Source organism: Podarcis gaigeae, assembly GCF_964106915.1.
Source record: "Podarcis gaigeae genome assembly, chromosome: 4".
Taxonomy (NCBI): Eukaryota; Metazoa; Chordata; class Lepidosauria; order Squamata; family Lacertidae; genus Podarcis; species Podarcis gaigeae.
In genome coordinates this window covers 50,527,248-50,815,605 of record NC_139677.1, presented here as the reverse complement: position 1 = coordinate 50,815,605, position 288,358 = coordinate 50,527,248, and the positions used below count along the sequence as shown (strand labels likewise).

The window sequence follows — 288,358 nt, the reverse complement described above, 5'->3', positions numbered from 1 at the left end:
TATTTCAAAAGGGGGAGGGGGAGAGACTGAATGCTTATATTTAACAGCTTGCTTATTACCACAAAACCCCAAATGATTTTATTTATTTGTAGAAGATCTAGAATATGCTAGAGTCCCTATGACTAAGGGATTTTTCCTCCAGCGTAATTAAGACTTCCTTGCTCACTCGTAACCATAACCACAAGGTTAAACTGTCCCCTCTGTTCTTGAGAATTTCATCTTTGAAAAATGCACTGAACTTCAGCCGCTGCCAAAATGCAGGGATGTGTCCTCCACAGGCATTTTCAGTCCAATGCAGAGCCACAGCCCAGGTATGTGACTAAGCCTTAGTCATATAAACAGAAAGTGCTCATGTTATATTAGTAATTGTCATCCCTTCTCAAGCTGGCACTATATAGTTTCCTTTTTTAACGAGCACCCACAGTGTTTCATAGCTGGTACACAAAACCACAGACTATGAGTGCTAAAGACTCAAAGTACAGAAGCTCTTGGGGCAGAAGCATGTGGTTCTGAAACCCACAAGACCCCAGGAAGGCATTATTGGAGAGGGGATACAAATTTCAGGGGGAAGGGAAATGCTAATTGTCCTTACAGAAATGTATCCTCAGGAAATATATTCTCTCAGCCATTTGAGAGTTTTATCTTAACTTGCACCAGGCAGTAACGGGTAATAGCATTGTGTGAAATTTGGAAACAGGTGAAAAAAGTGTAGAGGGGATTGTTTTGTGATTTCCATTTAACAATGGAAAAGCCTACTGCTTTTTTTAAAAAATGTCATTTCTCACTGTCACTCAGCTGTATCTTATGAAGAAGTTTGCTGCCTACAAGAATAAGCTCACACTAGAGTAAACCCACTTCTGCTACAGGCTTACTATTTTCATTCTTCCAGAATTTGCTTCCAACAGATTCCATATATGTTTGTGTGTGTGTGTGTATGTGTGGCCAACAATTATATCTGATGGGCCATTTGGAAGAGGGAGTGGGAAGCTGGCTAAAACCTAATTCCATCACACACCTGCACATTTTTCACAGTTCCCTAATGGAAAAATCCTACCCCCCCTCACCATCCCTGCATATTCCCCTCCTTATTCCATGTAGTTTGGGATGCAGTAAGATAATGCGAAAGGCTGTTGCCCAGCAACAGTCCCACATTTCTGGAGTTCTACTTCTGTCCTCGCTTGCCAAAAATGGTAAAAGAAGTGCAACATTTTAAGTGTGTTGGAAATGGTTTGAACACACATTCACCTACCTACTCATTTTGGCACTTTCTTCCCTCCTCCACCCTCCTCCCTCACCCAGCCCATGGATATCTCTTAAGCACTTACATTTTCCCAGCTGCCTCTTGAAACAAGAACTGAGATGTGGTGAACATCACTCCTCTTCTTACCTATTTAAAGAATAATTTATATTAACCTGACTGGTACGAGATCCAGCCACACAGAACTAGTTCCCATGCTCATCAGTTAATGTAAGAGAGTTGCTTGAATTCAACATTGACAGGGCATATGACACCTGTCAAAGGGTCAAATATACCCAGGAAGTTATCAGCTGTGACTCATTGTGCTTACATGTAATGTAGATGGATGCTTGCTGTAAAAGAAAACTAGTTGAGTATTTTGTATATGTGGAAACTGTTACATCTCAACCCTACCCTGAAGAGAGAAGCCCTGAATTTGAACAAACTCTACTACAAGGAGTGTATATTTGGGGTGAAAAGTGAGTATAAAAGAAATGTCTGTTTCAGTTTGAAAGAAACCTAAAATTATAGGGTTCTCTTAGAAAGCAGAACCCAACATTTTCAGTATACATTTCCTAGAAATTTATAAAGAGAAACTTAGTAAAAGGGCTGTAGTCCTTATGAACTTGGAACATTCCAGTTCCGGCATTGAGAGAAGCTATTAACTAAGAGCATCACAGAAAAGGCTACTTCCAGTCTGATTTTCATATTAGCTAAGGCACATTTAACAGTAAGAAAGGGTCTCTTAATGCATTTCCTTTCCAGAATAGGCCAAACGACTCTGGAATTAGACAGGGAGAAGTTATGTTCACTGCAGTGAGCTGCTTCTGTTAAAAGTATATATTTTTTTGCCTCAAATGAAAAGAAAACAAACAAGTGTGTGTTTGGGTTTATGAAGCTGAGCTCATCACCAGAAAATACACTCCCTCCACCACATGATGGAGCAGAAGGAACATGTCTAGACATGAAGCCTGTGTAATACCTGGGGCAATAGGTGTCTTTGCCAGAATTAACCAAGGTACTGAAGGAAGATGGCCAAGAAAGAGGAAAGGAAAGGTTTGGAATCCTTGACACTGAATCAAAACTAAATATTTTTGTGGGGAACAGACTGCCTCAGCATTGCACACATGTACTTATAGTTGCCAGAAGCAAAATATTTAAGACTCTTTACATCAGTTACCTTCAATATTCTTAAGATCTGTCTAGTTGTAATCTCTGCCTCTCTCTCCTTCTCTCTCTCTGCATTCACCCATCTACACTTCTCTGAATAGACTGACAGACATAAATCAAAGCCCAAGCAAAATGTCGCAGTCACATAATCTTCCCCCCACCCCTGGCTAAGATGTGGAGAAATGAACAGTTTCCCAGGCCTCAACATGGTTGGTGCCAGCACATGACAGGATCAGGCAGGTGCTTAGGGACCAGAATCGCCTCTTCTAACAGTGAACTCAGATGGTGAGTGCTAAAACAAAACAAAAAGAAAGAAAGAACACTTTTTTAAAAAATGAAAGAGGCAAAAAAAAAAGAGGTGAGAATGGGTGAAAACTGCCACCAATGCTTATGTATCCACCATGACGATTCATTTATTTCTTAAAATTTAAGCACCACTTGATTGTAAAAAGATAAAACAATAAGATTGAGAAATAATCGCAACTATACTTTAAAAAGGGACACAGGTGGCGCTGTGGGTAAAACCTCAGTGCCTAGGACTTGCTGATCGTAAGGTTGGCGGTTCAAATCCCTGCGGCAGGGTGAGCTCCCGTTGTTTGGTCCCAGCTCCTGCCCACCTAGCAGTTTGAAAGCTCCCCTAAGTGCAATTGGATAAATAGGGGGTAAACGGCATTTCCGTGTGCGGCACTGGTGCTGGCTCGCCAGTTGCAGCTTCGTCACACTGGCCACGTGACCTGGAAGTGTCTTCGGACGGCGCCGGCCTCTTGAGCGAGATGAGCGCGCAACCCTAGAGTCGGTCACGACTGGCCCGTATGGGCAGGGGTACCTTTACCTATACTTTAAAAACATACAGAAGTTAAATCTGCTCGTAGGATAACGGCCGTCTGGATTCACACAATGGTCATAGATTTTTATATTTCTGTTTTCTATTGCATGTGAATTTTATTTCCCTGGCAAATAAGTTAGAGCTGGTGTATAGCTTTCCTGAATCCTAAGAGAGCACAGACCGAAAGATGAGAGTGGTCATTTTGAAGGAAACCTGGCACAGATTCCCTCCCTCCATCATTTTCTATTATGGCTGCTAAGTAGCCAGACAATACCTGGCCTAACTCACTCTAGTGCTTTTAAAAGCTGTTTGATATGCAGAACTCCATGGGTGAAGCTTATCAGGCCTAGCAATAATTGCTGCAGGACAAGTGGCTGTTAAAGGCACAGATGGAGGGCCCAATTCAACATTTGTCAACGTTTTGTTCATGTAAATTTATTTGAGGCCTTGAAGTATTTTTTCTTTTCTTTTTTTGCCTTGAAGTAATTTTAAGATAAATTTGTCAGCTTGCATTTTCATCCTAATAAAAAAAGAAAATCTAATTCAGTAATTATTAGTAGCAGATTCTGACAAATAAATTAAAGCTGCACTGATCCCTATGTTTTGTTAATGCAGTGGTGCCTCGGGTTAAGAACTTAATTCGTTCTGGAGGTCCGTTCTTAACCTGAAACTGTTCTTAACCTGAGGTACCACTTTAGCTAATGGGGCCTCCCACTGCTGCCATGCCGCCGTCGCGCGATTTCTGTTCTCATCCTGAAGCAAAGTTCTTAACCCAAGGTACTATTTCTGGGTTAGCACAGTCTGTAACCTGAAGCGTCTGTAACCTGAAGCATCTGTAACCCGAGGTACCACTGTAGTCATTTTATGAACAAGACCTCTGTTGGAAAAAAAAATCTGGTTCATTTTAGCATGTATTTGCTATGGGCTCTTGGGTAAAAGGGGGGGGATCAATATATTGTTGTGTGCTACCTCAGTCTCCCAGCAGTGTAAGGTTCTAGGGATTTCAGGCCCTTACTCAGGGTTCGGTTTTCTTGGAATGAGGGACAGCAGAGACTGTGGCGTCTTTAAGATACTGTATATGGTTTATTTACATGTACAACCTGAGCCTGCAGTGGAGGTGCTCACAGCATTAACACCCCAATAAGTTCTTGCTTCTCTCATCTCCACAGTCTTGGATTCCAGTAGAAATCAAGCATGGCTCTGTCTCTCAACTGTCCAGCCAGCTGCCTGCTTCTATCTCATACACACAACTCTGACCTTTGTCTTTTGTCCTTCACACTAACAGCCCAGTGAGGAGAGGGACCTACCCATTTGTTTTTTGCCACAAGAGTCACTTCCTTTGTTACCTTAATGACCCATGCTTCAGGGCCATTACCAAGAAACTTGCCTGGCTATACAAACAACTGAATCCTTGTTGAATTCTGGAAGGGATTCAGGCATACAGCCTACCCTCCCAAACTCTAGTGTTTAGCAAGTCCTATGAGCTAGCAGGCCAATAAGGAAAACAAATCCAGCTTCCTATTTAAAAGAAGAGACTAGCAGTATGTCTGTTGCTAAACCTTGTTTCCATAGTGATTGCTAATAGATCCAAATTGTGTAACATGTTGCATTGTGTGAACTGTGTAGATGTTCTGTGTTCATGGTCACAAGCATTCTGATTTTGCTAAAAATGGGCATCTGAATCTGGTCCCAAGTTTGCCTTTGTGAAGCTGATACAGGATGAAATGGTTAAAGGTTAAAGAGGAGTAGAATCTGCAGTGCATCACAGAAATATGCTACCACATCACCTAAAAGGGATAATGTGAGCAACCTTGAGAAAGTGTTAAGACTGTGTGATTGTTTCTTCTTCTTCTTTCTTGCTCATATTTAGCTCTCTGATAAAGTCTGATTCAGACATTATAATCTGTCAGTTTAGAAAGCAACACTTGTTTCACAACAAGACACAGGTCAATGCATTTGTGAAGCATTGCCAGATCTTATGCATGCAACAGAAACACCCAATTATTTTTCTGTTTTTCTGAGGTGAATGAGATCCGTAGTAGTCTGGTTGTGAGCTACCAAACTGAGACCTTACATGCCAAACTGCAGTATTGTAACATCTGCTCAGAAGTGGGGCGAGCTGAGCTCAATGGGGCTTACCCCAGGAAGGTGGGTATATCAGATAGTATCCTTAGGCTGTTCCTATGGTAGCTGTTTAGCCCAGAATTACCATTCTTTCTTTGTTCACTTCTTATGGAGCAGCCATATGACAGGTGCTTCCAGATGGGTGTTTATTCTGGGATTGGTGATTTCCATGCATGCAAGTCGCCCCCCCCCCCAGTATTACACTACATAATTGGCATAAAAATGTGAACCCACATTCCTCACCTTAGTTTAATCTGGATTTACCCTTTCCAAGGAAAACTGAATAAGTTAAAAAACAACAACACAACACAACCCACTGTCCGTGACCCATTTGCCATATCTCAAAGACCCATTTGCATATTAAGCCCCCATCTAGAGATTTATAGGCACCCCACATCAGCAAACTGGTTTGTTGGGTTCCCCCAATTTTTCCTGTGTTCTTTTTTCTCTTTGGGGAGCTAATTTGATCTGACTCTTTTTTTGTTTTACACAGTAGAAGAGCAGTACAATCCCATCAAGGTGTACCTGGAAGCTGACAGCAACCAATGAAGCTTATTCTGAATCTTGTGGTGATTGTGTCTAATAAAAAGGTTCAATCTCCCGTACGTGTGTTCTTCAGTTTGCATTTATGAGTGCAGCTAAAGGATGATGACAATTCAACACCTATGATTCACAATGATGGCTGATAAATTTTTTTCCCCATGAGACTGTTAGCTGCCTTAAATACAAATGAACTGCAGTTCAACACAGGTCTTGGTGCAATACCTTAATTTCAGGTGACATTGAGATGCCATATTGTTTCTAGAGTAGTCTAATCATGCTGTATGTGAGCTAACAGTTTACTACGAAATTTATTTTACCATCCTTTGTCCTTAAAGGAAACCATCTAATTCAGCTTTCCAAGGTACGTAGAAGAACTGACTTAAAGTAACTGCTGTGGCTAATTATTAACCTCAGAGCCACCACAACTATAGGACTAAGATTGCTGCTTTGCCCCTTTGCCTTTTCTTTTTAAAGAAATCCTTCTTATTAGTTGGGTTCCAGGTAGTGACTGTGGTTTGGATAGCGCTGCCATACATCCTGATTTATTTTCCTCCCTGGATTATTTTCTGGAAATCAGACAAATGTCATAGAAAGCCCTCAACAACTGTGGGTTCTCAAGAACTTCCAGGGTTTCCTGTTTTTTATTTTTTGAAATATGGGAACCCTAGGGTTTGGATACTGATCAGAAGCTGTTTTGTAGTATTGTGACAGAAAATAAAAGTAGTAAAGTTTAAATTACAAAAGGATGCAGATCCTCATTGAGAGAAACCAGAAAAATAATGTCCAAACTATGCTTTGAAATTGCATCTTTCTATACTGCTTCTGCTAGTGAGACTTTACTGCTGAACCAGTTCAGATGTTCTAAATCTATCATGACGGTGATGGTTGCCAAGGACAATACAGTTTTTATTTGCATTTTCTTGCCTTTTTATATTTAAATTGCTCGTACCGTATGTCTTACCTTTGTACTTACAGTCTCTAGTAGCATATTGATGATAAAAATTAGAATAATTTGACAGAGTGTTTGTGAACAATGAAGGTGATGAGGTGAAGTTAGAATGGTTCATAGGGTCTAGGAGAATAAAGAGTTCCAGACCATAATAGCGACAGAGCAATTTCACATCAGTGATTCAGTAAAAACTTGTTTACATTTATGCTTCCTTCCTTCCAGAAGGATTAAAAGACAAAATCTTCAGAGAAGGGCATTTCATGATTTATGTGTATTTAAATCTCTAGCGTAAAACACATAGAATCTCTCTGTGTATTGGAGAAGTGGGAGTCCATTGCTACAGCAGTGAAAGAGTTAAAAATTTCTGCACACTTACACACACAAAAAGCTACTTGAAATTCCCATATGATGTAAATGATTATTTCCCATATGGTTAGATATTTATCCCAAATACCTGATGTTCAGTAAATGGCATGGCAATTAACAAAGGAAAACGTGTCGCAAATAGCAAAATATGTCCATGCATTGCTGGTGTCGCAAATTAGTATGGAACACTTTGTATAATTTTCTTTTTTGCACTGCTGTCCCCTAATAAATATAATATTTCTGTAGAAAAATAACAGATGCTGGTCTCTCTCTTTAAAACCATTTCTCATTCTTATAAATAATATACAGTAAGAAACTGACACCTTACCGATGTGTCTTCATTTTTTAAAAAAAGGTATTGGAACCTTCATTGTGTTTGGACCATTTATCTAGAGACAATCTGGTTCCATAAGGGATAAGAAACCTAAAACATTTTTTTCATCATCTATTTTGTACACTGCAACTGCTTTGGTAATTCAGTGACACAATAGTAATAAGCAAAAGGAATATATGCACTGAGAAGCAGTGCAGTGCAGTGCAGTGGCTAAAGTGTCAGACTAGGCTTACATACACACATTTACCTGGGAGTTAGTCCTACTGAACTCTGTCGGGCTTCTGATTAGACATATATAAGATTGCACTATCATGTTCAAATTCCACCCTTGCTTGGACTAATCACTATCCCTCAGCCTAATCTACCTCGGAAGGGTGTTGTAAAAATAAAATGGTGAACTGTGTGCATTAGCTTGAACTTCCTGGAGGAATAATAATAACAACAACAATAATTTTATTATTTATACCTCCCCCACCTGACTGGGTTCCTCCAGTCACTCTGGGCAGCTTCCAGCACATATAAGAACATAATAAAACATCAAATATTTAAAAATTCCCTATACGTCTGCCTTCAGATGTCTTCTAAAAGTTGTGTAGTTCTTTATCTCCTTGACATCCACAGGAAGGATGCCACTGCTGAAGGCCGTCTATAGGGTTAGTTGTAAATGAAATAACTAAATGGTCACCAATGCCACTATTTTTAGCTCAGAAAATGCTCTCTGGAACAGCTCTCTCTCTCTCTCTCTCTCTCTCTCTCTCTCTCTCTCCACCCCCCCCAGAGCTGACCAATGAGGCATTTATCCAATATACACACTTACTTTCCACCTCAAGAGGGCTTTAGGTAATTGTTGTTTGTCATTTAGCTCTGCGCCTGGTAATAATTTTCAGCTTGTCATCCTTTGACTCACAGAACCTCTTTCCTCTCTGAAAAGGATGTATCTCCCAGCTGACCATGGAAAAAATGTAACATGCAATTCATCCTTTTTCCTGATAGCTACCAAAGATGAGAAGCAAGTTAGAACAACTTGATGAGGAAGTCCTGTCATTTCCAAAAGGAAGTGTGATTCACTGTGCAGGACATTTTTGGGAGCCTGAATCAGAGCTGTCGAGGAAGTGAGTTCTTGGACAGCTTAGCCTGAAACATCACATGGCTTAGGGTTAACTGTGACTTCTCCAGCAAGCATTCATGACTTCCTTCTGTAACCAGCAGAAGATCAGATTACAAGGCAGGGTGAAGAAGTGGAGGATGGGAAAGAAATGCTTCAGACTAAGAAGTGCTAACATTAACTGTTGAAAAACAGTTTAACACTCATTTTTGCAATACAAATAGACCAGGTAAAAACATGTTCCATAAGTCTGAAACATAAAGTCAGGGGGTGAATTAGAAAGGCTATTACTTTAAAATGATGTGATCCAGAAATAAATGCTAAGTAAATTGCTAAATAGCTCTACAGCACAGACTCCAAAAGGCAATATACTAGACCAGGGGTGGTCAACCTTTTTATACCTACCGCCCACTAATGCATCTTTCTTGATGGTAAGATTTCCTTACCGCCCACCAGTGCTCGATGGAAGAATGATTCAGCTTGTGCCGTAGAACCCCCTACCGCCCACCTAGAATCCTGAAACGCCCACTAGTGGGCGTTAGGGACCAGGGTGACAACCCCTGTACCAGACAGTGAAGACCTTCTGAATGGGTAATCAAATGTATGGTGTACTGCATAGCTTTCTTCACTCTGTCCTAACTTATTTTTATTTTTAGCTGCAAAACATCATTTAAGAGCTGTAGATTACTGTGGCAGAGTTTGGGCTTGTGACATGAGCACTGGGCCGTCTTCTTTTTGGCCAGCAAATTCTGCCTCCCTGATTACTGTGGTGCTTGTTCCTTCTTTGTGCTGCCAGTCAGCTACCTCTCTCTATTCATTCCTCCTGCTTATGCACAAGGAATGCTAGTAGGCACTATGGAACTCTGAGGCTTACAGGCCTTGAGAGAGAGCGGTCATAAAGGGACGATAGCCTGGGCCAGCAGCTCACTGTTCTGATTGGCTCCAGCAAATGTCACAAGATTTTACAAGAACCGGATTTCCCATATAGGCATAGGAATACATAAAAGGTAAAGGTAAAGGTACCCCTGCCCATACGGGCCAGTCTTGACAGACTCTGGGGTTGTGCGCCCATCTCACTCAAGAGGCCAGGGGCCAGCGCTGTCCGGAGACACTTCCGGGTCACGTGGCCAGCGTGACATCGCTGCTCTGGCGAGCCAGAGCCGCACACGGAAACGCCGTTTACCTTCCCGCTGGTAAGCGGTCCCTATTTATCTACTTGCACCCGGAGGTGCTTTCGAACTGCTAGGTTGGCAGGCGCTGGGACCGAGCAGCGGGAGCGCACCCCGCCGCAGGGATTCGAACCGCCGACCTTTCGATCGGCAAGTCCTAGGCGCTGAGGCTTTAACCCACAGCGCCACCTGCGTCCCTATAGGAATACATACCCATGATCTAAATTTCACCGAATTGTTCTCCTCGTGGTAATGGGCTTGATGACTAGACCCTAGTAAAGTAGACTCATTACACACACACACACACACACACACACACACACACACATGTCCTTGGGCCCTTCATGAGCAAAATACATAGCCATGTCAATTGATCCTTATACATTGATGTATATACAGTGGTACCTCGGGTTAAGTACTTAATTCGTTCCGGAGTTTAGTTCTTAACTTGAAACTGTTCTTAACCTGAAGCACCACTTTAGCTAATGGGGCCTCCTGCTGCCGCCGTGCCGTCAGAGCACAATTTCTGTTCTCATCCTGAAGCAAAGTTCTTAACCCGAGGTACTATTTCTGGATTAGCGGAGTCTGTAACCTGAAGCATCTGTAACCCGAGGCACCGCTGTATTTTTTTCAAGGATAAACTATCAAGTCTTCTATACAGAGAGGGCACAAATATGCAGGATATTGTCTTATGCAAGCTCCTTTCAAATAGGCTAGCATGGAAGAACTTACTGGTGTGCTTTGTCCAGAAAAAGACTGTGAATCCCCAACTATGAACTATATTCTCTGAGTTAAGGGTGTCTGCTAAGCTTTTTTTTAGATGTTGATTGGTATATAGCCACTGAGCTACAAACCTTGCATTTGATGAACGTGAACTTTCATGTTACATCGATTTACCTGACATTCAGTAGTAAATCTCCCAAGCTGTAATATATCAACAACTAGAGGTCTGATACCCACAAAAATAACTAAGGTCTTAAATGCTGGCAATAAGATTAATTTCCTTCAGGTTTTTTTTTCTGGGTTTGATGCAGCATTTAACTTCAAGGTAGTCTGGGGGACAGGGGGGTGATCATGACAAAAATCTTTCTCAGACAATCTTTTTCAAAGTCCACCCATGATGCTGTCTAGCCAAAAGATTGCATCTTAAAACCAACTTACTTAAATTCCTCTTAATATTTATACGCCACCTTTTTCCATAAGAAACTGCATATAAGCTATGCTGCCCACCTGCCCCAGATACCCCTGGTACTGAATTTAGACTAGTGTGACTACTATGAGGAAAGCAAAGTCGTTTTCATTTATTTATTGTTTGAATAGCCCCAGCTCTCAGAGTTTAGCTGATGTACTATCTAGCCCTGCAGAAGCTCAATTAACACTACATTATTAGTTTGCATATTTTACAGAGGATGGGCTAAATAAGGGTAGTTAAGTTGCTGCCAAGGAAACTAAGGAGCATTTCAGACAAGATCTTCTCTCTCATTCATTGCTGCAGCTCAAGGGAGTTGCAGATAAAAAGGGGAACGAGGCAGATAAAAAGGGGAACGAGGCAAGTTGAGCTCAGGTTCAGATGCTTCAGACATGGCTGCTTACTCATTAGTAGGGACAAGGAGATATTCAATTCAATTTGCATTCAAATCTAAGAAATTGTCCCCTTCTGAAACAGTATATGAACAGAAATACAGCTATCATTTGGAATTCGCATCAACCCAAATATTGTGATGCAGTTCTGCAACCAATATTTTCAAAAAGGCAAGTTGGGCATGCAAATAAATATATTAGTGAAAACAGCATACAAACATGCACTATATTAGTGGAAATTGCTTGCAGAAATGTGTACATTAGTAACAAAAATTCATTCACACTAAAATGCTGGTGAATTTTCATGATTTTTTTTAAATTGCAAATTGCTATAGAAATGTGAAGAACTGAATTTAAGATTGGAAAAATTAAACCTGCAAGGCTAAAAGAAAAAGCTTGTGCCACTTTCCATTAGCTATAGAAAAACATTCCTGTTCTGGCAAGCTTTAGTTGTGTCAGGCAGAAAGATTTTACATGGTGAGCCCAGTATAGGACTGTCTTTTATTTAATATTGTTCAGGTTTTATATTGTTGTTTTATTAGTGGTTGCAGTATTTTGATTGTTTCTAAACCATGCTGATTAATATAAATGCAGTAGAAGGATGGGATATAAAACTTTGAATAAATAAATATCTCTGTGGACATGGGAGTTCAAGCATTAAAAATCTGCTTTCAGCTCTGGTTCACATTCATTGCTATTATATTTTTTAAACACCAACTTTTTTTAAAAAAAGGTTCTGTAGCTGGTTCAGCAACTTTGATAGGTTTCAGATATTGTCAATTAATGTTAATGTCATAAAATGTTACTGATGCAACATAAGTCCTTTAAAATGAAGAGAAAGATGATTATTTAATAGAATTGTAGAATTGGAAGGGACCCCAAGGGTCACCCAGCCCCCTGCAATGCAGGAATCTTAGCTAAAGCATCCGTGACACATGGCCATCCAACCCCTGCTTAAAAGCACCCAAGGAAGGAGAGTCCATAACCTCCTGAGGGAGACCTGTTCCACTGTCAAACAGCTCATACTGTCAGAAAGTTTTCTCGTATGTTTAGTCCGAATCTCCTTTCTTGTAACTTGAAGCCATTGGTTTGAGCCCTGCCCTCCAGAGCAGGAGAAAACAAGCTTGCTCCCTTTTCCATGTGATAGCCCTTGACATATTTGAAGATGGCTATCATTTCTTCTCTCTGTCTCCTCTTTTCCAGGCTAAACATACCCAGCTCCTTCATCATCTTGGTTGCTCTCCTCTGCACACGTCCTAGCTTGTCAACATTCTTCTTAAAATGTGGCACCCAGGATTGGACACAGTCTTCTAGTATGATCTGACCAAGGCAGAAAAGTGTGGTACTATTAACGGTATTTCCCTTGATCTGGTCTATATGTCTGTTAATGCAGCCTAGAATAGCATTAGCTTTTTGTTGTTGCATCACACTGCTGACTCATGTTAAGTTTGTGGTCCACCAAGACCCCTAGATCCTTTTCACATGTAAGCCAGGTGTCCCCTATCTTATATTTGTGCATCTGGTTTTTCCTGCCCAAGTGCAGAACCTTATATTTGTCCCTACTGAAATTCATTTTCTTAGCTTGGGCCCAGTTCTCCAATTTATTAAGGTCATTCTGAATTCTGATTCTGCCTTCTGCAGCATTAGCTACCACTCCCAGTCTGCAAATGTGATGAGCATCCCCTCAGCTGTCCTCCAGTACAAGCAATATTGGCCAGGTGAACATGCTACTTTTTTGTAGAGGAGAAAAGGTTTTAAAATGAAATAACAGAATGAATGCAAGCATAGGACAGGGCACTGTCTTGGCACTGCTTATTGTTGATAGCTGTGGAGCAGAGCATGTTCTTCTAGTCTTTCCTTTCAATCGACTTCATCAGGAGGGAGCCAAAATCTGTGGCCATTTGTGTGGGAAACTTGGCAGGACTGAAATGCAGAAGCCAAGCTATGGAATGTGTTTTTCCAACAGCAGCATCTGGGCCCCTGGTTAACTTCCTGATTGATCTCTTGCCTGAGACAAGAAGCCAACCACAATAAATGTAGAAAGTAGTGGGAAAGAGGTTTGGACATAGCACATATCTTTAAAAATAGCAATGCAAATCCAAAGCATATTGCGAAATAGCATGCAACTTCAAAACTGTTCGGAAATGCATCCTCCTGCAGATTGCCATGTGTAATATTCCCTGGTTCATTTCTGTAACAGCTCCAGCAATAAAGCCATAGACTATAGCTTCATTCAGGGATGCGGGTGGCGCTGTGGGTAAAAGCCTCAGCGCCTAGGACTTGCCGATCGCATGGCCGGCGGTTCGAATCCCCGCAGCGGGATGCGCTCCCGTCATTCGGTCCCAGCACCTGCCAACCTAGCAATTCGAAAGCACCCCCGGGTGCAAGTAGATAAATAGGGACCGCTTACCAGCGGGAAGGTAAACGGCGTTCCGTGTGTGGCTCTGGCTCGCCAGATGCAGCTTGTCATGCTGGCCACATGACCTGGAAGTGTCTGCGGACAGCGCTGGCTCCCGGCCTATAGAGTGAGATGAGCGCACAACCCTAGAGTCTGTCAAGACTGGCCCATACGGGCAGGGGTACCTTTACCTTTACCTTTATAGCTTCATTCAAAGAAACAATCCAGCAACCTCAAAATATCATTTCAGATGCTTGGATTTTATGCAACTCAGTTTTTGTTGTCTAGTAGTAGTTGGTGGTGGCTGGGCATGACTTCCAGGCTAATTTTCTGAAGCACCCATGTCATAAGCATTAGGATATTGAATAATCCATTTTTGGAGGGGAGTGTGTTTTCCCACCATATTATATTATTTCTTTGGAAGCCTTTTTGTACTGGATATCTACTGAAGCTTTTAAAGTAGAGCATTCTGTATTAAATAGTTCCTGTAGCAACATTACAATGTCTACACTCTCTTTGCAAGCAAAAACAAATTTGTTCATCACTATCCTTTATGTTTCCTAATAACTTATCTATATCTGTTAGTTCCACAAGGCCTCTAGTGTGCAACTATAGTTTGCTTTTTTGCTCTGTACTGGGGTCAAGATTTAAAGGAATGAGATATATGTGATTCCATGTGTATATATGGTCGTAGCTGGCAACAGAAGGAAGTTGGTGTTGGAGTGGTAGATTACTTGATCATTGCACAGAATAGATTTCTAATGGGAAGTGTTTATCACATCACATCCAGAACCAACTTTTAGCAAGGCTGAGACAGCCTCTTTTTAAGCCCTGTATAATAGCCACTCCACCACTTCTTATTTCACATACTCAGGGAAAACATGGAATTCTGTTGTTGACATTTTGATGGTTGATGTGAAGGAAAATATGGTGATATGGTTTGTATGCTACTGAATCTGAGAATAGAAAGAGGAAGGGGATTGCCTGGCTACTTAAAATTGTTTTCTTTTTGATGTATGTGGGGGTGGGATAAGGAGGTAGGGAAATGGATCCCTGTACTTTTCCCTCACCCACAAAGTGAAAAAAAACCTGCTGTTTGAGCAGATAATTGACCAGAAGGAAGAGCATTAAGCAACTCCCCTGCCTTTCCTCCTGTCAGATAACCACCTTTGTGAAGGCTGCTTCTGGTGAAATCAACAACAAAAATATGAAAGTAAATGGTGGAGGAAATAGTTTGGCCCTTGTGGGCCCTCTCACTCTTACTCCAGTCCTGTATTGGAGGTGTGTGTGTGTGTGTGTGTGTGTGTGAGAGAGAGAGAGAGAGAGAGAGAGAGAGAGAGAGAGAGAGAGAGAGAGAACAAATGTGGCTTGGAGGTTGTCATAGGCAGAGGGAAGCATCTGGTAATTCTTTCTTTCTAGACCCCCTTAGACACCTGCTGTGACAGGTTTGCAGGGCACTTTGAGGGTAAAGTTGCTTGCATTTGAACCACTCTTGATACAGTTCATAGGGAGATGTCCTGTGTACCATCTGGCTAGAAATTGTTTTGCCTATTTTCAGCTTGGGCAGCCTTGGTTGCAGACACCGTGCTTGAATCATGTTCCTTGCTCTTCACGGCTGATATAGTCTAGCTGGAAAGGGTTAACTGAGTGGGCCCAGCATACGGTAAATGAAGCTTTATTTATTTATTTATTTATTCATTCATTCCATTCCAGTTATGAATCACTTCCCTTAAAACATCACAAAGTGATTTAACAATAAAAACATCAACAATACAAAGTTACATCAGGTTCATATGTAAAACAATTAAAACCATTTCATATATGAAATCAATAGCAGATCCAAGGCAGACACAGACTGGGATTAAAAACCTCCACTTTGCTTGAGTGAGTGGAGACTGCCATCCTTAAAGAAGTGGTAGTGCAGACTCGTTTCTTAAGAAGTTGTTTCTGGACCCAGAGGTCTATGGCAACTACCACCTGGTTGAAATAGCCCCTTCTTGGGGAAGTGCTTGAGAGGAAAATATCCATTCAACTTCAGATGCTCTTGGAGGATATAGATTATATTGACCCATTTCAGTCTGGGTTCAGTCTGGGTTTCAGACTGAACCTTGGTTGCCCTCATGGATGACCTTTCTTGAGAGAGGAACAGAGGAGTGTGACTCTGTTGCTTCTCCTCGATCTATCAGTGGTATTTGATACTATCAACCATGGTATCCTACTGAACCAACTCTGAGGATTGGGAGTCAGAGGCATGGTGATTCAGTTCTGCTCCTACTGGCAGGGTGATATTAGGGGACCGCTGCTCAGTTCATTTTGTCCTCCATGCTGTAGAACATGGACAAAGAATTAGCTGCACAATCTTATACATGTCTACTGAGCAGTAAATTACTCCCAGGTGTGTGGGTGTAGGTTTGCTGCCTGTCTTGGAGAAACCTGTTTGGAACAAAAGTGGGGTTATTTCGAGGGGGGGGGGAGAGGATGATTTCAGCTTGAACACCTATTAACTTAAGTAAAAAGGTAAAGGTAAAGGTACCCCTGCCCGTACGGGCCAGTCTTGACAGACTCTGGGGTTGTGCGCCCATCTCACTCAAGAGGCCAGGGGCCAGCGCTGTCCGGAGACACTTCCGGGTCACGTGGCCAGCGTGACATCGCTGCTCTGGCGAGCCAGAGCCGCACACGGAAATGCCGTTTACCTTCCCGCTGGTAAGCGGTCCCTATTTATCTACTTGCACCCGGAGGTGCTTTCGAACTGCTAGGTTGGCAGGCGCTGGGACCGAGCAGCGGGAGCGCACCCCGCCGCAGGGATTCGAACCGCCGACCTTTCGATCGGCAAGTCCTAGGCGCTGAGGCTTTAACCCACAGCGCCACCTGCGTCCCGCATTAACTTAAGTGAGTCATGGGAAACCAGAAATTCCATGCTAACACAAATGTCATGCACTGCCCCACATTTGCAGTCTGATTTGCAGTCTATATACATATCTTGTATTTTAAGAATTTAAGTATAATTCAATTGAAAAATGTTCATAATGCCCACTGAAATACAACAACAACAACTTATTATTTATACCCCACCCATCTGGCTGAGTTCCATGGGAAGATTTCAGATGGTCACAAATGGATTATTGAAGCTGTACTGATTATTTTTCACTCTTCCCTGAGAGGAGGACTAAATTTGTTCCTCTCTTCCCTTATACACTTTTCAGCATCAATGTATTCCTAAAAAACCCCAAAAGTATAGGAGAGATTTAGAGCCATTTGCTCCTAGTCTGACAACACAAAGACCAACAGTAAAAATGAAGGAAACACCTCCATAAAATCCCTTATTGTAGTGACTGCTGAAATGCAACACCACCAGACAATTAGACATAGGTGTCTGTGATGTAAACAACACGACACAGAAACATTTTCCCATGAAGGGCAGTCTGGGTGAGGGTAAATAATAATAAAAAAGCTGGGACTGTTGAGGAAAATTAAAGAGGGTATATAATAAGAGCAATCATATCAGGTCATGCCAAACTACACATGATATAACTGAGTTAACAGAACCCTAAAAGGGCACATTGCAAGTCATATGCAAGATCTTAGAAATTGGGTCCACTTCTGGGTGGGGCCGGGTTGCGGTCGGGCCACCTAGCCTCCTTCTGCCTCAGCATGGGGGCAGGATGGTGTCCCGTGTCCCGCTGGGAGAGACCCCGGCCACGTCAAGCTGCCCGGCGGCCAATCAGGTCGCTTGGGGATGTGGCTGGGGCCAATTTACGCTACGGCACGACTGTGAGGCTCCCCTTTCAGCCTCACACACAACAACTCAAAGAGTTTGGCATAGCATGTTTGCAGATTTAGTTTACTTTTTGCCTAATGTCTGGCATATGTGTTTCTGCAGGAAAGACTCATAATTGGCATGATCAGGAGAAAGAGTCTGGAAAGCTCAGTGTCCGCATAAGCTGGTATATTACAGAAACATGGTGGTTGTGCAGGCCAGGTGCTGAGATAACAAAAATTCTTTTCTTGACTCTTTGACCATAAAAATTCAAGGGCAATTTCTTAATCTTTCAGAGGATATCAAGATTCTATTTGGTCTCAAATCCTGGTTTTAAAAGGTAGCTGAGGTTTGGCACAGCAAAACCTCTATAAAAGCTTTATTGGAGGTAAGCAGGGTGTCAAGGACAGAAATATTGTTATAATTTCGCTGTGCAGGAGATGAGGCTTTCCTTAGTCAATTAAGCTTGTACTTAACTGTATGAATAAAAGCATTCTAACCAGAACTGCGAGCTTTATTTAGGTTAATTGCTAGAGTAATAAACCAATTTGCAGTTGATAAAATGGGGCAATTTTAATAGGTGCAGCTGAAACATAAAGGGCTGACTTGTTTATTTTCTGTGTTGTTGTTTTTAAATTCTGTTGTTACTGGAATAGCAGATGAAAAAACCAACAATGGCTTTTCTTCCTAACACTGAGCCGCAGCATTTGTTTCCTGAATTGTGAATTCTGACTTTTCCTTCAGCATCTGAGAAACGCACCTGTCCTGTGGTAATATGCACCTGTGGTAATATGCAAATATATTTAATAAATCAATCATTTAGGTGAGATGCTTTAATAAACTAAATGCTCTTTTAAAAGTTTGAAAAATGTTTCAGGTGGAAACCTTGAAAGCTAAAGTTTTCAGTGTGCAGAATGATAATTTTATTATTTATACCCTGCCCATTCTCCGAAAGCAGAGTTGGTCAAAATTAATCAAACTTTTTGAGCTCTGCCCTGTTTCCTATTATTCCAGCTGTTTCACACCTTTTTGAGAACAGTAGCAAGGGAAGACTGTAGTTCTTCAGCATTTTAATCCCATGAGGATACCGTGTACCAGAAGTATGGCTGGCCTGACCCTTGTGCCTTTGCAGCCATGATGGGCTCCTAAACTCGTCTTCTAGAAACTGTTGTCTCCATGCTGAAAGTGGATCGAGTGCTGGCACAATAAACTTTGTTCAGACTGCAAGCTGGGCAATCAGTAAAGTATTTCCACAAGACTCTGCCCGCACAGATCCACTCAAACTGTATTCTCAGCTTCCCTGGTTGTTCCTGTAAACTGTTCCAAAGTTAAATTCAGTTGAAAACGATACCTGTTCCCCACAGACACTGTGGGCTATGAGCACAAAGGCCTAAGTGCTGCCTGCAGTGTCATCCTAGAAGTCCCTGATGTCAGCTGTAATGGCTAGGGCCTTGGTGTCCAATTGCATCGGAGGTCTGGAAAAGTTTGGGACAGCAAAGTAGAACAGCCTCTTGCCACAGAGCATTTCACATATTTTAGTAGGTGAAACAATTGCCTTTAAATCTTTGCAGAGGGAGGTGTGTCTGTGCGTCTGTCTGTCTGTCTGTCTGTCTGTCTCTCTCTCTCTCTCTCTCTCTCTCTCTCTCTCTCTCTCTCTGTGTGTGTGTGTGTGTGTGTGTGTGTGTGTGTGTGTTCTGGTATCCGAGTTCAAGACTTTCACAGTTCACGCAAGCCCTCTTTGGACATTCTTCTCTGGAGTTCAGTAAACATTTGAGCGGGTTGGATTCAGGTGGCAGTGGAGATGATAGTGCTTGTTCCACCTGCCTCACTATTCCAGTTGTCCCGATCTGTTGAAGGGGAAACTTCTGAATTGGGAAAGACCTGTACTTGCGGGTGCTTCCTGCATGTTTTTTGGATTCAAGAAAATCAGGCTTAATTTGATTTAACTGCTAGATAAGTCAACTAAATTTGTAGTCTAAAATGCATGGGGAACTATTGAAGAAGGCTCTCAGATTCAGGTGTTCATTCTCCAGCTCATGGAGGGCAAATGGAACTGTGAAGGCAATACTTGTTTCTGTTGCTCCCTTCCCCTGTGCTTACTTAATTTCAAAGAAGAATGCCCTTGTCTTGGATAAAAATCTGTTAGGTTGTTTTTTAAGTTTGAATCAAAACCAATCACCTCCTCTCTATAGAAATTTGAACACATTCAATGAGTTTTATAAATAGTAGAACTTGTGAATGGCAAGACAGAAATCCCATATGCATTTAACCCACTTTTCAAAGACTTTTCAGAACATTTCCCTAACTTATGAGTCTACTTCCCCCTATGGAAATCCATTTAAAAACTGAGCTTGTTTTGACTATTTCAGTAATGATGGTTGTGTGAATTATCTCATCACATGCTAGTTGCACTGACTGTTCAAATATAAGATCAAAACTTAGAAAAAATAAGTCATTGTTTTCATACTGGCTAATAAAGTGTGGCTGGGTTGTTGTTTTTCCCCCTGTAAGTAGCTTTTTAAAGAAATGTAAATTTAGGGGGAAAGAAACCGTGGTCTTAGTTTAGTCCCACAAAAATATTCGTAGTAACTTCTGTTCCCTTAACTTAAAATAGCTTCTGTCTCTGATTCTAACCACATAAAGGCAGAGTTCCGGGCACTCGTCTTCCTTTGCCTTCATGATAATGACAATAAGAACATTTCTGCCCACTGATGTGGCAACGAAGGGATGTGTGTTTCCTGCTGGCAGTTTTTCCATTAATATGAAATCTCTCTCTTTTTTTAGCTTTTCATTTTGTTTGTCCTAAATCTCTTGCTCTTAGAATCATAGAAACTGTGGAGTTGGAAGGGACCATGAGGGCCATCTAGTCCAACCTCCTGCAATGCAGGAATATTTTCGCCCAATGTGGGACTCAAACCCACGACCCTGAAAGAGTCTCGTGCTCTACAGACTGAGCTATCTGAAATCTTGCTAAGGTCTCTTCAACCATCTCAGTTCTAATGAAGTATCAATCATCTCACCTTGGTTCTAGGTGGAACATAATGTCAAATGTATCAATGGCACTATGGATTATCCATAGCTTTGGTACCCTGTACTCTACTAGGAGCTGTTAGGGCTGGCACAGGGCACCTTCACACCTCTGTGTCGCTGCTGCACACAGGGAGCCTGTTCCCTGGACTGTGAGGTGTTCTTTGGTTCCAGGATGACTCCAACCATATAGGTGCTGCATTGGCTTACCTAACTGGCTTAGAAGGACTATAAAGATATTCAGTCAGTCTGGGACTTTGCTTTGACTCCATAGGCCAAATCTAAGTGACAATATTTCACACTTTGATAGTGTCTCCCCCTTAATCAGGGTTTTTTCCCCAGCCAGAAGTCGCTGGGACTCTGTTCCGGCACCTCTCAGGCGAGTGCCATTGCCGTTATAAGAGAACAAGGGAGGTGTTCGTGGTAAGTTCCACCATCACTATTTTTTAGAAAAATAGCACCGCCCTTAATAGTGTGTGTGTGCGCGCGTGTGCGTGTGTGCGTGTGTGTGAGAGTGAGGGGGGGAGGTAACTAGAGCACCATGCTTTCTGTCATACAGCTGAAAATCTACTCTCTTCAGTTGTTTGTGTCCTTCTGCCTCCACGTTCCCAATCCTTAAGCATTTCAATGTTTTTTTTCTTTTCTTTTATAAGGCATTGTGGTCACACTAGTGTACACCTTTTTATTTTTTAAAAACTTGTACTTTTTGCTGACAAGATGTGAAATTGACAACAATGCTGACACAATAGCTTTGCACTGCTTGGGGCAGAAAAGCAGGTAATACAGAAAGGCAGACACAATATTTTAAGGGATTGTACCTGAGACTAGTTTGCAGAACACTATCAGCTAGCACCTGGCTCTGAGTAGCACAGTGCCCTCCTACATTATCTGGAGGGGTGTAAGGAATAAGGTTTAAACCAGAAAAAGCATAACTTGTGAATGATTGTAATGTACATTAATAGAAATAAAGAACATTCCCAAGTGATAATTAAAGTGGTTTGAAATGTTCATGTGATTTCGGCTTAAATCGAAAAAAATCTACCTCCAGCTCATGTTGGCATTCACCTGCTCCTCTTATCTTCTGAAGAATTATAATGTATTCATATTAGGCCTCACCTGAGCACCTAGGTACATTATGACAGAGCTGCAGCTGAAACAAGTCTCTTAGCAAAGACCTTCCCTTTCAGAGACATAGAATTACTCCATAACCACCTTGTCAGAACAAGATAATTTCAACATTTTTGGTTTATTAAATTCAGTGCCAATGTAGATTTGTAATATCTGTTTAAAATGAACTGTTTTTAAAGTCATTGCTTTGACACTCCTGGCTATTGTAGATGTCAGGTTTCTGAAAGGTCTAGGTTGTAAACCTGTTGAAAATGAGCAGATATGCCATGCTTCTCATTTACATTTTGCCTTGCTTCAGTTATGAGCCAGCACATGTTGCCACTCAGTGCAGCAGGACAGAAAACATTCCTTCCCTCAGTTTCCCCTGACACAGAGAAGAGGTTGTTTGAACATGATTCCAGATTAGTGGCACTTGTGCTTTTTTTTTTAGTTTAGTTTAGTTTAGTTTGGTAGAGGCAGAAGCCAAAAGTGGCTTACTAACTGTGTGAGCTCAACAGGGTTTAAGGTTTAAGGCTGTATAAACATCAAGTAGCGAGCACAGTGAAGTGTTATGCAACTTGCCTTCAGGGGTAGTTATGTGTCATGAGAAAAATTCTTGTCAGGAAAGGTAATTAATGCATGGGAGTCAGGATAGATTATAATAATGGAATGTGAAAACTGTATCTCCCATACATAGGGTGTGTGTGTGCACATGTGTGCTAGTTTGTAGTTGCCTTGGGCAAAGAATGAGGACAGGCCAGCAATCCAGTTGGGAGTAAAGCATGCTGTGATGGATTTGGTCATTGCAATCTGCATTTTGTTCCTTAAAATAATGTTAGGACTTGGATTGTGCTGCCTTGCGAGGTATGGTTACTCACCACTATGTTCCACTGCTCCCTAGAAGCCAAGGGGGGCAGCGGTGAGTTTTGGGGAGACTTGTGCCGCACAAAGAACAGAGACCTGCATCTCCTGAATTAGTTGGTTTCCATATTTGTCCTTCTACTATCTTTAATATATTGTATTGGTGGCCACACGATACAGTTGTGGGTATTATTTGGACCCAGATTTTGTTGGGACAAGAAATTTCCAGAGGCTGTTGGCTGGCTTTGCAGATCTGGGGGGGGGGGGTTACCCTTCCTCACACTTAAATGGCATTCACACACACACACACACACCGGAGAACTTCCTAAAGAGGTTTTGAAGGCAACATGGTTCCATGGCTTTGACTCTGAACAGAAGGTGGTAGTTGTCCTAGAAGAGGTGGAACTGAGTCCTTCTTTTCCATAAACCCCACATTGGAATAAGACTCAGTCCCTGGTCTCAAGTATGAGACTAATGGTCTGAAACCCATGATACCAAACCACTCCCAGAGACAGTTCTTCGTGAGACTGACCTCTATGAGAAACCAAGTCCCACCACTCTGGACACTTTGCTTTCCAATGCCTGCTGTTCACTGGCACAGAGACTGCACCAGGTAAAGAAAAGAAAAGGTGAAAAGTTCTATGCTTCAGCCCTGAAGACTGTTCCTTTAAGGTTCTCCACATCCCAGACTGGGCCATGAAGGATATAAGACATATGGAGTTAGGACCTGTTAGAGCAAGTTCCTTGCACCTAGTGATCTGTCCATGGTCCTGCAAGCCTTGTATCCGAGCCACTTGTTTCTAGTAAACTCTGGACCTGTATCAACTTCCTGCCTCTGGACTGTCCTGCTGGTTGACCCTTATTCTTGTTATCACCCCAGACTACTTGTCAGCTAGCCTGCCTCCTGGACTATCTGTTCCACCTCAGGACAAAACACATGGATCCCAGAATGAATCCTGGACCATTTGGGATGGCATCTCACTCCAAGAGGACTAGAATTAATGCTTTTCATCCAGTGTTATCTTATGTCACCACCTGCCAGTTCAAACTGTTGATGGGATTATAGGACATAACTACAGTACAAAAGGCTCTGCTGTTCTTTGCCCACCCAGATATTTTCTAATGTTTCAGGTAAAAAGGAGATTTGTGTATCTTTGTGTATCTTTATTTTACTGTCCTTCGCTTCCAGTGGCTCATCATGGCTGCAAATATAAAATATATTGACACTACAGGGAAGCAGCAGCAGAGCAAGTTGCCATTGAATTTCATCAGAAATGAAACTTGAAGTGAATGTATAAATTCCTTGGGCATCTGAGGAATTTGAAGGGATTGGTAGAGTTTTGCTTTGGCAATTCTGCATGCCCATTGGGTGTCACAGCACTTGAGTATGTTGTTGGGACACACACACACACACACACCCCAACCAATTGCAGGAAATGCAAAAATGAATTTAAGAGTTGCTTGTGAAAGTGGCTTCAGGTTGGTGCCAAGCTCTGTTCTAAGTGCTTGCTAATGGCTTGATAGCATGCCTGTTCGATATACACTTGGTAGGAAGCAGCCATTAAATATAGCGCTAGTGGCAGGTATATCATCATCAAAACATATTCCTAGTGAAGACAAGATCAATATTTATTTAGATCTTCATAACTGGGGATGCCAAATATTAAGTAACCTAATTGCTAAGGTTATTGAAATCTCATTGACATTGCAGGTCGGCTTGCATTCCTTGCAGCAGGTTTGCATCTGCAGCCTATGTTCACACATGCTGAGTTATTCTGTGGCAAACAGGGTGTCCCTAGGCAAACAAGGGTGTGGTTTGGTTTCCATTCTCCTACTAGATCCTTTAAAGACAGTTATGTGAAAGAATGGAATGGTTCCAAAATCTTTATGGAACTTTCGCTTCTTCATGCAGTATGTTACTTTGAAGCGCATTGTACTATTGTTGTATCTGCTTATTTATTTATTTTTTAATAAGACATCCTTTGTTAGAGGTCTGGGAAAGATATAAAAACATATTGGAACCAAAAGTTCCACACTGGTTGTCCCCGTTAGAGATAATGAGTGTCAAGAAGAGTAACATGAGAGAAAAATGGGGTACATATGGTGAATTGGTAACCAATGAAGGAGGGAACTGGAAATTGAAGCCATACGAACAAGAGTATATGTATGATTGGCTGCATTACTTTCAAGTAAATGAAATATTTAAGAAAGATTTGAAGGAAAAAGGTTATGTGGAAAAAGAATCAATTTTCCAAAAAGACATAATAAATAATGAGTACAAAACTCTGTCAAAAATGTATAAGATATTGCTGGAATGGTATACGAAAGATGAAGAAGTTAAATCGGTAATGGTACAGTGGGCAAAGGATTTTGGGTATAATATTCAATTTGAAGAATGGGAAAAGCTATGGAAAGAGAATATAAAATTTACGACATGTACGTCACTGAAAGAGAATGTGATGAAAATGTTTTATAGATGGTATATGACACCTGTAAAATTAGCAAAGATGTATAAGGTTGATAACAAATGTTGGAAATGTAAAGATAAAGAGGGGACATTCTTTCATCAGTGGTGGGAATGTAAGAAAGTGAAAAGCTTTTGGGAAATGATATATAATGAGATGAAAAAAATGTTAAGATATACTTTTGTGAAAAAACCAGAAGCTTTTCTTTTAGGTATTTTAGGAAAGGACATTAGAAGAAAGGACTACAAGCTTTTCCAATATGCCGTAACGGCAGCCAGAATCCTGTTGGCCCAGAAGTGGAAACAAGAGGAGATACCGACGATAGAAGAATGGAGATTAAAATTGATAGACTATGTGGAATTGGACAAATTAACTGGGAAAATTAGATACACTAAAGACCAAAAGTTCATCGAGGACTGGGGAAAAATGGTGGATTATCTGAAAAACACATGTGGTGTAAACACAACGCTAGTGGGATTTCAAGAGGCACTGTAAAAAAACAAAAACAAATAAGTATTGTTTATTTAAAACAAGGGAGCAAGGGGGAACAATGGCAATGCGAAAGAAGGAATGTGTATTAAAGGTATAAATATGGATGATTGTCAGAGACGCTGAAGGAAGTCAAAAAGCAGTTATGATTTCTTGTATTCGAGACGAAATGTATAACTGAATGGAAACCAATAAAATTTATTTTTTTAAAAAAGAAGAAGACATCCTTCCTATGACTATCAACCCTAACAGCAAGCCATATTACTGAAGCCACAGCATCTCTGGGTAGTGTTTTATCACTGGATGCTAACCTGGTCCTGTAAGAATTAATAGGTCAGAAGCAGCACTTGGAATTATGCCTAGAAATTGGCATATCTTGTTAGGGATGGGAGACACCACTGCCTAAAACCCTGGAGGGCTACTGCTGAGCTAGATGGACCAATGATTTCATTTGGTATAAGGCAGCATCTTAAATTGATGGCTAGCCATTGTAGTCATTGTGAGGCCACAACATAGCAACCCAAACCAGCTACTCTTTCCATTGAGTTACTCTGTGAGAATGACACTGTGTAATCAAGCAGATGGAGCAACTACTCTATGAGGAAAGGCGAGAGAAGGTGAGTAAGATTAGACATGCTAGAGGTGTTTAAAATTATGGATAGTGTGGAGGAAATGGATTGGGAGAACACCTCTCCTGTAATACTATAACTGATATACATCCAATGGAATGGAATGCTGGAAAATCCAGGACAGACAAAACAAAGGACATCTTCCCACAGAGCATAGCTCAACTATGAAGTTCAGTCCCACAAGGGGTAGTGATGGCCACCAGCTTGAATGGCTTTAAAAGAGGACTAACTAGTCAACACTGGTGCAATGCACCCCACCTGTGTTTGCCATCAGTGAGCACCCCTTCAAATCACTCCTCACTATTCCTGCTTTTTGATTATATGACCAGTCAGTGGCCTGTCCCCATGAAACATCAACAGCCCCAAGAAAAAGTGCTGACATTGTTCCTCCTTCTCTGGTTCTTTTGCTGTTAAGTAAAACAGCTATTGTGAGTTTGTTGTCTGGTAACTGTGAATGGTTCTATCACTGTGCTGTTGCCATGATGATGCTTGACTAGAGTGTGGGATTTGACAAAAGAATGTTTCTTAATGGATCTCCCTGTGAATGGACAATTAACCTGCAGGGATAGGACCTAGTCCTGTGTTTGGCAGATTGGGTATGAAAAACAACAGAGGGCCATTTGGAAGGAAGACAGAAAGCCAGAAATGGAGGGAAAGAAAGAGCAATGAATGACTTGAAGGTAAATCTCCTTGGAGGGGATACCCAATTTTGGGGTTCGTAGTTAATGAAGCTGTTCATGCTTGTTGTGGTAAGGAATTATTGTTCCAGTTATCTAAGGATTACCTTAGTTCACCTTCCCAGATGAAATGGAGATTTCTAGAGTCAAATAGCTGAGGCCAAGCCTCTAGGTAACTGCACCTGTGCTTGGAGGGGGGAAATCCCAGAATTTTATTGAACATTTTCCAGTTATAGCAATCTTGTTCAGAGCAGTATGCTTTTCTGGACTGTTGTTAGTATCTCATTGAATATTTACTCCCTACCTCATCTTTCCCCAAGGCACCTGTGTATGTTTGTTTTTAATTTGAAGGAATTCTGCAACTAGTTAGAACTGTATATCTTAAAACTTTTTTTTTTTTTGGTTTGGATTAAAGATCCCTTTGCACAGAAATACATGACAGTTTCCTTCTTTTGTTTATGTAAGAGCCATACTTGGTGAAAGATTTCCCTCATTAATTATCTTACTTTATAATCCTTGAATTGCCTTGCTCAAAATCACTTCTGTTTTGGAATGATCTGGCAGCTGTTCCCAATTCTAACAGCAAGTTCAGACAGTGTTTCCACATAAACCTGCTCCCAGTGAGAAATAAACACAATGAAAAGTGACATAATTGAAACATAGGGCAATTCTACTTTGCACACTGCTCTTGTCAACTTGCAACAATACTGATGACTAAATACAGTTACTTGCTCTACTAACAAGCTAGAGTCTTAGGAGGTGGCCTTAGATCAGACCTTTCATTGGTCCATTGGACCTCAAGAGGCTCGCTTTGGTTTCAAAAAGGAGTCTGAAAAAGAAGAGGGAGCAGAGGTTTGGCTGGAAAATGTGGGTAATTGTTATATCATAGTTTTCATTTTGAGTTTCTTCATACCTGCTTTCTAATATGAAATGTCCAAAGTGTAAAGTGTATAAGCAATATTGATAGCTTGGATCCTAATTTAAGGAGGTTCATAGAAGGAAAGTTTCTCATCCACCCCTCCCTCTTGCAGCCCCTCTGTGGCCACTGAACAGAATCTCCAGCATGTCAAGAGATCTTCCTGAGGAATGTGAGTTGGGGCTCAGGGGGCTATTGGAAGGGTGGATAACTGGCCCATATGAAACAGAATAAAAAAACACACCTTCCAGTAGCACCTTAGAGACCAACTAAGTTTGTTACTGATATGAGCTTTCATGTGCATGCACACTTCTTCAGATGCACATGAAAGTTCATATCAATAACAAACTTAGTTGGTCTCTAAGGTGCTACTGGAGATGGGACACGGGTGGTGCTGTGGGTAAAACCTCAGTGCCTAGGGCTTGCCGATCGCATGGTCGGCGGTTTGAATCCCCGCGGTGGGGTGAGCTCCTGTCTTTCGGTCCCAGCTCCTACCCACCTAGCAGTTTGAAAGCACCCCTAAGTGCAAGTAGATAAATAGGTACCGCTTTATAGCGGGAAGGTAAACGGCGTTTCCATGTGCTGCACTGGTGCTGGCTCGCCAGAGCAGCTTCATCACGCTGGCCACGTGACCCGGAAGTATCTACGGACAGCGGTGGCCTCTTAAGTGAGATGGGCGCACAACCCTAGAGTCGGACACGACTGGCCCATATGGGCAGGGGTACCTTTACCTTTTAAGGTGCTACTGGAAGGATTTTTTTTTTATTTTGTTTCAACTACGGCAGACCAACACAGCTACCTACCTGTAACTGACCCAAGTGAGAAAGGGATCTGTCCCTGATTTCCATCTTCCTCAGCAGCCTTCCATGCACTATCTATTGTACATTGTTCAGGAGGGCCCACAAACCTCCAGAAAGGCTTTGGGAGCAGGGGGACAAAGGGAAAGGAACCATTCTAACAATGCTGCGTGCAGCATCTAGCCTTCTCCATCTCCCCACTAATCTGTTTGCTTCCCACTTTCCAAGGGTGCCCTATTCATATGCCATAACTCCTTCCAGATTCACACAGTGCACATTTTCTAGGCAATAAAGAATCAGCTTTGATATATACAGTAATAAGATGGCCAAGCTATCATGGGCTAAGCAATACAAATGTGATAGTGAACACTGTTCCAGGGACAGGGGGACCTATGGACCACCATACGCCATTATACTTCAATTCTCATCAGCCCCAGCCAGCATAGCCAAAGGCAAGCTGTAGCCCAATCTGGTGTGTGTGTGTGTGTGTGTGTGTGTGTGTGTGTGTGTGTCAGGTTAGCCAACAGTGTCCTAGTCTATTGTTCTCAAAAGTCACTAATAAAAGCTGCTATAGAGCTATATGGGAACATTCTCTATATGAACAGTGCTAATGTATGACCACACAAACACACACACACAAAAAAATCTAAATGGAAGCTGTGAAAGTGGTCTCATTTGAATATCTTCCCTACATTTTAACAAGCTATTTTTAAAAGTAATGTTCCTTAAGTGTGAGATTAGTTTTTCTTCTCCTTGAAAAAAAACTTCAATTTACATGAAGTTGTTAATGTAGGCATTTAATTAATATGGACAAGAAAATGCACCAAGTCATATGGATCCTGCTCCTTCCAACATATATAACGCAGCTTCCAACATATATAAACATCATACCCTCCTTGGTTATTTTTTCCTTGCTGGAACATATCTCTGAACTCTAATAATGATTCTTGGTTGCTTGGATGGATGGATGACAGAGAAGGGTATGTGGATGTATATTCAAGGATATGTGAGTGTGCATAGCTACTGTTGTTGACATCCATCTGTCTCGGGAGAAAATGGAGGAGTGAGGCTTTGGGGGTCAAAGTTAAACTGTTGGAAGGTTAGAGTGCTTGTTGTGGCTGTATTAAACTCAGTACATAACAAGACTGATATGGGAGAGCCATGTTTTGTTGCAGGTGAGGCAGATGAAAATGTCTGGTGGTGCTGCTGCAGGTACACCATGGCATTTCTTCTCTCTGGGCTCCTCCCAGCGGTCATTCCTCTTCTGGTCTCTTCTCTATCACTCTGCTGCTCCTTTTCACCATCACTGTGTAACAGATTTCTCCTTCTCTTGCCATCCTCAGATTTAATTGTTCTCCCCCCCCCCAATTCCTTCCTGCTTTGAAGTAATTTTTTCCCCTTATTGCCCCACCATGGAATTAACTGCTCTTTTCCCTTGATGCAGCCCGCTCCCCATAAATTGCTTTCCCTCCAACCCCAAAAGGAACCCACTGTCCGCCTTCTCCCTTCGCCTGCCCCCCAATTCAAATGGCATTGTAATGCCATGTAAATGCATTGTGTCTTACACAAACAAGTTTTATTAATAAAACAGTAACTCAAGTCGGTTGGACTCCAGACAATCAAAGTGCCACACTGTGATTCAATTAAAAAGTGTTCTGCTCTGCACAACTACCTGCATGCTGCTGTGATGAGTCACTGAGGGAGGGACTGCCCCTCCCTCAGATGACTCAGAGCTGCAGTATGCAGGAGGTTCATGCAATTCCCTTCTAGAACCACTAACAGCAATATATATATATATATATAATGCAGCTTTACCAATCTGGTGTTTTGGAGTACAGCTCCTGCCAGTCCCAGCCAGAACAGCCACGTCCAAAATGTTTGGAAGACACCAGAACAGGGAAGGATAGTCAAATGCTCCACCACACACTGAAGTTATACCAGAGGGAGCCATTTTGCCAGGCTGCAACACCACAAATTTATTCCTATTTTTTCCGAATAGGGCAATATGAACTCCCAGTTGATGCACATTGCCTAGAATAGAAGGGAAATGCACATGCCCAATTATTTCTAAATTCAAACAGGCAGCAGCTTCTCCTTGGAAAGCCAATTTTTATTTGCACTTGAGCTCTATTACTAAGGAAGGAATTGTGGCAGTACTTCAGATTCAAAAGGAAGCATAACATATAGGAATTGTATTAATTCAGTGTCATTACAGCATGCAGCATTAATGTAGTTCTGATGCAGAACCAGGTTCTGTGGTTAATGAATAACTTTGCAGCACTGGAAGGAACCAAGCCTATCTCATTTCCAGAGCTTCAAAGGTGTACCCAACCCTGATGGAGGCAGGTACTGACTAAGGTATGGAGAATCAGAAGAGCCCAGACAGTTAACTAGGTTGTTTCCAAAGAGCTTGTGTTGACTGATGAAGCCTTTCCCTTTTTAAAACATACATACTGGTGGGTTGAGTTCAGACAGTTATTACAGTATCCTCTGCCGCCAGTGTAAAATGTGATCTTATTCATTATTTGGGAGAGAGATTGGAATGAAATGTCAAAAACAAAAAACAAAAAAATGTTTTTCTTCACTTGGCACAAAGAGTTCATAATCCGTTTGCATACACTCTGCAACAGCATGGAAATTGTCTCCCCCTGAGCAATAATTATGGATTAGGTGATGTCAATATTTCTCAAAGAGTGGCCATCTCCCAGTCGGTGGACCACATTCAGGGCCCCAGTAATCTGACTACAGTGTCAGCAGTTCATTACTTTTTTGGGGTAGCTGATGTTGTTGAGCCCCACTGGAGCTTGTTATTCTATACATCTCCCCTTCCCCATATCCTTTAACCCCAACTCCAAAACATTGCTTGCCATGGGATACTGTTATTAGAAGATCATTGGCTGAAAACTGTGAAAAGTAAGGAAGAACAGAACTTCCTGTATTGTGGAGCAGTGGAATCAGTTCAAAAACAGTCCTATATCTGGCCCTGATGTATCATTGGCTGTGAATTCATCTATATTTCATTTTACTGTTCACTAGTATTACATGTAAAACTGAACATGTTATGACTACAGAAACCTGTGTCTCCTCCCTTTCCCCATCAAAAAGACTGCTGTTTACAATACTCTTTGAAATGCCTATTGACTTTATTAGCTGTGCATTACTTCTCATAGTCCAGCATTTGGGGTGTCCCTCTGCCCCTGGGCTAATATGATTCCCCCATTCATTGGGGCAACACTGGCTTTTTAAAAGAAAGAAAAAATACCTGATGTATTGCACAGAAATTTTTGGAAATTTGTATTACTGTCTTGCTCCAAGGGTTCAGTTTATCATTTTTAGGAACATGCCAAATTGCACATGGTGGTTTGGGACAGTACCTTTTTTTAATTGCAGATAATTACATGGCAGACTCTAATGAGTCAGTGGAAGGTTTTTCCCCTCCCTGCATTCCAATGAATTCATATGGGTGTGGAAGGGAAAGGAAGACTTGAGAAATAGTGTATTGGCAGAAAGACACAGATGTTGATTCTGAAGTATTACTATATAAGGCTTTTACTGACAATGGTACTTTCTTCCATGCTGAATTTGTAAGGGAGCCAATCACATTTCACCCAAAACCAGCCCTCAGCAGAACAATGGGGCATGTGCTTTCAAACTAGCTGACTTGAACATATCCTCTACAAAGAATCCTACACTTGCATCTCTTTTTATTCCTTTAAACTTATGGAACAAATATACAGCCAGATCCTATAAAATGCCATGGAAAAGTGGATGTTGCACAGAGGGTGCAACACTTTAAAAATGCACTGTGAGTGCTGTTCTATTTATGTCTGCTGATACTTTTCTCAGCTTGTTTTTCCACTACAAAGCCATGTCCCACCTTGGCAGAGTATTTTGCAAAAGGTAACCAGCTCTCATTCACTGTAAGAAAATCAACCAATAAAAGCAGTTGCCTCCAGGCAAATTTCTTGTCTTCATTATGAGAAATAGAAGCACATATGCTTGTTTCTAAATAAACAGCATGCTCTCTGCATTTCTCAAATAGTAGACCTCGTTTCAGTCTACAACGATACAAGCCATTTTTCACTCTTTGACACAGCATATTCCACTTACTACATAAACCAGGTGTAAGCAACATGGTGTCCTCCAGACATAGTTGGACTTCTACTCCCTTACTAATGTTAAAAATAAACTTTTTACAAAGTACAAAATTGAACTGTTACATTGAAAAAAACAAAGATGTTAGATTTTTAGCTTCTTTGTATTGATAGATTTTATATGTACAGTGGTACCTTGGGTTACATAAACTTCAGGTTACATATGCTTCAGGTTACAGACTCCACTAACCCAGAAATAGTACCTCGGGTTAAGTACTTTGCTTCCGGATGAGAACAGAAATTGTGCAGCAGAGGCACAGCGGCAGCAGGAGACCCCATTAGCTAAAGTGGTGCTTCAGGTTAAGAACAGTTTCAGGTTAAGAATGGACCTCTGGAATGAATTAAGTACGTAACCCGAGGTACTACTGTACATAGCTTAAATCAACAAAAGCCATATTTGGTCATATACCAAATGATGGAAGAACATTACTGTATCAGTTAGACATTGGGACTACTATCTGAATAGTTCTGTTGGAAATGGCTAGGGGTTATAGTGACCAAAGGATTTTGTTGGGATTTTTCTTTCTAAAGCTGGAGACTGTGGATATTATTGTGTCAATATTAGTCAGACAGTAAACTCATTGAAATCATTGGGTCTCCTATGACACAACCTGGTTGGCTATCACTGAAGAAATTGAAATGTATTGAATATTTGATGCCGATTCCTATAAGCTAATGGCATAGTTGTGACTAAAAGCAACCCCCAATTTGCACAGGGGTTGCATTCCTGGGTCACACGCATGTGAGTGGAGTGTACATAACCCCACCCCACCCATATTACACCTTGTTATGCCCCCTGTTCTTCCCTCTTCTGGGTCCAAACAACCCATGCACCGGCTGTCAACCATCAATTAAACATGTGCAAAATGGTCTCTGCCTGTATTTTTTAAAATCTATAAATAAAGATTATGTAAAAGATACAAAAATGTTCTATATATTTGGAGAGAGGAGTCTTTTGGTGACACTACAGATTGGTGACACCACAGATTGCAGCCAATCAGGACCATCCAGAGCCAATTGCTGATGCAAACTTGCAAAGCCCTCTTTCCTGTGGTGTTTACCCCAGAAGATGAATGGCATGTTTGCACTGAATGCAATGAGAGAGATTTCATATTGGCCTCGCTGCTCTGGAAATGTTACATCTGATTTCACTGCCAGATTTCAGTATCAAGTTATCGCCAGTTTAAAACTTACACAGCTTACCTTGCAGACTTTTTAGGAGCTCAGATTCCTGCTAAGTCATGCAAGTGCATACCACAGAAATGTCAGCTAGAGGTTGAAATGCAGAATAGAATAAGAGGAATGGAATCTGTGCCAGGAGACGGTCACAGGAGTATAAGATGGTCACCAGGGACCCACAAACTGTGGCTGAGTTTAGTAGCCAACCATTCTTTTCTAGTAGCCAGCTGTTTGTTAAGTCTAATCTTATTGCAATAATGCCTGAAAACTAAGATAATTTCTAGACTTATAATCAGAACTAAAGCAGTGAAAGGAATGCTAGATAGATAGATGATAGATAGATAGATGATAGATAGATAGATAGATAGATAGATAGATGATAGATAGATAGATAGATGATAGATAGATAGATAGATAGATAGATAGATAGATAGATAGATAGATAGATGATAGATAGATGATAGATAGATAGAGGCTACTAGCGTATGTGCTGCAAGCATTTTCATTTTCAGGGTCCCTTGCCAGCTCCTCCTCCTGTTGCCATGCTGACAGCCCAATCCTGAGCAGAGCAGAGGTTTTCAGCCTGACAACACATGGTCATTTGGCTCCTCTATCACTCTGCAGGATGAAAAATGTAAGTACTGTCGATGAGCTGGCAAGTGCATTTGTGGATCACTGATGTAATCTCTCAAATTAATACTAGCAGGGGAGACAGTTAAGAGTATCCCTTGGGAAATCAGGGCCTACCAAATTCAACCCTGTACTGGCCATAACAATAAATGATCTATCTGAATGTCTTGTCTCTGTCAAGACTTTCAGTAGATGTTGGGTTCTTGGGTGGGGGTGTTCCCCTATCGTTGAACTCATAAATTATAGTACATGCAGTCAGTGCTGTAGATAGCCTTGTGATATCTTGTTAAACATTGTGCCTTACCTGCCATACTATGCTGAAACAAGGTACGTGCTGTTTTGTCCCAGCTATGTACAGCAAAGGCATAGAATACTAACCATCTATTACTTGTAACTGTACTTTTAGGGTTTTAAGATAATATTATTTTCACAAAGTTTCTTAACATTTACAGGCAAACTAAATATTTACTATCAAAGTCCTTTGTACCAGGACTCCCTTCACACGTCAGCTACGGACAATAAGCCCAAATCACACACCACAGCCTGAGAGATAAGCATGGGAATAAGAATATTTGCATTGGCGTAGGGCATAGTCACAGAAACCAGGGATGCTGGAGGTGAGCGTGTGAGGCATTCCACTGAGGCTCAGGTGAGTGATTCCAACTTCAGTTTTGGAGTGAGAATGCAAGATGACATGTTTGCTGAGCAGTCCACAAGACCAGAAATCTTTTCTCTATCATCACTATCTCTCTCTCTCTTTTTTTAGTAGAGATAAAACCCATCCATTCTAAGAATGGCAAAACAGAGGGCTTTAGACTTAAAGATGTTTATCTACCAGCAAAACACTGTTTGAACGCTGAATAAAACACAATCTGAGGCATGTGGGAATAAGATGGCTATGCATTCATCTGGTGCCCTATTCTATCTCTAACCCAACAATGAGAGAAAATATTAACAGACTTTTGATGCCCGTTGCAAAATTAGTATTGCAAGCTGAAAATGGCCATGAAGGGCAATTTTTTAAAAACCTATTATACTATTTGAACGTTCTACAGGCACCATATTTAGGCTTAAGAGAATGGGGGGGGGGAGGAAGAGTCATCTAAAGGAGGCACTAAAAATATGCAGCAATGGAATTTGATATGGCAAGGGAAACCCACTCCATCCCACAATCCCTCTTATGTGGCCTTCCTGCCATCCTGCTCCGTGTCCTGACTCCTGAGCACCCAACCAACACAATACTCACCTAACCACTCCCCATTTACACATTCAGCCACACTATTCAGACCCCACCATGCAACAAATTCCCTACATCCACATGCCCTGACAACCTACCCTTACTCCACACACCACTGGCTCTGAAATACTGTACCACTGACCTCCTATAATACTTTAATCACTCATTAGAACACAGCTTCACCAACAGGAAGATAATATTCCTCACAAAATGCCAGGCACCAAAAGAATCTCTCCATCCAAACAATCTTATTCTCTCCTCCCACCCTTCTAATGTGTGACATCCAACTCTCTCTAACCACCCGTCAGAATCTCACCCTAGCCAGCTGCTCTCACCTGATACCAGATACTGTCAGCTCTTCTGCAGAAATATAAACCAAGCCAAACCTCTCTGGGTGCTCCTAGTGAGAGGGAACTCACACAAATGTTGCATAGATGGCACTACAGACTGGATGACTGTATAGCAGGAATGCCAGTGGACTTTTAAGCAAAGCAGAAATTTTATCTCTCTTTTCAGAGGCAGGTGTTGTTGGTAAGAGAAATGACTAAAGTAACAGGTAAAAACATATGCAAGTATCCTAAATTACTGATGTATTTTTGTCGGGGACAGTGTTTTAAAAATTATTAACATTTGTAGCTGTGGTGGCATATTTGATCGTATCACAATACTGGAAAAAACCAAGCTGGTTTTTACACACACACACACACACTATAGTGGCAGAAAAATTAACCCAGCAGCTTCTCTTAATCTGTGGAAAAATAAAACAGGACTCCTTTGATGCAACATGGTCAGTTTTTATTTCTTATACAAATATCAGAGGCAATGCAAGACCTCTTCCAGACAAGTACAGGAAAATTTGGATCAATAGTTAATGTGTCTAACATGTTGTTGTTGTTGTTGTTTAGTCGTTTAGTCGTGTCCAACTCTTCGTGACCCCATGGACCAGAGAACGCCAGGCACCTCTGTCCTCCACTGCCTCCCGCAGTTTGGTCAAACTCATGCTGGTAACCTCGAAAACACTATCCAACCATCTTGTCCTCTGCCGTCCCCTTCTCCTTGTGCCCTCCATCTTTCCCAGCATCAGGGTCTTCTCCAGGGAGTCTTCTCTTCTCATGAGGTGGCCAAAGTACTGGAGCCTCAGCTTCACAATCTGTCCTTCCAGTGAGCACTCAGGGTTGATTTCCTTCAGTATGGAGAGGTTTGATCTTCTTGCAGTCCATGGGACTCTCAAGAGTCTCCTCCAGCACCATAATTCAAAAGCATCAATTCTTCGGCGATCAGCCTTCTTTATGGTCCAGCTCTCACTTCCATACATCACTACTGGGAAAACCATAGCTTTAACTATATGAACCTTTGTTGGCAAGGTGATGTCTCTACTTCTCAAGATGCTGTCTAGGCCTGTCATTGCCCTTCTCCCAAGAAGCAGGCGTCTTTTAATTTCGTGGCTGCTGTCACCATCTGCAGTGATCATTGAGCCCAAGAAAGTAAAATCTCTCACTACCTCCATTTCTTCCCCTTCTATTTGCCAGGAGGTGATGGGACCAGTGGCCATGATCTTCGTTTTTTTGATGTTGAGCTTCAGACCATATTTTGCGCTCTCCTCTTTCACCCTCATTAAAAGGTTCTTTAATTCCTCCTCACTTTCTGCCATCAAGGTTGTGTCATCTGCATATCTGAGGTTGTTGATATTTCTTCCGGCAATCTTAATTCCGGCTAGGGATTCATCCAGCCCAGCCTTTCGCATGATGAATTCTGCATATAAGTTAAATAAGCAGGGAGACAAAATACAGCCTTGTCGTACTCCTTTCCCAATTTTGAACCAATCAGTTGTTCCATATCCAGTTCTAACTGTAGCTTCTTGTCCCACATAGAGATTTCTCAGGAGACAGATGAGGTGATCTGGCACTCCCATTTCTTTAAGAACTTGCCATAGTTTGCCGTGGTCGACACAGTCAAAGGCTTTTGCATAGTCAATGAAGCAGAAGTAGATGTCTTTCTGGAACTCTCTAGCTTTCTCCATAATCCAGCGCATGTTTGCAATTTGGTCTCTGGTTCCTCTGCCTCTTCTAAATCCAGCTTGCACTTCTGGGAGTTCTCGGTCCACATACTGCTTGAGCCTTCCTTGTAGAATTTTAAGCATAACCTTACTGGCGTGTGAAATGAGTGCAATTGTGCGGTAGTTGGAGCATTCTTTGGCACTGCCCTTCTTTGGGATTGGGATGTAGACTGATCTTCTCCAATCTTCTGGCCACTGCTGAGTTTTCCAAACTTGCTGGCATATTGAGTGTAGCACCTTAACAGCATCATCTTTTAAAATTTTAAATAGTTCAGCTGGAATACCATCACTTCCACTGGCCTTGTTATTTGCAGTGCTTTCTAAGGCCCATTTGACTTCACTCTCCAGGATGTCTGGCTCAAGGTCAGCAACCACACTACCTGGGGTATACGAGACATCCATTTCTTTCTGGTATAATTCCTCTGTGTATTCTTGCCACCTCTTCTTGATGTCTTCTGCTTCTGTTAGGTCCTTTCCACTTTTGTCCTTTATTATGGAAATCTTTGTACGAAATGTTCCTTTCATATCTCCAATTTTCTTGAACAGATCTCTGGTTCTTCCCATTCTATTGCTTTCCTCTATTTCTTTGCATTGCTCGTTTAAGAAGGTCTTCTTGTCTCTCCTTGCTATTCTTTGGAAATCTGCATTCAATTTCCTGTATCTTTCACCATCTCCCTCGCATTTTGCTTGCCTTCTCTCCCCCGCTATTTGTAAGGCCTCATTGGACAGCCACTTTGCTTTCTTGCATTTCCTTTTCATTGGGATGGTTTTCGTTGCTGCCTCCTGTATAATGTTACGAGCCTCCATCCATAGTTCTTCAGGCATTCTGTCCACCAAATCTAAATCCTTAAACCTGTTCCTCACTTCCACTGTGTATTCATAAGGGATTTGACTTAGATTGTATCTTACCGGCCCAGTGGTTTTTCCTACTTTCTTCATTTTAAGCTTGAATTTTGCTATAAGAAGCTGATGATCTGAGCCACAGTCAGCTCCAGATCTTGTTTTTGCTGACTGTATAGAGCTTCTCCATCTTTGGCTGCAGAGAATATAATCAATCTGATTTCGATGCTGCCCATCTGGTGATGTCCATGTGTAGAGTCGTCTCTTGTGTTGTTGGAAAAGCGTGTTTGTGATGACCAGCTTGTTCTCTTGACAGAACTCTATTAGCCTTTGCCCTGCTTCGTTTTGATCTCCAAGGCCAAACTTGCCAGTTGTTCCTTTTATCTCTTGACTCCCTACTTTAGCATTCCAATCCCCTATAATGAGAAGAACATCCTTCTTTGGTGTCACTTCTATAAGGTCTTGTAAGTCTTCATAGAATTGGTCAATTTCAGTTTCTTCAGCACAAGTAGTTGGTGCATAAACTTGGATTACTGTAATGTTAAAAGGTCTGCCTTGGATTCGTATCGAGATCATTCTATCATTTTTGAGATTGCATCCTAGTACAGCTTTCACCACTCTTTTGTTGACTATGAGGGCCACTCCATTTCTTTTACGGGTTTCTTGCCCACAGTAGTAGATATGATGGTCATCCGAACTGAATTCACCCATTCCCATCCATTTTAGTTCACTGATGCCCAGGATGTCAATATTTATTCTTGTCATCTCACTTTTGACCACATCCAACTTACCCAGGTTCATGGTTCTTACATTCCAGGTTCCTATGCAATATTTTTCTTTACAGCATTGGACTTTCCTTTCGCTTCCAGGCATATCCGCAACTGAGCGTCCTTTCGGCTTTGGCCCAGCCGCTTCATCAGCTCTGGATCTACTTGTACTTGCCCTCTGCTCTTCCCCAGTAGCATGTTGGACGCCTTCCGACCTGAGGGGCTCATCTTCCAGCGTCATATCTTTTATATGCCTGTTGTCTTTGTCCATGGAGTTTTCTTGGCAGGGATACTGGAGTGGCTTGCCGGTTCCTCCTCCAGGTGGATCACGTTTGGTCAAAACTCTCCACTATGACCTGTTCATCTTGGGTGCCCTGCTCGGCATAGTTCATAGCTTCTCTGAGTTCTTCAAGCCCCTTCGCCACGGCAAGGCAGTGATCCATGAAGGGGTGTCTAACATTCCATCAGTTAAATCATTAGACTGAATAGTGAATGCTTTTAGGTGTGTACGACAGAATAAAAGTTTAATAGAGATACATCCTGCAACAAGAGCAAGTGCAGACCCCATGACTGCTGGTCATTTTTGTAATGCTGTTAATTCTGTTTTTAAAAACAATAGCCAAAAATAAAAAAGGGCATCTTTTCTGTTTCTTTGCTCAGTCCCCCCCCCCCACACACTCTTAGGCACTTTCTATATATAAATTGGACAATTGGGACCTGCACCCAAATGTTGTGGTGAGGAGTTTACACACTATATTTGACACCCATTTAAAAAGCATGGCTTTCTCTGATCACAGAGCTATAATTCCCAGAACCAACTGCAGTTTCCAGGATCCTTTGGGTGTAAATATGCTTTAAATGTATGGAATGTACACATAGATTTCTTGAGATTCCTGGTGCAAAATTTGGATATTTTCAGCACATAATACATATAATTGTGGCAGAAAGGAACAATTGTTTTTTTAAAAAATTCAAAAGATATGTTTTAACTGAAAGTGGAATTCTGAGTCAGCTCCAATGACCTGGAGACACAGATGGACAGAGCATGCTCAAAGTTAATAATTTGCAAATTCTTCTGAAGCTATGTTGGACTGATCATGGATTTCATTGCATTGGTACTTCCTAGCATTTGCCACCTGTCTACTAAGCTTCAATTTCTCTTATTGACTGCTAATAATGATAGCTAAAATGGAAGTTTCATGGACTAAGGATTTGGGGCTTTGGATCCTGTACATACTGAATGAAGGTATCTACGAAAATACGAACTCCAAATTAGATATCATAAAAATAATTACCATATACTTAACAACTGTCTTGCATAGTATGTAAAGTGTAAATTTAAAATATTTAAAATTCCTAACATGCATAGTTTCATTAAACAAATGAGTGCTATTTTGAGAGAACAATCCTTTTTTTTGTTTTTTTGTTCTGTCATGAATTTCATTTTGGCTATCAAATTCATGATTGTAAATCCTAGAAGTGGAGGTTGTGCTTGGTAGTGTCTTTTCTTAAGCAAGCAAACTGCCTTTTTCTTGCTTCAAAGTCAAACCACCACATAAGTGAGGAAAAAAAGGTGCTGGAAACTCATTTATCTCCTCCGTGTGGTCAAATTTTTCCATTGTCAGTGTATAGCAAGCAGTCCTGAACTCTCCCACTCAACCCCCAGCCCTGTGGTATTAAAGCTGGAGGTGGAAAAGTTGGCATTTTTGCTTTCATATGCAAAAGTGTTTTGAGTTGTACACGGAAATCGTTTGATCAAATGTGTTCAGGAGTATTTCATATGCTGTGTTGACTTGTATTGACATGGCACATTTCCCCACTGGGCTTCTTCTGAGGAAGTGTCATAAACTTATTTACATAGCACTTTGTAGTGCTGAGTAACTCTTGCAGCAAGTCCCGACAGACAAAATCTATCTGATGCTTCGGTTGAGACCAGTCCATGGGAACATTTTGTAGTGAAAGAGTCATCAGGTTAGTGACTTTTCTCTCCGATATTCATGGGATCAAGTGGGCTTGTGAAAGGGCCCTTTCAGCTATAAAAAGGAGCAAGTTATCCTAGCCTGGAGAAAGTACCCTAGTAAACAAGATTCAAATGTTACTTGTCCAAATATTTGCCATTATCTGATAGCGTGAGTAAAAGCTTGTGCAGCATAGCAATTACTGCTGGCACGTAAAACAGGACTGGAAACTCCAAGCTAGTGGAATATATACACCTCTGTAAAAGCTGTGCAGAAAGGGGATTGGGAGGATAATTTTTACTCTTGCTAATTATTAAAGAAACATTTACATGCTCAAACACTAGAGCATAAAAACACAAGAAGAACTTGCTGGATCAGGCCAATGGCCCATTTAGTCCAGCAACCTGTTCTCACAGTTGCCAACCAGATGCCCGTGGGAATCCTGCAAACCATTCCCAGCAACTGGTATTCAAAGGCATACTGGCTCTGATGGTGCAGGTAGATCATAGTCACTGTAGTTTTTAGCTGCTGATAGACTTATCCTGCCTGGCAGTTGTTAGCAATGGAAATAACATCTGAAGGGAACCAAACCCTGGCTTCACCATCAAAACTATTATACAATACAGAATCATCTTTGGTAGCACTCAGTGTACAGCTTCTTGTCTCTCACAGCTTTCACTTAGATCTGTTTTCAGATCTATTATTTGCTGAAGTAGGGAAACTGTAGCCTTTTAGATGTTGCTGGTGATGGGCACCAGAGTCTGGTCAACATTTGGAGGGCATTTTACCAACATATAGCTTAAGTCATAATGCCAGTGAGATTTGCTCCTTTGTATTGCATTGCAGCTGACTGTCATGGACACAGTTCAGTTTTATATTACAACACATTTTTTTATACCACATACTGAGTTCACAGCTGCTTTGGTTTGTTTTCTGTGACGTTTGAATTTTTGGTTGCAAATTGTTATTTGGAAGATAACAAAAATACTCACAAAACATTATTACCTTCTGTGATCTTATCAAGTACCTTGGATTTTATTTTCTTTGTGGAAAGTGAATTTTTTCATATTGAGGAAAAATTGACTTTTGTTGGCACCCCAAACCACAGCAGGGACCTTCTAACTTCTTTGGGGCATTTTGGAGATTTGGACTTTAAATAAGATGCAGGAAGTGCAAAAATTAAAACATTTCTCCACAAGCTTGTCATATATGAAAAATGCTAAAATGTGGAAACAGATACCTTTTTTTTACAGATTAATCTCCTAGAGGCAACTGTATGCTATTTTCATAATAAAATTGTTGCCCAGAAGACCAAAGGGAGAGAGAAAAATCCCCAAAATAAATATTAAAGGTTGCCTAGCTCCAAAATCCTTGAAGTTATTTTTCTGTAAATTGCCAGATTCATCCAATTAGAAGGTGCTATTGTTGCTGCATATTACATCCAATTCTAACATTTTTTAAAAAGTTGCAGATTGTGTTTTCATTTTGGAGGATTTTTTTAAGGTGCCCAGCACATAGACATAGACACATAGACACACACAAACCCCCTAAAACTATTTGTAATTTGGCAGGCTTCCACTTTGGAGAGGGTACTATGTCTGCACCTTTCATCAAATTCTTCCAAAAAGAAAAACTATTTTGTATTTTTAAATATCCCAATAATAGTGAATGGGGAGGAATTGTGATTTGGATTCAGCACTTGAGTCAAGCTTCTGAAGTGCTTTGGAACAAATATTTCACTTTTCAAAAGTGCTAAAGGGATTTCCAAACATATTAGTATGTTTGGAACCCTTCCTTCATTATAAATGTAACATATATGGCTTCCTGTTTTCTGAGCGATATCTGTGTTTTGTAATTGTATTTATTACCTGTTCTTCTGTGCCTTAGGCTCTGCTTGGGATGAAGGGTGGTTTTGAAAGATATGTATAAATGAATAAAACTGTATTTTATTTCCTTCCCTTTTTTGTGTTTATATCATCTTATCACTATACAACTGGATGAGAGTCTGTGTAGCTTCATTCCATATACAAAAAAATTGAAACAACTTTGTGTGACTTTTTCTCAACAGATCCATCTTCCTAACTCACCTTTCAAATGGGCATAAACAAAGCAATAACTCCATTAGCATCTAGTATCCTCTACCAGAGATGGATAGATCATGCTCTTTCTGGTTCATGCAAATTTCACATGTATTCTCTCCCCTGTCCACATTAAACTGCTTTTTTATAATAAAAAAATCTGCATTAAAAATTGTATTTAAATGCATCTTTAAAGACTTGTTTTTTGAAAAAGAATTATGCATGATTAAAATATATTTATCTCAAATGTCACATTTCTAAATGAATTTTAGCCTAAAGCACATATTTTTCGTGTATTTTGCTATATTTTAAAGTCAAGAACTATATCACAACATGTGGATGACCGCAAAATCCAAAGGATGATTATACTTTGTTCTGCCTATTAGGAAGTTGTGGATCAGGTTAGTTTTTATTAGAATTTACAGAAATCCCTAAATAACACAACAAAATAGCTGAAAAAGAGCAAACGTTGGTGAAGACTGCATTAAAAATGTAATTGTTTATTTTCACAAAAACTTATCCTTACTCAACAGGGAAAGACAACTGTTGGGCCAGGGAAAAGCCAGGTGGTTCCTGGACCCTAATAGGCCCAACAGGTTAAAGTAACATTAATATAATATCAGATGCAGGGGATATTCCACTTTCAAATATTCAGTGTTTTTAATTATGCTAAAGGTGAACTAAATTGTGTATCTGAAGCTAACTGAATTCACACATCTTGGAGTAATCTATGAGGTTTGGTTCGTGTCACTAAGAAGATCCTATACAGAAAAGATGATAATATATCCAGGGTAGTTTATAGAAGAGCAAAGAAGTTATCTTGGGTTCACCTTCCATAGCTAGAAAACCATCTTTCTTCTGCAGCCTCCACAGTGGTACTGAAGCATGGCAAATAAAAGCATCATGCAGTGATATCAAACTTAACATGATCAGGCAACAGAAACAAATGTTTACAGAGCAAATTTGTTCTGTGCAAATGTAAAAAAACAATGCCTCTCATAAAAATTCGAAAAGATATGATACCGCTTTAGACATTTTCATTTTTGGCAAAGTGTGATTGGCATTGCCTTTGATGTTGTTATGTATCCAGGAGGAATTTGGAACCGAGTAGGGCTTATAGGGGGTTGTTTATTTTGAAGATTTCTATTTTTAAATTATCCTAATAAAGCTTCAGGCACAAAAAGGGGGAGGGCTTAAAACAACAGTTCTGCTAATAAAAATATTGGGCTGGATCCACTCACACCAAGTTAAACTAAGGCCCCATTGAAATCAATCTGAAAAGTAAGACCCATTAATTTCTATTGGGACTAAGTGCAATAGCTCAGTCTTGCCTCAACCCACTGCAGTTTTCTTTGAGTGTTTTTCAACTATGCTTTACTCAGCATAGACCCATTGAAATCAATGAACATGATTAAGTTAGATCCACTGAATTCAGGGGGTCAGCTGTGAATAAAACTTAGTTTAATGCCACCCTTTATAACATTCCACCAGAGGCAATGTGTTTGGATATTAAGATTTCTGGAACCAGCTGTTAAGTGCTTAGACTGGTGGTGCATACCAACATGTACACAAGCTCAGCATCCCAAGTCAAAAATGTTCCCTCAGTACTGAATAGATGCTATCACAATGTCACAGGGTAACACTGAGATAAATGCATGGAGCTTGGGTGCCAAATCACATTAATAGAGCACAGCTGAATCCTGAGTACAATTGCTCAAAAGTGGTGCTGAAACCGGGAGCAGTAACTTGAATGAATTAATCAGTGGGACATATTTAAAATAGGGCTGCCCCCCTTGATCAGATTGCTCGGGTAAAGGCTGTGTTACTGTAATAAGGAATGAAAATAAAATATTGAAGATGCCTCTGTACCTTGCCAAGCACTCCCTTGTGATTAAATAAATCTGTAATAGTGATTATGTGTGATTCTGCTGGTGAGGCTACCAGATAACAGCTTCAGAAAGTGGTGGTTCTTGACACCCAAAGACACTATTGTTGTATTTAATGTAATACCACCGCCACCGCTTGAGGTACTGTAATCAGTTATGCATGGCATCTGCAATATCCACAGGTAACAGCTGCAGTCCTGAACACTGCTGCTGGGGAGTATATTGATATAGTGATTTTACCCCTGATAGAACTACACTAGGAACTGAATTAAGAATGCACATTTTATAACAGTTACAAACTATGAAGGTTTACAATCTTTCCGTGTAACAAGCCAATGAAACACAAAGAAAACTGCAGGCTTCTAGCCTATTGCAACTGAACTTTACCAAGGCTTTTTATATTAATCCAGAAGTTATTAATCTCAAACTGTTGCATTTGGCTTCTGTTCCAATTTGACAGATGATCATTTATTAAGTGTACTCTCCATTCTTTCTTGAGCATAGGGATGTTGCAAGTATTTTGAATGCTCACGAACAGGTTCAAAAATGAGCTGGCCTTTATGAAATTGGAATCTTTTTCATTTAAAAAAAATTGAATGAATATCTCACTTTAACTTAACAACTTCTATCCTATCTATTTTATACCAGATGTCTACATCTGCTTATATTTCCCAAATTATAACAAATCATGCTTATCTATTGGCCCTTACCACATTCCCAGTGTTCTTCTTTCTTCAAATGCTTTGATATTTGTTATGTAGAGCACAAATAGAAATAAGCATATATGCTACATTTCATGGAGTGGAGATGTTCTGGAATGGGAGACAATCCTTGGATTGAAAATAATAAGCTATTTGATGGAGTCAGTATCTCTCAAACTGGAAAGTGCACAGTCCTTGGAGGCATCTACAAGAAGAGGATCCTTGCTGGATCCAGATCTGGTTGCTGCCTGGATGACAGAGCTGCAGGAACCATGTGGATTTTCCTGAGCTTCCCAGAAAGAAAGCAGAAGATAAATGTAATATACAACCTTTCAGAAAATCTAAGGAAAAAATTATCAGTAAACACCAAATGCATCAAACGGGCTGGCAGCATGGATGTCCACCTCTCCTTTGCAGTCGAGTACAAGCTTGGATTTGCAAACGGCATGTGAGTCATGAAGCTCACTTGTAAAGGAGGAGGACCATCTGCTAGTCATGAGCAGATGACAAATTTGATGCCTCAACACTGCTGCTTTTTCCAGATCTGTAAGTAAACACATTTTGTAACCTTGCTGATAACACTCTTCGAGCTTTCACTAATGGAAAAGTTTTGATTTATGCAAAGCATTGAAAAACATCTTATTTGAAATGCAGTTTTAAAAGCACCATCTCGGTTTTGACGGCAGAGATTGCAAACGTCAGCCTCCTAAGTGGAACCTGTTTTATTCAATCCATGAAAAAGTTATTCTGACTGTGACAAAGTAACGCACACTCTATGGAGACTTCTGATTTTGGAAGGAGCTAGGTGTGTTCCCTTCTGGGCGCTCCTTCTCTAAAAGTCAATGCATTCTCTTTTCAATGGTATGTTCTGTAGTGCAGCTCTGACCTCTGCTGGCCGCAGACTTTAAAGACAACCCCAAAGGGAATAAGGCTGACTTCTTTTGCGGTTTAAAGAAAACAAGCTATATTTGTATGAAACCACAGAATTCTAGTACTAGGACATCCAGTCCAATTCTCTGCACTAAGGCAAAGTCCTTTGCACCCAGACTTATTAGCCCACATCCACCAATTACTTTATCCCACATCCTTGGATTATTGCAGATTATTCCACAAGCAGAGTGCACAACCAATCAAGAGGCTCGGTGCCAGTAAAAAAAAAAAAGGGGGGGGGGAGAGGAGAGAACATGTGTACTCAATCAAATCCAGATGGCTCCAGCAAAGGAATGGTGCCATATGGCAACATGCCACAGGGAAAGGCGGACATACGCCCCCATGTCGGGTCACCTGCCAATTTAAAGAGGAAGAAACTAATACTACTTAATATTTACACATGTACATGTGCTTCATGCACACTGTCAGAGTAATCTGTGCAAACAGCCATTATTATTCTACTATTATGGGAGATGGAAACAGAAATGGAGATACAGCAGTTGACGACCACCCAGTTGTAGCAGGAGGAAAAGCTGACTTACTCTATGGCAAGGAGTTTATTTGGGGCTGGAGCATTGGAAGGTGTGCACAAGGGGAGGGGAGAGCAGAAGATGCCAAGGACAGCCACGACAGCATTGACTTTGTTCCTGGACTGTGCCATAATAGGGCTTCTATAAGAACATCATGGCTTCCACCAGCAGAAAGCTTCGTCAAAATGCACTGCATAAGAAAAGTGGCCCCACATTCAGAGAAATTCTTCCATTTGCTCAAGCTCTTGTGTAAGATTGTATACAAGTTCTTTTGCAGACCTCTTCAGGACCCATTAGAGTTTATATGCTACAGCCTTCTTCCTTTGCACATTGTTTCTCACACTACATTTCAGCATTGCACTGTGAGAAGGCTTTTGCTTGTTTTCAGAACTTCACACAACAGCCTTAATACAGTTTCCCCTCCCACTGAAGGTTCCTTTAAGGTTAAGGGATTCAAGCTCTTGTACCAACTTTGGGCTCATCCATGCTTCTGCTTGTGCCGTACCTTGTGGTTTTCCCCTTGACCTTTCCAAGGGAAGCAATGTCAATCCAGAGAAAACCCGAATTGCTATTTATTCTGATTGAGCACTAAAGAGTGGTTTCCCACTGGAAAAAGCAGTAGGACAACTACTACTTCATCTGCTTTTCTATCTTATAAAAAGGCATGGGAGGAATTTGAAACCTTCACTTCCAGCCTCACCCTCTGCTTCAAACAAGGGTCCTGTGCTACAGTTTGGCACCATGTGTGCCAGGTCCACCCCCTCAGCACCAATGGAAGGGCAGGTTCTGCAATACCTTGCCCATCGTAGGTCCATGGGCAACGCAGCCAAGACCTTAACTGTCCAAGCGACTGGTATTACTTTCTTTTCCAAATGCTTATTCTCCATTGACCCTTGCTTGGAATTCTTAGTTAAGAAGGCAATGGAAGGATGGCATAGATTGACTCCCCCAGCTCCAGATAAGTGCAGACCCATAACCTTCGACATATTAAAGCAAATTTGGAGATTATTGCCATCGATTTGCTGGTCCGGCTTTGTGTACAGTGATACCTCGGGTTACATACGCTTCAAGTTACAGACTCCGCTAACCCAGAAATAGTACCTCAGGTTAAAAACTTTGCTTCAGGATGAGAACAGAAATCGTGCAGCAGCAGTGCAGCAGCAGCGGGAGGCCCCATTAGCTAAAGTGGTGCTTCAGGTTAAGAACAGTTTCAGGTTAAGTACAGACCTTCGGAACGAATTAAGTACTTAACACGAGATACCACTGTATAGGCTCTTCAGAGCAGCGTATTCCGTGGCCTTCTTTGGGGCACTTAGAGTGGGTGACTGTGTGCCTGTGCAGAATAGAACAGGTGGGGCTGGTTGGGGGGCGGGGCTTCTCATTAGCGATATCTCTCTTTTCCCATCCTCTGTTTACATCAATATCCAGGCTTCAAAAACGGAGCAACCGGCCAAAGGTGCTTCAATTCAACTTCCCACAATCAGGTGTGTGGGCCCATGCCCAGTGAAGGATGTTAGGTGTTTTCTTCAGTTGTACCCCAGTGTTGATGGCCCCCTCTTCATTCATTCCCCTGGCCAGGAATCAATTCTCTAGGGCCCTGTGTAAGGCAATTACCAGGTGCGGCCTGCAAGCCCAGCAGTATGCCACACATTCATTCAGAATTGGGGCAGCCACCACAGCTTGAAGCTGCGGTGCTTCTGTCAAGGATATAAAGGCCATGGGCAGGTGGTGGTCGGAGATCTACAGGAAGTATATACGCTGCCAGCATCAAAAACTCACAACCTACTTTATCGCAATTTCTTTGCAGGTTCTTTTAACAAGTATATCTGGATTAGCGGTCACAGTATTGTGCACTGGGCTCGGATGCACACCATCACCATTGGATTTGGAGCTGCGCTTGGGCTGCCGTCTAACATCTTGATCCACTAGTTTGGTCACCGGGGCATGAAGTGGCCTGCATTTATGCCCTTAATCCTGTCAAGAATTGAATCACTCCCCCCCCCCCCCCCGGATGCCTTGCTCATCCAGTTGGGGGGAAACAATTTGGGCCAATGAAAGATTGGTTAATGTGGGCCATAATTGAGGACTTGCAGATGTTCCTCAACTTGCACCCCTCCATAAGCCTGGGCTGGTCCGAGATGCTTGAGAGATGGCAATGGCACAACCCGGAGCCATTGGGTATTAACCAAGCTCAGGAAAAAGGCTAATCACACAGTGAGGCGGAGCATACTCCAGTGGGGAGGTTGGGTAGTTTCCCACCACAAGATCACATTCTCAAATGAGGCATTGGCCCATGGCATGCATCTTTCCTTAGCAGGAAACAATATTTGGTTGAGAGATACGATTGAAGGCAATAGGGCATGGATGCAGGTGTGAGTGGTTTGGCGGTGAGCATTTTCTCGGTGGGTGGTTGGGCATTAGGGCAATCCTTTGTTTTGGATGGAGGGGAGGTTGTAGTCTCCGCCTGCCCCTCCATACGCTGGGGTATTTTGTTAAAGGGATCCGGGGGGAGTGGCCTGGACCAGAGCCAAAGGCACTCCCCCAGACAGTGGTCCCTGTGGGGGTCACCCTAATGGATGTAAGTCTTAGGAACCTCTGCCTGGATTGACCACGCGTCACTTCCGACGGGCGGGCTGGAAGTATTTAGATTGCCCCATGCCCAATTCAAGCCTCTTTCATCTGTATTCAATAAAGTTGTGGCCTGTTTTGACCCCAAACCAGTCTCTGTGGTCTCTCATTATACAGGGGTATGGGAAGTCCGATGCCTGGTCCTGCAAGAAGAATTGTGGATAAGCTGTAAGTCTTTACATAATACTTGGATATAAGTATGGCAGTGCCAATTATAGTTGCAATTCTTGTTACACAATAGGAGCATCCAACATGTTCTATGGCAACCCGGAAATGGGGGAAAGAAAGGTGTGTAGTATCAGGTTTAATAGAAATCTTAATGTAACAATTGAACTCAGTCACAAGATTTCCCCAATGTGCCTCAAACTTGGCAAGTAGATTGGAAGATATCCAGACTATCTGAGTGCCCAGATCTTGTGGCACAGCCAAGCAGCCTGGAGGCCCACCTTTTATATCTGTAGCAAAAACCATCCCTTGTATACACTTGTACTAGCTTACACAACAATCCAGTCATTCCTCAAGTATTTCTTTTATAACACGTTAATGAGTGTGCATCTAATAGCGTGAGATTAAGAGTGTTCTGCTTTGTATACAAGTAGTCAGCACCTGTAATGGCAGGTCAAAGGGAAAAAAGGGAGGAAGTGCTTTTTGAAAGACATGGAAGACTCCAGCTGGCATTCCTGCCCTCTGTCATGTGCCCTGCAGTGCTCCAACAGAACAGGAAGAAACAGGAAAGGGACAGAGTTGTGGGAACCAGGGTTGGGGGGGTGCAATGTCCCATTTCCACCCCAACTTCAGTCACTTTGCAAAGGGGAACAGGAATGCTGTCAGTCCCCTCTGACTTTCCTGTAGAACAGGAAGCCTCAGTGGAGGCTGGCAGGACTTTAATCAACTGAAGTGGCAGCAACTGAATAGAGGCATTAGGTTGCAGTGTTGTCACCTAGGACCAGCTACAGTGGTACCTCTGGTTACAAACTTAATTCGTTTCGGAGGTCCGTTCTTAACCTGAAACTGTTCTTAACCTGAGGCGCGCTTTCACTAAAGGGGCCTCCCGCTGCCGCCGCCACACCACTGGCCCACGACTTCTGCTCACATCCCAGGGCAAAGTTTGCTACCAGGAACACCTACTTCTGGGTTAGTGGAACTCATTACTGGAAGCGTTTGTAAGGAGGATGGTACGTAACCCGAAGTTCCACTGTAATGCCTTTGCAGATGGGAACAGACCTATATGCCTCGACAGAGCCTGTGCTTATATTCCAGGTATTCTCACAAGGCAAGAGAGCCTTACAAGTAAGTAGTGCCTCATCTATAAAAGCTTGGTGGAATGGTGGAGAAACCTGTTGGGACATCTTTGTCACCTCTGTTCAGTTCTGAATTTCTTGCCTTGCTCCTGAATCATGACTCCTGAGCACTGCGTCTGCTGCGGAGCCTGTGCCGTTACTTGCCTGAATAAAGATCTCTTCCTTCCTTCCAAGTGCTATTCTCTGCCTGTATATGTTGCCGGGGAGCCAGGACATCACAAACCTTTGTTAATAAATGGGGGGTTGGTTGGTTAGTGAGATGTGTGACCTGAGTCTAAGTAAGTATACCTAGGTTTTTCAAACATGCCTTCTATACATCTCTGGCACACTTATAATAGGGCAACTAAGAACATCAGTGCTTTAAAATGTTTGCATAATAATTCCACTGTGCCTTTCCTCCTCTGTCTCCTGGCCTAATGACTATAAAAACCATCTAGGTCTGCCTTCCCTATTTTCCTGTCCATCACCTCTGAAAAAAACGTGCTCAAGCCAGGAATGGGGAACCTGTGGCCCTCTAGGTGTTGTTGGATTCCAACTTCCATCTTCCATGACCATTGGATCATGCTGACTGGGGCTGATGGGGGTTGAAGTTCAAAACATCTGTAGGGCACCAGGGTGGAGAAGACTGGTTTAGTGTATAGCACATTGTCTTCTCTCCATGTGTCTTCAGGTACGATAGCAGAACTGTTGTTATCTTGGGAACCACCCTGAGACCTGCGGATATAGGGCAGTATACAAATTTAATAAATAAAAATATAAAAATATACAGTTACTGTCTCACACTTGTGTGCATGAAAAAGTTAACCTGAGCCCTGAACTCAAATTACTAGAGTGGGTGTGGCTTGGCAGGTTTGCAGTGGCCTCTCTTTTTCTCTTCCTGCTTCCTGCTTTCCTTGACAAAGGAGCCATGCAGCTTGGCTCCCAACTCAGCACATGCTGCAAGTGAACGGAATCTCTCCAGGAGGGGGGTTTTAAAGCCTGCATCTTTGCTAACCTGAAGATTGTGTGATTGTTTTTGTAAGGAAACCAAGTACTTTTCTTTTTAAGTTGTTTGGGACCTTTTTCATCTTCACTTTACTGCCAGCATATAGAGACTTGCTTGCTGTAGCTTCTGGAAACTCTCTGAGTAAAACATACACTTCTTTGCAAAGTTAAGTGTCTGTGATTTATTCTAGCCTAAGTATTTTCACTTGTTTAAAGACAAGTGAGGGCAAATGTCCTCAGAGCAATCACCATTGTGCTTAACTCAGCTACTGGAGAGTAAAAATCTCCCTTCCAAACCTCTCTTCCCAACAAGAACATCAAAAATTTATACTCTGTGTGGAAAGAAAACCCAAGCTTTCATTGTTATTCACTGGAAAAGATGGTAAAAATTGGTCCCAAATAACGTTTAAATGGAAAGACAATTAAAATTATGTCTAAGAAATGACAATGAAAGAAGGAATTAGAAGGGGAAACGGTTGGTGGGTAAAAACAGTTGCTAAAAACATTTGAGAGGAAAATACCAATCTCAAGAAATACCAATAACACAAATACTTATGGGGTTTCTAAAAATATAAACAATAAGCAGAGTTGTACATAAAAGGTTAAAAGTCACATTAGCACTGAAGTAAAGGGTAACTCTAGTTTTGAACAGGGCTTTCCAAGTACAGTTCCTCAGAAATTAACAGGTTTTTTTTTATTGCAGCTATTATACAACTGAAATTTGTTTGCACCAAAATGTTTCCTTTACTTTGTATCAGTCTGATAAGTGATTTGTTCCACGGAGGGAAAGCCTTTTATCACCATAGTCCAGATGTATATTCTTGGCAAAGTCCACCAATTTAGAAGACTTTTTTCAGCTGAGAGTTTTGTGTGTGTGTGTGTGTGTGTGTGTGTGTGTGTGTGTTAACATAGGCAGCTCAAAAACGTGTTTTCAAAAAATCTGCTTTGTTGCTTCCCCTTCCCATTCTTTCTTCCATCTTCCTCTGCTTCCCCTCACCCCTTCCCCCTCTTATGGTTTCACCTATAAAGAAGCCGCCAAGGGAAGCATTTAAAATATTTCTGTACCCACTCATCTCCCCTGCTGTGTTGAATAGATGCTTGCAATAACGTTTCATGAACATCCTGAACATCCAAGGGTGTGTATTCTAGGACGTGCAGGGAGTGAGCTGCATCTGGGCCCTAGCACCTAACAGCCCAATCCTTCGCATGTCTGCACAAATGTAGACACCAAATGTCCTCAGAAGTCCTATTGAGTTCTTTGGGAATAATTCCCAGGAAACATGGTGTAAGTTGTATCCTCATCTCTTTGGCTGTCAGCTTCCAGAAAATGAAATCTGAAATTACCTGTGATCTTCTTGAGTAGTTTTGGTAAAAATAAAGACAGAATATGGGACTTCATTCAGGGAAAGAGCTCCAAACCAAGGTTCTAGATCAGGGGTAGGCAACCTAAGGCCCGGGGGCCAGATGCGGCCCAATCGTTTTCTCAATTAGGCCTGCGAATGGTCTGGGAATCAGTGTGTTTTTACATGAGTAGAATATGTCCTTTTATTTAAAATGCATCTCTGGGTTATTTGTGGGGCGTAGGAATTTGTTCATTATTTTTTTCAAAATATAGTCCGGCCCACCACATGATCTGAGGGACGGTGGACCGGCCCACGGCTGAAAAAGGTTGCTGACCCCTGTACTAGATTTTTTTTTTAAAAAACCAAACATTTCATTTGTTTTAACAAGCATTATACAAACCCTTTTCTTCCCCCAGGCCAATATATTGGAGGACCCACTTTCCAGCTATATTTTCCAGTGCTAAAAAGTAAAACTGATGCAAAACTAATTCCAGTGACAAATGGCAAAAATGACCAGAAGAATCAAAAATCAGGAAGACCAAATTTTTAATAAAAAATGGGGGAAATTTATAATTTATCTTAAAAACCATTGTAAACAGTTAAAATTGTTAGTAGGATTGGAATAACACTTGTAGTTTAATGGTGACTTTTGGATATAATGGAGATGTAAAAGATTAGGATTATTATAAAAGATGCAGGAGGAAATGATTAACAATAGGACCCACGAACGGGGGAGGGAAGTCCAGGAGATTCTATGGAATCTTGTCTTTATGTTGTATGTTGGATATGTGATTGTAATGTAAAACTGTAATTTGAAAAACCAACTAAATAGTTTTTTTAAAAAAAAATCCAGTGACAAACATTGTTCTCTAGCATTCTCCACATTGACGATACTGGTTCATATATGAATTTTCCACACAGGTTGACCGCAGCATCAAGGGGTGACGTGTTTGTAAATGAGACATGGTAGATCAGGGCTAGTCAATGCGGTGCTCTCCAGAAGGGCTACAACTCCCAACATTCCGGCTGGGGCTGATGGGTGTTGGAGTGCAACAATATCTGGAGGGCACAATGTTGACTACCCTTGTTGCAGATCAAACAGTACCAACCAGAATTTTCATATCACCTTACGTTACTCCAAAAACGTATGTTCCTCAATAAACTCTATCTGTAGAACTATCTATAGTTCATTAGATGTTGGTTGTGCCTTCATGTGTGAATCAGACTGATAACTTTGTAGATATAATGCCTTTATCTCTTAATCAAAATGTCTGCTTGTTCAGCAACTAGGTGTAGGTATATACAACCTCTAGAAACTAGAGAAAAATACATATCTGTTATCTGAGTGGTGTTGGCCTCTTTGCCTGCTTTCCTATCAGTTTCAATGGGCACCAGTCACCACTGGATGGAAGTGGCTTCATGGTATCACAGGGAGCCAGCCATTCAGTGCTAGACACAGCTAGATTTGGCAGTATACAGGTAGACTGGGATTCCTTTCACTTTATCTATAGTAGGAGATTGTGTGCATGAAGAAAGTGCACTTCTACCGGAGTCTCAATGCTCATTTTATGTACATCTGGGCATAAACAGAGCTATGGAAACACAAACACACATGACCCTCCTGCTGCCTGACTGAGATAGCAGTGCAGTGAAACTGATGGAATGGCATTGGCAGGCTCCGGGCACCATAGCATTTCTGCACTGTCAGGCCTCCTGTGTCTTTTTGTTTTCTCACGGTGAGAAGCAAGAATTCCCCACTTCTGTGACTTCAGCTCCTAAGCAACTGCTTCAGAGGAAGAAGGGGGCTTGGGCATTCCTCAAGTACACTGTGGTGTTCCCAGGCATTCAGTGTTCCACAGGCCCAATATTCCTGCGCAGTCAGAAAGCGTTCCCACAAACTCATGGAAAGAATGAGCAGACCAATTCAGGCTGCACTCTGTTCTGGAAACCAGGCATCACAGCAATTGTTAATGCAAATCCAAAGATTGATATTAATTATTATTATCATTAAGTCACTTTACTCATAAAACTGACTCAAAACAACTTACAATAGAAACACTAAAACCAACTGCAATAAACACGAGCAATAAATACTTAAAACAAAGAAGCACTTCTATACAAATAAAAGATAAGTCCAGCAGATCCTGCCCCACTAAAAGAGGCCACAAATACTTAGAATTGTAGAGTTAGAAGAGACCATGAGGATCATCTAGTTCAACCCCCCCCCCCCACACACACAACATAGGAATCCTTTGCCCAACTTGGGGCTCAAACCTACAACACTGAAACTAAGAGTCTCATGCTCTACCTACTGAGCTATATTAAAAACCATTCAAACTAAGGTCAGGGTGAAGAGGAAGCGTTTTTACCCAGTGCCTAAAATGGAGGAAAGACAATGAAGTACACTGGGATTAGGAGCTTCACCACCTGCTTGCATTCCAGTGGACAACTGCCACAACTAGGGGCAGGTGGGGTTGAAGCCACTCATTGCCAAGTAACCATAAATCAATAGGTACTAGGAGGCAAGAATATTCAGCTAAAGGCAGGCAACCCCCCCCCCTTGATTCAGAACAGACTTGGACCATCTGAGTTCTTCCAAAGAATACTTCTTATTAAAAAAAAACTCTCAATCTTCTCTCACTAGATCTTTGGGAACTCAGAAGGATCAGCCGAGGGTAGCTCTGCACCCTCTCTTCTGCCTTCCCTGCCACCCACTTTTCCCAAATGTAACATTTTAAAACAGAAACAAACAGCAGGGGAAGCTGGGGAGGTGTTCTTACATTTGTAATATCCTGGTGACAAAACAGACTCCAAGAGCTCTATTACTGTGACACATCCTGGGACCTATAGTTAATTCCTCTTAGATGAATAGGTTGAGGCAGGAGGAATCAGAAAGCATTGATTCCTGTGTTCTGGTTTACTCAACAAAGGTATTTGAGTCAAGTATGCTCAGAATCCTCCATTTTGAGGTGCTGGAAACATGTCAAGTTAAAGGTGGGCCCTATTTTCAGTCTTTCTTAGCACTGGCTTCCGGCCTGCTGCCATAGGAAGGTTTGAGAAGGGGAATAGGAAACCAGAAGGAGAAAAAGCTAGGGACAAACCTTAGGTTGGAGTTCAGTGCTCAGCTTGTAACTTTCCAAACTGAGGGTGTTCATTTGTGTGTGTTCAAAAATTCAGTGCTATTGTTGAGCTTAGCCTTGAAGCTGCTCAATGTGGGCAGACTTCATAGCTCCAAGTGCATTGACATTTAAAGATCTGCAAGTACTTTGCAACCACCTGACCTAGTGGCCTGTGGCTGGTTTGCTTTGTGGTGGGCCAAAGTGAAGTCACAGTGGACTTTTATGCTGAACTCCACACAAGCCATGAAGAACGGCCCTGTTGATCAGGCCAAAAGCCCATCTAGGACAGCATCCTGTTTCGTTTATGCATTTATTTATAGCATTTATATTCCACCCCTCATCACAAGTGATATTGGGGCAGATCACAATGTAAAAGCCAATATGGCAATAAAATATCATTAACACATCCATCTGTCATCTCTCTCCCAAATGCTCAAGAAGTTAATAAAGGCCCAGAAAAAGAGAACAGTCTTCAGTTGGCACCAGAAAACTGACAAGAGAAGATTTGGATGCTTTGTTAGAGTGTTTTGCCTCTAGCTGCTGGTCCTGTTTGTTCTCACAGTAGCCAACCAGATGCCTATCAGAAGCCCTCACATGACATGAGCGCAATAACACTTTCACCTTGGTGGATATAAACAAAAAAAGAGTGATCCAATTGCCCGATCGCAGCAGCTACCATTGGTGATATCCCCACCAGTGCTGCCCTGTGGAAATCCTCTGAACAGGTTGTTTTGGAGATGGGGAAGAGATGAAGCTGGGACAGTGCAGGATCTGCCACCACATGCCAGCAAAGGGCCCAATCCGGGCCTCTTCATTGTGCCAGGCTGAGAGCTAGAGTAGGTAAGATGTATTTTCCCCCCTTCTCCCTATCCTTCCGCTTTGGCCAGCGCACACAGAAAGGCTGTGGAAGTGGTGGTGGCAGCAATGCTGCTCCATTAAACCCCACCACTGTGTGCCGAAGTCATCTAAATGGAAAATAAATAGATAAAGGGTAGGGATGTTGTGTGATGGCAAGATTGAAAGAGAGGAAAGGGTGCAGCGGGGTCCACCACCAGCAGCATAAAGTTCAAGATTTGATGGTTCACTTGTGACTCACTAAGAAGAGCATAACCTACTGAATCACAAGCCCTCTTCCTTCTCCTTCCACCTATGTTTTCCTTGGCAATCTCCCACCTTGTAATGAATCAGGCTGACCCTACTCTAGGAAGCAACAACCAACAGCTTGAGGTGTTGTGGCCACAAGCTATACTGTCTGGTTCTCAGGAAGCTTCCAGAGTTCCAGGATTCACTATAACCCTCTATGCAGCCCTCACTGGGTCACAGTGTGACAAGAAGTTCTGCAATGTTTCCAGCCCCACCTATCTGGAATATTTTCCTGGAGAGGCAGTGAGTCACTTCCTTGTTAGAAATCTCACACCAAATTCTTCCTTTTCACTTGTGCTTACAAGATATTATTTATATTCTCTCTCTCTCTCTCTCTCTCTCTCTCTCTCTCTCTCTCTCTCTCTCTCTCCCTCCCTCCCTCCCTCCCCATATACAGACTTTTTAATCATCATATATGTCCACACTATCAACCACTGTGATAGACCTCAGTCCACATTAGATTACAAATCTTTCCACTAGCTGTATTTGAGACATCAGATTTTCTCTGGGATGTATCAGCTTCTATCAGTAATTTAAAATCCCAGCTGTGCCTAAGTAACATCAACTTGTGTACAAAGGATTGTGTGCAAAGGTTATCAATTAACTACATGCTGCCAACACTGTCAAGTGCCTAGAGTCAGGTGTTCACATGCTGAGTGTACCAGATTGCAGAAGTGTACCAGATTGCTTGGACTGAATATGGACTATGCATGTACAGTTTGTACACACCTAGGTTCTGCTAAATATGTGCAGGTCAAGGGCAGGGCCAGCAGGCATTATATACATTTTGCTAATGCAGTGATCAAGGGAAGTAATAGTACCGCTCTATTCTGATTTGGTCACATCACATCTGAAGTACTGGGTGCAACAATTGAAGGAGAGTGTTGACAAGCTGGAATGTGTGTAGAGGAGGGCAACCAAGTTGATCAAGGGTCTGGAACCAAGCCTTATGAGGAACGGTTCGGTATGTTTAGCCTGGAAAAGAGGAGACTGAGAGGAAATATAATAGCTATATAGAAGATGGAGAAAGCTTGTTTTCTTCTGCTCCATAGGGTAGGACCCAAACCAATGGATTCAAGTAAGAAGAAAGGAGATTCCAACTCAACATCAGGAAGAACTTTCTGACAGTAAGAGCTGTTTGACAGTAGAATGGACTCCCTCAGGAGGTGGCCAACTCTCCTTCCTTGGTGGTTTCTAAGCAGAGTTTGGCTGGCCATCTCTCACGGATGCTTTAGCTGAGATTCCCGCATTGCAGGGGGTTAGACTAGATGATCCTTGGGGTCCCTTCCCACTCTACAATTCTGTGATTCTATGATTCTATGAACTCCTATGCAGCTACTAGGTGGCTCCACTAGGTGGAGCTAATAGATTAACCCCAATACAAGGCATAGGTTTACTACAAATCCATGAAAAGTAGGCACTGCATTTTCTCAATTTGTGTTGGTTGAGACTTTATGGGTAGAAAGAGGCAGAAGGAGAGGGAATCAAAACAGCTTTGCATGCCAGCTCTGTTGGCCTCCCCATCTTTGATAGTGTCAGCTTTACTCCCTCCCCACCCCCACCTGATATCAATGTGAATCAAGCCTAAAATACTTCACTTAGTTGCACCTACCTAGAGAATGGGCTCAGAAAGAAAGAAGAATCGGTGGGGCAAGAGGAGAGTAGGGAGAACCTGGCAGTTCTTACACATCTTACTGCTGCTAATCTCCTTTCAAAAGAGTCAAATATAAAGTCATGTTCTTTCTTGTGAAAACATTACTAGCCTGTGGGTGTCAACACAACCTTCATTTCCAAGAAATCTGTTGCAGCCCACAGTGAGTCTAGAGAAATTACATTTTGATGACAGCGAAGACAGACTGCGAGCAAAACATTGCACACTTAAGCTGTGTAACAGCAACAATCTTGTTGGCTTTTTTTTTTTTTAAAAAAAGACCATTATCTCCTGTTCTAAAAAGAACTACAGCAAAACAAGGACCAAAGGTGCGTGTTTTCAATTTTTGCTTAGACCTTGACAGATACCCTTCTCTTTCTTCAGTTGCTATTCATTGAAAGGAAAAACCTTTCCTTCTCGCTTGGATGAAGAACTGCAAATGCCATTGCTCAGCTGCTGTTTCCTTTTACATGCTATGTATTATGTAATCAACTTACACAATCATCTCAGCTATAGCAAGTTAGGAGATAGCAATTCACCAAAACAACTATACAAATACTTTGAATGGAATGAAGCTTTGCCTCAATAAACTAAACTTGTGGAAAAGTATTGGTGGACACACTCAATTTCATGCATAGAGTTCAACAGTGCACAGTATCAGCTGCCAGGGATTACACACACACCCCAACCCTGCTGAAGTGAAACTGGATTTTTCCTCTGATGTGTGCATGTGTGTATCCATCATCTGTCTACTTATTTATCTAGCCAGCCTTCCCTTGTAATATGCAGCTAGCAACCCACTATCTTGAATATATGGCTGATTATAGTACACATAACTGAGTATCTAATATGCATGGCTCAATATCTACTCTGGCATAGTGCTACTCATGGTGAACTTTATATTCTTATTTTGGCATACTGCGGTCTAGATTACTTGAGTTAATCTGTAAAGGACTCATCAGTCCATGATCCCACTAGAGAACATATGGAGAACTGATAATGGTTAAGGGCAGCTTTCACCAAATTAGTGCCCTCCATAAATTTTGGACTACAAATCCGATCCGTCCCTCCCTCCAGCCAGCACACTGGAAAGCACCAGACTGGGGGAAGACTGGCCTAGGACTTCCATCCCCATGTTAAGAAAATACATTTAGTCATGATGTTCTTTCTTTTCCCCCTATAGGAAATAGCATTGTGATAACATAGCAAATTAACTGTAATAAAAGCAATATCAATCACTAAACTATACTACATTTTAGTAGGGTTTTATTTATTTATTTATTTATTTTGCCTCTAATGATATGTCACAGGTGATACTTTAAAGTCCTATTTGACTCTAACATTTATATATTTTTCTCCATTTACACCCATGTGTGTGTAAAACACACACACACACACACACACACACAACAACGGATGATTGTACTTCAATACTGCTGACAAAGTGAGCTCTAGCTCAAAAAAGCTTATGCCGTAATGAAATTGGTTATTCTTTAAAGTACCACAAAACTCTTTGATTTGTTTTGGTGCCTGCAACAAACTAACATAGCTAGCCCTCTGAAAATTTAACCTAAGACTCATTGCAGTATTACAGATTCATCGTGAAACACACAACGGCCCCGTTCAAGTGTTTGCGTTGTGTGTGAACTCTGCACATGAAGTTGGAGTGTGAAGATGAAGGCATGAGCTTCTCCTCCTAACTCTGCACCGGGAGGGGAGACTCCTGGGCTCCTCTTTGCAGATAGTCATGCTTCTGGATGGCAACAGGAGCAACGATGGAGGAGTGGAGCTAACACACTCATCCCCACGCCCCACGCATGTGGAGCTCAAACACAATACAAATATTAATAGGGCTGATATCACCGACTAACACCTAATCCATTTTAAATGAATCCCAACAGCAGTATTTAGAAAAAGCCAAAAAGAGAGAGTAATAATTGAAAATACCAGTAAATTATTTTAAACCACAGTGCAGTTTACAGGCAGAAATGCATAAAGCACAGTAGCCATGGCCATACAGCGTACACTAATACCCAGAGCTTCACCCACCCCATTCTTCTCCTCTCCCTCTAGCCGAGGTGGATTCCATCAATGTATATCACAAAGCCTGGGATGCTCAGAACCCATCTTTAACCCAAACATGCATTTGGGGACCGTTTCTTCATTGATTTTAGCATATATTGTATGGAGGCAGCACTGTTGTTGTGATTCACCTTAGATCAGGTTGCAACTTAGTAATGGGTCCCAACCCATCAGCTAATAGTCTGCAGTGATGGGCAGTGGCTTTCCAAGGGTTTCAGACCAGAATTTTCCTTAGCTGCACACAGATATGCCAGAAATTGAGCCCAGGGCCTTCTGCATGCCACTGAGCTATAGTCTTGTCCTCCCTTCCTGACTCTCTCATGTACAACACAAATGCATGATTTTCAACAAGCAGTGCAGTGTCTATAGGAATATTCCCACAAAGAGCAATGTGGAAACTCAGGGGCTATGTAGTATTATTCTCCTTTTGATTTTGCAAACACTCCTTGTGAATTTTATCCTGTGGGAAGATATAGCAATCTGCTACACTGAAAGTGTCAGCCAAGAATATATATTTATATAAAAGAATAGCGCTTCTTGCAGGACACAAAAAAATGCTTTAGAAAACAAGATTCCCGACAAAGATTTCTCAGCCAACACCACTAATGTTCACTGTGTCTGACAACAGAATATTGAAGAAAGCAGATAAACACTTTCCAGACATTATTTCAAACTGGAAAGCAAATAGTTCTCAAGAGGCAAGAAATACAAGGACAATCGGGACGGTTACAAAACATCTTCCACAGGGAAAAAATAATTGTTCAGCTTCTGAAGTTCACATTGACTGATGGTATCATCAGCACCCTCGTGACTTTGCCTATGTGTGGATCTGCATAGGCACCAATTCATTGTTTTAAAATACTTTTCTTAAAAAGAGAAGGCTCAGATTATTATTTTTGGAAAGAGAGAAAATGGCCAGGAGCTGAAGGAGCATCAAATGTGTCCAGGCCAGCCAATCAAAACTCTGTTTCTCTAAAATGAAGCAGAAGGGGAGGAGCAACCAGAATGTGGAGAACAAACACCGATAGATCATAAAAGAAAGTGTTGGTTGCATCAATACCAGTATCAGGAACAGAGGAGAAAAACTGCCAGTCTGGTTATCCCTTTACAGATGTGGCTTTGGCTCTCTAGATAGTTCAATCAGGTCTATCCTTTTGGAGATGCAAAATCAGTTCCAAGATGCTGAGTTTCCACATACTGCTGTCTTAACCATCTATTTCTGATGATACCCTCCATGACTTGAGATGCCTGAGATTTGTACATAGCACTGGAACATTTTGGGAGAAGCGCTTCTCTTTTTCTGTTACCAAAGACAAACAGCTGTATCCACTGTGAGTGCTTTCGGATGCATGCTTATTGAGGATGGGCACTTCTCATACATGAATATTTATTGCAGCATCCACACATTGCCACCAGCATCAAAATGGCAGCCCAACAGTCCCTGCCTCCTGTTTATTCCAAAGTCACCCTGTCTGTGGAAAGTCAGGAAAGTTGTTAGTGACCTACCTGCATTATCTGAAGGACCTGTTTGTATTCTTAAGCACCATCTGGATCATATGGGTCTCACAAGCAACATTAGTAACTCTTTCTTAGAAATGAATCCACCAAGCACTGCCACCAATGCTTTGCATGCAGATGGTCTTGGGTCCAATCACTGGCATTCCTGCCACTTTCTGAAACAAGAGGCAAACCGAAATATAGCCATCCTTTGAAATTTGCGCTTCTCTGAATTTTGCAATGCAGTTCTTCAGCCATGTAATATTATATATATATATATATATATATGCTTTCGTAGATTTTCACGGGTACAGGAATGCAGGTTTTGGTGTCCTCGGGTGTCTTCCCGTGTAAAAGTTGGGGTGTCTAGGCGACGTTTATTAGCAAAATCCTCCATAAACACAATATCAAAACAGCCTTTTGCACCAACCAAAAAATAGCCAATATCCTCAGAAACCCCAAGGATAAAATCCAGTTGGAAAACCAAGGGATCTATGAAATACCCTGCAAAGTCTGCCCAGCCACGTACATTGGACAAACAAACAGACGAATAAATGCACGTATCGCAGAACACAAGAATGCCGTCAAAAAAGAAGAAAAAACTTCCTCTCTTTTCCAACACATGAAAGAAACAGGACACGAAATTAATTTTGCAGATTCCAAATTGCTCTTTAACACGGAACATCACCACAAGAGAATAATCATGGAAGCCATCGAGATAGAGAAACACCCTCACAACATGAACAAACGTGACGACACATCCCGCTTGCCAGACATCTGGAAATTAGCCCTCCCCACAAAAACTGACACCAGATCCAGAGGCACACAGAACGCCAACACCAATCAACCACACCAGACCCAAACCCAGACCCTCTCCACAGATGAATTACTGACACCATCCAGTAGCCAATCCATGGTGGCACCTCCGGATGCTGCACCCCCCTGCAATCCCTACACAGATCTGGCTGACACAAGCCACAAAACCACAGCTCGCCCCTATACATGAAGCCAAGCCAAAGCACAACTAAGTGCAATACAGCCATCTTCTCAGGAAAACTCTTCACAAAGTTCAAGAGGTCAAGACACAAAGACTTTAGCAACTAATCCACACCTAATGACCCACCTAAGTGGTACTCAGGATATCACTCAAGAAATCACTCAAGGTATCTCTCAAGTAATTAAGGAACAAAAGAAGAAAAGGCACACTAGCCTGGGAACTTCCTCTCTGCCCAGAACATTGGAGGCTAGACACCACACCCCCTCTACAGTATTTATAGGAACTCAAACATTGAGATCCCGCTCTGTTCCAGTAACAAGAAGCCGAAAGCACCAGCCTGAAGATGACGAGTGAGACCTCGTCGAAACGTCGCCTAGACACCCCAACTTTTACACGGGAAGACACCCGAGGACACCAAAACCTGCATATATATATATATATATATATGCATGCATAAACTGTGCATATAAATGCATATATTTATGAAAATAGCATACAAAATGCATTATATCAGCAAAGGCTGCTTTCAAAAATGTGTATATTAGTGAAAAGTGCATGTAAAATATGCTTATTAGAAGAAATTTACAGTAAAATGCTGTATTTTTAATCGATTGGTGGAGGGAAAAACACAGCTATATTGTAGTTTTATAAACTCCACCTGTTCTTCAGCTTTAACTAAACTTTTTACAACCCAAAAGTATTTAGAATACAATTTAGAAACAACACTAAGCAACCTAATTGGCTTAAAATTATTTGGATCTGTCTTAGAACCTCTTGTGAATAGGCACAATATCTATTTGCTGTCCCCTAGGTGTTTTCCCATGGAATGATCGTGGTAGTAGACTGTCTAAAAAGGGAAGGGAAGTAAGCATGCCAATGCAATGAAGTAATTTTATTGTCAATAACATTCTTACACCCTGTTACAGATAGGTAGCCGTGTTGGTCTGCCATAGTCAAAACAAAAAAAATTCCTTCCAGTAGCACCTTAAAGACCAACTAAGTTAGTTCTTGGTATGAGCTTTCGTGTGCATGCACACTTCTTCAGATACCAAAGAAGAAGTGTGCATGCACACAAAAGCTCATACCAAGAACTAACTTAGTTGGTCTTTAAGGTGCTACTGGAAGGAGATTCTTACACCCTCTTATCCCTTATCAAAGCCCAAAATGTAACTAAGCTTTTTCCAGGGCTGCTAAACCTAACTCCATCCATGACTGCCATGTGTGCTCATCTTTTTTAGGTTGCAATGCATTTTATACTCTCCACACAAATCTATACTGCAGCTGATATTTTCTAAATTATCCTCCTGCCTCAATTTCCTTATTGCTGCTGTTGCTAAAGTGTGCTTCTGAGCAGCACATGCACATCAAACCAAGCTTGTTTAATTTATTTAACTGGGTAGGCACCTTTAGAGATAATCACAAAGGGCTTAATTTCATGTGCTTTTGTGCCAAAGATTTCCAGGGGGTTTGAGTAAGTCAAAAATTGTTCTTACAGAAATAACATCCTAGGAAACATTAAAAATGAGTTTATTGCTTCTTGCACCGCTCCAATTGCAGCACAATCTTTTGTCTCCTTGGACGATCAAATTATCCAAAGGAACTATCACTAGATGCTTTAGACCAATTGATAAAATAGTTAATTGGGTTGACATGTGACCACTCTCTGGTCTAATAAGAACTTTCAAGTTCTCAAACTAAGAAGCTGCTGGTTGTGAGAATCATAAATCACTCTTATCCTTCAATCCAATATATGTATATAGATCCATTTCTGGATATTTTCCTGTCCCATTATAAACATGCAGATGAAACTTAAATGAAAGGGCAAGAGGAGACTAGCCTGCTTTATTAAGACCAGGGTTTTTGAAGTTCTGATGAACGAAAAGCTCAACGTTTCTGATGCATGACCCATTTTCTGATTGAACTTTGAGTATTCTGCATGGAGACCAGATGCTCCATTGAGCTCTGGCCCTTTCCATTTCTTCTTACGTTGCAGAATGCCCACAGGGAGTGGAGAATATCAGACATCTAATGCTCTTTGCACATCCTTGTTTAACAAAATTTTGGCCTTTGAATCCTACTGCTACCTGGTGTCTTCATCCAACTCCTAGCCACAAAAATATTTGTCCAATGAGACTTCTAAGCTTTAGCACCACTCTTGAGTTTTAGCAGATGCTATCCATCTGGCAGCTACAATTTTACTTTTAAAATGCTATTCCCAAGATGACAAGGCCCTATTCAAAAGTTCTCCCCCTCATACAATAAAGGGGAGAGTGGGAACATAATAGCTAGGTCTGCCCTCTCTTTGCCATCTCTGCTGCCAGCTTCACCACAATCCACATACTGGAGGGCAGGTGTCTGCAGCAGAGAGTCCGGTGTACTCATGGAGTCTCCTCACCTGCTTTATAACCCTGCGTGATCAGACCTTCAGATTTGAACACACGGAAAACAATCAAATTGGATATCTCAGTTGGTAGAGCATGAGGCTCTTAATCTCAGAGTCATGAGTTCAAGCCCGACACTGAGCAAAAGATTCCTGCATTGAAGGGCATTGGACTAGATGGTCCTCATGGTCCCTTCCAACTCTACAATTCTGTGATTCTATGCAGAGGCTGAAGAGACACCATGGAGGGGGCAGAGCTAGCTAGGATGTCTGCACTCTCCTCCCAAGCATGCCTGAACAGGACTAAGATGTCAACATAGGACAATTCTATTGTCCAGGTTTTTTAAGGGTGTGCACTGATTTTGAGAATACTCATCACCCTTAACTGAGCTTTGGTGAACCTGTTCTCAAAGCGCCACTGGCTGGTACTGGCAGAAGCACCGCACATGAATGTGCAGATAGTTGAAAGACATATCACCTTACTCAAATATCAGCTTTGATACTTATTTTATTATCTTCCAGATGCTCTTTCCAGTAACCTGGTTACTGTAAAGCTGAACCTTCAGAAATTGCTTTCTGAAAATTAAAGGAAGGATCACTGGCCATGCAGTGGCAACCCAAATACTTCTTTCAATCCAGTAAGAAAAATACAGCTCACTAGGAAGGTCAAAAGTTAAAAGGAAAGCAACATTAAAGAGAATAGATACAACTTTTCTATTTGCTTTAACCTTGTGTGAAAAGCTCAAGGCAATCTCTGAACAAGTGTATTTCAGATCTTTTTCTTGACTGACATTTATTAGGTGCATTTGTCAGCAAGCACAAAATAGAAGAAACATGATTCTATGATAGGTGCTAGGAATCTGTTTACCACCATCAGGGAGATGTTGGAATGACTTTAAGAAGAGTTTATCATCACTTATCTTTGTGGTCTCATAATAATTTCACTTACCTTTTTATATCAGTTTGTTATAAAGATAATTTAAGGAAAGATAGCATTGCTATCTTAATAACGCCAGTGTTCTGGCATGTTCTATCAAATCTTATGCATGTAACACTATTCCCAAATAAAATAAGCTGTAGCTTATGATTGGCTGCAGCTGCAGGTGAGGGCTTCTCCTCCGCCTTTCTCCAGTGCCTCAGTGGTTTCTTAAAGAGACAGCTCCTCACCCTAATTTGGAATATCTTTAAACCTTTGAATTCACCCCTCCATCCCACATCTCTTCTAAAGTGTGCAAAGATCTTTGCACACAGTTGTATCTTCAAACATTCTGTTGCCGCTTACTTGCTAGGATATGTGGATTGGGAAAGTATCCCACATTGGCATTAGAGGTCTAGCAACACAAACCTAACCATTTCTACTCAGAAGTAAGCCCTATTGAATTCATTGATGCTTACTGCCAGGTAATGGGATTAGGATTGCAGCCTACAACAGGTTGTCTGACCTTCCTAAAGCTTTTGAATCCCTTGCTTTCTACATTTATTATACCTTTTGGGACTCCTCTGCTTAGCTCATTTCTTCTAAAATTCCCAAAGAGTTTTGCAATGCAGGTGTGTTTTTATACACTCTATGACCGGATCGGTGGGATACGACACTGACATTAGAAGTCTAGCAGCACAAACCTAGCTATGGCTACTCAGAAGTAAGTGATATCTTCTTCACCAAAAAAAGTTGCCATAAGGAAACCTTACCTTTGTCGATCTCCTGAGATGAAAAGTTTATGCAATGCTTGATTTAACCAATAGATGTCTCTGTATGCTTCAAAGTTCCTGGCAGGACATGCAGCTGTTAAAAGTTGGAATTTGAGCTGTGTGGACATTTTGACCCTGATCCAGAGGTGATTTGTGCGACTAGTGGTTTAAACACTGTGGCTGGGATTTGGGTTTGATGAGGCCCTAAGCTACTGAAGGTAATGGGGCCCTTTATAGGTCTACCTGTCCTTCATCAACAACAAATTGTTGCTGTTTTTTTGGGGGGGTTGAATATATGCTATATGCAAATTTATGGACCTAATAGTACCATACACAACACAAAACACTGTTGCTGTATGTAGGTTTTATTTTATTTGTTTTTTATCTTATTTTTGGAAATGTACATCCAGTTTTTTCCCCTTTAATTTTTTGGGGGGATCCCAAGAGTGGGGCCCTAAGCTATAGCTTGTTTAGTTTATACGTAAATCTGGCACTGTATATGCCCAACTAGATGATAAGGCACTTCCTCCTTCACACCATTGAATGGGCATTAGGTGTCTGTCATTCAGATGTGCATTATAATGAAAAAGTCAGTCTTTACTGGATGTACATACCCACCTTATTAGTTCCTGATTTGCCAGGAAAATCTGAGCATGAATGGCTGCTTCTGTGTGCTATTATTCCTTGTTGAATAAGAAGCTGCATCTTTTATCCTGTTTTATTAACAAGCACTTAGCAGCTATGTGGACTGGAAAACTTCAGGTGACAAATATAGATAAGCAGAAAATGGAATAAAAAGTGGAACTTTTTGTACTACCATTATCTTGAAAAAAAAACTTGAATAAAATATGCAAGGCCTGCTGAACGTGAAGTTAAAACATGGAGTGATGTACCTTTTTCTTTCATTTCTATCTTTAAAAATATATATAGTTGCAAGCAACAGGGTGTGGGTGTAGCAGCTGGGGCTGCATAAGTGCAGCTCCTTTGAAAAAGCTGCAAAACCCTGCCAATCTGCTCCTTGAAGGGGAGGAGGGGTCTAACTCCTCCCTCTCTGCCTCAAACAGTCAATCAGTGCACTTGATTCCCATAAAAAGTGAGTGAACAAAATTTGGCAATTCCAGTGTGAGGGACTAGTGTGGAAGCCATCATCGCTTAAGTAATGGCTGAGACAGCACTGATGCAATTCAGGATAATTCTGCCTGAGGAAGCCTCATGCTCCATTGACTTGCAAGTTGACTGGTTGCACTTTCAAATGTTCAAAACAAAACAAATGGATAACATGTCAGACCTAAGTTGGAGCAGGAACTCCTGACTTTCATGTTAACATTCACTTTTCAGCTCCTTCAGGTCATACACACAGACATAACAGAGATATAATGCAATATAATGCAATATAATTATATTGCAGGATCTGACCTGTCTATATACTAATGTCAATTCCAAGTTACTCCACGCTCATGTAGACACCATTATTGCACAAAAGAGAAGTGCCAGCGGACTCAAGGCAACCCCAAGGTACGCATAAAGTACAAAACCAATTGTAGAGCTCTCACCCCCCAGAGTAAGACCGGGGTGTGTGGATCTGACAACTGAGTGGAAGGGAGACTAGAATGGACTGCCTGGAACATGAGGACAGAGAAATATATATTAGTAGGAAAAAGCATCTCCCTGATTGGATAGATAACTTCCTGTTTTGCACTGGAGAAACTAATTTAAAATGTCGCTAAGAACAGAGGTGAGATCTTCCCAAAGACATGGATAGAAAAATCAAATATTTTAATGTAGCTGTGACAGGGTATAAGTGCCTCTACCACACACCTTTTAAAAATCCAAACTTGAAGGGGGGAAACCAACCAAAATTGCAGAGATATGAAACCCCAATAGCCCAATGAGGGCTGAGCAAGCCAAACAGATGAAAGGAATGTAGTGATTTGAACCCTGCGCAGGAGCACTTCCCACCATTTTTTTAAAAATTATTTTTTGCAGGACAACACTTGTTATGATCTAAATTATTTCTGCTTCCTTTTAAAGTACCAGAAGCTTTTCCCCTTGGGACATACTATTCACTATAGTTTGCATTGTGATAATTAAAGCAAAAGCACGTACAAAATTCTATATTTTACCCATAGCTATGCAGTTCAGCGCTAAGAATAAATCTTCTTAGATAGAGTGAAACATAAGAAAAATCAGCAATTCTATCATAGTGATAATATATATCACCAAGAAGGGTGCCACATAAATCATTTTTTTCTCCGAAGAACTATGTACAGTACATGGTAAAAGCCATCCAGATAAATTGCTTTACTTCAGCAGAGAGCTTCACTAAACATGACAACTGAAATGGATATATGTCAATCATCTACCCTGCTGCTGAGCAGGTTCTCTGACTAAGCTGGCAAATTGACACATAGGGCAGACCACACCCTTGATTCAGTTTTTGCTCCAGGTAGAGGAAGGGCTGTGTGGGTGTTACGTTGTTGTCATAGTCAGATCATTTCCTGGTGAAGTTTGGACTTATGGCTCCAGTCTTCCCCTTGTAAGGGGTGGTGGAGAGATGATGGTATGTTCCCAGAGACTAAAGGAATCCAATGGATTCCTGAATGCCCTGGAAGATAGAGCAGGTAGCCCTGTTCAAGCTCTTACCCCACTGTGGGGCTTGACAGGGTTGCCCTGAGAGTTTCCTTCATTTGTACCTTGGTATACCAGTGAATTAAGGGCAATGAAACAGTTGGGACAAATTACAGTATACAGTATAGTATAGTATAGTATAGTATAGTATAGTATAGTATAGTTACAGTATAGTTTATAGTATACTATACTATACTATACTATACTATACTATACTATACTATACTATACTATACTATACTATACTATACTATACTATACTATACTATACAGTGGTGCCTCGCTAGACGAAATTAATCCGTTCCGCGATTCTCTTCGTCTAGCGGTTTTTTCGTCTTGCGAAGCAAGCCCATTGACAGCTTAGCGGATTAGTGCTAGAGCTGTCAAGCGGCTTCCAGCGATCAGCTGTTAAGCGGCTTATCAGCGGAACAGCTGATAAGCGGCTTAGCGGCTTAGGAAAAGGGCAAAAAAAGCAAAAAAAAACCGCTGGGGGACGCAAGATTTTTTCGTCTTGTGAAGCAACCCCATAGGGAAATTCGTTTTGCGAAGCGCCTCCAAAACAGAAAAACCCTTTCGTCTAGCGGGTTTTTCGTCTTGCGAGGCGTTCGTCTTGCGGGGCACCACTGTACTATACTATACTATACTATACTATACTATAGTTAGTATAGTATAGTTATTACTACTACTACTACAAAATCATGTATAGAAATCCTAAAAGCTCTGCATACATCACATTTATATATACGGTATGAGATGTCCAAAATGTGTTGGATATTTCTGAGGTTTCCCATTAAAGATAAAAAGGCAACGTCCCTCTTGTTCTTTCTTTGATAAGCAAACAGCATCCCAGTAATCAAAGGTTTCAAATGATTTTCTTTCATGAGAAAGTTTCGAAGGAGCAAAAATGATCTTTATTGGAACTGGTTTAATGCCAGTGAGCTGGAAAACCTATTGCATAATGGAGAGTAGCCTTCTGACTCACTAATTAATGCTCTTAAGCAGATCTGTTATAGAACTACTGCACAACTTCACTTTTCAGTTTCTGGAATAAAGGTCTTTCCTCCTCTTCTTTCACCCTTGTGACCCAGTGATGCTACCAATTTTCTTTCTGCTCTTATGAGGTCACAGTTTAAGTATAGCCACCACATGATAGCTGATAGCCAATCCCATTGTCATTTCATCTTTTTCTAGCTTGTTTCCTCTCAAGTAAATAACTATATGTGATGAGAATGAAGGTCCCATGGTTGCAGATCACATAAGATATTATTTACACATTCAGTAATCAAGCAATAACCATGATTTCCACATCAGTAAAAAGGTGTGAGCCTCCTATCAGTATTGTTATTTTCACTGAAATCATTTCAAATCCTTTGGTTTTTCAAATACCTCAACCTGAGCTTAAGAAATACTCATCTCCGTAATTAAAGGTAGAAAACAGATTCAAGGATGTGCTGCAAACTCACCAAATGAAGAACAACATTTATTTTCTATAGTCTTGTGGTTTCTGGGCCTAGTTTCAGGCACATTCATGGGTTTTGGAAATGGTTCCTCAATAGTTATTCTGACTTTAATGAGATTGTGGCTGAAGTTTTCTTTGGTGGTTTCATCTGGACAAAAAAAAAGATAGAGATATATGTAGAGGAGTTCAAACATTTCTAGTATTTTCTTGGAAAGGAGATGAGTGAAATGAAATGTTTATGATTCGCAGCCCTTTATTTTTCTTGGGATGTATTCAGTCTTCAAATTGCTAAATTGAAATCCATTAAAATATTCACATTTTGCAGCAGGAAACTGATTCTTCTGTTCAATAATTGCCACCGGAGTTAAGATACATTCTAATATTCAGGCACTGAATTGGAGCACTTTACCTGCATGTGCAAAACAAGGTCTTCAAATGCCAAGGTCTTTGCGCTTCGTTTCCTTTCCTTTCAGCCTTTTTAATACTTCTGTCCTTGGTATGTTTGTTTACAGCTGTCAGTGAAAAGCAGCAACAAGCAGTCATTAACAGGACATTTTAATGCTGCCCAGGGAAACCACAATTGCTACTACCATTAGCCTTTCTATAAAACAACGCAACATTAGTCCCTGCATAAAACAGCACGGAATCCTTAAAGTTGTTATAATGTGGGTACATGTGAAGCTGAGTCAAGATAATTTCATTTTAGCAACAAGGTTGAAGGTGGCCCTTGTGAAAGCTAAAATGGATATTGTTTCCCCTAATGAGGCCACAAAATCTAATGAACTGCTGACATTCACAGTGACTGTTGCATGGATTTATGTAGCACAGCAATGGAAGACTTTGAAGGATTTGAGTTTAAATCTGTGGTATGGAAACTTATGGGACCCGGCTAGGGCTGAAAAGCTTACTCATCAGCTAAAGCTCATAAAAGTTTTACAAATCATTAGAAAATTGGACACAACCCACCCGCTGCATTTTTTCATCTGGAAATCAGGTCAAGTGACAATGCATACTGCTGCCTCCTTAATACTAATGCTAGCACATTTTGCATTTTACAGAGCACGATAGTGAACCTGAGGTCCACCAGATGTTGTTGGCACTACAACTCCCATCAGCTCCAGGCAGCATGGTCAATGGTCAGGGTCCAGGGATGATGGGAGCTGGAGTCCAATGAAACCTGGAGGAATTGTAGAAACAATTTATGTCAATGTATAGGTATTATTTTGTGATCCATTTCTCCTTTCTGACAGCCATGTTGTGTTATGCCATGCACCCATGGAAGCCATTTTGTGCTGTGTCATGCCCCACTGCCATTAATTTGTGACCGGTGTCCATGGCACTGTTACTATAAAGCAGCAATGCAGCAGCAAGCAAAGGCTATAGCAGCCAAGTCAGCTGCTTGTGGCTGGACAGCCAAACAGGATGTTTGTGACTGTTGCCATGGGAACAAAGGGGCAGTCCATTCTGTACTGAGCACCGGATGTTAGCTCAGTGTGTGTGTGTCACATGACCTGTACTGGAAGTACATGGGTGGAGTTTATTCTTACTGCTGCTGAGTGCAGACATGTTTCTCTGTACTGATGTGAGAGACAGAAATAAAGGATGTAAATAGTTTTCTGTCTGCTTCTTTCCCCTCCCTGGGGGACACCAAAGGGGAGAGAGAAGGAACGGTGTGTTTTTCTCACAGCCTGGGAAGAATCGCCAAGACCTCGCCTGCTTATCTGCCGGGAGTAGCAGCGGGGAGGTCGCCAAGGAATATCTGCCGGTGCCTACGCTGTGGCACATTCCTCTGACCCAGGCAGAATTCCAACAGGCACTTTCCCAAAATTCCAAATATGTCCACTGGACCAAATATGTGGTATCCCTGCTATATATTCTCCCCTCACTCCAAATGCTGGCCCAAGCAAACGGAATATTGAGAGGATGGGAAAATCACACTTTGAATTCAGAAGCCCTGCTTTCCTCTTCCAGGAAGTCAGAATGGCACTTCCCTGGACACTGCAATGAAGGGAAAGAATGAAGGATAAAATCTGGAAGAAATAAGAAGGTATTCTCATGCCATTCCAACTGTTCTCCCCAATTCTATATATGCAGTTCAGCAACCTGGTCACAACTAGATCCGTAATTCTAATCCAGATTTATTTATTTATTTATTTATTTATTTGTTTATTTATTTAAAATGCACCAGACTTCTGAAAGAAAATAATAATAAAGACATATTGTAGGCGACTTTCACATCATATAAAGAATTATATCATTAAAATTTGGGACTACAGAGTTCAGAAGCAAGATGAAAGCATTTCCCTTTTTGCAGTGGTTAGTTAAAACTGCCTTTAGCTTATAACAACAGTAATTTCAATTGTAATGAATAGTTTCAGCTAGCGTTTGGAAGAAGTATAATCCTTGGTATATAAATATCAGTAAGTCGTGTTGTCAGCGTCTGATGTGGTTGTTCTGTTTGAACATTGCGGCAGTTGTTCCTGCTTAAGTTGGACCTCCCTAAGATATCCTGTTTTCTGAAAGTTTCCTGCTGTGAGTAATTCTTAATCAGTATATCCCTCAAAAGCTGAGTAGTTCAAGAGTGCCATCTTGAGGTGCAATATGCTGAATGAATGAGCAATGACTGGCAGTCTTTGTAAGGTTGGAGGAATGTTTGCCAGCTCCTTAAATGGCGAATTAAGAATAAACAAACAAATGCACAGGTTTAACTCACTTCACTTCCGAATAGCCAGAAACCCTGGTTTTTGAACATTTTTGCTGGGTGTTTGGAAGCACTGTAATGTGAATCAAGGACCCACCCTATTTTCTACATTTCTAGTGCACAAGATCCCCTCGGGTAATCACCCCCCCAAGTGCTTGGATTGCAGTGGGGGTGGGAAGAGAGAGAGAAGGACGCCATTTGGATAAGAGCAACTCTAATATATTCCAAACACCTGGTGGAAATATCATATCCTAATAAACAAATAGTGGAGTAAAGAGAGTCAAAAGAGATGTTAATGGACATTTTGCAGATTAAGGGTTAGCATGGCATCAACAATCAACATGGTCAAGCATCTACCAAGGGGCCAGCCCCAGGTCCAGGCAGAGTGCTCGGTCACAACAGCCCTGTGCACTTTTCTTTTACCGTTTCAACCCTTTTGTCCACTCTTTCTTGGGTCTAACAAACAACTGCAATGGTAACAAAAGCACTCCATGTATTCCCCCACCCTCCCCAAAAAAACAACCACCCTGGCAATAACATGGAGTCAGCACTGGTTGAGGCTGACGACTGGGAACCAGCACACAAATAAATATTCATGCAGTAAGGCCTAGCCACTAAATGACTATCTGGACCCAGTCTCAGCTCTAGTATAGCCCTGCATAGGCTCTACACCTCAGGTTTGTGCAGTTGTATCTGGGGTTAAGAACTGAATTCATTCCAGAGGTCTGTTCTTAACCTGAAACTGTTCTTAACCTGAAGCACCACTTTAGCTAATGGGGCCTCCTGCTGCCGCTGCGCCGCCGCTGCATGATTTCTGTTCTCATCCTGAAGCAAAGTTCTTAACCTGAGGTAATATTTCTGGGTTAGTGGAGTCTGTAACCTGAAGTGTATGTAACCTGAAGTACCACTGTATGTTGGTGTGAGGCAAGTCTGTACAAAGTCTTGAGAACCCCAGGTTGTGGAAGGGCTGACCAGGAACATGGCCTATGATGAATCTGTAGCGGGTGGGGAGGGTTCCCACCTCCCTTAGTGGCAGAGTTCCTTTCCAAAAAAAAGGAATAACAGGTTGCTCCCTGACAAGATGGCAGGCCTCATGCCTCCCTGAATCTGTCCAACTGCCTGGAGGGTGTATGTGCAGAAGGCTGCAGGGAAGAGAAGGGAAAACTTTCCATCTGTAAACTCCCTTATTGTATCTTAGGATCCAAGCCAGGGAATCTATCTTTACCTGATTCAGGTAGGTAGCTGTGTTGGTCTGACGCAGTTGGGGAAAAAATAAAAATTGTCCAGTAGCACCTTAGAGACCAACTAAGTTTGTTCTGGGTATAAGCTTTCATGTGCATGCACACTTCTTCAGATACAAAAAATGTGCATACACACGAAAGCATATATTTACCTGCTCTTGGATTTTCAAAAAATTGAAGTCTGACTCATTAAGAGACATTTGTGTAAACGCTTCCCTTATTACAGCTTCACTAAAGCCCTGCAGACAGTGATTTGACTGGTATGCGCCAAGGGACATAGTCTCCCTTGTTCTTCCCACACCTTGCCAATCAGTGGGTCAAGAGACAATCCCTCCCCCCACATCCCTGATACATGCTCTCACTTTCTTATTTGCCTAAGGCTCCATCTCTCGTGCAAACAGTCTCATCCTGCCTCAGTGGCCACTGTTTTCCCCACTTCTCTTGTACCACCACATTATCCCTGCCCTTGACTGACACTTGTGTCCTGGGGCTCTCTCACTACACCACACCCCACTTTTCCCTGATGCACACCCTGTTCGGGGCAAAGCATCATTGTGCAAGCACAATACAGTACAAACACATTAATAGAGCCAATAGTAATATAAAAAAGAAGTCTTTGTGGGCTCAGGATTTCTTTATTTTTTTTAAAAAAGCAGAGTAGAGTACTCCCAACTGCAGAAGGGAACACAAAGCCAAATATATATCAAAGGAGAATTTTCCTGCTGTAAACCTAAGAACAATTTGTCTTTCTCTATTTAAACCATCACTATTATAATTTGCTGTAGCAGATAAAAGAACAGTCTCTGAAAATGTTTATGAAGGAAAATAAACAACATCATTAGCATTTGTACAAAATGTTTCTTCAAGAAAGAAACCCAATTATTTTGTTATAATGCTTCTTATTAGCAACAGCTGTTTCCCAAAAGGCTTGTATAGTAGCATCAATCAACCAACATCAGAGAACATGTTATCTACTTAGCAGTATTTTTTTTTTTTTAAAAAAGGCAAACACTTAATGCAAAAACAATAATTTGCTTTTGGAGGCTGTGAACATGCACAGCCACATAAGCCACTGATTTAATAAATAAAAACAAGAACCAGTATTTGGAAACAGGTATACAGAAAGGCTGTTCTTGAACTGCTGGAGTGCAAAAAATGGGGGGGGGGGACACAACCGCTTATTAACAAGTCAGTGCTTACTACATGTAGCTACTTACCTTTAAGCAAGTGGAAAGGCAGTCCAGGCTCCCTGTGGAAGGCTACTTTCACCAGCATCACTGCTTTTGCAGATTTCGAAGTACTGTAGTTTCCAGGAGCAGAGAAACAGTGGAGTTACATTGTGGTTGGAGGCTACAGACAACTGCCTTGGTTGGGTTACAGTAAATAAATAAAATAAATTATGTGCAACATGTTGGGATACAATGTTGATTGGTGCATCAAAACTTTCAGGAAAAAATGTGTAAAATATTTGACAGAGATCTGGGAAAGGGTTATGATACCACCTGAGAAGAAGGTTACATTTCAGGGGAAGTTTAGATTTTATGTTAGCCTCACAAGAAATTGCTTCTCTTCATTTTCACCAAGGTCAGATATACATTCGCTTTTATCTCCATCGGTATCAGAATTTAGTTCAAACTGTTTTATTTGTACAACTGTTTTAATATACAGCAATGACCGCTCCCCGCTTAAAACGGGGGGCGCCCTTTGCGTGGACGCGTGCAGCCCCTAGATCTGGAGCGGCTCCAACAGCATAGGCTAGGCTTTGCCTTCCCTCAGGTGGGATACCTGGAGGTCTCCGCCTACCTCAGTCAGTTGTCCAATCCCACCTGGGGGAAGAGTTGCCAAGGAGACCAGGCCAGGTAGGGGAGGGATTACCTGCCCACACAAAGGAGGGAGGATCTTACCTGGGAATTCTCACTTGGCTCCAGAGCTTCTCCCACCCAACCCACCCTCAGTCAATGTCTTATGTTGCTGGTTAATTTTCCTCACAGGTTTTGCAGGTTAACAGGTATGCGGGCGCTGCTACGTTAAGGTCACAGGTATGCGGGCGCAGGTATGCGGGCGCTGCTACGTTAAGGTCGCTGTTAAAGGGCCGGAAAGGAATTTCCCTGCATTGGCAGGTTTCGCCTTTCCCGTAGCAAAACGTCACAACTTTGGCGGTATCAGGCCTTGGGCGGAATCCTTTTGTCCATCTTCCTCTTTGCGGCGGCGATACCAGGGTTCCCCGTTAAAGGGGTTTTCTGAAGGGAGGCTTTGACCGTACGCCGGAAGGTCGTCATTGCTCTCCCCTGCGGCGGCGGCGTTACGGGGGCGGCTATCTCTGCTTGAACATATGTTCTCCAGAGCTGGCCCATCCCCCCCCCCCACACTGGATAACCCTGATGCTCCCTAGTTCCCCGGCTGGGGACTGGGGAGGGAGAACACCCAATGCCTGAGCCAAGGTCTATCCACATTTGAAATTTAATAAAGTTGATGGACTACATGGAACTGGCCGAAATGACTGGCAGAATCCGAGACTTGGGAGAAGAAACAATTGAGGAGGACTGGAAAAAATTTAAGGACTATTTGAAAAAACATTATAAGCTGTACGAATGTTAAAAAATGCACCCTCTAGGAAACTCTAGCTTCAGCAATGGTAAATTAATGAAATGGAAATTAAGGTACAAGAAGTCAGAGGTAGAATAATGAAATAACTTTATTGTGTTTAAACGAAAATGTATAAGATTTGGGTTATAACATCTTTGAAATTAGGTAACATGATAAAATGAAGGATACAATAAGTACTGAAACAAGTTAACAAATTGCTGATGTTCTGTATCACAGAGAATGCAGGGTTTGGAGGATGCGGGGAAGTCCACTAGACTTGCTGGAAAAAAAGAACATGGAAATTTGTAACTTTTCTATTTTATTTCTTATATCTGTCTTCTATTCTTTTTTTCTGTATTTCATATACTTAATAAAAATATTATAAAAAAATTAAAAAAATGAAATTTAATAAAGTTGTGGCCAATTTAATCCCATAGCACGTTGTCTTGAGTCGTTATTCCACATGACGGGGGGACCGCGCAGGATCTGGGGACTCCGCCTGTCCACGCAATTGTTTTTACTGTTTTTGTATAGACAGCTATTTAAACATATACGGTAATCTTGTATGGGGTTTTATTTTTTTGGTATTGTGTAATCACTTTGAAATGCAGCCCCCAGCCCTGTGCCATGATTGCTGCTGGACTCTGGGGCCTCACTTCCTTCTGGCCTTGCACAAGCCTTTATGGCTTCCCTCTTTCTGACAGTTTACTGCTTTGCAGGCCTTGGCTATGAATAGCAATTGCCGCTTAGCTGCTGCATGTTAGGATTTGCTTGTGGATCTTGGTGAAACTGAATAACTATTTTTCTTAATTTCAAGGGGTTTACTAGGAAGACCGTGTATACTCCTTAGGTGGTAGTAAAATGCTGGTTACTGTTTCATTGGCTTTCTTTTAAAGCAGGAACACAAAAGTTCATTTCCTTATTAATATTGATTTATGATAATAAAATTCACATTTTTTCAGTCCACCAACATTTCAACATTGTAATCCAAGAGATTACTTACTGAACTCCTTGATGTATTTTCCAATACACTTTAAATATAGTTGCTATTGTAAATAAGACCAGTCTTTCAACCCCCACCTCCCAATTGTTTTAGTTGCTGTTTCAGATCTGCCTCTTTTACCTTCACTTTTCTGACTATACATTTGGCTCTATCCAAGCTGTTAGAAATATTGCTGCTTTTTAACAAGATATATTGATTCTGTTTTGAGTGAATTATTATATTATTATTATTATTATTATTATTATTATTATTATTATTGCAGGAAGATTTCCAATAAATGTTAAATAATGATGTTGAGTGAGGAGAAGGGATTTGAATTCAGGACACCACAGTTCTTGTCCAGTTACTTTCCCACACTGACTTCCTTTGCATTCAGAGAAAAGGGGCAATGCCTTGGACCCCCAAAGGGTTCTTGGATTAGTCAAAGTTTTAAAGGTTAATTAATGGAAAGTAATAATATTTTCCCTGCTTGTAACACCTTTAATGTTTGCTTCACAGTGTGATTTTGGGCTTCTGTTACTGATGCCACAAAGGCATAACATAAATATAGAGTATAATGAATTCAGAAACAACAGCAATAGCAAGAACTTCAAATGACTAGCTTGAAGAAGCAAAGCATTGACACTGGTGTTTTTTGCAAACATTATTTAAGTGTGGGTTTGCAATTTATCCACAGGGACTATACCTTGCCGCAAAACATTAACATCCCTCATTGTACTCATAATCCCCTGAGTCATGGTACTATGGTTTGCTTGCAGAAATATTTGGCCAGTACATCCATTGAATACTTATCAGAAATGTATTGAAACCATAGTTTAGTGTTACAACAATGAGCCCAACCTTTCCCTGAACCATTAGGAGATTGGAAGGCTTCCATTTTAAATTCACTCCAGCTCGTTAGTGGAAAGCAGCCAAGCTGGAAACCAAAGTTTATGACTATTATTTTCACAAGCCATAGGCTGCCCAAAACCTCACCCTTGGTTTTGCATTTCATCTGAATGCAGTCAGTGTCTTCTGTAAATTAGAAGAACCAGAAAGAACCGCCACAAGCTTTTACTATTCTGACATGTTGCACAATGGAGGGAGAAGGGTTTAACGGGTGTTTTAATTACTAACATACTTTGCAAAGAAGTTGACCACTTGGTCTATTTTTTTTTTTTTGAATTTAATCACTTCCTCAAAATCTCTCTCTCTCTCTCTCTCTCTCTCTCTCTCTCTCTCTCTCTCTCTCCCCCCACTACTGCTCCAGCAGAGATTAAGCCTCATGTCTAACAAAAAAAATAAGACATCATACAGCTATCCTAGTGACTCCATCAGAAAAGTTAGAATTCCAATTTAAAGCAGGAATACTTCAATTATAGCTAAAAACTCACCATGCAGAAGCAATTAGGATCTCCCCTGGCCAGTTTGGCGCCCAGCTTGCCTTCCGCGTGTTTCACATGCAATCCCATTGATGGGAAATTTACTTTGTAGGTCACAGCCCTCGGTCTCCCCTGTAAATAGTTGGAAAGCATCAGAGTTGGTTGCTAGGTAACTCCCCCTGCTTTCTGCCTTCTCCTTCTGGAGCTGGCAGAGAAGCCAGCCAGAGCAAGAGTTCAGCCGCTCTCCACTCCCAGGACGGGAGCTTGCTGCCTTCTCTCCTTCAACACAGCTCAGCTTGCCTCTGCCAGATCTTGCAAGAGGCATCTTCCCACTTAGGAACTGGCCACAAAATGCCCCTCCAAGCGCTTGTCCAAGACGGGGCCTTTAAAATATAGACAATTCTGCCAAGTACAGTCAGGGAATCATAGCGCTCCAAGGCACCACCCCTGCAACAAGTCAAGCCCTTCCACTAACCACACATCTGTGTATACACTGCTATTGTGATACAACTAAGGGAAGTTCAGGGTCTTTCTTCAACAAATGTATACAGACATATACAACATTTTAACGGGATATTTTATATTTTCAAACCAATGTATAACAATGTAGCACCTGGCTCACAACTTCCCTAATCCAAGGGTGATATCCTAGTCAGGGCAGACCCAGTGAAATCAATGATTTTATATCAGTGGGTTGACTCTGAGCATGGTTAATACTGGATTTCACCCCAAACTATAGGAAAGAGAACTAGAGAGTAGAAAACACACACCATAGCAACCACCTTCCAAATCCTGCTCCAAATCATGGGAGTTTTACATTAAAGTTCCCTTTACCAAAAAGTGAAAAATTCAAATCCAAACCTGCTAGGTTTCCAGTTGAACCCTGTAAAACAAAGATAGAACAGATTACACCAAAAAAGCATATAAGATAAAAGCTTATTTGAACCCACCCTTTGCTTTGTTTACCAAGCTGAGCCGAGCTGTTAGGGGCCTAATTATCCCAAATAAATAGATGCTGCTGAATTTCAGCAATATAACTACCTCAGAAGAAGGAGGGGGAAGATTCCTCCTCCACCATCTTGGCATCCAAATGCCTCAGAAAAAAAAAACAACTTTACTGAGCATGAGCAGCAAAATCTTCCCATTCCCCACTTTCCCACTCTATGGAATTCTGCAGCACCCACTATATTGCTATAAAATGCTCGTGCTGGGGACTGTCAGCCTGGTGTTCCTGTGTGCCCTTCTAGGCATCTCTCTCTCTCTGGCCTCTCCCTAGGCCATGACCCACCTCAGGTCACGTCCCTTATGGATAATGCTGTTTAATACTTGCTCAGGTGCTCTTGCCGAGCTGGAATGTGTCCTTGAATTGTAAAAAGTCATCTTTTTCCCTAGATGAATAATAGTGAGGAGTGTGTTCCAGGACCGTGTGGAGGGTGTGTGTGCAGTCAGGTACACGCCCTGGACCCTGAAGGGCTATGCCGGCTGGTGGAGGACAGAGACCTGATTATTTGTTTGAATTTACCCTGGTGCACAGGCCTGGTGTGTGAAGAAACCTTTCAACTCAAATGTAGCCTACTGGACAAAGGTAAGAGCCACATCCATTGCTCTGCCCACTTTTGCCTCAAAATCTGACAGAAATTTTGAAATAATTACCATAATCTAAGTAGAAATATGGGACGTGGGTGGCGCTGTGGTCTAAACCACAAAGCCTAGGGTTTGCCAATCAGAAAGTCAGCAGTTCGAATCCCCATGACAGGGTGAGCTCCCGTTGTTCGGTCCCAGCTTTTGCCAACCTAGCAGTTCAAAAGCACGTCAAAGTGCAAGTAGATAAATAGGTACCACTCCGGTGGGAAGGTAAACAGTGTTTCCATGTGCTGCTCTGGTTTTGCCAGAAGCAGCTTAGTCATGCTGGCCACATGACCCAGAAAAACTGTCTGCGGACAAACGTCAGCTCCCTCAGCTAGTAAAGCGAGATGAGCACCGCAACCCCAGAGTCGTTTGTGGCTGGACTTAACTGTCGGGGTCCTTTACCTTTACCTTTTAAGTAGAAATACAGCACATATTAGTACTATTGTGGTGAAGACAAGGACCATGTGATCTATGGCTGCAGGCAGGCACACCATAACGTTTAAAGCACATGACTTCCCCCGACTAATCATGGAAACAGTAGTTTGTTAATGGTGCTGAGAATTGTAGCTTTCTGAGGGGCAAGCTACAATTCCCGGTTTCTTTGAGGGAAGCCACATGCTTTAAAAATGTATGGTGTGTAGATAGGTAGGCTGTCTGTCTGCTCAATTCAGGTACAAAGTGATGGTGGGCAAATTCAAATCCCCTGCTCTCCCTTAATTTGGCTTTATCTTTAAACCAAACTGGGCTTGGACATCCCTCCAAATAGAGGATTGTCATCCATAAAGCAGGGCACAGGGCACCCTATAAAAGGCACTTCAGGCAGCAGGGCAGGAAACTAGCTCTGCTTCACATATGGAAGAGCCCCCAGTAGTCAATGTAGGCAGACACAGAAGCCTTTTTCATAGGTTTATGGAGGGAAAGTGTGCTGGGGGAGGCGGGTATGTTGCAGCAGCTGGACCCACCACTGACCAGCATGCATTGAATCCACTGTGACCAGTCCCCCATGTGCATACCTACTGTAGTGTAGTACATGCTTGCCTATCTAGGGTAACTAGCAATCCTTCTTTCCTGATCACGTGTATAGAACTGATTGCACGGGCAATATCACATTGTGTTGGTGTGGTTGGATGTGACTGAACAAGTGAGAAGGGCTATGGTCTAATTCAGAATAAGGCAGAGTCATGTATTATTATTATTCACGGAGGTTTCCAAACTGTGGTCTGTGGACCACCAGTGGTCCATGAACTTCATTAAGGTGGTCTGCAGCATTTCTGTAAAAAAAGAAATAAAACTATTAAAAATCATACTGCATCTAGCATTGTGCATTGCAATTGCTGCAGCAGGCAGAACAATCATTCAGTTGTCCTCCAACACCTTCAGTAATTTTCAAGTGGTCCAATGTGGGATTGGGGAGCCACTTGAGTACAGGAATGGAGGAAATGGGCTGGAGACAAACTAAGGCTGCAGTCTTACACTTACTCCATGGGGCTTCCAGGTAGAGATGGGTATAAATTCCAAGACCAGTAATTAGGGTTACTAGTCCACCTGAAGGCATAGACAGCTTGCCTTATATGGAGTCAAATCGCCAATTTACCCTAGCTCAGAATTGCCTATATTGACTGGCAGCACCTCAGGGTCTTTTCTAGCCCTGCCTGGAGATGCTGGGGTGTGTGTGAACCTGGGGTCTTCTGCATACAAATCATGGGCTCTAGCACTGAGGTACAGCCCCTTCCCCCCTTTTTTTAAAAAAAACTTTTTAACAAAACTGCTCTTTTCAGTTCACTAATGAATGAACAGCATACCTAACAAGGCCCAACCTCTGTCAACCTCAATAAGGATCACTACAGCCTGGGTGCTCAATGAGGCATTCAGCTTAGAAGCGAAAGAAGACTAGAGCAACTTTAACTCTCTATAAAAAAAGAGAGATTTAACTGCTGTGTGTGTGTATCCCAGTCACTTTTAATAGTTAAACCCAGGAGCTGAGTGCTAACAAAACTTCAGCCAAAATGGAGCCACTGAGAAACAAGAGGGGAGTATCAGCCTGCTTATGGGTACCACAAAGTCTTTAAAAAGCCACCCCTCTTTTAAAAAAAAACAACAAACCACCAAAATCTAAATGGGCAGCCCTCCTCCCCAAAGCAGCTGAATGTGGAATGAGCATACAGTGGTACCTTGGGTTAAGAACTTAATTCGTTCTGGAGGTCCATTCTTAACATGAAACTGTTCTTAACCTGAGGTACCACTTTAGCTAATGGGGCCTCCCGCTGCCGCCGCATCGCCACCGTGCGATTTCAGTTCTCATCCTGAGGTAAAGTTCTTAACCCGAGGTACTATTTCTGGGTTAGTGGAGTCTGTAACCTGAAGCATCTGTAACCTGAGGTACCACTGTACACAACAAGCACAGAATGTAGAGCAGAACTGAATGCAGCTCTCCAGACCATTCTGAGTGCTTTAAATACATTTCCATTGTTTCCTCACTTGCCGTTTGCCGCCCTGGGCTCCTTTGGGAGGAAAGGGGGGGGGAATATAAGTTTGATAATATAAATAAACAAATTCCATCCTGTCCACAGTACTCACCCCAAGCTGCAACACTTCCCAGCCCCACCGCCTTCTGCACAATCACTGGCTCTGTTTTTCACCTTCCTTGAGTGTTTTTGCCCGACTGGAATATATCCTTGAACTCTGATGACGCTTACTGCTTGTCTGGAAAGAGGGAGCTATGTGACTATGTAGTGGAAAAAGCCAACTGTGCAAAGGCAAAATCCACATTCGTTGCTCTGCCTGCTTTGGCCTCTGGTGCTGCCCATTCCTGGCATGGAGACCCCTGAAGATTGGCATGTAGACAAAGTGGTCCTGGGTCTGAAAATGGTTCCACACCTGAGGTAAAGTGAAGGTTGGAAAAGGGAGAAAATAATGGTGTGTGGGCGAGAGGAAGGCTGGAATCCTGAACAGGAGCCCCCCAGTTTTATGTGGGAGAATACAGTGCCCCATTGTGTAGCAAGTCCCTTTGCACAGTGCTAATAGCGACACTATCCCAACTATGCTTGCTGGACTTTCCAGCAGACAATCGACACTTGAAATCCAGAGCCTTTGCTTGCTAAGTTCCTACCCACTAATGCTGCCCTAGCAGAAGCCAAAGAAAAACAAGTTCATAAAGCTGAACCAAAAAGTTTTAGATGTGTCTTGTTTTTTCGCATTTGGCCTCTATTTCCGTGGAAACTGAAGAACAAACTGGAACCAGCAGATGACACGGATTGTGCTGCTGGTGGCTTGTTCAACTTCCATTTCCATGGAAACTGATGCAAAACGGGGTGGAGAGAGAGAGGAGAGAAGGTAAAGGTTCATACAGACAACATTTTAGAAGTAGCTGTTTCTTCCTTCCACTTTTCTAGTCCTGTGAAATAGCAAGGCTGTGAAGACACTGTATATGAGAGCCTGTGAACATGAAGGGTCCACTGTGCTTTCGCGTGATTAATTTTCCAAAGAAAATGCAGTATGCAGAACATTGCTTAATAAGCTTTGCTTGCATAGAAACATTTTAACTGCAAACAAACAAACAAACAAACAAACAAACAAACAAAAAGAGGCGAGAATAGCATACAATCATAGTGTGAAATCAGAAACTTATCAAGGCCAAGTATGAAGAAATGTTTATATAAGCTTCATCATCACATGTGATTATTTACACAACCTATTAAAAAAATTAATGGTGCAACATTACAAATGCTTACTCAGAAGCCAAGTCCCACTGTATGAAGTAGTGTGTATTCGAAAAGAAGCGTGCACAGGAGTGCAGCATCAAGCAATAAGAAGCTTCCCTTACCAAGCCCAAAAATCAAAATAATGCTGCTTCAAGCTGTTTTTACTCCTTGCAACTGTTTTAATGCTATTTTATTCTTTTAAAAACTGTTACTGGATTTTAAATAGCTTTATGTCTACTTGTAAGCTGTGGCCTTAAGGTAAAGGTAAAGGTACCCCTGCCCGTACGGGCCAGTCTTGACAGACTCTGGGGTTGTGCGCCCATCTCACTTAAGAGGCCAGGGGCCAGCGCTGTCCGGAGACACTTCCGGGTCACGTGGCCAGCGTGACAAAGCTGCATCTGGCGAGCCAGAGCTGCACACGGAAACGCCGTTTACCTTCCCGCTGGTAAGCGGTCCCTATTTATCTACTTGCACCCGGAGGTGCTTTCGAACTGCTAGGTTGGCAGGCCCTGGGACCGAGCAGCGGGAGCGCACCCCGCCGCAGGGATTCGAACCGCCGACCTTTCAATCGGCAAGTCCTAGGCGCTGAGGCTTTAACCCACAGCGCCACCTGCGTCCTTAAATACCACTAATTTTTTTATTATTATTATTTCTGGTTTCCATTGCACATACCTCTCTTACTTTTTCTTTCCCTTCCACTTTTATTTTTTAACTTGCCACCACCGTTTTGTGCTGGCCTTCATTTTCAATTTCTTCCCTTTCCCAGGTTGTAGTGCTATTTGTTCAGAGTTTTTTAAAGCAGCAGCAGCAGCAACAGCAATACTAATATTAACTAGTACTGTGAGAGGAACCCATGGAAAAACAGCTAAATACTTAAAGAACATCTCAGTCTGCCAGTGTTATATGCCCATAGTTAAGCCATGGAGGAAAAACTGTAAGCATGTGGAAATTCTCTTTTTAAATCTTTTGAACAACTGCTGGCCCACAGCTGAGCGCCAAGAAAAACACCGGGGAAGCATCTTTTCCTCTGGCATCATGTACCTTTCATTTTAAAAAAACTAAAAGGCTTTGTGTTCCTAGAAATATGACCCTCTGCTATTTTGCTTCCTTTTGCTCTTGTTTGTTTGCAGGGTCCTATTTGTTAGCTGCTTTGACGGCACATATTTATTTAAAATATTTATATCCTGCCCTTAAACAAAGTCCTCTGGGTGGCTAACAGTCAAAGACAACAAACGCAGAAAGTAAAAAAAAAAACATTTAAAAATATAAAAACAGCTTCAGATCTAGATATAGAGGTAACACAACATTTTGCAGAATAAATAATAAAAATAAGTAGTAGTAGTAGTAGTAGTAGCTAAAAGGTCTAATAAGATTGAAAGGTGTCAAGAAAAACATAAAAGAAAGGTCCAGACAAGCCTTTTGGGGTGGACTTATTCTTTCTGGGGAGGTGCAACCACCAAAAAGACCCTATATCACACTGCACCTCAGTGTGGCATGGTAAATGGGCTTCTGCACTCTGGGCAGAACATCATGCCTATCTTCACTTATGGGATGTGTCTCTCAATGTCATCTTTTGCTGCTGCTTGCAAAGGAAAGTGTGAGTTGCCCTCCCTCCCCAATAGAACTACCCCACTCCAGTGCACTATTTAATATATGTCTACATAGAAGCCTCACAGATTTCATTGGGACTTACTCCTTGCGTAAGTGGCCTTAGGGTTGCAGACTCAGGGATTTAATAACTATGTGTGGAGCTGTTGTTTCTGTTAGGCTAGTAGGTGGAGTTGCTGTCAGTCACTGAAATATATTTGACAGTGTTGCATGTTCAACCTTTCTTGTAATAAAATCAACGTGATGGACAACAACTAAGACAACAGGAAAGTGGAGCAGAGAAACATAATATGTTTGGACAGCAGCATTTTAATCTTAATTTTATGATGAACCTTGCCTATGGACCTCGGTTGGTCGCCTTGGTTGTCCAAGGGGCCTGGTAGGATTTTTTTCCACTTGGCAGATTGGCTCCAGCTACTTGGTTTTTCGCCTACCTCGTAGCAAGTCATCACAACTTTGTAAGGTTTGGCGGTTAGGCATTGGAAATGCGTTGTGTGTTGGAGGGGAGGTTGTGGCCATCACCTACCCCTCCCCTTGAAGGGTATTCCATTAAAGGAATCCGGTGGTCGTGGTTCCTGTCCGATGCCCTGGTGGTGGCTAGGGCCATGGCACGACCCTCCGGTGACTCTAGGGGAAAGTTGATTTGCATCAACAAGTTCCCTGTACAGGTTGTTAACCCTTGTGTGACTCCCTGCAGGGCGGGCAGGAGTCAAGTATCGTCTGTTCTGATCCAGTGCCTAAGCCAATACCACTCACATTCTGTAACCAATAATGTTGTGGCCTTTTTTAGCCCATTAACCTAAAATACTTGTGTCCATGTGTCTTATTTCATCACAAAGCAGGGAGCGGGGTCTCGACTCACAACAACATTTTAAGCCAAGGAGCTGACAGTCACCAGCTATTACGTCAGATTTGAGATGACTTTGTTGTAAAAGCTGTAAAGTTTCACCCATCAGCATCCCAAAGCCACAAATGACTGTAATCCATGCAAATTGACTGGGTCCCTGTCCAGGCTGATTGTGCAAGCAATAAAGCCTAAACAAATATGAAAGGAGCATAATGCACTTGACTCCCTGAAGCAAATGCAGGATGGCAGCAGCAAGCTGGTGGCCCATGCATTTTCCCTATCACCCCAAGGAGAGCTCCCATGAACTGACTCTACGTGGTTATTCCCCCATAACAGATACAATAAAAGACACAATGAACTTCAATCTCTCTCTTTTTAAGGTATATTCCCTTAACATAGTTGTACAGCCCTTCTTAAATATACCTCCTTACTTTTTATGCCTTCCCATGTATCTGGTAGGAAAATGCATTATTTGTTCCCAAAGTTTTTCTAGAACTTATACCCAGCTTTGGAAAGAAGGAAGAGAAGGAATGACAATATTTTTAGCAATAAAATTGGAAAGCATGTGAGCCAGCAACTGGAAGGTACATGACTGACCAAACCACACCAGTGTTTTAAAGGAAAGTGTTTACCATTGGCAAAAAATAAATAAATTCAGTTGTCAGAGAAAGAAATATGAATGAAATGGGCTTACAAACAATTTAGCAATCTGATAGTCTGCATTTTAATATAAATAGTACTAAAGATTAATTTTTCATTCTTCACATGCCCTGACTATAATTGTTGTCTGTTATCATGTTATCAGAAGCAGTTCCTGCTGGATTTCACGATGAATACTTTGTGCTCCTTCAACAGGATATCCTTCGTTTGTCCCCATCAACACTATGATGAGCAAAGCTTTCATTGCATTCTGTGTTTGGCGATGGGTGGGTCAACAGCTGCTCCTAGCAGAGGAAAGGTAACTATAGCAACAAAAGTTATCTGCATCCTCATGTATTTCCTTGTGCCCACCCCAGTCCATGCTCCTTTCCACAAACCTCTGAAGCCACCAACCAGCTGGCAAGATAAGAGAGCTCAAAGTCTCTTGGGCCAAAACTCTCCCATAGAATAAAATGTTGTTCAGTCGAAAGCGGAGACCATCAGAAGCTAGTTAGGAGTGGCAGATGCTAGCAATGAGGCCTTGGCTGCATCGCCTTTGCTCTAAATGTGTGGTCAAGCTGTTGCTTCTTCTGTGCTTGAGTCTGAACTGCAGCACTTTCTTAGCAGCAACCGTTTCCCCATCTGCAGGTCCCCGGGTCAAACTCAGCTACAGTTTTGGCCGAACTTTTTTGGGACTTGATAAATGCAATGCCTGCATTGGAACGTCCATTTGCAAGAAGTTCTTTAAAGAAGAAATAAGGTCAGACTCTCCGTACCATGTTTGGGGTGGGGACAAAGGGAAGTGGAAGTCTAGCTCTGTTAATATTGCCAACTGCTTGGGGTGGTGGGCATTGGGAGGATGAGCTGAAGCATGTAATTTGTCGCCAGTTCACATCTGCTGTATGTGTACTTGTCAGTAGTTAATATCACCTTTACATCCATCATAGTAAATCCCCACATCGTCACCCTGTGTAATTTGTAGTTGAATCCTATGCCCAGTTACTTGGAAGTAAATCTCACTGAACTCAATGCATGCATTCTCTTGCACAGGCTTCCACTGTTAAATTGTCAAATGACTAACCTGTCTCAGAATCATTAGCACCAATACCATTTTCAGGAGCTCTTTGCTTATAGGCAGCTGTTAAAAAGTTGCTGCTGCTGCTGCTGCTGCTTCTTCTTCATCTTCTTCTTCTTCTTCTTCTTCTTCTTCTTCTTCTTCTTCTTCTTCTTCTTCTTCTTCTTCTTCTTCTCCTCCTCCTCCTCCTCCTCCTCCTCCTCCTCCTCCTCCCCCCCCTCCCTTCACCACAAGGTCCCAGGGTGGGCTACAACAATTACATATAAATTTTTGAAAGCAAATACTGTTTTAAATACAGTTAAAACAGATTACAATCAGGAGAATAAAATCCTAAAATACACATCTCAGGTGCCAAATGTCAGGGTAAAGAGGTAAGCAAAGAATAAATTTTAACAGCTATATTTTAAAATATGAGTGCAACCACCACTTAGAATGTGCATAAATACATCTTGGCTGTGTAGAGTGAATCTGCTGCACTTCATTCACGCTAGGAAAGGTGTTAGAAATGGAATTCATGTCACCGGTTCTAGCAAGGTTAAAGTCATTTTGATTCCTATTAGCTCCATACAGGCTCTAGAGGCAGCTCACAGCTTTATTCTGGTCTTGTTTTTTGTTTGGTTTTTTTTAAAAAAACAATATAGGCCAAAATATTGGAATTCCAGTATACCATCACCAGAAATCCCAAATAGCAACAGAGCTGCTAAATAAAACCAGTATATTTGCCTAAAGGTAAAGGTAAAGGAAATTCTGGCGTGCTCTGGTCCATGGGGTCACGAAGAGTCGGACACGACTAAACGACTAAACAACAACAACAAAGGTAAAGGGACCCCTGACCGTTAGGTCCAGTTGCGGACGACTCTGGAGTTGCAGTGCTTATCTCGCTTTACTGGCAAAGGGAGTCAACATTTGTCTGCAGACAGTTTTTCCAGGTCATGCGGCTAGCATGACTGAGCCACTTCTGGCAAAACCAGAGCAGCGCACAGAAATGCTGTTTACCTTCCCGCCGGAGTGATACCTATTTATCTACTTGCACTTTGACATGCTTTCGAACTGCTAGGTTGGCAGGAGCTGGGACCAAGCAACGGGAGCTCACCATGTCGCGGGGATTCGAACTGCCGACCTTCCGATCGGCAAGCCCTAGGCTCTGAGATTTAGACCACAGCGCCGCCTGCGTCCTTGTATATTTACCTACCAGACACAAATGCCTTTCCTGAATAAATAATTTCTAACCTTCTAAAAGTCAGGAGGGCACCGGCTGCAGAGAAGGCTTGGGTTCTTTCAGCCAACTGCTGACCCTCTGATGGTGGTGGCATGCAAAACAAGGCCTCACCTCAGGATCACCTTAAGGCACAAGGGGAATATACAGCAGGAGGAGGAGGAGTAAGCAGGGTTCAGGCTGCATAACACTTCAAAATGTCAAACCCAGCTCATAATAAGAGCTCTACTTTAGGTAGGCTGTGCCGAAGGATTTATTTTTCTTTACATTATCAAAATTGACTGAAGCATGAACGAGGCTCAAGCATTTTCATCTTGCCAGGATTTTGTTAAGCATGTCAGGACAATTGTCAAACATAAATATTCTTCTAGTGAGAGTAAAACATCTACACAAACCATTATCATAATCATTAGATCTATTTCAGATTCACAAAGCAGAGATAGCCAAGATAAAAGTTATTAAGGTAGATGACAGCAGGTAAAGAGTTTTAAAAGGGATGAGTTCACTCTCTTCTAATATGATTTATATACGGAAAGGTGCTTTTAAAGAATTGGCAGCATGGTGGTGAAAAAATTGCTATATTAATAAATTATAGTTTTAATGCACCACTAGCTATATTATTACTATTACACCAAACAGAGTCAAATTACATTTTTAGATATCTGCTTCTATATAAAATATACTTCACTAAAGCAATAAAAAGCCTTGGTGGAGTTGCTATAAAAGACTCATTTCGCGTTTTACATTTATATTTAAACCACTAAAATGCCTATCATTATGACAGGTGGGTCGTGACTCTAGAGGAAAGACCTATAGATTGCAAGAATCCTGGAAATGTACAGAATATCTACACCCTGCATATTTTTGCTAATATACATGGGAGAGAAAGTAAAGAGTTCATTAAGAACCACTCAGGAGTCAAGGCTAGGTCTTCGTCCACTCTTGGTCTGGTGTGAATTTGGAGACAAACTGGACTTATTTATTGATTTAGTGACACATAACCCACCCTTCTAGTACTTTTGCAGAGTAGCTTGCAACAACTAAAATACAACATCTCCATAATAAAACACAATACAAAATAATATCTATCTATAAATGAAAGCAGACCCAACAGACATAAATCACAAACAACGTTCATCATATAAAATGTTATCTCCTGAAAGGTTTTCACCAGCTGGTGGACAGTTGCCAAGGAGGTGGGCAAACAAACCTTAAAGGGCAAAGTTTTCATATTATGGTTTGGCTCTACATAATATGTATAATGTCTGGAGAGTAAGAGCTCCACATTAAGGAAAGTATACAGAAGAGCAGATTGAACAACAACAACAACAACAACAACAACAACAACAACAACAACAACAACAACAGAATCAGTGTCTTGGGCACAAGCTAACCTAAATCTGCCCATCACCACATCACCCACCCCACCCCATCCTGGCTGAGGAAGGTGGGCACCTTTCCTAGCATCGTTGACTAGCAGTTAGGCAGACCCAAGGGAGTATTTGGATGAAGAGGAGAAACTGGAGATCTGATATATTATTTGTACTAAGAGGATACTTATGGGACCCTGATAATAAAAGTGCAGACCAGTAGTTTTTAAAATAGCCATCATTCACACTGAATGACCTCAGAAACAACTTAGCAGGGATTTATCAATGCTCTCCTGAGTAATGATAAATAAGCTTTCCTGAAAGGCAACTTGCCTGCTTGCACTGCCAGTCAACCTAATAAGTGTAGCCAGTTCTCCACATAAAATGAGTGTGCCTATGGTATGCTGGACTCCAACTCCCTTCAACACAGCCAGCATGCTCAATGGCTAGGGATGCTGGGAGTTGTAGTCTGCAACATCTGAAGGGTGCCACATTGATGGTCCCTGTTATGCAGTTTTTTGCAGCTCATGGTCTTACTTTTCTCATTCTGATTAGCACTTTGCTACAGCTTCTTCACTGGATGGAAGGGTTTAATAGCAAACAGCTACCGTGACAGGTGCAGGGGTGGGGAAGGGAGATGCTGAACCCCCCCCCCCAAAAAAAAAGAAATCCACCATGGGAGGAGCATAGGTATGCTTTATTTATTTCACTTCAGGCTGTAGTAGATTCTGTTGATTCTGAGTATATCAAAACCATTCTGAAACGTATCATTCATTCTAAGAAGTGGTAATTCATACCTGTTCTGTTATCATGCAACTTCACGCTACTCCTCTTTTCTTATCTTTGTCTGGATTAACTCTCATTAGCAAAATGGAATTACTAGCTCCCCACCCTGTTGAGTAATGAGTTCTGGTCTATGTGGTAATATTGCTTTTAAAGCCCGAGATTAAATAACTTGATGTAAGAGTGAACTACTATTCTGGCAACACCCATGATAAGCATTTACAAAGCATGTCAGGTCATTGGCAAACTGGTTAAATGCAGATAGAGTCATGTTCCCAGAGCTTTTTACCTTTGCCCTGCAGGTTTCCGGATGAAGACATCCGTTTGGGTTAATTTATGTTCTTGTTGGTACTGAGTGTTAATGATAGGATGCAGCAGTTTTAATTGATTGCCATGAACAATGGCAATTATGAATCACTGGCATACAAACCACTTCACAACCTTCATAAAGTTTGTCCTCAAAGGAACTCTGTTAGGCTTGCCTTGGAAATTCCCATTTCATAGTTGGAGAACTTAGGCCAAGAAGGAGGCGGCATCAGGTTTCATGGCTGAACAGGGGGCTTCACCCCACCACCACTCTCTCAATACCAAATTACCCCCTTGGACCTGTCCCTGTTGGCATTTATCTGTCTGAGGAGACAATGGAAGGGTGTGCCTTTAGGGGTTAAGTCTTAACTGTTGGAGAGTTACAGTGCCTGCTGTTGCTGTAGACCACATTGACTCTTATTTAAGGGCCGCTTAAAAGTCCACCCCAGCCTCCCAATATATACCTATAGGCATTTTTACATATGCTTAAAGACGCTCTTGCTTCATTAGGTTTAGACATGAAAATGTGAATCCTGTATTAACCATAATGTTCATTGGCATTGCAAATGCCTCTCCTCTGTCTCCCTTGCATGAGCAACAATCAGATATTAAAATAAATAAAGTATAGTAAAAATGCCCCTCAGATTTCCTGGGTCCTGAAATGAAACACAACTTTGAATTCTCAAAGCTGACATTAAGACTGCTGCCCAGCTTGTTTTTAGTCCCTCCTGCGCTTGTGCCTGAGGTGCACAAATGTAGCAGGCAAAGCTCTTCTCATCTTTGTAACTCCACACCAAGTTAGGCAAAGCATCACTTTTCAAAAATTCTCCATGTCAGGTTGCTGTCAAAGTGAAAGGAGCAGAGTCAGTAAAAGGGGGGAAAGTGCTGAATATCTAAGAATTACTCCTCATTTAACAGGTTGCATTCAGACAGCACTTTATTTTGCTTTCATGAAGTTACCTGTTAACTTCCACATTTTATGTGATCTTTCACATGATATAAAAAAAGCCACTGCTGAAAAGCTAGTGGAAGTCTAGCACTCATTTCCGGATTATTTGGTTCCGGGGGGGGGGAGGGAAATCAAGTGGCAACCCCATTAATCAAAGAAAATTGTGGGAGTTCTGCATTCTAATTTCATGCAACCCCTTTAACAGGGAACCCTGGGATCACTGCCGCAGGGGGGGCCCGGGTCACCGCTTCACGCCCCACCCCCCATAGGGAGGGGGTGCTGCGCGCAACCATGCAAAAAACGCCCCTCATTTGATGTGGGGAGCAGTCATTATTTCTGTTTAAGGCTGTGGTAGATTCCTTGCAAGTCAGGCCATGTAAGGTGCTTAAGGTGGCATAAATGGTTCCACCCCATTGTATCCTGTCATCTTGCATGTGGGGTACTCTAGGCTGAGCAATAGTGACTTGCCCAAGAGCACTCAGTCAGTTTCATAGCTAATTTGGGATGTGAATACAGGTCTTCATAGTTGAAGGCAAGTCCTCTATCTCCTACACCACAATGATTCCCTGTGTTCCACAAGTAGACTCCATGGAACACCGTGGGACTTACTTCTGAGCAAATGTGCAGAGGATTACACTGTCTCTGTGATCATTCACAAATCTAACTTCCCAATTCAACATTCTCCCAAACTCAGAGAAGATAAAGGATTAGATTTCATTCAGTTTTGTAGAGGAGAAATGAAATCAATTTTAAGATACTCGTGCTCAAACCACACACTTCGAAGGGATTCTACTAAAATTGGTTTTAAAGCAAGGGATTCTGTGCCTAAAACTGTACACGTCTCTCAAGATCCAATTTCTCAAGATCCAAAGGAAGATATGCATGTGCATTCTAAAAATTAAATTTATGCAAGGGGGAGGGAGGCAAGTTTTAAAGCATGGAATCTAGTTTTGTTTTGTTGATGGATCTGCATGAGCTTGCATTCTAACCCAGCTGTAACCCAAACAATCTTGCCAGACTGTCTTCAGCTCTCAATGATTAACATTAAATTCATGATGGGGTTAGATAAGGATATTTTTTCTACATTCACATGGAAAATTGGAACAATTGGGAAATTTTCTTGAATGCCTGCCATTAGACTAAATAAAGAAGAAGTTCATGAGGAGTCAACATTATTTGAATGTTTTATCTATGCATCTGCTGCCCTGGGCTCCTTTGGGAGGCAGGGTGTGATAAAAATTGGATAAATTGTAGTAACAAAGAATAATTCTTATATAAAATAGCTTGTAGGAGAGAGAAGAAAGTGTTTGTGTACATGCACACAACTGATTGAGGGGCATAATGAAACAAAAGAATCCTGAATTGGCTCCATTTACTTCCTCAGGAAAAGCAGAAAAAAAGGAGAAGGCTCCCTCTCATAAACAATAGCAAATGAGAGAGGAAAGCCTCATAAACAAAATGCGTATAAGGCCAAAAAGTATGCTGTCGTGAACTACAGCTGAGTGAATGTCACAAATATTAGCTGAGCATTTGACTGTTTCCAGTTGTCTAGGTACTTTGCAGTCAGAAGAATGGAACAGTCTCCCTCAGGAGGTTGTGGACTCTCCTTCTTTGGAGGTATTTAAGCAGAGGTTGGGTGGACATCTGTCATGGATGCTTTAGCTGAGATTTCTGCATTGCAGGGGCTTAGACTAGATGACCCTTGGGTCCCTCTTCTAACTCTACAATTCTATGATTTATGATTCTATGAAGACATAGGCGATTCTCCCTTTTCAGTTGCACAAAGGAACTTAGTGTCTGTTTCTTGTGCCCAATCATTATCATCATTGCCAGATTTGTATTAGGAAGTGTTACGGACTGAACGCCTTTATCTTGACCGCTGGCCCCAGTCAACAAGGCCAATGGTTAGTCTACAATCTACACTCAGAAACAGCCCTCCTAGTATTGTTTTTGAGGCAGAAATAGTAACGGTAAAGGGACCCTTGACCATTAAGTCCAGTCGTGGATGACTCTGGGGTTGCGGCGCTCATCTCGTTTTACTGGTCGAGGGAGCCAGCGTTTGTCTGCAGACAGCTTCCAGGTCATGTGGCCAGCATGACTAAGCCGCATCTGGCGAACCAGAGCAGTGCACGGAAACACCGTTTACCTTCCTGCCGGAGCGGTACCTATTTATCTACTTGCACTTCGTGCTTTCAAACTTCTAGGTTGGCAGGAGCAGGGACCGAACAACGGGAGCTCACCCATCATGGGGATTCGAACAGCCGACCTTCTGATCGGCAAGCCCTAGGTTCTGTGGTTTAACTCACAGCGCCATGTAGCAAGCTTTAAACACCTCTGGAAGACCCATCAATTTAAGCAGGTTCCTCCCTGGCTTATAAGATTCAGCACACTGCTCTGTTTTGTTGTTGATATATAACTGAATGTTTTATTGATGATGTCTCTGTTTTTACCAATGCATTTTGGTTATATGCAGTATATAGATTTTTTTTAAAAAAATAATCTTATCGTGCTTTATGTAAACTAGGAATTTTTCATATCAAGGGGTATGTAAATATATTATTATTACAACAACAGACATTTAGATGTTATAGTTGTTTCTTCGGTTTGTTTTATAAGCACCCCTTCTGCGGCTGCTTTCCAATTTAACTTCACTCCTGGATATTATTGTGTGGAATTGGAGTGGAGGGGGAATAAGTGATAGCTTTATCCAGTTTCAAAGAATAGAGCCTGCTTGATAAAGGCTTTGTGCCCTAATAAAGAGTGGATACTACTTAGCCACCTTATAGATTTGTTTTGGAATCCTACCTGGAAATGTGAGAATTTGGCAGGCACTGCAGTCTGCTGGTGCTTAGCTGGGCTAAGGTAGATTAACAACATTGCATGTCTTGATTTGATGGCAGGTTTGACAGCTGGCTTTCTTCCAGTTTAAAACTCCCTCCCAACTACCTCTCCTACTACTCTGGGAACTACTCAGATGACACCGTAAGTTGGCGGCCAGTGGATCTCTCCAGATTAACCACAAAATACCAGCACGACCAAGCAGACAAGAGGATTTGCACTTTTCTTACCAACACGAAAAGCTGCAGCATCGAGCGAGTCTTGTGGAAAACAGAGAGATTCCAGAAATGGCTAAAAACAAAACGCCTCACCCCTAACCTGGTCCAGGTTGGTATACAGGGCCCTGAGATATGGGATTCACACAACATTTAACGTTAATGTTTAACGGGAGTAAAGTGTTTTATTTTTATGGGATCTGGTTCTCTTGTATACACCCCACCCCAACACACACACACCACACATCACAAAGAAATCACTTGTAATTTGCTGGATCTGGCTCAGTTTCTACTAGTTTTCTTCACTACTTGGATACAGAAGGAAGCCATATACACACCACAGTCACACCTGAAACTAAAGTTAACATATGGATGGGGTGCATGCCACCACTTGGTAAAAGCCATCCATAATATTGTGCAAAGAGGTGAAGAAAATCTTGCCACACCCCTGTACCTGATCAGAAACCAATTCAAGGAAATATTCTCTTCATGCATGCACACTGTCCGCATACGCAAACTGCAAACACATCAGAAAATAATTATTCACCTTAGCCTCTTGAATCTGTATGGTACGGAAAATCAAGCAAGAGTTTGGCAGTCCCTTAGAGACGAGCAAATTTATTATGACATAAGTTCCCATGGACTGCAATATGCCATGGATTTGCTTTTGTTTTTGTTACTTCCTCTTAACGTTCCCACCGACTGCCATCTTTGAAGGCTAGCCATTGTTCAGTGCTTACCTCCTAAACTGCATAAGCTAATGTGGGGTGACAGGGTTATGAATTTGGGCCAGGCATGTTGGAACAAGCTGGTGACTGGTCTCTTCCAATCTGAGAGAAAACGCCTATTGCATAAGAAGCTTCAGCAAAAGTAGCAACCTGATCTTTACGCTTTTAGACCCATCCCTGCTAGGTGTTGGTGCCAGTGACTTTCCTTAAAGGGCAACCAAAGCATCACCTGCTGCTCAGCTGATGCCAATGTCTGTGGGGGCGTCGTGTCAAGGTAGGGCAGTGTCGGGTCGTCCTCCGCCCCCCCCCCCCAGATTCTGGCAGACACAGCCACCCTACAGAAGAAACTTGCTATCCTCCTAGAGTATCAGACACTCTCTGGTGGCCCCGTGCCCAGAGAGAGGCAGGCACCAGCCCAGCACTGAAGTGTCTTTCATCTCTCTCACCCAACTATAGTGATGCATGTCATGCGAGAGGAAGTCTGTTGGCCTTTTTACTGAATTCCTTCTGAGTCACGTAGGTTGAGTGAAGAGATAAATCTCATCTTCTGGCCGTAGTTCCTGCTATTTGGGGACAGTTGCTGGGCAGTTGCTGTCTCCAAGGAACAGGAGCAAAAGGCCAAGAATTGGGGGGAGGCAAACAACAAAACAGCAGCAAAGCATACCAGCAGCATTGAAGAGCAAAAGAAGGAAGGAAGGAAAATGGAAGCAACAGCACTGGGCAATCGGGCATTGGATACCCAGAACTCTTTGTTGGGGGAAATGTACTGTGAATACTTTAAATATATAGGGTATATGCAGCAGCGGCCATCTTACCCTCAAACACAGGATGCTGGTTTTTGTTGTTGTTGTGCAATTGTGGAGAAAGAAAGATGCTGACCACTAGTTGTACCAAAGAGCCTTCTCACATTGGGTCAGCAGATAAATGGTGCTGGTCTTAACAGCTAATTTTCAAAAGAAGGAATTGTCTATTTAAGTAACTGAGATGTTTTGCCAAAAGGGAGTTATAGGATGGGCTCTTTAGAAACTTTTTGTCTCTTACTTGACTCTGTCAAACAAATGCTGGCCTGTTTTGTTCTTTCCTTCTTCATCCCTCAGAGCTGCTACAGGTAGGCATGTTCTTGGGTAGGAATAACATTCCAGTCCTTAGGATAGAGCAAGCTCCACAGCACCCACCTGCATTCCCAGTGGCAGATTGAAAGAAACAGAGGCTGGTTTTCTATCATATGACTGAGATGTTCAGAGGTGCAAACAAACAAAGGTGTTAAAGAAAGGCACTGGCATGGCTTCCTACCTCACCACTCACAAAATAGATATGAGACTTTGAAAAGTTACAACCTCCCTCACCCATCAAACATTTTCATGATCTAAAAGCAATATCCTTTGCCAGATCAGAAAAAATAGCTCACTTTCTAATATCTGAGCGATTTTTCAAGGGAAATTCCAAATGATATTTTAATAATATAATAATATTTACATACTACTTATCATTGACAAAGCAAACTGAAAAGGATTTACAAAGATTAAAACCAAAATTAAATGCAGAATCTTTTAAGGCCCTTCTTCGTGGGCCTTCTCCTCGAGAGATCCAGAGGGTGGCAACACGAGAATGGGCCTTCTCTGCAGTGGCTCCTCATCTGTGGAATGCTCTCCCTCAGGAGGTTTGCCTGGCACCTTCATTATACACCTTTAGGCGCAAGGCAAAAATGTCCTTTTTTAACCAGGCTTTTGGTTGATCTGATTGACATCCTATGCCCTTTTAAAATGTGGCTTTTTGGGGAGGGGAGTTATTATGTTGTTGTTTTTATTTTTATTATATATTTTGGTTTTGTTCTGTGAATTGCCCTGAGACCTCTGAGTATAGGGTGGTATATAAATAGTAGTAGTAGTAGTAGTAGTAGTAGTAGTAGTAGTAGTAGGGAAAGCTTGAGCAAACAGGTGCATTTCCAAGAAAATTTGGAATCACAAACAGTTGTTACCTTCCAGATGTAAGGAGGGAGGGCATTCTAGACGTAGGCTTCAGTATGGAGAAACTTCTCAGGGAGGTATGCCAGACACCCAGCAAATACATGTCACATCCACTTAGAGGGTTTTTAAATTATTTTTACTTTTTGAGCCAGCTTAGTCATTTATTGACCCTTTCTCCCTCTGTGTCTGACCCACATAAAGACGCTTAAGTATAAGCAAGCCCATTTGTGCTACTATTATCAGAAAAGTAGACAACTGATATATTGTACAAGCCAAATGAAAGATAAGTGGCTCTAACAGAGATATCAATATAACCAAATTTCCCACAAGGGAGGCCTCATCACCTGAAACAAATTAAAATAACACAAGATGAATGAAGAACAAAACAAAAGCATGGACACTGAGGCTTTGACACTTTACACATTTACCTGCAACTCAATAGAGCTAACTTCTGAGCAGGCAAACATAGGCTTGCACTGCCAGCTCTATCTTTCCAGCTTGTAAATCAAGGAGAGCATCACTGTGAAGAAAAGGACCCTGCCTGCCTGAGCAGAGAAGTACTTTAATCTAGAATCTCACATTTCCCTTTCCCCTCAAAATCCCCTGTGCTACTCCAAGATTTAAAAGGGTTCGGATTTCCAGCCCCCACAGGTCCTCTCCCTTACTCCACAAGATGGCAGCATGAAACATGTCACCAGAGCTTTGTTGGCAAAACAGAACTGCAGCTGTGCAAGAAGTATGGGGAATCCCCTCTAGCAAGCGACCAATATTTCCTATTATGAGCATGTAGGTTCACAACAGTAGAGTTCCATTGCTTTAACGCGAGGGCCACAGCCAACTTTTTCTTCAGAAAATGTAGGAATGTTTAAGTAGAAAAATTGACATGGCATATATTCACCGCCTCCTTCTACGCTAGGGCAAGCTTCACATTGCTCCGAGTAGCTTCTGACAGAAGTTTACCACAGCGAGGTGCCTCCCCTCTCTCTACTCCCTTCTCTCCCCTTGTTAAGTTTGGATGAAACCCAATCTCTGCTGGCTGCCTTGTGCCACACAAATATCTCCCAGAGTGCAAAATCTTTTATGCATACTGTACTTTCCATTTGAGCACTCCCTAGAGCGTTGGAGTTGAGCCAATTTCTCTCACAGGCTAAAGTTTCCCCTCTGTACTGAAGGCGCCTGCCGAACTTCTAAGTAGGCTCGACATTTGCTGGGAAGTCAAACTCATGGTGCCAGACGGAAAAATCAGTCAGAACTGGGGACAGCCACACACTAGATAAAGTTTGGGGTTTTTATTTTGGTATAACGTTTTAGTGGGCACAATAGCTTTTTCTCCACTTGCCCCAGTTATTTATATGCACTAGATTTCAACTAAATAATGCTACATACCCAGTTGGAAGAAGACCAGTTTTTTGTTTTTTTTTACCAACAATCATTTTTCTTTCCTGGCTTTGGCTACCATTTTACTTGACTACCGTGAGTACTGAAACACTGGATATATTAGCAGACCTTTGCGAAATATTGGCAAAATATACTGCTGTGTAGTCAATGTTCTGGGAAAAGGAATTGCACATTTTGAAGCTCAGTCTTCCAAATAAAATTATTCCAATGTTTATTTATTTTTATAACCCATTCTGTTCCAGAGGCTCAGTGCAGGTAATCTCAGAGGGATTATTTGTTTGATTGATTGATTCAATTCCATTTATGGATCATTTTCCATGAAATATACTGAAGCAATTTCACAGAAAACAAAAAACCAGAAACCTATCAACAATTAAAAAAACCAATTACAGTGTGTGTGTGTGTGTTTGTGTGTGCATGCATGTGTTTGTATGTATATATATGTATATATATATGTATATGTGTGTGTGTATGTAAAAACCTTTTTTTAAAAAAAATCCATATATAAAAACAAAATAATAATAATATGTTAAAACAATTTCAAATCCAATAAAGATACAGGTGGGAATAAGTATTCAAATTCAATACAGGCTGGGAGAAATACTGTTTACTTCAGGCTTGATGAAGTCCTGTGAGAACTTCACAAAGTCTCTCAAGACTTGGGCTGGGTGCAAACCATGGAGTATTTGGCTGGGCAATGACTTCTACTGTCTGTCTCTTTATCGTCACAAGTCCTGGCTAGGTAGTCACTAGACATGGGCTGCATCTAGACACATCAAAGAAGCGTTTCAGTTAAACACGTTTTAAACTTTGTATGACAAATCGCGTTGGCAAAAGTGGAACTCCACACCACCACCTGGTGTCACAGTGTTATAATGCATATACAGTCAAACCTCGGTTGTCAAACGTAATCTATTCCGGAAGCCTGTTCAGCTTCTGAAATGTTTGACAACCGAGGCAAGACTTCCGATTGGTTGCAGGAGCTTCCTGCACTCCAGGGGAAGCTGCAGCGGACATTTGGCTTCCGGAAAACGTTAGAAAACCAGAACACTTACTTCCGGGTTTTTGGCATTCAGAAGCTGAAACGTTCCAAAATGGGGGCATTTGGGAACCGAGGTTTCACTGTGCGACACTTTTTCTTTACCAATCTAGCTGAGTCCTTCCCCCCCCCCCAGTACATTAAAACCCGGGGGGGGGATGTTAATACATACGACCCAGTCTAAAAGATCATAGATAGTTACGAGTCAAAGGCCTGGTTAAAAAGGAAGGTTTTTGCCCAGCACCTGAAGATACATAATGATGGCTCCAGGTGCACCTCCCTAGAGAGAGTATTCCAGAATGCACCAGGAAACTGCATCAGAGAATCCAAACACAGTGTTACTCCATTTAGGAATACTATGTTTCTTTCCCTTTTCTTTCATTCTAAATAAAAAGGATATCTATTGCCATGCAAACAACAATTCCTGCATTGCAGAGGCCTGGACTAGACAACCCCTTGGATCTCTCCCAACTCTACAGAATCTGTGATTCTGATTCAAAGGTCTGGAGTACTCTTAGGATTGCACTGTGAATGGCTGTTCCCATGGGTTGGTTTTTGTTTTTTTTTAACCCGCAGCAGAAAATAGGCATTGATACCCTTGCCTAACCCAGTAATCCTCTTTCATTGACAGGCTAAGCAACTGCAAATAGCACATTTCAAAGAAAAGCATCTCTAAAGTACACTTACTCCCACTGCTGCATCAAGGTAGTTGTACTCCCTTGACGGCCGTGTCTTCCCGTATGTAGTTTTGGATACAGAGGAGACTTGACAGAAGTTATTGGGCTCAAGTAATTTTCTTTTATAGTGCAAAGAATTATGACAAGCCTTAACATACTTGAATCAAAATGACAGACCATGAAATAATGTTTTTCACTTTACGCCGCCTGCCCTGTCTGACCCAGCTATCAATTGAGTGGCCTGCCACAATGATTATTTCGTCTGTCACAATGAAAATCTTTATTGCAAACTACAAATGCTCCTTTGCTGAAAAGCCTTCCCTGCCCCAGAGACAACCTCGATTTAACTTTGTGCTTATATGCAGCTCTGAATGGAACACAGCAGCCTATACAGGAATAAGTTCCAGGTTATGTTACTTGCATTTCAGTTCCAAATAAACGTGTGTGTTTAATGCCTGGAATTATCAAAAATGTGAGGTTTTTTCTTTTGACTCTTTGTTTGGAGGGATGCTTTTCTTTTTTAGCATTTTGAGTTATATCCAATGGACTCAAGTTAGTCCTGTCCATTAATTGTAGGGAGCCTACTTGGAGTATGACTAATATTGAATTCAATCCTACTATCTTAAGTCTTTTTTCCTAATATTAATGAGGGGGGAGTTGTGTTGCAGATGGACAATGGCTACCATTTAAATTTTCTTTTAAAATAGCCCCCCCCCCCAATATTATGATAGAAGTGTTTTTAGAATTAGAACTGCTGTGGGAGTGAATTGCCATTTGATCTGAACTGAAAAGTGTAGCTACCTTTCTTCACACACCCCTCTACTATAAAGCAGGTGTGTGTACCAAGTCAAAACAAATCAATAAATTCAATCAATTAAGTTTATTGTTCTACTACAGTGAATCAATATATATCAACTATTCAGTCAACTGGCCAATCGTTTTGGTTACACAAACTTTGACATTTGATTTAAGCTGCTAATTACTGAAAAGAAAACCCGATCATCTAATGCTCAGTTGCAGAAGAAAAAAGGGGAAATCAATAATACATTCATACACAGCAAAATACTCTCTAAAAAATGAGAAGGAGGCCTAGGCCAATAAATGTTACAAAAAGCAACATCAGCTTCGATGTTAACAAATAGGAAAACCTCCCCCTTTAACCTCTGGATCCCTTTGAGCCATTACAAATAAGCTGCACCAAAGGGCAGCTGTCCTATGTTGCCCTTTGGCACTCAGCTCTGGTGCCTGGCCTTAGTTTCCAGCTAACTAGTTAGGAGTGGCCCCAGGTGGGCAGTGCCACAGCAATAACAGTCCTACTTGCCACGGCTAGTGCATTCCAGAGTCCAGGGGATCAGGAAGCCAGGGGTGCCCTAGCAGCTAAGCAAACAGTTAATTGGCTCAGGCTACAAGTTGTAAAAGCAACTGCAAAACCCTGAAAATATATTTAAGTGTTGCCATCAAATTTTAGAAATTACAGATCTTAACAAAAAAATGTTACAAATCTATGCACACTGAATCGCCATGTGACAGTATAAAAAGGTTCTCTGAAACAAACATTTGCACCAGCCATCTGAACAACAACAGAGTCTGGCGAGTCTTTGTCAAAAGAGAGTTTCAAACGGCAGGTACCACCAACAAAAGCCTTACAGGATTCTCATGTTCTAAGAATATGCCAGGTGCCACTTTCCTGACATTTCCTGATCCCAGTTCATTCAGGGTTCTAAAGCTAAGAACCACTGCCTTGAATTCTGTCTGGAAACTAACTGGCAATTAGTGCTGTTCTTTTAGTGCTGGTTTAATTTGAGCTTTGCAGTAGGTCTCAGACAATATCTTGGCTGACACATTTTGAACTATGGTTGCCCGGTCAGGAGCACCCCAGATCCAAGTGATACAGGAGGCATTTTGACACCTGTGCGTATGAATGTCAACACATATGAAACCAATGGCAGTGCTTCTTTGTAGCTATTAGGCTATTTTTGCTTTCCATTTCCCAAGTGAGGGACGCTGTGGCAGTAGGACAGCACCTTCTCATTTTGCCTCAGGAGGCAAAACAGGGTGTGCTGCCTCTGCAAGTACCCAATCTGCCCCAAGTTCCCAGGGCTAAATAATATCCTCTAGTTATTTCAGAATAAATCTACTATTGTTGGGAGTTTTCACTGTGCAGTGGGATGTGATTTTCATATGGATCCATTATAAATATCATAAGCAATTTATTCATATTTCTATTATATAAACATGCCTGTGCATATGGGTTCTTTTGTACATCACTTTTCAGCTATGATTTTAATTAAAAAATAATTAAGCAGGGCCATTGAATTTCATGTGTACCTGCTTCTTCAGATGCTCTGTTTAATTATATACAGCAGTGGTAATTTGTAGGGTCAGGTCCTAACCATACAAAGGGACATACAAAACACAGGCCCATTCAATCAAAGCCCCTGTGCTATATGCAGAGACAAGACTGACCCTTTCCCCTTCTCTTCTTTTTAGGGTCTGAGTACACCGATGCTTCGCTGCCCTTCACAACGGCTGCTGGACCGAATAGTGCGGCGATATGCTGAAGTGGCAGATGCTGGTAGTGTCTACATGGACCATTTCACCGACCGGGATAAATTGCGCCTCCTCTACACACTCTCAGTTAATGCACATCCCATCATGTTACAGGTACAACTCCATCTGTCTTCCTGTGGGGTAAATTACCACCCCATGACCCAAGTTCAAGTCATTTTGACCAACTGGAGCTACAGTAAACTTGGTTCGAAAATAGGGATCAGTAGGTTTCATAGCCACTCTGCTGCACAGAGAACTGCAGGAGCCTAAATTTACAAGCCAAGTGGACTGGACACTTGCCTTGACAGAGATCAAGAACAACCTCGTAAAATTGGAATCAATGCACACTATACTGTGAATCCCTCTCTGAGAAGCTGTGCTCAAATGAAAAATGGCATTGGATGGGAGTATTATTTTGTTTAGCAAAATTGTGTGGTACTTAACCACACAGGTTCTGGTGAACTGAACAGCCATACAGTGAACAACAGCCATACAGACCTTTCAGTGCATACACACAACATATTGAATATAGGCACAGCAAGCCAGACCCTTTGAATTAACCATTATTAAACTCCCTGAAGTATGCAACATGAACCGAGTGACAAAAATGCACACCAGCCAATTCACAGGCCAATTCACACAGCTGGTTTCCAACGTGCACACTCTAGCCATTCAGAAAGAGAAATTAAAAAGTCAGTACAGACTAAAAAAAGAAGTCCCAAAGTGGGGTTGTCCATCAAACTTGAGCTCACATCATGCAAAACCAGAGGGCTGTATTTTAAGCTGAGAGGGTGTTTTTTAAGCAATCAGAAATCCTGCTAAGATGCTGAATGAGGCCTTAGTGATATACCGGTATTACATGCAACATCTTGATAGCCAACATTAGGTGCATAACTTGACAATTTTATATTTGGAAGAATCTAAGAGGGCAACATGTTCCATTTTATTAAGTCTTTGCTTTTGGCATATTTCACCAACTTCTAGTGAACGAAACCAATGGTTTGTATCCCACAAAACTATGGACCCCAGACTGATATGGTATGAAGGTCTTTGGGATGCCAAGTGGAAGACTTTTGCAGATATGAGTCTCCTTGTGTAGGGGTGTCATGTCAAGGACTGAACCTGGGGGCCTTGCACATGCAAAAGATGGGCACTACTGCCAAGCTAAAGCACATAGCCGCAACAACTCTAGAGGTGGTGGTTCTTTTCCACCTAGCTGTGTATCTCTGTTGTTTTCACAAAAGAAGCACATCATGATTATTCACATTTTTCTTCCTTAATGTCTACAAATGTAGAAACAAGCATTAACCTCTAATAAAACTCCATTAAATACAATGGGGCATATTACTAACTCATATGATTCCTTAGGGTGTATATCTAAAGCCTTGGAGTAGCTGTTAAACAGTTTAAAGCTGACCCTTGCGTTAACTTCAGCCCAGATTGTTGAAGGTGTGCTTAAATTGGTCTTAACGTTTTATTTCAGTGGGTTGGCAAGTTCATATGGGAGAAGGGAGTCCTGTTAATATAGATCCTTCTTCTGTTCCCCTTTATGAATATTGCAAAACTTAATAATACATGTTTTATCTTTATGTTTTACTTTGCATTGTTACCTTCACTAAGTTGGTGTTGACCTTTGTCAACACATAACCATGTTATCAGGATGGACAACCCTGTTGCACAGTCTTTGGTGGGTAGTGGCTGCCCATCAAAAAGGCTGAGGTGATCAATCAGCATTCATTGTTATTTAACAGGGTAATTGGAACAACTATTTATTTCTTATAAATTCTTCCTTTTACTGGTCATTACCAGTGAACACTGATTTATGGCTGATCACCTCAGCCATTTTGATATTTGGGAGGAGACTGTGACATTGGTTTGCCTGTTCTGAGTAAAGAGAGGAGACCTAGAAAGGGGAGGTTTTTATTCTGGCTACCTCAAGAGAAGAAATTTTACCATTTTGGAAGTGGCTGACAGTTTTTGCATGAATGCTGCTGTTGCACTGGGACGGATACTGCTATTGAAGCTGTGCACTAGGTTGGATGAGGGCCCAGCCAAATCAGGCATATATGGAGGGTCTCAGATGAGTTGGGCACACACAGCCATTGGTCAGGTTGGATTGGCCCAGAGTGACTGGTGGCTGTAAGGAGGGAGGGCATAAGGCAGAAAGGAGAGCTGGGCAGCACGTGAAATAGGCTGACTTAATGGACCAGTGGATGCACCTTCCCAAAAGAAAGTAGGCCCAAGCAGTGGCTCTCTTTCCTCCTTGATGACTTACAGGATCAACAGCTGTAGAGCTAAGGCATAGATCCTGCATAGGACTGGATCATCCTCCTTCACAGCTGTTAAATTGTACTATCCAATCCAGGCATAGGCAAACTCGGCCTTCCAGATGTTTTGGGACTACAACTCCCATCATCCCTAGCTTACAGGACCAGCATTTGCCTATGCTTAATCCAATCTTATGCTGTGCTGTGGCCCTAACAGTTTAAAAGAGTTTTAAGGGTTAAACAAAATGGGGATGGGGAGACTTAGTTTCGGGGACAAATCAGGGATGGGTGGCCCCCAGGCTAGCATATTGCCCTGATATGGGGGCCTCGGAGCAGGGACACAGGGTGGATTGTTTGTGGACAGCCCTAATTGCTATGAATGCTCTTGCAGTGTGTTTGCTTTGACACTTCACAAAATACCTGCTCGGAAGTTATGAATTCAAGTAAACAAAATATGACAAAACCTTGCAATCCTTCAGTGCTCACTTCTTCAAAAGGTGCGGTGGAACTTCTGGTGAGGAGGGCAAAACAATGCACAAGTTAAGCCAAGATCAAAGGGGCTTTTTAAAGGGTGGGGTGTATTCTTACCTTCACATCATCACATAAATAGTCCCACATTTGCACTAACACATTTTGTGTCCCCTCTGTTGGACAGATTTTCCCTGGAGCAGAAGGGTGGCCATTTCCAAAATACTTGGGGTCCTGCGGCCGGCTGATAGTCACTACCAGCACCAGACCTTTGAAGGAATTCTATGGCTCGTCTTCTGATGTGGCAGCAGACCTAGCTCTTCAGCTCCTTGCTATCATCAATTCCATGAGGAAGAATGACCTGAACTATTTATTCTACTTTACCCATGTCGATGCTGGCACATTTGGTGTTTTCAACAATGGACATCTGTTTATCCGGGATGCCAGCACAATGGGAGTCATTGACAAGCAGGAAGGTACTCAGCTTCATCTTTGAATAAGCATCTGTCACAAGAGGATATGATGAGGCAGGAGGGGGGGGGAATAGATCTTTAGCTTCAAGTTTTTTGATGGTAGATCAGTTAATTAAAAGGAACGAAAGGTGACAATCTGTATACCAATAAGATTCTGTGCAACTGGAAATTAGCACATTCAGCATAACTCAAACACACATACATGAGCATTCATATTATAGCAGAAAATTGTCAGATTACCCAAATGAGCACATGCACACTCTAAGTGTACCCACCTGAAGCAAAGCCAGAGAACTCCAAAGCAAAGCAAGACAACTAGACGTATAAGTTTGGGGAAAAGGAAGAGAAATAGCTAGCTTTCAGCTAGAAGAAAAAAACTGAGGAAAGTGCCAGGATGGATGGTAAAACAAAATAAACCTATAGTCAAAGCAACTGGGGAAAATGTTCTACATGGTCCAATCCTGGGCTCCTGGCAAGCACAGGTAATCAGAGAGAACAAATATGGGCATAAATATGGGCAGTAAGCAATCAAAGCACATGAGTTTACCAAGGGTAATATGGAAACTAAAGGAGAGATACTCCAGGTTCCAGCATTTTAAAAATGGGCAACCTGCCCCACCCATCAAGAGATCCTGGGACCAGCTACTCACTTTAATCTATTAAAAGTATGCCCAACTTCTCTGGAGAAATATGGAGAGAAAAAGAGGTTTGTGATTAATGCCTGCTCTGTTGTTTGCTGGGCAGCTTGATGGTTTCCCTAAGGACAGATCCCCCATCCACAAGTTCGTAGAAACAGCTGAGGCAGCCTCGAGCAGCTTTCACAAAAGGTAGACCATTTGACTGATGAGGCTCGCATTTCCTGTACATTTTATAGCTTTTACCTGAAACCCAGTCCTACCAAGTTTAGATCAAATTTCAAAATGTAAGATCAAAGTCCAAATTGAGAAACGTTATGTACAGTACAGTCCTTCAGAGGACCGTCTCATTTCAGAGTTCAAGGAGAGTCACATGACTGAATGCTCAATATGTCCCTGTACATGGAAAGATAGCATGTTAGGGAGAGGGCTGGGACACAACTATTCTCTCAGACATAATATGTAATATGGGCAGGGTAAATAATTAATTATTCATCATCATCATCATGGAAGATCCTTATTCTTAGACAGGCATAGGCAAACATGGCCCTCCAGATGTTTTGGGACTACAACTCCCATCATCCCTGACCACTGGCCCTGTTAGCTAAGGATGATGGGAGTTGTAGTCCCTAAACATCTGGAGGGCCAAGTTTGCCTATGCCTGTTCTTAGAAGATGGGAAGAGATGGAGGCCTCATACCTTGCCAAAGACCTGGCAGGATAAAACTTCTGTTCTTCTGAACAGCTCATACCTTTTCCCTGTGGAACAGTCAAGACAAGTTGATCCATTTGTAATTCAATTGACCATCTAATCTAAACACTGCTGAGGTGTATAAAGATAATATTTGCTCACATAAAATTGTGGCACCTGAAAGATTAAGAAATTATTACTGCATAAACCTTCATGAAGTACAGCCCACTTCATCAGATGCTTATGCCATAATAAATGTTAGTCTTTAAGATGCCCTGAAATTCTTTTGTTGTTTTTGCTGCAATGCAGACTAACATGGTCCTCCTTCTGGAATTTGTTCATATATGTTTATAATCAAAGCTTCTCATTACCTTCTGTTAGGCAAGCAGCTGATGGACGGACAACAGGAACATAAGGACATATTCAGCTGCCTGGTTACAGACTGCCAGTCTGAGCTTCCCTCCTGTAATTCCATCAAGGATACACAAAGCCTCATCATGGTTTGTGAGGAACTTTTGCCTAAACTCTTAAAGGAAAAATTTCTGCCTCCTGTCCAGGAGAAGATTGACAGAGCTCTGAGCAGATGTGCAGACAGCTTTCTAACTGACCAAGAAGTCATCAGGGCAGCTCAAGTGCTGGAAGAGATTTTGAAACCTCTGCAGACTTGTGATCCTCGTTTTGCCTACCGCTATCCTGATTGCAAATACAGAAATAAACCCTAAAAGGAAAGCTTGCTGCCATCTACCTACTACTTCTACCTTTGAAGTCAAAAGAATAGAATCATCCAGGAAACACTGATTTTGCCACCATTAGACATTCACTTTGCAAACATTCCATGATAAAAGTCAGTGGTCCTGTTGGGGTTGCTCTTCAAAGGTTCACAGCACCTCTATGAGCTCCTTGTTATTGACCACCACATTCTAACTTCTCACATTTACCTTGCTTTTACAAATGCCTTCAGCAAGATCAATGCAAATCTTACAAGCTTGTTGTTTAAGAGCATGCTAAAGATGAACCGAGCCGTTGTTACAATGGTGACTTTCTTTCTAGGAAGCTGCTCTCTATGGCTACACAGACTTTGCTGACTTCTTGTAGGTGATAGAATCAATTGTCCCTTTCAGGACAACATAGACATCCCTGCCCTGTTCCCTCTCCATGGTAGCTCCATCTTTCCAACTGCAAGCTTTCTACTCCTCATTCCCTTTCCTTCTGGGCTGAGTCAGGGAAGGCAGGGAGAGTATAAGTTGCCAGGGGCACACATGGCCCCACTAGCAAACTGCCTGTGCTTTACCTTCATCCATCATGCGTGTTTGAAATCTTGCCTTCCTTTATTCTATCTTCATACCCAGGGCCATTTTTTTTGTTCTTATGACAAATGAGCCAGGATTCTGTGGAGAGACACAGTACATTGACTGAAGGTGTTGCCCACTCACAGCAGGAGTGGGAAGGAACTTTTGCTGACACCTCTGCTCTTCTAGAAAGATAGATGAAGACCACAACCACTGTAATGGATTACTATTGATTTAATGTGAGATGGGATCATAACAAGAGGTACTTGCCCAGATGGGGAAGATGGAGATAGGGTGAAGGGCTTGAAAAATGAGAGTCACTTGGCAATGGAAGATGGTGAATGCATAAGAGCAGGCATTATTCAAGATGATGGTTTGATGTGTGAAAGAGTGGTCCAAGTATATGGAGCAATACAGAATAAGTTATAGGGTATGAGGAAGAAAAAAGGGAGTTGGAAAACAAATGCATTATCTGTCCTTGGGCTGGGAGCTGAGCTTGCTACCCCTCTTTAAAAGGGTCATCACTGTCTGATGCTGAAAAGCATCTGGCGGGAAGTGGTGGACTGTGGCATGGTGAGGACAGGCTACTGAGGGCCCTTTCCAAGCCCCTGGAGTCCTCAGCCAGCATCTGATCTGGTCAACTGCTGAAAGCAAGTCTGACATCAGGGATGGGGAACCTGTGATTCTCTGGAAATTGTTGGAGTTTGCCTTGAAAGATATTTTGAAAATTCAACTAGTGTAGAATATTGTAGTCAGAATGCTGAGGGGTGCCAGTAAATTTAGTTCCATTACAACTGGATTTATGCAAACTGCACTGGTTGCCAATTCAGTTTAAGGAACCTGGGTACCTCAAGGACTGCCTTCTTTCATGTTTCCCCCCACTTGAGCCAATCATCATCCAAATTTCTGTTCCAGTTCCCTTGACCCTATGAGGTGACACTAGTATGTAACAAAGTTAGGATTTTCTGTGTTGTAGCACCCATCTTATAGAATGCCTTGTCAAGCAAGGTGCATTGGACACTACCATTATGTTTTTTTAGTCCGGGCATGGCCCAACTTGGCCCTCCAGCTGTTTTGGGACTACAATTCCCATCATCCCTAACCACTGGTCCTGTTAGCTAGGGATGATGGGAGTTGTAGTCCCAAAACAGTTGGCAGTCTAAAACCTGCTTTAGACTGTTAGTGAAGATGTGGCTCTTTTAAAGCTGGCTAATTAATTTATTTGCTGGGGCAGTTTTGTACCATTTGCTGGTTCCTTTAGAATTGTTGTTTGTTTTTAATGTTAATATTTTGATTATAGAATTAGGCTTAATTTGGGGTTTGCTGCCTGTTTTATAGCATTCGTTATTGATTTGATAGCCTGACTTGTATGTTTATGTTCTTGGGAAATTATGTTAAAAATAAACAAATGAGGCTCCATCAGACCTAGTGAGCATGGCCAATAGTTAGGGAGATGGGAATCATAGTCCAACAACATCTGGAAGATCAGATTCCCCGTCCTTGGAATAAAGCACAGCAAAATCACAAGCAGGTTCATTTGGCTTGAGAAAACTGAATGCCTGTAATTCCTTCATCAACCAATGAATGGGTTTATGACTTTTGAGAATAATCATAGTCTTAAACTCAAACTCAATTTTGGCTCTAAAAGTAGCATGCATGTTTACTCCTGCTGTTTTCGCTCTGAACAAAAAACCCAATCAGCAACATCAGACAATGAAACCTTTGCCACTACTGAATGTTTTTTAAAAAATCAACAACGTTTTAAAAAATAATCTCCAAGCCACTGGAAAGTTCATTTATGAATTGCAATTATCTTAAGCCTTTCAAAAGATTCTGTCTTGAGATAGAATTATTACTAACCACAGATTTGTGCTTTTAAATATTTACTGAGTTTGCTTCCACCTTATTCTGAAAGGAAAACTAAACTGGGGTGGTGCCAAGAATAAAGTTTTTGAGGGCTGGGGTTAAAAATCCAATCTAGCTTGCAGCTGTGCAGTCATACCTCATGTTACGGACGCTTCAGGTTACGTGTTTCGGGTTGCAGACAGGTTACTTCCGGGTTTCGCCACTCATGCATGCGCAGAAGCACCAAATCGCGCTTTGCACTTGCGCAGACACAGCGCTTCAGGATGTGAATGCTGCAGGTTGTGGACGTGCCTCTGTCACGGATTACGTCCGCAACCCGAGGTTCCACTGTAGTGAGTTTACCACAAGCTGCCATTTTGAGTTTATCACAAGCAAATATAAGAACTCTGTGTCTATCAAAGAGAGATACCTAGGGTGCCATAGGATAAGGCACTGAAATAACTATTCCTATTTTTGAGCCTTTGCTTCGAAGAGTCAACCAACCAACCAACCAACCAACCAACCAACCAACCACTTCTCTTGCATTTGAAAAGTTATGGCTGAACCCATTAATCCAACTTGATGTGCAAATGTTCCTTACTGTAAGTAAGCATACCATGTGCCTAGAGGCCAGTCTCTATCCTGGTACCTATGGGACCGCCTCTCCTGGTATGCCCCACAGAGAGCCTCAAGGTCCATAAATAACAACACCCTAGTGGTCCCAGGCCCTAAGGAAATTAGATTGGCTTCAACCAGAGCCAGGGCCTTTTCAACTCTGGCTCCGGCCTGGTGGAACGCTCTGCCTCATGAGACCAGGGCCCTGCAGGATCTGATTTCTTTCCGCAGGGCCTGTAAGACAGAGTTGTTCCGCCTGGCCTTTGGCTTGGAGCCAATTCGATTCCCTCCCTTTCTTTTTTCTTTTCTTTCTCCTCCTGCGATGAGGCTACATTTTAATATTTTAATGTTCCAATATTTTAATGTTGTATTTTTTTTTTGTTTTTAAGTTGTAATCATTCATTTTGTTTTTATTATTGCTTGTAAGCCGCTCTGAGCCCGGCCTTGGCTGGGGAGGGCGGGGTATAAATAAAAAAATATTATTATTATTATCCTTGGGAATAGCTCCTCCTCCTGTTCAGAAGATAGGATAAAATTCTTGGCATCTCCTGCATGAAGTACTGAGTCTGTGAGCTAAATTCTAGACCAGAGCTGCAATGATATTGACTTTTATGTAACTTCCAGATCATAGCTACATGATACTGAAACTTTCAGGCATGAACAATGGCTCTCAAAGCTCTACCTCACATAAGGTGATGTTTAAGAGCTATAGATAACATGAGTGAAAATACCAACCTACTAGAATGAAGAAACTCCATGAAGGCAAAACCAAGAAACAGACGGGCTGATCCAATGCTTTGTGGAACTATCCTGGTGGAAAGTGAAGTGGGCCCCTGAACAAAGGATCTTCCCTGTGTTGTCAAGCAATGCTCAACCAGTTTGTGTCCAAAGCAAACAGAGTGAGTGCCAGGTTCTTTTCCAGGTTTTTACAATTTGGGCACTGCTCAACAAAATTTGGTCCTTGTCTTTATGTATGCTAGTCTAACTCTCTCCAATGAAAGCATCCATGGCAGATGGCCATCCAATCTCTGCTTTAAAACCTTCAAGGAAGGAGAGTCCATAACCCCCCTGAGGGAGTCTGTTCATCTGTCAAACAGCTCTTACCATCAGAAAGATCTTCCTGAGGTTGTGTCAGAATCTCATTTCTTGTAACTTGAATCCATTGGTTCGGATCCTTCCCTCCAGAGCAGGAAAAAACAAGCTTGCTCCGTCTTCCATGCAACAGCCCTTGAGATATTTGAAGATGACTATCATATCCCCTCTCAGTCTCCTCTTCTCCAGGACAAACATTCCCAACTCCCTCAACTGCTCCTCATAAGGCTTGGTTTCCAGACCCTTGATCATCTTGGCCACCCTCCTCCACACACATTCAACCCATCGCACAAATGCCATAAAACAGGCAAAGTGCATCTCATCAGCAGTTGCCCGTTTTCATTATCAGAAAGGTAATCAATTTATTCCTGCGGCAAATCAGATATTTCAAACAAAAGTGCTATCCCAGATATTCTATGGAATCCCGCTATGGGTCCAAGCATATAACAATGATTTAAAAAAGATTCACTCTAGCTTTCTGAGACGTATTCTTGGACTCCCAGCTATGATCAAATATGAAACAATGTGTGCAGAAATAGGCATACACACAATGGAATATTGGGCATGGTCCACCTCAATAAAGTATTGGTTACGCTGCCACTTTCGCTGCCCTCCATCAAGTCTGCTCGCTGATTTGCTCAAAGACTCCTATAAATCAAGATGGTATCAGCACCTCGAAAAAAAGATTGAATCTTTAGGCATCGAGCTGGAGCCCCTGTACAATTCTAGTGAGCAATATATCTCCCATAATATCCTAACTAGACTAAAGGATGTCGAGAGACAAAATATTATGGCAGCTGTAAACAAAATTTGCTCCCCCATATTCTATGAATTAAATATCTTAGATAGCAGAGCCAATTACGTCACTAAACTAATAATCCCAGCCCAACGTAGGGCTTTTATGCTGGCCCGTTTGAATGTTTTTCCCTCAGCATTTGTCAGGGGAAGATATCAAAACATTCCTAGAAACAAGAGACTCTGCAGATGCTCTATGAATGTCCCGGACACTGTAGAGCATATTCTCCTTCATTGCCCATTGTACAGTACGCTCCGTCAACGCGTGCTGTCCCCTCTTTTGGGTGGTCTGGAACCGCAGCAAGGTGAATGTGTGGGTTTCTACCTATCCGACGTTGACCAAAGGGTAACGGCGGGGGTAGCCGAGTTTTTGGTAGCAGTCCTCCAAGGAGCAGGATAACAAGGAAAACCACTGACTCTATATGTATATATATATGCATTTAGCAAACTGCTGCCTTTTTATATATATTTCAAGGCTTTTATATGTTATTTTCTCTTTTAAGGTTTTATTTCCATAATGCCTAATAAAGGTTTGATAAAGAGAGAGATATTTGTGCAGCTGGTTCTTCCTGCCCAAGTGTAGAACCAGACGTCTGTCCCTATTTAAATTCATTTTGTTAGTTTGGGTCAAATGGCAAGAAGACTGAATCTTTTGGCACTATATGGCCAAAGGGTTCTTTTCACTCTGAAGGGTACCTCACCTGTGGGGGCTACAATACGGAGGTACACTATCCTGAGAGTGGTGATAAGGAGATAAACTACTGGGGCTTTAGTTCATTTCTTCATGGGCTATAAAGCAAGGATTCCATCATCTCATCAAATGCAACCTATAGAAAGTACTAGAGTAGGTACAGGTAAAGCAGCCTTATTGAAGTAAGTTGCTCTGCTTCCTCCAGCACAAAGTAAAATTAGACTTTCTGTGAACAATCAGTCTGGTCAGTGAATAGAGCCAGCCTACATTCTAATACTTGAGAGGAGATTGGATTGGATTATCTAGGCTGGTATCCATTTACTTCTGTTCTACTCCCCGAAATGTTTTCTGTGTTCCAAGCTGGTGTTCATATTAAAGTAATTGTATCTGATACATCAACGTATGTAAACTCTGGCTTTCAACAAAATTCTGGTTTGGGAAAATGCTGCTCATCCTTTTAACTAAAGAGAAGCATTTAAAAACTGTTAATGTAAAAAGGAGGGGGTGCTTTGTTTCAGCAACATCAAATACCACAGTTAGGAAGCTGCAGTTATCAGCGCACTTGATGCAGAACTTTATGAATCAGTAAACTAATCCACTGGGATGAATAAAGATCTTGGATTTAGATTTAATGTGTTTCCATGTAACAGTTAAGAAAGTATGGAAGCAAATTAATAAAATAAAATGCTATTATTAACTTTAAACTGTAAACAGATAAGATGCCCTAAAGGATTATAATGTCTTTAAAATTTACAATTGAATTTGAATTACAAAATAAGCAGTAATAGAACATGATTTGTACTTAAGACAATATAGCCTTACACTTGCTCAAAAAAGCAACTGGAATGTACAAATCTTTTTTTGGTCATCTTCTCAGATATCAGTCTCATCAAAATTCTATTTTACTTGATCATACCTTGCTAAATTTCAAGGTGTCTAGAGTTAATCTTCAAAATGCTACTATTTTTGAGCTGTTAGCTAGGTAGGCTATTTCTCATTTCTTACTACTACGATTTGGCATCAGCTATATTTGTCTGTAATTGCAAGAAGTGCAATTTAACAATAAACCAGTCTGAAGGACATATCATATCTTGAGGATACATACCATATATATTTTTTAAAAATATTCATACTTTTGTAAGCAATACTTTACAGTAGACACCTCAAATCTACCATAGATGTAAAACTTAAAACGAGAAAAATTTAGGCTCTAATTTTTATACATATATTTATATTCAGTTTTCTATATATATTATATATATACACACACGCACAAGAGTATATATAAAATATATATAACCAGATTCAAAAAAATCAACAAAAACGGGGCAATGTACATAAATTCTTTTTAAAACTCAAACAATACAAAAACTTTAAACATTAAACAATTTTAATAAAAGTTTCTGTACAATGCTAAGCAGTTTTATGTACATATAGAAAATGTAATAGGAGTAGTGTTTGAAATTACAGAACTCCTTAAAATTTCAATGGCAGGTAATCTGGAAAAAATAACAGCATTCCATTCACAAATATTTTCAAGCAATAAATATGTATTTATAAATAGTGTAAATTTACATCAAGATTAGAAACAAAATCACAAATCTGAAGTTTATTCTTTAGTCTATGTGCAACCCATTTATCTTTGTGACTTGGCTGTTAATTTTTTTAAATTTCATTTAGGAAACAAAAAGTAACCATCATGGTTTCAAAACAAGACAGAATAACATAAAAGCAGTAAAAAAAAAAAAAAGTATCACCTAACCTTTCACATTAAAAAAAAAAAAGTGTAGCCCAAAGAAAGACTTAAAATTCTAACTACCTTACAAAGAAATGACCAGCTATGCTAGTACTTTCCAAGAGAAAACTCTGAAGGGAGGAAAAATAGATGAAACCAATTCATCAGCCCAGAAACAGAGAAATACAAAAGAGGTGGTCTTCAAGTCAGTAGTCTGTATAATGTTGCCAGTTTTGTCAGATATATACAAAACGTGGAATTTTCTTTTTAAAAAAATCAGCTGAATGAGCTTTCTATATTTCAAATTCTGGAATAGGAGCTGTGCTCTCTCCTGTCCAGTTGGTTGACACTCCGCACTTGGAAGGTTGCATAGACACAGCTTTCAGCCAGCAGCCTTATGGGATCGCTACAAAAATCAGTGGTGCAGAACTGGGTCACTTCCTGAATATCAGAAAAGTTTTTATGTAAATGTCCTTGGAAAAATGTCAAGATGAAGATGATGGCAATGGAGGTGCCTGAAAAGAGATAACACAATACATTACCTTTAAAAAAGTTGTATTTACTGAACGTGTCTTTAGAAAGCGTTACTGTTCAGTCTAGAGTGGAAGTGTACTGGCTCATAGTTTGCTTCTTTATGTATCTGGATGCTGCAATACTATTTTCTGAACATTTCACACAGAACATTGCTTAAGACTCCCCTCATTCAATGGGTTTCCAAGTTTTATTGACAAGCTTCAGTTTACACTTATTCTTTAGCTCCCTCGAAGGCACGCATTCTGCAAATTCTCACCATCACACAATGGTTTGGACCCAAACTTTCAGTGAATGAAAAGAGCATTCGTAGAACATGCCTTTCCCACCTCTCCTTCCCTCTACAGTCCATGAATATCTGCTCTTGGGGCTGGCTAATGTTTTGGATAGGTTGGAATAAGGTACATTGGGCTACAGTGCCCCCCACCCTGATAGAGGAATGATATATGATCCAAGCACATCCAGGTACAAGTAGCAGTGGAGTCCTTGTTTTTCATTTTAGTGTTCTCTTCCAACCCAATCCATGCCAAAGTAAGGTCAGTAAGCAACTTCCAACCTATCTCCAATGCTCATATGCTTTTCCTTCCCAACACCACACATTCCAACTTAGGAACTAAGTGAGCAGGTTAAAAATTATTCCTTCCCAATAACAAATACACTTCTTCAATCCATGTCCCTGAACCAGTGTTGTCAGGGCAAGTGCTGAGGCCTTTTTCAGTTCAAGGTTCTTACACTAATTTACAACTTAGGGCCAGGGCAGCTCAGGGATAACCTGAACCTTTGAATCCCAGCTCAGTCACCAAGATCATCTGCTGGAGCATTGTTGGTTATCCCGAGTTGGTGAGGCTCATTTGACAACAAAGAGAAACAGACTTTAGTGTCCCTGGCCCAGTCCTGTGGCATCCTCAGATCCAGCAGGCACCTTCCGTGCCAACTTGAAATCTTATTTATTCCACCAGGCCTATGCAGGCAATTAAGAGTACAGTGGTGCCCCGCAAGACGAATGCCTCGCCAAGACGGAAAACTTGCTAGACGAAAGGGTTTTCCGTTTTATGAGCTGCTTCGCAAGACGAATTTCCCTATGGGCTTGCTTCGCAAGACGAAAACGTCTTGGAAGTTTGTTTCCTTTTTCTTAACACTGTTAATACAGTTGCGACTTGACTTCGAGGAGCAACTCATAGAACGCAGTGTACATAGTAGCCTTTTTTGAGGTTTTTAAAGACTTTGGTGATTTTTGAAGCTTTTCCAAAACTTCTTTTGCAGCCATTTGTTAAGTTAAGCTTTTAAAACTTTTTTTGGGGGGTTTGGATTTTGGGTTGGGGTGTTTGGAATTCAAGGACTTGGTGTTGGGGAGGGGTTTGCAAGAATCTGGAAGCTTGTTTTTCCCCCCTGCATTTTTATGATTTTCTGTGACCATTGGGCCACTCTGCTGTTTTTTAAAAAAAATTCTGGGTTTGAATTTTGAAATGCTCTTTACAGTATGTGTGACTTTAAAGAGCACTTAATAAACTCTTGTTGTGCCAAATTTGGCTTTGTTTGGACTTTTTTTGACCATAGGAACGCATTAATTGATTTTCAATGCATTCCTATGGGATTTTGTGCTTCGCAAGACGAAAAATTCGCTAGACGAAAAAATTCACGGAACGAATTAATTTCGTCTTGCGAGGCACCACTGTATATCCCCAACAATGCTTTATTGACACTTGTTTTTAAGTGTTTTGCTTTTAAATTGTTTCTAATTTGTTTGTGCTTTCATTGTATGGTTTCTATCTTTTTAATGTTGTAAACTGCTTTGATATGTTTTGTGATATAGAAGTACATACATATTTTTATTAATAAATAAATAATACATATTTGCTTATTCTGATACCTCATCAGTTGCAAATGAAGGATTCCACATGCTTTACATCTGATATTCTAGCAAAATTAATACAATACAGTTGCTCCCAAGATTTTGCTTAGTAGTAAACCAATGAAATAAATTAACATAACCCAGGATACTCCTGAAGTTCTAATTATGTTATATACAGTAAGTGATTGCCTAAAGGACACTAGTTTTTTTTCTTGTAACAAGTAGAACATATAGTTACACAAGAATAGCACAACCAGTATGTTCAAACTGTTGGCATATATTAATAAAGTACTGCCTCACAAATACAGTTTTACTTACTAATGTAAATTGGTCATAGATTTGCATCAGATCCTCCATTTTGTACTGTTCTAGCACCACAAAGTTTTCCAGATTCCCACATATCTTTCGTGCACAGTCTAGGCAATGTACGACATAGGTTTTTCGACAATTACTCTCATTTGTGACAAAAAGTAAATTGAAGACTTCCACCTGTGGATACAAAAAGGAAGCAAAACTAAGCTGTAGCAGAATATGAATGTGACAGCAGAGCTAGACCTGGACTTAATTTGGCATCACACATATTATATAGGCAGCTGAGCTAGAATGGCAAAAACAGTGTTGAGACTTGGCTGGGTAGTGGCAGCAGGAAATTAAGGAGGTAATTCTAAATGAAACAGCATAGCTCTTTTGAAATCTAGTAGCCGAGCTTGTGGGCTGCTCCCAGCCATGAAATGACATGCTATTTTATGTGTGGAGGAAGTTCTAAGTTTTCAAACCCTGTATAAATATTTGGCCATTGATAATATACTGTACAATGGAAAGTAAGAACATCTTGCTATCAAGACCCAGCATATTTCAGAAGAATAAATTCTACTGATAGCCTTCACATAATAAAACCCATATTACACTTTGTATTGGAGGTGAAAAAAACCTCACAGGTCAGTCTAAAGATCTTTCTTTGATACTGAAGGCACAAAGAGCAATAGTAGAGTATAAGGCAGGTCAGGAAATTAAAGGACTGCCTCTCCTCTTAAAGGGAGATGGCACTAGTCCGGTAACTTGAAATAGACCTATGTAAAAAACAAACAACACTAGTACTACTATGGATGAAGTAAAGCCAGACCAAATAGATCAATAGAGTAGATCAAGACAGTGACTTGGTTTGCACATAATGAGCCTTGGTTTCTTAAACTATGTTTTATTAAACAGTGGGTTTAAAAAAATCATTTGAACCCTGCCCAGCAGCTTACCTACCTCTGGTTTGTCTACTGCCAACAAACTGCAATCTGAAGCCATGCTTTGAAAGCCTTTCTTTTAACTATGTCTAGGCATTACATGTAAACCTAGCACTTTCCTGAACTATGATTTGTTTGATTACTTCACCTCATGTGCTCACTAAGCAATATGCAATATGGGATTAGCTGGAAGGAAAGTCAAATTCTGGAGAAACAACCCATGGTTTGTTTGATCATCTGTTGGAAAACTTGTGGTTAAATCACTGACCTCGTTCACAGGACAGGGTAAGGTGAACTATGGCCTACTGGGACTGTGCAAATGTGTGGGGTCACAGCTGCTTAGCTCCTCCTTGGTCATTTTTGCTCCTGCACCACAATGAGCTAAACCAAGTGTTGGCTTAACATGTAGCCTGAACCTAGGCTCGTGGTTAAGCTTTCTATTCACTAACCACAAGTTGGGCTCATGTTTAAGCCATGGCTACAAGTTTAAAAGACAAGCTAAGCTCAGTGTAGGAGCAAAAAGAACCAGGGAGGAATGACAGGATCCTGCATGTTTGTCAGAGTTGGGTGAACCAGGCCAGTTTGTTAAGCAAATTAGGATTTAGCATTATATCAAACTAGACCTGTTAGTTGCCTCAATTCCTTCTGAAATCAGTGAGGCAAGTTAGCCATGACTTGACTTGTGTTCCACCAAAATCAACGTTCAACTAACTTAGTCTGAATAAAACCCAGTTATATACACATGCAGCCACACCTTTGCTTCTGGAGCCAGAAGAAATCCAAGAAGCGTCAATTGCCCAGAAATTCAGAGTGTGATGATTTCTTCCACTGCAAGTATTCACCTTCTTACTATCTCTGTGATGAGGGAAACTAGAGACATGTTCTAATCTGGCATTCTCCTCCTTCAAACCAAGAACTTCTGCTAGCCACTATCCATCCCTTAGCTTTCTAAAACTTTCTGCTAGCCACTATCCATCCCTTAGCTTCCCTTGCTGTGCAAGTGATCCACAACGCACTTGCAGTTCTGGGACTGCACCTCTAAAGGAGAAAGATTTTTAGTGTTTCCCAGTATCAGCTGCATGACTCGTCTGCGGAATGGTTTTGACTGATTCAAATGAGCTAAAGATGCCATTCACAGAAGAAGAGGAGTGGGATACTTTACCACTGAAGTGCAAACAACTGGGGAAAGGTCTAAGAGGTTAAGTCAGAAATCAGATTTTAAAACTGGAAGCAAATATTAACCCACAGCACATACATATTTACTAACCTCACATATGCTACAGTAATGAGCTGGTTCTTCCTTTGTTCTCTCATGCCAAACAATCTCCTTTCCTGCAGCAATTAGAGCTTCCCTCAAAGTTTGACACTGCTTGAGAGTTCTCAACAGGCAATACCTGCAACAGATATTAGAATGATTCAAATGATTATTCATTTTAACACCGTTTTATGAATTTGTTGTTTGAATTTTATTGTTTTTAAAACTTTGCTACTATGGGAACTAGCTGAGATGACTGGCAGAATCCGAGACCTGGGAGAGGAGAGGGTCGAAGAAGATTGGAAGAAATTCAAGACTTATTTTAAAAAACTTTGTAATTTGGTTGAATGTTAAGAAAGGATGCTAGATCATAAATAATTGTGCACCACTAAACTAGATGGAATTAAGATGATAAGTAAGTTTGAGGAAAAATTATAAACCTATTGGAGAACTAACAAATTATATTTAAATGAGCCTGACACAAGAGTGTAAACAAGATGATAAATTGCGGGCAAGAATTGACAATGATGCAAATGGGAGCGGGAGGTGTGAGGGAGTCCAAAGATGTTAAGAAAGTATGTTATGATATATGTTATACTGTTTCTTTATCTTTGCATTTTTATTCAAAAATCTTAATAAAATATTTATAAAATAAAACTTTGCTACTATGAAAGGCCAAACGACTGCCTCTCCTGTGGGATATAGGAGTACACCAGTGGCATCACAGAATTTTTTCCCCATTTTTATTGTTAAAATACACACATATTTACTGTTCAAAATAATAATCCCAATACATAAAAGGATGTCATTTAGAAAAAAGAATTAATACACATAATTTCCCCCTACAAACCATATTTGTTAGTTTGTCTATTCATGCTATTTCCAACCCCTTAAATAACTAATGTTAGAAATAGTGGCTATCCCACAATACTGAGTATTGTCCTCACAACTAACAAAAAAAGGAACTATCAAACATACAAATTTTAAAAGGCACCTTCATTATATTATTTTGCAGCATTCTTAATGCATCAAATCTCACACCATTCTTTGTTATTTGTATACTATTTGTAGGACTTGAAGCCAGTAAATATGAACTTCAAGATAAATATACAATCTGACAGTGTGCATTTCTAACAACCAAATATTCATTTATGTTGATTTGGGGGGGGGGATGTCCTCTGCAATCGATGGATAATCTTAAAATGGGTGTTTATAATAACTTGGCCTAGGTATCTTTCCCATTTGATGTGGTTATGGTGCAATATAATTAAGTGAAGCATGTTTACTTGACAGCTAAAGATATGTAAAGTTCCTTCTGTCTCTTACTTGTTTTAGACTTAGTTTTTGCACTTTCCTCGAAAGTGTTCAAAGTAGCACAAGTCTTATGAGTACGTGCAAGAAGACTGCAAAAAAAAATAATTTTAAAAAATCCCTATCAATTCTCCCCCAAAATCCCCCTGCCCCTAACAGTGGGATGGGGGCATCTTCAAGGCCTCTTTCTGTCTCCATCAGTCTTTTAGGGTGCCAATAAGAAAGCACCACCAGCAATAAGGGTGCAAAGAACCCTTGGAAACATAGTTCTCCAGGGCCCCTACGTTCAATAGTTATTTGACTCAGAAGCCCTGGAAAAGTATGGGAGCCACGGACTCTAGAGCCTAAAGGCACTCTAACGAGAGAAGTAAGAGAGCTCTGCCCCCTCTCTAGCAGTTAAGTGATGAAGGGGTTAGCAAGAAAGCATGACTGGTTTTCCAATGGTGGGTGTATTAAACTAAGATGGCATAAACAGAATCAGGGCTCTCTTCACATTGGTAAGGCTTTTCAAAGTGTTTGTGTTTTAATCTTCCCTAGGTCAAACTCACCCATTACTGAAAACTTTTTAAAAGTTTAACTGCTAATGGAATATCAGTGATAAATGGTATTATATCCCTGCATTGCAGGGGGCTCTCCAAGATGACCCTCAGGGTCCCTTCCAACACTACAGCTCTATGATTCAAATAATGCTGGGCTCCATCTCAACTCAAATTCTCTCCCTCCCACCAATCATATTTCAAATCATTGCTGACAAAAGAGGGGAAAAATCAGTCGTGCCTTAGAAAAGAATAGGGCTTTAATTGTATGACACAATAGCATCTAATCAACAGTATTTTCAATATACTAATCTCAGTTTGGTACTTATTAATCCCTTGACAATATTTAATGTGACTACCTTTGAGCTATTATTCAATATCTAGAAATGTATGCCCTCTTAGTGTTGTATTTCTGCACATTCTACTTAACAGAAATATCACCCCAAGTTTTCCCCCCCTTTTTATAATTTGTCAAAAGTTACTTTCATTCTATAGACTCAATTAAAAAATAAAAATCTTAACAAAAAGCACCTGAAACCCAACCACTCCTGTATGACACAAAAACAATTTATAATACAGGCTGATGGGGCCAGAGAGCAGGCAAATGTGATTGGAAATTACAGCTAAGAAAGGTGAACACCATCAGCTAACATATCTTTCTCTTGAGGCAGAAATGGAGAAATATTGCTTATGTCTTTATTTCAGTGCAATCATTTCCTGTTCTTCTCTCTATTGTTCATTCTGTTCTGCCCCCATCTATTTCTCTGATGCCCAAAGTATTACAACAGTGAAGAATTTATGCTCAGCACAGATGAGAGCTACTTAGTTGAGTTCCTCAATGTTTAATGACAGAAGATTCTATGAGATACAATAATTTGTGATGGGAAATTACCAACCCTTGACCTCAAGGTCTGCTTGTCTGTCCTGACTGTTGGGGAACTTGCAAAGTTACAAATCTTTGTTTCAGATTAAAAGAACAGTGTAGTTAATGGCCTACTGGGTTCTGGCAACTGATATTTGCTCTGACTACCAATAATGTACAGTAGGCTGAATTAATGTTTGTGTGCCCCATCTATTTGGTTAAGTGATACATGCCTGATTATACACACATCTATCAAGAGAAATACATGCCAGTCAAAGAATGTTGGAGAAAGGCCACAACAAAGCAGACTGAGTGGCTGTTTAGGATCCTGTTTAGGATTCCTGACAGAGGCTTCACCCTCAATCCTATTCTCCCTCCACAAGCCTTCCAAATAACCTACAGAACCCCCAATTTCCTGTTATAATCTTTTTAACATTGGATCCCCATTGCTGCATGAAATATTTACTAGAATGATCTTCCTAGAACCACCTTTTGGTGTTGTGTACTTATAAGAGGCCACTTTACTTTTCCTGACACCTCTGTTGTTAGCTTTTATTTCCAGCTTGCCTTTTTTGTACTGCACTTGGTTTCTTCCAAACTTCAGGTTCCTCCCTCTTTGAACGCTACCCCATTATCTGCTCTGTCTCCTTTTTATTTCTTTTAGAATAATGTTAGGTTGCATTTTAATTATAGGTTCTTTTAGAATGCTTAAGAGTCTTCCAAATGCAACTTTTTTTTTTTTTACTGCACCAATGTGATTGCTGATAACTACATGAAAACATGTTTTGAGTCATATTTAATTTATTCAATAATATCCTGAAAATGTGAACACAGTATGCTATATTATGGATAGGCAATTTTATTGAGTTGTACACTGAAATATCTGTCTGTCTCTCTATCTCTCTCTCGTTTTTGGCAATTTAACCGGTACCTTTCTCCCCCTTTTTATTCATTTCTTCTAATTCCCAACATAACATTGGGGGGGGGGGAGGGAGAGAGAGAGAGAGAGAGAGAGAGAGAGAGAGAGAGAGAGAGAGACACAGACACGGAGGGAGAGAAATGCCCTCATGTAAGGAGGGGACGGAGAAGGAATGAAAAGCATCCGCACCGCACCAGTCTGTCACCTGAGGAGGATCAGCAGAAACTTCACCACCTTTCAGCAAGCTCTATAGCCAGGACAGTTTGGAAAGAGTGGAGAAAACAGTACCACGCATTCTACAATCCTACTGGGAATTTAACTCTTACGCCAGAGAAAAGAGTTCCTAATGCTTCTAGTTAGAAGCCAAAGAAAATATAGACACCCTGCCCCTGCGAATGGCCATCCCAACAATCTGACGTACAGACCCAGAGGATTTTTCTTACAGCTATTCACATACAGAACATAAAATCAGAACAGTGAAAGCCAAAGGGGGTGGGGAGACTGCAGTAATTTCTAGTCTTTTAGCTAAAAGGGAAAACTGGTGTCGGTTCAGTAGGTGTTTCTACACTGCAATGCTGCTCACAGCCACTAGAGTGTAGTATGCTTGCTGTTGGCCAGAACACTTTTGTTTGTTTGTTTTTTTCGGGGTTTTTTGCTACTGGTGTGGATGTGTCACCTTTTTATATAAAAGCAACTGTGGGGTTTGTTTACAACTGAAATATATGTAAAATGGTGGGAATGATGGGTGTCATGTTTATTTAACATTTTATTACAAGTTGTACTTTGGTTGCATTATTCATTCAGAAAGATGCTTAATATTTAAAAAACAAAACATATATTTAATTTAGCAGCAAAGGCAGAGTTATCATTAACATTTGTCTTATCAAACTAATGCTCAGAAATAGCCTCCAAGTGATCAGGTGAAGACTCTGGGCCTGCAACTTACAGCACATTTTCCACCACTGGGTCATGTCATTTTTTTAAAAAAATATATCTATCCATTGGATATAGCTAGTTTGCTTCATCAAGAACTCTGTTCTTTGTACCTTTGTATCAATCAGTAAATTAAGGCAATAACTCTGTGTTGAATTCAACTAACATTGACTTAGAGTAGACTAATTAAAATGAATGGACCTAAAGTAGTCAAAGTCATTAATTTCAATGGATGTACTTCAAGTAAAAGTTAGTTGACTACCACACTCTGAATAGTGATTTAAAATGTACATACTTGATCATTTCAAAAAGCTTTGGATCTGAGACTTTGATATTCCGTGCTATGTTCCAAGAAAGATGAACCATAGGTACTATTGACTTCACACTCTGCAATTTATTCCACTCGTACCGTTCTACAGCCAATTTATATTGACAGGCTGCAATAAAACAAAGAGAGAAAAGTAAGGGTACCAATTAGATATTAAAATACCACTGTAGTTATTCTCAATTAAGAAAAAATATATATACAGTCACATTCAAAACCTCTGAGCAGTTTCCAAAATAAATGATTTTGGCAGACTTTTTCTTGGTGTATGTCACACCGAAATAGAAAACAGGGGAGAAATATGATAATGGCAGTTCTTTCTTTAGCAACAGATAAAAGAACGAAACTGAAATTTCCTTATCTCTTAAGTGTAGCCTTTTGTAAAGAAATCATATTCCTGCAGAACAAAAAATGTTTTTAATTGCCTCAGATATTGACAATTTGTGGCTTCATTCAGATATCACATTCTCCAAACTATGATTTGGGGCATTAGAAAAAGCCGTACATCTATCCTCCTCCTCTGGTATCCAAAACAGCAAACCTCACCAACCCTGGCTTTAAATCACCTTTCAGTATTGGTCTGCAAGAAGCGCTTTTGCCAATTCGGACATCACAGCAAGCCATGGTCTGAGGAATCAGGATGGATGATGGATGGCAATGTGCAAAGGGAGAAGGTATGTGTGCACACAGCATATTCACAAAAATGGAATATGACATCTGACTTTGCTACTTCATACAATCCTACCAGGTCTTAATAAGCAGAAAAATGAATGAGTCCTTTCTTCACACATGCAACCTGTTTGTTCCTCCCTTTGTACAGGGTGTGATTAAACCTGGAAGCCTCTAATCAACGATAGTTTCCTGTTTCGTCTGGGGAATTATGGTTACCAGTTTTGGAAAAAGACAGGATATCAAGCCAACTTCAAACCATGGAGGAATTCCCTAGCTTGTTCCAAAGCTGGTAAGCAGCTTCCAGGTTCAGACAAAATGAGACACTATAGTTAACTGACAACTTTCTGGACTGTTCCTGCCATGAAGGGGGAGCAAAGGGGCTACACAGGCAGAAAGCTTATTCTTACTAGTCCTATTAAATTGAAATATTATCTAAATGCGGACAAATCATCTCATGTTATTCCATCCACAGACTCCTACATATATGACTATAAATAAATTAATCCAAATTTGTTCTGTTACAAACAGGTACTTTTGATGTAAAATTACGCTGGAGAGCTGATCTCAGAAAAGTCTATTTCCTCTGGATTTTTTTTCAGAATGATTGTTAGGATCTGGAATTGTCATATGCATTATTCTAGTTCATGCCCTCTGCAAAATCACACAGTCTAAGGGCTTCTTATTTTGAAAAATGTGGGTGGTCTGTTGAAAGCTGTGTCAGTGCTTTTATGAAGTATTTGTGTAACTGTAAAGACACATCATCATACCTGTAAGAGGGCCAACATTCCAGGCAATATTGTTACACCAGCCAATAGCTTGAACCCAATGTACAGTCCCAGCATTTATCCACACCAAATCTCCAGGTCTCTGAATAAATCTATATACTGGGACATTGGCTTCATACAAATCTTCCAAATTAGGCCACCAAGAGCCCAAAAGAAAATTCATATTGTTTCTGAAACAGGAAAAGATGAATGTAAATATTTATCAACCGAAATATTCTATATACATCAAAAACATGTCAATCCAAAATGCTGTACACAATAAAAGGACAAAAGATTATTATAAATAATCTTAAGAGGTAAGTTTGCTTAAACAGGAAACTTTCACTTTAGTGAACACCTCCAAGCCAAAGTGAACTGCTACATCCTAATGTTTGCAGAACTTACTAACTAAATTAGGGGGTTTATTGCACTAAGTACTATTTTTTTTTAAGCACATTGCTGCTTCCAGGGAATACAGCTTCAGTAATACCCACTTTAGTTGTGACAGAATTTCTGCTACAATCACTGGGCTTATTCACAACTGCTAGTTTTAGGGATGTCCAAGGGACAGGAGTTTTGTGTCTTTTTCTTTGAACAGCAGACCCTCCTACCAAATCACATATAACCCTTTCTATCTAAAAGTTTGCCATGAAGATTGAAAAACCCCTCTTGAAGAAACACAAGCCCAAAAGCTCTCAGGCTAGCCCAGGGATGGGAAACTTGTCATCCAGATGTTGTTAGATGACAACTCCCATCGTCCCCGACTATTGGTCCTGCTGGCTGGTGATGATGGGTTGGAACTTGCAGAGGTTCTTTAGATTCTAGCTGCAACAATGCATATCTACATTTCCACATCAATACTGCTGTTACACCATAACATACAGAAGGTGGCAGAAGAGAGAGATGAAAAAGTAATATATTAAGACAAGAGTTGCTAACGTGTTTGGGCCAGTGTGCATATTTAGAATTTTTAAAAAGTGCTGTGGGTGCCAGTCACAAAGTGGCTGAAAGGTGTGGGGCGTGGTATAAAGCAAAATGGTCTCCATGAGAACATGCTATAATGGCTACCACATCCAAAAGGAAAAAAAAAGAGTCAGGACCACACAAAAGTCCAGGTTTGCCCCCTTCCTGCAAAAAAACCATCAATGAGGGGAAACCATTGCATGCTTGTTCACAGAGAGAAGCTTTTTGTACCTCCGCTTCTGTTTAGAATGGAAGGAAGGGTGGGCAGCCAATGAAATGTGTGCATGTTTAAGGGGGCATGTGCAGCGTAGAAGAAGCTGAGCCACTGCAAACAGTCTTTTGTGTGTTGTGGATTTTTGAGAGGATATTTGCCGAGCCTTTTTGCAGGCACCATAGGAAATACTGGTGGGCACACTGGTGTCCACAGACACCACAATGACAACCCCTGTACTAGGACAAACCAAAGTAATATATCCTCCCAAATAAGCATCACAAATAGCACTGTTTAGAGACAGAGTGGATTGTGAAATAATTGGAAGCACAGCATATGGCGATGGAAAATACTGAACGTACTTTTCACAGAAGTCATTCATGACGCCCCAATAATTTTCTGGAACAACAAACCATTCACAGTCACCTGGACCTATATTTATATTGACTGAGCAAAAGTTGTTATTTTCTTGATGACCTGAAATTAATAAGAAAAAAACAAAACAATAATAGTGATGATTGATGTTTGCAGGGCACTATAAAAATATGGAGCATAACATGCAAACAAAAATGATAAGAGTCCTGTGGTACCTTAAAGATTAACAAATTCATTGCGGCATATGATTTCATAAGCAATATATTATTTCATGTACCAGAATATAATTTTATCTCTTCTTAAGGTGTTGTAGCATTTTTTGGTTGCTGTTCTGCAACAGACTAGGACTGGTACTATTCCATCAGTTTAACTTACTATATTTACAAATTAATACCCCACATTTCATATCTGATATTGAAGACATCTAATATACATCAGTTATAAATTAAAATATCTAATTGAAGACAGTTGCAGTCAAAAACCTAATCAGAAGCTAGATAGATGTTTCTCATGCAGGAAAAACCAGAGGTTGAGCTGCCACAATGCACTTAAGCATCCAGGTGAAAAATGGGATGTTCAAAACTGCCTGAAATCAGAGCTGTCAGATTCTAGTACTTTTAAAACTTTAAGTATTTCAGCAAGTTATAGGTTATATACTAATGGATACGAATCATAGAATTTAGAGTTGGAAGGAGGATATTTCAAAAAAATATTGTAGGAACTTTGATGCATAGTTAACTTCTGATGAAAGCTGCAGTAATATGCCTCCATTACCAATTCATTTTACAAATGTAAGGAGGATTGAGACAATTACATACTCCTTGCTATTTATCAGACACACGTGTTCCAAGCAAGCTTTGGGATTTAAAGTGCAGCTCTGAATTTATATTTTATTTACTTTAGAAAATGTATATACCACTTGATTGTAATATAACCTCTAAGCAGTTTATACAAGTATTAAAATAACCAACAAAAAAAGTTAAAGACACATCAAAACATTTTAAAGTACACTAAGAAGAGATTAAAACATGTCTACACTGACATGCCTGGATAGGCTTGCCTAAAGAAAAATGTTTTAAGAAGGCCCTGAAAGGACCACAGAGAAGCTGTCTGCCTGGTGTCAATAGGCAGAGAGTTCCTAGGTGCTGCCACACTAAAAGACCAATTTCTTACAAGTGCAGAACGATTATTATGTGGCCAGTTCTGCAGAACAAACCAGGCAAGTGGGTACATATGGGGTAAGGTGATCCCGCAAGTAAGTGGATCCCAAGCTCTTAAGCGCTTTATATACCAATAGTAACAACTTGAACTTGGCCCAGTAACAAATCAGCAACCAGTGCACATCTCAGAGCAGAGGTGTTTTATGCTGGCAAGGGTCTTAATCCTGTCAGCAACTATGCTGCAGCATTCTGTACTAATTGTAGTTTCCAGGTTAAGCCCTGCACAGAGTACACATTCCTGGCCCCTGCACGTATTGGCACAGTACGCATAAGTGCCCTCGACACAGCTTTTTCTAGGTTCAAAAGGACCTGCACATTGGTGATGGCACACTGAATGCTCCTAAAATGGTCACTGCCTGTACTAATGGTACCTTGCCACAAAAATCCTATTAACTGCTCCCAGTGGCTTCATATAGATATTAAACTGCATTGGGGTTAAAATAGTGCCCTGCAGCACCTCAAAGCATAACTATGACAGAGGTCCTCTGACAGAGGACTGAAAAGCCCTCTCTCAATGCTACTGTCTGGACTTGCTCCTGCAACTGGGAAAGGAACCACTGTAACATAGGACACCCAATTCCCATTCCATGGAGCTGGTCCCAGAGTATCACTAGTATTGACAGCCACAGAGAGATCAGGAAGCAACTACAAGTTCTGCTTGCCCTCCTCTCTGTAAAGGTAATTCATCAGGGTGACTTTGATGTAGTTTAGTGTACAAGTATTATGATTATTCTTTATATAGTATCATACATGCATGTGACGCTTTATAAAGAATGAAGTGGTGGGTCCCTGTCTCAGGGGGCTTAACATCCATAAAACTAAGGAAGTGAGGGGAATGGCGCCTTGGGTAAATAGGGAAAGAATATGCCATTATTCTCAGCTGCAGTTGGATATGGGGACTAATGAGTTGTGTCAAAAGCATCATTTAAAAGGTGGGGTTTGAGGAGGAATTTGAAGAAAGCAATAGAAGTGGCATCACAGACATTCTATTGGAGGCAATTTCATGCATAACAGGCAACATGGAAGGAACAGCAGCCATTCTGAGGGGAACAGGTGGTCTTTGAATGGCTGAGGGTGATGGTGCAGAACAAGTGAAGGGATATGTTGGGATGCAAGGGCAGATATAAAGTGACTCAAGGCCATGGAGGCGTTAGAACAGGGGGTGCCGACCTTCTTAGACCAGCAGGGACATTTTGATAGAGTGCTATTGCTGCCAGTCACAAAATGGCTGTCAAGAGGCAGGGGAACATAACACGTCATGGCATAGTGCAATGTTAGAGAGAGTGCAGTCACTGCTTCCCCCCACCCCACAACAATCTTAGGTTTACCACAGGAAGTTGACTATGTCCTCCTGGTCCTGACTGTGAAGCAAAAGCTATTAAAGGCAAAAGAACCTTATTTACCCCAGTTCCAACACTAAACCACAGCCTAGGCTGCCATGCAATTAAGCAGTATATAAACTGTTGATGAAAAAATAAAGCTTAACTATCGGCACCCACTTACCTGAGAGTAAGTCCCATGAAACACAGAGACTTACATCTGAGGTAGACACGTATACCACTGTACAGTAAGTTAACTTTGCAGTGAATTCTTAATGTGCACCTAGATATCACTTCCTGCACAGCAGGAGACATGCCTAAGCCTCTTTGCAAAGTTTTCACATTCTGCATTTGCCATTTGGGGAGTGGATTATTTAACATCACCTGAATTTATTGTGTGGTAGTATTTGCAGGAAAAAAATTATTGGATGGATCTGATCTCAGATGAACCTACCACAGGAAAGATGCTTCCTGGTTTCTAGAAGGTTCCACAGACTATTAGAAAATTAAATGCACATGGGAAAATTGCACTAAATGGGAAGAGAAAGCCAGCAGTCAGGCTAACTTATTTTCTAAGGGCATCCAGACATTTTACTTCCTAACAATCTTCCTAAGAGGATTAGAGACTTAAGGAAAAGGAAGGGAAAGCTCAGAGTCTGGGGCTCCTTCCTGTGGGTGTAAATGAAGGTGCTGTGTTAGTGATCCCCACATTAGAAACTAAGGAAGAAAAGCTAGTGAAGTATCCTGTAGCAGACAGGAAGTCATCATAGGAACTTAAGGAGCTGCATCATGTGGCCAGAGCAGCAAGAGCAAGAAGAATGGATTTTTATCCATTTATTACTATTGATTTCATTTACACTCCACCTCCCCCCCCCCCCCCCCCGCAATGGAGTCCAAGGCAGCTTTTTAATTGTTGGGTTTTATTAGTGATCTTATGCTTGTTGGAAACTGAAATCAATGGCAATATTATATGGTCATCACCGCAGTCAAAGAGCCACTATGAAAGTAGCTGCAAGCACTACTAAGAAAATCTTCAGAATCAATAGGATTTATAAATGTATAATTCAGAATTATTAATGAAAAGTAAAGTTGTAAAAAGAAGACAGAACAATTCAGAAATGGTAAAAATGAAGAGGTTTTTGTGTCAGTATGTAGCACTTCACATACTCACCTGGTGTTCTGCTGCCTGGCACCTTCATATACAACTGGACTGTATTCATTCCCAGGATTGTATGACCAACATGACTGAGGAGATTTCCTGCTGATACCACCCGCACAAAAGCAGGAAGCTTTGTAAGTTCATGAAGCTGTAGCTTCCACCTGTTGTAAAACAGCAAATTAATCCATGTGGTATTTGGAGAGGCAAAAACCAATTACATTACTTACACTTTTACCCTAAAAAGCCCTTCATATTTGTACACAAGTAAAATCTATTGACCCTTTTGGGTTGCTGGATCAGATAACTAATTTATACTGTCTTGATTAAGCCTTTTTCATGAACAAAAACCCAACACCCAGCCACAATAGGCTGCGTAGGATCGCAGAATGATTATGGTGGTTTGCGGGTTATGAGAACTAACAAATCCAACTGCTTTCTTTTTACTGAAAGCCTCATGCTCTGCTTCCATCTACATCCATTTGGTAGTCCTGTGGGTAGCCAATGTACTGGATGGCCCCCAGCAAAACTTGCACCAGACCTTACAAAAGGTTTGGTTGTAAGTTGCTTTGGCTTGCCTTGGGAAAGATAAAGCGGCTATCAAATCAAATCATGTCAAATCCAATCAACCTCTAGGACCACCGCCTTCATAGCTGATGCCACACTGGAGACCACTCAATTCTCCACAAGAGCCATGGCTCCAACAATGAGATGCTGACACACAAGCATGCACAAGGTCTTTCACCTGGACCTTTCATGAGCAGAAAGCTGTTTGAAGATTACACCTTAATGAATATGTTGGTAGACCCCAAGGAAGAAAAGAATACAGTGTCCACCACATACATGGGAGGTGAAAAGTGATAATTTCACAGAACAACGTTCCCATATCAGGCACCTTCACACTCCTTTTGTATATCCATAACCTCAGGACGAAGCACAGCAATCTAGAGTTTTGGAACTGAATCTCACCATGTCTCTCCCCTCTTTACATTAGGCTCAGGTGAGGCAGTGAGCATGTGAGATCAGTGTTCAGAATCAGTAATGGATAGTCTAGTAAACTGAAGCCCAATTCTGCTAAAACAGAAATTATTTTAGAGTATGGCTCATTTGCACATGAAGGTGCTGTTCAACCTGTTCTGGATAGCCCTGCACTCCTGAAAAGGACCAGATATGCAGTCTGTGGATGCTTGTCACTGGAGGTCCAGTGGTATTAGTCATAGGGTGCCTTTCACTGGATGAGGCTAGTGTGTTAACTGTGTCCCTCTCCTGGGCAGAGATAACCTCACTATGGTTACCCATGTTCTGGTAATCTCTCAGGTAGATCACCACAATCCATTTTATGTAGGGCTGCTTCTGAAGCCTGCTCAGAAACTGTAGCTAATTAAAAATACAGGTACTGGGTTATGAACTGAGAAGGAAGCAGGAAAGGTTCAGTCTCCTTTGCTCTGGATCACATATCCTCAACCTCTTCCCCAATCTGTGTCCATCTAGCTTGGTGTACCATATTCATAACACTACCTAAAATAATCAGAACTTGCTAGATTCAGGATGCTGTCGAATCCAGCACTGTTCTTTTAATTATTTTACCTAATTTATAAAATAAAGGTACAGCAGTCAACACCCCATATTATTGACCCAGGGGATGCAGCTCAGTAAAATTTAAGTTAATAATACAATCCAGGAAAAAATATTCAACGTTTGGTATCCTGAGAAGATTTAGTCCCCTATGGTGACTACGTACATGTAGATTTACTTACTTTTTGTCATCTGAAAGATCAATGTTGGTCCCAAATTTGATAGTTTTAAAAGGTCCTTTTTTCCTCCTCCCAGAGCTATAAAATAAATAGATTAATTATAGTTATAAATTTTAACTATTTATTTAAAAAAAACCACCAGCATCTTAAAATGTGACTTTCATAGCCTGTGTGTATTTTAAACCTAAGTGATCACCATAAGCTGGGAATGCATTTTTGTGTGAAAGAGCTATGAAACAATGTAACTATTTAATCTGAAGTCAATTTGTAAAAATTTGGTAATTCAATTTAAAAAAAAAAAATTCAAAAGAGAAACCATTTTCTTACAGAAATCAGATTACTGGACTGAGCATGTGCTATTAGGTACCCTGTTCCCTAATTCTAAGGGTTTGTCTACCTTACCCTGCCACTATTTTTTGCACCTCACTGATTGATGAATCTTGGGGTTCTAGTAAAAAAACAACAACACAGATTCTACAAGGCTACAAGTCTGTTCATGCCTGTGTTGGGGGCAATGTAAAATAGAAAATATATTCATGAGTTATGCATATATAAGATTAGAAATGGAAACATTAAGAATACAAAACACACAATACATTTGTATCCAGACATAAAAAAATCAATGTAGTTCTGGAAATATATGTGGCTGAGAAAACCCTCTTCACCAGTTAAGGTCTGAGGCGACTACATTTCTTTCCATTGAAGATGGTGAGCCGATGTATTAATACACTTACTCTATCGCTTCTCCTTTCACTGTGACCTAATTCATACATGCTTCCAGATACTTCTATGTGGTGTAATCCCATTATGCAGGATGCATGCATGTGAATACCAGTGGAGCTGATCACATTGGTCTTGACCACATTCTCTCACCTCGCTAAATATGTGGGAAAACCACATGTAATCAACCCCACTCATTCTGGAGTATGGATTGCTTTAAGAAGCAGCTCCTATGCTGTTGGGAGCACATGTGAAGGGGACCTACTGAATTCTATCCACTCACTTATCAGAAGATGTTGATTCACTATCTGAATGGTCCTTATGGTGACTTTTTTTCTCATTTTCCTCCTGCAAAAGTCAAACATGACATTTTTAAAAATCAAATTCTACAAATATTTGGTAAACATGAACAGTACAGTATGGAACACCTATTGATACCTCTATGAAAAGTGATTTTACTGGGAGGTGCCTAAAGTCATTGCCTCCTCTTTTGACCACAAGAAAAACCACTCAGCTCATGAAAGGCTTAATTTACAGGATAATTTTAATCATCTCAGTGAACAACCATAAAAATATCATCCCCTGAGCAGCACCCACATTTTCATCATCATCATCCTATCTGACTGGCTTGCCCCAACCACTCTGGGCAATATCCAGCAAAATATAAAAACACAATAAATAAAAACACAACGGCATCAGTATATCTATAATTCCAACAAATGTAGGGCACCCTCTTCTACAGCTGATTCTGATTTGCACTATTCTTTCTTGCTTCTAATTCCAGAATTCTGTTAGTTAATGGGAGAGTAAATCCAAAGTTGGCTGAAGGACCTGTGGAAGCAGCATTAAGTGCCACTGTATCAATAATATGACCTGCCAGCGGGTTGGCACTCAGGCTGTTGGATGCCATCTGGTATACCCACAGAAAGCTCTGCAGTTGTAGACGTCCCACCAGCCATGTTCTGGAAGTGATTTGCAGGAGAGAAAGGGAGAGCATTTCAGGGGCATGTCGAGAAGAATGTGGAGCCAAAAGATCCTAAGACTTCATTCCCCCAACAGGTCCCTTAAAAGGGCCCAGATCTACTCCTGCCCTGGGTTAGTGTAACCCTTTTTTTCACCCAAGTGTGTCAACTGGAGTGGGAAAAGGGAGAAAAGAGAAGGAGGTCTCTGCCTCAGCCACAGTTAGCCAGTGGGGAATTGGATGTGGTGGTTGCTCCACTACAGAATCTCCACGTTTTACTATCTAACATATGAAAAACCAGAAAGCCTAACAGTAATACATTTGTCCAAAAACTATTCGGACATGTGTTTCATTTCCCTACGCTTTCCACTTGAAAAAGTAGGGCCCCACTCATGAACCACCCAAAGCGCTATTGCGCTCAATGCTTTGACACATTCTCTGATCTTTCTAGCTTACCTTTTTGCCCTCAGAATCAAAGAGGCTTAATGCTTCTGGAAGCCCCCACCCTCCAACAGCGTTGGAATTATCTGGGAGAATACAATGTTGGCTCCCTTCTCCAACCAGCAGCCGAAAATCTTCAGTGGATATCCCATTTCCCCCATCACCATTGGCAATCTAGAAAAATCCCATTTGTGTCCCTGATCAGCCCAACAAAGTACTATCAGAATCTCAGAATGTACCCACCCACCAAACGAGTCCAGCTTCCATTTCTTTTGTCACCATTTTTTGCCTTGCTTACAGCCCCTGCTGGTTCTTTCACATTCTTCCACCATATGTAACCCCAGGCTACATTCTCTTAGTAAGTATTTTAGATTTAATATTACAGTGTCTATCTTTTGTTCCTTTGTTTCTCATTTCCTACTGCAAGCAGTAATCTAACCCCCCTCCAAATAATTTCGCACAAATAATTTCAAATTGTATCTATTTATCAAGCAAAGGTCCTTTTTCACTGTTTCTCTTATATGTGCATCAGCCCGCTGATATTACTGGGTTTGTACACCTCTTAAGCTCTCTCAAGGCAGCCCATGTTCCAAGACTGTGCTAGATATTAGTAGTTAGAAACACAGGCACACACCCCGGTATAGTTTTCATAATGCATGAAACAACTTGGCAAACAGAGTTTTCTTCCTCAATATGGTAAATGTTGTAGCAACTGCATAAAAACGAACAGAATGCAACTGCTAACTTATAGCAGATTGCAGGTTGTTGTGTACCAAATATAAAAAGAGTGCAAGCAAGCATGATTTCTCCACATTTAAGAATAACATTTTCAATATATGAAAATACTGGGGGAGGTGTTGTTTTTGTTTGTTCATACGGTATGCATTTTTGTGGTTTTATATTGTAAACCACCTTGTAAACTTTGGATGAAGGGTGATATAGAAATTTAATAGACAAACAAACAAACAAATAAATGTTAGGTTGTTTTATAAAGGTAAGGAAGGTTTATTTTCTAAATTGTTAATAACTTTTTATCATGCTTAGAATAGTTATATATATTTGTTTTATAACCTCAAAGGAGGACCTAACTGCAAACGACAAGGTATTTTAGCCACCTTGGTTATCCTGCTGTAAATGACTGTACAAAACCTATGCTTTTGGAGTAAAGTTAAGTGTGCCTATATGATACAGATCAGGAACAGATTTTAATTTACAAATAAATGATAATGCCCTACTTACCCTTAATGATTCCTGGAATGAAGAGGCCTGGTACTGTGCATATTTAGCAATGGTAGTTTGAGATTTACTGCTTTCACAACGCCATATTTTCTTTGTTCCAGTGGGGTCCCAGTTTTCATCCGATGGTTGTAATAGCTGTGTCCTTACTTCTACTAAGTGTTCGTTATTAGCTTCTACCAATGTTTTGGTAGAGAAGAGTCCTAGATCTAGGGAACAAGCATGCACTTAAACTGAGAGCTCTTTTACAGGCACTACTGCTGCATGAACAGCAGTAAGCTGTTTAGCAAGCTAAACTTTAGACAGTACTAGCTATGAGCACATTAATACATGATCAATTCAATAAATATTTCTCAGCTGAATCAAAACCTGCTTAACAGTTTCAGGTTTTCAGAAAACTTTCTTCAGCCAAATCTCCTTTAAAAGGATGGTAGATTCCACAAAGCAAAAAGCTACCAAAACCTGTGGCAGATGTCCAGAACCCTGCCCAGCAGAATCAGCAGAAGAGCCCCTCAGTGCAGCAGAACTGGCTCACCATATTTTGAAATAAGTGACATAATACACATTACCATCTAAAGGCCAGGGGAGCAGAGCACTGTAAGTCCAGAGTCTAAAATTGTCTACTGCAGTATTGGTTAGAGATCAATAAAAAATACTGAGCAGTTTGAATTTGAAGAATTAGATAGTTCCAGTTACAGATAGGTAGCCGTGTTGGTCTGCCATAGTCAAAACAAAAAAAATTCCTTCCAGTAGCACCTTAAAAAATTCCTTCCAGTAGCACCAAGAACTGACTTAGTTGGTCTTTAAGGTGCTACTGGAAGGAATTTTTTTTGTTCAGAATTAGATAGGCAGTTGAGTTCGTAGAACATATCTTACCAGTTCCAGTTCAGTACATTTTTACTGTTTTATGCATTGACCACTAAAAGACATGTAATCATAAACTATATGAAAACAAAAATACACAGACCAAGTGATCTGTAAGTACTTTAGGAGCACCTCCACTTCTAAATATTTGTATTAAAGAAAAATATCTAAATATAGGGCCATGCACAATTAAATCATACATAAATAGACACTTAAAAATCAATGGACAAGTCAACTGATTTCCATGGCCATACTCTGCATTTATCTTAGTTCAATACAGCCCAAACAAAGTAAATCTTTCTAACTCAAACTTACCTAATTTAAGAGCTCCAGCAAGGCCACGTATTACAGTAACAGGATTGTTCGGATTTGTACAAAACTGATGTAAAGGTGGGAAGAAAGCATCGCGCTTGTTTTCCAACTACAAAAGTAAAGAGAAAGTTCAGTATTAATGCAAGGAAATAAAATGCAGAGTTGTATCAGTCCTTTGTCATAATGCTTCCGAACAATTACATGCATCATGGCATGGTATTGCTACTCATTAGAAGTTATTTATGAGTTGCTAAGGATAAGGGGACGCAGGTGGCGCTGTGGGTTAAAGCCTCAGCGCCTAGGACTTGCTGATTGAAAGGTCGGCGGTTCGAATCCCTGCGGCGGGGTGCGCTCCTGCTGCTCGGTCCCAGCGCCTGCCAACCTAGCAGTTCGAAAGCACCTCCGGGTGCAAGTAGATAAATAGGGACCGCTTACCAAGCGGGAAGGTAAACGGCGTTTCTGTGTGCAGCTCTGGCTTGCCAGATGCAGCTTTGTCACGCTGGCCACGTGACCCGGAAGTGTCTCCGGACAGCGCTGGCCCCTGGCCTCTTAAGTGAGATGGGCGCACAACCCCAGAGTCTGTCAAGACTGGCCCGTACGGGCAGGGGTACCTTTACCTTTACCTTTTAAGGATACTTCAAGAAGTATACTTAGATCAGTGCTTTTTTTCTAAAAAAAATGTTTAGGGGTACTCTCATTTTGACTCAAGAAAATCAGGAAAAATAAATACAGTAAATGGACAAAAGTACAAAGATTCACAAAATGTTTAGGGATATGCATACCCCTGCATATCCCCAGAAAAAAAGCACTGACTAAGATGATATGCAGAAAGCAGTAGCAGCTCATCATGCAACTGTTCTGCAATGATTCAAGATGTGTGCTCTCTAGTGTGTGGTTGTTTTTTCCTAGATGCTATAGAAAACGTACTTATTGCAGTATTGAGAAAGTTACATAATCTGAATTCCAGAATATAAAATGTTAAGCATACAATGACTGCATTTGAACATCCTGCTATACTATGGTTCTCTGAGACCAAAATGAGTCCAGCTTCGTGAGTCCTATTAGGATCACATAATATTTTGCTTCTATTTTTGGTTTGTAATGACAAACTGTAGTTGACATTAGCTATGGTAAGTGTAAAGCAAGGGTGGAGAACCTGTTCCCTCCAAACGTTGTTGGACAAGTTCCATCATCCCTAAATATAAACAGTGCTTGTTGGATCAGCCAGTTGGAGTCTAAAACCATCTGGAGGACCACAGGTTCCACAACCCTAGTTTAAAGCAAGCCCACTTTGAACCATGGTTTTTGAAACTGAATGGTTTGAACTAACCATTGTAAATGTAAACCAAAGTTCTGGGTCTGGCTGTGTGGAAGGAGGAGAGGCAGATCTGGGAATGTGCAGATGTAGGAGGAAGCTAGGCTTGTTCACAGCCTGCTAAACCATAGTTAATATCACATAGAAACACAGACACTGAAAGATTTATTCCATGTTATAAACCTGCATTTCCTGGTGGGTTCCAAAATAGGTATTAAAATAGCGGCCAGGCCATGAGCCTGATGAGCTCTTTTTGTTCAGCAGAATTCCTATCCCTTTACAGTATTTGCATTTAATAAGTCATTTTGCTTTATAAACCACTTTGAAAAGCTGTTTAAAATGCAGCACTGGGAGGTGGGTAGAAGACAATATGCTTTGTGAAAAATGTTTTGATGCTTACTAGGCCCTTTATAAATCTAAAGGGTTTTATGGATGATAGCAAGAGTATTTCTAGTAAAACATGATCAGCATATAGTCTTTTATTTTAAAAGGCAACAAAATGTTCTTACAACTGTCTAAACGATACTTACATAAATACTAGGTGTAGGTGGATTAAGCTTGTCCTTTGGCAGGGGAGGATATGGAGGTGGTGGTGGTCTTGGAGGAGGACATTTATCCAATAAAATGCTACTGTTAGATAAGCCATTTTTACCCAGATTCCTAAGAAGAAACAAAAGCAGTTATACAAACACCTGATGAATGCAGAAAAATAGCCACCTTTAATTACTAAACATACAATTTAAGTTCAAAAGTGAACTAATTATCAAGTGTGAAAAACACATACTCTCTCTATACATATATACAAGCTTTTTATATTTGATTTTAAGATCAATTTCAACATCAGTTATCTGAAAAATAGATTATTAACCTGAAACATTAAGTAGATTGTTGTCTCCATTTTAAAGGAGCATTTGTTCACATGGGGCTGTATCCAATGTTAGTTCTACTCAGAGTTGATGAACCTAAGTTAAGTCATGTCCATGAATTTCTTTGGTTTTTACTCTGAATAGAACTAATGTTGGATGCAACTCTTGGAAAGTTGGAAGACATCTAATTCAGTTCAGAGAGCATCAACATAAATATATTCAAAGGTATCAGTTCACTCAGAGGAGTAGGAAACAGAGCAAAGGTAGATGCGTGCATCTAGTTGCTAAAAGCAAAGAGCTAACTGGGAGCTTCATTCACCTCCCCATTTCATAGCCCAGAAGGGAGGGACAGAGAAGAACAGCAGGAAAGAAGGTAGATAGCAAAGAAAACAGCTATGTGACCAGTAAATCCTTCTGACAGAATACAGGAAAGCACATGTACATCAGTGGGTCTGCATTCATACAAATATCAGTTATGCCATGGCTGGGGGTGGCAGAAAATTTGAAGTCCAAACCCAAATCTTCTCTTTAAAAACAACACACAGCAAAACTGGTACAGTCATACCTCAGGTTATGAACACTGCAGTTTGCGCGTTTTCGGGTTGCGGACCGTGCTGAACGCGGAAGTACCGGAATGGGTTACTTCCGGGTTTCGGCGCTCGTGCATGCTCAGAATCACAATATGTCATGCACATGCGCAGAAGCGCCGAATCGCGCCACACGTGTGCACAGACGCAGTGCTTCAGGCTGCGGAATGCGAACGTGCCTCTTGCACGGATCACGTTCACAACCAGAGGTATGACTGTATTACCATAAATCTATTAAAACTTTAAAAAAGACGTAACTATGGTCTGATCCACATGTCACTTTAAACCACAGTAAAACTAAACTGTGGTTTAAAGGTGAACATGCAGCTGAAAAGTGCATACCACTAAAATTGTGGGTCCTTTGCTCCACCCCCACTCTTACAGCTGCTGTGCTGCCAGGAGACAAGCAATGGCTTGGTTTAGTGTAATGTCTGAACCTGGTTGGTTGGTTGATTGTTTCTTTCCAAATAAACCTTGATTTTGTTCATGGCTTACCACTCATGGTTTCAAAGTAAGCTAAACCACCAATTTGATACCAGCAGGAGAGGTGGTAGAGTGAAGTGCTGCATGGAATGAACTCATGAATTACAGCAGTGTGCTCTGGCTTGATGCACGACCACATTTTAAAGATTGTTTAATTTGACTATGGTTTAAAGTGATGTGCAAATAAGCCCTACGGTGTTTTGCAGATCTCATGAGATAAGCTTTATTCAATTTCAGAAGTTTTATAACAGTACAGGAAATGTCTAGAATGATAAATATGCTGCAGGGTCTTTTTTGACATCTCTAGAAACATTCTATTTTTATAATATTTGATGTGAGGTAGTCAAAAGATTTAATTAAACAGCTGTGACTGCATACAGCAAAGAACAGATGAAAAATAAGTATTTGGGGAAGGAGTAGTGGCTGGATGAAAACATCAGCATTACATTATTATTATTTACTTATACAAGCCAGGATTGAACTTTTAAGCAGATCACGATCAAAACACCCTTCCCCAACCTAGTGCCCTCTAGATATTTTAGAATACATCTCCCACCAGCCCCATCCAGAATGGCCAATGATCGGGGGTGATGAGAGCTGTAGTCCAACAACATCTGGAGGGCACCAAGCCGGAGAAGAATGGTCAAAAGGAAATCTCCCCTGCCCATATTCAATATCAAAATTCAATATGCTGCTTCTCTCCAAAGCAACTCCCAAAGCAGGGGGTCCATTCTATGCTGACTTTATGCTAATAGGAAATCATCCTGAGAACTGTCAACATCATCACCACTACCATCTCCCACCTTCCTCTCAAATGAGCCCAGGGCAGCAAACACTTCGTGAAACATTTAAAACAAATCCAATACAGATACAGATTGGGAAAGATCTCAGCTTAAAAGGCAACTGAAAAGAGTACGGTCTTCAGGAGGTGCCAAAAAGAGGAGAGATGGTACCTGTCTAGTAGTAGTAGTAATAATAATAATAATAATAAATCAAGGGGAGGGAGTTCCAAAGGCTAGGTGCCACAACACTGAAGGTCCTATTCTGACATGGTGTGGATCTGGTAAGATCTTCATCTGTAGAGTGCAGGGGTCAATTTGGTATACAGTGGTGCCCCGCAAGACGAATGCCTCGCAAAACGAAAAATGCGCAAGACAAAAGGGTTTTTCGGTTTTTGCGTCGCTTCGCTAGACGATTTTCCCTATGGGCTTGCTTCGCAAGACGAAACGTCTTGCGAGTTTGTTTCCTTTTTCTTAAAGCCGCTAAGCCGCTAATAGCTGTGCTTCGCAAGACGAAAAAACCGCAAGACGAAGAGACTCGCGGAACGGATTAATTTCGTCTTGCGAGGCACCACTGTATAAAGGATGAGATATTTCAGATATCTTGGCCCCAAGCTGAATAGCAATTTACAGTCATACCTCAGGTTACAGATGCTTCAGGTTGTGCGATTTTGGGTTGCACACTGCACCGAACCTGGAAGTACTGGAACAGGTTACTTCCAGGTTTCGGCGCTCGCACATGCACAGAACCACTAAATCGCGCTTTGCGCATGCGCTGAATTGCGACCCGTGTGTGCGCAGATGCAGTGCTGCAGGTTGCGAACGTACCTCCTGCACAGATCACGTTCACAACCCAAGCGTCTACTGTATACACCAAAAGCACCACCTTGAACTTAGTCCAGTAGCTAATTGTCAACCAGCGCAATTGTTTCAACAGTGGGGTAACATGCTGGCAATATCCTGCCCCAGCTGCAGCTTCTGGACCAAGCATCAAGAGCAGCCTCACAAAAAGTGAATCGGAATAATCCAGCTCAGAGGTTACCAGTGCATGGATGACAGTGGTCAGGCAACCCTGGTTCATAAACAGCTGTAGCTCTTTTACCAACCAAAGCTGGCAGAAGGCACTAGCCACCGAGGTCACCTGAGCCTCTCGTGATGAAGATGGATCCAGAAGTACCCCAACTACAAACCTGCTTTTCAAGTGAGTACAACCCCATCCAAAGCAGGCAACTGATCAATTGTCCAAAAACAACAGTTTCTTTGATTTAAACACTACAATTCAATAGATGTGTTATAAAATTTAATAATATTTATTTAATTCTGGAATCTATTGTTAGAATATATTAATTTCTGGAGGGTTTGATATGCTAAGTGAACCAAAATAAAAATGAAAAGCTACAGAAAAAAATGGTAATTGTAATTATAATTATTCTTCTATTGGTAAGGTGTTAAGAGAACTTTGTTCAGTGCTTCCTGCGTTGTCTGTTAAGAAAAATTAACAAAATAATGTGTTGCCAAAAAATAATAATAACCTCAGAATAAGTTGTCAGAAATAATATGTCTTGCAGCGAAATGTCAATGAAATCAGAAAATAAAGAAGACCAACATTTAGTGTTATGAATACATATATATTTTTTGCATAAAATATAAATAATATTTTATTCCTGAAGAATCTTTGAGGATTTTCCAATTCACCTGCAGCAAGTAACAATTGCTTCCAAGAGAGTAGACAGGTTGCAGCTACACCAACCATTCTTCTCTCACACCGCTCTATCTTTTCTGTCTTTCCTCTTTCAGGCCATTTAAAGCTATATACCAGACAGCAAGTGATATGGTAGAGCAGTATTGTAATAGATGCATGCACTCTCCCCAACCCTCTCATCTTAAGGAGACAGTAGAATTGTGTGCATAACACTACAGTGACGTGGGAGGGAAGATGATGAGATGTGTATATCTGGCTTCTGTTTAGTTATTTTTTAAGGCTGAATTAACCACAGTATTAACCACCTTTCTTCATTCCAAACAAACATTCCAAACATTTCTTCATTGTCAAACAATATGTTATTTTTCTATAACTTCTAGAAATAAATCTGAAATCCTTTTAATCTTCTCGGGCCTTACAAGTATACGCAAAGGGGAAAAAATGGGGAAAACAAATTATATTCAAGGAAGATGAATAGAGATGCTTAAACAGGTTTAAACTCTATTAAATATAGTGTGAAATCCTATGTTCCGCTCCCACTCGCAAAATGACTGTCCATCCAGAGAAGGCATTGCCTAACTTAAAGGGAATGGGGGAATATTTTCCCAAACTCTGCTAACCTATTCAGCTAAATACACTTGTAAAATATCTGTTCTAGAAGGTTGGGGAACCCTCCAGAACAGTGTGGAACATTGTAGGGAAGGTTGCGGGGGGGGGGGGAGGAATTGAAGAACACCCGTACCCTGCTGGACTTCCAGTATGGAAAGCCTCTGCTAGTTCACAACTCATTCAGTGAGGAGAATGGCAGCAAAGGATTCATTAATCAATAATATATTAATAAGCTCTGTTGTTAAATATTTACTAATATACTGCTATTAAATTAATAATGGCCAAGTTATTAATTAGCTGTTGTGGAACCATTTCAAATAAGGAGATAACATTTTATATGATTGCAAGACTAACATTCAAATGGATTTTAAAGATTTTGGTAATCACAAGAAACAATAATAAAAGAATAAGGATGGGAAGGCTTGGAAAGTAAGGCAATATTGAGCCCAGTAGGGTTGTATCTATGCTAAGGCCCAATGTGTAGATTATATATTTGCTTACAATTCTCTTTCCATTTCCGGAAGTCACACCTTATTTTTAAGTAAAACAAAATATAAGATTTAAGTGAGATATTAACTAAGCCTCAGCAATGACTTCTATTCACAGTCAAGCTTTGAAAAACAAGTTCTTATGTGTCTAGGATAAAACATATATACTACTAATACATAAAACCCTTCACTCACATGCTACTGAGGTTATAAATATTAAACATAAAGCTACAAAGCTACTAAATATAAAATGGAACACAGAGCTATATACAAATGTTCTACACAGCTTGTCTCATGTGCAGATGGAGTTCCTGGAAAGCAACCGTATCTTTATTTAATGCACTATTGGGGGCATGGCAGTAAATGAAAAGGGTGTGTAACCAGTCAGAAATGAAATTTCATTGTTGCTAACAAGTTTGCTCAGCAAATTAGGAGTGCTATACTTTTACCGAGCATGATAAAAGAATGCAAGGATATTAACTGAATATTTAAAATCTAATAAAACATTTTACCAATATTTATACTAGGAATTACCTGGTAAATATTTTATTCAAGTATTTAATTTTTCTCATTGATTTTAAACTTGTTGTTTGCTGCCCCGGGCTCCTTAATAATCAATGGAGGGTGAAATAATGCAGAATATATCATAAAATGCCTACAAGTGGTAGCTCATGCTTCCAACAATATACAGTTCTCGTTAATCTCATCTTAATAGAGCACATCGTAGAAAAAATGAACAGAAATTTAAAGGCAAGCATCATTCAATGGAACATCTTTCAAATAAGAATAGGTTTAAAAGGACAGATTAAAAAGCAGAATACAGGTAGCAAAGGGATTCCCAGCAATTAAGACAGATGCTGAAATTTAGTAGCTTTACAACAAATCTTTACACATAATATACACATGACTATAGATTTCAGTAACATGACATTAGGAATCTTGTTGCACCTGCTGCTCTATGATCTCTTAGATTATCGGTCAGTCCCCAACACTTTTCTTCCTTCTCCTACCCTACTTTATATTTTCTTGTCCATTCTAATGTAAACAAAGAATATTGTAGCACTTTAAAGGCTAAACAATTTATTATGGCATAAACTTTCATGAATTAAGAGCTGTTTATCAGATGCATTGAACATTATCCTTAGAAGGCAGGATAATGGGTGCAAATTTTTAACCTCTCTCTACATCCATTAGTCTTTATACCTGTCACTTGAGGATAACATTCCTTGAATATGATTAAATAGACGCTAATCCAAGAAAGCTTATGTCATAATAAATGTTAGCCTTTAATCCAACTTCAGGGTTCTGGACCCTCTCATTTCTAAGGCCCAACTGTGCTTCTGTAGTAATCTTCTTCCCTCTGTGTTACCTCAGATGGCAGGGAGAATGTAAAAAAGAGTAGGGGGGAGAGCACATTACATACATAAACACTAGGGGAAATTTGGGGGGGGGGGGGGTTGCGCATCTGTTAAGAGTCCCTGAAAGTCAACACTACTCCCCTGCATCTTATAGTTGCAATTATTAAGGGACAGAGTAAAAGAGGACCACACTGCACACAAAAGTTCTGAAGCACTGTGACATCTACTGGGCAGGATCGAAAGAGCTAGCTTTCTATTATATTACTCAAGGGACTTTCCAATTTTCCTTTGAATTGAGGCCAACTACCCTTTACTATACAACTGTGTTAAAAGACATCTGAAGGCAGCCCTGTATTGGAACGCTTTTAATGTTTAACGTTTTATGACGTTGCCCCGAGTGGCTGGGGCAACCCAGTCAGATGGGTGGGGTGCAACTACTACTACTACTACTACTACTACTACTAATAATAATAATAATAATTCAATACTACCCTTCATGTGAAGATCACGGGACAGTTTATAATATTAAAAACACAAAAATGCATACCATAATAACAAACAAAAACAATACCCCCCGAGAATTCAAAATAGATGGTTTAATTGGCCAAAGGCCTGGGAGAACAGGAATGTTTTTGCCTAGCACCTAAAGATATGTAACGAAGGTGTCAGGCAAGCCTCCCTGGGGAGAGCAATCAATAAGCAGGGAGCCACTACCGAAAAGACCCGTTCTTGTGTTGCCACCCTCCAGATCTCTCGCAGTGGAGGTACACAAAGAAGGGCCTCAGAGGATGATCACAGGGTCTGGGTAGGTCCATATGGGGAGAGGCAGTCCTTGAGGTATTGCGGTCCTGAGCCATTTAAGGCTTTATAGGTCAAAACAAACACTTTGAATTGAGCGCGGAAACTAACTAGCAGGCAATGCAGTTGGTCCAGGATCAGTGTTACATGCTCAAACTGTCTTGTCCCAGTGAGCAACCTGATTGCCGAATTCTGCACCAGCTGAGGATTCCGAACTATCTTCAGAGGCAGCCCCAGGTATAATGCATTGCAATAATCTAACCTGAAGGTTAAGGTAAAGGTAAAGGCACCCCTGACCGTTAGGTCCAGTCGTGGATGACTCTGGGGTTGCGGCGCTCATCTCGCTTTACTGGCCGAGGAAGCCAGCGTACAGCTTCCGGGTCATGTGGCCAGCATGACTATGCTGCTTCTGACAAACCAGAGTAGTGCACAGAAATGCCGTTTACCTCCCGCCGGAGCAGTACCTATTTATCTACTTGCACAGAAGTTAGACTATCCTTGTCCAGATAGGGACACAGCTCAGCCACCACCAAAGCTAATGAAAGGTGCTCCATGCCACTGAGGTCACCTGAGCCTGTAGTGACAACAATGGATCCAGAAGGACCCCCAAGCTGAGTACCAACTCCTTCAGAGGGACTGTAACCCCATAAAGAGCAGGCAACATACAATCCATCTGGTCTAGGGAACCACACTCTTAAATCAGGATTAAAGGAGGAGCATAGCTGGATGCCATCAGTACATTGCTGACAACGTACTCCAAAGCACTGGATGACCCCACTCAGAGGTTTCATCCAGATGTTAAACAACACAGGGAATAAAATTGAACCCTGAGGAATCCAAAATTGTAGGTTCCATGTGGTCAAATAACACTCTCCAAACATCACCCTCTGGACATATACATCCCTCACCCCTAATTTGGACAGCCATTCCAGAAGGGTACCATTGTCAATTGTATCGAAATCTGCTGAGAGGTAGAGGAGAATTAACAGGGACCCCTGTCCCCTGTCTTTATCTCAACAGAGGTTATCATACAGGGCAACCAAAGCAGTTTCTATGCCAAAAATTGGATATTTGTTTATGCAATTCAATATGCCAGGCAGCAGTATGTCATACATTTAGAATAATGAAACTAATTCCATGGCCCTTTGTTTCCTGGCCTTAATCTCTATAATAGAAATCCTAGGAGATTCTAAAGTCTGACAAATAAATATTCAAGTTCACTAATAGGTCACAAATACATATTTTCAGTATATACATTTCAAGCTAGTTATTGTTCAATATACTGACATAAATTTCATTTAATTCTCTCTCCCCCCCCCCCAAGTTATAGCTAAAGCTAACTTTATTCTAAACAACTTCAAAACAAGTCATTCTCAAATAAGATCTACAGTATGTAAAAATAAATTAATTTATAGTTACAGCTGAATACTTCATATTCCTTTAAATAGCAACTTCAACCATTTAAAAAAAAAATCACTTGGAACATAAAATTACAGATTTTCTTTTAGAGGAGTTTGATCACTTACCTGCATGCTTTTAGAACCTCTGCAGAACTGGGATATATAGATACCGACATTGATGGTATGATCTGGGGATTAGTCTTGTGAACAATAAGAGGAGGGTTGGTTTTTATGGGGCTCTGGGAGTCCTCCAACGCCTCTCCGTTAACTGCATGTCCACTATGAGGGCTGTTAAGGCTGGTAACACTGTTTGTGGTAGTCTGTTCAGTAGATTTTGGAGAAGGTGTTGCTGTGGAAATGGCTGAAGATGGTGAGGAGGCAACAGAATTCTCAGTCTTTGTATGAACAGGTGGATGAATGTTATTGATTTTGTCACAGGTTCCAGTACCCACATTGTTATTGGCTTTTCCCATCAACAAGGCAGAGAGCTGAGGATTGTCTGAACTAAGTAAACCTGGTGACTTAGAATCTCCATGGCTAGGGCTAGAAACAGCATCTGCCGTCACCTGATGGACATGATTAGGAAGTCCTTCTACACTGGCAGTGCTGTTAGGTGTCTCTCCAGAATGCCTGTTTGTGTCAGGCACTGCTGATGTGTTTCCTGAAGGCTTGCTCTCTTTGGTTAAGGTAATGCCTTGTTGTCCACCTGAGGTAGCAGTGTGAGAGGGGAGGTGATTGAGAGCAGCCCCCTGTGTTACTGAATTGCTAGGCATGGTAGGATGTCCATTCTGATTTTGAATACCAGTGCCAGCTGCCTGGAGATGCTGGGAAGGCCCAGTGGAAGAAAGAGGTCGTTCACTATTAGGACCTGCCAAATGTGAACTCTGACCTTTGTGAAGCCCCTAAAGAAAAGAAAAATAGTTTAGTATTTAAATATCTCTATCTATATCTATAATAACAACCTTGGACATCCCTGGTTGTATGTAAGTTAGATACTTGCACAAAAACACTGCATGACAGAAATCAAATGTAATTTGCACATTTTCATTAGTTTTAAACACAAATTTTCAAGTAAACAGAAAAATGTTGTGTGCTCACAAAAGCAACCTTGAAATTAAAATGTCAGTGGGAAGAAGCTGCCTTCACATCCCCAACCTCTTGCAAAGGGAGCTGAGACAGCACTACAGAACTAACTGTTGAACATGAAGCTCATTTTGAGAAGGGATAAGGACAGACAGCCACGTGCAAAGATCCCAGAACACTACATGGCATTAACTATTAACTAGCTGAATGTACACTAGAAACTCAACTGTTTGCCTTGAGGGCAATTCTTATGTGCCATAGGCCATAGAGCAAGTGGCTATTTGCAAAATACATTAAATGATTAACAATACATAGCAAAGCAAATACCTTTAAGTCCCATCTATAAAACAAGTGGATTGCAAATATTGTTATGTCTTATCTCCCTCTTAGTTAGTAAAACCTAAGAGCTTCAAAACTATGGATATTATAACCACCAGGCCTTAGAAAGACATTTTTGCCCCTTAGACTCAAGATCTGACATAATTCTACAACTTTACTTAAACAAGAATAATTGAGAGAACAACCCATGTGCCCTGAAATCTCTATATGACCTAAAAACACCCTAGAAAATAACCTTTTCCAGTCAGCTATGAAAAAGCATTTAATTGTCAGAAATTTATAAATCTGAGGCAGCCTAGCAATGAAGACAATATCTGGATTCATCACAGTCCCTCTGAACTGGGGCTATATGCACATGTAAACAGCTTTGCTATCAAGAAATTAACATTAAGGCAATAATACACCCAACTAAGGAGTCCCAAAATGGAGAGATGCACCCGTAAAAAAAGCTGCATGGTTCTTTTATGACACTGAAGCAGTGTATTACCATCCAGGTGTTTTTTGACTATAACTTTTCTTCAGTTACAAGCAGTGTGGCCTGTCGCTTGATAAGCATTCTAGCTTTTCTAATGTGCAAATAACTGTTTAATTATTTATTAAAATTTGTCTATTTAATTAGTAAAAGTTTGTTAATTATTACAAACTTTTGTAAATCAAGATACTTTCATATTCAACCCATATATAACCCTCTTTTCATACTTCCTCCCCTGATCTGTATCCTCTTCTCTCCAGCCCCCTCCACCTACCGAAATTATCTCCAAGCGATGCATTTCCCCCTTCCATTTCTTTCCCTTTTTTGCCAAATAAATTTTTATTAGTTTCCCAATATTTCCCCAATAATAGCCCAATTATAACAGTATCAATTAATTCCCAATTAATACAATTATTCAAAACCAATTAATTCACTTTAGTTAGTGGCTCCCCGCATGGTTAAAGTTTAGCCCTTCCATTTCCTACTGCTTTTTGGAAATGAGTCACTACCCCCCACCCTCATTGCTTTGTATTTGAGAGCCACTGAAGCAGGGATGGCAAAGCCTTTTGGCTTCAAGAGCTGCATGTAGAGTAGGCAGTGGGTTGTTCTTTAAGAGTTCTAAATTAAAAGAGTTTGTCTGCTTCTACTGTCATTCAGATCCAAGAGTCCGAACTGTTAAACTGCCGCAGGTAATATTCTTCCATATCATCTTAGCAACGACTGCCTGGCATTGCCCAGGAATTCAAAGAAACTCCAACCCTACCCCACAAAAAAATGTGATTTTTAAATGGATAATGTAATTTGCAGTTTAGGGCTATGCCACATACAATGGCACATATCTCATTGCATCCAACAGCATACAAACATAGGCAAAACCTCCACCTTGGGAAACTTTGGAACCAACATGCAAAACTGGGTGAAGTCACATTTCAGTCGGCCATCTTGATTCAAAATGGCATCAGGCATCCAAATATAAACAAGGACCACTGCCTCCACCTCAGGAACCATCACACCAAGTTGAGTGACAATATCCCAGGATGCATCAAAATTGGCACACTTGCAACCTTTCACACCAAATACTTTCACAGTCTTTAAAATATTTAGAGGCATCCACATCAGCATACATTGGACCCATCACACCCCAAACTGGCTGAAGTGACAGCCAACTCACATTTCAAAACCTATCTTGTTTCAAAATGGTTCTAAGCATTGAAACATAGACAAAGTCCACCACCTCAGGAGCTCTCATTCCAAGTTGGATGACAGTATCTTCAGAGGTATCCAAATTGGTGCAGGCTAGAACTGTCATTCCAAAGTGGGTTACAATATCTTCAAAGATGTCTATGTGAGTACAACCTGGGTCCATCATGTGATGGTATCTTTGGAGGCATTAAAATTGGTGTAGTTTGGACCTGTCACACCAAATATTGGGTGAAGTCATACTTCAGGCCACCAGCTTGATTCAAAATGGTGCCCAGCATCCCAATGTCAACAAAAACTGCTGCCCCCAGCTCAGGAACCCTTGTGTAGAGTTTGGCGATGATATCTTCAAAGACATCCAAATGTATAAAGAACAAATGGCTAAACCACTTTACAAAATATATAATCGATTGTATGTATGATATTTTGCGGTGGGTTTTTAAAGCCTGATTGCTGAGGATGTAGGTGTTGATCTTGTTGATCTTCATTTAGCAGCTCTTCAGAGTTTATTGTAAGAAACACTGAATTTGGCAGAAACTATTTGACCTTGACATAAAATCACATAAAAATCAGGAACAAACGGACTTTGAGAGACGGAGACTAAACGCCACCTTTAGTTCAATTCAAAGCTCTACTGCCTTTGTTACATTATTCTATGACTCCTGGTGTTGACTTCTTTGCTATCCCACAGTGTTTAGCCTCTTGGAGAACTGCCAAATTTAAGAGGCGAACACTCCATGTAATGTAATAGAAAGGCAACTAAGGTGGCTTAAAAATCAAACATGCTGGATTTTGTAAAGCACCCAGCAAAAGAAGGAATGTATTCCTTACATTCATGTAAGGAATAATGGTAATCAGGTAAAAGCAGGGCGGGAACAGTGCTACACAATAAAGCTGCCTTCCGCCACATCGAAGTCTAGCCTGCAAAACCACAGCAGGAAGTGATCTCCATTTTCAGTGGGGTTTGTCTTAATTGCCTTTAAACATTCCACACATACACACAAACACACACACCAATTGCATCCCACAGTCTGTGGGAGGCTCTCATTGAAGAGGGGTGAGAGCTATCATGGTATGGTTTATTCTGAATGTGTGATATGAACCCAGTGCTGAACGTGGGTGCCAATTAAATATGAAGATCATCCTTGAGATTAAATTAAGTTGTTTAATGAGAACATCTGAGAGATAGGCAATGTTAATTTCAGAGGAAACTCTCAAGGTGTTCCAAAGTATTTCTAGATTTTTGTCCTGGTCACTTAAAAAAAAAACCATGGCTCCAAACTACAAAGAAATCAACAATAGTATACCTATATGTTATGTAGCTGAACAGTGTTGAATACTGAAACAATTTTTCAACCATTCACTCTTTGCACAACTTTTTATAGCGCTTAGAATTTAATTGTTGTGCTACTACCAGGAAAGCGGACATGCATGGCCAGTAAGTAACCTCTGTGATTAACCGCTACTCTAGTGATGAATTCAACACTACATTAAAGCCAAACATCTTAAAAAGCAAGAAACAAAGACAGCTGATAAAGATTAATTGTGAAACTAAAAACATATGACTATCCAGTACAAGTTATTACACGGCTAGAAAATACTGAAGCCTGGCTTTCCGATTTCAGAAAAACAACAGTGATAGTGCCAAGTATTTAACTAAGTACTTATGCTTTGTATTAATTGCTGCTTTTGTGTGTTTTTTTAGAATTAGCCTGTAATATTATTTCATTATTTTCCTGACAAAAATATTTATTACCAGTTCCTTATTGCCTTGGAAAACAAATCAGGATTAAAACAGATGCTATTTTACCAAAGCAATTAGTAGACCATATTATTTTTAAAACTTGCAATTTTATACGTCAAGCATCTGTACAAAAATGAAATGATAAAATAATTACACTCTATTCCATTCCCTTCCCTTTATATATATAAAGAAATAGCTTTCCATTATAATGTGCAGGTTTGAATGTTTTCTGGTCTTTCTGATCACAGAATGTGATAAAAACCCTGCAAAAAATATATTCCTGTACTCACATTCTGCTATACAACATAAAAAATATAGCACGTACCTGAGTGGAGTTAGATAGTTGTTTTTTCCACGGCTCCTCTGCGCTGCTGGTCAGGTTTGTGCGGTTATGAGGTAGAGAGAGTGCGTTTCGCTGCAGGTAAGGCACGTTTCCATTACTTCCACTTCCTGTTATGTGATTATTGCCTATCAAAATAGTGTCTGTACTACCCAGCGTTCTTGCTGTGCTGCAGGGAACTGAGCCTGCTGGAAAGGGTCCATTTGCCATAGGTTGCCCAGGGCAGGTTGGACGGATTCCATGCTGCGTGATGTTAGGCACTCTGGTTAGAGCAACCTGAGGCTGCTGACCAGAGACAGAGTTTGTAGGCAAAGACGAGTCAGCTGTTGGCCCATTAGCAATTCCAGTAGATCGTACCTGTGCAACTCCCGTCTGCCTCATCTAATAAAAAGCAAGTAAAATATAAAGAATGTTAGCAGAATAACTTACAGAATCATGTATTTCATGAGGGGTTTTTTTGTTTTGTTAAATAGATATGACACACTGAAACTATGATACTCAAGAAAATGCTCTTAGCGGATGTAATATTTTCTTCTGATTCCTTTGAATCTGTCACAAATGGCGCTTCATACATTACAACCAGATAAGAGTGACTTCTTAATAATGCCATGTTTCTGGTTTTTTCCTCTGAAATAGCACATACATTAAGGGTTAAAAGGTCAGAAGATCATTTGTGAGTCTTTTGTAAGCAAAAGCTGCAATTTGCAAATATGTGTGCTGTTCATAAGTCATCTATGCACTTGTAACACAAGAAACATGGAAACCTTGCTTAAGCTACATCACACACACACATGTACTCAGGTGCAAAACAATCTTCTATTCATAAGTATTTGTGAAAATTTGATAATTCTTTTTCCAGGCACCGTGTGTGTGTGTGTGTGTGTGTGTGTGTGTGTGTCTGATTATTCCTGTCAAGTAGTATAGAAAAGTAGTCAACATACAGAGTTGACATTAAAACTAGAAACACAAAATACATAATAAAAACCAATTCACATGTCTAAAACAATTAAAAATGATCAATAATTATTGCTTATTTTTGCTAGATTTTTATTAACAGTGCCATCAGTCAGCACAAAACTCAAATCAGTTTTGCCCAAAAGCTTTCTGAAAAAGCACAGCACCAGGGCCTGGCAGACCTCTCAGAAGAGGGCATTCCACAAAACTGGCAGCCTCACCAAGAAAGATCTGCTCCTAGTAGACATCAATGAAACTTCGTTCAGCACTGGCAGCTGGAGCAATGTCCCCAATGCCAGAGTATATGATGGGGCACATATGAAATAAGGTTGCCCTTAAAGATACCAGGTGACAATAATTTAGGGCTTTAAATGTCAAAACCAGCTCATAATATGGAGCCCAGAAACATATGGATCTCACCCATACTTTACAAGTGGAGAAAACGGGGAGAGAAGTGATAGCATGTAATAAAGGAGTATAATAATGTACGCTGCCTTGCTGGTCCTTTCCCTTCCAACAGAAGGAGTCTGGAGAAGTCTGAGGCAGTACATACATCATCATGTAATAAATATGATTTCAGAGGAGAACAGTTCCTCAAAATGATTGTTCCAGTTAGCTGGTAGGAGCTGCAAATGAAACAGTTCTTCTTTCGCAGCATTTCCACCTAGACACCATATTGTATCATATGGTGAAGGAAGTCCTTGACCTCCAATCCAAGAAAAATTAAAGATTTCTTTATTTTTATAAAATTCTTGATCAGATCTAAGGACTGAGTTCACACATTATGCTAGTCATATAGGTTAAATTTCATTGTCTGAATGCATGCTACTATATCAATCATTGTGTGATGAGTTATTGCAGGACACTAACTAGTTGCCATATTCATCTTAGCTGGGAAGCAAGATGTTTAACACTAGTTACAAACCTTCTAAATATCACTTAGTGGCTAGCATGTCTTCAACATACACATTTTAGTAAAAAGAATGTCTAAAGTTCTCGAATTCACAGAGCTCTTGAGGCATGACTATGGGTTGCATCCAACACTTGCCTATGCGCATGTCAACATACAGACTTCCACTAGTGCAAGGGACCACCTTTTCCTCTCCCCTGCAGCCTCTAACACACACTCCAGTGTTGGAGAAATCCCCTGAAACAGATTTGGGGGGTGCAGAGGGCTGCAGGGGAAAATAAAGGAAGGGAAAATTCTTGTTGTGCAAGGAGAAGTCAGCTCCTTCAAGACTGGATTCCACCCTATGACTTCTTCAGCTTGTTGGCAATTGTTTGGAAAAGAAAAAAGATAATTAAGACAGGATATGTACAAAACAGAAACAAATGTTTTTTGTTGGCACCTGCTGGTGTTGCTGCATCATGACACACTGACTCTCCAGCTGTTCCAGCAGAAGTTTCTGTGCTGGATTTAAATTATTTCTATTTGCACGCAGCTGGTCCAAGTGCTAGAAAATAAATTTTAAAAAATTACTTAGGCCCCCTGCATAAGTTTAGATTTGTTTATAACAATTCACGTGACAAAAATCTTCTGACACTATCTGTTTGTTATTATATGCACCCCATTCAGTCCATCAATTCCTTTCCTTGAAACAAGTTGTACTAAAAATAAACAGATACACAACCTACTCAAATTAAGTAAACCATAGATAAGAAATCAATGACTACTATTCCCATCATCTCTGACCAATAAATTCTTATCATACAAGCAGATAGTGAAGCCTGGGAAAATTCATGCTATTTTGTAGGCAACAGCACATCAGTTGTGTAAGCACAGTGGCAACTGTTGAGAGCACTTATTTATTTCCTAAATTTATTCAGCAATTCTCTCTAAAATTTCCCTTCCTTTGGGAGAGAAACAATTTTGTTGTTGGGGAAGGGAAGCAATAGCTACAATCTAGCCCTCAATGAGACAAAGGCTGCCCTAGGCTCTGACTCAGAATAAGGAAGAGAAATGCATGAAGTTGTGGATATATATTATACAAAGCAAGTGTATTTTGTTTTTAAAGCCAAAACACAGTATATAACTATTATTATCCTGCTACACATTCAACTATATTTTACCATGATAAAACTGTAAAATAAAGCAATTTTTAACAAAAAGTTCTACAAAGTGTTTAATGGTTATAGGTAACACAGTGAATTCCATATGTTGTTGGACTCCATCCCCCATCAACCCTGACCATTGCCCATGATGCCTGGGTCGGATGGGAATTGTCCAACAACATCCAGAGTAGGGAATGCCAACTTGACACCCCTGAAGGCTTTCCTTGGGGGCCCTGGGCATGTGACTCTCATGTATTGTTATAGATTTGGGAGGGAGGTGAATAAGCAGGCATTTTCTTTTCCCATTATAGGGCTTTTCTGAATGGGGTGGTGATGGTTGCTCAAGTATGCACCGTTTGTGTTGTGATTGAGAGAGATGTACTGCAGCAGAGATAGAGAGCAGGAGATGTATTTGTGGTTATGTATAAATGAAGTGTGTGTTTATGAATGAGAAAGATGCTGGTTTCATCTATCATCTGTAGGTGTGAGTGTATGCAAGAAAGAACGAGTGTGGTGTGGCTACCTTGTATATTCTTCTTAATACTGGCGGGGGGGGGGGGCGCGTTCCCTATTATAAGACAGCAACAGCACCATTTTGTATGCATGTACATCATTATTGTGAGTTTGCCACAATCAAGACAGCTTTCCACATGAAGATAGTGGGGGTTGGGAAGCAGTAATAACTGCATTCTCTAAAATTCTGTAACTAGCGCTTTTTCAAAATTCAAAATGTGCCTTCTGGTCCAAAAAGGCTGCCAACCCCTGATCTAGAGAGCACCATATGCTGCTCATGATTTATATAGTGCTTTAGGGTGCTCAGTGAAAGATAAAAATAGGAAAAGTCATTTGTATAAAACTGCAAATATTTTAGATCAAAAATATGAATTAAAAGGAAAGAATTAATGAAAGCTTGGAGATATGTCAGAAGATGAGAAAAAATATGATTGTGCTGCATGGACTTAAGTACTTTATGAAAAAATTACAATAGGCTTTCTGTAATTTACCTGTAATTTCTGTGGTGTCAAGCACCAAGAATGTACTTGTTGTTGTACTGGAGGATGTGACATTGTATGGCCACTGCTCCAAGCTTCTAAAGTGTTCTAAGGAAAACATTAACATTAAAAATGTGACTATAACGGTGAAAGAAATTATTAAAACTGTCCACTACAAGTTAAGAATATTTCCTTTAAAAATACTGCTATATATAATTCAGTATTGGTTAATATAATCATCATGGAATAAAAAGTAAAAGATAATCAACTGTGATGAAGAATTAAATAAAACCAAATGGTGGACTTAGAAGTTTATCAAAATTCATCTTAGTTCTTACAATATTATTAATGTGATGATTAAGCATTCTAAATATAAGCAAAGGTGGTAGACAAAATGGCATGATCCCCCCCTAACTTTCAGTATGCTATTGTTATAGCTACTGCAATGTTCAACTACTCCTAGTGCAATGTCATCATTGTGAACATTGCTATTCTGATTGTCATTTAAAAGAGTTATCTGAACAACAGACTCATACTCCTAGATGCCAGATTCTTGTAATTGAGTGGGGCTTTTTATGAGAATATATACCTTTGTTGGACTAGATGTTCTTTTCCTCTTGGCTGGACTGGACAGGTCATCTACATGGCTAGAAGGAATCATGTGTAGTGGCAATTGCTGTGAAATAGGTGTTTGACTGAGGCCTAGTACAGGTTCAGTATTTTGATGAGGTTTACAAGCCTAGGAATCAAAGGAGGAAGAAAAAATATATGGTTCTATACATTTTTAAATGTTCCTTAAGCTACATATCTTTTACCAGCTGCACATTTTAATAAGGGCTGTGTGACTATGCTGATCTCATTTATTGAAAACCAATTTCCATAGCATCAAAGGAGCAATGTGTACCTTTCATGGGGGTGTTTTTAAAACAAAAGTCTGCCGCAATTTCTATGTGGGATGAAATCTTTCTGGTAATCATGAAAATCCACAAAGGTTCTAAATTGGTTCCCCCATATTTCCTCCAAATCACAGGGAGCCTATTCTTAATCTCCCTTTGCTAATTAGTCTTGTTACCACTGAAAACTAGCCCTGTGCTACAGCAAAATACGCTTGACTACTACAGATTGATTGAAAAGAACCCTTAAAAAGCTGGGCACCTGCAGAACATAACCCAACTTCTCACCTGCTGTGCTGTGTTCATGGCACCCTGCCTGGAGGTAAGCTCTGCGGGGATTGGTAGGCTCCATGCCTCCTCAATACTAGGAAGTAATTTAGTTTTATTCTGTAGACTACCTTGTGGTAGGTTACACAACTGAGCCTAGGAAAAATTATGTAAAAAGTAAATTTAACACACGCCTAATTTAGTAAGATCAAGTCCATGAAATCTTCCTAAATTCCGTATTCTACTGTGTCTTAGAAAGAATACATTTTAGTTCTGGGGTTTCAGAGAAGTGCTAAGGATAAAGAGGGTAACCAGAATATAAACCTTTGTGAGAATCAGAACAAAGTTGAGCTCTGATTTCAGAGGTCTCATTAGCGCTTTGGTTCTGAAACTGCAAACAAGAGCAAAGGATAGTGTGTGTATTCTCACTAAATGCTATGATAACTTAAAATGTAGACAACACAAAATATGCATAAATTATATCAAGGTAGAAAAAAATACTTAAGAGAGACCCACTTAAAATGAGAAATTAAATGAAACTGCAAGCTATGATATGTTTAGAATGTATATGGAAACAGATCACACAATTCACAAAACAATCACATATTATATTGTGTCCTTAGTTTTTTTCATTCCTTCTCCCTACCCAGGTCAGTTAAATGTGTCCCTCTTCTTAGACCCAAGTTTTTACCTGTAAATACTTTATCCGTGCTGCAAGTGCAGAGGTATTACTACAATTTTTGCTTCTGGTTGCATTTAAGTAGCATTTAATGGCATCCTGAGACTGGTTGCAGGACTCATAGAGGGTGCCAAGGTCCATCCAGGCTGCAGCATGACCGTGGTCCAGCTGTACAGCACAGATATAGGCCTGTAATGCATCCATAGGCTGATTCTGCTGCTGGTACAGCACACTGAAGAGAAAGATGAATACAATTATCAATGACAAATATCACTCCCAGCCCTTTGGTGTGTCTCAGTATACTAACCAAGCTCTTCTAGATAATAATAAATAAAAGACAAGTGCATGTTTCACATTTGGAAAATCCAATAATACAGCTTTATAAATTGTATGATTTTTGGAAAATCCAGAAATTGTTCTGGAACCATCTTCCTGAACACAATAGCTGCAAACCTTAATTTGCTACAATGGAATGGGTGGAAGCCACTCCCCAAAACTTATTTTAAACTGAATTATACAACTGTAATCCTTAGTCAATTACATCTAAAAGTAAGTTTTAGTGCTAGCTTTTAAGAGTACATACTACACATTATATATAGCAATAAGGAAAAATTAATTAAAAATTAATAAGGAAAAATTAATAATTAAGTGTATCTGAAGAAGTGTGCATGCACACGAAAGCTCATACCAAGAACTGACTTAGTTGGTCTTTAAGGTGCTACTGGAAGGAATTTTTTTTGTTTTAATAATTTTGTATTACAGTTAAAATATCACTGGGGGTTTAAAGTTGTACTGCTCAAACACATGACTTTATTACGAGGGGGAAATGTAGTTACTTACCCTATAGAACACCATGTGTCTGCACTTGCTTCTGATTTATCAATAGACTGCCTATAAGATATAAAGGCATCCTGAACTTTCCCAATACTTGAATAGCACCTGCGGGGAAAGAAAATGTGTATTTATCAATCTACATATCTGAGCACAATTTGGCAAAAGTTTACCTTTAATATCAGTGGTTAACCTACATATTGCAAAAACCTGCTGTCTCAATATGTATACACTATACTTCATATATTTAAACGAACTCCAGTGGAATGTTCCATCTACTAAAGAACATTGTGAAAATGAAAGTAGCAAACTATCAATTTCAGGACAACCAAAACTGGGTCACTTCATGAAATACAAAAAGATTACCTTATTTATTTGTTCTCTAAATAGAAATTTAGTAAGTAAGCAAATAAATAAAGAAAGAAAAGTTGGGGGGGTTGTTACTATGTTATGTACTGTATTTATGTATTTTTCATATTGTAAACCATCCTGTGATCCTTGTATAAATAATAAAATAAAATAATAAATAAACTACGTTTACAGTTTCATCTGTGATGTGCTGTAGTCTGAAAACACACATGAACTTTAATATATGGGTCCCTGCCTTCAAATAAACAGCCTATTGGAACAGAATAATTTTTAATATTAAATAAAAGGAAGTGACATGAAAATGCCAGGGATTGATAAATTCTAGAATATTTACAATAGTTTATTTTTTATCTAATAGTGCTCTTTCCAATGTAAGCACCCATGTTTTTTCAACAATAGTACCTATACAAAATTAGCCATTCGGATTTATTTTTCAGTTGCTGAGATAGTGTAAAAATACTATCTTCAAGTATCAGGTAAGGTAAAGGACCCCTGGACGGTTAAGCATGTATGCTGGTATGCTTTCGAACTGCTAGATTGGCAGGAGCTGGAACAGAGCAATGGGAGCTCACCCTGTTGCGCGGACTCAAACTGCCAGCCTTCTGATCAGCAAGCCCAAGAGGCTCAGTGGTTTAGACCACAGCACCACCCGCTCCCTTCTTCAAGTATTAACACCATACAACACAGGAAGAAGCAGGCATTAAACAACACAGGAAGATGTGGTAAGGCTAGAACAGGTCTATCAAACCAACACAGCTCACTAACTACACACTGTGGCCTCAGCTCAGTATACCTGAAGGAGCATCTCCACCCCCATCGTTCAACCCGGACACTGAGGTCCAGCTCTAAGGGCCTTCTGGCGGTTCCCTCACTGCAAGAAGCGAAGTTACAGGGAACCAGGCAGAGGGCCTTCTTGGTAGTGGCACCCACCCTGTGGAACGCCCTCCCATCAGATGTCAAGGAAATAAACAACAGTCTGAGTTTTAGAAGACATCTGAAGTTTAGGGAAGTTTTTAATGTTTGATGTTTTATTGTATTTTTAATATTTTGTGGGAAGCCGCTCAGTGGCTGGGGAAACCCAGTCAGATGGGCAGGGTATAAGTGATGATGGTGGTGGTGGTGGTGATGCAAGGTGCTTTGACATCCCCTTTGTTTTCTGCATTCTCAAGCAGGGAGCAAAAACAGTCTTATAAAGCTGGGAACTGTGTTACCTAGCGTTAATGATGAGCTATGTATGGCTTGGTTTCTTCACAGTTGTAAAGGACTGGGTTAGAACATAAAGAGGATACTAACAACATCACTTTGGGTAGATTACAAAGAACACAAATGTCTTATCTCCAAATAATGATCTAAATAATGGTTTTGCTGAAGTTATTTTGCTATACTTATAATGAACAATGTCATACATGCTACAAAGGCTATATTATCCTAGCAATGACACATTTCCCCCCCAAAATAATTAACCTCAGATAAAGTACTAGCTCTGTGGTTTTCATACTAAGATTAAATCAGACATTTGTTCTTTCAGTGTATGCATGTGTTAATATCGCAGACTTTCAAAATGTATTTAAATGGTATACCACCCATTTTACCTTCCAAGGAAATACCAGGACTGCCCAGAATTGGGATCTGCCTCTAGAGACTTCTGGAGACACTGAATAGCATAGTTTTCCTTGGTGGCTTTATCTCCTAACTGATCCACTGTGTGATGCATCCACCCTAAAAAAAGAATATATACATATACATGGCTATTTGTATTTCAGCAGGGATGTTATTGCTACTCACTGGCCTGATTCAGACATCAACTCATGTTGTTCAAACAAGAAGTTGTGGTTAATTTTTTTATTAATTTTAAACAATTTATACTACTTAATTACAATCATGTCCAAGAGGAGACTCAATACAATGAAATTAAAAATTATTTATGGCTATAAAATCAGAATTCAATTAAAAGCCTGCAGGAAGAAAGAAAAGTATTCAGTAGGCACCAGATATTCATTCAGCAGGAAGGGGGCCTCTCTAACCTTCAAACTATAGTTTGAAACAAACCGCTGTTTTGGCCAAATCAGTCACATTGATATTAACCCTAGTTTGTTGGTTCGGATGACACAAGTTGTAGTTCAGCAAAGAAGCAAAATCTTCCAAACTATTCTGAGCAGCTGTACTAGAGAACAAGGTGAGGGGGGACATCAAAGCTTAAGGCTCAGTGTGGCTCACTTTAGTCGTGCTAAGCTATGGTTTAGCACAAGGATTGGAAACCTGCAAGCTTCCAGATGTTGTTGCATTCCAACTCCCACCAGTCCCAGACAGAATACCCGGTGGTCAGAGATGATGGGAACTATAGTTCAAAAACATCTGGAAGGCTGCAGGTTCCCCAATTTTGGTTGAGCATGACTTGCTAATGCAGTTATTGAGTGCCTACTGCATGGTTTTTAGAATTTATAAATCACATAGAATAACTTTTCTAAGCAGAGCAAACAAAAAACCCCACAGGTGCACAGCCTATTATTGAAGTTAAGCCACTATACACATCTAATAAGGAGAGAGAAAAAACACATACCTGCTCATAGCTCAACACACAATATTGTAACATAACACTCTTGTAAAGTCCTATATTGAATCAACCAAGCCAAGAGTCCATTCAGCCCTATAATCTGCCTCTTAACATGGTAACGAACTTAAAATTTGAGTATTAGGAACACTAGGAATATTAGGCTTCAATGGCTGGTGGCTCCTCCTCCTGATGCCACTACTTTGACTCTCCTTCCCCTTTGCGGCAAGAGGAGGAGGAGGAGCCAGCCACTGGAACCGGGACACACCTGGCTTCTGTACTTTCGGAATATTGGAGGGCACAACCCCCATACCAAAAATGTTTGAGGGCCCAAAATGGCTCAGGCCCCAGGAGTTGGCACCCCTGTGTCTAACATTGAAAAGCAGTACAGATAGAAATTTTAAGTAAGCAATTATATATTTCCAAACAGAACTTGCTACTGTCCAGTTCTACCTCCTACTTAGTGAAGTCCTTGAAGTCAAAGTATAACCCCTGCTGAGTGTAGCAGCTTTTCATATAATGGTCAGGTACAATATTCCCATAGAAGAGATAACAAACTGGGCAAACTGAAGCACTTTTGGCCTTTGTTAAGGCTGTCAGGTAAGGAAAGGAATGCTTGTGTACATAATATCTGACAAATGGCTCTGACCTATAGCCCACCAGACATATACAGCAACATTTTATTGCAGGTCCCATTTGTTTTAATCTGTTAGCATCTGAACTAAAAAGGAACTCCTATATTTAATTCTAGGCAACTAGCAGCTAGAGGTAAACAGTAGCTAAAGGTAACTAAAGATAATCAATACTTAATAAAGGAAATATGAAGTATCTCAAATATTAACACGCAAACAAACAGCAATTACAGCAGTGTCAAAATACATCCAAGCTACTTTAGAAGCAGTAAGACCTGCATAAGACCTGGATTCATTAAATCAATCCATTCAACACAGAAGTTAATTTTCATTATTAGTCTCTGTGTAAAAGTATAAACTTTTATAGAAGAAAATCTTTTGAAAATACATGTTAAGGTTACTTTAGAAAACTAAAAGATTCATCCTGTATCATTTGTTGCAACTGGAGTCATATCTGAACTGCACCTCTGAGCTTAAGGATTCAACAACAAAGTTCCATGCCACCCTATAGCCAGCAAATAGTTGTAGAAAATCATGTACAATAACTCCTTTTTCTTCACATACCCAACTTTCTTTTACATACCTAACTGCTGTAAGACAGTTGCTTTCACTTGTGCAGGGAGATTTTCGGTCTGCAAAAGTTGTTCATATTCCTTCTTTGCCAAGTGATATTTTCTCTAAAAAGGAGCAAAGCATGTTTATAAATGCTGGATTTTTTTACTGATAATCTGGATTGGTATTATAGTCAAAAACAAGAACATAAGTGAATTTTAATAACAATTAACACACAGCCGTAGAATACTGTTTTCACTGATAAATACAAGTATGAGGAATAGTAGCTGCTTGTCCAGTATTTACATAATAAAATATGAACATATTACTCTTGTGAGTGGCTGATCTATTAGCTATGATTTTGATAAAGATGACCCTTTATTCCTATTTTGATAAATTAAGAAGGTTCTACTGTGTTAGTGTTGGTGGCATCTGATGGTTAAGATGCCCATAAGTGACTCCAAAATGGGGAAAAGCTATTGATCTGGGTTGATAAAGAATCAAAGCAAATTGACAAGAGCAACTAAATGCTGCACATTAAATAGGATATCATAGCTAATGATATTTGGTTCTACTACTAGCTAATTAAGTACGCTTCAAACCTTGTCTCTTATCTGTTAGTGCTGATGGGGAGAGAAGATATATTTCATGACACAAACAAAATCCCTCAACTGAGAAAACGTCCCTTTTTATGCTTTCTGCCATCATGTCTCCTATCTGCTACTTCTTTTAGACCATCTCCCCATCTGGTTAGAGTGCCTTTCTCCTTCCCAAATTGAGTCCAGGCAATCAGAAATTACAAAATGATTGTGAAAGTATATAACAAAACAGATATGCTGATGTAGTGATGTTACTAAAGGCAAACAAGGTTCACCCAGAGTAAGGGCAATGCTTCCTGAGTAGGTGAACTTTTCTATCTCATTTCAAAAATCACTAATGGGAGTAGCTTCTCAATTCTGACAAATATGTTTGCTAAATCACATTTATTAAAGCTTAAGTCTTCTTGCTATATAGCATAGTTCTACCTTAACCACATTTAATAACAAAAAAGTATTATACACTTACCTGGGTTTCGTATAAATGGGCAACGTGAAACCGAACTGTAAAAGCAGGGAAATTCAAGAGAATTAACTACTGTTGTATATATGTATACACATCTGTTGGAACATTTATGTATTTGTGAGTGGATGCTGAACGATAAATCAGGGTAGAAGAGAGTCTACACAGGTGCTAGAGACTCAATTTTTAAAATTTATTTTATTTATTAGATTTGTATACAGCCCTATACCCGTAGATCTCAGGGCAGTTCACAACATATTTTTTTAGTTTTGTGAAACTAGACTTGATGCTAAATGTATCACTATCAACCACATAATTTGACAAAAAGATGGCAGGCATGGGTGGCTGAGTATGGGGAAGTTTAACCCTTTCCCTCCTAGGCATAGTCCCAATAAAAATCACACAACCCCCATCTGCTATTAGCCCCAGAAGGAATGTTCCCATTAGCACAGGGGCTTCCCTTCCATGAATAATAACAGGTGCTGGGGAGGGAAAGCCTCTCCTCCCTGTGCACTGTAGTCTTTACAAGCCGCCATCCCCATTTTCTTTTTCAATGTCATTAAGATTTGAAAAATGGACAACGTTCACAGATTCTTCAGAAACACCTGGTGGTCCTACACTAAAATCCTGCCCCGACTCCAAGTTGTTGTCTATGGTACAACACTGGTCATTTCCCAAAACATCAGGATACAGAGTGAAATCAGATAAATTCTTCAAGCTAATGGTAGTAATAGTAGTAGTAATAATAAACCAAGGAGCTACTAATGGAAATATTTGTGCTTGGACTTAATCTCTCAGTCTCACAATATAGCCTGCATAATAAATGCAAATACATATATTCCTGAATGTCAGATATTTGTGAGTATATATAACTATAAATCACAACAGCTTTAAGGCAAATAGGTAACTTTTCCTGGAAAAAACACTACAGATTCTGAATTTAATCCTAATAAAGATTTTTTTTCCTCCCTGTCATATTTCAGTCATTTTTTTCTCCACTGTTGTTAACACTCTTTTTCATGAACCAAAATGAGTATTGTGGAATCTTGAAGACTAACAAATTAATTATGGCATAAGCTTTTGAAGAGACTGATTTTAGTCTAACAACCTGGAATCTCTATCCACCATTTGAGAGCCAGCAATATAGACTTAAAGAGTAACATGAGAATAAAAGACGTGTTCCCTACTCTGGGGAGAATATAATCTAAACCTTGACAGTAAGGGGACAAAAGGAAAGAGAGCAAAGAACAGAAAGAAGGAAAAACATCTGCCTGAAAAAGCACAATAAACATTTCTAAAAAGAAATTGGAAAGATAATAGTACGAAGAGATTGAGTTGAGAAGATGTGGTCTGTGATAAGAAGGAAGACGAGGAGAAAATGAGCAAAGACAGTAAAAATCTGCAGAGGTGACGAATATCATATATTAAATCTGAAATAACCAGCCAAATCTCTCTACAGAGCTATAATTACTTTGTCATATGGTATAGGTAATCTAATGTTCAATAGAAGAAAATAAAAATCCTAACTGGAAAAGCCTAACATAGCCTTGAACCCAAATAATTGTAAACAAAGCACACAATCAAAAACAGCAGTTCTAACTCTGTAAACACCAATTTGGCTTTCCATTGGACAGTTTAGGGCAGAGCTTTCCAAGCTTTTAATGTTGGTGACATACTTTTTAGACATGCATCATTTCACAACATAGTAATTTAGTTTTACTAGCAAACTGGACATTAAACTAACCCCTTTACAGGCCTGGGAGGAACGTGGTGAGCGTTCGTGTGATGCACCAACACACTTATGCAATGGCTTTCAACCAGTGTGCTGTGGCACTCCGGGTTCCTTGAATGATGGTCAGGGGTACCGCGGGCAACCCTGGCCTCTGTCCCTATTTCCTTCCCTCCCTCCTCTGATGCCCTCTTGCATCTCGGCTGACCAAAGGCTTGCACAGATGTTTGTTGAAGCAGCTCTGGCTACAAGCTACCCAGGCAAATGGTGCCTCTGGGGCTGGCCAAGGGGTGCTTCCCAAGTCCCTGTTGGGCAGTGTGAGGAGGAACTTCTCTTTGGGGCGGCAGCTGCAAATTCCTGGAGGACTGCCAAGGAGAGGAGAGATGAGAGGAGAGGAGAGGAGGAAGAGGGTACACTCCACCAGAGAGGGTTTTCAAAAAAAGGGTGAGAGGCTGCCAGCTTTGCAGACAAGGGATGACATAACTGGGCTCCTGAGCCCCACAGGGGTGCCACAGAAGGAACGTACAGTGGTACCTCAGGTTACAGACGCATCAGGTTACAGATGCATCAGGCTACAGACTCCGCTAACCCAGAAATAGTACCTCGGGTTAAGAACTTTGCTTCAGGGTGAGAACAGAAATCGTGCGGCGGCGGTGCGGCAGTAGTGGGAGGCCACATTAGCTAAAGTGTTACCTCAGGTTAAGAACAGTTTCAGGTTAAGAATGGACCTCCAGAACGAATTAAGTTCTTAACCCGAGGTACCACTGTAGTTGGGTCAAGGAAGCCATGGACTCAAAAAGGTTGAAAACCTCTGCACTAACATCTTGTGACACAGTTTGGAAAGCTCTGATCTAAGGAAAAGATTATCTAGACAAATATGAAACAGTACAGTGGTGCCCCGCAAGACGAACGCCTCGCAAGACGAAAAACCCGCTAGACGAAAGTTTTCCGTTTTTGGAGGCGCTTCGCTAAACGAATTTCTCTATGGGGTTGCTTCGCAAGACGAAAAAATCTTGCGAGTTCCCGCATTTTTTTCCTGCTTTTTTCCGCCCTTTCCCTAAGCGCTAAGCCGCTTATCAGCTGTTCCGCTGATAAGCCGCTTCTCAGCTGATCGCTAAAAGCCGCTAGACCGCTAATAGTGCTAATCCGCTAAGCTGTCAATGGGCTTGCTTCGCAAGACGAAAAAACTGCTAGACGAAGAAAATCGCGGAACGGATTAATTTCGTCTTGCGAGGCACCACTGTAACTAATTTCAAGCGTAATGGGGGAATCTAGTTGTTTTCCATGAGAAGTTTGCCTTCACAAAAGGAAAGCCTGAAACTCTCCAACATGTTACAAAGAAACAACTACTTAAACCATTTAATATTTTAAGAATTCATTTTAGTTATTTGCTGATAGTGATGCATTATTATTGTCAAAAGAAATAATAAGTAGCTCCAGTGCACTAAATGCTACATGCACACACACACACACACAGAGAGAGAGAGAGAGAGAGAGAGAGCTCTCCTTAGACTGATAAAACAGCAGTGAAGTGGGAAAATGGATTAATCATGACACTAGGGTGATATAGACATAAATCTAAAATGTTACTAAGACCACAGATAAATTAAACTACTTACTTTCAGCATTGGACAAAGTGCAAGGGTTGCAGTCAACCAAAGCTAACTGAAAATGCTGTAAAAGAGAACAGAAAAATAAATGTTTTTCCCCCTGTAAAAAGCTAAAGAAATATTTGGTAGATATTCACTTTATATAGATTCAGTAGAAGATAAAATGATGCAAACAATACGTGCAGGAAAATGTTAATGGCATACATCCAACCACTGATTTTTTTTTATTGTATGTTACAGTGATGCACGTACAATGTATGTCAAAATCATAGGGAAACATAAAACAATTAAAGGTTTATGTAGACAAAGTAAAATATAAGATTCAAAGAACTAAATGTAACAAAACTAAACCAAAAATATTTAACCATTTCATAAAAACAAAACAGCAATGCTTATAAAATATATGAAAGGTCATAGAAGAATTCAACTGTTACCAGGAAAATGCTACAGTCAATGTTTGTTTTCGGGGGGGGGGGGCGCTAATCATTTCATTATTTTTATACCCCACCCTTCCTCAAATTAGGAATATAGGGCAATTAACAACTAACTAGGCAAAACCAGGCAAAATAATAAAACTATCATAAAAACTATCATAATAAACTGCATCCGAGCTTAGTAAAGTTGCAAGAAAGGAGATTCCAACTAAACATCTGGGAAAACTTTCTGACAGTAAGAGCTGTTTAACAGTGGAACAGGTCTCCCTTGGGAGGCGGTGGACTCTCCTTCCTTACAGGTTTTTAAGCAGTGTTGGATGACCATCTGTATTGAATGCCTTAGCCGAGATTCCTGCATTGCAGGGGGTTGGACTAGATGACCCTAGCAGTCCCACTCAACTCTAAAATTCTATTATTCTAACTCAAAAATTACAATCAACAACAACGATTTTTATTTATACCCTGCCTGTCTGGCTGGGTTTCTCCAGCCACTCTGGGTGGCTTCCAACAAAATATTAAAATACAATAGTCCTTCAGATATTAAAAGCTTCCCTAAACAGCGCTGCCTTCAGATGTCTCCTAAAAGTCTGGCAGTTGTTTTTTCCTTTGACATCTGGTAGCGGGCACCACTACTGAGAAGGCCCTTTGCCTGGTAGCACTAATTATCCAACAAATATCAAATTCAGCTCAGATCCAAAACACTAGAGAAATAAAAAATGTATTTAACCATTACCAAAATGTTTCTATTTTGAGTGCCAGCTAGATTACAAGCAGCAAGGTGCCTTGCCACATGACAGAATACCCTGTCACCATCCTACCAACCACTCCAACAGATGGGGCAAGTGGGGCTTCCCCTGCTGATTGTAATGCACAGTTGGATGTTACTGTGAAAGGCTCTCAGGTACTTGAGTCCCAAGTCATTTCAACTTCATATGCTAACAACAAATCCCTGAATTAGATCCGGTACCTCAGCAGCATTCAGTACAGTGCTTGGAGGTTTCAGGTGACATGATCCCTCCTTGCGGATCCCAACAACAGCTATAGCCCACTGGAGACAGAAAACTTTGATCTCTAAAGTTTTCATCATCTCTGATGGGATATCACATTTCTGAACAAAAGGTTTGCCTACTGGACTTCTCCTATATACTCAGTAATCCAACACTAATACTGAGTTTCATGATTCTAAAAATATGGAAAAACTCCATGTACACAATGAAAAAATCCTGAGCACATATGAAACATTTCCCTTTACAGAAGTTAATGGTAGGCCATTCATAATACACAATTGTAGATAAACTTGAGGGCCCTCTTTATAGACACACAAACATATGAAAAGCACATGAAATCATTCAAAAGTCCATATTAATTCAAAAAGCGTTATGTATTTTGCACTTATTTTTTTCCTCATTTAAACATCCAGGATTTTCAGAAGTAAATTTGCTACTGCTAACATTTTAGACTATTAATAAAACTGCATAGTGGTATGTAATTTGTTAGCACAATTTAACTAACTGTATGCTGTTACCTTGAACACAAATCAAAAGAAAAATAGGAGCAATTAATTATGCAAACAATTCAAGGTTCAGGGTAAGTAACTGATACTCACCCACTTTATCAGAATGTCATAACAGAATACTGCAAACATGCCTTCACCCTCATCATATAAATGAAACATCACCATACCAGGGTGGCAGTAATGTTTTTAAACAAGCATTTTTCATTCAAAAAAATTACAAAAGTGTTCATTAATCAAGGTAATCAACTAAACAAGCAAACCAAGAACTCCAATGGCATCACAATGCAAGATGAACTATAAAAACTAGTGCTAGAGCGACCAATACATGCATTCACAGTCTTACAAAAAAAAGTCAGTTTTGCTGATGCACAGCTTTATTTTATTTCTCTTTTAAACAATAAATAATCAAACTAAACTGCTTGGAATTATTTCTACGAAAAAATTGTATGCTATCTCTAACTTGCAAATTATAAATTTGACTCATTGTACATAAGCTACCCTTTTCCAAGACTCAAGAACTATAATGGCTGCAATACTATTTATGCTTGGAAAGATTTAAGGATGTTGATAGAGATAAAATTTCTGAAAACTCTATTAAACAAAACCTATTCAAAAAGACCATCATACAGCTTTTCAGATTCAGAAATAAGCAAGCCTGCATCTAGAGGCCTTACAAAAATACAAAAAACAAAAACTAATTACAGAGATAATTGGCACCTCATATAAAAAGAAGAGAGAGAAAGAGAAACCACCCAAAAGGGCACTGCAGATCTGTCAGCATTAAATAAAGCTATTTGAAAGCTACATATAAATAACAAATGTTCAGGGTTGAATTAAGAGATTGCAGTGGGAGATACGAATGAAATGCAAACAAAATCACTATTTCTAAATTTCAGCTTCAAAATATTTAACAATACTGAAGTCTTTCTACAGTACCACTATATTCTGCACAATTTCAGAACAGCAGCATATCAAAAAATACAAAACATAACATTTGCCAGGACCATTTAGCATAGAACATGAAAAGCTATGTCGATGACCCAGAACATGAAGGTAGGTAATGCAAAAATAAGAAAGAAAGCATCTATCAGAAAGCTGCATATATAATTACTAAAGCTCATACATGAACAACCTATTCATCTTGAACAATCCTGCATATCTGCCCTACAAATTAAACACAGAAATTCCCTTCTGAAATATTCAATAAAAAACAGCTATGTAGAAAAACAAAGCTTTTTTTGTCAAAAGGTTAACATTTTACCGTTTCTAGCACTATAAGCAACAAATACATCACATTAAATATCCAGCTCCAAATCTCTGCAGCAAGCCGAAGCTACCAAACATCTGCACCTTGTACAAATATTGCAGTACTGAAGCTGGCTGCTGCTGTGTGAAATAGTTATTATGCAGGAGAGGCCACTGCAGTTCAGAGACGACATACAATACCTCAAGGCAGACATCAGTCTACAGAAAGTCAAATCACGAGTAAGAGGATTTACCTACAAGGCACTAATCTGAATGTTTAAACGTGGTGGCATCTTTTTAAGCACAACAGCAAGTCAATGACATACTTTTGATTTGTATGGAATTATGATTGTGCAATTAATCAGGAGACTTCTTCAGAGCCCTTGGCTGCTGATGTGATTGTGGTAAAAGTCAATGATGTGACCTTTACAAAGAATTGTAAATTCAGTGTTTGTGTGTCTACAAAGCTACTACCACACACAGAAGCAGTCTCCTATGGCATTACACATGTTTAACAATTCACTCAGGACTACACAGTCTATTTCTTCAGGATTTTATTTTATATCAAGAGGCTTCAAAATGACACACAGTAGTACTTAAAAGAAGAAGAAATATTAGAAAAGTTACTGGAAAACCTTTTGATTTTTACATACACAAACTATAATGATATTCTGAAACTGTAATTTTATTATATTTTTCATCCCTAAACTGCTGCAAAATTTCATAATCGGTAGTTTAAAGGTCTATGTTACACAAGTCAAGCCATCATTAGAAACCTGACAATTCTGACATGAACTTACCATAGGACAGCATTAACCCAGCTGAGTATAACTCTTAGAGCTGTCTTTTCTAACTGTATGACCTAGGTGTGATGCCTGATCCTGAGAAATGTCTTTTGTTGAGATAACTAGGACACAGAAAGCCTTGCGTAATCAAAGTGCTGGCAAATAGCCAAGGCTCCATCTGACAGGCATGTTGAGAGTAAGGGTGGGAGGACGTGCAGCACGCGCTGCTAAGTCAACTCATTAGTTTGCTCTCCAGAGTCCTTCAAAATCGGAATTAATTCATCTTTCTAAAAGAAAGGAGGCTTGTAAGGCGTAAGCGCTCTCTTTCACTCTATGCTGCACAATCCAAACAGAATAATCGACTACATAAGCAAGACAAAAGAAGTTGAACAAAGTACTTAATTTGCATAATATGAATAAAACAGGCCTGGTCCAAATGACCGCATGCTAGACCATATATTTTCCCCATACTTGCAAAATTCCATGCATATAATGACACCGTAGTAGAGCACTTGGATAATAGTTTTGTTGAACACTGGTGGTTATTAAGTGCCAGCAAAAGAGCATTAATTTTTTTACGAGAGGCAAGAGTTTCAGGTGAAAGAAGTTTGCTAACTCCATGCTCTAGCTCAGGAGTTGCCAACATGACACCCATGGACACCAACATGCCTGACAGTTTCTCCTATGGTGCCCACAAAACATCTCAGTAAAGATCCCCTTTAAAAATCTACAGTACACAAGACTTTGTTTTGTCTTCCTGCTCAGTTCCTGTTTGCATTGGCTTGGTCTGTCCTGCACTGAATGCTCACTGCATGCCAGACTGGACACCTACCTCATTTCCATTATGAAGAGAAGTACAAAGAACTTCTCTCTGTGAGTTAAGTGTGCTGGTAGCTGATGTAACTGCCTTTTCCTATTGGTTTTTTATTTTTATTTTTTTGGTGGGGGGTGAGAAGGGGCATGCTGGATCATTTTGTGGTCTGTGTTTTTCTGTTCTTTTAAATATGTTTGCCTTTTTTTGAGATGGGCACAGAATGTCTCTTATCCTCACATTGTGCCCCCAACACTCAGGGTCCCACAAAGTTATGCTCATACACCATCCCTACAAAGAGGCCAACAGCAGTGGACTTATTACGGACATAGTGAAGTCCCTTGCAGACATTACTTTTCCCAGGAAGCAACTTTTAAATGTGCAATATAATCACTTCTGGTTATTCAGGTAAGAAGTCAGCAGACTGAACACTTGCCAACGTTGTGCTTCTCTCCCCAATAGGCTACATTCAAATGCAACTGTACAACTGTATAACTGCCCCACCTCCAGCTTTGAGAGCAGTTTTCAAAATACTTTTTAAGTCATAGGCAACCAGCGCGTACAGGAGTTGGATTTTCCACCCAGTTTAAAGGGTTTCCCACACTTGAGGTATGGGCAGGCCTCCACAAAGCTTAACTTGAACCACTTGTGATAGATAAGAGATAGCTCATCAGAAATTATTCATTTGGAGAGAGAGAAAGCAGTGAACTGCTGAGGTGCTCATTCTGCAGTGGATGGGAGGCCCTGCCCAACAACCCAATGGGTCTGCACAACACAACATCAATCCACAGAGAAGCTGTCCTGCACATACACACTTCGCCACAAAGCAGACTTTCAGTGAAAATATTGTACAATTTCATTTTAATGATTAGGATAGTCATATTTAATACCTTTTATGATTCTTTTTACTTTATATGCGGACTTGTCATACTTTAATAATCCTTATATTACAAAATAAATGATAGACAGGTTAAATACAAACTGCTGGAAAATCAGTCATGCTCACCTTCCAGTAATAAAAAACCCTTTAAAATGTACCTCATACAAGTCATGAACAACTTCTCAACATGATAAATCTTACACAAGGTTTCTATAAGTCAAAATACTTTATCTAAATCTATACAGTCATTATGTGGCTCTCAAAACTCTATACATGATGAAATAGGACTTGGACACACCCTCCCATAGTCCCATGTGAATAGAGAGTTTAAAAGCTAAACTTGCAATATCTCACATTTAATTTGAAGCAGGATCTCCATGAAATGCAAGATAAATCCTAGCTGATAGCAAACTCCTGGTCTCATTCCGAGGCAGAAACCCAGGTGCCAAGTGATAACGGAACAGGTGAAATGAAAGTGAAGGAAACTAATACACTCTCTTGTAGTGCAATGAAAAACAAGTCCAAAATGAAGAAAATGCTAGCTATCATTAAAAAGGGAGACACTTACCTTAAAACTGGACTCAAAATCTGTGTTCACTTTGAACATAAGCCCAAGTCGTAAATGAATTTCCTTGGCGCGGCAAAAGCTGGGATCAACATAAAGCACCTCCCGAAATGCTTTAATTGCCCTGGGGGGAAAGAACACTGAAATGTTTAATCTAGAATATTCTTAAAGGGCATCTGAGAAGACCAACTCATTATTCCTTGAAGAAAATTACTCAGAAAGAAAGTGCAAAGGAATTCTAACAATTCACAATCATACCCAGATATTAAATTAAAACATGTACATCTATTCCTCTAAGACACCTTAAGTAATAAAATATTGAATAGCTATGATATACTTACAAACAGAGTTTACATTGGTTCATTGAGTTTAAAATCCATTTTAGACTTTTTAATATTTTCATTTTCATTTTAGAACAATAATCTGTTGAATATATTATTAAATTCTAGTAACAAATGAATAGCAGGCCTTAAGTGTCCACATCATCAAGAAGAGAAAGATTTAAATCAAGTTTCCTATTTTCTAATTCATGTATTCTGATAAAAATGTGCATATTAATTGGTTGCTATAGCAATTAAAATATTCATTTACAACTAAATAGTAGCTTTTGTAATGCTAGGAACATACCGTATTTTCCAGTATATAAGACGACTGGGCGTATAAGACGACCCCCAACTTTTCCAGTTAAAATATAGAGTTTGGGATATACTCGCCATATAAGACTACCCCCGCCTGCAACCAACTAGAGGCTGCCAGTCTTTTCATCCCTGTACGCACACACCGCAGCTCTCGCAGGAGTCTCGCCCTGCAGTCTCGCAGGAGGATCGGGGGGGTAGGGATGGACGGAGGGAGGGACTTCAAAGCCCTGCTTGCCTCATCCCTTCTCCATCCTCAGCGGCAGCCAGCCCCTTGGAGCAGCGCCCCCCAATGCTGGGCGGGAGGTGGCAAAGGTGTTTTTGGCACTCGCCAGGCGTCTCTTCAGACGGGACGGGAGGGGAAGTTGTGGGGGGTGTGGAGAGAGAAAGGAGAGCGGCCGGCAGAGTGACGACTGTCGGCTGGAAAATGAAAGTCAAGCCTCGAAACCCCCCCCCCTTGTTTCTGGTCCTCTTTGTGGGGTGGGGGCGGAGAGGAGGGGCGGGGACTGGCCGACTGCTGCCACCGCCCCATGCAGCGCCGGGGCTGGTGGCGACCCCAGTGGGCTCCCCGTGCACTCTGTGCCCCTCTTGTCATGTTTGTGGTTTGGGACGAGGCGGCACGTCCATGCACCAAGAAAAGCCACACGCCCTCAAGCCCCGCCGCAGACCGCGGACAGCACGGGCCCCGACTCCCAACGCCTCTTTGCTTGCCGCTCCTTGGAGCGAGGGAGATGGGCCCAGAGCTGCCAGACCCGAGGCGAGCAGGCACAGGCCAGAGCCCCCCAACCTAAAGCCCGCCAAGCGCTGCCAGGGGCAGAGCACTCACCCCTCCGCTGCCTCTGCCGTCGCAGCAGCAGCTGCCCGAGGCAAGGTGAGCCAGCCCCAATCGGCTGTCCCGCAAAGCGGCAGACTGCGCTCACCAGCTCCCTCTCATCCATGCCAACAGGTGACTCCGCATCACCACACTCATACCCGGCGTATAAAATGACCCCCGACTTTTGAAAAGATTTTTCTGGGTTAAAAAGTCGCCTTATACACCAGAACATACGGTAATTCTACCATTTTGGTCAAATTGCTCATATGCTTTTCCCACTACAATACATCTTCTTAGGGAATGAAGACAATTGGGAAGTGAATGAATTTTGTTTGTCTCCCTCTGTAACATGTAAGGTCAGTAAACCAAATCATTCACTTGAAGATTTAATACCCAGAACTTTTGAAACTACAACACATGATGCAACAAGATGTTAGAAGTAGAAAGTACGTTCATCCACTTACCACTGAAATGCATTATAATGGAAGTAGACCAAGCCAAGGCCATACAAAAAGGCAGCATTCTGTAAAAGAAAACACATTTTTAACTGACACACATAAATGAATGCCTGCATTTTTCTAAGAAAGTATCGAAAACTGTATTGTAGTACAAAATGATAGTTTAGGCACTGCTTGGCAGAATGAATGGTGATCAGAATAAAATGTTACTCATATTAGCAAATTTTACAGTATTGCTACATTACTGAAATAATGGGGCATGTGAATTGATAGATCAATAGCATTTCTCATTCATTTAAATTGAAACAATGAAAAATTGCTGTCATAATCCAACTTGCAATTTAGTGGCCTGCTTTCCTTAGACAGAGCATATGTTTAAAAACTGTGGGGTGACAAGAGACACCCGCAAGATACAGGACAGAATTGCAGTCAAATGGAAGAGGCTCAAGGTTAAACGACACACTGTTTTATTATCTCAAGTATTCTCTCTGTTGACTAGGTGTGTACTCTGGTATAGCCATACTTTGCTTATACACCTTTCATGGACCTTCCTCGTGGCACCATTATTTAATTATTGTTCTAGTGTCTCCATTGAAAACTGCCTGGAAGCCAGTTAGTACTCTTGCAGCTATATTGTGCCAACTGGAACCACATGCTACAGATATATTGCCAGTACTTTATCACTTTCACTGGCTCTCACACAAAACCTAAGATCATCAATGAATGCCCTTCTCTAAGTGCTCAAACTGCACTAAAGAAGGAAACTAAGTACCATATTGACCTTCCTGTGGAAGGACTTCTGCTTGCAAAATGCGGATTCCCCTACTGCCCTTGCATATTTGGCTAGGGAGGAGGGCAGGAGATCTCCCAGAACAGGGTCAGTAGGAGAGGGTGGGATCATTCCCTCTCACAAGTTGAATTCCACCCTCTGTATTTACTCAGCCATTGCAGCTTCTATGGAAAGCAAAGTTGTTTTGGCAATTGCAACTAGAAGAAAATGTCTTTAGCTCTGACTCCAGAAACAGCATTACCCTCCCTACAAGTTTATGCATCTCAAAGTAACACGTACTCTCAACCACCCAAGAAAGGGCTGCACATAGTTTGACAACCACTGTTCTCTGACCCTCCAACATAAGCTGAAGATTAAAAGTGAGTTAACACAACTATACTATATTGAATAGTGCACACTTCCTTTTTAAAGAGTCAGGCCAAAGATATAAAGCAGTGGTAGTATGGAGACCCATTTATGCAATGGGTGGATGAGCTAAAACAAACACCAGGGTTGATGTGGATATAGGAAACAAACAACAGAGAATACTAGAGAGAAGACATATATCCATAGACAGATGTAAGACAAAGAAGTTGTGAGACAAAAGAAGGTTAAGAAGAACAGCACAATTTACATTTAAAAGCAACAGCTCATCTTTCCAGTCTTCTAACACCTCACCTTCTAACACTTAAAACCAGAAGATACAGAAGGTCAAGCATGACAACCTGTCATTTACAGAACTTTGTTATCTACTGCTCAGAACTAAGAGCAGCTGTCATAAGAACATAAGAGCAGCCTGCTGGAGCAGTCTAAACGGTGGCCAAGCAGATGCCTATGGGAAGCCAGGAAGCAGGAATAAGTGCAACAATGCTCTCCCAACATATGATTCCCAATAAGTGGTATTGAAAGGCATAATGCACATCACTTGACACTTGCTTACACTGAATCACATTTACCATTTTAATTCCGCTTTACCTACTTTGGAAATATGCTTTCAGAGCGCCTCACATATCTCTTTTTGTTTTAATCAGCTTGAATAATTCTGCATCATCAATGAACTCCCTACATCACTCCATTGGGAGAACCACCCATTTATACTAATCTCCACTTCCTTAACCAGCTACTGCTCTATCAACCTTCATTCCCACTTTCCTAATACTGAGACCAGGTTAGAATGAAACATGTAAAGAGCATATTAAGTGTAAGCCAGGCCTGAGGAGGGGTACAGAGAAGACCAGGAAACATTTCCCCCCCAAATTTGGTAACTCCAGCAAAAATTCAGCCAAACAATGCTATACTTGACTCAACAGTTTCTGATCTAAATCAGTGGTATAAAACAATGGGGTGGTTTTTCATATAATTGATATCAGTTCTATTCAAGCAACAAATTTTATTTACATGAATTCATGAGCCACACAATAACAGGACTGTAAAGGTTGCATACAATTTCAAAACAATAAAATCAAGAAGAAAATCACAGTAGCTACAGCATGACCAAGGTGGCCTTCACTGGTCAGCAGCCATCTATCTTCAGATGACAGCTGCTACTGGTGAAAGAGGTTCTCAGATGAATGAAGCATATGGGCAGAGCACTTTGAATTGTGTTCTGAAACAAACTGGCAAAAAATACCACTTGTGAGATGTATTCCATATAGCCAGTCCCAGTTAAAAATTCAGTAGTTGTAGGTTACAGTGGTGCCCCGCAAGACGAATGCCTCGCTAAACGAAAAACCCGCAAGACGAAAGGGTTTTCCGATTTTTTAGCGGCTTCGCAAGACGAATTTCCCTATGGGCTTGCTTCGCAAGACGAAAGCCCATAGGGAAATCTCCGGAGACAGCGGGGAAGCGCAGCGCGCCTTCTCCTCTGTTCCCGGACCTGTACTAAGGCTTGCGGTGGGAGGTCCGGGAACAGAGGACAAGGCGCGAAGGGCTTCTCCTCTGTTCCCGGGGCTTGCGGTGGGAGGAGGGTTTTTCCTCCCCACCGCCAACATTCAGAACAGCATTCTGAATGTTGGCGGTGGGGAGGAAAGCCCTCCTCCCACCGCAAGCCTTCAGGACAGGTCCGGGAACAGAGGGGAAGGTGCGCAGCGCTTCTTCTCTGTTCCCGGGGCTTGCGGTGGGAGGAGGGTTTTTCCTCCCCACCGCCAACATTCAGAACAGCATTCTGAATGTTGGCAGTGGGGAGGAAAGCTCTCCTCCCACCGCAAGCCTTCAGGACAGGTCCGGGAACAGAGGGGAAGGTTCCGCAGCTTGGAGAGCCCTCTGGACCTCATCTGAAGGCAGGCGGGGGGCAAAAGTCTTTGCTCCCCCCCGCCTGCCTTCAAAAGCCGTCCGGGAGCATTTTAAAAGCCCCCGGGAAGGCAGGCAGGGGGGGAACAAAGACTTTTGCCCCCCGCCGGCCTTCAGAAGAGGTCCAGGACCTGCCTTCCCGGGGGCTCTTAAATCGCCCCGGGACAGCGGAGAAGTCTCCGCTGTCCCGGGAAGGCAGGCGGGGGGAAGCAAAGACTTTCGCCCCCCCGCCGGCCTTCAGAAGAGGTCGGGGGACAGGCTGCTGTCCCCGGACCTGGTCTGAAGGTGGTTTCCATAGGAACGCATTGATTGATTTTCAATGCATTCCTATGGGAAACCGTGCTTCGCAAGACAAAAAACTCGCAAGACGAAAAGACTTGCGGAACGAATTAATTTCGTCTTGCGAGGCACCACTGTATATTGAATGCACTGCAGTACCTCATAATGCTTTTGTTATTTATTATAAAGATGTTATACTCTGCCTTTCCATACATCATTAAACTAACAACAACAGAGATAAAGATAAGATTACAATGGTTGTTGAACTAGCTTTGTATTATCGTACTTCCTTCTAGAACAAAATAGATCCAAAGATTCATAGGATTGTAGAGTTGGAAGGGACCGGGGGTGATCTAGTCCAACCCCTGCAATGAAGGAATCTTTTGCCTAACTTGTGCCTCAAACCCATGGCCCTGAAATGAAGAGTCTCATGCTCTACATCTTTGCACTCTTTGGCTGCCGAAGATGAGCGGTGTTTCAAATCTATCAGTCTGTATTTCTCTATAGCATAAAAATATCCTGGGCATTATAAAGAGGTACAATTGAGAACCTCTGCCAATATGTAATGAATATGTGCAATATTCATTACATATTCAACAAAATTCTTAAAGCGTTACCATGGTAAAGTGTTATTTAGTTCGGAATCATGGTCAGGAAATTTAATCCAGGGTTGGTATTATTCAACTCTTCTCATTCTAAATCCTGGAGATTTGTAACAATAAGAAGACATCCTATTAAAATCAGTTTTACAGCATCTTTAAAGCCCCAAAGAGGTTAAGCCCTATTTCAACAAGTTCCAACTGCAATTCAGGACACTTTGTTACCACTTCCACACATACATGGTTTGAATTACTAGCTTATGTATGTTTCTCCATAACAACATTTCAGCAAAAGAGGTCATGAATAAATGTGGGCATACAATAAGCAAAACTATTTCCTCTGATATAAAACTTAAAGAGTCCATGCAAGGATTTATAGAAGCAATGAATGCTCCATATCTTCTGCCAATATGAAGACAGGGGGCGGGGGGGGGGTTCCTACTAATTGTGTAAGGAATCCCCCAAACCTAGGTCATCGAGACAGAATAAAGTATTGATGGAGAAAGAAATCGGGAAGCATCCAGTAGATAAGTGCTGTAATAATAAATTACTACAATTGCTTTCAAACTGACTACGTAAATGCATTTTCAGGTTGCACAGATACACATTCTTGAAATCTTAATCAAGCTTGAAGTTTACCACTTATCTGGTTCACCCCCCCCCATAAAATTGTGTAAAATGGGGAGCACCCTCTAAAAAGCCTCTAAATACCCAATTCAAAATATCTAAAAGGGATGCAGGTGGCGCTGTGGGTTAAACCACAGAGCCTTGGACTTGCCGATCAGAAGGTCGGCGGTTCAAATCCCTGCTCCTGCCAACCTAGCAGTTCAAAAGCACGTCAAAGTGCAAGTAGATAAATAGGTACCGCTCCGGCGGGAAGGTAAACAGCATTTCCGTGCACTGCTCTGGTTTGCCAGAAGCAGCTTAGTCATGCTGGCCACATGACCCGAAAGCTGTACGCCGGCTCCCTCAGCCAATAAAGCGAGATGAGCGCCGCAACCCCAGAGTCAGTCACGACTAGACCTAATGGTCAGGAGTCCCTTTACCTTTTAAAATATCTAAAGTTGAAGCTCTAGGGCTGGGTGGAGGATGTATTGGAAGGCGGCTACGCTGCCCCTCTACCCCATGCGTCAGCTGTTACACAGGGATGCTGAGCAGCCTAAACAAAGCCCTGCAACATGTCAGGTCTCTTCGGGACTTCCTCCACCTTCACTGACATCCTCTTTGGGCTCCAGGAAGGGTCTCGTAATGAGCCACAAGGACTCTCCCGATCTTTCCCCGCAATTTCCTACTGCGATTCTCTTTATTTCCTGGCGCTACACATATACACGGTTGAGTAGAACACATGTAGGTGGGGGTATGGCCGTACAAGAGAGACATGAGGTGCAGCAATATACATTACGAAAGGATTTTGAAGTTCCTTTCCTGTATTTCTCTTTTACCCTTCAAATCAATTTTGATCAACTGCTACAGTCACTTTTGTGTGTTTATAGAATGACATAATTAGCGGCAGAGTAATACAGCACTGAATTCTCAACTATCTCTGGAGAATGGATTCTTAATTATTCCTCTAGGCACTCAAGTGAGACTGCTACCTGGAAGATTTTTACTGCATAAGATGTTCCATCCAGATTCATATATAAACAGTTTTACTCTAAGGGAATGTGTTAGAACCACGATGATAAACAGTACAGCTCTCCCTTACACTGTGCAAACTTGACTGTATCATTATCAGATACTGAAACCTTTTCACAGGTCGGAATGGGCACTTTCCTAAGACCACCAAGTATGTGATGTGAGTCTCTGAGCTACTTTTGTAAGAAAAGCAACCAATATGTTTAATTAATTATATATTGTGAATTTTGAATATGAGAAGGGAGAGAAGCCCAGAAAGAGCCTCAATTATTCCTATATTGTTACAAAATATATCAGATGCATACCCCACATGTAAATACTATAAATTAGAACAGAATCTCCTTCTGAAGATGAAGGCCCTGAAAGCAACATAATAATGGGACTGCATTTCAACATCTGTTGCCTGAGGGGATATCCATGAGAAGAGAAATGCTTTCCCATTATCTTCACCCAGTTTGCAAGAGATGTAGGAAGTGTGGTGCCACTGATAGATCAGGCCAAAGTACAAGCCATACTGATCATCATCCTGAATGGAAAATAATGCTAAAAAGAAATGGCTTATGGAATACTGTATATAGCCCACCTAGTTTTCAGTATCATCAGTATATTTTAATAAAGCTCTTAAATGTGTGGAAAAATATGTTTTCAAGTACAGTGTGTCTCTGGAAATTCTAGTTAAGTACAAAACACCTAGAAAACACCTGTCGGTTTTACGGAGTGTAAAGATGTGTATTCTAAAAGGAGTCTTTAAATCAGAGTTACATTCACAATTTACAGGCTTAGACAGATTTATGGGCAGCATACACTATTTCTACAAGCTCTGCATGAACAGTTAATTTTACAAAATTTGATGAGATCCCACTATCTATCGTTGGCATTTCTAATCGGTACATTCCGAAGTAATACATATAAGTGGAATGAACCAAAAATTCACAGTAATTCCATTATTTTTAATGCAGACTTCACCTTGCAATTTCAATTTAGTTGTACAACATGCCTGCATAAGGTGAAGGTGGGGAACCGCTGACCCTCTAGATTTTGCTGAACTACAACTCTCATCAGCCCTAGCAAGCCTGGTCAGTGGCTATGGATGATGGGACTTGTAGTTCTGCAACATCTGGAGGGCCAAAGGTTCCCCACACTTGGCCTAAGATAATACCTGCGACATTTCGAAGTCCTTCAAATAAAATACTTCAAGGTAAGAAATATTACAGGCAATATCCAACTAAGTCATACTGTGAGTACACCAACTGAAATCAACGGACAAGTTACTTAAATCCACAAACTCCTATGGGTCTACTCCAAATATGACTAACAGCAGATATTACCCTGTAGAGCAAACTTTGAATTTTAGAAGGATACTTTACTTATGGTCAATGTCTGCTTTGTTGCCAAGTGCCAATTCTCACTGCAAAATATGCCATTTAATACTTTGAGATACACCTCCAATACCTCTGTTCATTTAGTTATATACCTGTAGTACACTCAATGAATGGGGTAAAAAGGTAAAGGGTAAAGGTACCCCTGCCCGTACGGGCCAGTCTTGACAGACTCTGGGGTTGTGCGCCCATCTCACTCAAGAGGCCAGGGGCCAGCGCTGTCCGGAGACACTTCCGGGTCACGTGGCCAGCGTGACAAAGCTGCATCTGGCGAGCCAGAGCCGCACACGGAAACGCCGTTTACCTTCCCGCTGGTAAGCGGTCCCTATTTATCTACTTGCACCCGGAGGTGCTTTCGAACTGCTAGGTTGGCAGGCGCTGGGACCGAGCAGCGGGAGCGCACCCCGCCGCAGGGATTCGAACCGCTGACCTTTCGATCGGCAAGTCCTAGGCGCTGAGGCTTTAACCCACAGCGCCACCTGCGTCCCTTCAATGAATGGGGTACTGGAGGCTTATCTCCAAGTAATGTGGAACTCCTAAATTTGGGAGGAACAAATGTCATTTCACCTTACACTGTTACTTTACAACGTAACAATGGAAACCAAAGAACAGCACCAATGCTCTAAGTGGATATGAAGGTCCCACCATCCAAAAATTCACTTATCTCCACAAAACTCTACTATAAGCTCTGCAGCCACTTATACCAACAGCCTATTTTCTTAGTTCCTTGTGCTTTGCTGGTTTGAGGCAGCCATTTTCCAGCAGAAACTATGGAGGGAGGGGTGAAATTAATGAAGAACCAAAACAAAGTACATATTTTATTGGCATCAACACCTAATGACACCCCTCTTTTCATGTTCTTTCCCTTTCTTGCAAATACAACTTTTAAAAATGTGACTTCTTCCAAAATCACAAATGTGCAGGCAAAATTAAAATAAACCAATTTATAAGCTCCATTCAATAAGAATGCAAAAAGTCTTAACCTGTTAAGCCAAATCTAGCATTAATATTTTATGCACCATACACCACAGTAGTTACTGTTTTCTTTATTCAGAGTGGCAGATCATATCAACCCATTTATTTTTGTTTAAAATCACCTCAAAACCAGAACCACTGCAGAACATAGGTATATTCATCACCATTGTGACAAGTTGAGCTGATATCTTAAAATTCCATCATACACAATCCAGTAATTTAAAGCTCCAACATAACTGAATGATTCTAAATATATATGATTGTATATATGACACATTTTAATTGTGTCTTGAGACACCCTGAATGCCTAATATTGAGGCAAAAAATAGAAATGATTTTTAAATATATATTTTATTGTGGGGGTCGAAGCTCCCACAATCCCTAGGAGCTGACTTCTATGACACAGGCAAAAACCTGTGTCCACACTGAGTAGCTGAAGTCTCAATCACCAGACAAGCAGAATATCCCAACACCCATCTGCTGCCGCTTGCCAGTTCTAAGGTGGTGGAGGACAGCATGAGTACTTCAATTTATCATCCTGTGTTGTAAATTTGCTGTCTAAAATCAGGGACCATACCACCAAGGCCATCCAAAACTGGTTGACCCTCTATGAAGGAAAATAACTGCAAGTTAACTTGGTAAAGAATAATACATTGTACAACAATGAACGCAGAAAAGAAGATGGTGTAAGAAAATGTTGCCCAGTAAATTTTAGCAGCAGTCTTAGGTTATCTACTGCTGAACACTTCAGACCTGAAACAAGCAGAAACAAAAAGCAGGCACAGCCAGCTACATAATACCATCACTGAAGTTTGGTAAACAACAGTGTAGACATATAATATAGCAAAACATTGTGGCATTGATACATATAATCTACTATGTATAGAAACTGGAGTACTAGTTTGAAACAATATTACTTTTTAGAAGTATAACTTATACATACCTTCCAGTAGTCAGATTGTAAACTGTAGTACCTCTGGTATGCAGATAATGCTGCAACAGAAAGAATATTTTTTAGAAAACAAACTCAAAATTTTAGTAGTTATAACAAGGTTATTTGCTGACTCCAGATATAATGATAAACCTTGATCAACATAGTTAACAGGACAAGATCCAACTATGAAAAGTGCTCTTCCTCCTCCCACCCCTCTTCTCTGGAGCACAAAGTCCTCTTTCCTGGTTATCTGTGTTTTATGAAAAATGTTCACCAGGTTTTCTATTTAATCAAGGTCCAGAAACCATGGGTTAATGCTAAGTTCCATCTTTGGTTAAATGGAGACTCTGATTATCAGTGCCAGTTAAATGCTTTACTACACTTAAAGCGGGTATTCATTCCCAAAACAGGAAAGGGGAGTGCTTATTTCTACAATGGGTTTCAGTAGACAATGCATGTTTACTCAGAAGTAAGTTCCATAGTGTTCAATGGAATCTTGAATGAAAGAAAATATTATGTCTGCAGCAGTCCAATGTAGATCGCAACCTCACCCAAGCATGTTATTTAACAGATATTTACAGTGATAAAGCCACAACACATCAGCCTAAAATCTTAAATCAAAACTGAATTGTTAGGAATAATTGAAGGATAAATGAAGAGTAGCTGTTTTTATGTACTGTCATAATTTTGGAGTTTGATTCAACACATACACACATTTTCAAAACTGCTTGCATACTTATACTCTGAACAATATAACCACACAATATGAACAGTGTTGATAGTTATTTCACTTTCCTATCAGTATTTTTTTATTGCTCATCATTTCTACACAGTCATTATGAAGCACATTATGTCTCCTAGCTCAAGTCATCTGATGAAATTAACTCTTGCTAGTTGAAAGGCATAACATTAAATTGCATTTGCTCAAACTATTTGGTGAGGATAGTTTTCAATCGAAATCTGTTCATCATGACACAGGCATCTAGGATATCTAAATCCCTCCATCCATACTCATAATAAATTATGGGAAACCCAAATGCTTTCCTTTCCTTTATTTTTTTAAAAAGCATAGTTGAAGTACTTTTCAAAAGGCAAGAATTTATGTAACAATCTGAATAGAATACAATCTATATGAAACGGATTTTTAAAAATGATATTAGGCCTAAATTGGTTGCTTTAAAATAATTGTTTTTTAGACTTACAGTTATTGTTTTGAGGAATAATAAAGCAAAAATAAAACAAATTCTTACAGGTAATATCCAACCAAATATTCAGAGTAGACACATTTAAAATGATAAACTTAAGTTACTATAATGAATGTTGGGCATCATCCTATATGACTAAAATAATACATCTTAAGAAGAAAATGGACACAAAATGTTAACTGAATAATCAGAATCTGTTTAGGTGTGGGGGGACCTCTGGCTTATGCAATGAATTTGGGCTGAAAGGTCTTCCCATTTGACCTGCATTTGGTCATTTCCCACAAAGCAAGACCACTGTACCACTTCTGAGATCGTATGTGACATCAGGTGTCAGAAAGCAGGACGGGATTCCTTATGCATCAGCTGATACATGGGAAATTAACTCTTCCTTGGTTTAGGTGCCGAGGTAGGGAACTCTCACACACTCAAACCTTGCAGAAAACAGAATTTAACTCCAGCGCCCATTAGCTAATGGGTGGGGTCTCAATCCTGTTGTCCCTATCAATTCTCACCTTGCTGGGCAACTCTGACAGGTGGGTGATAACCACCTGACATCATTATGACATCAGAAAGTTGAAAAGTGGATAGTCCTGCCACCTGTCAAAGTTGCTTCACAAGGTGGGGAGAGATAAAAGATCTGGCTCACTGGACCAAACAAGTTCTCTACTGCTGGATTAAGGAATTTGTCTATTATTATGAAACACCAAGAATACAAAAGACAAACCTGAAACTGTAGCTAGAGTTTATGCAAGTACCTCAACACTGCTTCTCATATACAATTTACACTATTCAAGATATTAATGGTGTATCTATACCACAGACAAACTAACCGAATAGTAATTCACTACAGCAAGGAAATCCTTGGAAATGTAATAAGACTAAGAATCATTACTTTTCTACATCTTCCAGAATTCTTTGGGGGATGCCATGACAGTTGATAATGCAATTCTTTTCATGTAGATAACTCATGAGAGGTCACAGAATCATGTATTTCCTAATCTTCTGTGGGGAACCTAACAGAATTTCAGCAAATATCAAAAGGAAATTATATACATGAAATCCAAAATTACCAAGAGTCTGTGGATTATTCTTGGCAAACTACTGTTGCAATAATTCATATATAAAGGAAAGGCAGTTCTCAAGTTCTCATTGTATTCTAGCATGCCTAAGAAACAGAAGCCAAGGTTCAGTTATATATATAAGCATTGGTAGATAAGCAGGTAAAGTCCTCATTCGAATAGTTTATTTGACGTCCCCCTTAGCAATCTCCATAGAATGGCAGCCATTCACTTGACTGCCCAATATTGCACTTGTGGACATTTTTCTGGTGGCGAGAAAAACAATCTTTGTTCAACACTGGTTGACCATTGCTTACTGACAGGGATCTCTAAAGGAAGCATTATGCCTGTGGATTTGCTAGTATCATCCCCCTGATCAGCAAAGTGCTACCACATATGAGCATTTTCAATGCTAAATGGACTTAAGAAAAGTCAGAAATGATTCCCTGTTGTCCTAGGGCAAGAGAACCTACAGGTTAGCAATCTCAAGTCTTTCATATAGGGAAACTGGGAAAAGGAGTTGGGTTCCACATGCACAATTGGATGTTTCTCAGGATGAACAGTGGCAGATTAAAGCTTCAAGAATGTGCAAGTAAAGAGAGCAGGGCTGATGGGGGAGGAAAGCCTTCTGATCAGCCTGAATACACACTGGGGGAAGAGAGAGAAAGAGGCATGAAATTTGTATTAAGTGAGCACTCCATTTCTCCAGACCTTTTAATTATGGTCTGTGTCAGAGTTTTATTTGATAACATAACCTGAAGACTTTTTGTGTGCTTTAATAATAAAAAGTACATTATGTGTAATAATGCAAGCCTCCATTTCTGAACATGTACAGAGTGTTAAATGAAGTTCTGACAGTGTTGGGAACTGGAAAATATGAGGACAAACAGATCAGAAAGACAGCAGAGAAACTTGGGCAAGCAATAGTTGATTTGACAAGCATAAAATCACAGAATTGTAGACTGTAGAGTTGGAAGGAATCCCAAGGGTCATCTAGTCCAACCCCCTGCAATGCAGGAATCTCAACTAAAACATCTATGACAGGTGGCCGTTCAACTTCTGCTTTAAGACCACCAAGGAAGGAGAGTCCAACATCTTCCAAAGGAGTTCATTTCACTGTCTGACAGTTCTAATCATTAGAAAGTTCTTCCAGTTATTGAGTTTGAATCTCCTTTCCTGTAAATTGAATCCAATAGTTTGGGTCCTACCCTCTGGAGCAGGAGAAATCAAGCTTGCTCAATCTTCCATGTGATATCCTTTTAGATATTTGAAGAAGGCTATCATATTCCCTCTCCTCCAGGCTAAACATACCAAACTCCCTCAACAATTCCTCATAAGGCTTGGTCATCCTCTGCAAACATTCCAGTTTGAAAAAAAACCTTATTAAATTGTGATGCCCAGAACTGGACACAGTACTACAGGTGAGGTCTGACCATGGCAAAATAGAACAGTACTATGACTTCCCTTGATCTGGACACAAGAACTTATGTTGATGCAGCCTAAAATATCATGAGCTTTTTTGGCTGCTGCAACACACTGTTGCATCATTTTGCTTAACATGAGGTCTACAAAGACATCTAGCTCTTTCTCACATGTATTACTGGGCAAGCCTTTTCACATGTAATACTGTCCTTCAGCTTATATTTGTGCAGCTAGTTCTTCCTAGATTAGTGTAGAACCTTACATTTGTCCCCATTGAAATTCATTTTGCTAGTTTTGGCCCAGTTCTTCAATATATTAAGGTAGAATCCAAATTCTGTCTTCTACAGTATTAGCCACGCCTCCTAATTTGGTTATCATCTGCAAATTTAATGAGAATAGCCTCAAACCCTTCATCCAAGTCATTTATAAAGATGTTGAACAACAACGAGCCCAGAACAGAACCCTGTGACACCCCACTTGTCACTTTTTCCAGGATAAGGAGGAACCATTAGGGAACACTCTTTGGGTTTAAAAATCCACCTAACAGTTACTTCATCCAGCCCACATTTTACCAGCTTCTCCACAAGAATATCACAGGAGACTTTGTCAAAAACCTTAGTGAAATCAAGACACACTATGTTCACAGCATTCCCCTGATCCCCCAAGCTTGTAACTCTATTAAGCAAAAGAAATGAGTCACCTGGCACTTGCTTTTGAGAAACCCATGCTGGGTCTGAATAATCATAACGTCCTTTTCTAAGCGCACGTAGACTGATCTGTTTAGGACCTTTCCCGATACTGACATCAAGTTGATCAGTCAGTAGTTACCGGGGACTTCCCCTCCCCTCTTTTGAAGATGGAGACAACATTCGTCCACCTCCGATCTGCAAGGATCTCACTTAATTCTCAAAGAATACTCAAAGATTATAGACAGAGCCTCTGAGATTACATCCACAAGCTCCGTTAGTACTCTTGGGTGCAGCTCATCAAGTCCCTGGAGATCTGAATTCATTAAAAGTAGCTAGGAATTCCCTTACCATCTCTTTTCCTATCTTGCACTTCAGGTTCCTCCTTGCATTGTTTGTTCTGTTATTTTTGGGCACTGATTTCCTTTTAGTGAAGACAGAAGCAAAATAGGTGTTGAACAGTTCCACCTCTCTGTTACCCAACAATTTCTCCGTCTTCTCCATGCAGAGGACCTACTACTTGCTTGTTCTTCCTCTTACTCTGAACACAGCCGGAAAAAACCCTCTAAAAATTTATTTTTAACCTCTCTTGCAAGCCTGAGCTCATTTTGATCTTTGGCCAGTCTGACCTACCTGCAACTGTTGGCTACTCATGTATACTGTTCCTTCATGATTTCCCCTTTTTTCTATTTCTTATATATGCTTGTCTTCAATCTCAGTTCATCTGTACGCTCCTTATGCAACCACAGTGGTTTCTTTAGATGACCCCCCTCTTCTTTCTTGTTGGAACTGTCTGCATTTGTGCCTTGAATATTTCACCTTTAAAACAACCTCTCATCCATCTTGGATTCCCTTCTTTTTGAGTATTTCTGACCACGGGATCTCACCCAGTAGCTCCCTAAGTTTTTTGAAATTGGCCTTCTTAAACTCCAGAGTGCATGTCCAACTACACTCAGCTTTCCCTTGCCTCTATATAATAAAGCCCAAGAAGACATAATCACTTCCTCCCAAGGTTCCTAGTTCTTCCACTTCATCAATCAGTTCTTCCCTGTTGGTGAGGACCAGGTCCTTGATCCTTTTGTTGCTTCTTCCAACTTCTGAGAAATTAAATCGTCAGTTAAGCAACTGATTATGAGTCCTAAGTCAATGCAATCTTCAACTATTGTGCTGAGACTGGCCAAATTATATTCAAACATAACCAATTATTAAAAGCTTTATTAATTTATTTTCTAAAGTATTTCTAAGCCACCTGTCCTTCCTCATATTGATCCCAGGGTGGAGTACCACAAAAACAAAGCCACAGTACAATTTAACAGTCGGTGCTTCAGGGCCTCCTGCTGGTCCCAATAAGTCAATTCACTCAATAATTGAATGGCTGCATTCTGCACAAATTGCAGTTTCTGGACAGTCTTCAAGTATAGCTCCACATCCAGAATGTTGCAACAACTGTACTTAAACCAGTCAGAGCTTGCAGAAGGCATTACTAGTCAACAAGGTCATCTACGCCTCCAGTGATGGATCAAGGAGCATCTTCAAGCTACATACCTGCTCTTTAAGGGAAGTACAACCCTGTTCAAAACGGGGCTGCCTAATTTCCAGATCCTGGAGCCACCAACTAGAGTCTCAGTTTTGTCAGGATTCAGCCTTAAGTACGGGCCTTAAATTCATCCCACCCCTACATCTGGTGACCTGTCCAGGACTCACAAGGCCTGTCAAGGACTCACATGACATCTGATTCAGAAGTCAAGGGCAGGTAACACTGGGTGTCATGGTCATGTCGATGGCACCCTACAATAATCTCCTGATGATCTCACCTAGCAGCTTTTTATAGATGTTAAATAGCAAGGAGGGGAGCAAAATGGAACCTGGACTGACCCCAGACCACAACTGCCATGGGATCAAGTAGCTGTTCCTCAGTGCTATTATCTGAAACCAAAAGCTGGTAGGAGTGGAACAACTGTGTCACTGTGCCTCCATCTCCCAACCCAACAGAGACAGCCCAGCAAGATACCATGGTCTGTGGTATCAAAAGCCACTGAGAAATCCAGAAGGAACAACAGAATAGCACTCAACCTGTCTGTCTTCAAATAGAGGTTATCCATCAAGGCGACTGAGGCAGTTTTGATTCAAAAACTGGCCCAGATACCTTATTGAATAAATAAATCAGTTTCATCCAGAGTGCCTGAAGTTGGGTGTACACCATCTTTTCAATGCCTTTCCCAAAAATGTACTACTTAGCTATAGATGTCCAAAACCTCTAGGTGCAGGTGTTGGGAGGGGCGTTTAGGAGAGAGAGCATTTTTTGTTTAAAGAAAGTGGAGGCCACTGTCTCATGCAAAGAAGCATTACACACACACACCATCAAGATCTAACTAGCTAGGAAGGGTAAGGATTGAGAGCATAGGAGGTTGGACAATCACCTTCAAGTTTTGTTCATACCAACCTGCAAAATCTACAACTGATCCTGTAACACCTGGTCAGCCAGAGCACAGGACAGCTCCCCAGACACTGAAGCAATGGTAACAATCAACTTGGTATGAAACTGAATGGCTTTACCCCCAAAGTGCCTTGCAAACGTGTCACAAGGGGAAACCAAAGCTCAAGAACTGCAAAACCTGAGTGGATCTCAGCATTTTTTTTATCACAACTTTGTCTGATGACTACTCTAAAACAAAGACCAAAAAATACTCAAACCCCATTTGCAAGAAAGAACTGAGAGATTTAAAAGCAGGGAGGCTTTTTTACATTACTGCTTGGTGCACGCAATAATCCTCTGTGTCACATAACATAGTCACATAACACATGCAACATGCAAAATGGAGAGGGGAGGCCATTTCCTCTTTCTAAATCCCTCAAACTTTAAAGACATGTAGCACATTTTTCTAATTAAAAAAAAGCACCCATTTTTGAAACTTGGGTTTCATTCCCACAAGTACTAAGCCAGAAAGTTTCTTCAAATTCTGCCCCAAAATGGAGACATTATAGGTGTTTGTTGATTTTACAATTCAAGTCAATGGAGACCTCGTACAAAGCTTTGGAAAAGCAAACTAGCAGGATTCTGCCTTGAATTAAAAACAAAACAAAATGTCAGCCCAGACCTCAAAACAGAAGAAGCGCACAATCTGAAACATGTTCCATACCAGTTTGGTTTTATACAGAGCCCTGGGCACTGTACAAATTAATCTTTTTTCTTGGCAATGTAATTATTTAAATTGTCAAGTTAACAGTAAGCCACTCTTCCTAAATTCATCTTTTTTTTAAAGAAAAAACAGATCAGTTATTAGTTGTTAACATTTCTATGCCTTGTTGTGCTCCTGTTAGGCGTGAAACTTCCTGATGTGACCCCTGCTTAATTTTATCGTGTAGCTATTTCTCTATCTTTCTGAGTTACAATACTTACAGCAATACATATGCTTTTATTTATGTTCTCTATTTAACACAATAAATGCAAAAACATAATTAAAACATCATAAAGACAATACCAAAAGAAGACCTAAACCCAAAGGCTTGGATTTAGACACTGTTGCATATGCCAGTGCATCAGGCACATTTAGAGGATCATGCAAAATACCCATGATCCCCTGGATGACTCATACATACCACACCTGCACAACAGCTTTTGAGGTAGTGTTAAAGCCCACACTCTTCCTAGTCTGGATGAACTGTCTCTGATGCCCAATATATGTAACAAAATGTGTACAAGAGGGAAAAGTCCAAGCAAAGCTGAGAAATATCTAATCGAGGTTTTGATTCAGTTAGGCCTCAAGGCTGCTTTACACTTTTAGTCACATTGCTGGGAGCATGATGGGGCCTAGGGATTTTAAAGCTGTAATTCAAACACTGAACCTAGGCTAAAAGGGAGATAAAATCAAATGGGTGGGTCAAGAACTGCTCCAGACTCATCCTAGCACTATTCTAATGAGTAAAGTATCAAACATTTGCAAATGAAAAAACAACCTCTGTCACTGCCAGGGCACCAAGGATCACAGAGCCTGGGAGGATCCCTCTCAGGAGGGTCATCATAGCAAGGGGAAGGCCATCATGGTCCTATTCATCAACCAGATATGGAGCAGCAACAGGCAGCTTGCTTCCCCAATCCTTGTATGGCACTCTGCTCCAACTGCCAATTACGGCAGAACTAAAAGGATCGTAGAACTAAAAGAAGATACATGAGCTAGGTGACGTAGGGGCACTGGGAGGCTGCTCCTCAGGAAGAACATTATGGCAAGATGGGCCCCCATCAACCAACCAGTGAAGCAACAGCTGTTCCATTGCTTGGTTTCCACCCTCTCTTCCTTCCCAATCCTTTTGTTCATGCATATTAGACTGTAAGTAAGGACTGTTCAACCTTTTGAGAGGCCACATTTAGAAAGTTTTAGGCATTTTGTAAATGTTAAATAATAATTCCTTCATAAATATGTAAGCACATGAGATCCTGAGCAAAGACTGCTAAAAGAAATGGCAATGGACTTACCTTTTGGATAATCCTCCAATAAGAGGTTGAAGTGACCTAATTGGCAAAAGAAATCGGATTCGACTTTTCCTTCTGCTTTCAATATTAAGGATTCATAGCAGCCAACAGCCTGAGGGGGAAGATAACAAACTTTATAAATATAATGTACTAAATGCAATATATGTAAAGTGCTTATAAAATAAGTCATCACTTTAGGATAACTTTACCATTGCAATATATATATATATATATATATATATATATATATATATATATATATAAAAAACATAAAACCATTTTGGAACACTGTGTACTATTTAATTTTTCTTCTGTGGAAATGAACATGTCCCAATTCTATAACAGCAGTGTTCATACAATAGTGCTTCATCTACATTTTAAAGTTAGCAGCTTTTCTCCTGGTGTACACTGCTGAAAGGTTCCCATGCTGCTTTTCCTGTGTCACAAGCAAAACAAACCAAAACTTAGCTTCCTGTGTCACCTGAACCCGGGCAAGCAAGGGTTTAAAGAGAAACGAACCACGAGCTCTGCTTCAGATGACACAAGCCACTCAGAAAGGCTTGTTTGGTCTACAACAGCACATCCAACTGAATGTGATCTACTCCCAGTGTAATAAAATTGGCAGTGATTTACCCAGTGTCATTGACCATAGTTGTTGAGCTTTTTGGGAGAGGATGGACCACAATTGTTTAACTTTTTTTAGAGAGAGATCACAGTTGATGAGCTTATTTTACAGGGAAAGACAACATTTTGGGGAGGATGAGGTGAGTTGCTGAGCTTTTTTTAGGTGGGGGAAGAGTTGTTGGAGCAGGGAAGACCAGGTTGGACATTGCTGGTCTACAGGGCACAGGAACATCACAACAATTTAGAGGAGAATGTACCAGCAGATCATGCATTTTAAATTATAGATTGTTTCAAACAATGGTTGTAATCTGACATGTGAACTGTGTGAATAAAATAATACAACTAGGCACCACAGCTATTGTTAAAATATAAAGATATTTTGCTTCAATACAGTCAAACACAATTAAATGGCTGAATTGATATTGTTTGTTTTGTTTGGATTTTCTCATTTTGCAGGGAATCAATTTTTGATCAAAACATTAAATCCATACTCTAGCATAAAAGACAGTACTAGAATGCACAGAACAATTTATGGCTCTAGAAAACCTAAATTATGAATAATCTTGCTTTAAATCCATTGATCTGAGGAGTGTCTTTCTCCAAACCTGCTCACCCTGTAACAGTAGTGGCTTAGCGATGCTGTCAGACGAAATTGGAAGAGGAGAGTTAATGTGCCACTTACAGCAAAATGGCCTGGCACTATCATAAGACCCCTAAAATTGCAGGTGTATCAACAGAGGTATGAAGGAGAACCCAGGCGGAATCTCTCATTGGCCTGGTTTAGACAACACGCTAAAACATGGTTGAGTTAACCAGGTAAAAACAATCATGAAAAAACAGCCTACATTTTACTAATTATGGTTAACAGGTGCCCAATTATTGTTGTTGTTGTTGCTGTTGCTGCTGCTGCTGCTGCTGTTGTTAACATTTGTATACCGCCATATACCCACAGGTCTCACGGCAGTTCACAACATAAAATTATAAAACACAAAATAGATAAGAAAAATAAAAACAAGAACAAACCAATTATCTCCCCCTAACAATAATATCCAATAATCCCAAGGTTTATAATTGGTTTACACATTTTGGTTTATATTATCTAGAGCTTAGCATAATGTCCAGATCCAGACCTCTTCTTGACTTAAGTGGCTGGAGCCACAATAAGAACAAGCAGCTAGTACAGAGCAACTTAAAAAAGAAGGTGTGCTCTAGGTTCAGCGGCTCTCACTGGTGCCTCCCACTGTGTCCACAATAGTCACTCTTCCCACTGCAAAAACTCCCCCCCCCCAATATCATATTTGGAAGGCAATTCATTGTGTGCTTGTCTGAATCTGTAATTTCCAGGGTCCTCCCTGGATTACTTTTTTTATTTTAAAAAATTGATATTGCATTGACCACTTCACTTTCCAACCCTCAGGTATGGAGGCTGATCTGAGGGTCAACTTATGTAGGACTCTTTTCTCAACTATATGCCCCAGTTCCTTTGAGATTCCCATCCTGCAACACTTAGTTCATGCACAAATCTGTCCTATATCTTCTGCAGTGAACAGAGATTTAAAGAATTCATTCAATTTCTCTGTAAATCATAGCCTTCTTTAGCACAACTTATCACCTCATGTTCCAATCACCTTTCCAGCCAGCCTCCAGCTACTGATATATTTAAATATATATTTTTGTTGGTGAATTTAAAGGGACAAATCCTCATTTAGAGGAATAAATTCTCACTCCAGCCACACTAGAGTCCAGCATGGAATGCAGCTTTTATGGCTTTGTGGTACAAAGAATGAGAAGGGCAGCTAAGTTAATTCTAAGAGCTGAATATGGATGCTACTGTAACATAAGGGTGATGCTATTCATGCCAGAAAAGGAAGCACTAGCGTTTTCTTATTGGGAAGATTAAAAATAAAAATTTAAAGTCTTCTGTTACTTGTTGCCTGCATGCAGTCTGCATTTTACAGGGTGTTCTATTAAAACTAGCCTTTATGCCTGTTGCTTTCACAAATGAAATGAAAAGAATCTGTTAATAAAAGGGAAGAGTGCTACAGAAGACAGTTCACTTCCTTTCCTTTGTTTAAAGAGAGGGAAGCAATGTTGGAAGAATTTAAGTTGGCAAAATGACCAGCAACAGCTGCCTTGTTGTGGGCATGTGGGTATGATAACTAGCGCAGAGGAAGGAAGCAAAAGAAATGACTGGAGAGAATGCAATTCAGTCTAAAATATAAAAAATCATTTGCGTTATTCTGCCACCTGCTTGCTTTTCATGGGCACTGAACTAAACACTAGTTCACTTGTGCTGGAACTTGAATTATGATAATTCTGCTGCTTTAACATCTAAATTTGTGTAAATGTAAAGATGTGTTTGATAAGGAATGCACCAACAGAATAAACAAAGATAAGAATTCTAACAGTGCTCATTTTAACTGTACCTAAATAAAACCCAACACTGGGTTGCACAATCCTCAATCTCCACTACAACAGGAGACAATGGTGGGAAAGTTCATATTTAATTCATTGATTCTCTTGTCTAAAATAAAATCCATAGATGACAGAAAGAGAATAGAAATAAGAGTCAGAAAGAGTAAAAATTACGGTTACATTTTTTACAGTCTTGTATAATTCACTTCGATTTACTTTTTTATTATTATTAAAGAATGTTGCTGATCTTTGCAAATGCAGGGTCAGAGAGAACCCTAATAAACAACCATTCCTGTTATAGATACAGGTGTTTTAATGAAGTTTCCAGTAAACGGGGGGGTTGTTTCTGTTGCTATTTTCATTCAAAGTTACCTAACAAGTGCACCCCTCACATAATCCCCCAACCAAAGCTCACACTTATATTGTCATTGATTGCCAGGACCTGACCTCACATAATCTGCCAAAAAATCATGGAACAGAGAAGTTCAAAATACATCCAGTGTAACTTTTCAAATTAAAATTGTTGTGAAGGATATCCTTTAGCCTTATGTGCACAGGAGTGCTTCTAAATTAGTGAGGGGATGGAAAAGACAGTCTCCGGATTAATTCCAGTTATAGGATTCTCTACTTCTATTCAATCCATTAATATCTAGCTCAATTAATGTGATTTTATCTTTTCCTAGCCTTAGAACAAAAATGATTTAAACATCAATGTAATTTCTGTTCTTTCCCTTCATCATCAGCTTTTTAATAAGAAAGGACTGCTAGATTCAAGTAATTCCCTCCCCTCACCCCAATTAAATATTCATTTTAATTCATTAAAAATAAGAAATAAGTTTTAAAATGATGCAGTAATTTCTGAACAACAACAGGTATCTGGTCCACAAGCCCACACTGCATCAAGTCTGCTGCACTTCTTCATTTCTCTCACTCTCAACAGTAATACTTAAGAGAAGGAAACTCTGACTGGCACTCTACTGCTTTGAATTAGTCATGGAGAGGAAAGTAGTAATAGTTGGAAGCTCTAACCTTTTATGACATTTTAGACTGTGAGTGTAAGACTGCTACTAAAGTAAGTTCCACAGGCATGTGGGAGCTCTTCAAAGTGGAACTGCAAGAAGAACTGGGAAGGGGAACTGTACACACAGCAGCTCAGACCTACAAACACCCAGCCACCAAAATTAAGAGACAAATCTTCTCACATTCTTTTTACAATTTATATCCATGGATTTCCATTCTGTGAGCCACCATAATATGAATACATGAAATAATTAGGATATATAACAAGTTTATTAAATATGGGCACTAGTTTGAATCTTCTTAGTTTTTCACTTGTTTCTGAACTTCCTAAGAACCAAGGATGCTAACTGCGTTCACATGGTATCCACGTTATTCTAATCCAGGTATAAGACAGATATTTACACACAGTACCCATGTATAATTGAACTTTATGATAATGAAAACTTTGGGGGGGGTCCACTACCCCTGTTCTTTTCAAGGTATGGGTCATCCATCCAGTGTTCGAAACTCCCATTGTTCTAGGCACATTTTGCGACAGGGAATTTCATTAGTGCAAGCAGTTTCTGAGCTCTGGGTGGAGTACTGCACCTAAGATTTCAGAGTAAAACTGCACAGTGGAAGGAAAGGAGGACATTTTTACGCCTCACAGCTACTCTTAAGTATATTAGGGGGGTGGGAAGAGGAAGGACTAGACCATGTGAAAAGGAACATAATATTTTAGCTGCAGTGCATTCCTTTTCAGCTTTGTATTCTTATTACAAAAGTGTGCGCCTAGAAATTCTGTTTTTGCGCCCATAACCTAGGTTTAAGGTGCCATTTAGCTCCTAGCTTTCATATCTCAGTTTCTAACACTGCATCCATCAGGGCAATCAAAGCAGTCTGCTTCATCTAAGAGCAACTGATAAAAAAGAATCTAGCTCCAAATTTGAATCATATTTAAGCACTCAGCATGCAATAGACATTGAATCGAATCCTGTAAAATTAAACAGTCATCTAAAACAACTGAGATTACACTATGAGCAACGTTCCAAAAAGTAAATCTTTGCACAATTTGTGCGTTCTGCACAATTATACATGCTTATATTCCTCTGAAATCAATGGGGTGTTAAGTGTGCATAAGTACAGCCAAGACTGTAGTTGAAATAAGAATAACACATTATGTTCCTAATTGATATATAGATTGTAATGTTTGGTGGACAAAACAAACTTTAAAAAATAAATCAAGTCTAATTTATAAAACTTTGGCGATATCCGCATGCTTTAGACTTAAGGCTAAGCTTTAAATCAACATTTGATTAAATCAATTCTAGGTGATACATTCTGGTATATTGTTGTATCTTTGCAACCAGTCAAAGATGCAGGGCATTGTTATAGCAATTGGAATAAATGCCTTTAAAATTAAATACACAGGGAGTTGGTATTATCAGTCACAACTAACCACAACAGCAGCTCTGGCCTTTCTTCTAGCAGAGAGAAAGTATTCTGCGTATCATCTGTAGCAAATTCAGAGAATGATGTTATTAAAGTTATGGTACTCTCTCTGCAAAATGTCTGGAGAAACAAAAATGGAAGATACTGAAGGAGGAGATTGGGATACTATTGTAAACACAACAGGAAATGGAATTTGATCATAATGGGACATGAACTAAAGGATATATAGTTTTTTTAAAAAGGAATATTAGCCCAATATGAAATCACAGTGGAGAGATTTTAAAATGGACATGGACAGAATTTACTTTCACTCAATATGGATTAATGGTGGTGGGAAATAATGAAAATAAATCCAATATAAAAATACGGTTGACATTTATCAATAATAACAACAATTAGAGCCCATTTCCGACTTTGCATTGGGAAAAGCAATGATTCTGAGATACCTTGACTTGACTTAAAATAAATATTGTTTAACACAAAGTGGAGAAGATCGATGTTAGCATGGACCAAATGTTTCAAATAAACCTTTTTTTTATTTTATGTTAACTGGCAGATGGAAAATGAGAAGTTTTCTTTTTGTATCTTTCTATACTGTTTCCTTTTCTTTGTCTTTCCCTCTCTCTCTTCTTATTGTCCCTTTCCTTCTATTTTTTCTTCTTTTTTTGGAGTCCCACATCTGGGGACTTTATAATAAAGTCCAGAGATTATATACTCATGCATGGCAAGCATGTCCAACTTGTTGATCGCAGGTGCCTTTCAGGTTGATCGTTGGATGCAATGAAGAATTGGGGGCAGGGGGATCTCAACAACTCTTGGCAATGATAATGGGTAGATCACTACTAGGTTTTTTTTTATACTGAGAGTAGATTGCAGTCTCTTGGGAGTTGGACGTGCCTGATGTATGGGATAGCTGCATATTCTTGCACTGCAGAGGGTTGGACTAGATGATCCTCAGGGTCCCTTCCAACTCTACAATTCTATGATTCTATGGCTGATGGAAGACCCTGCGTGAAAGGCTAGGAGGAGTGAAAGGCTGGGAGGAGAAAGGAAAAATCCCAAATGAGATCTGGGAGGAACTACTGTTCCTCTGTGAGTGGAAAGGGACAATAATTGCTTTAAAGAGAGGCCTCCATATTTTACTTATATGATTTGTATTTCTTGTAGTTGCTTTTTTTTACTGTATTATGAATTTTTAAAAATAAAAATCTCATTCAGGGAGGAGTGAGAGAAAGAAACTACAGAGCACAATGAGCAATATCCAGCTAAGTTGTACTTAGACACAATGAATTTATCCACCTATTTTAATTGGTCTGCTCAGAGTATGACTAACATTTGATATTACCCATTGCACTTAATAAAATATACTAATAGTAACCATACAAATGAAGCCAAAGAGTCACCGAGAGCTTCAATTAATTTGAATAGAAAGATGTGCCAGGAAAAGAAGACCCTTTTACATTTGAGTCCGCATTTATTCTCTAATGCCTATACTGTACTACCTTTCTAACTACATAGGTTTTTTCTGGAAGGACTTGCATACAACACTTTTCAAAGATGTGCTTGTTGGAGTCATAAACAATAATGTCTGGCTTCTTGAATCATTACAGCAAGCTGTTGGATAACATACTGCATTATAAATGCAATGTATACAGTAAATATTGTGATTAAGCAACTAATTAAATAACAGCCCATTTCATGAGCTGCTGCCCCAAGGATTGGCAAAGACTTTTGCATATGGAAATGGTGAGCTCTCCCAAGCCTGCCATGGATTTACTCAGAAATAATATAATTTATTCTGGAAAAGCAGGGAAGAAATATTTTCCAAAGCCAATCTGAGGGCTTGAGAAAATGTCTCACTGCCCCTGACAGTCCCCTGCCTTACCTAGTCAGCTACTAGAGAGTTTTGGGGCTTGAAAGGCCCATCTCTCCTTTGAGGCAAGCTTTAACAGGTCCTCAGAATTGTTATCCAAAGCCAAGGTTGGAGACATTACCAGCACTTCTAAGTATCACAATGCATTGTACACCAGTGTTGTCTCATTAGCCAGGGCAATGCACCAGAACAGAGACATGGTAAGCTTCTGCTCAACTGTCTCAACTTTGATATGACTCTATAGCATATATCCTATGAATTAATAATATGAATTTATAGTATTTAGGGTTACAGTGGATTTTTTTCAGTCTTAAGTATATGGTTACTCAAAAAACTGAAATAGGTGGAGTGAAAAGAGAATTGCTCTTCACATATGTTGTCCCATATTACAACATATATGAAAAGCAATTCTCTTTCCACTCCACCTAATTCAACTTTGGCCAAATAAAGTATGTTGTTTCCATTTTCTAAATCATCCTCTAACAAGAATACAGCAGTAATTATTCCATTAACTCCCTCTAAAATGTTCCTCAAAAATGTGTTGTGGATCTGTTGTAATAGGCATGTAAAATTAAAAAAGGAATGAAATACACACATTTAAGTAAGTTCATTGTTGCATTCATTGTTACAAATCCAACCTACAGTGTACCAGAACATGGATCACTATAGCCAGGCTATCCCAGTTGGAAAAGGCTGCAGCTGAAGAGCTGCCTAAATTTGCAAAGATGTCCACTTTGGGTCTTTAGTGACAAAGTGGGATCAAAAAGCACCCCCAAGATGCATATCTATTCCTTCAGAAGGACTGCAATCCAATCCAGCACACCTTATTCCAAGATTTGGTACCTACCCACAGTGCCTATATCTCCTCAGGTAACAGTTCACCACTTCCTCACCTGATGCAGATGACAAGGAGAAAAAGAGCTATGTTTCATCAATATGCTGATGACACCTCACTCTAAATCCCCAGTTGAACCTACCACATGGCAGCTTATAGATGCTTCAGAGAATGAAGGAAAAGGTGGAATCTTACAGGAATCTACAGCTGAAATGTCATGGAATCTAACAGAATTCCCCCAATGCTGTTTTCTGAAACCAGTGAGTCATGCAGGCACAAGTGGAATCACCATATCACCATGGCTCCCAATCCAGAGAGTTTGTCAAGCAAGCTCCCATTATCAGTATGGTATCTATGCATTATACACAATATTAAAACTGTTAATAAATCCATGATTTTGTACAAGCAGATTATGAAAACATAATCTGAACCCATTTTATATATTAAGGAATGAAAGTTACAAACAGAATGAGTAATAAATATTGCTCCCTCAGCAAATACATTAATATTATTATAGCCCTGAAATTAAACATGCCTGAGGTGAGCAAGAATTGCCTCTAGGGTGCTAAGAAAAGCCTCGCAGCCTAGAAAGAGCACATAAATGCAGTGCAGTACTGCTCCCCACCTAAGGGAATACAGAATTACCATAGATGCTTCCTGCCTTTTCCTCGTCATCTGACAGTGTGCAGCCTGACTGAAAACAACCATAATGGAGAAACACAGCAGGGTGCAATGGCCTCTACCAATACAGTCCCCCCTTCTGCTGCCTCTGTAATATGCCTCTATTGGGGAGGAGGGCACTGACCAAGATGAGGAAATGCAAAACATGCCAGTTGCCACTTCCCAGGGTTTTAGCTTTAATTTCAAAAGGTAGGAAAGAAGCTGCAAGAGCAGCTACTTTAGCACTGCTTCATTTCCTTAACATAACTACTTATTCCATACCTTTCAATTCTTTCTAATTTCCCTTCTCATTGTCTATATTTTCCTTCTCCAAGATCCATGCTTCTAATTGCAAAATCTTCTGCCAAGCTCATCTACTGATGTTCTTCCAATCGTTCCACCGACACAAGCACTGCAACTTGTCATATGAAACTATCCCCGCTCTCCTTCCACTGTGTGTTGTTCTGGAGGTTCTACTGACCCACGCAAGCCGAATTCAGCAGGGCGGGGGGAAGAAAGCCCACAGGGCTTCTGCTGAGAGGACTGGTTAGGTGAATCCCGCCCTCAGTTCTCCATCCCTGTACTACAGGAAATAATGGTTGTACAAAAATATACATGACCTGTTTGTTTAAGTGTTGCAGTTGTACAGATTTCAACTTTAGTGACATGCATATCCACCCACCCACCCTATCTAGAAATTTAACAACTCCACAAATGTTGAAGCAGAAGGAGGGGAACTGTTTTTTCTCCAGAGTGCAGGGAGGAAATTTTGAGAGAAATTGAAATATACACTATATTTACAGCCCCAAATGCATAAATGCTTAAGACTGCAATCCTATGTGAACTTACCTAGGAATAAAGTAACTTATGAATGTACATGTATAGGATTTTGCTATTGGTATTATACAAACAAAATTGTGAATGTGGCCAATATTAAAGAGTTAGGGCTCCAAATTGTTGCAGCCTATGTTACCTAAGCACATGTATCTTAGTTTTTGCCATCTGAGTTGTTAGTAAAAATAAAGTTTGAATGTAGAAACCACACTTTGTTTCACAAATGAAAGAAACAATTATTTGGGCAGAACCAGTCTTAAAGAAGGGCCTATATAGTCCTTTCCTAAAGATGGCAGAGCCCTCTAGGTGCAAAATACATCTTAGATTTAAGTTCTGTATAGGTATACAGCAAAGGTGGGGAATCTGTGGCCCTTCAGAAGTGGTTGGACTCCAACTCCCATTAGCCCATGACCAATGAGAAGGGATGATGGGAGCTGTTGTCCAGTAACACCTGGCGGGCCAATGATGCCGTGCTCCTGGTCTATATGTAGGAATTATCACTCACTAATGTGCTGGTAACCTCAGGTTTTGACTTATGTAATGCGCTCTACATGCAGCTGGTCTGGCGGTTGCAGCTGGTACAGAATGCCACAGCCTGGTAGGTGTTCCTTATCGGGCAAATATCACGCTAGTGAAGGATCTGCAGTGGGTGCCTAACAGCTACCAATCCAGGTTTAAGGTTCAACTATTAACACACAAAGCCCTAAAGAATTATTGGTTGTTACTGATTTTATTATTTAAATTTTTTAAACTGTTTTGTCATGCTTTATAACTGACTTAATTCATTGCAAATTTTGATTGCAGATGTTCTAAGGTTCTGATCAAATTGCTGTGCAGATTTCAATTATGCATTTTATAATATACTTTATAGCTATAAACCATTTCAGCATGTAAGGTGAACAACAACAACCAATGCTATAGGCTAACGTACATAAAAATATTCTTATTACACATTTTGAGTGAGTAAAACCTTGCATTAAAACAAATTTCTGTCATTCCAAAAGATAAATATATATATTGGACTATATTTGGTTTTTTCTTTGCAATAGTCCCCCAAATCCCCAATTTTTCTATTTTAAACAACTGGAGAGAAAGCTCTCGGGTGGGGGGTTCTATTTCCCAAAGCCCATTCTTTTCATTTCACCCCCAGACCTTTCAATCTCTCTCCACTGTTCACAAAGCTAAATATCTGATAAGAGAGTGATCCTTCTTGTACAATATTGCCTCAAGTTGAATTATATAAAATATTTAGTATCATCATTGGGGGTTTTTAATGACTTAAACATTTGCTGTCTCTGGGAATCTGCCTGAACGTACAATGTTGCAAACTGAAGATGGGGGCAGGGATGGCACATACCATTATTTTTTGCACCATAACACTCACTTTTTTCCTCCTAAAAAGTAATGGGAAATGTCTCTGTGTGTGTTATGGAGGGAATGCCTATGGGTGGCATGCCTACGGATTTTCCTCCTCTAAAAACTACGTGCGTATTATGGTCGGGTGCGTGTTATAGAGCAAAAAATACGGTAATCCTTAACTCCAACATTTGCAGGTGAACTGATGCCCTTTAAACATTCATGGAATAGGTGTGAGAGTCTGTAGAGAGATTCTAAGCATGTTCAGTTTAGCATACATAGAAAGCCCCCCCCCACCAGGAATTCTGATAAAACAGGGATCCCAATCACAAGGAAGTCCCTAAACACATTCAGAAAATTCTCTAAACCTTTGCATCTAAAGGGCAGCCTATACACCCAGGGAAAATACAGGCATGGCTCACATACACACTTCTGCCTCTCATTTACAACCTTACATGTTTAAGCAAAAAAACTGAATACCACTAGAATATGTCTGTCATTTGTCATGTTGGAGTTACAGTCTTGATTCTATGCATGCTATTTGAAAGAAATTACCACCAAGTTCAATGGTACATAAGTCAGTTAAGAGTTCACTGAACTTCAATCTGAAAGACTTATGATTAAAATATGTAAAGATCTATGAATGTATATACAGATGTGCTTGTACAAAGATTAAATTGAAACATTAATATTATGTAATAGATCAATACAAAAAGTTAGTTTGTACATAATCACCAACAATCACATTCTCTAGGGGATGTGGCATCTCTAAGGTAAAGCTTCCATATGAAAATTTTTGGGATATGGGGGCCGGGGCAGGGACCAGAAACAGACCCTTACAGATTACCAGAAATAGCCTGCCTCTGAACAGAATATGAATGGGTCAGAGCTAATAACACCAATCTAAATTAAATAGCTTATGAACCACATCATATATGATGTTGGGTGAGGGGCAAATTAAGGTGTAGCTGAGCCAAAAGGGGGCTTGCCATGTCTTAGAAAGCCACATGCATTGTACTCCAAAGCACTTGACAAGCAGATGATTGTCAGATTACACCAGACAGATCCAATTACATACCCCTGTCCTAGAGTAAAACGGAGTAGAAATTTTGTGTGAAGCAACACATGCATTATGACAAAATAAACTGTGGATAGGCTTTAAATGTGCATTAATAATTTGTGTGTTGTTAATTGTTTAGGACTGTAAACTGATATTATTGGTGAAGACCAGAGTCCAGCCGCAATCAAGACTCAGGGTCCAAGGCTGCTGAGTCTTTAGCTAGGAGCCAGACAAAGAGCAAAACCAAGTTCAGAGGTCTGATCCTGCTGCTGGAGATCAGGAGACCACTGCACCCAAGGCTGACAGACAGAAGCTTCCAGAAGAACTACCGGACCACCAGGTCCTGTAGGACCAAGGCCCATCATGTGAGTTTTCCCAAGACTCAAGAACCAAAGGCCTCCCGCAGTACCTAACCAGTCCAGCTGCATAGAGAAACTATAGAAGGGAGGAGTATCCATCTTCAGGCAGGAAAGTTGACCCTTTAAGAATCTGAAGTCTCCACAGTGGGGGAGGGTAGACTTGAAGCAGAGGCTATAAAAATCTGTCTGATCTCAATCTCTGTCACAGTAAGTTACTCAACTCAGAACTATCCTTGGTCCTGCAACTCTTTACCTGTCTTGCGCCATGAGACTAGCATCAGACCAGGACACAGCATTGACCTCCCCAAAAATGTTCCACACTCAGTGATGGAAATCCATATTAGAATCTTAGGGTGATACATGAAGATGCTCATAGGAAGCAAAAATACTGAAGATTGAAAGTCTCCAAATGTTTATTATAATTAATTAGAGCCCACCTTTTAGGAATCATCATCATCACCATCACTATTAAATTTCTATACCACCCTTCATCTGAGGTTCACAGGGCAGTTTACAACATAAAAACACAAAACAGAGTAACAAACAAAACCTAAACCTACCCCACAGAGATATGTAACGAAGGCACCATGTGAGCCTCCCTGGGGAGAGCATTCCACAAATGGGGATCCACCAAAGAAAACTTCTGCTACTGTTATTATTACTACTATTTATTAAATTTCTATGTCGCCCTTCACCTGAAGTTCACAGAGCAGTTTACAATAAACACAAAAATGCATATCATAGTAACAAATGAACACAAAACCCCCAAACACATTGTTTAAAAGGCCACTGTTTAATTAGCCAAAGGCCTGGGAGAAGAGGAAAGTTTTTTGCATTCAGCTTTATGTGCTTGGCCAATAAATAAATCGATTTTTTTTCCAGGAAAAAAACGATTTTGCACCAGAGGAAGAGTTAGGGTAGCACAATCAGTTCTGCCACACTCAGCACGAAGCTAAGGAGGTGCCACGGGGCTTCACAACTAGTATATTTAGCTGAATGGAAGGCTAGAGGTGCAGTTGCTGAATTTTGGACTCTCACAGGGCACTGCTGAAATTTGAAAAACCTAAGTTGCCCCTGATTGGACCCAATGTGTTTTGATTACAGGCAACAACCAATCAACACACGTCCAAAAGATTTGTGATCACGTACATGGGTGTGATGGCAAACTTGAACATGACTTGAAAAAGTCATGAAAAGGGCGGAACAGGGGCGTGACGTGGTGGAACAGGATATGACATACTTATACACGCTTGTGGGCCAGGAACAGAACTCCCACACAAAATGGTCGTTGACTGTGCAATTTTTGCTTTAGGAGTGATCCCCAGAACATAACCCCCACATAAATTGTGGGATTACTGAATAAGAAACCCTGTATATGTTTCAGGTTAGGCAAGGCCCAGCTCTAACATTTATACAACATCTGTATAGCTACTTACTTTAAAATATTTTTTTTAAAATTACAAAATTTGCTATTTATTTAATTTATGCTCAAGCTTTCTTCATGCAAGTGGACTTAAAACTGAATAAATTTTCACTTTTTAAAAGTAATAAGCTAAATGGTTTTCCAAGGCATTTCCAAGCTGGAAGAACTCTCATCCCCCAATGCTTTTTTCTACCTCCTCCATCTTTCTCCAGCTGGAAAGGCAAAGTGGTTGAGAAAAAACCACAATGATCATCCCTGTACATGCTTCTGTCTCTCTACCTGGACACATACCTTATTCCCCTCTCTGAGACTTTTCAAGAGAGACAGAGCAAATGCCCACATTTGAGTTTCTGTTATTAAAAGACAGACTATAAATTGCAAATAAACTAGCTTGGAAAGACAAGATAGGATAGAGATGGAGAGGTGAAGAGAAATGTCTTCCCCCATGTGGCTTTAGCCTGCTACTTATCAGCGATGGTGCCAAAGAATAGTGGCTAACTCAAAACAACTCACAATACTGTGAAATATTGCTAGGCCAGTGAGACTAGTTTATTGAGAACAGTTCAAAAATGCATGAATCAATGCAGGTGGTGCAGTCTTATAGATGTCTTCTCCTGCAGATCCAGAAAAAGAAGAGGAAGGAGGAAAACAGGCTTCCTGAAGTACATACTTTGCTGAGCATCAAATGGAGGAATATGAACACAAAATCTTACAACCTTAATATCTATTTTAATGACCCAGGTATGAGAATCAGCACATACATACATGCCCTGGCCCTTCAATCAATGACAGCAATTAGCCAAACATATGGGGGTAAAATTTGATACCTTATGTCCCGATTTGCATAGGTTCCAGTTTGGGTATTATCAAATATAGTAAGATCATGAAATAATACCCACAATTATTATTATTTAGAACTTGGATACTGGAGCCATTTCTGCTTGTTTAGGGAGTTACTTGTACATTACTGGATCTCAGATACAGTCATACCGTGAGTTGAATGTGCTTCAGGTTGAGCGCTTTCGGGTTGCACTCCAGAAGTAACGGAGCGCGTTACTTCCGGGTTTCACCACTCGCGCATGCGCAGACGGTCAAAATGACGTCATGCGCATGCACGGAAGCGGCAAAACGCGACCTGCGCAAACACACAGTCGCGTCTTCCATTCCATTCAGGATGCGAACGGGGCTCCGGAACGGATCCCGTTCGCATTCCCACTGTAGTTTTGTTGTGTTGTTCTCACTCTGAAAATGTCAATTGCGCTTCATAAGATGGCTCCTCTGCACCACTGTTAAGTGCCTAGTCCTAACTAGTACTAGCAGACTGACAATAACATAACAGACCCCTAGTTACTTCCTGAATGAAACATAATCAGGAATACACAGAAACGGAACAGTGTATGGAAATTATTGTCCTCATATACCTGTGCGTCTCAGTCTAACCCTTCCAGTAAATGGCAATGAAGTGAAGTCAGACATGAGCGTGAAACAGGAGGAGGGTTTACCCCGGCTTCTCACTCCTTAGAATTTTCCTCTCACTTCCATCTATTTCACACAATGAGTTCAAACTGTGGCTAATCTTGTCAGCAGGTACATGAGGGTGGGGGTTTGTTCCCATTCTCTTACTAAATAGCCTGTTGGGTTAGATTAGTTGCAACCATTGATTTACAAGATCCAAGAGAAGTGTTCACAAGGGAACGATGGGCACCACTATAGTCCTTTAGTTAACTGCCACTCCTCCTACAACCAAGGAGAAATGGTCTTTTAAAAATAAAACACTGGTTTCCCTCACTCACTGTGGTAACCACAACTGTAAGAACTGCTGAGGAAGTTCCATCCACAGGTTCTTACAAACAACTAAATGCTTCACATCATAATTTACCATACACACATCGCCAATGAAAGCCTTCAAGAATCCATAACGCTGGCCACAGAGAACTCAAGAATTTATCCTTAAGGAGTCTATCCCTTCTATGATCAATACCTTTAATCTATATTAGTGCAGCAATCTGAATCCTATCTGATAAGAAAATATGTTTATTGTATGAAACGTAATAATTTAAGGCCTGTAATTCCACCTTCAGCTTTCAATAGTTTGGCAAGCAAATTAAAACTGCAGTCATTCTAAACTTTAGCTTTTTAAGGTGCTCCCACAACACATTCATCAGAGTGCTCCCAAATAGTTCAGATCTAGTTATCATAGCAAGTTATAAAACTGTATATATAAAATTATTATATAAAATTATATATGTGTGTGTATGTGTATGTGTGTATGTATATGTATATGTGTATATGTATGTGTGTGCGCTCATATATATGTTTTATATATATATATAAAATAAGTAGAGATTAAAAGGCTGAATTATTATAATCATTCAGTATACTTCCTATTACAGAAAAATATGAATGTGAACAAGAGATCTAAAAATTGTGATTCTCTTAAAAATATATACTCAAATGAAATACAAGGTGTAATTCTGAAAATGCAATAGCAGCCTGTCTAAAAATGATGTAGCTAATTTATGGCCATATGCCGAAACATAAGGTGGCTGAAAAGAACTAGCCAACTCCAAGATTTATACTTTAACATACAATGACAAAAAATGACCTAGAGTGATGTATATATTTATTCCTTCATTTTTCCATGAACAGACTTTAAGAAAAAGATCCCTATTGATGCCCCAAAACAAAAAAGACTTTTTTTGGATGTGTGGATATATTAATTGGAGCGTGTCAAAGCTTAATTTAGGGAGCACACTCAGAGTTTCTTATGCATTTTTACATATTTCGGCTACTCTTGGTACATGTGTACACACACATACACACTCTCCAAATAAAGTACTGGCCTAAAGTCTAGCATCACCTCTTAGATTACAATCTTTGGCTCTATGGGTGTATCAGTTTCGATGGTCCAAAGCTTATTTAAGGGTGCACACCCCTAGTTCTTTATTCTCTTATTTAGGCATGATGGCACCATGTTCTTGATTGATTGAAAGAATGATTGTTTTTAACTGTTTTTAGAATGTTTTTATTGTTATTGATATGTTTGCCACACTGGGAGGAAGAGACGGATATAAATGAAATAAAATAAATGATAACTAGTGAAAATGATAATAATATAATGAAACACTCCCTAATTATAGTTTGATATAAATTTTATGGATGTAGATGCACAATAGGATGACCAACGGCCATTTTGGAATATTGCTTCCTTAGACCTGTGCCAACCTGCATATGATGTCTATCTAATTTTGATCATTCCAGACTTGCATTCTATCCAAGTATAAAATGCCACCAGTAATGGCATTCCTACAGAAATCTCTTACAGGTACAGGACTATCACTGGTATCTCAGCGATCATTCTGAATCATAGTGTTTGTAGGAAAGTTCCCATTATTGTAGCTAAATTAGGCCTCAATCCAGGGAGCCACAGAATGAGCTCCACATGAGAAGTCACATTTCTAAGGCTGCAGTCCTATGCATTACCTAGGAGTTAAGTCCCTCTTAAACCAGTAGGACTTAATTCTGAGAAAACAAGCATAGAGTTGCAGGACATTTTCCAGAACTCCTTGTGTAAATGCAATATGACCACACATTCAACAAAAGACTTGCAGGATATTCAGAAGAGACTTCTGAGCTGCATGGGGAAAGTGAGAAATCAAATTTCTGAAGGCACTGTCTAGCTTATGTCACAATGAGACGTTGATTCTGTCCTGCAAGAGATATTTCCTTTTTTGTTGTTAAACCATCAATTCATAGAATCATAGAATCATAGAGTTGGAAGAGACCACAAGGGCCATCAAGTCCAAGCCCCTGCCAAGCAGGAAACACCATCAGAGCACTCCTGACATATGGTTGTCAAGCCTCTGCTTAAAGACCTCCAAAGAAGGAGACTCCACCACACTCCTTGGCAGCAAATTCCACTGTCGAACAGCTCTTACTGTCAGGAAGTTCTTCCTAATGTTTAGGTGGAATCTTCTTTCTTGTAGTTTGGATCCATTGCTCCGTGTCCGCTTCTCTGGAGCAGCAGAAAACAACCTTTCTTCCTTCTCTATGTGACATCCTTTTATATATTTGAACATGGCTATCATATCACCCCTTAACCTCCTCTTCTCCAGGCTAAACATGCCCAGCTCCCTTAGCCGTTCCTCATAAGGCATCGTTTCCAGGCCTTTGACCATTTTGGTTGCCCTCCTCTGGACACGTTCCAGTTTGTCAGTGTCCTTCTTGAACTGTGGTGCCCAGAACTGGACACAGTACTCCAGGTGAGGTCTGACCAGAGCAGAATACAGTGGCACTATTACTTCCCTTGATCTAGATGCTATACTCCTATTGATGCAGCCCAATTCAATTTACATTGAATTGTAAATTGAAATGCAACAAATAAATAAATTACAGAATATCACTGTCTAAATACCTCAGATCACAACATTACCAAAATATGACTAAGCGAAATCTATTTTTAAAAAATATTGGCTTTTTTAACCATCCTATATCACCAAACAGGGGAAAAAAATTCCACAAGAAATCAACATAGGCGCCGACTCCATGGGGCCTGAGGGGGCCCGAGCCCCCTCAAAAATTTGTTGGGGGGGCTCCGCCCCCCCAATAATTTAAGAAAATTATTAGTTATATTATGCTTTGTAAAATCACAAAATTATGTTGGTATTTTTTATTTTCCTTGTTTGACGATAGTTACCTTTTAAAATACATTCAGTAATGAGTTAAAACAAAGCCACTCCCGATCTAGAGAGGGGGTGGGGTTGCGGGCTCTCGACCCATCAACAATCTCGCGGGGCTGGCGTCAGCCCTGCGAGAAGCGGGGATTCCCCCTAGCTCATTAATATTTTCCGCCCACGGCGGCAGCCAATCGGCTGCCGCAAAGGGCGAGCCCTCACAGGTTCAGTTAAGGTCGGGGCAGCCCGGGGCCCCTTTCGTTCCCCCAGCAGCAGCGGTTTGGAGGTCTTGGCCCCCCCCAATATTTTTTATAAGTCGGTATGGGCCCCCGCCCCCCCCAATATTTTTTATAAGTCGGCGCCCCTGGAAATCAATCTGATTTATTTCCAAATAGAAGCAGTAAGGACCTAACGATAAGTTAGTTACACATTCTCTGATAATCCTAGTCACACATGTGTTTGCAAAACTAGACTATTATATTGAATAAGTGCAAAAATAAATTAACAGAATGAAGCTTAGTGTATCCATTGCATGAACAGTATGTCCATTACATTCTATTTAAAAAACATTGACAAACTTATTGGTTATGGCCTAATTTTATCAATACACTAAATAAAAACATAGTCAATTGCCGTCATACTAACTTCAGTCAATATGACTTCTGTTATACAGTGGTACCTCTGGTTACATACTTAATTTGTTCTGGAGGTCCGTTCTTAACCTGAAACTGTTCTTAACCTGAAGCACCACTTTAGTTAATGGGGCCTCCTGCTGCTGCCGCGCTTCTGCCGCACAATTTCTGTTCTCATCCTGAAGCCAAGTTCTTAACCCAAGGTACTATTTCTAGGTTAGCGGAGTCTGTAACCTGAAGCATCTGTAACCTGAAGCGTATGTAACCCAAGGTACCATTGTATACACACCCAATGTACCAACAAATTGTTGCCTTAAAAAAGAGAAAAAAAGAAAATAAACAGAAGACTAAAATGCATGAAACTGTAGTGGAGACCTTAAAATAAAATACATTTCACTCCATGCAACTGTCTTTGAAACAAAGTTGTTCCAACAGTAACAAGAATTCCCATGAAACATTAGGGTAGCAAACCATAAACATTATACAAAGTACTGGCAAAAATGACTGAGGATGGATTCAAAGTGCACTGAATATATCTGATGGCAAATTCTATCTAACCACACGCATAGGCATACCTCTCATTGCATAACAGTAAAACCTTACTTAATAGCTTCCTTGGCAATATATTATCACTGACATTAGCATATAAACCTCTGGGTATGAGTGAGAAATAAGTTGCCCTCTGCTGCAAGGAGAAAACACCAAGCTACAACCATGGGTATAGATATTTAGATATTTAGGCTTCTGTCCTAACATACAACGAACATTACCTTTACACATACTTTATAAGGAAATATAAATGCAATGTATTTACACACAGTTATTCAACATACTGAATTTAGTTAGCACACTAGTCAGCAGTATAAATAGATTTTATACTATAATTTCTTATATTGAATTGAGCATGGGGGGAGGGGTGACCCAGGATAATATTGGGCCTATCATACTTCTTTAACATGCCCTTTAAGCCTGAAAGGTTCGAGCACCATACTATCACAAATTTCATTAGAATAAGGTCTACAGTATAACAAAACAATTGCTGCAGCACAAATAGAAACCAAAGCAAGTGCACAGAGGAACTAGAAGATCCAAAAACCAAAGTGCAATACCAGAAGCTTGCTTATCATATACACCCACCAATGCCTAACTGCAAGCCAGGAAGTAAGAGTCATCATACTGCCCTGCCCCCATATTAAGAACAGAAGCAGATGCACTAGCCTTATCCAAAGCAGGGTATCAGGAAAATGTTTGCAACACCTTTTTCCTATCAGCTCAATGCTTCAAATGAAGAACTGCTTGTAAACATTAAATCGGACCCTGAGGATTTGTTTACACTAGTATTTCACTTGTATGAGAAGTACAAAACGCATATTCCTGTGCTGTCCCGTCCCCCCGTACAGAGTAGAGAATGCATTCTGCATTGGGAAATTAAGAGCAGAATGAGACATATATCATAGTTTAAATATCCCTCTCTGCACCTTAGATCAAGAAGCATATAATTTTCATATCCAACAAAAACAGTGGAACTGTACAACAGGCCTAGAAAAGTGCTCCTGAGAGACTGCCATTGTTGTCACTAGGTACCATACACTTAAATGTACTTGCATGTTCTAAAACTGTACTGATTAGCAAACTTGAAGCAACACTATGTTTACATAAAAAAACTAAGAGTGGGGGAGGGGGAGTAAAATAGACTCAGAATAATGACCTGTCATAAACCACAAGCTTACCTGAGCGAGTAACTATGACAAAAAACTTAAAGATGCCAATCCATAGGACAGATATCTCAGGATTGTCATGGACCCAAGAAGTAACCCAACAGAAAAGTCGTTTAGATTCCCCCACAATTCAGTGATACTTTGCTCAATAGCAAAATAGAACCTAGTTATTTTCTGACACAAAAGTCAGACTCTCCACACAGGCAGTTTTTCCTCTGAAATTGTTCAGCACCTCATAGGCCTGGCTTTGTGCATCTGAAAAGGCCCACAGCCCTCACCAGAACTACTGATGAACAATGTAAATGAACCCAGGCTGAAACCTAAAAATGACTGAAGTGTTCACCTGGCTGCTTAGATCTTGCCTTTTAAAAAACTATTATAACTCAGAGGAAGCAATTCGTTCCCAGATGGTTTGGATTGGTGTTATCATCTAAGAATGAAGAGATCTACACCATGATCATTACCTACTACACATTATCATTTAAAGCATAAATTGTTGCACCATCCATGGTTTTGACACAAACTATTGGTGAACTTACTGGCTTTTTGCTATGTCAGCCATGAGCTTTACATTTATCTACGTTTGACTATGACCAACTTTCAATGAAGCTCTTCACTGCAATCTTTGCCTGGTGACAGCCCATTCTGGAAAGTAAGCCCCCAACCACATAAGGCCTGGGACATCACTCTTTCAACAGAACCCATCTGTTTTAAATACATCTGCCCTAGTTTGCAATTTCTGCATACTTTTAATTTAGGCTACAATACTGTCCCCACTTACCATGGAGTAAGCCCCAACCAACTCAATGGGACTTATTTTGGAGTAAGCATGCATAGGATTAACCTTAATATTTTTTCATATTCAGAAATGTCAATCCAAACCATAGAATGACAAGATAACAATATACTATCCACTTTCATGTATACTTTAGCAATGTTACCCAATTGTTGGGCTCTGCTCAATAGGAAAAGAAACCTCCTCAGTTCTAACCCTTAAAATCCACAAGTACCAAACTCTGTTTTAATAATGTCACCAGAACCTAAGCCTCCAGTTATATACAAAAGATAAATACACATTTGAACTAAATATACAGGAAAAAGGAAAGCACATTACAGTTATATTGTGTGATATTAAAAAGAACACAATACCAAAAGTAATCAGGCTGTTCATCTTTGCAGATTGCGGCCTAACATTTTAAGCAGCAGAAACTCATCCATTTTTTAAAGGTATGTATCTCATCCTAAAACAGTTTTCAGTAAGATTTCAAATTCTGATAGTCTCTAACATACCCGAAACTATATATGCACAGCAGATTTTTTAAAAATTAAAATAACTACTTAAACATTAAATGCTTTGGAGAACCTGTCTATTTTAACACTGCAACGAAAGCCAATAGAACAGAGGAAAGTGCCTTTACATAAAACAAAACAGACATACCCACATAAAAAATCATTCACAACATAGTAAGTTCACCAGTTACACCAAAAGGAAAAAATATCTAAGCAAGCATTAAGGTCTAAAGTAGACTATTAAATCCAAATGGGAATGCCAATTTTAAAATAAGGAAATAATTTCATTTATATCCAGTCCAAAACATTAAGATGTCAAAATATAGACTCTAGCTCTGAAAATGCAGTGTCAAATGATTCAGCATTATACCCTTTCTTGCAGCATAACAATGGTTAAATCTGTCCAGAAAATTAAATGGTCATATCTAGGTGCCAGACAGTTGCATGTTCCACAGGTTGATGCCGTTTATCCATGCTGTAAAAGTGCAATATTCTGCTTTAGAAAACCGGAGGCAGGAGCTCTCAGTACATTAGTGGGATTTGCAGCTCCAAAAAGCCACACTCTTCAACTGATATACATATTCATCCCTACTATTTATTTCCCTGTTTACCTCCTCCCACCCTGTTCTTTCCCCTCCCTATCCGGCCATCTTGGGCAGTCAGGAGCAGCCATTAGTTAACTAAATGACAGGACCAAGAACTTTTTTAAATATAGGAACAAGATTTCTGTTCACACGCTCAGGTGAGCAGCAACAGCCTCTCCCCCATGGCCTGACAAAACAGCATGATGAGGCGAAAAGCCTGGGAGAGAAGACTCACTCATGGAAGATGCACTTTGGGAGGAAGATGGCTCGAGAGTAAACAAATCACTTGGCGACTGACTCCCCAAAGTCACACACCATGGAAGAAAAGGGATCCCGCTCCTTCTAAAGCCCTTCTTTCGTGCTTATATGAATTAAGTTGAGTCGCTTCGGTCCTGTCCAGCTTTATGAGTAAATATGAGCAAAAAGGCTTTAAGAAACCAGGAGGAAAAAAGGAGGTCCAAGGTGGCCAATGGCAGATAAGGAACGCCCGATCTCCCGATTATTCGCGAGGTTGCTCCCAGCTGGAGGGATTCAGGCCAGATGCGCAGGCACTCTCTGTCCTACTTTTTGGACAAAGCCCAGAAAGTGACCGAGAGCAGCTTTCCACGCCACGCGCCCCTCTCTTCCCCCTCCGCGCACAGGGGAGCAGAGGGAGGCACCTCCGGGCACCACACGCGCGCCAAGAGAGCCATTCCCGTCCGAAAGCCAGGGAAAGAGGTGGTGGCCACGCAGGGCAGGCTCGACCCAAGTCTCCTGGCGAGTCCCACGGGCGCACTGCTGCGGCGGCGGCGGTGGTTTAATTCCTCCAGCTCTGCTCCCCACACACACACAACACACACACAAGCCCACACAACACACGCGAGGGGAGGGTGGCTCCCTCGTCGGTTGCCTCCTCCCCACCCCCACCGGAGCCCAATCCCCCCTTACCTTTAACAGCAAGGCCTTCGTTCTGGCGCCATCTTCATGAAGCCTCTGAAATCCGAAGAGTCGGCTGCAGAAGGGGGGAGACGGGAGAGAGACAGGCTGAGAAAAACAGCCGCGTCCGCCGAGAGGCTGCCCCCCTCGCCCGCCCCACACGGACGCCTTCATCCGCTCCCTCGCGCTCGCCGCCCGCGCTCCGACCTGACGAGAGCACCACAACCGCCGCCGCTCTTTTTTATATTCCCCTCTCTCTCCCACACACACACACGCGCGCACACACAAGACACACACACACACACCCCGGCCGAGCGAGAACACCGGACGAGCCCGAGCGCGGAGGCTGCCGTTGGGGGTACCTGTCGAGGCCGGCGAGGACTTCTCTTTCCTCCGCTGTCAGGCTGGCGAAGTCCTCCTCGCTCTGGCCGCTCGCTTTCCCCGCCGCCATTTTCTTTTCCTCATCACCGAAAGAAGCAGTAGAGGCGGCGGCGGCGGCGAGCGACACTCCACACGATTTCATGGAAACGCAACGCAATTAACTCGCGATCGCAAGGCCCCCCCTCCCCGCGCGCCCACCCCAAGGCCCCCCCAGTGCCGGGCGGGGCGGGGTGCCCGACACACACACGCCACCAACACAACTTTTATTACAACAACAACAGCCGGCAGGGAGGGGGAGGGAGAGGGAGAGGCGGGGGGGAGCCCCGCTGCTCGGAGGAGGAGGAGGAGGGAGGGAGGGAGAGAGGGAGGGAGGGAAGGAGCCCCAGCGCTGGAGACGCGGGGGGGAGGCAGGAGGGGGAGGAGAATAAGGAGGAGGAGGCGGCTGCTGTTGCTGCTGCTGCTGCTAGCGGCGGTGACGGCGGCGGCGGAGCAGTGTTTACATCGCTGCTGAGCCGCCAGCCCCGGCGGCGAGGAGTGAGTGGAGTCGGAGTGACAGGGGCCCGCGCGCGCCCGCGCGGGGTGTATTTGTTGCCTGTACAAACTTCCCCAGCAGCTGCACAAAGTTGTTGTAATTGTGTCACACAGCGAACCCCACGCCGCCACCGTGACCCCCCCTCCCCACCCCGCTTGCCTGTGCCCACGCAGCCAATCGCCGCGCCCAGCCGCGCCCACGTGACCTTTGTTGACTTACGTCAGTCATAGCGCTCCTCTACCGCTACGCTCGAGCTTGGTAGCCGCGCTGCCTTTCACGTAGCGGCTAAGCTGCGGAGTTGGGAAGCTGTACTTCGGGTACCCCGATTACAGCTGGAGCGCGGAATTCTCGATGTGTGGCCGAGGCGGGGCGGGTGGCGTTAGAAACTTCCTCTACTTTTCTAAAAAGTAGAAAAGGAGCCAAACCTTCCTCTCACCCTGTCGGCACAGCATCTACATTTTCGGGAAAGATATTCAACGGATAGAGATGCTGAGACAGCAGAGGTTTCTGCGGAAGCATTTCTTCATGTCATTCAGAGTCTGGCTGGGCTTTGAAAGCCTTATGACCTCTCGCGCGGAAGAAGGGCAGGGATTGAGAAGCCTAGTTACACAGGATTTTAAAACGTTGGCATTTACGGTACTTTGTTGTTGTTTTTAGGTAGTTCTGCAGGCAGAAATTCAACGGATATGGCCTTTCCCTGTTCATAGAGATGTAAAAAGCTGCTCTGTTGAATTTTTACCTGCTTTGCCGACTTTAAAAAAGCAAAGTGGTTCTTGGACGGACGAACAACACAGGATCTGAAAAACGAGAGTATATTTCTAATCAGGAGGCTCGTAGATTCATTATTCCGTATCAACCCGTTTCAGTTCTGTCAGGGCACGAGGTCAAACGTGTACTTTTGTATATTAAAATACCTATACACCACCCCTCTTCATTTATGTGATCAAATACACACTATCCTTTTCTGTTCAGTTTTTTAAGCGGTCCACTTATTTTATTTCTTTACCGAAATTTATATACTGTACTGCTTTATAGACGGGTTACATAACTGGTTACAAACTCGTTTCCGTCGGCCTAACGAATCATACCGTTTGCTTAAGAAGTGAAATGTGCTTTAAATTCTCCCAGTTGTGTAGCACGACTTGGGAGCAAGACGGGGGAGCACTGAATTTCCAAAACTTTAATAAATAATTTGTAAAAAGCAATTCAGCACTGAATGAGGGCGCAGGCCCATCCAATGAGCAGAAACCATTGTGGGGGGAACTGTCACGATAGCTTTAAAACAAGCAACGAAATGGGGCCGTGTAACCCCGGTCCTATTTTATCTGAGGTTGGTTTCCGCGCAGTCCCAGCGTATAGGACTCTTTCCCCGCTAGTGGAGTTTTCGTCAATCGAAAACCGGAAGCTTAAGTCGCTTTCCTCCCCTATCTCTTCGGCTTCCGCCCTTATCACTGGCCGTACGCCATTGGTCGAGAGGGCGGGATTTATGTACACTATGGGCTGTTATTCAACCGTCAGTGAGTCAATCAAGCGACTTTGTCAGTTACCGAAGTAGCAGCAAGTTTGTATGCGGCCTTTAAATTAGGTGCGGGGAGGCCCCGGCGGCGGCCAGCAGTTGCTCGAGGGGGGATAGGTTTGGGATTGCGTGCGCATAAATGGCTGCTGCGTTTAAACAGGCGGCTGGTCTGGAAACGCTGCTAGGGAGCCTGTGCGCGTGAAAACACGCGTGGCCGTTACTGCCCCTGTCGCCGGCCGCCTCCTGCGCAGAAGGGTGCGGGGAGGGGGCGCTCTTCTCGGCCAACGGCTGCGACCCCCGCCCTGCTTTCCTCCCGCCTTCCCTTGGGCCGGGTCTGGGGCGTGGTTCTTCTGGCACCAACGAATAATAATGGCTTCCCTTGCGCGGTGCGTGTGCGCGCGAGGAGAGAGAGGAGTGGGCCGGGGCTTGGAGCTGAGCCCGCCGGGACGCCTCTGAGGGGGCGGTTCGCGAAGCGGCGGCGGGGCGTCCCCTGCTAAGCCTGCGCGCGGCCGCCTTGGGCGCAGTGGCTCCGCTTCCTCGGCGGCAGCGGCTCTTCCCCCGAGTCCCTCTCAGCAAGGGCGAACCGTTAAGTTGCCGCCTCGGAGGAGCGACCCGCCTGCCGGGAGCTCGCCTTGGCCGCGTGAGAGGCGAGGGGGCGACTTCCAGAAAGCCAGCCTGGGCTCGCGGCTCCGCTGGCAGGCGCCTTCCCCTTTCCTAGGAAGTGGGGTCAGGGAGCAGCAAGCCCTGCATTAGGCCTCTCCACTCTCCCCCCCCCCAAAAAAGCGACTCCCGAGTTAATGTGTTTCCTCAGCCCGAAGCAGAAAGCAGCCTTTCCGTGTCCGTGGAAGCCTCTGACTCCAGGGAGAACGTGTGACAGAGGCCGCTTCGGGAGGGCTTCCTCCATTTTCCTTGCTGATTACCTTTCCTGAGAATAGACACGTGTTAGGGTGGAGAGCGGCGAGCCTGGACTGTGAAAAACAGGGCAGCGCAAATATAAACCTTTCCTGGCGCTTACGGGGGGAAAACAACAAACGCCATACTCGCACACACGTACACATACCCTAGCTAACGCACTTTCACGCGTCTTTAGTTCCCCTCAGTACACCCGGAAGGAAGAAAATGCAAAGTTGAAATGTTTTGCTTTGCTTCCCCCAAGGACCGCTCTGGGAGACTTCTCGTATTAATAATTCTGTATTTATCTAAAGCCGTCTGTCGAAAAAGTGTGTGTGTCAGTAGTTTTACATAATGGAAACATTGGCTTTTTCAAAACTGCCCAATTTCCTAAAATATCAAACACAGTCTAATACTGTATACACTTACCTGAAAGTCAGCCCTGTCTACCTCAACAGGGCTTTCTTCTGAGCAACCTAACTAGAATTTCCCTATTACACTATAATAGCTGTGTGCTACATTCTTGTCGAATGAAAATGGTCCTTGTGAGAGTGAGCTGGGAAATAATAACTTTGTCTCAAAGTACTTTAGATACAGTTACTGGTGTAATGCCTTGTTTTTGTGATGTTCAGGTAAGAAAGAATTTCATCCAATGAATTTTTATGAGCTGCTGTAGAGTTCTTGAAATTGACTTAAAGGTAGACCAAAGGCAAAATAGTCTTTACCCTAGTTCTTTATTTTCCAGCTGCACGTAGTACTGCCACACCTCATAATAGTATTGTGAAGACTTGCATGTTGAAGAAGTATTCTGCTTCAATACTGTATAGTTTCGTTTGTGAAATCCTTTGATAATACTTGGTCATTTTTTCTTCTCATATTTGCATATTGTATTTTTCCTCGGTTTTAATTGGTGAAAATGGGAGTGGCGCTTCTGAAAATTGAATTGACTCTGTATTTCTGCTGAGCCATACCACAGCCATTGCGTTATGCTGTACCACATTAATTTATAAAGCCTGGCGTTAATTTTGGAATGTAAGGACTTCATTCACCAACTTTCTGGAAATGTGAAGTTTGGAAGAGCTGTAGGCACCACCTTCTCTGCTTGTTTCTCTTCTCCCTTGGTTCACTGTTCCTCCCCCCTCCCCAGAGCACATGCACACACACAGCTTTTCCATGGGTCTGGGTAAAAACGGCATCCAGTAAAACTGAAATGGATCTTGAATTTGCATAATTTTACATGGCACCCTGCCATCATATTGTTTTAGGATTCTGGTGTTGATCCAGATATCATCCTTGGACTGTGGTTTTATATATGAAAATATAGTAGAAGGAACTGCTGACATGGTGAAACCAGTCTCTGTTAAGGGCTGACCCTAACAGACTATTAAGTGTATCTGTGCATGACTATGGAGTTTGCAAAGTACAGGTGCCATGAACATGATAAGCTAGTGTGGCATAGTGGTTAGAGTGTCGGACTAGGACAGGCTTCCTCAAATTCGGCCCTCCAGATGTTTTGAGACTACAGTTCTCATCATCCCTTACCACTGGTCCTGCTAGCTAGGGATCATGGGAGTTGTAGCCCAAAAACATCTGGAGGGCCGAGTTTGAGGAAGCCTGGACTAGGACCTCAGAGACCAGTATTAAAATACCCACGTGACTGGGTGACCTTCAGCCAGTCATTGTCTAACATACCTCACAGGATTGTTTTGGAGATTAAATGAGGAGGGGGGAGAACCATGTACACCAAATTGAACTCATTGGAGAAGAAGTGGCATATGAATGCAATAAATAATAAATTAGTGATGCTTCTAGAAGGGGATATGCTTCCCCATGTCTGCAGTGACGGAGCTGCATGCTCCGGCACCGGGGATGGGGAACAGGTGGGGGTGTAGCTGGTGCACGTCCCGGGGGGCATGGCACATGTCCCGGGGGTGTGGCATGTTGCCTGCGGGGGCGTGGTGCACTGCTCACAGGGGCATGGCGCCTGCCACAGGGGTGCACAGCACATGCCCCAGCAGTGCGCGACACGTGTCGGGGAGGCGGCTGTGATGGCACCCCACCCTGGATACTACCCAGAGAGGACCACTCCCCTGCCCCCCTTCCTCTGCCAGTGCATGTCTGGAGATGTTGACTGGTGGGTGTAAGAGAACAACAGAACAGGATTCAGTCTGGTCTCTATGGAGCTGGGGAACACAAGCTTGACTTGCTGTCTGTGCTGAATCCAGGACTATAGGAGGGGTGCTAGAAATCTAATGGGGGAACAAAGCCGTTGGACTGTTATCGCTGTTCTTAAATTTGTTCTTAAATTAAGCCTATATATATATATATATATATTTGCTTTCGTAGATTTTCACGGGTACAGGAATGCAGGTTTTGGTGTCCTCGGGTGTCTTCCCGTGTAAAAGTATATATATACACACACACACACACACACACACACACACACACATACGTATATATACATGAAACCATGTATCAGTCACCACTGTCTCCAGTGATTGCCAGAAGTATTTGCTAGCACGTTCGGAGTCTCACTGCTCAGAGATAGGGGTGCCCACAACAATATTAAAACTTACATTGGTATATTGCACGGGACGGGGGACAAATCTATTGGAAAGCAACAAAACCACCAACAAATCACAAGACCCATCTTTCCTGTTTCCCCCACCACTCTGTTTTCCTCCCCTCAGTCTCCCAGATTATTATTTTTTCTCTCCTACCCTCTCTTATCAGTCCATTGCTGTGCAGCTAATGTGACCTTGAAAAGCAGAGCTGAAAGAGGATATGGAAAAATGTACCCACTCTTCTCTCAGTCTTTTTGCTCTATGTACTTTTCAAAGGGGGAAATTGTAATCACCCTCACCATCTTATGTCAAAGGAGGCAGTGGGGTGGGGGGCTCAGAATCTTTGTAGATGCCAAAGGCTGTTCTGGTCAAATTAATGGATAATTAAAGGGCTTTTGTAGCATGAAGTACTTTCCATGAACTTTGGCCTATCAGCTGCACTGCTTCTTGGAAAGAGATGACCTTGCCACAGTTACTAATACTCTGGCTGCATCTAGGTTAAATTTATATACGGGGCTTCCCTTAAACTTCCCTGTAAACTTCAGCTGTTTCAGAACACAGCAGGTTGTTAACCTGATTATACTGAAAGATTTGCATTGGCTGCCACTTTGTGTCTGGCTGCTGGATTGAAGCTATACGCTCAAAAACTCTTGGGATCCAGTATCTGAAGAACCGCTTGCTCCCATAACATTCTACTTCTCAGAAACCCTCCTCCAACTGACCTTCGGAGGCAAGGCAACTGGGGAGATGGCCTTTGAAACTGTGCCTCTCTTACTCAGGGATGGTTTCCAGACATTTAGATGCTTCGTAAATATTGGTTCCTGACACCCATCTGTAATATAGGATGTATATAGTGTGTGTTTCTTCCAATATATGTACTGAAAGTTCACCTTTGACACCAGGGAAGTGCTTTCACTTAAAGCAATTTTGTTTAGACAAGCCTTTCCAGACGAATAGACATTGACATGTCTTAATATTTTAATTCTAATTATATTTAAGTGTTTTGAATTATGTTAACTGATTCTTGTTATTATATATTTATATCCTGTATTTCTCCCTGTCAGGGAGTCAAGGTGGTTTACAGATAAAATATGAACCGCTAAAAACGGGGAGGGGGGTAATTAAAAAACTTTTTTCATTTAAAATTTTAATATTGTAAAATTTAGAGGTTTTACTACAATTAAGTGGTAAAAATATTTTGCTAAATAAATAAATTAAAAATACAATTTTGAGATATGTTCACTATCTGACCAGCTGGGATATACTTTCAAAATCAGTTTCATCACATGGAAAGCCATAAATGAAGGCTGAGGGTTTTGACGAACATATTATTGCAGGTGATGGGCTCTAAATAAGTACAGTTTCACTGTCATATATAATTTCCAGTTGGTGAAATAGGAGAGAACTGATTTCACTAAGTCTTCATAAATGAAAGTACTGTATATTCACAACTGATGGATGGGCATCCAGTATACAGTCATCAATAAACTTTCTGTAAAGGAAAGCAGAAACCATCCCTTTATATTTGTCATCCCTGGCCAATCAGGAACTTAATATATGCTAGAATTTTTGAATAGCATGTTGGACCAGTAGACCTTGGTCTGATTCAGGAAAGCACAACTTCCAGTTACCTTCACCTCCATTTATTTGTTTTGTTAGTTACTCAACACAGGACAGTCTCTAAGTGATGTACAGACAACTTTTAAAATATACAGAATTGTTAATAACTGTAAAGATGTAAACATTCTAATCAATACATAAAACACCAGCTGCCCAAGAAGTAGGGCAGCAGCCCAGAGCAGTGCTCTTATAAAACTCTTTAGGAAGGAGGTCATTTAATACAGGAAAGCTATGCCCCATTAAGAGATGCTGTACTGTACAAACAAAACAAGAGTTTTGTTTTCTATAATTGTTTACAAATCTAGGATATTAAGATAAAACCCTACTAATTTTTAATTCCTTTAAAATATTCCCAAAGCTGACAAAAATAAAATAAATTTCAGAAGAAAATCTACATCAGGGATTGTTCCAACAATTGTGGATTAGCCACTAATAATGTTTCACTGGGTGCCTTTCTTATACATTGGGTACATGAATGGCTATGCTAAGGGGTGCTCATTGTTATTTTAACAGTCATGATAATAGGGAAGGAGGTAGTCACTTTAGTGAACAAGGGGTTATAGATTAATCTCAATAGCTTGCGTTATTCAAGGACAGTTGGAGATCTGCAAATACAAATACTTAACATAAGCTCAGAAGGAACACTTTCTTCGTGATTCATTCTGACCAACAGGTAAGTCACTTGATTCTGCACAATTTACAAAGCAATTTTCAAGGACAGCCTACTGTACTATAATTTCTGTCATAAATTTCTTAGAACAACTTGGTTTCCTCATATTACTTTAATATGGGGATCAAAATTCATATTGGGTAGGTATTAGGAACATACGTGTCAACATCTGATAAGGGAAACAATTATCTTTGTCGCATGCAAAAGTCATTAAGTGATGCACGGGGTTTCCCTCAAAATGTGCACTAAAGATGGAACTACACATTCTGCTATTTTATCCCCCTTCTGCCTCTCCACAGTACAACATCCGGAGAGTGCAAACTGCAGGATAAAAATTGACCAGTAAAAGGCACGTGTTTAACCCTCACCACACCACCTTCTCCTCTGCAGCTCCGCTACCACTAGCTAGGATTTCTATAACAAGTTAATCATGCCGCACAAGTTTTTTTCCAGCTGCACTTAACAACCAGAATGAAGAGTTTAAACAAGAGACTTGAAGATATCACTACCTGCAGTAGTTAACAGTAATAACCAGCATATTTCAAGACTTCCTGTATTTTTCCTTTATCCTGCAAATGTACAGTACTAATTTGATCATCTCTTTAGTTTTCCAGATCTTACCTCATCATTCCCTAGTTGTGAGTCCATTGTTCACCATTTCAAAGTCGCTAAGATTTTGCTCTTTTGAAAAGATTCCAGAATTAGATTTTGTGCCCAATACTAACTGAATTACCATTTACCCACAAAACACTGATGTTTAAATGAAATGTAATTTATCATTATCTGAATGGCATAAATGTTTGTCACTCAAATCTCTCTTTAGGCATATTCACCATGCATAATCTCAGGTTATTACAATGCCAACAATCATCCTGGCCATCTTTATTTCACTGTAAAATAGTAAAATTCCATTACCTGACCAGAGTTTCTTGAGACTAATAGTAGGAAATGCTTCTGGGCATAGTAACAAACAAAGAAACCCAAAACCAGTTCTATTCATTCTCTGTTGTTACCTTCCCAGTGACTTTTCCCAGATAATTTCCTAACTTGGTTTTTAGATCTATTAAGAGACAGTATGTTTTTGTCACATTCATATTGACTAATTCATATTAGTTTATTAAAAATGTTCACATATTAATCTTAAAAGTCTCATTCCTTTTGTTCATCCTGGATGGAAAATATTGGAACCACAGATTATCATTATTACATATCCTAATTTTATTCCTGCTGACTTCTAGAATGTTTAAAATTTCCTCCCAGGATTTTGTTATCTGAATTATTTCTGCTATTGTGAAAAAATGCCATCTTACTTGTTTGTAATCCTATGCACATTTAACTAGTGGGAAACAGTCTTGTTACTTATGAGTAAACAAGATGGCACAGTTACTCTGCTCTCCAGTGCCTTGATGTGAAATGACAATGAAAGGTTGACATCACTAAAATCTTTATATGATCAGACACAGACTGAATTTCTATTTCTGTATTATCTTTTGACATTTAGAGTCACCAGAATCCTGTCTGTTCTTAAATAATTTTGATGTGGTGCAGAATAAAACATAACATCGTTTGAATATCTTAAAGGAGCAATAATTAATTGTAAAACCATTATTAATTACAAACTATCCACTCCTCTTTGAAAATGCCTAGGTGAAAAGTTACTGTCTTTTCCTTCATTGATCTGCTGAAAAATAGCATTCACCACTCCTTGGGATCGCCTCACGTTGTTATATCATCTACTACAATTATTATTATTTCATTTATATATTGCAAACTCACATAAAAATGTATCTGTGTGGTGGGTGGCGCTTCAGTTTAAAAACCATATCATGAGCAATACATTCAACCTTTACAAAAATTGATTGCACATTATCGAGTAAAGCAAAGCCATGTACACAGGCAAAGTTACCCTAAACGTGCCTAAGGTGAGTTGCAAAGCAAATAGCACCCACCCTTCTTCTGTTTAAATCACCACCACTCCCAGTGTGCTTTACAGAGGAGAGAAGGCAAGAAGGATTCACTTAACATGTGATACTCTCAGAATGCGTAGTTGTGTCTTGAGCTGAATTCACAAAGCTTTATGCTGTCAGAACGTTGATCCAGTCAGCCAGTGATGCCTATTCTGACTGGCAGCAGCTGTCCAAGGAAAGGTTCTTTCCTTTTATCATACCACGCGAGAACCTCTAAACAGGAGGTGCCAGCAGCTAACCTCACTGTCACAAGCAGTATGCCTCTGCAGAGCAATTGGGAATCACAATTGGGGAGGGTGCTGTTGCACTCGGGTCCATCTTGCAAGGCTTTCAATAGCCATCTGGTTTACATTGTGAGAACGGGATGTTGATCTTCATTTTGATCCAGTAGAGTTCGTCTCACGTTCTTACGACATGCATGCAAAACATGTGCTTTACCACTGAGATCTACTACTCTTATCCTTACACAAAGGTTCATTCTACTATTATTTAGAATTGGGAAACTCTGGAAAGGAACAAATAGTTACTGCATACCGAAGTTTTATATGATCTGCTTTCTATATTTATGGCATGCTGATATGTGTGTCAGATTTCAAAATAATCAGATAAGTTCGAACCCTTTCCCCTCTAGCCAGGAAACAGCAGAAAAACATCAGAACAGTTGTTTTTGCATGATTTATAGTATTTTGTGCTGTCGGTTGAATCAGAAACAGAAGATTGTGCTATATTTGTCCTTTGTCTCTGCTCCAGCCAAAATCAGGAAGCATCTCAGCATGGATTTGCTAATCTTTAGAGTCCTGGCCATTGTTTAAAACTGATTTCCATTTTTTTTTAATCAAATAGATTTGTGGTTCAAAATGTAGTTCTGTCATAGAAATCCATTAAAAAAATGGTCACTGCATTTTTCTCAGTTAAAACCTTCTCTGTGTTCTGTGCTTTAACACTATTCAGACTAGAAATTAGGAGGAAACAGTTATTCCCCACACTGCTAAAAACTTTATAAAGGTAAAGGGGTAAAGGGTGTGGCCGATTCTGGGGTTGCGGGGCTCATCTTGCTTTATTGGCCAAGGGAGCCGGCATACAGCTTCCGGGTCATGTGGCAAGCATGACTAAGCCGATTGTGGCGAAATAGAGCAGCACACGGAAAACGGCGTTTACCTTCCCGCCGGAGCAGTACCTATTTATCTACTTGCACTTTGACATGCTTTCGAACTGGCAGGAGCAAGGACTGAGCAATGGGAGCTCACCCTGTCATGGGGATTCGAACCGCCAACCTTCTGATCAGCAAGTCCTAGGCTCTGTGGTTTAACCCACAGCGCCATCCACGTCCCTTTAAAAACTTTATAGCACATTATTACTAACAAAATATTCCTCCAAAGCCCCCTTTGTGATTATTCCCCCCAAGCCCTGCTCAGATCTTATAGTTTTACTGTATGTAGATTGCAAACTACACTTTGTTCTCTGCTTCCTATGCTAAAGGACCAGACTTACCCCAATCTAATGAGATGTATTTGATTATCATAGTTTATATTATTTATAAGATCATTCAAATGCAAAGAAATGTTTTCAGATTTTGAACAAATAGCTGAAAGCATTAAAATATCTCTGCATCAATTGACCAGAACCTACATGGAAACTTTGCTGCAAGAGTGTCTTCCTCCATACTTTTCTCTTTTTTATAAAAAAAAAAAATATTGGTTTTACAAGATTTTATACATTTTAACTTTAACCATTTCAAATATTGAAATAAAAGGTTCTATTGAACCTTCGGACGTCCTTCCCTCCCTCCATGGGTTCTATATTCAAAGTAAGATTTTCTGCATCTTTTTTCCTTTAAATATCTATAGTTACCATACTTCTTTTAAATAAATTAAGAATTTACCCCAGTCTTTTAAAAAAATACTTGATCTTCCTGGTTTCTGATCTTCCCCATCAGTTTTGCCATCTCTGCATACTGTATCAGTTTAGTCTGCCATTTTTCTCTTGTTGGTACTTCTTCCTTCCTTCGATCTCTGGGCTAGTAGCATTCTCGCTGCCGTCTTAGCCTACATAAAAAGTATTTTATCTTTTGGTATCTCTTCACCTTCCTCCATACTTTTCAATGAGTCAGGAAATGTAGAGCTTTCCCAATATTCAAGAAAATGAGACAGCCCCTGCTCACCTATGTGCATAAAAGGCCTTGATGTACACATTAAATTAAGATGGGTAGATTATAGTAAAACAGGATAAGCAGCACTGAATCAGTGATGGACTTTCATCCCACTAGTTTCATTAGGCCTGGCAGAGATCCTAATTTGGCCTACAAAACTGTTTTTCCCAAGTCACAACCACCTGACATATAAATTTAAATTTCCTAAATGCCTATTTCTTTTTTAAAAAAACTCAAGGCATCTTAAAACAGACTATTGAGGCTGTATATTTTGTCACCACTCTGAACCTGCAGAGCATACCTTGAGGGTGTTTACCACTTTAGATGTTGGTTATTTGTTACTGTGCAAATTCTGCTTGCTTGATTGGAGGTTGAAAAAAGCTGTTTCGCAGTTTGGGGTGTAGCTTTCAAATCAAGTCTGGGTTTTTGTTGCTGGCAGGCAAAAAGTCTTGGCATTCCAAAAAAATAAGGAAGTGGAGAGCACAAAATATATAAAAAGTTGATTACATGTTTAATATTATGTACTTTTTCTGTTACGGATATTGGTTCAAATAAATCTTAGGTTATATATTAATCCTCTTTCAGTAACAGCATGAACTTGAATAAATAACATTTGGATAAAAAGTATTACCTAGCTGTGTAAAAATTTTGAGTTGAATAAAATCTTGCTTTGCTGCTTCCCACCTCAAATCCTTCTGCCTAACTCTGGACTGCATAACGCTTTGTTAAATGTCACTGCACCAGAAACTATAGATGGTGGCTGTTGCTGCAACAGCAATACAAGTTACAGTGTTAGCATATTACACATTTAGACATCTCATTAGCATAACAACTATTGTACCCAGTCTCTCATATACCAGTTCTTCATAGGATCAGTCCGCTAATTCAGAAAAAGCATTGTCTAAAATTAAATTATTGCTTTCAAATAACACAAACATATATTCATGAGTCCATGAGTTCAATCACTTTTTAAATAAATGACATGAAAATGCTGCATAGTGAAAATGCTACATAATTGTTTATCTGTCAAGATGCTCTGTTATATCCAACATTAGTCATACTCAGAGTAGATCCATTGGCAATAGTACACATGACTAGCTTAGGTTCATTCATTTCAATGAGTCTACTATGAGTAGATCTAACATGGACATAACCAGTGCTTTCCTCCTCTAAAAATGTTTAGGGGTACTCTCATTTTGACTCAAGAAAATCACAATTTTATAGTTCAGTTCGGGGAAAATAAATACAGTAAATGGACAAAAGTACAAAGATTCACAAAATATTTAGGGGTATGCGTACCCCTGTGTACCCCCAGAAAAAATGCACTGGATATAACCCATGGCTCATGACTACATCATTTGTCTAATTTTTGCTATTTTTGTTTTTGTCTTCCCCTCATCCACTTTCTGTAGCGTCTTGCCTGATAAAGAATTCTAGAGAATGCAAACGCTTTTGTGACATTTTGGATGGAAGCTATTGCCCAACTATGACTGATCAGCTATTCTTCTCCTATTTTCTCAGAATAAGCAAGTTTGTTCCAGGTTCCAAATCCAGATTGCCAGTTCAGGCATCTCCATGTACACATTTAAGAGAAATGTTTTGACATATAGGCTGTCATCATCTGTGAATAATAGTCATGGCACTCAGAGGAACGAACACCTCTATATTAACTTCCCCTAAAAGCACTGTACTTAGTCCTATGAAAGAGTATTTCTGGAATAGCAGACTCCACTAAGTATCACCTGCTACAACTTGAGGGTACAAATGGCAGTTGCTCATAATTGTACAAAATCATACACAAAACTATGAGAAAGCAAAGTGCACGCATTTGATGATGGGGCTTGATTATGCCCCATCCCATCCATTTCCCTAAAATACTACCCTTTTAGGAAACAACTCTTCCTAGGAAGTCATTGTGTGGGAACCTCTGGTGGTTGGGGGACAGGTTTTAATGAGTCCTGCCATGCATTGAAAGAGCATGTGAGCAGGCCTTGCAGGCTTCCATTCACCATTCACCTCCACACGGTCACTCACAAGTTGGCAATCCTTGAGGAGAGACTGAAAGCACTACTCAGGATCCCACCACATCTGTAGTAGCTCTACACATGTACATCAATATGCACATAGGTCCCTTGTGATTACTCAACACATGCCTGATAGGCATGGATGCAGCATGATAACAAGGCTAGTCTATGTGCCTCTGCAGCTCTCCCCTCCCTGCCACCGCCATGCTTGTTTTCGGTGCATCCGCTGGTTCATGATTTGACCTTACCAAAGGAAAGGGCTCCTTTAAAATTTCAGACATTTTTGCCAGCTGCTTTTCATCACTATGCTCATCATTCCCAATGTAGAGTCTCTGAATCTTTCTGCACATCCATGGCTCCAATGAGAATCAACTTCCTAGATGATATTATTGTCCCATTCAGCCACCCAGCTACCCATTGTAGCTTTACAGCAGAAGGACCTGTATCAGTAGACATAGCTTGGTGCTTTGAAGCAAGGAGGCCTAATTTGTGACCCTCCAGGAAACGTTGGACTCCAATTCCCATGAGCCTCAGATGGCATGGCCAATGGTCAAGAGTGAAGGGACTTGCAGCACAGCCACATTTAGAGGGTCACAGGTTAGTCAGTCCTGCTTTAAAGAGTTGGTATTCCTGGGATTCTTGCAGACATGCAGCAGTGATTTTAAGTGCCCTGTGAGCAGTTTTACCCTCTTCACAGAAGCCAAGACAGTGACTTACGCTTCCTGTGCAATGTGTGAGGTTTATAGTCACACATCACTCCCAAAGCAAAATGCACAAGTCCCAGATTGTGTGACGCTCACACATTTTACCATGGTGGAGACAGGGACATTCTTACTTGGCATGTTTCTACAGGAAGCACAAAAAGAACTTTGTGTTGCTGCGCTTCCTGTGCAAGACCCAAAGCTGTTCTTCCAGATGCTTTAAGCATAGATACATTATGTGAGGTGAATATGAACTAGAATCATAGAATCGTAGAATTCTAGAGTTTGAAGCACCACAAAGGTCAACTAGTTCAACCTCCTGCAATGCAGGAATCTCATAAAGCATCCATAACTGTTTGGGAGCATCTGGAAGACAAAAATGTATTAAGGAGTTAGTGCTCTGACAGGGTTACCTTTCCTGCCTCTGTTCCTTCCCCCTCCCTCGCTCTTGTTAAGTTTTTTTGATGGTGTGAGAACAGCCTTTAATGTCCTGAGAACATTGGGAGGAGAAGCTGTCTTCATCAGTTGTGGAGGATAATGCTGGGTACCTTCTTCGATGTTGGACGTTGTTTTGAGAAAAGGAGGCCATGGGAGGGGGTGGCTAATGGATGGTCTGCACGTAGCCAGTCTTGGAAGCCACACAGGCTACCTATAAAATCAAACAGTTTGGGCAAAGTTTCTTTGAAGCTCATGTACAGACTGATTGCCTGCAGGGCCGTGCAAACTGAGGCTACCTGGGGGAGTCACTTCGCTGCTTCTTGAGGGCTTCCCAGCAGTGGCGTAGCGTGAGGGGTACAGGGGGGGCCGGCCGCACTGGGCACAACATCTGGGGGTTAGGGTTAGGGGGCGCAAATCCACGGGTTAGGGGGCACAAATTACTTGCCTTGCCCCAGGTACTGACAACCCATGCTATGCCACTGCTTCCAAGTGGCTGGTTGAAGTGCTTGCTTGGTATGCATAAATTGCTTGCTGTTTTGGAAGAAAAAACCTTTAATCTTCTCACTCACTTGTGTATTTTGTATTGCTTCTGAATCTCATTTTAAAAGAACCACCTTGCCTTTAACAAGACAAAAGCACGTGGTCACCCAGCCTCTGCTTAAAAGCCTCCAAAGAAAGAGAGTCCACAACCTCTCGAGGGAGTTTGTTCCACTGTCAAACAACTCTTACTGTCAGGAAATTCTTCCTGATGTTTAGTTGGAATCTCCTTTTTTGTAACTTCAATCCATTGTTTCAGATTCTACCCTCTGGAGCAGGAGAAAGCAAGCTTGCTCCATCTTCCATGTGACAGCCCTTCAGATATTTCAAGATGGCTATCATATCAGTCTCCCCTTTTCCCAGCAAAACATACTCAGCTCCCTCAACTGTTCCTCATAAGGCTTGGTTTCCAGACCCCTGATCATCTTGATCACCCTCCTCTGCACATGTTTCAGCTTGTCAATATCATTCTTAAATGGTGGTGCCCAGAACTGGACACAGTATTCCATGTGTTGTCTGACCAAGACAGAATAGACTGGCGCTATTACTTCCTTTCATCATAACACTATACTTCTGTAGATGCAGCCTAGAAAAGCATTCACTTTTTTGTTTCTGCATCATACTGTGAACTCATGTTAAGCTTGTGGTTTACTAAGACCCCTAGATCCTTTTCACACGTACTACTGGCAAACCAAGTGTCCCCCATCTTATATTTGTGCAGCTGGTTCATTCTGCCTAAGAACCAGACATTTGCCCCTATTAAAATTCATTGTGTTCATTTTGGCCCAGTTCTCCAATCCGTATACAGCAGCTGCCTCAACTTGCACCCAGTGTGGGACCTTATTAACCTCACAGGCTGAAGGAGTTTCTCTTCGAAACTGGGATCACCGGGCTGCAGTCCTATTTGCTACAGCTGCTCCGCCACCTCCAAGATTTCCTTGCATCAGAGATATTGAAAATATATTGTACTTATTTTGCTGATTCTGGAGTAGCCCTTATATGTACTGCAGGCCTTATAATAGTGGGTACATTGTGAAGAACACATTCTTTGTACTTTGCTTGCCATATATTGTGCCTTTGTATGTTGGCCTGATCACCTGTTTTTTTCTATTTGTGTATGTTTCTGTACAGGGATGCGGGTGGCGCTGTGGGTAAAACCTCAGTGCCTAGGACTTGCCGATCATATGGTCGGCGGTTCGAATCCCCGCGGCGGGGTGAGCTCCCATCTTTCGGTCCCAGCTCCTGCCCACCTAGCAGTTTGAAAGCACCCCTAAGTGCAAGTAGATAAATAGGTACCGCTTTATAGCGAGAAGGTAAACGGCGTTTCCATGTGCTGCGCTGGTGCTGGCTCGCCAGAGCAGCTTCATCACGCTGGCCACGTCACCTGGAAGTGTCTTCAGACAGCATTGGCCCCCGGCCTCTTAAGTGAGATGGGCGCACAACCCTAGAGTCGGACACGACTGGCCCGTACGGGCAGGGGTACCTTTACCTTTACCTTTATGTTTCTGTACAGTGGGTTCCTTATTTTTTGTGCCCTCCAATCCATTAAGGACATATTGAATCCCAATTCTGTCTGAACTGAAGTTTCCTTAAAAACAGGAAGGGATGTTGAGGAAGGGAGCCCTGCTGATGCAGACTGGTAAAACTGGAACATGAGAAGAGAATAGCTATGAGAGATCATGATAAAAGGAAGATATCCCATATGGGGATTGTGTGTGCATGCTTTTCACAGTTCTAAGAGTTATGCTGCAGTGTTCAGAAAAGGATTTTCAACAGTGCTGTACTGTTAAGTGTGAAGGTAATGAACCACATGCTGATGTAGGTGGAATTATGCCATCCCTGGGCTGCTGCTGCTGCGGCTCACAGCTGTCAATGTTGCTAACATTTCTGTAGGACACACAGACAGCAGGTGCTTTAATCATCCCCAGACACCTTATCTTAGGTGGTGGTTGTTTGTGGTGGTTAATTTGGTAAAAGGGAAAATAAAAAGGCTGACCATTAGGTCCAGCGCGGACAACTCTGGGGTTTGGCGCTCATCTTGCTTTATTGGCCGAGGGAGTCGACGTACAGCTTCCAGGTCATGTGGCCAGCATGACTAAGCCGCTTCTGGTGAACCAGAGCAGCACACGGAAATGCTGTTTATCTTCCCGCCATAGCGGTACCTATTTATCTACTTGCACTTCTTGCTTTTGAACTGCTAGGTTGGCAGGAGCAGGGACCGAGCAACAGGAGCTCACCCCGTTGCGGGGATTCAAACCGCTGACCTTCTGATCGGCAAGCCCTAGGCTCTGTGGTTTAACCCACAGTGCCACCCGCATCCCATAAAAGGGAAAATAGATATACCTTGTAAATGAGGTTTATAAAATAAAAATAAAAATGAGTATTCCCTGGATGCCTAAGTTCCAGGTTTGAGGCAAGTACTCTTTATTGAGAGAGCCCCAGCTGAGATTTAAGATAACAAAACATGCAGAAAAGTGAAGAATGGAAATATAGGCCTTAAGAATATCCCCATCTAAGTTGCTCCCAAAGTTTCCCACTTCCCTTAGCATAGAAAGAGACCACATGTTTAGTAAGTTAAAATGGTTTCTTGCAAACTCTTCAAAGGTCAGATTAATGTGTTTTTCCATACATCAACAAGAAAAGACAGGCTGCACAACTTAAGTTCCAAAACGGTACATGTTTCTAAATTATTTGTATAGAAACACAAAGATGGCTTGCTTAAGCCATGCAGCCTAAATGTGGAGCATCCAGCTTAGACCTCCTTACTAGTAGAGTTTACATGGTGGAAAATGAGAGAACAAAGTGCTTGTTAACCCTTCCTCCCAAGGTGAGGGTGTGTGACCTAGCTAAGCCTGGCAAAAAGTTTACTCTGTGGTCTTATCCCCTGCATGCATTAATTAGAATTAAGCATGTTGGTTATATGAGACTGGATATCCCACAGTTTGACCTTCTGGGTTTGTGTTTAGCTTCCCCATCCCTTAAAATGCCTGGGCCATTTTCCATATCCTGGATATAATTTTTAAAAAGTTGGTTGCACATTCATGGGAGTCTTTGCCATTGACTACGGCGAGACTTGCTTTCTAAAAATATGAGAGTCATGGTAAGCAACACTGAAAATATTTATTATACTACAAATGTACCAAAATGTATTCAAAACATATTATTACATTTTTTTTTAAATGTAAAAAAAACCCTAGTAAGTTCTTCAGCGCTTTAGCTCTAGCTAGCATAGATTTCCCTGTTCATATTGCTGTTTTATTTATTATTTTTTTATAGGCCACCTTTATCTTCCAAGGAGCTCAAGGCAGTGTACTGGTTTCTCCTCATCCCCATTTCAGCCTCACAACAATCATGTGAAGTAGATTAGGCTAAGAGAGTGTGACTGGCCCAAGGTCACCTAGTGGGCTACATGGCTGAGTGGGGATTTGAACCCTGGTCTCCCAGGTCATAGTCCAACGCTCTAACCATTACACCACACTGGCACTTTTACACTACTCTTTTACATTACAGTGGTACCTCAGGTTAAGAACTTAATTTGTTCCGGAGGTCCGTTCTTAACCTGAAACTGTTCTTAACTTGAAGCACCACTTTAGCTAATGGGGCCTCGTGCTGTCACCGCACCACCACAGCATGATTTCTGTTCTCATCCTGAAGCAAAGTTCTTAACCTGAGGTAATATTTCAGCGTTAGCGGAGTCTGTAACCTGAAGCAAGGTACCACTGTACTCAATTGGTGTGGCAGCCAGCACAATGCTATTCCTTCCTATGTCATCAGTAGAGAAGTCCTAGATTGTACGATGGACCCCATGTTGTCAGTCCTCCCAACACCAGCTTCCCCCCAGTTTCTGGGGGTCCAGTGCTGGCGTGCAGAGGAGGAACATCTTGAGATCCTCCCAGTTGGTTCAGAGCTACATTTACCCAAACATGATACAGAAAGAGCAGCATTGCAACAGCTTCCATTTCACTGGAGTGAGGAAAACCCATTGGTCATCCCCCACCCCATGGCCCCCATATGACATGAGAGATATGTATGGGGGCGGGAAGAGAATTAAACTCCTTCCAGTTCATGGTTTAAACAATAGGATTCTCACCACCACCTATAACTCACCAGAAAGCCTACATCATAACTTCTGTTTCAAAGGCTGAAATTCTGGCTCCCTTGAAGTCCAATGGCAAAACTACAAATGGCTTTCAAGCAGCTGGAGTTTTGCTTTTTACTATCTCCAATATCCTCAAACTTGTTAGTGCTTTGTGAAAAACAACTCATTAACAAGATTTGGAAAGCAGCAGGGTATGGGAAGTTTCTCTTTTATTATTAGAAAACACTTCATTTTGTTTAGATTTGTTCATGATAACCCGTAACAGCCATACACATTTGTTAACTTTATCTTCTGAACTTGCTTTCTTGGGTTTCCAAAACTTTTTCCAGCCAAATGAGACCTAGGAGAGCCAGATGCATATATCTTGTTTAATTACTGTGCCGATGAGGCTGTTCTGTTATCTCTGGTTACAGGATAAAAAACAGAGACAAATGTCCAGATTGAAGCCTCCTCCTTTAGCTGGAGCATGTTTTATTAAAGATCATCCTGTTTCCCCTTTTCAAAATAAACCTTGGGGCGCTCACTTAGAATAAATGTTTCCTTGAAAAGCTTGCTATTCTTAGTACTTTTCAATAGTTTGTGCTTTTAATCTTGATACCTCAATAGTGTTTTCGTTGATTTTTCACAGCGGGAACTGATGTATTTTATAGCTGTTGCCTTTCCAGCTATCCATCTCCTAAATAACTGCTGTGATCATGATTCCACCCCTCCCCCCCCCGACAAATCATAAAAATAAATTTGGAATTATACAATTGCTTTGATGATGAACTCACAAAGCTAGCAGCTGATGGAGCAGTGAGATATGATATAACTTCAAGAAACAATTGTCAGTTTTCAAACATACATTTAAACATGCATGTTTCAGTTGCTCAACTGAATCTAATCAATATTGCCACTGGTGGGTTTATTACAATGTTTCTTTTGTGGATTATAACGGGAGACACACATCACTCACTTGCAAAAAGATACATGCACATATATTTTTTCAAGTCAGCTTATTGAACAATGGGCAGAACGTCTCCTTTAAATTGCAGGGTAGTTTGATTAATATTATTTCTCCTGCATCCTGCCCAGTAATAGATTTTGAATGTTCATAACAGAAAAGGTATTCAAAGCTTATAGACATAGCTTCAAATTCAGTTGTTCCAATGTATGTCCAGGGACTTTCCTTGTTCTCTTTTGCAAGCAGTTGGCAACTCGCTGGATTCTTAGTGTGGGGAGCAGTATGCAAGAAGCTGTGGATACATCAGTCTTTGCATGTCATGGATATACTGAAACACAAGGAGAATGCGTGAATCTGGATGCAATACAAAAAGGGAAACCCCAAGAATCTAAATATTTTATGGGATGGGGGGGGGGGAAATATGGGCTGCAGTAATGCTGAAGGAGACCTTGGGAATAACAAGAGACAATAGACCACATCCATTTACAGTGTAATGTGGTGGAGAGAAACATCTACAGCTAGTTTAATATAATACAGGAGCAGAATGTACTTTTTTCTTTTCCCCCCCCTTTTTTTAAAATAATTTTTATTAACTGGCCAATCACATCAAATTAAATCACATCACATAAATTCCGAATTACAAAGCCAAATTTTAAATTTTGTTGGGGGGACCCATACTTCAAGATCCAAAGGGGGATTCTGATCGTCTTCTTGCTACTGCGTTAATGTCCAAATCAGTCCCAATCAGTCCAAACACAGTTCATAATTCTATCCAGTCTTATCTTGCTGTTTCCATATCACATCTTGTTCATATATTTTCTCTTTATGATCTCTTCTGATAGTCTCCTTAAGCCGATAAGCACAAATATAATAATCCTGTGTGAATTTCCCGTTCTTCCAATCCAAGTCCAGATGTTTCCATATATCATCTCCTTCATAGATAACATCGCTCTTTCCATCATAATTTTACGAAGCTGTCGCTCTTAAGTCCCACTAAGGAGTTTAATCCATGATATATAAACAGCTTTGTTTCTCTCTTTCTCCTCCCAGACTCAAGACCTCCGACAGTGCTTCCCAAAATGGCGACGGCATTTTTAACTGCGTCATTCCAAAGCTCTTAACCTTCCAGATTCATCTTGAAACATGCTTTGGTTCGAAAGTTTATCTCCACACAGCCTTAAATCCACAGCTTAAGTCCTTAAAGCAACATTTCTGACTCATTAGGGGAGGGGATTCTTGTTTAATCACATAGAAAAAGAAAGGAAAGTTTCCCCCCCTCCCCCATCAGTCATTTGCCGTACCGTATCTTGACGTATCTTCTCATGTTTTATTCTTGTCTTGTTTTATCAGAGATCTCTTCTGTCAGCAGTCTTTACTCCCCGTCCTTCCTTGAAGTATGTGCAATTCATCTTGTCCAAATTGTTTCTTTTGAAGTTCTTGCAGCTAGTGGCACGAATCAGAGACGGCGTCCAGGAGTGCTGAAATCCCACACGAGGGCTTTGTGCCTAGTGCCCCCATCCCCACAAATTTGGGGGTGGTATAGGGCACAGCAGGCAAGGGCCGTCCCCCCCACAATCCTGGGGGGGGGTTAAGGAGGCTAATTGCCCCCATCATAGCCTCCAAATTACCTTGTGTGGGTCGGAGAGACGTTATTGTCAGCCATCTTCCGATGTGCCCCCTAGTGGCCCCCCAGAATGTACTTTTTTCGAACAACTACTTTGTAGAAAGAACAGGGGTCTGCAGCCGAAGTCTTGGCTGGTTAGTTCAAAGCAAACATCAATATTCCTCGCCTCCTAGCCCCATGCAGCTCTCCTCTCTCTGCCCAGGGTCTCCTCCAGTTTCCCTCCTCTCAAAATCTTCCCTTTGCCCCCTGCTCATCCTTTTGCACCACTCCTCACCCTGCCTTAGCCTTTCCTATCCCCTTTCTTTGACCTTTGCTTCTTCTGCTGGTTACTTCCTAGGTCTATCCAACTGTGGTGCCCCTCATTAAGATCTGACAAGCTCCACAGATTAAAGACATGGACACCCATGGAATGTTCCTCCTAGCGCCATATTGAATGCAGCACAGTAATCATACTCTGGGGAGAAGAGAGGAAAACTGTTACAATGGGGAAGGAATGGATGGCAAGTGAAGAATTTCCCAGACATATCCGGAACACTGTATTGGCAGCAGTGCACATCTTTGGCAACTGGCAATTTCCCATAAAAATAGCTCCAAAACGGGAATTTGGGCAATTTTTTTTAAAAAGGTCAACAATTTTCACTGTTTGAAACATGGTAACCCTGGGGACCTACTAGCTAGGGGGCACGTAAGGCACAAATCAAGTGTGAAAGGCAATGGCGGCTCAAGAACTTTGCAATACTAAGCCTTATTTTCTCTAAAAGTAGGCATCAAATGTTTCTAGCAACCAACATGACAGAACAATATGCTGCTTGACAACTTAATTGTTAACAGTGGGCTGTGAGGTACAAAACTGAAGTGGTCCTCTGAAATATAGGCTAAATATATAGAAAGCTGTGCTAAATATCTATATGTGGGACACAGCATTATTAGTCACTGCTCTTTGTTTCTTTTCTGGGAGACCAGAGACCAAGCCAGGCAGGATGGTGGAGACTCTTTAAACTTCAGCAACATAGCAGCCAGGGGAGGAGGTGATTTGGAATAAGATGGAGCGACTTTTTTGGGGGGGGGGCATTTAACCCTTTCTCTACTGCTGCTTTTCATCCCTCTTCACCTCTCTGCTCTCAATTCCAACCTCCTGATGCTGCATTTCATTTCAAAAAAGTTTGGGCTTTGTTACATTTTTGGACCCTTCCTCCAGGCTAGAAACTACCTTTAACATCCTAGGATAATAAAACTGTCTTTACGCGGAACTGAAAATAAAACAGTGTTGATGTCAGGAGAGTCTCTCTGAGGAGAATATTCCAGAAATGGGGCATCACCACCAAGAAGGCTTTTTCTCTGCTTGCTGTTGTTTAGTTACATTTTAACTATGTATTTTATATTGCTGCTGCTGCCACCAGCTGCCAACGAAACCTTGCCGAAGGGAAGTAAATAAATATTTCAAATAAATAAATTTAAACGTCTCGGGCTGCACACACACCGTACATTTATAGCACTCCAAAGAATCCCGAGAACTGTAGTTCACCCCTTACAACATTTTAAACAAACTACAGTTCCCACGATTCTTTATGGGGGTCCTTAAAATGTATGGTGGGCACCCAACCTGAGCATAATGTGAGGTTTTCCCAAAGGGTGGCTCCTGACATAGGGCACGCTATGATTTATTTCCAAAAGTTAAATAGTCATGTAGATACAGTAAAGACCTAGCATCTCTAGGTTTTGCCTACATGTTTGGAATCTTTAATATTTCTTCTTTGTTCTTTAAGAAAAAATCCACATAATGTACCAATCAAGCATTCAGCACACACCTTTTTGAGTGCCTGGCTAAAACCCCTGAATGCACCTGCCTGAATGGATTAAATCATTCTGCAACCCTGTTCCTATTATTCTTTTTCCACCTCACTTTGCTGCCTCCTTTAATTTTTTTTTTCCACCTATGGAAGGAGGAAGGAGTTTTCCTCCTTTTAATTTTACCACTTTTTAAAGGATTTGTCATGTTTCTGTTTCTGGCTGGATAATTCTGGATGTCAGTTTAGAATCTGGCCTGAAGGATTCCCCTACTTTAGGTTGTTCTGAAGGGGGCTCTGGTTTTAACTCGGCTCCAACTAGCAGAGATAAAATGCATGTGATCCTACACTCTTTCATAAGGAAAGCTTTCTATGCAAAGTGCATAATTTAAACATGTCAAACTGAAAAACCACCAGCTGTTCTAGTGAAGTTTTGTCCACTCTTCCTTTGAAGACTATATTTTAGAGCTTTTAACAGTGTGGAATAGGCAAAAATGCAATGTGGGGTGGACAAATGCTATTTTTTTAAATATAGGTAGCACTGCCATCAGAGGCTGTGGAAATAACGAAAGAGAGAAACAGTTGTGGCTTATGGGGTAGGGTACAGTTGCCCTCCCGTCACCAGCATCAGGATGTGGCAGGGCAGTGACAAGGTCAGGGCTGTGCAGGTGCACTTGCAGAATCTTTGATAGACTCCCTCAGTGCCCTGACCTTGCAGACATCTTGCCCTATCCAGGTAAGCTGCAGCAGCGCCATTCTGGAAGGGGAAGAAACTGGGATCTGAGTTCTGAAAGAGAAATTATGATATATCCTTGGAATCTCGCTGATTTCTAGGGAAAGTGCTTTTGCATTCACACAAGAGAAAAACATTTCTTCTGGAAGCATCCTCTCATGCCTCATGGGGGAGGCTTTAAAAGACTTGCAAGCTGGGATGGGTGTCATTATTCTGGCCCTGAGCCTCTGGCACAGAGGAAAAGGAACCAACTGGACCAGGAAGATTACTGGCACAAGCCATTGAGGCTCTGAGCCAAAATCAGAGTAAACTACTTTTAACAGGTAGGTAGGTGTGACCACCCTCATATTAATCTCCTGGCATCATATGACATCAGCTGACTCAACTTCAATGGAAAAATTGGGAGCACTCTTTAAGTACATTCACAATTCTTCCTTTGCAGCCCACACTTGCATTAAAGTCAGGGCTGTAAAGGAGGAATCTTATAATCTGTGACTGCAAAGAAAGAAAGGAAGGAAGGCTGACACTCTACCAGGTAGTATCAAAGGGAAGTGGGTGGCGCTGTGGTCTAAACCACTGAACTTCTTGGGCTTGCCAATCAGAAGGTCGGCAGTTCAAGTCTGTGTGACGGGGTAAGCTCCTGTTGCTCTGTCCCAGCTTCTGCCAACCTAGCAGTTTGAAAGCACGCCAGTGCAGGTAGATAAATAGGTACCGCTGCAGCAAGAAGGTAAATGGTGTTTATGTGCACTCTGGCATCCGTCATGGTTTTCCATTGCACCAGAAGCACTTCAGTCATGCTGGCCACATGACCCGGAAAGCTATCTGTGGGAAAACATAGGCTCTGTTGGTCTGAAAGCGAGATAAACACCACACCCCACAGTCACCTTTACCTTTAAAGGTAAAGGTAAAGGTACCCCTGCCCGTATGGGCCAGTCTTGACAGACTCTGGGGTTGTGCGCCCATCTCACTCAAGAGGCCGGGGGCCAGCGCTGTCCGGAGACACTTCCGGGTCACGTGGCCAGCGTGACAAAGCTGCATATGGCGAGCCAGAGCTGCACACGGAAACGCCGTTTACCTTCCTGCTGGTAAGCGGTCCCTATTTATCTACTTGCACCCGGAGGTGCTTTCGAACTGCTAGGTTGGCAGGCGCTGAGACCGAGCAGCGGGAGCGCACCCCGCAGCGGGGATTCGAACCGCCGACCTTTCAATCGGCAAGTCCTAGGCGCTGAGGCTTTAACCCACAGCGCCACCTGCGTCCCCTACCTTTACCTTTACCTAGTATCAAAGCCAATGCAGCAAACAATACTGATTTCTTAAAGGTCCAGAAGTCATTATCAATGTATTATTATTACTATTATTATTTTTATGATGATGAAAGTAACAAACAATGCACGTTACCACTTTAGTTTCCAAAAATAATGTAAGGCCCTATTTGTATGCTACAATAGTAGGGTGGTAGTGAATTGAAAAAGTAACTATCTGGGCATCTTTCCATGTAAAAAAGCAATTTCTTTGAACATTTCCCCAAGTAATTCATTTTCAGCCAAGCCAATCAAGATGTGATAACATGGTTGTAACAGTGAAGAGCAACTTAAACATCAAAATTTTACCAAAAATTCACTTTACAACGTGCCCAAAGCAGTTTGCATACAGCTTCTCACCCAACTTTGCAAGATAGGCTAGTGTCATTATTCCACTGTTACAGCTGTAGTGGCTTGCCTCAACTTTTCATTGAGTTGAGATCTCATTTGAACTAGGCATTTCCCAACTTGTAGCTCAAGCTCCTAACTACTAACTACTGTACCTTCAAGCTGCATGAAAAACCACTTCATACAAACATCTTTGGTAGAAGTTGCCCATCATGGGACGACTAATAATCTGGTTGGTGACATGCCACTTGGCAAGATTATGGCTTGCTATGCCTGTTGTGGGGAAGCCCTGCTGAATTCAGGGTGAGTCAAGAGCTAGTAATTATATTGTGTTTTCAACCTATTACTTGCCCTCAGCTTCTTGAGCTCTTTAAGATTAAAGTATGTATGCATTAAGTGCATGGTTTAAAATATAACAGAAGCCCCTGACATTTGTATAATTGAGCAAGTCTGGAAAAAGATTGGGAGAAGCACTAAACCTGTTTCTCAAAGTCCTGTGCTGGTTCAGGTTCTTGACTTAACTGGAGCATGGGCTGACAGAGAATTAAACTGTCTGATTATGAGCCAATTCCCAATATAATATGTATATCCACAGGCTGACTATTGGAAGGCTTCCACAGAAGCAAATCACACACACATGCAAAATGTAATTGGAAGAAGTCATCCATGCAGCTTGCTCAAAGCCAATTGCATGAGCAGAAGCTGGATAAAAATACCAGATCCAGTTTATGGGATAATCTTTGAAGAGGTGGGCTACATAACCCATTCAAATGAATCCCTGCCCCCATGGTCTACTGGGAGCATTCCAAGAAGACATCCGTGTTGCTACATGCCACCCCAATCTCCAAGTGGTGCAAGACTCCAGGGGTTCCAGGTGCTTACTCAGGGTCCATGTTTCCTTTTGGAAATGAGACACAGCAGAGACTGTGGTGTTTTTATGATATATGGTTTATTTATACATATATCCAACCTGAGCCTACAATGGTGTTCAAAGCATTAACACGCTGGGAGGGGCTTGCTTCCTCCATAGCTGCAGCCTTGGATTCAAATAGAAATCAAACATCTCTCTCTCTATTCCCAGTGTGCTACTTTTTCCACTTCTAGCTCACCACTCACCTTTCCCTTCTCACCTTTGTTCTTCTAACTACCAGTGAATTAAGAGAAGGCCATCTAGGACAGTTTCACTTCCTTTGTTCCCTAGCCTGTGTTATATTTTTACACTTGCTGGATCCAGGCATTAGCATGCAGTCTACTCCCCCCCCCTTAACCTCATAACTACAATTTACAATCGAAATAATTGAGAAGGATGTGTATTGCAGACTAAAGGCTCCACCAGATGACTTATTTATTGAACATTCATCCTGATCTGCTTGCACAAAACTTACACAGAGGTCAAATTATATCCGGTCTTAATTGAGCATTTGTTCTGATTTGTTTATGGAATGGGTATACCGCAATGGACATTCGCTCTGCATTCATCCTGCATTGTTTAGAGGGTGTTCATATGTCTTCCCACCCTTTTCCAGTGCAATTTCTTATCACTTTCCAAACCACAAAGGGTCCAGTTTAAAACAAAATGGATTTGTTGTCTCTGCTTAGAATAGCTCGTCTCCAACTTGGATTGTAATCCGAGTCTGGACTGTGCATTATGGGCACCCTAATTTCTGCATTCCTTCCTCTAATTTTGCTACTTGGATCCTTTTTACCAAATCAGATTTCCCTAAGCTTGGATCTGACAAGATTCTGAAGTAACATATATCGTCCATATAGCTTGCTATGAGCTACTTCATAAGGTTGGCAGATTTCAATAGCCTTTTCAAAGCTGAGCTTTGGGCTTCTTAGTAGGCTTTTCTAGAGTACAACTGCTCTGATACCAAGTACAATTTGGTGTCTTATCATACGAATGATCAGCTCCCAAGAATTGCACCTGAATACAGGAGAGATCATATAGAATTCATCTATAGGCTCTCCCCTCACTTTCTCATACATGAACACTATTCTTCTTAAAAGCTTAATTGCTTTTTAGTACTCTTTCCCCAGTATATCATAATTTGGAGAGGGTGGTGGAGCTGATGTCAGTGTTTAACTTAACTGGACATGTTTGAACAATTTTTTAACTTTACTACTAGCTGTTACTCAGCCTCTGTACTCAGATTATCAGTTAGGACTCTCTTGGAGTATCCCTACTTGAAGGCTTAAAATAATGAAAGTATTCTCTAACAAAGGCCATCCTAACCTTCTTTCTTTCTCTTCCAATGACATCAGGAAGATGACACCCACTTTCCTCAAATATGCCAGGAAACAGACCACTAATCAACATCTGCAGATGAGCTATTAGATTGATGAACAAGGGGGAAAGCCTCAAAATTACACAGAACACAGAAGGCTAATGCAATTAAAACTGTTCATTGCTGCAAAGTCTGGATATGATTGGTGATGACAAAGCAATAACCTATTAGTGATTTTGAGTATAACCTATTATTAGAGTGAAGCAAAATTATAAATGAAAGGACTAATAATCATCCAAATGATTAATTGCCACCTGCCACCTGAATAGCGTCCCCAGGGAGCTGAAGAATGTAATAATGTAAGTACTATCCTCAATCAGATGAAAAGTCCACCTGTCTCCAAAAGTAACCAGCCAGATGCTTCTAAGAAGTCCACAAACAAGGCATGGGGGTGGTAGCCCGTCTCTGTTTTGTCCCACAGCAACTGACATTTGGAACCACAGCTCTAGCCCTGGAAAATAGTGTGCAGTACATCCATCATGACCAGCAGCCATTGACAGCCCTTACCTGGTTCTACCTATCATTTGTTCTGGCTCCAACTATTGGTAGTCTCCCTGTCTTCTGCTCTACAAATGCCAATGGGCACCAGCCACCCATGGAACACGCAGAAAGCTCAATGCCATATTTCATGAGAGAACCTTCTGAAGTGACTTTCTTCAGAACATAGGAGCATAGAAAGCTGGGTCAGATTATTGGTCCATGTAGCTCGGTATTATCTACAGTGACTGGTAGCAGTTGTCCAGGGTTTCAGGCAGAAGTCCTTTGCCTCTCTACTTGGAGATGGCAGGAGTTGAGCCTGGGACCTTCTGATGTTCTAGCACTGAGCTTCTGCTCTTCCTGAAATACCACCTTTGAATCTTATTCATATCCAATGCAGAACCTAGCTAGTAGTGCCATACTAATTTGTTATGTGACAAGTGCTAGATTTGGGCAGTATATTCGTTTAGTCGTTTAGTCGTGTCCGACTCTTCGTGACCCCATGGACCAGAGAACGCCAGGCACCTCTGTCCTCCACTGCCTCCCGCAGTTTGGTCAAACTCATGCTGGTAACCTCGAAAACACTATCCAACCATCTCGTCCTCTGCCGTCCCCTTCTCCTTGTGCTCTCCATCTTTCCCAACATCAGGGTCTTCTCCAGGGAGTCTTCTCTTCTCATGAGGTGGCCAAAGTACTGGAGCCTCAGCTTCACAATCTGTCCTTCCAGTGAGCACTCGGGGTTGATTTCCTTCAGTATGGAGAGGTTTGATCTTCTTGCAGTCCATGGGGCTCTCAAGAGTCTCCTCCAGCACCATAATTCAAAAGCATCAATTCTTCGGCGATCAGCCTTCTTTATGGTCCAGCTCTCACTTCCATACATCACTACTGGGAAAACCATAGCTTTAACTATACGAACCTTTGTTGGCAAGGTGATGTCTCTACTTCTCAAGATGCTATCTAGGCCTGTCATTGCCCTTCTCCCAAGAAGCAGGCGTCTTTTAATTTCGTGGCTGCTGTCACCATCTGCAGTGATCATTGAGCCCAAGAAAGTAAAATCTCTCACTACCTCCATTTCTTCCCCTTCTATTTGCCAGGAGGTGATGGGACCAGTGGCCATGATCTTCGTTTTTTTGATGTTGAGCTTCAGACCATATTTTGCGCTCTCCTCTTTCACCCTCATTAAAAGGTTCTTTAATTCCTCCTCACTTTCTGCCATCAAGGTTGTGTCATCTGCATATCTGAGGTTGTTGATATTTCTTCCGGCAATCTTAATTCCGGCTAGGGATTCATCCAGCCCAGCCTTTCGCATGATGAATACTGCATATAAGTTAAATAAGCAGGGAGACAAAATACAGCCTTGTCGTACTCCTTTCCCAATTTTGAACCAATCAGTTGTTCCATATCCAGTTCTAACTGTAGCTTCTTGTCCCACATAGAGATTTCTCAGGAGACAGATGAGGTGATCTGGCACTCCCATTTCTTTAAGAACTTGCCATAGTTTGCCGTGGTCGACACAGTCAAAGGCTTTTGCATAGTCAATGAAGCAGAAGTAGATGTCTTTCTGGAACTCTCTAGCTTTCTCCATAATCCAGCGCATGTTTGCAATTTGGTCTCTGGTTCCTCTGCCTCTTCTAAATCCAGCTTGCACTTCTGGGAGTTCTCGGTCCACATACTGCTTGAGCCTTCCTTGTAGAATTTTAAGCATAACCTTGCTAGCGTGTGAAATGAGTGAAATTGTGCGGTAGTTGAAGCATTCTTTGGCACTGCCCTTCTTTGGGATTGGGATGTAGACTGATCTTCTCCAATCTTCTGGCCACTGCTGAGTTTTCCAAACTTGCTGGCATATTGAGTGTAGCACCTTAACAGCATCATCTTTTAAAATTTTAAATAGTTCAGCTGGAATACCATCACTTCCACTGGCCTTGTTATTTGCAGTGCTTTCTAAGGCCCATTTGACTTCACTTTCCAGGATGTCTGGCTCAAGGTCAGCAACCACACTACCTGGGGTATACGAGACATCCATTTCTTTCTGGTATAATTCCTCTGTGTATTCTTGCCACCTCTTCTTGATGTCTTCTGCTTCTGTTAGGTCCTTTCCACTTTTGTCCTTTATTATGGAAATCTTTGTACGAAATGTTCCTTTCATATCTCCAATTTTCTTGAACAGATCTCTGGTTCTTCCCATTCTATTGCTTTCCTCTATTTCTTTGCATTGCTCGTTTAAGAAGGTCTTCTTGTCTCTCCTTGCTATTCTTTGGAAATCTGCATTCAATTTCCTGTATCTTTCACCATCTCCCTCGCATTTTGCTTGCCTTCTCTCCCCCGCTATTTGTAAGGCCTCATTGGACAGCCACTTTGCTTTCTTGCATTTCCTTTTCATTGGGATGGTTTTCGTTGCTGCCTCCTGTATAATGTTACGAGCCTCCATCCATAGTTCTTCAGGCATTCTGTCCACCAAATCTAAATCCTTAAACCTGTTCCTCACTTCCACTGTGTATTCATAAGGGATTTGACTTAGATTGTATCTTACCGGCCCAGTGGTTTTTCCTACTTTCTTCAGTTTAAGCTTGAATTTTGCTATAAGAAGCTGATGATCTGAGCCACAGTCAGCTCCAGGTCTTGTTTTTGCTGACTGTATAGAGCTTCTCCATCTTTGGCTGCAGAGAATATAATCAATCTGATTTCGATGCTGCCCATCTGGTGATGTCCATGTGTAGAGTCGTCTCTTGTGTTGTTGGAAAAGCGTGTTTGTGATGACCAGCTTGTTCTCTTGACAGAACTCTATTAGCCTTTGCCCTGCTTCGTTTTGATCTCCAAGGCCAAATTTGCCAGTTGTTCCTTTTATCTCTTGACTCTCTACTTTAGCATTCCAATCCCCTATAATGAGAAGAATATCCTTCTTTGGTGTCACTTCTATAAGGTCTTGTAAGTCTTCATAGAATTGGTCAATTTCAGTTTCTTCAGCACAAGTAGTTGGTGCATAAACTTGGATTACTGTAATGTTAAAAGGTCTGCCTTGGATTCGTATCGAGATCATTCTATCATTTTTGAGATTGCATCCCAGTACAGCTTTCGCCACTCTTTTGTTGACTATGAGGGCCACTCCATTTCTTTTACGGGTTTCTTGCCCACAGTAGTAGATATGATGGTCATCCGAACTGAATTCACCCATTCCCGTCCATTTTAGTTCACTGATGCCCAGGATGTCAATATTTATTCTTGCCATCTCATTTTTGACCACCTCCAACTTACCCAGGTTCATGGTTCTTACATTCCAGGTTCCTATGCAATATTTTTCTTTACAGCATTGGACTTTCCTTTCGCTTCCAGGCATATCCGCAACTGAGCGTCCTTTCGGCTTTGGCCCAGCCGCTTCATCAGCTCTGGATCTACTTGTACTTGCCCTCCGCTCTTCCCCAGTAGCATGTTGGACGCCTTCCGACCTGAGGGGCTCATCTTCCAGCGTCATATCTTTTATATGCCTGTTGTCTTTGTCCATGGAGTTTTCTTGGCAGGGATACTGGAGTGGCTTGCCGGTTCCTCCTCCAGGTGGATCACGTTTGGTCAAAACTCTCCACTATGACCTGTTCATCTTGGGTGCCCTGCTCGGCATAGTTCATAGCTTCTCTGAGTTCTTCAAGCCCCTTCGCCACGGCAAGGCAGTGATCCATGAAGGGGGGCAGTATATTACCAAACTTTAAAAATAAAATAGAAAATTAACATTTATTATCCAGCTCCCTAGGGAAAGATACTGAGAATTAAATCTGTGCTTTAGATAATTTAGTGTTTAATGATATTAAATATTATGCAAGTATATGATCATTAAAGCAATATTACCCCATGGAAGTTTGCTAAAAATACACCTTTGATCTGCTGACTATCTTCCCCAGCTGGAGCAGACCTTAATCTCTACAAGAAAACTGACATCTAAGAACAGATCCAATTCCACTAATCCAAGGAATGCATCAGTATCATAGCCTTCTAGACAGGAAATGTTATTCTGGGATCTGCATATGACAAGGAGAAAGAAATACTGAGAAAGAAATGGGGCTTTTGGGAGCAGCCCTGTATAACCTCAAGGCTGACAACACCAGCAGTGCATCTGCTTTCACATCCTGAGAGCAGCCTGAAATCACAAAAACCTTTTCCTTTGTTGTGAACAAGTAAGTCATTTTTTAAAGAGAGTTTGGTGCTTCTCCTCTTCATAGTTGCTGGGGACAAAATCCTTCTGCTATCTAGAAGACTTGCTCCTAAAGCAAAGTATGTACAGAGCCCGTACATACTTCTGTAGACAACGCTGTTGAAAAGATGTGGCATTTAGGACCACAGGACTGCAACAGCCGTCAGAACAGGTATGTCAGTTTCCTTTGATCCCACATGGAACAGAACAGAGCCGGCCCTCCCATGACACGGGGTGAAGCACTCGCTTCAGGCAGCAGAAGTGCAAGAGGCGGTGCTCTGCTCGCCCACCCCACTTCCACTGCCAAGAGGGAGGTGTTCTGGCATGTGGCATTGCCAGTCATCTTCCCCAGACCCGGTCAGAGAAGCCCAGCAAGAGGCACAGCTTGGAGGAGCTCCCTGGCTCCTGCCAGGATTGATGATAGCTGGGGTGTCCCTGCTTGTCAGTTGCCACTTGGCTCCCCCTGCCCTGGGGTGGAGGAGGAAGCTGATTGGCAACACTTGGAGAACCAGGGTGCCACAGCAGTGGAAGTGGTGGGTGGGGCCAGGAGGGGGCAATTCTTCTTTTGCCTCAGGTGGCGAAACAGGATGAGCCACCCCTGTAACAGAGCCATATACATAAGTGACCAAAAGCAGAATTGTAGACAGATTTGGGATGAACAGTCTAGAGCAGGGGTCAGCAAACTTACCAGTATCTCCAGCGCCGAGCACGCAGCAAGCCAGTGCGCATGTGCACGAGCCTCCCCTGACCCGGATGCGCACTGAAAATAATGCTTGCACATGTGCAAATAACGCTTGCGCATGCGCACAAGCTATTTCCGGTGCTCCTCCGAGCTGGAATTGGGCAGCTGTGCAACGCAGCGCCAGTAAGAGCAGCCAGCGGGGGTCACCACGGGCTGGATAAACGAGTCCCTCGGGCCTTATCCGGCCTGTGGGCCTTAGTTTAGGGACCCCTGGTCTAGAGGCCCTCAGCTCACCATTGGATCACTAGTGTCATCAGAGCCCTCCCTAGAACTGATAGAATATGAGGGTCCTTCCGGATCTGGACAATTTAGCAGCACCCAGTCATTGTTTTAAGCTGGAACAGGAACAGCAACTTTGCTTCCAGACTTCTGATGCTATATTTGGGGACACTGCATAGCTATTCCAGTTAATTTTTAAAAGTATTGTCTTCTAAGAGGTGGGGGAGCAGAAGTTGATCAGGGAAAACCTGAGAGGTCAAAGTTCTCAGCATACAGGAAGTGAAATAATCTGAGACTGCACATCATATTATATTAATGTCTTTCTGTTACAGTTTTTTGAAATTGTTTTGGGGGAGTAAATGTATGAATACCTTGCTTTAAGCATTTTATAAATATTTCATAATCCAAAATTTCAATTTTCCTGGGTTTTTTGGGGGCGGGGGCGGGCAAAAAAGCTTTAGAAAAAAATTGGAAGGGGTGTGTTTTTTGTATTAAAGGGGGATTTTTTGCAGGCCTTCACATCTCTAGCTACAGCCAGCACACCCAATGGTCAGGAGCAATGGGAGCTGTTGTCCAGTAACAACTGGAGGGCCACAGGTCCCACATGCCTGTTCAAGGCCATGTGCCATACATGAGATTTATGTTCCAAGCAGCTACCTCTAAATTTCCACTCAGCTTTATGCATAAAACTCTTTTTTTCTGTCAGCAAACCAGACCTCAACAGTTCCCATGGTGACTTTCAGGGATGCAGCATTTAAAAGGAAATATCTCCACCACCACAAAAATGGTTCTGGGCACAGAGTTTTCTCTGGTGACCTCTCTCCATTGTGGTTACAGCAGGCTGCTCCTTTCCTTAAATCATCAGCAGTTCCACTCTTCATTGCAGGGACTCTGCCTTCTCCTTTCTTAAAAAGCACTTAGTTCAGTGTGAGTGAACCCACAAACTAAATAATAAATGGGGAATAATAAAGCAGATGCAAGGTGATGAGCAAAGATAAAATAAGTTTTCTTTTAAAATTTAACAGAAAGTGCAGCAGACTCAGAATAGAGCATGATTCACAAAGCATTACAAAATACATTATTAAAACAGAGGGGGAAATCACTCCAAACATGCTGGGAAAATAACTTATTAACCAAACACAATCAGAACTATTTCAGACCTGTAGCTTTTTAGACCACCCTGAATACACCATCTCCCTATCTGCTTTGATATTGTGCAGAACTAAATGTCTTGTTCTTTATTTGCACAGGAACCCTGAAGGTAGGCAATTTAGACTCCATTTTATCTTACAATCCAACCTCTATTGAGTTTTGGATTTCTCCACAATTAACCCTAATGAGTCACAAGACCCAAAGAACTTGGGGTGAGAAATGTAATAACAGTTCCTCCATAGTTAAACAGGGCTGGAAATGTATGTTTGTGTGTCAGCAGTGGTACTTCATAGAATCATAAAAACAGAGAATGGTAGAGTTGGAAGTGACATACATCACAGATGGCCATACAACCTCTGCTTAGAAACCTCCAAGGAATGAGAGTCCACCACCTTCAGAGGGAAGAAGAAGAAGGAGAGTTTGGATTTGATATCCCGAAGGAGTCTCAAAGGGGCTAACATTCTCCTTTCCCTTCCTCCCCCACAACAAACACTCTGTGAGGTGGGTGGGGCTGAGAGACTTCAGAGAAGTGTGACTAGCTCAAGGTCATCCAGCAGCTGCATGTGGAGGAGCAGGGAAGCGAACCCGGTTCACCAGATTACGAGTCTACCGCTCTTAACCACTACACCACACTGGCTCTCAGCTCTTAGCTGTCAAACAGCTCTTAGCATCAGAAATTTCTTCCTGTTGTTTAGTCAGAATCTCCTTTCTTGTAATTTGAAGCCATTGGTTCAGGTCCTACCCTCTGGAACAGGAGAAAACAAGCTTGTTCCATCTTCCATGTGGCAGTTACCTTTGTACACTGCTACCTCTGTGCACCTCTGCAGGGAGTCACCTGCCGCCACCACACGTTTCTTCCTTCTCTGGGAAGCGGCAGGATACGTTCTGTACACTGTACCTTCCATAGCCTCCTTGGTGTGTTCTGAGATCTGCAACTGCCGTTCTCGCTCCACTGGCCGAGAATCAATGTCCAAAGTGAGGGCATGGAATCGAGACACAGCACGACTCCTGACAACCCCTGCTTTTTTGTGTCACATTCTTCCACAGGTTTGTCTCCCACATTGGGTGATCTTCCTTCTCCCTAGGGACACCCTGCCTGCATCTCTGTTCCACTCTGGTCTAGGCAGAATTTCTTCATCTTAGACTGGTAGCTCCAAGTGTGGACAAATGAGCCCCAAGTTGCTGTACCTTCTCTTTCAGCAAGGCAGCCAGCTTGCATTTGCTGCAGGTGTAGTTTTGCACTTTCTCAGGCAGGAAGACAAATATGGCACAGGTGTTGCAGGTCACTGCAGCAGCTCCTTATCTTACTTTAAGCTCTCCACTGGAGCCCAACCTGTATAAAGTGAGGCCACTTCTCTGCAAGTCTTACCATTGCTAAGCTGGTAAAGCTTGTTTTCCTGGCAGTAGTTCACACCAATTAATTTATAGCCACTGGGCAATCTGCTCTGGCAGAGTGGGACCGAGTGTGGGTCTTGTTCCCAGAAAATCCTTTCCGCATCCCTTCAGTTAGGTAGCAAATACCTGGGGAATGCAGTCTGGCACCTTAGATGTTACGTTAAATTTTTGCATATCCGTTCATTCCTTGGTGAGCTGAAGAAAGGGCTCTCTTTCACAAGACCTCTCAAGACAAAAAGCCTTTTAAAACATTGCTTTCTCCATTCTTTTTCATCTAAATGTAATATTTTATTTAGAAATATATTTTAGGAAGATATATTCAGAGCCAGTGTGATGGTGTCAGTGAACAGGTTACTGCAAAGACCCAGTTTTAATCCTGTGCTTGGCCATAAAGCAACCTTAGTGACCTTGGGCCAGGGACTCTCTTGATTTAACCAGCACTGCCCAGAGTTCCTTGCAGGAAGAGTGGCATACAGTTGCAAGAAGTAAATAAATATCAAGCCAAATTTAAAATAATGTTTAAAAAAATCATTGAAGATGAGAGAAACAACAATAGATTCAATAAGGAGAGCTATGGGAACACAGGAAGATTTTTTGTGTTAAGTCCAACAGTTGATCCATTTAGGACAATACTGGGTACGCTGGATTGAAGTGGCTCTTTAGGGGTCTCACTCAGCCCTACCTGGAAATGTGGGGGCTTGAAACTGGGATTTTCTGTTTGCAAAGCAAATGTTCTACTGCTGAGCTGTGGCCCTTCTGCTATCTAGAGGGCTATTTAAATAACACAAAACCTTTAAACATTTAAGCAGGAAAACAATGTTGTTATAAGTATGCCCAAACAAATAAAGAAGAATTTAAAAAGAGAGAATCAATATTCGTAAAAAATCACAAGCTATAAACAGTAATGTGTGTTTGAGAGAGAAAAGTAAGCATAATTTGTAGACAAATAAAAAGAAAATAATTCAAATACTCTAATGCCAAAAGTTTACACAGCCACACTCTATCATGAATATCTAATTATCACACAACCTTTGTGGATTTACATTATTACAGAGCTGTTGTTGGTATCTGTTTGTCTCAAGAGACAATGGAGTGTGGCTCTGGGGGTGAGGTCAAACCGCCTCGTTGGCAACACCAAAGGGACCTTCCCAGGGCACAAGTCTGGGCAGCGTGTATGGAGGTGCTGGGCTACCCAGACAACGGCCCCACTCTTGGTCTCACTTATGTAGTCCAAAGGAAAACAGAGCAATACATTTGACACCAGCTTGGCTACAGGAGTTGCCAGAAAGAGATGTACAAAGCACTATCCAAGTGTTTTAGGAATTCCATTCCAGATTTGTGTAGGGTTTACTCTTTAGCCTTTTCTCCTCCCTAAGATATCCTTAAGGGCAGTGGAGGTTTGGTATCAGACTTTTCCTTCTAGATGGGGTACCTTCCCAGGTCAATGAGCCCCATCTGCCCCTCACTTCCCTGTGTAAAAACCACCTTCTTGACCATTGGACCCACTATTGGTCTCATCCACTCAGTCCTCCAGAGCCTGTCTTCACGTGCAGGGGCGTCTCTAACTCACCAAGGGTTTGAGCCCCATCAGCTACCTTCACCTGGTTTAGCCGGCCAGTCGAAGCCATTGCTAGGATGTGGCTGCTGTCACACACAGACAGCTTCTAGGAGCCACAGGGTGAGAGCTGAGAGCAGGGTGATGACCAAAGGTGAACGAACTACCTCAGAAGGAGCATGACGTGTTTCCCACCAGAGGTACTACCGCTCCCTGACACCCCATATACCCAGTGGCAGAGGAGCCCTCTCCGGCACCCGGGGGAGGGCAGCCCATACAGAGTGAACATGTGCAGCATCCCATACAGACTGTGCATGTGCAGCATCCCATACGGAGTGCACACGTGTGGTACCCTGTACGGATGCCCATATGGACGGCGTGTGCGAGAGGCAGCCCATACGGACAGTGCACAAGAGTGGCAGCCTGTACAGATGCCACGTGAGCGGTGCCCATATGGACTGTGCATGCCCTCGGCCGCTCTACAGCTGGGGGGAGGCGAGGCCATCTTATCACCCTAAGTGGCACCCGGAGCGGCCCACCCCCCACTTCGTACACCCCTGCATACACCCCTCACTGGTGCTCTAGAAGCACACATTTTGGACACATTAATTGGGGAGTGCCAACTAGATTCAAGGTTACCTGTGGATTGTTGCAGGTCTGTCATCTGCTCAGAACCCATGAAGGGTGCAGGAAAGCTGCTTGAACAATCTATTTTTCCTTTGTACAGGCTCTTGTAATGACCCTCTGGATCAGCATGAACTGTGTTGCAGGTGGTTGCAGTGGGAGAGAGGAACCTCTCCAAATCAGGCAGCGGTAGAAGTGTTCCTCCAGCAGATTTTGAGTAATTTCCCTAAACCACCACTACTGTTGTTCCAATGGTGATATAGTCATAGCTCAAACTGCTCAGGAGTCCACATCCTATCCTTCAGAGAGGCTTTCCAGTGGCAGAAGGATGGGTGTGTGACTGACCTTCAGCTCATGCAACCATTTAATAACTTTTAATGCTAATGTTAAAAGTTAGCTTGAAAAGCATGAGAGCTTTTCAAAATGAGATAAATGGCCTTGCAGAGAGAATCTGACACGTGTTTGCCTTTTGGTTCCAAAAGTTTGCATTTTCAACTACTGGTAGTTTAAGAACCTTTCCTTTCCTTGTTCACTTGGCACGCATCCTGTTACTTTTCTGTTCCTCCCTTACCAAGGGTCATTGTGTGTTGACGATAGTTTCACCTGCAGCTGACCTAAATTCATCTCATTTGCTTATAATAAATAATGAATTCACCTTGCGCTTTGTGTAGCTGAAGTCAGAACCCGTGCGCTAAAGTGGCTCAAAGTGCACAGCCACAAGCTACTGCAGACTTCCATTATGCATTCCCCATGGCGGAAGTAGTTGAGTACCAAACACTGGTTTGCCGATATGGTATTGTGGCTATTTGTTGCTCAGCTGTAGAACAGAGCAAGATACATTGGTTTTAATAAGGTTGTGGGGCATGTATGGTTGGGAACGCATGGAAGCTCATGGGAGAAATGGACTTGAGTTTATCACAACCACCTTGGGCAAAGGACTGTAGGTGTTGAAGGCTGAGTGGTCTGATCCTGCTGTTGGCCCAGCTCCCTTTTATGCTCTTTAAAGGGCTGTTGCCCAATTCTGCCGTCCTTGGCTCCTAGTGTGTGGGGAAATAGGAAGGCACTGGGAATGTGTCAAGCAAGTTTCTCTCTTTTGCTCCCACACTCCTGCCACTGCTTAAACATCTAGCCTGATAAACAATTCTGAATATCAGGAAAGCTTGTTTGCTAATTTTTGTGACATTTGGGTTGGACCAATGAAGGTATGAGCCTATCCTGGCATTTGGAAGCAATACTAAAAAGGGACAGTGTTTCTGTTCTTTATTGTACAATCTCTTGGCTCTTTTGTAGGGGAGTGACTCATGATTTACTAATGTTTGGATTGGCACAGAAAATGTTTTGGGAGCATTTGTATAGCATAGAACATGGTTCCAAGCAGAAGTAACTGCATCAATTTTCCCATGGGAATTGCTTTCTTAAGGTTGTATGTTGCATCTCACTGAAATGCCATCAGAGGAATATCCTATGTGAAAGGCAATGCATTGAACAACTTGCCACCGTTTCCCCTTTGACCCAAAATTATATTACGTCGCACTGTGGGAAATTAAAAGGATCCAGCCACTCGATGCTTCTTGCAGTCATGGCTAGAAAAAAACATTTATGGCAGGCCAAAGATAGGCCTTGAGAGCTGGTTCAAGGCTTTCAGGTGCTGGTGCTGCCTCAACAATGCCTAAGCTCAGCATTACTTCCCTTAGGAATTAAAACAGGACAGGCATGTTTAGATTTTTGGGGTGGTGAGGGCTATGGGACAAGACCTTTGGTGAAAGTGGACTTGGGCTATGTGGCACTGTAATAAACAACATAACATGTTTACAACCATTGTTTCAAGTGATGTTAATTATCATCAAGCATCAGGCAGGAATATTATAAAATAATATTGAACAATGCATGACTGATTATTTCTGATTAATTATTTCTAAGTCAAAGTTAGCCACACTCGCATCCTTCTTTAAGGTGCTACTGGAAGAAATTTTTTTTTGTTTTGACTATGGCAGACCAACACGGCTACCTATCTGTAATCGCATCCTTCTGACTGTAATTTTGAAGATCTGTTAATGAACTTCTCAAATGCTGTTCTCTCACTTTTGGTTACTTCTTGTGCTTTTGATAGTTCTGGCCCTTTAGTTGATTTACTTATCCGTTCATTCACATGATCAACAAGGCGGCAATTTAATTCAGGGATGAGAAAGAATGCTGAATTGTAGTTGTAATCAGAGGAAGCCTGAGATTAGTAATTCCTACTTCACTCCCAACAAACACCCAAACCAGGCAGAAATCAACTCCTCCAAACAACCTGAAAACAACAACACTGCATCTGAAAAGTTGATTCTTGGTGTACGCGTTCAGAGAATCCAGTGTATGTGCATGTACAGGGAATTTCCTACCCAGCAGCCTGTGAAGTAATATACTGTAATGGGCTCTAGCGATCATGTGCTCCTTGCCAAAAGCCTAATTCAATTCTGTTCCACCTTGCCTCCTACACCTTGCCTTGGCGAGACTCATCTAGTGCCTACTCTGGGGTCTTTTTATTGTCCAATCCTTTTAAACTCTATTTCATTGTCTGGTTTCATTACTTATTTATATACCACCTTTTTCTTCCAAGGACCTCAAAATGGTATACCTAGTTCTCCTCCACCCCATTTCAGCCTCACAACAGTCCTGTGATGAAGGTTAGACCAGTGCTTTTTCTGGGAGGGGGGGTGCAGGAGTACACATACCCCTAAACATTTTGTGATTCTAAGTTTGGCCTCATTGAAGGGCAGTATTTCAATATGAGTAGGAAACTGAGAGCACACCTAAACATTATTATTTTTTTAGAAAAAGAAGCACTGGGTTAGAAGGGATCGTTAGAAGACTTGATCTTGCTACTTCTAATTGGTTTTCGCTTGTATTTTGCAGTTTCACCCAGTAAACCAGTCTGTGGCAACACCGCGTTCTACAAACGTTTGGGATTCAGGGAGATCTGCGCTGCTTTGCGGCGCTTTGCGCGCTCCAGAAACATGGGACGGTTGCGCAGCGCTTCGCTTTCACAGCACCCAAGGAACCCGGATGGTCCGGTTCTCCGGGCAGGCCCTCTTCCTCGGCACACTCTACCCGTTGAGGGAGAAGGGAACTCAAAACCACAACTCCCATAATCCCGCGCGAGTAGCTTCTGCGGCGACGCGACTCCAGGACAGCCGGGGGCCCCGAGGGGAGTCTTACAAAAACGCTTTTACTGGTTTTCTCCTCAGGTCGCGCATGCGCTGCTGCCACAGCCCTCGATTTTTTTTTTCCTGAGGGGGGGCGGGGGTTGAATGTTGTAGAGCGGCGAGTGGGCGGAGCAGTTGCAGCTGCCTCTCTCTCTCTCCCCCCCCCCGCCCCGCCCGTCCTCCCCAGTTGCTAATATGGCGTCTCGGAGAGCTCGCTCCGCCTCAGGTCAGTTGAGAGCCCGGCTTCCTCCAGGGCCGCCTGGCGCAGTTTCCATGGCGCTCGAGCCTCCCAGAGCGGAGATGGCCTGCCTTGCGCAGAGAGACGGAGCCGGTTGATGGAGGAGCTGGTCAGTCGTCTCGACTTGGGAGCCCAACTCGCCCGCCTCTTCCCGGGCTTCTCTCTCTCAATCCTGCCCTGCCCTTTCGCCCATCCCCAATCCGTGGGGCTGGGGCGGCCTGACTGGATGCGCGCGGCTCCAGAGGAGGCGGGGCTTGCGCAGACCCCTTGCCCAAGGGGGCGGAGGGTGGGGGGCACAAATGTAGAGGGCAGGCTGCCTAGTTAGAGGCGGAGAGGGTCAGGGCGCTCTTAGGGGCCTCCTCCAGCCAGGACATTTTCTCGCAGTGCCAGCCTAATTAGGCTTACTCGGAAGTAAGGCTCTCTGTGCTCAGTGGTTCTCACTTATTTAGTAAGTGTGCTGAGGGTTGGCCATAATAAGAGGCCTGCTGGGTCTGATTAAAAAAAATTGCACCTACTTTAGGATCAGTGGCTACCCAGATGTCCATAGGGAGCTCACAGTGGGTTGGACTGGATGGCCCTTGGGGTCCCTTCCAGCTCAATTCTATGATTCTAACAAGCAGAGCCATTTCCTGCTGGTAGCTTTGCAGTCGCTAGCATTCAGACGCATGCTGCTGACTCTGGAAGCTCTGTGGTAGAGTATGGAGTATTAGCTTTTGGTAGGTTCATCCAACACTAATTTACTTCAGTCAAAGCTTATGACGCCTTAAAAACACTTAACTGGTGTATTTATTACAGCATAAACTTTCATGGTCTCAAGCCCACTTTGTTAGATGCATCCATGTGGGCTTGAGTCCACAAAAACTTACAGTATAATAAATACATTAGTTTTCACGGTGTTGCAAGACTGATTGTTTTGACTCAGATTTTGACTCTGATTGAGATTCAACACAAAAAAATTAACATCCAGGATAGTGCAACAATGCAGTGTATTTGCTGGAGAAATTAAGAGGGGGAGGATTTGGTTTCTCCGAGGAAGCAAAAATACAGTTGCTCTTTTGTCACCCTATCCACTCCGTCCCCTAGTCTAGTTTTCAGATTACTGCTTTTAGGTGTACGGCTATTCTTTCCCCTCATGAGTCTCCTAAAATTTAAAGCGTGGCTGTGATAGACAGGCACCAAAAAGCATATATATCATACAGGTGTGCCTGACTGAGAGAAGAGATTGGCTGGCAAACGGGTTTGTTGCTCCACCATGAGTGAAATGACTCTTAGGGTAAGGCTGTGCAGTGACTAAGGTGTCACATACAGCGAGAAGATGGCTACATGTGGAACAGTTATCACTTGGCATATTTTATGTAGGTACTAATATGAAGTCAGAATAGTAAAGAATTTAAAAGGATAGATTTCCTCTGCTCGCTCCATTTGTTCTTGTGGGTGAGGTGTGTGTTTTCTAATCCGTGTTAATGAATGGTTGTAGTTATTCCAGATTTTGTAATGTTGCATGCAACCTGTTCTGGGAATGTGTTAACGGCTGTCTTTTATTTTACGTTTCATCTCTTCCATCCTTGATGTAGCTGCCTGTGCTTCCAGCTCCATACAACATTTACCTGAATTTAGTCTTTTCCCTGTATGGTAGGGGAAGCCAACTTGGTGCCCTCCAGACATGGTTGGACTCTAGCTTCCTCCAGCCCCAGCCAGCATGATGAGAGGAATGATGAGAGCTGTAGTCCCAACAACACCTTGAAGGCACCCTGTTGGCTACCCAAGTTGCATAAGTATTCCCATACTGATGGCAAGAAAGTTGATGCATTGTCTTTGCTGGTCTTGCCCCCATGGGCAGACGGGGAATCCGTATCTGGTGTTTGTGTGTTAGTAGAGCAAATGTCCTCCATGGCTCAAAATGAGAAATGGGCGCTCAGCCACTTGCCATGTTTGACGCCACTCCACTCCCCTTTATTCAGAGGTTGAAAGTTGTTCCCTTTGGCTGCCTTGCAGCTCTTTGGCTTGTCATTGCTTTAATTTTGCATAACTGAGGTTAGTGTTATTTACACTTCGAATGCCTTAGGCAGAATGATTTTATTTATAATTTTAAATATTTTAGGTAGGTGTTGAGGAAATGTCAGCTGTGAATGACACTGGAAAGCATAGATAATTTAGGGCTCACACTAAGCCCATGACATTATAAGTTATGGGGATTTTGAGCTCTAGACAGAATGGCATTGGTGTCCTTCACCTAATGACCCTAAAAACTTACATCCTTAGGGATCACGTTTGACAGATTTACTGCACAGGAAATGAAGGCTAATGTTCATTTTCATCCTAGCTCTTTTGATTTTCTTTGCTGTGAAAGAGTATTCTCCCATTATGTTGAAGTACAAAATACAGACTTAATGCTCCACCAGTCCATGACATGATTGCCTGATCTTAAAAATTGTGAGTGTCTCGGCTTTCCTTTTTCAATTTTTTAAAGGAACTACTGAAAGAAGGTGAAAATCTGTCTGCAGTAGGGGCGTGTGTGAGTGTGTGTGCATGCACATACATATCTCTCATATATATATACATATACATATCTCTCATATATATATATATATATATATATATATATATATATATATGCAGGTTTTGGTGTCCTCGGGTGTCTTCCCGTGTAAAAGTTGGGGTGTCTAGGCGACGTTTCGACGAGGTCTCACTCGTCATCTTCAGGCTGGTGCTTTCGGCTTCTTGTTACTGGAACAGAGCGGGATCTCAATGTTTGAGTTCCTATAAATACTGTAGAGGGGGTGTGGTGTCTAGCCTCCAATGTTCTGGGCAGAGAGGAAGTTCCCAGGCTAGTGTGCCTTTTCTTCTTTTGTTCCTTAATTACTTGAGAGATACCTTGAGTGATTTCTTGAGTGATATCCTGAGTACCACTTAGGTGGGTCATTAGGTGTGGATTAGTTGCTAAAGTCTTTGTGTCTTGACCTCTTGAACTTTGTGAAGAGTTTTCCTGAGAAGATGGCTGTATTGCACTTAGTTGTGCTTTGGCTTGGCTTCGTGTATAGGGGCGAGCTGTGGTTTTGTGGCTTGTGTCAGCCAGATCTGTGTAGGGATTGCAGGGGGGTGCAGCATCCGGAGGTGCCACCATGGATTGGCTACTGGATGGTGTCAGTAATTCATCTGTGGAGAGGGTCTGGGTTTGGGTCTGGTGTGGTTGATTGGTGTTGGCGTTCTGTGTGCCTCTGGATCTGGTGTCAGTTTTTGTGGGGAGGGCTAATTTCCAGATGTCTGGCAAGCGGGATGTGTCGTCACGCTTGTTCATGTTGTGAGGGTGTTTCTCTATCTCGATGGCTTCCATGATTATTCTCTTGTGGTGATGTTCCGTGTTAAAGAGCAATTTGGAATCTGCAAAATTAATTTCGTGTCCTGTTTCTTTCATGTGTTGGAAAAGAGAGGAAGTTTTTTCTTCTTTTTTGACGGCATTCTTGTGTTCTGCGATACGTGCATTTATTCGTCTGTTTGTTTGTCCAATGTACGTGGCTGGGCAGACTTTGCAGGGTATTTCATAGATCCCTTGGTTTTCCAACTGGATTTTATCCTTGGGGTTTCTGAGGATATTGGCTATTTTTTGGTTGGTGCAAAAGGCTGTTTTGATATTGTGTTTATGGAGGATTTTGCTAATTTTATCTGTAGTGCCCTTGATATAAGGAAGGAGGGCCATGCCATTGTTTTCTTCTGTGTCTTGGTTTTTGGGGGGTGTTTCCTTTTGGATTAGCTTCGTAATCCTGTTTTGCTGGTATCCATTGGCAATTAACACATTTGAGAGATTCTGTAACTCAGTTGTCAAGTGGTCTTTGTCAGCCAGGCGTTTGGTTCTGGAGATGAGAGTCTTGGCTACGGAGTTTATTTGTGCAGGGTGGTGGTGTGATTGTGCATGTAAGTAGCGGTTGGTGTGTGTTTTTTTCTGGTAGATAGTGTGTCCTAGGGAGCCATCAGGTTTTTTGTAGATTAGGACGTCAAGGAAGGGAAGTTGGTTGTTGGCTTCTATTTCCATAGTGAATTGTATTTTGGGGTGTAAGTTGTTGAGATGTGTGAGGAAGCTATCCAGTTTTTCCTTCCCGTGTGGCCAAATTACAAAGGTGTCGTCAACATATCTGAGCCAAAGTTTGGGTTTGTGTTCTGACTTGTCTAAAGCATTGGTTTCAAAGTGTTCCATGTACAGGTTTGCGATGACCGGTGAGATACACAAAGAAGGAACACCACTCAGACCAATAGTCAGCTCCATAGGCTCACCTCTACAAAATCTCGCTAAATTTCTCGCCAAGCAACTTCAGCCCTATGCAGAATCCATCTCTTCACACGTACCAAACTCCTTCCAGTTCATAGAAACAATAAAGAAGCAAAACCTACATCCTAATGACCTACTTGTGAGCTTCGATGTTGTATCTCTCTTCACACAAGTGCCCATTAATGAAGCCTTGACAGCTATTCAAAACAAATACAATCCCCCCGAATACATCTTGGACCTGACCAACCACTGCCTAACCAACACGTACTTCATCCACAATGGACAAAGATACAAACAGATAGAAGGAGCACCTATGGGATCACCCCTCTCACCGGTCATCGCAAACCTGTACATGGAACACTTTGAAACCAATGCTTTAGACAAGTCAGAACACAAACCCAAACTTTGGCTCAGATATGTTGACGACACCTTTGTAATTTGGCCACACGGGAAGGAAAAACTGGATAGCTTCCTCACACATCTCAACAACTTACACCCCAAAATACAATTCACTATGGAAATAGAAGCCAACAACCAACTTCCCTTCCTTGACGTCCTAATCTACAAAAAACCTGATGGCTCCCTAGGACACACTATCTACCAGAAAAAAACACACACCAACCGCTACTTACATGCACAATCACACCACCACCCTGCACAAATAAACTCCGTAGCCAAGACTCTCATCTCCAGAACCAAACGCCTGGCTGACAAAGACCACTTGACAACTGAGTTACAGAATCTCTCAAATGTGTTAATTGCCAATGGATACCAGCAAAACAGGATTACGAAGCTAATCCAAAAGGAAACACCCCCCAAAAACCAAGACACAGAAGAAAACAATGGCATGGCCCTCCTTCCTTATATCAAGGGCACTACAGATAAAATTAGCAAAATCCTCCATAAACACAATATCAAAACAGCCTTTTGCACCAACCAAAAAATAGCCAATATCCTCAGAAACCCCAAGGATAAAATCCAGTTGGAAAACCAAGGGATCTATGAAATACCCTGCAAAGTCTGCCCAGCCACGTACATTGGACAAACAAACAGACGAATAAATGCACGTATCGCAGAACACAAGAATGCCGTCAAAAAAGAAGAAAAAACTTCCTCTCTTTTCCAACACATGAAAGAAACAGGACACGAAATTAATTTTGCAGATTCCAAATTGCTCTTTAACACGGAACATCACCACAAGAGAATAATCATGGAAGCCATCGAGATAGAGAAACACCCTCACAACATGAACAAGCGTGACGACACATCCCGCTTGCCAGACATCTGGAAATTAGCCCTCCCCACAAAAACTGACACCAGATCCAGAGGCACACAGAACGCCAACACCAATCAACCACACCAGACCCAAACCCAGACCCTCTCCACAGATGAATTACTGACACCATCCAGTAGCCAATCCATGGTGGCACCTCCGGATGCTGCACCCCCCTGCAATCCCTACACAGATCTGGCTGACACAAGCCACAAAACCACAGCTCGCCCCTATACACGAAGCCAAGCCAAAGCACAACTAAGTGCAATACAGCCATCTTCTCAGGAAAACTCTTCACAAAGTTCAAGAGGTCAAGACACAAAGACTTTAGCAACTAATCCACACCTAATGACCCACCTAAGTGGTACTCAGGATATCACTCAAGAAATCACTCAAGGTATCTCTCAAGTAATTAAGGAACAAAAGAAGAAAAGGCACACTAGCCTGGGAACTTCCTCTCTGCCCAGAACATTGGAGGCTAGACACCACACCCCCTCTACAGTATTTATAGGAACTCAAACATTGAGATCCCGCTCTGTTCCAGTAACAAGAAGCCGAAAGCACCAGCCTGAAGATGACGAGTGAGACCTCGTCGAAACGTCGCCTAGACACCCCAACTTTTACACGGGAAGACACCCGAGGACACCAAAACCTGCATTCCTGTACCCGTGAAAATCTACGAAAGCAAATATATATATATATATATATCTTATGTGTCTGTGTGCCTTTGTTTTCCCTTTCTTTCTTGCACGGAACTTCTTCTGAGTACTTTGGTTGTTGTTGCCATCTCTGCATTTTGGTAACACTGCAGGGATGTGCCTATTTTTGTATGCTTGTGTGTTTAATGTGTAAAGAGGAGAACTGGAGGTAAACCTGCAGGTCAAGGCCTTGGAATGGTCATGGAGACTAATGGTAGGACATGTTCAATGATTGCATGTCACTGAAACACATATATCACATTGCAGAAAATGAAGGGTGCTATCCGAAATATTTACAGTATTGTGGCCTTAGTTGACTTGCTAGTATTCTGCTTTGTGGATTCCTGAGAGAGTGTTCTTAGATTAGTGCCACATAAGCAAACATTTTATATCCACAAGATATATATGCATATGCCATATATTTCTTAAACTGAATGGGACCTGTTATCTAATAAGCTTAGAAATCTAGAAGTTTTGTTGCCTTTCCATAGTACACTCAAATTGTACATTAGAATGTATAGCCTTTTTATCTTTATCAATATTCATATAATTAAGAAAATGCAGTAGGTGAGATCCTGCATAGTGTGAGGAGGCATCGACTTGTGCAACAGGGCTTTTCCTTCCTCTCCTGCCCCCCTGCAGCCCCATAGGCACCCCCCAAAATCTGCTGCAGAGGGTGGGGGACCCTATAGAACAGATTTGGGGAGCTTGCAAGGGTCTGGAGGAGGGAGAAGGAAAAGAGAAACCAGAAGTCCTGTGGTGCAAGCGAGTGGACATCATTGGAACAGGGCTTTAGTATGACTGCTCCTGTTCTGTGGAACAGCATGCAGCCACTCTCTCCACTTTCCAGAAACAATTGAAAACATTTTTGTTTTGTCAAACTTTCCCAGCTATATGAATGAGTCCCTGCCATAGGTGTCCAATTCGTATTGTTTTTAAACTCACCTTCTCATATTTTTCGTTTTAAAAAGCTGCTGTTCTTATAATTTGTACACTGCCACGGGATTTATGTGGAAGGAGATTAATATAAATAATTAGAGGAATATCTCCCAGTTGTTTTTATATAGCTTGCTCTTCCTGAACAGCTGGATTATTAGTGTGTTCAGTTAAATCACTTTCATCAGGCATGTTTGTGAATTAGCATTGCTGAGAGCTGCAACGCATTTACTCTTTTTTTAAAAGTGTAGAGGGAAACTAACTATCAATTTCTCTTTTAAAGAGCATGACAGTGATGAGGATTCATACGAAGTACTGGATTTAACAGAATATGCAAGGCGCCATCATTGGTGGAACCGAGTGTTTGGCAGGAATTCTGGACCTATTGTAGAAAAGTATTCCGTAGCTACTCAGATTGTAATGGGTGGCGTATCAGGCTGGTGAGAACCAATTGTTTTTAAATACTGTAGTGTGTTTTTAATAGATAGAACAATTTTCTTCTAAAAGTATTTTTAAAGTGATATAAGTTTTGCATTTCTGAGATCACACTTAACTAGTAAAAGAGGTTTCAAGCATTCTTATAAGCAGTTTTCAAAATATCTTGGAGAAGAATTTGCTATCTTTTTTTTAAGACAGGGCAGGGATGGCACAATTGATTATGAGACTGGATTGGAATAGTTGGCTTCTTTAACTGTGACTAAAGATAATGGGTTAGATTCAATGTCAACCTCGGCCCTTCAGATGTTTTTGGCCTACAACTCCCATGATCCCTAGCTAGCAGGACCAGTCGTCAGGGATGATGGGAATTGTAGTCTCAAAAAACATCTGGCGGACCGAGGTTGAGGAAGCCTGGTTTAGACCATTGATTTCAATGGACCTACTCTGAGTATTTTTACATTTACACCTTGCAACCTACAAATGCTTACAACTGAGGTATTATAGTTCAGTATTTATTTAATTAACTTCGTTTCATTAAAAGATTTGGAAATAAAAGTGGGTTTGTAAAGTGAAACCACCCTCCTGTGGCACCGTAATGTTTCTGTTCAGAATGCAAAATAAAGTAGAGCTAGATATTAAGGATTGTTCAAAGACTAGGTAGAAAAAATAATCTTCACAAGTTCCACAGCATTAAGGGACCTAACCTAAAAAGAAAGTATTCAGAATAGTGGTGTAAATTATATTATGACAATGCAGTTTATATCCATCAGCATCTTTATTACAGATTAGTTTGATCAACAGGATCCACCTATAGAAGTGAACAATCAAGTACAGTGGTACCTCACGTTAAGAATTTAATTCGTTCTGGAGGTCCGTTCTTAACCTGAAACTGTTCTTAACCTGAGACATCACTTTAGCTAATGGGGCCTCCTGCTGCTGTCGTGCCGCCGCTACACGATTTCTGTTCTCATCCTGAAGCAAAGTTCTTAACCTGAGGTACTATTTCTGGGTTAGTGGAGTCTGTAACCTGAAGCGTCTGTAACCTGAAGTGTCTGTAACTCGAGGTACCACTGTAACTGATTGCATGCAGTAATGTCATGCAGGCTTATTTATTTATTCAGGAAAGTAGATTCTAGCCTCATATTTTGCAAAGACCACTAAATCATATCTCTTGTTGTGCCGTTAGTCTCATGTTGCTCTGTCTGGGTTGCCAATGAGAATAATGAGAGTTCCTGCATATTTCTTATCCCATGAGATTCTACACTTGCCAACAGTATTCAGTTAGGGAGTTTCAAAATGCACAGTCTTGAGCACAAGAATGAGAATTCTGGAACACTGTAACCAATTATCAGATTATCCTCATTGCCTATTCTCCTGTGCACATTTACTTGAAAGTAAATATGTTGTGAGCCCAGTAAGTATGCACAGTTTGACAACTCAGACTGTAATCCAATAACACTTTCCTAGGAATAAACCCTATTGAACTTGGAGGTTCTTAGTTCTGAGTAGACGTGTATAAGATTGCACTGTTAATTTGTCTTTTCCTTTTTTTCTCTCGTTCCTCCAAGGTGTGCAGGATTTTTATTCCAGAAGGTTGGAAAACTTGCAGCGACTGCAGTAGGCGGCGGCTTTCTCTTGCTACAAGTATGCAGACTTTAATTATTTAGAAAGTGCTATGATTTGAATATAGGGAAGTTAACTGCTCAGTAAACAGAAAGGGAAGTGGAGGCTGTAACAACAGCTGAATGGTTTTGCATAAAGTGGTCCCTGGAAGGTAATTCCCAGATCTCCTCTTGCTGGTGCAGCTCTGCTAAAATCCATGTGAGAAGAACCACAAAGTGCCCATAATAAAACGTTAGAGTTTGGGTTGATGAAGTGTCGTTCGGTCTATCTTATCTCATTTACACACGCACACTTTAAAAATTAAAGTCTCTGTGAAAATCTAATTATGCTCATTTTGTAAATATGACTACACAACGTGAACATAGTTACCTTGTAATACCTAGCATTAAGAGTTTTCATGTCTCTTATTTAAGTATGAGACATTGAGGGGGTGTTTTGTAAAATATAACATAGCAATCATAAGTGGAAAGTGCTATTTGCTCTGGCCAAGGTGGAACATGAAAGGCATTTTTTTTGGTTGGGGGTGTGTGTTCCCCTCACTTATAGTTTTAAGCCCTACCCCCAGTGTTGGGCATGAGTTTCAGGCTGGCTCAGTTAAGGAAACTGACAAGGAAGAGAGGACTTTGGATTCAGCATTCCAGGGCAATATGATATGCCCCAGAATGCTGCTGACTGAGTCCCACTGCTGGTGGTACTTCTGTGCCAGTTGAGCTCTGTGTGGATGTACCAAGGGCCTCCAGTGTGGATGGACCATCCAACTAGTACAGCTTTTCCTTGCAAGTGGAGCCACACTTCCACCCCATCCTAAATGTGCCCCCCCGCTGCAAGCTGGCCTTCAGCAAAGATTAGGATTCCCGTACAGTAAATATACCATTAAAGACATTATGACTGTAAGCCAAAAATAGATTCTGTAAACAAACTGATAGGTTTTAAGTGGCATGCCCATAAATACTATTCTAGCCTTTAAATATTTATTGCAGTCTCTCTGCTGATGTATCTTAAAATTAAAAGTTTAAGGATATATACAGTCTAGGGGGATTATGTTGTTACAAAATGTGGAAGGTGACCTATTTTTAGCAGATAATAGTTTCCTAAATGAGTACATTTCCTTAAATGCATTGAGATTTTTTTTTTGCTCTAGCTGCTCAGATGTCTGTCTTTCACTTTTCCTAGATTGCTAGTCATAGTGGCTATGTACAGGTTGACTGGAAAAGGGTTGAAAAAGATGTAAATAAAGCGAAGAAGCAACTCAAAAAACGAGCAAACAAGGCAGCCCCTGAAATCAACACATTGATTGAGGAGGTAAAGCATGTCTTACTTGCCTTTGAATATTGATTTTGCTGCGGCCTTGATGTGATGTTGGGTTTCCAGGTGTTCCGTATCTTAACAACCTATGGTATGTTAGATGACCCTTGTCTCTAGGAAAAGGGGTGCTGAGTAAAGCTTTGGGCTGCACACTTCAAGTGCTGTGCTCCAGATGGCCTTTGTTTTACCCTGGACTTCAGCAAGAAGGGAGGGAATGCAGTCCCCATCCCCCATGGGAAGAGTCCTTCACTTGGGTATATTGCCTGACTTGAATGTTTGACTGTTTGGTGCCTGGAGGCCTTTTGACTGGTTCTATAGCAGTGTTTTTCAACCTTTTTTGCGCAAAGGCACACTTGTTTCATGAAAAAAATCACGAGGCACACCACCATTAGAAAATGTTAAAAAATTTAACTCTATGCCTATATTGACTATATATATATAAAGTAATTCTCTTGAACACAAAGAAAGTATTTTATAATTACTTTATTATGAAATAGTAAGTAAACAGAAATATGAAAAATTATAAAATACTTTATTTTTAAATCTTTCAAATTTTTCAATTTTTCCCACGGCACACCAGGCAACATATCGTGGCACACTAGTGTGCCGCGGAACAGTGGTTGAAAAACACTGTTCTATAGCATATTTTATTTATTCAATCTTCCATTGGCCCTTAAAGAGTCAGATGTCTGTATCCATGAAACAATTATATTTCCTTAGAAATACTGTAGTTATTTATTTGAGAACAAATGCCACCTTAAAAAACTAAAAAAAAATGTACTTTGGCATAAACTATCAGCTCGGACGAACGGAGCATCAAATGCACAAAACTGTATGCCACAATACATTTTTTAGCCATTTAAAGGTGCCTAAGGACTGCAGATTTTCTTTCAACAGACTACTCCTCTGGAATTTTTATTTAGGGGTTCATTATTTAAAGTATTTATGATAAAACATTTTAAAGCATTTGAAATGTCACAGGGTGGTTGCAGATGCCTTCTACACAAGCATTATGGACTTATAATTCAAGACTAAGGTAGATCGTTCCTTTTTAAAACAATGAACAATCTTTCCACAACTAACAAAGCTCTGCCTAGAGTTATAGTACTCTGAGTGCAAAAAGTATTTGTTTATTTTAATTTTTTTTTTTTTGCTGTAATGCCATTTCCACAGTCTATTGTGAACTCTCTTTCCTTTTCAGACAACAGAATTCCTTAAACAGAACATAGTTGTATCTGGCGGGTTTGTCGGCGGCTTCTTGTTGGGCCTTGCATCTTAAGGACATTTCTCTTCCTGCTGGCTTAACCATGATAATGAAGAAGGGTAGCAACGCACAGTTCTTAAGTGAGGCAGTCTGAGTCGCTCTCTAATCACTCCAGAGCAAGATGGATGGATTTGCCAGACAAATCTTGAGTATTTTGCATTTTAGGCTTTTGCCTCCTTAAGCTTGCTGAAACAGGTTTGCTGAAAAATCTACAGTGTGTTGCATAGCATTCCTGAAGGAACAAGAACTGGCTAACTTTTGTCATGATTTTTATTATTGTATCTCCATGCAGAATTCAGCATATTTAATAAGCTATCTTTTGGCTCTACATCTTTTCCCCCCATTTTTAGGGATATATTTTTATTATTGTTTAAGACAATCCCATGCTGTGTTTAATCATGCCTATGACTAAATGTGTATATTGTGCTTCAAGCGCAGAACTAGCCATCTTCTGTAGAAACCACTGCAATAAAAATAATGTATACATCAGTAATACCTTTTTGCAAAGAGGAAGTAACAGGCAATTGTGAACCTATTAAAGAGTGAACATCAGTCAATGTCTGATCTTTGCTTTTGTGTGTTTTCATATGTTGTATCAACCTGATGTGGTTCCATCATCAATCACACAAGCAGATTGTGGGCGATAGCAAATGTAAAAATCAGAGGAACAGAGGATCGTTTATAAGCAAATTGCAGGAATGACCCATTTCCAGGAAACATTTTAGTGGTAGCAGCTTTTAGGATTGCTCCAGGAACAGCTTCAAGATACAAACAAGTGTCCAGTGGAGAAATATATACGAAAAGATCCCTGTACAGCAACCAGGCTGTACAGTTTACTTTCTCGGGTGCAGTACAGTGAGGGAGCATTCTTAGAAAGGTGGCTTGGTCAGGACAAGTGGTGTTGGAAACTGCTGCCAATATACTGGGAAGACAAGGAGCAAGTGTTCAGAATACAAAAGGACATGTGCATGTGTATAATGGATTTGCAAGCAAAGATGCAGTAAATGGACCAGTGACCAAGGTTGCAGCTAAAACTGTTATTTGTGTATGTAAGAGTTGGCTTCTCTCCTGCATCTCTGTGGGCATTTAGCTACAGCAGGGGGACCCAAGAGCTCCAAATCACACACTCCTTTTTAACCCTCAGAGGCTAAATAAGGATTAGCTGTTAACTCTGGGAAGCTGTAGTTCCAGTATCCAAGAGGACATGAAATGGTTGAGAGTGCAAGCTTGCAACAAACCAAGAATCTTCTGCCAAAGGACTTGTACAGAGGAAGCTACAGGCCAAATTATTATTTTTTAAGTCTACTCTCCAGCTCACAGTGATATTAAAGGTTACTGCCCCATTCTCTATTCTAGTGCTGCCACCGAGTTACACAGTTCTTGTGAAGACGAAAAGGAAAAAGAAAAACAATTTGATGCCTTTGCTTAAAAGTTTTCATATGCCACTTTTGCTGGGCACTCTTCACTTGTGGGTTCTTTGGAGTTTACTGGTCCTCTCTTGCATTCGCTTCTGTCTTGCAATACATTAGCAAATACTTTAGAATAATATAACGTTGTTTTCCCTGTTCTTGTCTCTCTTGCTGTCCCTCAGGACTCAGTTCTTGGCCACCTTTTCTCTCTCTGGTTTCTCCTCTAGTCTACAGACTTGATTAATTTATTTTGGCCTGCAGTATCATTGTGATGCTGATGAGAATTCAGCTCTTTTTCTCCTCTTCCTCTGCTCATTCCAACTGTCTTACAGTTATTTCTATTTGGATATTGAGTAATGATTTTTAAATACTCAAAGGAGAAAATTTGTGCCATCATCCTTCCCCCCCCACCAAACCAATGGTTGGAACTCATGATAGGAACCTGGATAGCTCAATTGGTTAGAGCACGGTGTTGATAAGGCCAAGCTTGCAGGTTTCATCCCCATAGGGGACAGCTGCATGTTCCTGCATTGCACGGGGTTGGACTAGTTCAGGCACCCCCAACTTTTGGCCCTCCAGATGTTTTGGAATACAATTCCCATCATCCCTGACCACTGATCCTGTTAGCTAGGGCTTATGGGAGTTGTAGGCAAAAACATCTGGAGGGCTGCAGGTTTGGAATGCCTGGACTAGTTGGTCCTCAAGGTCCCTTGCAACTCTATGATTCTATATCACTCCAGTTGCTGGACTCTTATTTACTATCAGCTGCAACCAACATTAGCAATGGATGATAGGTGTTGTAGTCCAAAAACATCTGAAAGGCAACAGACGTTCCCTTGCTCTAAACACTTAATTTGTTATCCTTCTTCTTCATAAGATAACATCCCTCTTCTGTTTCTCAGCAAGTTAAGACTTTAGGGGTGGTAGCCCTTTCATTCTTGCATCACATTACTCCTCTGGTTAATATTGGCTTGCAGGTATCCCATAGGCATCTGGTTTGCCACTGTGAGGACAGAGTGCTAGAATAGATCAACCTTTGGCTTGATCCAGCAGGGCTCTTATTTCTTAAGAACTTGGAATGTTAGTTCAGCTCCCAAATTTTAAAAATTACAAAACATGTAAAGGTAATATTTTATGATGTACCTACACCACAAAAAGATAGTTGATTAATAAATGTTTGTTTTTTTCTAGTTACTGAAAACCTATGGAAGTGTACACCATCACCCCTGGAATAAATACTTCTAAACTATCAATTGCATTCAAATGAAATATTTCAAAATACAAGTTATGAAATCCCAGGAGCCTGGCGTTGCAGGAACAGGAGACAGAACTTTAAGGATTTTGCTTCATAACTGCAGTATCCCAAAAATTGGGATATGGTTTCTTGGAGAGGAAGTTGAATTTGGAAATCCTTATAAAGAGCAAATAGGCAGTTAGTACTACTGCTAGTTAATGAAGCACCAGGACTAGGTTGATCAGTATTCTCCAGTGAGCTTCAAATGGAGAGAATTCTGTAATCTTTTAATTAACATTCATTTATTGCCCTGAGGAGCTCAGTTCAGCAGTGATGAGTCTATGGCTGCAGACCACCTGCTGAGCATTATTGTGCAGGGATTTGAACTTGTTTGAACCCAATACTTAGCTGCTGCACCATCCAGGCCAACTGATGGTGAAACACACTCACACATGCACACACACATCTGAATTCCACATTCTTTCATCTTCTGGATGTAGTAGCTGCCTTGACTTGTATGCATCAAAGCGGAGAAATGGAATCCTGATGGGCTACTCCACCTTCGCCATCTGTCCATACTAATGTTCCCAACTGAAGGTTGTACAATCCTGCATTTTAGCTGTAAATCTTTCAGTAGATGGCTGTTCTCTTGGTGGTTGTGACAATATCTGTTAAAGTCGAAGGATACATCTGTTGTGTCATGTTCCAAGATCTTTAGGGTTGGAAGGGAAAGAACCTCCATCTTCCTGTGATATCTTGCATCTTTTGGAAATCGGTCTTCATCTCTTAGAAATTACATGTTAACTGTGCCATTTTTAAAAGTTAAGATTTAGTAAGTAAGACATTTTCATTGCCTGACAAACTTGCCTGTATTTTTTCAATGAGGAAAGGTGCTGACATTCTAAGGCGTTTCTTACATTGAGCAATGATTTTGAGAAAGAAGCATTCAAAGAAATAAGACAAAACCATCATGTTTCCGAATCAGTGAAGCAAATCTGGTTACCAGATATTGGCCTCTGAGCACAGCTGCTTTTTGTTTTTTCTAATCTTGAGTCATTCAGATTACCACATTTACCACTTGATCCACATGTGAAGGAAGTACTTGGATTTAAGTTGATTTAGCCCAATTGAAGCCAATGGGATTAAACTGACAGAGTGCCAAGTACTAGTTTAATTGGGCTGTAGACTGTGTAGAAATCACTCATTCTGACTGCAGATAGAAAATCTATTGTATTAATAGGCACAGTTTACTTGAAGAACCCTTACAAGACGGATATGCCCTTGCAAGTTCAACCAAGGATTCTTATTACGTCAAAATGTGTAGACCCTGAGTTCACTGGGTATGATTCATGGCTTATAAGTGACACTGATAAATGAAGTGCAAAATTAATGTCTGACATATGCTTTCTTGGGAAACACAATGTTGTTCTTCCAGAGTGGGATGAGGCTGGTAATGAAATAAATCTTTTACAGGACCAATTGTTGAGCTTCGCTGTTTCCATTCATTTTGCGAAACTCGCTTACAACTCCTGCGGAAACTTCAGTGCAATTAATGGCGGCTTTACAGTGACAGCGCTCTCTGTACCCCCAACTTGTGTCTTTTGCATAAAACAGCGAAATCAAGAACAGTGTAAAAAATGTCAGAGGTACAAAGTTGCAGTCTTCCTGGATAACATTAATGATTCCACCAGCATGATATTTCCTAAAGTTACTTATAATTGAAATAATTTTCTCCCCAGATGCATAAGAAGAAAGGGCAACTCCTCCTGAATAAGACCAGGGGTACATCTAGGCCTGCATCTTAGTAGTCAGTTATATGCATCCAGCAAATTCCCCAAACAGGGCTCAAAGATAACAGTCCTCCCCTGAGGTTTTCCCTCCAGCAATGGGCATCAACAGGGGGGAGCCCCCACTCCAGTTGAACCATAATCCCTATATTCCCAGCTTTCATGAAACCATTCTCCTTTTTAGCAGTTCGGATTTATGATACGGAACCAGTGCTACAGTCTGGATGCAAATTGCTACTGCAGCCCACGCCTTGCACACTTGCAGATAGGGCCACTTCCTCCAACTGTTGCTCCAACTATCTGAGAATTATATGGGCTATCAAGGCCCATGGGTCCTTGCCAGTGTCCAGTTTACACATTTTTGACAAGTGATGGGAATGATTGCTAACTGCACATTGGGCGCAGATGGGTGGTGGAATGTGTGATACACAGGCCCATCTGTATGGATTCCATGACTTGCTTCTATTTCACGACCGCAATGCTCTGATTAACTCCGATGTTAGTTAGCTTTGCCCTCCATGTTGCTTTCATGCATAATCCAGCTTTCTAATTTCAATGCCTGCCTAACCCCCCCACCCCCCGGCTCTTTTATTGAAGCAGGAGAGAAACAAATCTTTAATTAAAATTGCGATTGAAAGAGCTGCCGAGCTTGGCAGAGGCAAAAGCCCCTCAATTTCAGGTTGATGGTATCACATTAAAAACAAAGCAGGTCATGCGTGCCACAGCTGAAGCCACAGCTAGTCTTAGGCACAAACTGCTGTGAGTCATGTTTGTACTGACAGTGAGCAGTGTAATGTATTAATTGAATCTCTCACCAATTTAATTTTCAATTGACAAGCTAGTCTGCTTGAATAAAATTATGTAATAGGAAGGGGAGGGCAAAAAACAGCTGACATTAACACTTCACTGATAACACTGGGCAACAATTTTTTACTTTTTGAATGTTGTCTAGATTTCTACAACTGATTTAGGGTATTTTTGCACTGCTGAATCAGGAAATGGCATCCGTTTCTCTCCATCAGGTCAGGTTTACTGTAAACTGAATGGTGGGCATTGATAAAGGTAAGTACAGTGGTGCCCTGCAAGACGAACGCCTCGCAAGACGGAAAACCCGCTAGACGAAAGGGTTTTCCGTTTTGGAGGCGCTTCGCAAAGCGAATTTCCCTATGGGCTTGCTTCGCAAGACGAAAATGTCTTGCGAGTTCCTGCGGGTTTTTTCCCTTTTCCTAAGCCGCTAAGCCGCTTATCAGCTGATCCGCTGATAAGCCGCTTAACAGCTGATCGCTAAAAGCCGCTAAACCGCTAATAGCGCTAATCCGCTAAGCTGTCAATGGGCTTGCTTCGCAAGACGAAAAAACCGCTATACGAAGAACCTCACGGAACGGATTAATTTCGTCTTGTGAGGCACCACTGTACACGTAAATTGCATGTTGCTTCACCATTTTTCAAACTTCAGGGTTTGAACTCACGTTTCTTAGAACTCCTGGAATGCTCAGCGGCAGGGAGGTCTCTCTTCAGAGTCCAACAGTAGTCAGCCATCATGACTGCATCCCAGCAACCCTGATACCTGGTCTCCATCTCTTTCATGTCCTGATGGAATCTCTCCCCCTGCTCGTCACTCATTGAACCCAGGTTCTCAGGAAAACGGGTCCATATGTGAAAATAGGTAGTGCATCTTGACGCTCATGTTGCAGCCCAGGTTTCTGAAAGCAGTCAGCATGTTGTTGACAAGTTCTGCATAGTTTCTGGCCTTATTGTTGCCAAGAAAGTTCTTCACTACCAGAACAAATGCCTTCCACGCTTCCAGTTCCACTTCGTTCATTGAGTTTCCGAACTCTGGATCTCTGATGACCTGACGGATCTGAGGACTGTCAAAGATGCCAGCTCTCAACTTCTCCATGGTCAATCCTGGAAAAGCCTGGCACAAGTAAGTGAAGCAGTCACCATCCTTGTCCAGAGCCTTGGTGAACTGCTTGATTAAGCCGAGCTTGATGTGCAGCGGTGGGAAGAGTATTCTGTCTCTGTCCACCAGAGGGTAGTTGATGACGTTCTTTTCTTTGCAAGGCACCAATTCCTCCCGCACAGGCCAGTCCTTATTCGTGTAATGCTGAGCACGGTCCCTACTATCCCACATGCACAGAAAACATGGGTACTTGGTGAAGCCAGACTGTTGTCCCAACAAAAAGTTCACCATCTTCAGGTCAACACAAATAAACCACTTATGCTGATCATAACCAATTTTCTCCAGCACATACTTCATCGCTTCATAGTTCTCCTTCAGTGTAGTTGAGTGAGCCAGGGGTATAGAGGCAAACTGGTTGCCGTTGTGTTGCAGAACACATTTCAGTGATCGCTTGCTGCTGTCAATGAACAGTCTCCAATCTTTGGGTTCATACTGTGGCACTTCAAGTTTGAGCAGAAGCTGCGCAATATCTGCACAGTACACCAAGCCCTTCTCTTCCAAGAAAAAATGGAGGTACTCTTGATGCCTGTTGCGGAAGAAGCTGATGTGAGCACTGTCAGAGAGGAGTTTTTTTTCCTTCAATCTGGATGCCAACAGTTCGGCAGAATCCTTTGACAAGCTGAGGTCGCGAACTAGATCATTCAACTCCTTTTGGGAAAATGGATGTGGAGCATCATCTTCAAGAACCACTTCTTCTTCTTCATGTCCTTCAACACTGGAGGCATCTTCGTCACTAATGTAAGGAAGTTCTCCAAAGATAGGCAGTGGAATTTCATCACAATGAGCTACAGGACGACGTGCTGATTGAAGATCAGGATACTTGAGGCTGCTCCGGTTCTTTCTGTTGATCCCAGCCGCACCAATTTATGGAAGATTTCAAGGTTTTATGACTTCAAACTGATCCCTTTTCGACATAATCACCCAGAACTATTGGACCTGAATACTTCTTGTCATTAAAATAATCATTTCCAATCAAAACAATTATTCGACATGGCATTTTACCCCCACCAACTTCTTCTAAAATGCTCCACAAAAGCGTACATGTGAACAAAAACGTACAAAAATGACATGTGGCCTTAGCTCAAAAACTTGACCTGATTGAGCAAAACCAATGTGATTTTTGGATTCAGCGCATCAGATTCGTCCTAAATCAACTGAAACAATGCAGACAACAAATTTGTTGTTGACCAGTGTAATCTACCACATATATATACACACACACACTTCTTCTTTGGTGATCGCTCATAGCCGAGTAAGATTGTCTTCCATAAACACGGTTTTAGCAATGAGTCCTTAAGTGACTGTGGAGGCCAGTTCTGGATCCCCATGTCCTTCCACAGTGGGGACATTGGTTTCCAGGTGGGAGTTGACCATTGTGTGAATTTGCCAAGCGTGCCTTCCTCTTAGCACGTTTCTCCCTTGCGTCCTGAGTTTGAGTGTCTTCAAAGCCCATGACACCTTTGGTAAAGGCTGTTCTCCAACTGGAGTGCTCGCAGACCAGTGTTCCCCAGTTGTCAGTGTTTATACTACATTTTTAAAGATTTGCCTTGATAGAGTCTTTAAACCTCTTCTGTTGACCACCAGCATTACACTTTCCATTTTTAAATTCGGAGTAGAGTAGTTGCTTTGGAAGATGATTACCAGGCACCCACATAACATGACCCGTCCAATGAAGTTGATGTTGAAGAATCATTGCTTCAACACTGATGATCTTTGCTTCTTCCAGTACACTGATAGTGTTCCCAAGTGATGTGGTTTTTTTTGGAGACACCGTTGATGGAAAATCTTTTGAGGAGTTGGAGATGGTATTTATAAGTGATCCATGTTTCACAAGAATACAGCAAGGTTGGTAGTACAATAGCTTTGTAAACAAGCATTTTGGTTTCCCTGTGAATGTCCCAGTCCTCAAACACTCTGCACCTTAGTCGGGAGAAAGCCGCAGAGCTTAGACGATGCTGGATTTCAGCATCAATGTTGGCCCTTGTGGAAAGATAACTGCCTAGGTAGGAGAAGTGATCAACATTTTCCAACGTTACACTATTGAGTTGGATTTGTGGCACTACAGAGGGGTAATTTTGTACTTGTTGGTGCAGCACTTACAGTGTTGAAAGCCTTAATCAGGTCAATAAAAGCCATATACAGAGGTTGGTTTTGCTCTCTGCATTTTTCTTGAAGCTGTTGAGCGGTGAAAATCATGTCCACTGTCCCCCTAGAAAGGCCAAAAACCATTTTGGGATTCAGGAAGGGTCACCTTGGATATTGTTACGAGATGGTTTGCTAAGATCCTTGCAAGAATTTTGCTGGCCGCAGCTAATAGAGAGATGCCTCGTTAGTTTCCACAATCAGTTCTGTCACCTTTTTAAAAGACATTGATAATTTTGGCATCCCTAACGTCTGCTGAGATTTCTTCTCTTTCCCAGATTTTTTCGATGAGCTTGTGAAGTTGTTGTGTAAATTCAATTCTGCCCACTTTGAAGATTTCGGCAGGTATCCCATCAGGTTCACTGGCTTTGTTGTTTTTCATTTGTTTTATTCCAAATATACCGTATATTCCATGTTCCAAAGTTCAATTGTTTTTTACGACCACTAGGAGGTGACCCCACTGGGCCCGGTAATCCAGTCAAGGGAAAAGGGAGGCAGACTATGTTTAGGGCACCTTTTCTAGCCCCTCCCCCTTTTTGGGGTGAGCAGAGTGGATCCTAAAAAGGGCTGCTCAGTCATGGATACAGCTGCCGAGCTGCTCAACTGCCTCGTTCCTTGAGTCAGAATGACTGAATCTGTATCCACCACCCATGTGCCGGTTCATGACTAGGGGCTTTGGGGGTTTGGGTTGGGTTTTTGGAAGACGCCTATGCGTGAATTTGTTTTATGTGTGTAGATCAGTGAACGCTGACCAACGCACAGTCTTTGCAGTAGGGCTCTGTTCTGATGGCATGAAGTAGTCATGACAAACCGGTAGATTCCTATCTGCAGCAGTCTTCACAGCTGTTGTAACAAACCGCTTGTTATCATCCGCCTGTTCTGCTGTTGAGGACTTCTTGGGCCATACTTTGTCTAGCTCCTTCTCTTTGACCTTACCGCTTTGGGTGACCCTGCTGGGAGTACGAGATTCCTGACGGCTTCACTCACAAGGGTCATAGGAACATGCAAGCCCACTCACCACGACAAGGTGATGATCCAGCGAGTGGGACACACACACTACACACACACACACACACACACACACACACGAGAAAAATCTTGCCCATTTTGGCAAATAATTAACCTGCATCATGGCTGGTGACAGGAGTGAGATCCTGTCAGCTCAGAGATCTGCAGTGGCTGCTGATTTGTTATGTTCAAGATGTTACTGTTAGGATAGAAACTTATCGGGCTGCAGTAATTTACACATGCGCCAGTGGACCACTGGGACGGTCGCCCCCTGCTTTTAATCCAGCCTTGTGTGCAACTGTTAGATGTCGTAAAATTGAAATTTGCAGAGAATGTGAGATGGTATTGAATGCATGATTATATCAACAATCTGGGAATCTTAACAGAATTTCAACTCTGACACTAATACCGGTTGCATTCTTTTTAATTTTCCTAAAATTATTGCATCTTTAACACAGGAGCTGCAGCTTGAGATGGGGTGGTGGTGGCACATTATATATTACATAATAAAATTATTCCATCCAAGTTGCAGCAAAGCAGCTGCATTCTAAATTAATTTAGGCTTGAGGATGTCACTGATCCTGGTTTTCTTAGTCACATAAAAATTATTCGGCTGTAAAAGACCCTTCAGCTTTTGACATTTACAGCATCTATCTGTATGTCCAGTATATGTCTTATAAATTTCCTTAGGTCATAATGACTTGCAGCCCAATTCTATGCTTGTCTGCTCAAAAGTAGCTCCTGTAATGTTCAATAGTATTTACTCCTGGGTATACGTGTATGTTGAGTAAACCCTTAGAACTCTTTAATGGCATCCAAGTGCAATCCATGGTTATCCCATAATTTTATATAGCACATGTTAAAGCTATTAATTCTCCCAGCGCAAATACCATGCCATTTAGCTGAAAGCGACGAGCCAAATATTTGTGCAACCATTTGTAAGTAATATATGCACAACACGTAACATATTGATTCTCTTTTATTTAACAAGGACAGTTTTAAAAGGAACAATGTCAATCCCGCTAAGATTTTAATGTACATTAACTTGTTTCATTTAACTGGAATTAGCCCTAAGGATTCTTTGCAGTTTATACGTATCAGAAGAGCTAGACCAAGTAACATAATTTGTTGGTGGTTTTTTTTTTTTTTTGGTGTCAACCGCCAGTCTTGTGACTGTGTACAGGAAATAGTCGAGTGTTTTCACACCCACAAGAAGTGTGACTTGGCTCTGCTGTAAAACGGAACTGTGAGAAGGAGTGAGGTGTGGCTTGTTGTGCTGAGAACTCCACCCCAGAAACCTCTGGGCAACATTTCAGTGGCCTGAACAAGGCAGCCCAAATTAACAGCGGTATTATATCACCGGGACAAATTGCCATTGCCAAAACATACCCCGAAGGGCACAAGGAAGTCACGTCAAGGATGATAACTTTAAACTTAACCCTTTTGGCACAACACAAAGCAAGTTATACATGTACTGCCTTCTAGCTAGTGTCAAGCAAATCTGCAGAGTAAACAGGTGTGTCTGTGGAAGAAAAGGTTGCTAGAGCTGATGGCCGGTCTCACCAGAGGTTCTGTGGCAGTTAAAGCAGTCCTTGGGTATTTCAGACAGAGAAAGGAAGAATGCAACACAAGTCTTCAAATATGGAGAGGGGGGAGTTGAACTTACCCATTAAGACATTGACGTGGCTTGATGTACCAGGTTCTTGCCCCTAGTCTATAGTCTTCCTGT

At 41.2% G+C, this 288,358-nt stretch overlaps 4 protein-coding genes and 1 long non-coding RNA gene across 11 annotated transcripts; 3 read left to right on the top strand and 2 right to left on the bottom strand.

Annotated features, from left to right (window-relative positions):
- Window positions 1-43,910: 43,910 nt before the first annotated feature.
- LOC310842631 (uncharacterized protein) lies at window positions 43,911-81,699 on the bottom strand. Of its 4 annotated transcripts, XR_014563275.1 has the most exons (6): window positions 81,279-81,699; window positions 77,534-77,616; window positions 72,784-72,886; window positions 72,379-72,522; window positions 63,231-63,397; window positions 49,284-52,116 (listed from the first exon to the last, which is right to left on the bottom strand). XR_014563275.1 is itself a non-coding variant. In XM_083734730.1 (4 exons), exons 2-4 carry the CDS (start codon window positions 77,589-77,591, stop codon window positions 46,163-46,165), a joined length of 342 nt encoding a protein of 113 aa, XP_083590856.1. In that variant the 5' UTR covers window positions 77,592-77,616; window positions 81,279-81,699; the 3' UTR covers window positions 43,911-46,162. The 4 variants fall into 4 exon arrangements, 2 of the variants coding, with proteins under 2 accessions (XP_083590856.1, XP_083590855.1); XM_083734730.1 differs by lacking the exons at window positions 49,284-52,116; window positions 63,231-63,397; window positions 72,784-72,886 and adding an exon at window positions 43,911-46,302; XR_014563276.1 differs by lacking the exons at window positions 72,784-72,886; window positions 77,534-77,616.
- An 8,387-nt stretch (window positions 81,700-90,086) lies between these two features.
- On the top strand, window positions 90,087-114,045 carry DIPK2B (divergent protein kinase domain 2B). Its single transcript, XM_083734707.1, has 5 exons — window positions 90,087-90,450; window positions 98,290-98,554; window positions 106,742-106,915; window positions 109,724-110,012; window positions 111,716-114,045. The coding sequence occupies exons 1-5, from the start codon at window positions 90,215-90,217 to the stop codon at window positions 112,054-112,056; spliced, it is 1,305 nt and encodes a 434-aa protein (XP_083590833.1). The 5' UTR covers window positions 90,087-90,214; the 3' UTR covers window positions 112,057-114,045.
- A 4,945-nt stretch (window positions 114,046-118,990) lies between these two features.
- Window positions 118,991-223,467, bottom strand: KDM6A (lysine demethylase 6A). 4 transcript variants are annotated; one of them, XM_083734667.1, is made up of 31 exons: window positions 222,765-223,444; window positions 222,415-222,478; window positions 198,704-198,812; window positions 189,868-189,917; window positions 181,006-181,064; window positions 179,096-179,216; window positions 172,866-172,920; window positions 169,524-169,558; window positions 168,490-168,583; window positions 166,316-166,442; window positions 164,364-164,462; window positions 163,536-163,755; window positions 162,866-163,000; window positions 162,274-162,423; window positions 161,697-161,792; window positions 159,990-160,094; window positions 157,672-158,067; window positions 152,635-153,410; window positions 143,969-144,098; window positions 142,127-142,232; window positions 140,951-141,156; window positions 139,727-139,885; window positions 138,593-138,657; window positions 137,593-137,667; window positions 135,851-135,999; window positions 132,128-132,242; window positions 130,595-130,782; window positions 129,126-129,267; window positions 124,282-124,408; window positions 122,098-122,268; window positions 118,991-119,911 (listed from the first exon to the last, which is right to left on the bottom strand). In XM_083734667.1, the coding sequence occupies exons 1-31, from the start codon at window positions 222,923-222,925 to the stop codon at window positions 119,882-119,884; spliced, it is 4,515 nt and encodes a 1,504-aa protein (XP_083590793.1). In that variant the 5' UTR covers window positions 222,926-223,444; the 3' UTR covers window positions 118,991-119,881. The 4 variants fall into 4 exon arrangements, with proteins under 4 accessions (XP_083590793.1, XP_083590794.1, XP_083590795.1 ...); XM_083734668.1 differs by lacking the exon at window positions 162,866-163,000; XM_083734669.1 differs by lacking the exon at window positions 139,727-139,885 and having other exon boundaries at window positions 119,034-119,911.
- A 6,705-nt stretch (window positions 223,468-230,172) lies between these two features.
- LOC310842640 lies at window positions 230,173-231,714 on the top strand. Its single transcript, XR_014563284.1, has 2 exons — window positions 230,173-230,579; window positions 230,876-231,714. It is a non-coding gene; the product is annotated as an uncharacterized lncRNA (long non-coding RNA).
- A 33,151-nt stretch (window positions 231,715-264,865) lies between these two features.
- Window positions 264,866-277,638, top strand: FUNDC1 (FUN14 domain containing 1). Its single transcript, XM_083734728.1, has 5 exons — window positions 264,866-265,273; window positions 272,740-272,896; window positions 274,463-274,538; window positions 275,691-275,819; window positions 277,024-277,638. The coding sequence occupies exons 1-5, from the start codon at window positions 265,243-265,245 to the stop codon at window positions 277,099-277,101; spliced, it is 471 nt and encodes a 156-aa protein (XP_083590854.1). The 5' UTR covers window positions 264,866-265,242; the 3' UTR covers window positions 277,102-277,638.
- Window positions 277,639-288,358: the final 10,720 nt, after the last annotated feature.

Coding starts and splice junctions, on each gene's coding strand:
- LOC310842631 (XM_083734729.1), bottom strand. CDS start 77,591: ATGCTGGTGAAAGTAGCCTTCCACAGGGAGCCTGGACTGCCTTTCCAC. Junction 72,523..77,533: donor GCCTTTCCACTTGCTTAAAG/GTAAGTAGCTAC, acceptor TTTTTTGTCCAG/ATGAAACCACCAAAGAAAAC. Junction 52,117..72,378: donor TAAATGTTGTTCTTCATTTG/GTGAGTTTGCAG, acceptor CTATATCCGCAG/GTCTCAGGGTGGTTCCCAAG.
- DIPK2B (XM_083734707.1), top strand. CDS start 90,215: ATGCTAGCAATGAGGCCTTGGCTGCATCGCCTTTGCTCTAAATGTGTG. Junction 98,555..106,741: donor TCACCCCTAACCTGGTCCAG/GTTGGTATACAG, acceptor TCTTCTTTTTAG/GGTCTGAGTACACCGATGCT. Junction 106,916..109,723: donor CACATCCCATCATGTTACAG/GTACAACTCCAT, acceptor TCTGTTGGACAG/ATTTTCCCTGGAGCAGAAGG.
- KDM6A (XM_083734667.1), bottom strand. CDS start 222,925: ATGAAATCGTGTGGAGTGTCGCTCGCCGCCGCCGCCGCCTCTACTGCT. Junction 172,921..179,095: donor ATTTTGAGTCCAGTTTTAAG/GTAAGTGTCTCC, acceptor TCTCTTTTACAG/CATTTTCAGTTAGCTTTGGT. Junction 162,424..162,865: donor CCATGAACACAGCACAGCAG/GTGAGAAGTTGG, acceptor TTTGATTCCTAG/GCTTGTAAACCTCATCAAAA.
- FUNDC1 (XM_083734728.1), top strand. CDS start 265,243: ATGGCGTCTCGGAGAGCTCGCTCCGCCTCAG. Junction 265,274..272,739: donor GAGAGCTCGCTCCGCCTCAG/GTCAGTTGAGAG, acceptor TCTCTTTTAAAG/AGCATGACAGTGATGAGGAT. Junction 272,897..274,462: donor ATGGGTGGCGTATCAGGCTG/GTGAGAACCAAT, acceptor CGTTCCTCCAAG/GTGTGCAGGATTTTTATTCC.